At 42.7% G+C, this 277317-nt stretch overlaps 4 protein-coding genes, 2 long non-coding RNA genes, 1 other non-coding gene and 1 pseudogene across 18 annotated transcripts; 4 read left to right on the top strand and 4 right to left on the bottom strand.

Moving 5' to 3' along the window:
- Positions 1 to 15700: 15700 nt before the first annotated feature.
- Positions 15701 to 16066, bottom strand: LOC109458617 (large ribosomal subunit protein eL28 pseudogene; annotated as a pseudogene).
- Positions 16067 to 28966: 12900 nt separating this feature from the next.
- Positions 28967 to 31212, bottom strand: LOC148755722 (uncharacterized). The gene is made up of 3 exons (XR_016018665.1): positions 30724 to 31212; positions 30338 to 30507; positions 28967 to 29335 (listed from the first exon to the last, which is right to left on the bottom strand). It is a non-coding gene; the product is annotated as an uncharacterized LOC148755722 (long non-coding RNA).
- Positions 31213 to 65171: 33959 nt separating this feature from the next.
- On the top strand, positions 65172 to 176963 carry ABCA4 (ATP binding cassette subfamily A member 4). 10 transcript variants are annotated; one of them, XM_088791340.1, is made up of 44 exons: positions 65178 to 65426; positions 67742 to 67982; positions 69000 to 69139; positions 69811 to 69927; positions 70598 to 70792; positions 86233 to 86438; positions 87064 to 87240; positions 89137 to 89359; positions 92642 to 92863; positions 94692 to 94896; positions 98415 to 98480; positions 101244 to 101333; positions 103057 to 103231; positions 104797 to 104928; positions 105883 to 106022; positions 106519 to 106656; positions 107642 to 107835; positions 108933 to 109017; positions 111779 to 111984; positions 112347 to 112395; positions 115572 to 115813; positions 116447 to 116571; positions 117052 to 117150; positions 117973 to 118159; positions 122567 to 122661; positions 124159 to 124191; positions 125570 to 125675; positions 125793 to 125867; positions 126125 to 126294; positions 128048 to 128225; positions 130940 to 131055; positions 132079 to 132226; positions 133170 to 133293; positions 133672 to 133804; positions 134825 to 134945; positions 135382 to 135444; positions 136503 to 136609; positions 138585 to 138726; positions 142788 to 142922; positions 143837 to 143940; positions 144024 to 144116; positions 145874 to 146123; positions 147550 to 147636; positions 173369 to 176963. In XM_088791340.1, exons 1-43 carry the CDS (start codon positions 65286 to 65288, stop codon positions 147607 to 147609), a joined length of 6048 nt encoding a protein of 2015 aa, XP_088647466.1. In that variant the 5' UTR covers positions 65178 to 65285; the 3' UTR covers positions 147610 to 147636; positions 173369 to 176963. The 10 variants fall into 10 exon arrangements, 8 of the variants coding, with proteins under 8 accessions (XP_088647471.1, XP_088647470.1, XP_088647468.1 ...); XM_088791341.1 differs by lacking the exon at positions 173369 to 176963 and adding an exon at positions 148762 to 158700; XM_019752592.3 differs by lacking the exon at positions 173369 to 176963 and having other exon boundaries at positions 147550 to 147797.
- Positions 146963 to 248369, bottom strand: LOC109458541 (uncharacterized). Of its 2 annotated transcripts, none has more exons than XM_088791347.1 (2): positions 247787 to 248369; positions 146963 to 147459 (listed from the first exon to the last, which is right to left on the bottom strand). In XM_088791347.1, the coding sequence occupies exons 1-2, from the start codon at positions 248313 to 248315 to the stop codon at positions 147350 to 147352; spliced, it is 639 nt and encodes a 212-aa protein (XP_088647473.1). In that variant the 5' UTR covers positions 248316 to 248369; the 3' UTR covers positions 146963 to 147349. The 2 variants fall into 2 exon arrangements, with proteins under 2 accessions (XP_088647473.1, XP_074191255.2); XM_074335154.2 differs by lacking the exon at positions 146963 to 147459 and adding an exon at positions 219548 to 219749.
- GCLM (glutamate-cysteine ligase modifier subunit) lies at positions 195636 to 215403 on the top strand. The gene is made up of 7 exons (XM_019752626.3): positions 195636 to 196170; positions 200009 to 200074; positions 201411 to 201495; positions 204417 to 204476; positions 205496 to 205698; positions 206918 to 207032; positions 211494 to 215403. The coding sequence occupies exons 1-7, from the start codon at positions 196045 to 196047 to the stop codon at positions 211661 to 211663; spliced, it is 825 nt and encodes a 274-aa protein (XP_019608185.1). The 5' UTR covers positions 195636 to 196044; the 3' UTR covers positions 211664 to 215403.
- Positions 219428 to 233138, top strand: DNTTIP2 (deoxynucleotidyltransferase terminal interacting protein 2). Of its 2 annotated transcripts, none has more exons than XM_019752603.3 (7): positions 219428 to 219554; positions 220994 to 222639; positions 224046 to 224184; positions 226965 to 227060; positions 228150 to 228314; positions 229892 to 230001; positions 232723 to 233138. In XM_019752603.3, the coding sequence occupies exons 1-7, from the start codon at positions 219483 to 219485 to the stop codon at positions 232814 to 232816; spliced, it is 2322 nt and encodes a 773-aa protein (XP_019608162.3). In that variant the 5' UTR covers positions 219428 to 219482; the 3' UTR covers positions 232817 to 233138. The 2 variants fall into 2 exon arrangements, with proteins under 2 accessions (XP_019608162.3, XP_019608171.3); XM_019752612.3 differs by lacking the exon at positions 219428 to 219554 and adding an exon at positions 219629 to 219768.
- On the bottom strand, positions 247296 to 247380 carry TRNAR-UCU (transfer RNA arginine (anticodon UCU)). Its single transcript is given in 2 exon segments — positions 247296 to 247331; positions 247344 to 247380. It is a non-coding gene; the product is annotated as a tRNA-Arg (tRNA).
- Positions 248370 to 252383: 4014 nt separating the features above from the next.
- LOC141572392 (uncharacterized) lies at positions 252384 to 263541 on the top strand. The gene is made up of 3 exons (XR_012497754.2): positions 252384 to 254343; positions 258142 to 258213; positions 259196 to 263541. It is a non-coding gene; the product is annotated as an uncharacterized LOC141572392 (long non-coding RNA).
- The last annotated feature ends 13776 nt before the right edge of the window (positions 263542 to 277317 follow it).

The following is a 277317-nucleotide window of genomic DNA, read 5'->3' as shown; positions in this document are numbered from 1 at the left end:
ACTATGTTTTTCAGACGAGCAGATAGACTTCAAAAAGTTAAATAACTTACTATAAGTAACATAGCTAAGAAAGGGTGATAGGACTTGAACCCACATGTCTGTATTATAAATTTTATCTTTAAATTCTGTTTATAAATTCTAAATTATTTCATCTTCACTTTTTTAAGACAGAGACTGTCATAAATCAAGTATTTTCAGGCTACATTTTTTATTTCTAGTTGCTGGGATACTGAAGGTTAGGGTTATCATATCCCATTTTTAGTATGTGTGTATTTAAGCTCACTCATTTAGTTAAAACCGTTGCATCTAAAATCGCCCGGTTTTTCTGGGTTACAGAAAAACTTGTAGGTTAAACTTTGCTAATAATGGGAGAACAACAGCACGTGACAGCATAAACAAGTTTACCCCTCCACACGCTATCCCAGAACAGTCTGGAAAACAATGCTGTCATGGAGAGCTGTTGAGATTTGAAGCACAGAGAGAATAGGGTTTGTGTGAGCTCTCTTAGCTTCTGCTTGAAATCAGGAATAGTGTCAGCAACCCAGGTGAGAAATAAGCCCTGCATTAAGCCACCGTCTGTGGGGATGATGACCTAAATTCCAGTTTATTTTTAGGAACATAATTGACAGGGATTAGTGAATGTGGAGTTGGTGAAGGCTGAGGGTGGAGCTGGGCAGGATGCGTAACCTGGAAACTGGAGACACAATAGCTTTCTTCAAATATCCTAAGTGAAAACAAAGGATGAAGTTAAACATCTCGCTTACTCCTTTAGGTAGAATGAAGTCCTATGAGAGTTAAACGGAGGCAGGTTTTGCATCAGTGTTCTCTAAGGAAGCAGTTTATTATTAGAACTGTTTTCACATGGAATACATTATCTTGCAATTTGGTAGGTTCCCCAAACCTGGAAAAGTGTTCAAGGCAAAAACTAAATAACCATCTACAAGGATTACTATTAGGGAGGAAATTGGGCTGGATGATCTGTAAAGTCTTTTCAAGCTCTGATCCTGATTCTGTGACCTTCAATTTAAAGTGATTGAGATGTTTCTAGGTGCTAGAAATCCTAAAATCATTGCGTAAGCAATTACAGTGTTTTCATTTTGCCACTGTCTTTAATGTCAGCACAGAAGCATTTAAAACTCATTATCCAGAAAACATCTTTGAAGCGCTGGGGAAAAAATGTCAACCAAAAATTCTATAAAGAGTAAAAATATCCTTCAGAAACAAAATGAACTATAGATGTTACGACAAACCAAAAACAACAAGTCAGCAGAGGCCTGCACTAATCAAAATTCTGTAGAAAGGTTCTTAGGCAGAAGGAAATATAGAAATGCAGGAAAGAATGAATAACTCTAAAAAGGTGAATATAAATGAATATTGACTGGTGTAAAACAATACTAGTAATGTGGAGTTTAAAATTTAGGTAGAGTTAAAATACATGACAACGGTAATGGAAAAGGCAAAAAAAAGTATTATAAAGTTCTAGCATTATGAAGGAAGTGGTAACTATTAAATTTAAGATACATGTTGTAATATCAGAAAGAATGATAAGTTAAAAGGAGGGGAAAATGAAATATTTGAGTAATCTGAAAGATAAGACAAAAGTGAAAACACTTGTTCAAATAGAAAACAGTTGGATAGTATCATAGATAAAAAAAAATCACCTAAATCAGTAATTACATTAAGTGAAAATGGACTAAATACTCCAAGTGATCAACCAATGTTGTCAGACTAGGAAAGAAAACAAAATCTAGCTACATCCTCTGTATAAGAGACACATCTTAAATAAAGTCACACAAACTACAAGGGTGGAAAGATAAACCATGCAGCTACTAAAGAAAAAACTGATGTAGCTATATTAATATTAAATAAAACAGATTTTTAGTCAAGAAGCATTACTAGAGAAAAGAGGGATATTCTGTAATGATAAATCAATCTATAAGGAAGATTCCACAATTATAAATAACACTGCTTTAAATGTATAAGGCAAAATAGACAAAGGAAAAACAGGCAAATTCACAATCAGCATTATTTTAATATACCTCTGAAGAGATTAAAAAAGTAGTAAAAATATAGATCTGAAGAACACAGTTAACAAACGACCTAATTCACATACAGAAAACACTGTCAACAATGACAGAATTGTATTTCATTTAAGCCCATATTTAAAATTTACCCAAACTGACAACAATCAGGAGATAAAGAAAGCCTCAAAACATTTCAGAGGATTGAAATAATTCAAAATGTGCTCTCTGATCTTAGGGAAATTATTGTAGAAATCAGTAACAAAAGATAACTAGAAAATCCCCAAGTACCTGGAAACTAAACAGAACACACTTCTAAATAATCCATAGATCAAAGAAGAAATAACAGACATTAGAAAATATTTTAAACTGAATGATAATGAAGACAATTGTGGGCTGAAGCAATGCTTAGAAATTTATAAGCTTAACTACATTTACTATAAAAGTAAAAATGTTAAAATCAATTAAACTTCATCTCAAGAGACAAGAAAAATAGTAAATCAAACCCAAAGAATGTAGAAAGAAGAAAACAATAAACAATAAATATCAGTGAAATAGAAAACAATAAAGCTACAAGCCTGGTTCTTTGAAAAGATTAAGAAAGTTGATAAACCCCAAGTAAGAAATCAATTAAAAAAGAAAAAAATACCATCAGGAATGGAAAAGAAAAAAAGAAAAAAAGGATACGAATCATGAGAGACTCTGCAAACATTGAAAAGATGTAATGATATAATAAACAACCTAACATCAATTTGAAAATTTGAATATGGACAAATTCCCCCAATATTAAGCTGACAAAATAAATAGAAAATCTGGAGAGTCTCTGTCTATTAGTTCAAATTAAATTGGTTATTAAAAGCCACAAAACAAATGTAAGACCTTCTTAGTGAATTCTTTCAATCATTTAAGGAAGAAATTACCCAAACTTTGTACAAACTCTTCCAGTATGTAGAAAAAGGAAATACTTCTAAACTCTCTAAATTCATCCTAAGAGTGGTACCAAAACCTGTTAAGGACATCACAATCTATATAAAAGAAACTTGTAACATGTAAAAAGGATAATGTATCACTACCAAGTGAGGTTAGCCCTCCATATATGCAAATGTGGTTTAACATTTGAAACATCAACGAATTTACCCTATTAATTTTTTAAAGGGAGAAAAATATAGTTATCTCAATAGATGCAAATTAAAAAAGGGATTTTGCCAGAGGGTAAGGGGGGTGGGGGGTGGGGGGTGGGAGATGAGGGTAAGGGGGATCGAATATATGGTGATGGAAGGAGAACTGACTCTGGGTGATGAACACACAATGGGATTTATAGATGATGTAATACAGAATTGTACACCTGAAATCTATGTAATTTTACTAACAATTGTCACCCCAATAAATTTAATAAAATAAAATTTGGAAAAAAAAAGGGATTTGATGAAATTCAACAGTCATTTATAATAAAAACTCTTAGTAAACTGAATAGAACTTCCCTAAACAGACAGATGCAGTCTACAGCAGACACATGTAGTAGTAAAACATTGCAGTTTTGCCCCTAAGATCAGGAATCACTATTTCTATTCAACATTGCACTGGAGATTCTAGCCATACAATAAGGTAAAAAAAATTTTTTTAATTTATAAAAAGCATAAAGATTGAAAAGGAAAAAATAAAAATCATTTGTTTGCAGATGATACAACTAGGTACATAGAAAATACAAATGAATTCACTAAGTATGTGTATTAGAATTAGCTGGACAGGTTGAATGTTATAGTCTATTTACTACTTGATCAGATATGAAGGACACACACATAAGGCGTCTCACTGTGGATTGAGTGTAATTAAAAAGCAGATTAAGTGAGTTGGCAAAAGCCTTGGGATTCAAGGGCACACCGACATTTGGTTGGTGTGTAAATTGCTGTAACTTTTCTGAGGTTAATTTACCAATGTCTGCCTCTTGAAATCATAACCCTTTGACCCAGCAATTTCACTTCTATGAATATGTCTTATGGAAATACTGAAATTTTCATAAAAGGAATTTCACAGAAGCAAGTTGTATTACAAACTAAAAGTGTGTTTTGTAGTTGTTTATTACATTAGACATATATATAATTTTATTCCAAGTGAAAGTTTAATCCTTTAATATAACTTTAGGGATAGGTATTTCTATTGAGTAGGGAACAATTTTTGTCTGCTAAGCAGGATGAAATATTCACTAATTCCTACATATCTTTTAGACTGTGAATAACTTGTTTAATAAAATTATATAATTTTATTTTTCTGATCATGAATCTGTCAACTCAGGCTTTATAATCAAGTGCCACGCAAGTTCGATTTTGATATAGACAGTGACAACCCTTTCTTCACTTTTCTTTTCTCTTCTTTTTCTTCGATGACATTATATACCTGCTTGAAGACCAAAAGCTCAAAACATCTTTCCTCCCTCAAAATAAAAAATGTCTGAAAAATCCCTCATCGACTTCCTCTAAAACCTGAGTAGATCTGTAACTTTGCCCATAGACTTCTTCTTATAAAGCCTCCTAATGAGTGAAATGGCAGAAACAGGAAATGTAAATTAAGACAAGTTGGGAAGTGTTCTCCTGTAGTATCTGGAATATCACCATTTTCCCCTGGTGAAACCATACGAGGGAGGCTGTGAACCTAGGCCAGTCTGACTTCTAAGCCTGTGGTGGTTCCACTATCCCATGATGCGGTATATATTACAAGAAATGTTTATCATAATAAATGAGCCACAGGTATTGAGAATTAGGTCAAGCACTATTCTAAGCACTTTGCATCTATCTCTCACTCAAGAAACTTTAGTGAGCTCTCTATTGATTTATAAGGTTATACACCTATGAACTCAAACTCAGCTCTTACTGTGTTTCCCCGAAAATAAGACCTAGCCGGACCATCAGCTCTAATGCGTCTTTTGGAGCAAAAATTAATATAAGACCCAGTCTTATATAAGATCCGGTTTTATATTATAGTAAAATAAGACTGGGTCTTATATTAATTTTTGCTCCAAAAGACGCATTAGATCTGATGGTCTGGCTAGGTCTTATTTTCGGGGAAACACAGTAATTAAATGCCCTTCAAGTTTAGTTTGTAAAAAAATAATTGGCATTCATTCCTTTGTAAAGAAAACATCAGGTTTCTGGCCTTGGACCAAGATGTTCTAAAAAACAAATCAGTAAATATCTAGATCTTGCTCAGCTTCAAATTCTTGAACTGCTTTCAGAGTGCTGAGAATATTGCAGCCCAAACATGTAATGACAGTCTATAAATCTCCTGAATGACTTCTGAGCAATACACGCATCACACATTTGGTGGTTGGAAACTTAGAAATGCAGCAAGCTATTTAAAAAATTTTAAAGATCCACTGATTTTTTTGATCCTGTAAAATGGTGTCTTTTAATCCATCTTCAATACAGTACAGTTGTCAAACTGATAGATAAATTCAGTAAAAAGCAGTTCACTTTCTAGGGTGGAATTAAGTGCTTACTTTATAGAAATAATTTTCTGACTGCAGTGGTTTAAAAAAACTCTCCAGTATAAATTATGTAGTTGTACAAAGAGAATTTTTTAACAGTTGTACTCTGTTAAATGTAAGCTTTTATATTCCAAATGACAACTGACAGCTTTATTTTCTAATATTTTTCTGTAATAGCCTAAGTCTAGCAACTATGTTTATATATTTTTATACCAGGATTTTAGTTTTCACCAGTGACAACCATCTGGATCGCACAAAGAAGATGCACATAAGCTTGTTTCGGAATCACGTGGTTTAGTTAACTCTCATTGCTTGGATTTTAAAATATGATGATAATTTGTTTTCCATCACTTGGTCTTTGGCATATGTAAATTTTAAATTTCCAATCAAATTCGATGCTGATGAGTATTTTATGTAATGGTGAAAAAAGTTCAGAACTGGATTACAGATTAAAATATCAAAGTGTATTCATTTACATGTGGAATCTAAAAACCAAAACAAATGAACAAACAAAATGAAACAGAAACAAACTCATTGACACAGAACAAACTGATGGTTGCCAGAATGGAGGGGAGTGGGAGATTGGGCAGAAAAGGGATTACCAGGTACAAGCTTCCAGTTATAAAATAAGACACAGGGATATAATGTACAGCAGAGGGAATAGAGTCAATAACATTGTAATAACTACTTACGGTGACAGATGGCTACTAGACTTACTGTGGTGACCAATTTGTAAGGTATCTAAATGTTGAATCACGATGTTGTATACTCAAAAATAATATGATATTGTATGTCAATGATAATTAAAAATAAATTTTGAAAAATCAAAGTGTACACACAACAAAGCAGAAATATTGGGAGAGGGATGAACTATTAGTGTTTTAAAGCCATCAAGTCATAATCCAAAAATATGACTTCTTTGATCTCACAATCTAAAGAGCACCTTAACTGTAGTTTTTCATTGTTAAAGGACACATTATAAAACTGAACAACTAAAAAACAAACAAACAAATAAAACCAAAAAAAATAAAACTCAACAACTGAAGTATAGGTATAAAATAAATAAAATACAGTTTTAAGCTTTTTCACTATTATGTAAAGCATTTAAAAACTGTGTTACATATTTGTAACATATCGATTATATATATAAGTATATATAATATATAATTATATATCTTCATGTGTGAACAGTGCACAAAGTCTTAACTAGTACAGAGCTTAAACTAATTTAATCTTGTTTCTGAATAGTTGAGTAAATCATATTGTTTAGAGTATGATATATTTTTTAGAGCAAGGGCAGCCAGCCATGGCCTACGGACCATATCTGACTTACTACATGGTTTTGTAAATAAATTGTATTAGAACACAGTCAAGCCCAGTCATTTACACAGTGTCTATGCTTGCTTTCCTGTTACAATGTCAGAGTTGAGTCGTTGGGACAGAGACCCTACAGCCTGCGAAACCTAAAATATTTACTATCTGTCTCTTTACAGAAAAAGTTTGCTGACCCCTAGATCTGATGAATGAGTCAGACTGTGAGCTAAATATTTTTCTTGCTATTCCAATAAGTGTCTGTTTTACGTACAGGAATTCCCTCTTCTGGGTTTTGACTAATGCACCTAAAATAGAATATAAGACAGGCCAAAATAGCCTAAGTGTCCACATTAGTATCTGCACATTATATTTATCTGTGCTACATGTTTTGTATGACCTTGTTATAGCTGCTAAATATATATAGATGCATAAACTCAATTTTTGCAACCTATTTCAAGGATTCATGGCTCCTCTGAAATCATGGTCTCTTAGAATTTATTCAGGTCTGTGAGCCATACTATTGGATTTCAACATTTTGAATCATACTTCCCTTGGCTGTGAGAGGAAATACATTTCATGGGAAGTAGTATTATAGTTCTTAATGCACCAAGAACAAGAGGGAAATGAGTAGCCCACCCTATTTGCCTGGAGCCTTGTTTTCGGTCCTCACTATGTAAAGTATAAAATCATCGTGTTACTTACGGAAACCTAAAAAGAAAACCGTGGTAGCTAACATTTAGGAGCCTCCATTATGTGCTGGGCTTCTAGGTACTCTACACACGTTCTCTCATTTTATTCACATAAGCTTAAGAAAGAGGTTGGTGTATTATCCCTGTTTCACAAACAAGGAAACTAAGGCTTCATTAAGGCACTTGCCCAAGAGCACACAGCCAGTAACTGACAGAGCCAGGACTCACACATAGAATTGTCAGATTACAAAGTCAGGGCTCTTAATCTTACTATCAAATAATAGGTGCTAGTGCTTATGCAGTTTAAGATACCTTCACACGTCTTTTAACATGTCAAGACAGCCAAACCGGAGAATATAATGGAATTACCTGGTAAATTGACAACTCCGTTTCCCCTCACTGGCAAACCTCAGTGGGTGTGCCATTCCTTGCTGTCATTCCTTTCTTCTCACCTAGTTTTCCTTTCCCATTCCCCAACTCCCTCCCCCCACCCAACCTGCACACTGAGATGAAATGGGAAATCCAGCCTTCAGGGTCTCTGGCATCTCATTCTACTTATAATCCTCAGCCTGTAGACACATGCCAGCTTCTGAAACCCATTAAACAAGAAAAGACGCTGTGATTTCTATTGTGGAAATCACTAGTCTGGCAGGTGACTTATTCAAATGGGCAGAGAGATCTGACTGATGGGAAAGGCAATAGCATGGAGTTTATAAACCAGAGTTTATAAACTCTGGAGTTTCTGACTCCTAGAAGTGCCCGGGCTGGTGTTCTGTGCGGGTGTGTGAGGCACAGAGTCTAAGAACTTGGAGAACTCCTCCAGGTAATCTGCCTTTATGATCTGAAGACCCAGCTACAAAGATGGGAGGGCATTTGATATTTTTCTCATAGGCCACATTTGGGCAATGAGTATTTATGGATACAGAAGTGAAGAAAATATGTTTCCTGTGATGAATTTTCAATCTAGAGATCTCAAAAGCAAGCAGAATAAGATCCTCTCTATTTTGGTTCATTTACTTGAGAAATGGTACTATGGCTTCTTAGGCCCAGCTAGTATAGTGCTTCTTACGTTTGTAAACTATGGAATTCTTCCAGGTCTACATGTATGGTCCTGTAACATAAAATCTATTAATGTAATTTTACCTGGGGATGGAGTGGGGGTAACAACTTTAAATGTCTGCATCATACTTAATAGAGCAACAGGACTAGAAGCATTCTGATATAGAGAAACAACAAGAATGCCTATTGCTACTCCTAGTTAACTACCATTTAACATTGTACTAGAAATATTAGAAGTAAGCAAGAGAAAGAATGCAAAAGTAAAAAACTTGGAAAGGACAAGATAAAATGATCGCTTATTTATAGATGAAATGTGATTGTTAACATAAAACCGCAAAGAGAATCACTAACGAACTATAAACAATAAGAGAATTTGGTAAGATGATGGGAAATTTTAGGAAAAGGATCCTAACTGAATGAGTAACACTTAACAGCTATCTTGAAATAGTATCATTGACCCACCTAATAATAATTGCCTCTGGGAAGGGGTAGCTACACAATTGACTGTTCTGTTTAGAATTTCTGATTTAAAAACAATATGTTTATCCTCCCAACTCTGAAAATTCTCTTCAAGTCCGTGTCCTCAAATTACCCAAGAGAATCTTCCTGAACCAATATGGTTAGCTAATTAAGTATTTTTTCCTAAGCAGCCTATTAAAAAAGAAGCCAAAAAGCCTCAGTGGAATTTTTGACCTGTTTGCCATCTGAGGGCCACCTCAGTTTGCTCCCTCTCTTATAACATTGGTAGTCCTACCTGAGACTTTTCAATTTATGTGAATTGGGTCTTTTGAGCATTTACAAAGAAAAAGCAACTTTCCAGGCAAGGTTATTGCAGCGATTTCAATAATCACTGTGCATATGTCTCCTGTAATACTACTTAAAATCAGATGATGCTGACCCAGTTAGATAAGCTCAGGATTAAAGAAAGCTGCTTAGAATTTAATTGAGTCCACTAGAGTAACTGCCAAGAGAAATACCTTCCACAGAGTGCCCTTCAGAGAACCTCTCATTAGCCAGACTGCAAACCTTTGATTCCCTTACACTTGATACGTGACTGCCTGGAATTCATTTAAACATGCATGTAATGTATATTTGTACATGTTCACAGCATATTGGTTTAGTCTTTCATATTTCCTGGACAGCATATATAGTCTTATGTAGAACTTAGTTATTTGTAGGTCTACCCTAAAATAAAAATTAGAGGTCATATAATTTCAATACCAGTTGTATACACTCTAGATACTTTCTTTGTATAATTTTTATACAACTACATCAGAATTATGAAAAAGTTAAAGCATTACCTTTTAAACTAGAATCAGTTTTTCTGACTATAAGCCTTTAATTTGAAATTCAAAAACAAAAAACAAATGCAGAATCTATTACTCCTACCACCAACCACATGAAATAGAATCTGCCCAAAAAACAGCTCTGTGGGGACAGAGCCCCAGAGAGCACTTTCCAGGCTCTTGACCTCACGTGGAAAGGTGCTGGCTTGGGTAGTAGATGGCCATCAGCTGTAACCAGTCAGCCATTAGCCACTGATATAACTGCCATGGCTACACTAGGTGGTTGGTTGGTTGGCAGAGAAGTGGATGATGGATTGCAGCTAGCAGGTGTGGTTAGCAAGCGGATTACATTGCGGATCGTGTTGATCCTACTTCTGTGTCTCGCACGGCCTCCAGCGAGACTGGGGTGCAGGAAGGTTGCATTTGTGTCTCGACCGGCTGCCATCAAGAGTGTAGAGATGTGGCTCCGCTATTTGTGACTCCGTGGGTGTTCCTTTTTGGCCTCACCATAGCCTGCGTTCTTATGTGGGGAGCGGGAGCTGAGACCCTGCATGACATTGCCCCTAAAGCTTTCAGTTCAGTAGAGGTGGGATGGGCCCATACTTCAACATTTTTAAAAACCTTTACCAGTAATTCTGCTGCTCAGCTGAGTTGAGAGGCACTCTTTGTAAAATTATACCTAATTCTGTCCATAGCATCCAGCATCATTCCCTGGCACATAGACCCTCAAAAGCTGCTTGCATAATTGGCGAATTGGTTTGGGATTGAGCTTAAGGGGTTATTGGAAAAAATCATTACATCAAGTAAGTCCAATGATTTTAAGGAAATAAAATGCCAACAAAGCCACAGCAGCACTTGCTCAAGTTGTGTCATTTAAGTCCACCAAATTATTGGTTTAACCCAGACAGGCCCAATCTCTTCTGTAATTTTTTTTTTAAAACAGGTCCCTTTTTTTTTTTTTTTTGGTAAAGACATTCTGGTTGCTAACAATCTAAGACTGCAGAAAGGATAGACCTTTGTTGCCACAAAACATTCTTTATATTTATGAAGTCCTTTTTCTTGAATTAAGCATGAGTAAATAACCATGCACTCAAATAAGAAACTCACATAAAAAAATCCCAGAGCTGAGTTATATGGCTCCGTAACTTAAAATTCCCAAAGATTTGCAGGTGATGTAATGGAAATCAGTATTACATTTTCTTAGTATAAACCAATTCTACTCCTGGTGGTTCCTACAATAGCAATTAGTTTGAAGTAATCCTAAAACTGTGAGAATTAATTAGACTCAGATGCCAGAGACTGAAGGCAAACCCTGACACCCCAGTGGAAGCTTGGCCTGTCTCCCTAATCTCTGGGGTGCTTCTCAAATGCTAGCTGGATCAGAATCACCTGGAAAGCTTGTTAAACCTATAGATTCCTGGCCTCAACCCGAGATCCTGACTGAGTAGCTCGGCCAGCGAGTCGGGGCACTCTGCGTGTTTAACGGCCATTCCAGGTTGATTCTGAAGCAGTGGTTATGACACCTACAGATGCTCTGGGTTGTGCTTTGGTTTTTTCACATCCAGTAGCTAAAGGAAACTTATGCAAGGGCTTGACAACAGAGGCCGTTGTGGTAGTTTTCCCATGCTAGGTGTGTGTAATAGTGTTTTATTAAACCTGTTTTCTTAAACAAATGTATTTGTGCACCCAATAACCTTACATGTCCTTGGAGACATTTATTTCTGGTTGAAATTTAGTCTCAAGAGTCAATGTTTTCAAAACCAGTGAACTAAACTGTTTTATCAAAGCTGCTGGAAGTGTTTTACAAAGCCTACCCTTTAATCTGAATGAAAATAGAATGCGGACCCCACTAAAACAACTTCAAATATAATCCATGATCTTATCAAAAGAGGATACTACTAGGTAATCTGACACAATAACATTCCTCTACAGCTGGGAGCAGTTAGGAAACCACTTAATGTTGCAAAGGTGTTCAGCTAAAATGGTGATTCAGCTGGTGAAGCATTTGTAGGAGGAGAGGAGAGAGGAAAAGGAATACTAGTGACCCTTCCCGACTGCATCAGTACCACTGGATTTCCCCCACTTGGGGCTCAGGTGTCGTGAGAAGGACCTGAGGTTAGCGCCTTCCCTTCTCTCTGCTCTTAACTTTTCTAGTCGTTTTCCACCTCTCTCCCTTGCTCTCCATTTTGCTTTCCCTTACGTTTTCTCAGAAATGTGAAGTCAGACCTAGAGCCCTTTGAAGGGGGTTATTTGACCTTTTAAAAAGATAGCTGGATGATACACTCAGCTGCAGGCTCTCAGTCACAGATCTCATCTTCAGGATTAAAAGGGTATAACAGTGGGTAAAACCAACCCATCTTTCCCTTCCTTTGGATGCTCCCAGTGGTAATTAAAGTCTATTGTTATGATTTCTGAAATGGAGAGGAAATAGGAAGTTAGTCTCCAGAAGCTGTATTGGGACCCCAGACAAACTGCCAATATGTGGCTGAGTCACCAAAAGGTCTGCAAGCTATTTGCCATCTATCAGCACAGAAGGAGGTTAGAATGGAAATCAGCGAAAAACAAATGACTCAGTTTTCCCCTTTAGAAAATGCTCAATTCCAGCAGCCTGATTTCCCTATTGAAATAAAAGGGATAAAACCACGATTGACCAATGGCAGTCCAAGGTGGAGAGTTAAGGACTGCTTTCTGCACTGGTGTCAGTCGAAAAAAGGACGTTTCCCACTCATTGATGCCCTGGGTAACTTTTTGCAGAAGCTTATGACATTATGTACCAGGAAGAGGAGATGTAAGTCAAAGGAAGCGTCAATCATGTATTTATTTCCTGCTTTGTCAGAGACTCATGTGGTGGGAAAGAATGAGAAGGCCTGTGTTTCCGTCCCAACTTTTCTATTTACACACTTTTTTTGTTTATTTATGTGACCTTGGCACGTCATCCAACCTTTTGAGAGTGTTTCCTCATCTGTGAAATGAGAATGATATCAGCATCACAGGAGAGTTGTGAAAAACAGGTGAGTTAGTATGCTTGAATTAATGCACATTTTACGCCTTATGAAAATGAAAGTATCTTGGCTGCTGCGAAGGTATTTGGAGGGATGGTGATGGTTTCTGGGTCACAGAAATGAGGCAAGAGAGGAAAGTGTACTGTTATTGCATTGAGAGGGGAAATAGTAAATGTTTGAATGGACTTATCTAATATCACAGGTATATTTTTATACATGTGAAGATGGACCTCCACTTTAAAAGCTCAATCATGTCACCATTGATTTCAAAATATTACATAGCAAATGCATCAACAGTACATATTTCTTATCAAAAAATAATAGCCATCCCTTAATGCTCCCTTTAGATTGAGCGTGGTCTTCTTCTCGTATCATCTCAGTTAATCACGGCCCTGTGATGTAGGAGTTCTCAACAGCCACTATCGACAACAACCCTATGCAACAGATATTATTATTCCCACTTTACCGGTGATGAAACTGATCAAAATTAAAATTTTAGAAGCTTTCCTAGGTTCATACATAAGCAATGGAATAGAGTTTCAAACCCAAGTGTGTCTGACTCTCAAGCATGTGTACTTAATCACCAAAATCTTGAAGAGAATGGCAGCCACACTATTTTCCGTTGAATTGGAACAGAAGTCTTGTCTCTGTGACAAGTTGACCTTGACTTAAGTTCCTGCCTTTGATATTGGTACATGATGATGAAAGTAGCTTAAACTCATATACACACACCTGGGGCCCTGTCAACCATGAGTTTGCTAAGAAGGAGAAGTGTGATGTAACTTATGAAGTGTCAGAAAGCTCAAGTTCTTATTCCTGCCTTAATAAGGACGAGCTATGTGTCTTTGAGTAAGTAATTTAAACTCTGAGCCTTAATTGCCTCTATAAGTGCAGGTCATAATATTTATCCAAGCCCACCTTACAAGGAGTTGTGAGGATCACGTGAGATGGTGTACGTGAAAGTACTTTTAGATATTTAAGAGTTTCTTCAACCAGAAAGAGGCAGGGAGAAGGTTTAGTAAGTAGTATAGGAAAAAATTAAAATAACCATCAATCCCCTGCCTGTAATAGTCACTCCTTTCATGATATATTTGACCATCTAAAGAAGTGCCTTTCAAAATATGGTGTGCCTACTGGTGAGACATAAGATTATTTTGAGAGATACATGAACAATGTAGTTTAATAGTTCTGGGCTCAAAAGAACTCCAGAAAAATACGTATAACAACACCCCTGTGATTTCCCAGATTATTGTTGAGGCTTCAGCTAAGTATAAAAAGTGAGGCAATTTAAAATCAATTCAACTTAATAAAGTACAGGTGTTACATGGATCTGGCAAGCATGGTAAATTAAAAGACGAAGGCAAAAAATCTTAGGAAGCACTGACGAAAGCTTGCTTTGAAAACAGACTTATTTCAGAGGAGCTTGTCAGGGCTAGCTCTAGTTGATCTCTAATTGATCTCTACATGTCTCAAACAGCAGTAATAATAACAGTAAAGAGGTCTGTAGACATTCTATCCAAAGCTCACCCATGCCCCACCTCCCCTACTCTAGCTGAATTCACCCACCTCATAAGGAAGGCAACTTGAGTCAAAGAGTTGTTTTCTTCTTTCTCTAAGAAATATGCTTTTCACTCTGCATTATATAGAGCATGCAAACCATGGATGCACCTTCTATACAGGACGTGAGTCTGTAGTTTGAAAAGTGAGAATTTACTTTTGGTATCTTGAAAGTCCTGATCCAACAACTTTCAGAGGGAAAACCTAAATGCTCTGGAAAAGGATTGTAACAGCCCTGTTGGGATTCATGCCTTGGTTTAGGCCCTGAGTGTTTGCCATTCTTCAGTTGCAATTGAGTTGCTAAAGGTTGAAAGCTGGTGATAACTTTTTTTTTAAATTTTTCAATTACACTTGACATTCAATATTATTTATATTAAATTCAGGTATACAGCGTAGTGGTTAGACATTCATATAATTTATGAAGTGATCCCCTGATTATTCTAGTACCCACCTGACACCACAGTTATTAAATATTGCTGACTCTATTCCCTATATTGTACTTTACATCCCCATGACTAGTTTGTAACTCCCAATGTGTACTTCTTAATCCCTTCACCTTTTTCACCCATTCCCAACCCCTCTCCCATCTGGCAACTATCAAAGTGTTCTCTTTATCTAAGAGTTTCTTTCTGTTTCATTTGTTTATTTTGTTCTATAGATTCCACTTATAAGTGAAATCGTGTAACATTTGCCTTTCTCTGTCCGACTTAACTATACTCAACATCGTACCCTCTAGGTCCATCAATGTTATTGCAGATGGTATTATTTCATTCTTTTCTATGGCTGGGTAATATTCCATTGTATGTATGTACCACCTCTTTATCCATTCATCCATTCAGGGACACCGAGGTTGCCTTCATATCTTGGCTACTGGAAATAAAGCTGCAATAAACATATGGATGCACAGGTTCCCTTAAAGTAGCATTTTTGGTTTCTTCAGATGAATTCCCAGAAGTGGGATTCCTGGGTCCTTCTTTGTCTCTTGTTATAGCCTTTGTTTTAAAGTCTATTTTATCTGGCATTAAGTATTGCTACCCCAGTTTTATTTTTTCTTTTGTTTCCATTTTCATGAAATATCTTTTTCCAGCCCCTAACTTTCAGTCTGTGTGTGTCTTTCAATCTGAAATGAGTCTCTTATAGGCGGCATATGTAAGGGTCCTGTTTTCTTATCCATTCAGCTACCCTATGTCTTTTGATCTGAGCATTTAATCCATATACATGTAAAGTGATTGTTTTTTTGTTTTTTGGGAAAGTTGGTTGACACTTTATGCTTTATTGCTTTGGGGGGTGCTCAGGAGCTCTGGGAGGGGCGAGCCCGCTTCCTCTTCAGTGTCATGACTCCTGGCTGTGCAGGTCCACGCGGTACTTGTTCTTGTGGATCATGTTCAGGAAGCTGCTGATGGGTCCAGGGCATGTTGATGGTGGTCCACACATAGGAGGAAATCCGCTGGCCAGATCTCTGCATCATGATGACCACCACACCTTTGCGGTCAGCCTCTGGTGCCACGTCCACCGTCTTGCAGTGAATCAGCTGGTTGTAGCAGAAGGAGTTGTGGGCCTTCAGATTATTGGGTTCGGTGCTGTACCTCTGCTTGTTCCTTTTGATCAGAACTCTGGAGCAGTTGCACACAGCCATCCATTGCAGATGCACGGACATGGCAATAGCACCTCTCGCTATGGCGGCTGGAGACGGAAAGAGCTAAAGTGATTGTTGATAGATATGTAGTTATTGCCATTTTATTATTCATAATTTTGATCTTTTTAAATGTTTTATTCATCTTAAAGCAGTCCCTGTAAGATGCCTTGTAATAGTGGTTTGGTGGTGATGAACTCCTTCAGCTTTTTCTTGTCTGGGAAGCTCTTTATCTGTCCTTTGATTCTAAATGATAGCTTTGCTGGGTAGGGTAATCTTAGTTGCAGGTTCTTACTTTTCATCACGTTGAATATTTCGTGGCAATCCCTTTTGGCCTGCAATATGTCTATTGAGAAATCAACTGACCGTCTTATAGCAGCTCCCTTTAAGTAACTAACTGGTTTTCTATTACTCCTTTTAAGATTCTTTCATTGTCTTTAAACTTTGGCATTTTAATTATGATGTCTCTTGGTGTGGGCCTGTTTGGGTTCATCTTGTTTGGGACTCTCTGCAATTCCAAGGCTTGAATATCCATTTCCTTCACCAGGTTAGGAAGTTTTTTGTTATTATTTCTTCAAATAAGTTTTCAATTCCTTGCTCTCTCTCTTCTCCTTCTGGTGCCTCTATGATGCAAATATTGGTAAGCTTGATGTTGTCCCAAAGACCCTTTTGGTTTTTTTAGATTATTTTTTCTTTTTGCTGTTCTTATTGGGTGTTTTCCGCTACCTTATCTTCTAAATTGCTGATTTGATCCTCTGCTTCATCTTATCTGTTGATTTCCTCTAATGTATTCTTCATTTCAGTTATTGGATTCTTTATTTCTGGCTGGTTCCTTTTCATGTTTTCTATCTCCATTTTTGTTTCCTTTCTCTTTGCTGAAGTTCTGCCTGAGATCACCGAGCATCCTTATAACCAATGTTTTGAACCATGTCTGGTAGATTGCTTGTCTCCATTTTGTTTAGTTCCTTTTCTTGAGCTTTGTTCTGTTCTTTTATTTGTCTCCATATTTTGACTGCCTCCCTGTGTTTGTTTCTGTGTATTAGGTAGGGCTACTATGCCTTCTGGTCTTAGTAGAGTGGCCTTATGTAGTAGGTGTCCTGTGGAGTCCAGTGGTGCAGTCTCCCTGGTAACCAGAACTGGATACTCCAGATGTGTCCCTTGTGTGGGTTGTGCATGCTCTGCTATTGTAGTTGAGCCTTGGTTGTTGTTTGTACATCAATGGGAGGAATTAACCTTTAGGATGATTGGTTGTGAGGCCTGGCCATAACTAGGGGAGGAATTGTGGTGCATGGGCTTATCCTGCAGAGAAGGATTTGTGCTAGCAGGGCTCTGGTGCCTGCCCAGTGTACCCTTTGGGTATGTCACTCTTGGAGGTGGCCAGGTGATGATCTGGCTTGGTCCAAAGCTGGTAACTGGGTGTGCCAGCCCCAGGGCCTCCTGGGAGGGGTCCTGCTATAGGCCAAATTCAGCTGCACCCTGTGCCCTGCCCAGGGCCACCTGGAATGCGCCACAAAGCAATCAGCTACCTGCTCTTCGCTTGGAGGTGCCTTGAGAGGCCAAGCGGCAAACCAAGTCTGGCTCTCACTAGTGCAGGCTTAGGGCTGCTCAGCCATAGGTATGGGCCACACTGAAGCCAGATGCTGCTTGTTTGGGCTTTGTGAACCTTTATGAAATTTTAGAAAGTCTGCAGCTGAGCCAAAGCAGGCGGTTTGTACAAAAAAGCCACTGGAAGTGGCTGGGGTGTGCCCATAAGTTGGGTGGGGCAGGGTCTCAGAATCTTCATGGTAGGGCCAGGTTGATGGAGATTCAAATATGGTGGCTGCCTGCATCTGCACGCCAGGAAGGGGAAGGGCCCAACAAAGAAACAATAGCTTCTGCCAGCTCCTCTATCCGGGAGAAAACTGCCCCTCTAGCCCTCACCCTGCAGCCAGACAACTCAGTTCCTCCCCATGTGTCCCTGTCACTTTTCAAGCTGTTGCCCCAGTGCTGGAGCTCATAGTAAGTAAGTCCATCAGCAAGTAAGTACATGCTTGGGCCCTTTAAGAAGAGCACTTGGGACTGCAGCTGCTTTCTGTCCCTCTTAACCACAATATCTGCTGGTTTTCACAGTCAGAAGTTCTGGGGACTTCTCTCCCTGGCACTGGAACCCTGGGCTGGGGAGATTGGTTGGGACTGTAACCCTGGGTTGGGACCCCTCACTCCTCATGGGGGACTTCCACAGCCTAGATAACCCTCCTAATTCTCAGTGGTCACACATGAGTGTGGGATGAGCCCATTCCACATCTCTGCCCCTCCTACCAATCTCGAGGTGGCTTCTTCTGTACATCCTTAGTTGTAGGGCTTTGGTTCAGCTAGACTTCAGGTGATTCTCAATGACGGTTGTTCGGTAGTTTAGTTGTAATTGTGATGTGGTTTTGACAGGGGGTAAACATAGTATTTACCTATTCCTCCATCTTGACCAGAAAATCCAGTGATAATTATTTTACTGCAAGGTTTGTTTTGTCTTTGATGACAGGGCTTTCACTTAAGATGGCGTCTCCAGGCCTTGTTAGGAAACAAATATTGACCTCATATGACCTCTTTAAAAAGCAACACAGTCTTCTGTATTAGGGGACTTTGATGGACCATGTTCAATCTTTCTCCAAATACACGTATAATCTAACAAACGTAAATATGTGTTGAGAGAAAAGTAAAGAAACATCATTTATTTTTTTTAAAGAAACCTTCATATATTTTCTTCAGGAGCTCCTGGTTTAATGCAGACATTTTCTCTCATAATTTTAATAGCAACATCCTGCTTTAAAAAAAAAAAAAATCACACAGCTAAGGGGCAGATCTGAGATCTGAACCCAGTTCTGTCTTTTTTCAAAGACCATGCCTTTCCACAATACCACACTACTCAGACTCAAATATTTATTGATTGATATAGAGAAATAGCATTTTTCAAATAATTTAATTTCATTAAAGAATAAAGAGAATCAGAATTTGGTTAAGTTGTGGGGACGGAACTGCTTGCCCACCATTCATGGGGGCTTCCGGATGGCTACTAAGGGGGACTGCTTGTACCCCAGTGCTCCACGGCTATCTGTGTTCTGTTAAAATGGCCAAGCAACATTTCCACTGGGTTTGAGACAGAGATGAGTACAGGACAGGGACAAAGGCTGACACACCATGTGTCACTAAGCATATGGACCTCTTCCCCGTTCCAGCTTTCCTTGTCCCAAAGGGTGTAAAGAGGAGGAAGTAGCGAGCCAGGGTGCTATGAGTCATTAAGGAAGGGGGTGATATGGAGCTGTTTGAAGAGAGAGAGTTCCCTCATCCAAGAGAGGTTTTTATCCCTTTGACAAATTTAGCCGAGGGAATCTGACAACAAGCTACAAGCTTTCTTTGTCAGGCTGAGCAGGCAAGAACCTTGGGAAATATTGTACCACGCTGCTTCTGCCACCTCACAGAATGGTGCTTATGTTGTTTCCACTTTCCTCTGTTTTCCTCATGCTCAAGGTCAAACAGTAACTGAAGAATTGACATCGTTTTTGGTCATTGTGTGGTTTTTGCCCATTGGCGGGTGAATTGGAAGCGAGCGCCCCCCGATCCTTTGCCTGTTGCAAGGTGGCACCAGGAGGCAGGCTGTGCACCTGTTGTGGAAAGTTTTGCAGACACACATAGCCCCGGTCTGGGGGAGGTTTCACTTGCCAACCTCCTGATTGCAAATTCCTAAGGGCAGGTGCCAAGTCTTCTCTAGAATTGTGAGGAGGCCCATACCTCCCACACAGGTACTCAAAGCACTGTTATTATTTATCTTCTTTTAAAAATCACCACAAAGAAGTTGTTCCGAATGACTCCTGGTCCCTGATTCTCAAAAATTGTTTTTGGCACTAGAATGTCTCTTTCTCTGTGTTAAGTTTGTCATTGGTTGTGTTGCTTGACCCTGGCTGGCTGGAACCTTTTGAAATGTCTAACTCTTGAGGCCACGCTCACGATGCCCTGGGATAGTGGAGAGGCAGATCTGGCCAGGGAGTGGAGTTATTCAGGTGTTATCAGACTCAACGCACAGCCAGCAGCTCAAAACTCCTGCTCTAGCTTATGTGATAACAGCCCAGACTAATGGTCTGCTATGAAACACTCCTCGGCAACCCCTAAGACTCTGTTATCTGGCCAAGTATTTTACACTTAATACCCAGAAAACATAAAATCTCTGAGCTCTGGTGGGTTTTCTGAATGTCAAGTCAGCAAAACTCTAAACTGCTTTTGAAGTGAGGGTATAAAATGTGCTTGGAATAGCAATCTGCCTCCTCATGTTTGATAACAGCTTGATTTAGTTTTATTCTGCTAGAGCAGAGTTCTTCTTGCTCCAGTGTGTAGACTACCCCTTCCCCCACTTCCTAAAGTCCATGAAGAGCTTCCAAAGAAACATGGATACATTACAAATCTTTAATTTCCATACGAATAATTTCTTCCAAATTGATCTGCGTTCGATAGAGGTGGGGATGCCAGTAGATGCTCCATGCAGTCTGAAGAATGGGGAAAAAGTTGGACCAACTCCAGAGATAGGACTGGGGCTGGGTGCCCCGGAAAGAGAGGAGTACAGGGAAACCAACAGGGGCCTGGAGGGTGTGGCATAGGTTGAGGTGGACGTGAGACCCAGAAACTAGGACCTTGTTTTCCCAGGGTCAGCAAACCTTTGAAATGGTTCAGTTCTCCCAGTGCAGAAATAACTGTAACTGAGAAAAAAAAATTCCAGGAAACATTTTTATTGGTGCTGACTATTAGTTTAAACTATCAATCTGAATTGAATAACAAGACTACCTGTGATTTGCCAACTAATTAGATGAATATAATAGCGTGTGTGTGTATGTGTGTGTGTGTGTGTTGGGAGGGGGATTGTCTAGGAATAATTTGGCCCCTAAGATCTACACCCTGTATATGAATTACTCTCCCATTTTAGGTGGCTAACTAAACATGTGCTTTGCTTAACAAAGAGTCAAAGGAGGGCAAAGAAAAGATGAGACTATCAATTTGCATGTTGGTTACCGATTTATAATTTATAAGGTATTTTCACATTATCTCACTGAATCTCCTTATTTTCCTATGCCACATTTAAGATAGGAGCACCTAGGGTGAACACCCTCAACTCCGGGCCTTGGCCTCCCCAATGAATCTGCACCTATACCTTCCTGGCCTCCTTCCTCTCATCCCTCTCACAAGTGTCCCTGGAATGCAACATGCCCCTCCCCCTGCCCAAGGCTAATTCCACCTCCTCTCCTTCCTTGGGACCCCATCAATCATCCATCAGGAACTTTAGCATCTTTCTTTCAACTGGCTCTTTCCCACGTATTAACATGGTCAAATCTCTCCTATCTTCAGGGAAATGAAGAACTGCTGGCCCCAGGCTCCTTCTAGCTACTGTCTCTGTCACTCTTTCCCTGCACAGTCAAGTTACTTGAAAGACCAGCTGCAGTCTTCATCTCTCACTCTTCAGCTTTCTGCTCTCTGGTTTCTGCCTCCCATTAAAACTCTTCTCTCAGAGGTCACTTATCAAACCCAATGGACCGCGTTTCGTCTTGATCCTTGTGCCTTTTCTTTAGCCATTTGGTCGTGAGGACCAATTCCTCCTTCTTGAAATATCCCCTTTCTGTGACTTCCAAGGCACCCCTCTTTGCAGACTTTTCCCCGTTATCTCTAGCTCATCCTGCTCTGGCTTCTTCACTGGGTTCTTTTCCTTCACCTGCCTTTTAAAAAATGATCATTATTGGAGGATAACATACATACAGAAAAGCATACAAATCAGATGTTCACAGGGTGATAATTTTCACAAACTGAACACACCCAAGTAACTAGCACTCAAATCAAAAGAGAAACTATTTCCAGCACCCCCAGAAACTCCCTTCCAGCCACCATACCCCGCCAAAAAGTAGCCATCATCCTGACTTTGACGCTTGTGCTTGAACTTTAGGTAAATGGGGACTACAAATGCTTTGTGTGGGGCTACTTTTGCTCAGCACTCTGGCTGGGAGAATTTTTGTTCATGCTCATCGCTATATGAGCTTTGACCTAGAGAATCCACCACAATTCGTTTATCCATTCTGCGATGGACATGATGGTGAGTTTTAGGTTTTGCTATTAGAAGGTGTGGTGTGATACAACACTCATGTGCCTGCTTTTAAAGAACTCCCTAGATTTCCATCCTAGACCTCTCTCTCTGCATAGTCTCCCAGAGCAGCTTTGGGGTGCTTGAGGAGCAGATGGGCAAAGATTGCTTAGCCATGAAAGCAGTGTCCTCCTCTCACTAAGCAAGAATGAAGCTTGTGGAAATGTTTCAGGGGAATATTTTTTCAAATAGTACTATTTTCACAAACTAAAATTCAATGCCTGCCCATTAACCCAACAATAACAACCTGAAGTCCAAAAATCTTACAGGAAAGAAATTAGTGCTAGCTGATGGGCAAGACTCTCATAAGAGAGATTAAATTAGTAAAATATAACTTATTTCTCAGTATATGGGACCAGTGAGACCATAACACCACTGAACGCTGAAGTTCTATTAGTTTGGTTGCTAATTTCTACTCCACAATAATTAGTGAGGAGGCCTGGACCTCTTTTAACACAATGTAAATGTTGCTATCAATGTAAAGTAGAAAACGGTCATGCCTTCTTGCTGCAGTGACTGGTCAGGTCAAAGCAACAGACAATAATTCTAAACCACAAGACTCACGAATGGGACCAAGTCAAGTAAGAGTCAAGATTGGTTAAAAGATGAAATTGAGCTGTAGCTACATTAGGTAAAAGCCAAGTTCTAGGATTACACTCATATCAAGTTGGTAAAGGAATTTTTTTTTACGTCTTTTGATATTACTTTAGTTAATTCAGAAAGTATTCTTATTTTGGTATAATCATTCTCAGGAAAAAAATTGTAAATTTAAATCTAGTAACATAGTTTGTGATCCATATTAATAGATATTAATTTTATATTATCCTGAGGAGGTAGGAAAAAAATGCACTAACCAAATTCTTGTGATTTCTAATTCTTTCTCCCCCAAAGATGTTTTTAAATATGGGACTTTTAGAGATTATTTTTCTGGAGAAATTCCCACTTTGTGCCAAATGGTATTGACAAAATTCATCATTTTTCTCTGATGACCAACTATGTGGTATTGCTTCTACTTTTAAAAACAAAGGAGAAATGTGTTTACAGTTTCACTTTGAGGCTGTTTAGAAAGAATTCTTGTAACATTTAGTGAATGGTAAATAAATTTTAAACAAATGGTTCAAAACCGGAAACAAATATAAATACCCAACTTGATTCATTGGCCACCACTGTATTTGAAGGATTAGCTCATACAATTTTTAATGTTTTGATAAATTATGAAAGTGCTTCAGTTCCAGCTAATATGCACAATGAGTGATGTGTTTAGAACCTGCCACACATCATTCTACATGTTATGCCTTCATACTGCTTAGCATGTTTTAACAAATTGTCAACCTTTTCCTAATACATACAGGAATTGACAATATTGACTATTTTGAAGTTCTTTTACTTTCTTAAAAGATACGATGGTATAGCGCTTCTCCTTTAAACTTCACTGCAACTCTTTCTCCTTATATTAATATTGCAATCATGTACCTACCCAGGCACTTTATTCAGAGACATTCCAATAGGCTGCAAATAATTTGTTTTGCCTTATGTCAGTTAGTCCAGGTCATATCCTCTCCTCGATTAATATAACTCACATTAGTCAGGACTTTTGGTTGCAATTAATAGACCAAACTTGAGCTAAGTCAGGCAAAAGGAGATTTTATTGGAAGGATTGGGGTGTCTTACAGCTAAATTGCCTGAAAGAAAATCAGGGAGCAGCTGTGTCCCAAGGACAGCTGGAAACAGGGACACAGCTGCAGCTGGGACTTATGCTGTCTGCCTTGGCCTCTCTCTGTGCATTCTCTTCATTCTCTCTTACTGTAGATCAGATTTCTCCCCCTGGTGGGGTACATAGCCTCAGGGCCTTGACTATCCTGTATGGCATGTTTCTGCAAATTAGAAAAAGCGCTCCTCTGGGTAGAGGCAGTCTCCCAGTTGCATAGTTTGGTGAGCAGAAGGTACCTTTGTGAATTTTTCTTGGATGCAGCTCTGTTACACCAGGGCCCAAAATGTGGTCAGCAAAAGCCAGTGAGATTTCAGCCCAAATTCCACTTTTTACATGGGCACCTTTGCATGGAGTACAAAATGAATCAAGTGCCCCAGCATGGCTCCTAATTTCTCATAGCTTCTGAACTTCTGTAATGACGAACTCATGCCTCTCACAGGTCCATGGTCAAAAATTCTGTGAATAGGCACTGACTGGCCTAGCTAAGGTCACGTAACCACACATGACCAATCAGCTATGCCCAGAGTGCAGGGATTTACAGCATTGACACGTCTACTCTAGACCTTCCTTTGGCCTTGGGGTCACCCTCAGAGAAGAGCAAGTCTTTGTGAGCCAGGTAGAGAAACCGCTAGTAGCATCTACCCAGCCTTGAATTTTTTTTCTATATAATAGTTTGTAACTTTCATAAATGGATTTTTATTCATTTATTGCAGTATTCCCTCATCAAATATTATTGCATAAACTGAGGAAATATTTATGGTACTCATGATGAGCGAAGAAGTTTCAGGTTTTAATTGCCCAGTGATTTAGTTTTGAATTGGGTAGGAATAAACTCAAATTTAGAAATCAAAATATTTTTCCTTTATCTTACAGTTATGATGTCTCAAAGTTGTCTTTATGCTTATAACATAGATTCATCATGCTTCCTACCTCACCTCTAATCCCTGTCTTCAAACAAATATATATTTAAAGATGTGTTTGGGAGATGTTCTATTTTCCTCCGCTTGTTTCAAGTAAACTGATGGCTATTTATAGGTATTAATTCATTATCAAATTTATCTCCACTGCAAAATTACAGTTATTCTAACTCATTTAACTTGTACATTTTCCAGAACTTTCTTCCAAATGGAAAATTTTTTTAAGTTATAAATTATTTTTTTATTACTAAATTTTTGTTGGCATAATAACTGGTACAAGAAACAAAATGTCACTTTCTTATTAGCTGCATTTCAATCCTCAGAAATAGGAATGACAAAATACGAAAAACTTCACCATTGATCCTGACTTCTTTTACTTCTGATGATAAATATGGGTTGATATGATTCATCACTGAACTTCACAACTCTCAATCCATGTGTATGGTTCTAGCCTGAAACCACTGCATTCTCAACATTTACATCAATTCCAGATTTATCTCTATTAATTAGAGTTACTGGTGATAACAATGAAAGTGACATATGCAGTTATCAGCACCATTCTTGACTAACTAGGCATATTCTCAGAAATACTTGCGATAACTGAGAACAGAGGCTTTTATTTTGACATTGTTTTTAAATGCAAATCAAAATAACAATAACATGCCATTGAACACCCATTAGGATGACTATTATAAAACAAAACAAAACAAAAAACAAGAAAATAACAAGTACTGGTGAGGATGTGGAGAAATTGGAACCCTTGGGCACTACAGATGGGAATGTGAAGTAATACAGCTGTTTTGAAAAACATTATTGTAGTTCCTTAAAAAATTAAATATAGAATTAGCATTTGATCCAGCAACTCCATTTTGGGGTATATACCTCAAAAAATTGAAAGTAGAGACTTGAACAGATATCTGTGCACACGTGTTCATAGCAGCATTATTGACAATAGTGAAAAGATGGAAACAGCCCAAATGATTATAGATCAATGAATGATCAACAAAATTTGGTATATATACATACAATGAAATACTATTTGGCCTTGAGAAGAAAAAAATTCTGACACATGCTACCACATGAATGAATCTTGAAGATTATGCTAAGTGAACTAAGCCAGATACAAAAGGACAAATATCATATTTAATTTATGTGGGTAGCTAGAGTAGTTACATTCATAGAGACAGAAAATAGAATGGTATTTGCCAGGGTCAGATGAGGGGGGAATGAGGAGGTATTGTTTTAATGGGTATACAGTTTCAGTTTTGCAAGATGAAAAATTTCTGGAGATGGACAGTGGTGATGGCTGGACAACAATGTGAATGTACTTAACACGATTGAACTCTGCCGTGAAAAATGGTTAAAATGGTAAATTTTATGTTATGCATTTTTTTTATCACAATAAAAAGAGTAAGTGTCAACATCAACAGACACTTATTCAGGCAAGAACATCAGCTGGATGGGAATAATGATATTGGAGTCATATCAATACATTATAACAAAATGCTTATAGTTTAAGTTTTTCTTTTGTAACTCAACAAAAAATGGATTCTTTTAACACTATGACAGAACACAATTTATATATCTGATATCTGCTGACTACAACTTTTTTCCCTTTAGGAATTAGGAAGGAGGTATATTTCTTCACCAGCTGTCGCTCCCCCACAGTGACCCCCCACACACTCCAAGTTCATTGTCCTTTGGGAATCTGCTTAATCACGCCCAGGGTTTAATCTATATGGTGACCATTCCCATATCTGTGTCTCTATCCTGGAACTGCCGGCTGAATATCTCCATTCAGATGTTGTCATAGGGACCTCAAAGTCCATATATCAAATGCAAGCCTGTCTTCTCTCCCACGTCATCCTACTCCCGAGGGTACCCCTCTGGCACTCCCCTCAGTTAAGAGCACCACCATCTCACTATCCAGTGAACCAAGCCCTAAACCCCAATCATCTGGCTGCCTTCTTCCTCGTCTTCACCACTGGCTTCCAGTAAGCTGCTCTGTCTCCTTCCTCCTGTCACCCCAATTCCTCCCCTATTACTGCCTTTGCTGAGGCTCTCTGCTTCCCCCATCCACCCCACCCTGCTGCCAGAGTGAACTCACTACTCCAGGCAGCCGTTGGACCAAAATCTGCCATAGCCTCTTGCATGGTAAAACCCATACACTTCAGCATGCAACAAGATCTGAATGATTCTGCGCAGGGCTTGCTTCTCTTGGGGGGAGCCCTGCACCTGTGGGCCACTTAGAGATCTCTTTGGAGGTGCTCAGGAAATCTCAATCGAGTCAATAATTATCATCAGTTCTTGAGTCGGGTCCCTATGTCCCCTTCTAGCCTCTTTTTTCATCACTTCTCCATCCATACCCTCCACGCCAGCCATGATTCACTTCTTGTGGTTTCTCTGGGCAGGATCAGCTCTTCCTGCCTCCTTGTTTCTGCATAGGATGTAAATGACTGGAACCTAGCTTTGTCATGTGTGACCCTGAGCAAAGGACTTACTCCCATGAGGCTTCAGTCTCCTCATCTATTAAATAAAGTGAATATGTACCTCACAAAATTGTAGTGAGGATAAAATGAGATAACACGTGCAAAAATTGTTTATAAACCATCAATGTACCATAAAACATCATTTTGTAATCCATCAAAGCCTATCTTTAATACCACCACCTGCAAGAAGCCTTTTCCTCCTTCTCTTGGACAGCCCATAGGCCCTCATGGCTTCCATCACATCCCCCTTTAATTTGTCCAAGTTCGTGTTTTATGCCTACAGCCAGATCACAAACCCCGGGAAGTCAGCATCCATTCCTACTCTGTGGCTCTCCTTCCACGCTCTGTAGGTCTCAAGTGTCTAGAGTCCTTCAAAGAGAAGCAACTTCTGTTTTGAGGAGACAGAGACTAAAAGTTCCCAGTGGTGAAATAACAGGGAGTTTGGGATGCCCCTCAGGATCATGGATCCCTCTCCAGAGGAGACATACATCCATCAACTCCACACTGTGAGCTGCAATGACAGGAGCTGGCTCACCGGTTGCCTCTCCTCAAGCCCGGCCAGTTTCAGACATGGCTGGTCAGTCATGGGCGCTGTCCTGCTGGGCCTAGAGGGTTCCAGTGACTTTTACAGCACAGATCCAGGTAGCCATGACTTATAGATCAATTTTAGCACAAGAGATAAAAAATAAAATAAAAATTACCATCCACTAAGCTCAGAGATGCCACCAAATAGCTGATCTAAAGTGACTACAGAGCAAGCCAAAGGGCTGGAAAAAAAAAAAAAAAATGATGGGGGGTGGTGGGGAGGGAGAAATCACCTCAGATCTGGCAAGTGGGTTGATTGGGTTTACAGGCACAGTCAAACCCTGGATTACTCGGGGCAGGTTATTATGGAGGACAAAGCCCAGCCTATAATTATGCAAAGAGATTTTGTCCCAAATTCTAAGGTCACAGATTCCCAAAGGCTTCCCCTTCTAGAATCCCCTCTTTCACGGAGGCAGGAGCCTGAGGGTCTTGGTTTCCCATTAAATGCCCCCACCTAAGTTTGCTTAGTGCCCAGCCACTTGTGTCTGTAGGTTTCTCTTTCCCTCCCTAAAAAGGAGCCAGCCAAGTGTAGGCCTGCTTTCCTTGACAAAGGGTTTATGTATAATTAAAAGGGATTATGCTTTGAAGGGGGAAATTAGCCTTTAATCACCCAGCGAAAGACACAGCAGGCTGAGTGGGAGGTGCTCTGGGCAGCATTTACGTCCATTGCTGCCCATCAGCCTCGGCCATAGAGGGAGGGCTCCGACTGAGTTACCTGCCGGTCTTCTGTGGTCACCATCATGGGCTTTGCAAGACAGATCCAGCTTTTGCTCTGGAAGAACTGGACTCTGCGGAAAAGGCAAAAGGTAACAGGTGCAGTCTGTGGTCTCAAAGTGAGGTGTGGAGCGAATAAACAGGTGGAAAGAGTGGGAGAGGATGGGGACAGGGAGGGTGAGCAATCAATGGTCTGGTTGCCACTTAGCACTGAAGCAGCGGTTAACTGCCTGGCTGCTCCACGAGCCTCTCACAGGTAGACACGCTTCTCTGTCCTGAGATGGACGCTTTCCACCCGCAGCCCAGCATGGCCACATTCAAGTCTGCTTTTGCCCGCCCATCCCTCCCTGGTGTGTAAACCTGCCAGTCCAGTCCTCCCAACCTTGAGCCTCCATGCTGTATAGTGGAAAAAACCTAAGCCCTGAAGAACAGGCTCAACAGAAAACAATGCTCTCCGCGGGCTTCCCAGCCCAGTGATACCGTATTTCCCTGGTTCTATGAGGCACGCTGGGTTTTCACGTTGTCACATTTCTGAAATTGGGATGCTGCTCAGTCATGTGACAGTTTCACAGGACACATTTGTCTCTTCCGCAGAGTGTGAAAAGTAATGGTGGATCTTACAAACTTGATGGTGTCTTAGATCCAATGAGATACAACACCTTATCAACCATCACAGGCATTCACTGAGCCCTTTCACTGGGCAGACGCGGGGCTGGGCTGCATCAGGTCCTAAAAGAATAAGACACAGGTTCCACCCTGGACTCGCTTCTAGTCTGGCTGGCAAAACTTGAAGTATGTTTTTAGACCAAAAGCAATAAAAGTAGCAGAAACCAAATATCCCCTGAGAAGCACAGGCAAGAGCCCCAGGAGATCAGAGCACCCAGAGGTAACATGTAAATGGCAACGCTTCTAAATTGTTTCTGGAAAGGGGTAAAGAGTGAATAAATAACTGTAAGAAAATATGTGCTTTGCTACAGGCTTCCACCGTCATGCAAATGCCAAATAACTAAAAAAATGACTAAAGGAGCTAAAAGAGGAAAGGGAAAGGGGGTGAAGAGTGGGCAGGGCTGAGCTTAGAAAGACAGGAGCCAGACAGGAAGGGAGAGCTTGGAAGGAGGACAGGGAGAAGATCTTCTGTGGGGTAGAAGAGAACAGATTTATTCCAAGCCTCAATTCAGGATGGATTTATGTAGGCAGATCAGGTTTTTCCTCGGTTTTGGAAGGAAAGTGAGAGAAGAAAGGGGGCCAATTGGTGGGACACCTGAAGACCTATGATTGAGCATCTCAGTCAGAGAATTTAATATAAAATAATGTTCGCTATGTACAAAGCTGGTAACTGAGAGGATAAAAGAGTACTGCAAGGTGTCAGGGAGGTAACAACGGCAGGACACAGCTACCAGCCCTATATCCGAGAGAACCAAAGGAAGAAAGCGGAATTGTTAAGACTTGGAAACCCAGAGGAGAGGTCGGTGGGGCTGAGACTTGGACCCGTGAGGAAAGGGTAGAATGAGGCTGCTGCTGGGGTCTCTGAACCCAGTCTCAGGTCCAGATCCATGAAGAGGGAACCCTGGCTGGCTGGAGGGTTTGGACTGAGGGACAACTGCTTAACAACTAGCACAAAAGGGAGCAAGAAACACAATCCAACCAGGTGCACAGATGGTCCTTTCCTGTGTGTGGCTTGGATAGGATTTAGGGAGACAGGAGGGGGAAGCCAAGTTAGAACCTGCTCACCTGTGGGAAACACCACTGTTCTCAGGCTGCTTTCCTTTGTCAAAGCTGATGTGATTTTTCAAATTGGTGTTAAAGTTATTTGTTGTCCCCAGGAGCCAAGTGCTAACAGTAGTCAGAGACTCAATCCCTTGCTTCTAGGAGCTTCTCTTTTAGAATGAATACAGGCAAAACTGAAACAAAACTCGTTATTAAATTCATTCATTTGTTCCTGTAGTCAACAAATACTTAATAATCGCCAGACACTGTGCCAGGTGCTGGGTACGCAATGGCAAACAGACAATCAAGGTCCCTGACTGCATGGCAGTGTACAGAATGCCGAGGAAAAGCCAATATTGCAACATTTCCCCCCCTCCCCTTTTCCATAAGAAATTACGATTCTCACTTACTCTCAATGTGCTCTTTGTGGCCATCAGAAAATATACCTGAGGACTGTGGCTGCTGGCCTGAAATGATTCCATTCCTGTGGCAAGCATATTGCTGTTACAGAGAATAACCCTCTTTTTAAAGACAAGATTTGGCTCAGAGCCCCTCACAGTCTCTGCTGCCTTCCCCTGGCATTAGTGGGTGTCTCCTCTTCAGAGGTTCTGTCTTCTCTACCCCTCGAGCACATTACCAGTCCCTCTGTGGTGAGAGGGGGCCGTCCAGGCTGAGGACCGTGGCTGGGGGAATCTCCCAGGATGCACCAAGTCTGGGCTGACATTCCTTTGATGCCATCATGATGGCCTGGAAATTGAGATCTCTTGTCTGGGGTGTCTCCAGCCCACTTCCCCACTGCTACCACATTCCAGGAATTTCCAGGATGTCTGGGGAAAGATGAAGGCATCCTCCACAAGCCCTCAGTAGCTCTGAGAGGGGTCTGTGGCTCTTTCACTAAGGTTTTGGTGCTTCTGGGAGCTTCTGCCTGCACAAAATGGTGACTCTAAGGAAAACAGTACAACACACTCAGCCCAAAGCTCATCTCCTAGGTTTATAATTTCTCAAACTTCCATGATTTGGGGTGTTTACTATTATGAGTAAGAGCAAAAATAGATACCAAATTCCCCCATCCCTCCTCTTCCCATTCCCTAAAGGCACAAGATGAAAGTCTTTACATGTTCTGCCCTCCCTTTTCTTTCTTCCTCCGTTAACATTTATCAAGTATTACTAAGTACCTGGCACTGTTCTGTCAATCTTATTTAACCCTCACCTCAATTCCGTGAGAGAGATACCACTATTGTCCCAATGGGAACTGATGAGTCATTGAGGCTTCAGAGAAGGTTAGTGACTGGCAGATATGGCTGTCACCCCATGCTGCCCCCATGTATCGAGCCCAGTCTAATAGGCTGGCCATCTAATTTTTCATCCATACCAAGGCATTATGAAAGTGAAAGGGGGCACTATACAATCGCACCAGGACAACAAATGTAAACTAACTCGGGACAGAGCAAACTGGGCTATATAGTTACCCCATACGTCCCAGGTGAGTTAGACACAGCCCCTGCCTTCATGGATTTTGGAGCCAGGAACAATTACTGAACAGAATAACATGTGCAACACTGGAAAGGAAGGAAGCCCGGGGTGGGAGGCGAGGATGAGCTCTGGGAGTTCAGAGCAGACCCCGGGGGTTGGAGCAGCTGAGAGATGACTTCTCAAGGACCTCATCCCTAGAACATGCATTCCAATGACAAGAGCTCTCTGCCCTGCTTGGGACAAATACACATCCACCCGTATTTGTGATGGGCCAGCAGACACTGGTAAGGAGAGTTTATAAAGACCGTTAAGTGTGTCTCTTGCCCCTGACAGCTCACCATCTAGGGCCCCTTGGTGTCATCCTTTGGTCCCAGCTTCCATGTCAGGGCAGGATATTTGGGGGAGGCCCGAGGACTCATGAGAGTAGGGGGCTTTTTATTTCCAGGAGCCCAGACCTGGGCACTGGGTACAGCTGCAGGCTTTGGTTCCTGGCCCAGCATTAGGCGAGAGAACCTGGCAGGTGCAGGGAGGCTGGGCAGTTAGCTCAAGTGTAGTCAGGTCCTGAGTCATTCTCATCCAGGTTCAGAATCCTGTCTGAGCTCTGGGTGCAGAAGGGAGACTCACACAGCTCATTTCAAGCCTTGCTACCCACTTTTAAATTGAAAACAGAGTAGAAGAAAAAAAAAAATCTAACTGGCTAAGATTTAAAACAACAAGCACAACTCTGCCCTTCCCTGCGACCCCTCCTCCCCCATGTAGGTTGAGTGGTAGAGAGGGGGAGGGGAAGCAAAAAAGACAGAGAACAAGGAAATACCAGTTTGGGGGGAAAAAATTCCACCGACCCCTTCTGAGTTTGGCTGGGCTTAATTAAAGTTACAGACATGTTTAAAGGGGAAGGGTGGGGGTAGTCAGAGCTGCTCTGAAAACATGTTTTTAATTACGTTGTGGAATTTCTCCCTAGGGTATGCCCTGCACAGTGGAGCATCAAGGACAGAGATGTCACTCTGGGGTGTGGGCGCTGAGCACGATTCTGGGGGAGGGAGAAGAGGTGATTGCGAGGACCTGCCAGGCAGGAAAAGAATTGCCGGTGGTCTTTGTGCAGGGAGTGAGTGTGAAATGCAGCTCCTCCAAAACAAATGCTCACGGTGTTAGAACAATAACACTGACCTCTCAACAAATGTTTTTTGAAGATAACCAACCACTACCTATGCTGGTGGTTCTCAGCCCCAGCTGCACATTGGAATTACCATAGAAGTGCTAGAAAACAAAACAAAAAACAAAAAGTGATGTCCCACGACCAGAGGTGCAGGTGTAACTGATGGGGGGGGGGGGCATGGCCTAACCTCCCCACATGATTCCAGCACAAAGCCACTTGAGACCTAGGTAAGTGAAGGGGATCACGTCAGGGGCAAGGTTGCAGGCAGAAAACAGCAGCCCGAACTCAGAGATACAGTGAAGAGGAGCACCTTGCAAAGCTGCACTTGTTCTAGAGCCGGGCAAAGAGTAAAGGAGAAAAGGAGAATTCTGACTCCACGCCCCCACAGATGGGAGGACTTTAAATCACAATGCCTTGCAAAGACCAGATACTTCAAAAATACAAGGAGTGAGTGAGTGAGTGACTGAGTAAGTAAGTAAGTCAGTGAGTAGTGAGTCAGTGAGTCAGTGAGTGAGTGCTGAGTAGGTGAGAGAGTGTGTGATTACCATTGCAAAGAGGGGTGACACGCAAGAGCTAGGGTTTGAGAATTGTATCTGTGGGGCAAGGTAGGCCAGGCTGGCTGATGCTTGCCCACCTCCTCCAAGCCACTCTAAGATACAGAGCGTGTGTGGTTAATTTCTCAGGAAGACCCACGTTTCCAAACTGGCAAATGAGCTGTTCTGAATCCAGACAGGGAGAAAGGGAGGAAGCATGAATGTGAGGCCTAAGAGCTTGCAGATAATTTTAATTATAACTCCTGGCTCTTAGCCTTCACAACTTGCTGTCCCCTACAGTGTCCCAGTGGTTCTTGTGAGAAGTGAGGGTCAATAATAAATGGCTTGTGTTTATTGAATGTTACCTTGGGCCAGGTTCTGCTTTAGGTGTTTCACATGGTGAATTCACTTCTTCCTCATAACTGCACTGAGAAGTGTGTCCTGTTATCACACCCTATTTTACAGATGAGACCCTGAGGCACAGAGAGGTTGAATGGGTTACGAAGGTCATACAGCTAATAGGGAGCAGAGCCGGGTATGGACCTCAGTACTGACACACTCTTAACCCTCAGTGTACACTGTAAAACAAAATAGTCCCATTCCACAGATGTGAAAACTGAGGCTCAGAGATTAAGCAAGCCCGAAAGTGATTCTTAACCCAGATCTTCTCACTCCCAAACCAGCATCAACATCTAACATATCAAACTACTCCCAGATAGACTCTACATTCAAGGAGGTTGACTTACTTGGTAGAAAGACAAGATTGCAAGCAGTTGTCTTAAGGAAGAATCAAATGTGTAGAATCTGGACTGGTTGTCTCATTTCCTTGCTAAAGACACCAAGAACAACTTCCAGTTTCATCATTTGTATCTATTACTTACATTGCTATCTTGCCAGACTTGCTCCTCAACCTTACTCACTGATGGGAGGACCTGGGATGCAAGTTGTGCCAGACAGATTGTTAAATCTGAAAACTGTTGGTGACCTGAGCCTCTGTGTCACCTCCAGCTTTTCCAGAGGAGCCTCCTAGACCAGTCTTGACAAAGACTCACGCGTTCCATATTTATTGGGCACCTGTTATGAGCCCAGCCCTGCGTTGGGTGCTAGAATCACAGCAGTGACAAGGATAGATATGGTCCCTGCCCTCAGGAAGCTTACAGCCAGTGAGGGGTCCACTTACATGAAGGAATAATGACCCTGACACAGGTTGAGTGATAGGACAAGGGGAAGTGTGGGCTGCTGTGGGAATTCTTGTGCCGCTTTGATAAGGGCAGGGTGTTAACTATGAGATAGGGTAGCTGGGAAGAGGCTCAGCCCCTCCTCCCTTGATTTGCATGCCCGGGAGGAACTGCCACATTCCAATGGCTGTCAAGTATGCTTGGGGTCAGTCCCTTTAATACCGGATGGGAATTGTCCAATATTAGTGTTTTGCCTTCTTGTGGGAGAATGTGTAGGGGGAGCCCTGAGAAATAACTGCCTTAAGGAAAAATCTATTCTTTCTTCTTCCCATAATATTTGTGTGTGTGTTTCCTATGACACATCCTCCCTAGACATATTTTGGGTAAAACATTTTGTAATGTTACAACTGCATAATCACGACCTGTCCTAAACAGTTTTTGCTGTTTGTTTCAATGCATTATCTTTTTTTCATCATAGATTTATGTTACAATGCTCATAGATTTGTAATAATTCAGGAAAGGAACAAACATTTATTGAGCACCTGCTATGGTGTCCACAGTTTTGCTGAGAGTTTAAGTACATTTCCTTGGAAGGAATTTGCATGACTGAAGACCATGCAAATAGCTCCTATCTGATCTATATACTTGTATACTTAAGTCTCTACCCTTAGCCACCTGCTTAAGTTCCCCTTTAAATCTTATTAGTTTCCTTCCTAGGGTCTCTGGAGCAGGGCTTAGGCAAAAGAACTATCACATCCACCAATTCACATCCCCCTTTCCTCCCTGCCCACCCCACCCCCCCCATAATCCCACAGCTCCAGCCTCCACCCTCCTGTGCAAGGCCTCAGAGCGTGGGCGGCAACAACCAACTGCTTCTTCCTTTGGAGTCAAGAGTCCTTGAACTCTAAATTGAACCTAAATTTAAATACCAACTTTCAGCCATGTGTTGGTATCAGCAAACTCTTCCGGCATTGTAAAAACCCACTATAGTATGCCCTGCTTTGTCTACTCAAGCAACAAGAAATTGTTTAAGGAAAAACATTGGTAAACCCAGATTTCGATGGACTTTGCTATGGATCACAGTAGTTCATAGTCATTTGCGCGTTCATTCATTTATCAGTGACCATGCAAAGTCTAGTGTGTGCTGGAAGGCAGGGCAGTGGGGGAGGGGCAGAGCATTAACCCTGGAGACGTGAGGCTAGATTTTGGTTCCAATGCTGTCACTGCTGATGTGATGCTGCACAGGTCATCTGCCCTCCTTGGGCCTCTGTTTCCTCACCTGCAGGAGGAGAGGTAAGATATGAAATCTTTACTCCCCGCAGAATCAGCATTCCTGGGAGCTTAGACATGCAAGATCTGGTGGGGCCCTAAGAATCAGAATCTGAATTCATGTACACAGCAACATCTGAAAAGCCCCGAAGTACATATGTTGATGACCCTTGATGAAAATCCTGTGCTAATGCAGTTTTCTAAAATTGAGGCAGAGTGACACCAAGTCTTGCTAGTCTGACATATCAGAGTAGAGGTAGGATGGGAGAGGGGATTTAAGAGAGGAAGTCCTGTAGGAAATACCCCACAACCAAGGTCCTATTGTATAGACAGGTGCTGAGATGAATTGTGTCTGCTCTGGGTATGTTTCCTATAAGCTCTTAGCATCACTGGCCTTTCTTTTTGTTTTGCTTTTTCAGATTCGCTTGGTGGTGGAACTTGTGTGGCCTTTATCTTTATTTCTGGTCTTGATCTGGCTGAGGAATGTCAACCCACTCTATGGCAAACATGAATGTAAGCATAACGGAGTAGCCTTGGTAGACCTGGCGGTCCCATCTTTTTAGAAAGGTCTTGGGGGTTGGGGGTGCCGGGATTGAGGGTCTTCTTATCATCATTTCATGCCTGCAATGCAGAAAACAGAGATCTATTAGTGTTACACAAACTAATCTTTTATTCTTGCACATTCTATGCAAATACTTGTATGTACTTACTGAAGAATCGTGTGACTATTTTTTGTTTGCTTTTATTTTTGTTGGGTTTTCTGTCTTTTTTTTTTTCTGTACCTGAGCTCTTACTAGTTTTAAAGGGAGCAGAGTATAGATGAGTACTCTAAAATATTTTGGAGACCAATTTAGGGACAGGTTATGCATGGTGCTAGAGAAGGACGAGAAAGGCTGCTATACAATCACTCTTCATAAAATGTTGGTTTTTGGACCCCAGTTGTCCTGGGACCTAGAGTGAGCCTGTCAGTACCTCTTTTATACTATAGGCCTCTGGGAAAATCTTCATCTGGTTTCTGGGCAGGATAACATCGTCGTCTAGGCAGCTGATGTGGAGAACTCAAGTGATGCAAAGCTGCTCAGTCCCCTATTCTTGCTCCTCACCCTTTTCTTCATGAGTTCCAAGCCCCAAGTTCTGAGTCACCTTCCTGTCCTCCTGTCCATCAAATTCTTGCTGCTGCTTCCCTGCCCCTGACCCCCACCCCTCACCCCAAGAGCCTATAACCTTCTACTTTCTTGCCTGCTTGGGGGTAGGTGGTCATAAGAACAATTGTTGAAGGAGTAGGTGAACCTCTTCTCAAGTGTCAGCAAATCATGGAGGCTTCTTGAGCTAACATCCCTTCGTCCTTCCGACCATAAAATGATGCATTCCCATTCTGTTCTCCTTCTGTACTTCCACCCACGCCTCTACTCTGAATCTTTGCCTGCCCCCCCAGTACACTGGGAGCTGGAGAGAAGCGACCCTGTCTCTAGCACCCAGTGCGGGGCCTGACAGATGCTCCTGCTTCTTAAATGTTGACAAGTGAAGGAAAGCACCAGGATTAAAGGCTTCTTCCTGCAGAGGCCCCAGCACCTAGGGCCTGTGTCCAGCTTGGTCAAGACGACTAACCCCTTGTCTTCATTTCCTGTCTTAAAGGCCATTTTCCCAACAAGGCGATGCCCTCAGCGGGAATGTTGCCGTGGCTCCAGGGAATTTTCTGCAATGTGAACAATCCTTGTTTTCAAAGTCCCACCCCGGGAGAATCTCCTGGAATTGTGTCAAACTATAACAACTCCATGTAAGTGTTGAGATTTCCACCAAAAGGGGAAAGAAGTTGTACACCCCTTTAGTCTTGTCATATGCTAGAACTCACATGGCACAGACACAGCATGTAATGCTGGATGAATGTTTTTGTGGCATGCTGAACCCTTAAGCTCATAGGAGCAGGGCGTATTTCCTCTCTGTGGCTCATTCCATTAGCTGTCGAGGTGCTTGGGGAGAAAGCTTCAAACTAAGACCACATGACATGATTTCTCAGTCCTTATATTTCTAAGATGTGACCTGAAGTCTGATGGCTGCACTCCGCTGAGATGTGTCCAGGGGCCTCCAGGTCATCCATCCACTTGGGTGGAGTCACTGAATGAGAAAAACTCCGTTCCCCTTCTGCTGTCTTACGTCAGTCCATCCCAGTCAAGCCTGACAGATCTCTGTTCCTTTAAAAGCCTTCTCGGTCATCTAAAGGCTAAGAAAAATGTCAAGGAATATTTCAAAGGGGAATGAAATCAGATTTGCAAGGTGAAGTTTTCGTCCTGGGAGAAAAGGACAAATTCCAAGTTTTCTCTTGTAGATGCCATCAGTTCTCTCGGGCAACAAAATCTTCGGATGTGGCGGGAGGGCAGTGGTTCTTAACCTGCGGGGCTGAAGACCACTCCGAGAAGCTGATAAAACTGATGGCCCCTCCTCCAAGAAAAATGAACACACACACACACACACACACACACACACACCATTACACTGATGTCAGGGCACTTGTGGACTCCAGGTTAATGACCACTGGTCTGGGGTCGAATTTCAAGCCCAGTCTTACAGGAAAAGAGTCTACCTTTGGAATTTCCTTTCAGGGCAGGAGGTGGGAGGTCATAATGTGAGCATGTCCTATAGACAGCGGCTCAGGAATGAGGACAGTGTTGTCCTTCACCCACTGGGCTGAACTTGAGCTGCAGCTTGTGAAACTTACACCCAAGGGTCACCCACGAGGACTTGGTGGAGAGCAGACTTCACGTTACTTGTATAAACACCACATCAGATGAAAACCAAGGTATTTGGTTACTCCAGTTTTTCCTTAGAGGAGCTCTGGATATAATTCTAGGACAAAACTGAATTTTGGCTGAAAATAAAAGAAAATTTGGTAAGTCAGCCTAATGCCCAGAGGTAGCCTTCTCACCTGGAAACAAACTGTGGCTGCTTTTGCCCTACAATGGCATAGTTGAGTACTTGTGACTGAGACTCTATAGCCCACAAGCCTAGAATATGTAACTGTCTGCTGACCCCTGGATTATAGGAAGGTAAAAGAGGGAACACCAGTCTTCCTGGGAAAGTCAGGGAGGTGACGTTTCAGCTGGGCTCCCATGGCTGCAAACACTGCCTGAAGGCTTTAAGTTACAATCTACGCTTTCAGCTTGAATCTCTTTGAGGTGCCTAAGAAGAAACACCTACTCATCTAGAGAGATCCCATGGGTTACAAGGTGGAATCCGGGAAGCCTTGGAGACGTCTCCGGGGAGGTTAGATGGAGCTTTGGCGGTGTCTGTAGGCTGAGGGGTGAGAGCTGAGGAAGAGGGCCTTCAGACTCCAGTTGTATGCTGCATTTGAACCAAGAAATTGGGGTTTCATATTTCACACACACACATTACAGGTGAAATAATTGGCTTATTCAAGTGTCTTTTGCTTACAAGGCACAGAAACCCATTTAAATAAGCTTAAGGCCCAGAGTGAAATATATGATTTGGAAACCATACCTGCTCACGGCAGGTCTCAGGAGAGGTACAGCAAGAACTGCAGGGCTGTCAGTAGCTGTCAGGAGCGGCTGTCTGCCATCTGGCCTGAAGGTCCATCCTCTCTGCCTCTCTCTGGACATCCACTCCATTTGCCTCTCTCCATGGAACTGTGTCCCCTGCTTCTCACTGCCCAATCTGGTGCTGATTGCCCAGTTCCCAGCACCTTATCTTGGGCAATCCGAAGAGCATCCTTACATATCACTTAAATTCCTGGGAACGAATCTGGTTGGCTTGGCTTCATTCTCCTTGTCCAATCAGCCTTGGCAGAGGTGTGTGCACACACAAGGGCAGGGAGGGGCTTGTGGATCAAGTATGGCTGGCAGAACCTACCCCTGTGAATGGCTGGAAGGGCAGGTCTCAGTGAAGCTGGGGATGGTTGGGAAGAACCTCTAATCATATCTACGAATGCTAACCTGTTTAAGGCTTCTCTGAACAGGAGACACGTAGAGAATGGGGTTGAGAGGTGACCTGGCCTTGCCAAAGTTGGAATACTGAGCAAATTGTTTATCACTCCTGTTTGTTTTTTTCTATGTACAAGGAAGTAAAACTATCTTTCTCCTTTTGTTTTGGCAGTATTCTAAGGATACATTATGTAGTAGCTGGGAAAAGCAGGTGGTATCTTAAAAAAATTGCACAAGGCGGGATGATGATGATGATGGTGATGATGAAGAAAATGGCAGCTATGTCTTTATTGATGAGGCGTTGTCTTTCTTCCAGCTTGGCAAGAGTGTATCGAGATTTCCAAGAACTCCTCGTGGATGCACCAGAGAGCCAGCAGCTTGGCCATGTTTGGACAGAACTCCGCACCTTGTCTCTACTTATGGATACCCTCCGGACTCACCCTGAGAGAATTGCAGGTAAGGTGGGCTTCCATGTTCTCAGCCATCCCCTCTCACTTGCCTCGTACATCAGAGACACGGAAGATACAGTAAAGAGTGGGGAGATTTGGTGAGAAAATATACTAGAGGAGACAGGAAGGGATGGCATCTAGCGGTGGTGTGAGGCTAACCTTGGTGAGGAGTCCTCTCCCTACCAGCCCAGAAGGTAGGAAGTTAGGAAGGAGAGCAGGCAAGGTCTTACCCTTACCCCTGGTAAGTCCAGAGACAGAAAGGGGCATGCCGGGAGAGCTTGTGCCCTGGGAAGTAGGGGAGGAGGGATTTGTGGAATAAGGTAAATGTGTGGGACAGTTTTCATAGAGCCCTAGAGAGTGAACTAAGCAGGAACATGGACAAGCAATGCCTAGTAGCACTAAGGACTCAGGGCGCTCAGAGAGTGTATGTTCATCATGACATAAATATGTACAGTCGTTGGATTTCTTTCAGTAATATTCAGCACCCCCGGCCCTGAGGCAGATCAGGTGCACAGTGGGGGGATACAGGCGTGGGTGTGTGTGGGGAGGTACCACGAAAGGTCCAGGAGGCAAGGGGGTTGAGGGAGGTTTGGACTACACACGTCAAGTCCAGGATGCATAAGGGTGGACGAGAAGCCAGAAGTACTGAAATGGCCCAGGAGAAAATGGAGGGGAGTGGAGGTCTCAGGGGGTCCCATGACCCTGTTTAAAGACTGAGAAAATGAGCGTGATGGAAGGATTGACAGCTTTGGTCAGAAAGTGAAGTATGTGAATTCAGGATTTCAAAGGCAGGCAGAAAAAGTGAGAATGAGCCCTGAGGTGGGGACGTGGTGGTTGAAGTGGAGAGAGAGGAGGTAAGGGTTTAGTTGATGAGGAGGTGAAGGAAATGAGAGACCCGGCTGGATGGGTCACATGGACACTGAGGCCCTGTGGATAGGACAGCTGTTTGGGGTCAGGAACAGTGAGGAGGAATATCCTGTGTCTCTCCTCCCCAGGGGAAGAACAAGAAACAAACAAACTCAACCCCAGTAACTACTCTGACATCTCTTAACGCACAAGTGGATGTTGTGTGGTTGTCATATGCCCAGTAGGCTCCTCTGCAGACGGCCGGACGGACTGCACGTGGCAGCAGCCTGGGCACCAGCTAGAACCCATCCCTTGGGAGGAGCAAATGAGTGGCTGGGAGGGAGCAAAGCCTACCAGGAACCCTGAGATCATTGCAGTCCAGGGGTGGAGAAAAGGCCGCTGGTGTGGGGAAGATTGTTCACGGGAGGAGGCGGACTCAGAGTCTGTGAAGGAAGCAGTTTGGAGATGGGAGATGTCTGCTCCTAGGATGGGGGTGGGGCGCTGTGACTCTCGGGATGGACTTAGAAAATGACCAGGATAAGGAAGGCGTCTACCAAGGGGACTGGGAGGGCTGGCTAGAGCCGCTCCTACTTAGGACTCCAGACAAGGAAGATTGGAGAATGGTACCGATTGGCCCAGGGGGCCGCACATATACAGCTGTCAACATTCAGCAGGTATTTGGCAAGCGCCTACTGAGCCAGGCGCTGTGCTAGTCCCTGGGGTCCGAGAGACACGTCCCACTATGTGCCTGCCCTGCTGCCAGGGCAGGGTGGAAGGACTGAGTGAACAGTGACCACACCAGGTTGAGGCGAGAGCCGGTGGAGCTTCAAGAGCTCAGGGGAGTCCGCGGGGAAAGCTCTGTAAGGAGATCTGGTCCTCTTCACATCGGCCACCTTCTCTCTTCTCACCCCACTGGAGCAAAAAAGGACAGGAGTTCAGATGGGACATTAAGCTTACTCATCACATTCTAATTGTTTCAAAAACAGTAAAGCATGTACTTTATGTAGTAAAACCAAATTAAACACTACATTCTTGGCTGCTTTGGATAGAAGAGTTTACTTAGCTCAATTAGCATTTTAACAATAAGGGGGGGGAAAGGGGTGGGGGGTGGGGACACCAACCAGAAAGCATTTTTTTCCTAAGAAGCAGTAGAGGAGAACGTGGCTCTCCAAGCCCTGGAGTGATTGCCCACCCCGTTCATCCAGCAGACATTTTATTTTGGTGTTTGATCATCAGATGGAGTCCAGCTGGGAGGACGTGTAAAGGAAGTCATTTCAAACCACAATTTCTCTGTGGTCTTTACAGTGTGTATGTGAGAACCGCAATCACTACTTCCTAACCCCAAAGTAGGACACGGAGTGAATCGGCACACAGGTGGTTCCTTCTGCAGGCCTTCGGGGTCTGAGGGAAAATCCCTAAACGACATGTGAAGTCTGAGGAGACCAGTTCAGGGAACGCCAACTGAGGCTCCCAACAAAATTTGGGGGAATGGAATGGAGACTATGCAGAAACCCTGACCTCAGTGGCCATCAGGAGGGACAAGGGACCAACCCCAAGTAAAGTCTGGACACAGTCTCTGAAGGAATTCCAGGCTGGGGACTGAAGTCCACTGTCAGCACTCAGACGATTTCAAAGTCTGTCCCAGTGTCACCTGGGGACGTGGCTGGCTGCGAACACGGAATCCTCAACCCAAACTGCAGTGGATGGTTAAGTCATTGAAAGTGAGGTGGGTGTCTGTCACTGGTGTGTGCTTTTGCCTGTCAGTTCCCCAGTCACCTGGGAAAGTATGCTGATGGGAGACCAGGCAGCATTTTCCTTTCTAGCAAACCTGTAGTACAGCATTCTCCACAGGGGAGGATTAGTGGTAAATGACAGACTTGAAGCCCCCTCCCCTCTCACCCCAAGCAAGCTCTGCCGGTCTCTCAATCATCTTTAAACATCTTCTTCCCAGAAGTCTCACACATTCTCCTGGCTTCCCTCCCACCTCAGCTCCCCTCCGATCTGTCGGCCTCAGCAGTTCCCTCCCCCATTCTCTAATCTTCTTGGGGAAGAGAACAAGAAGAACCACATTTTAAACTAAATTTATTTTTCTTTCTTTGGGCCCCCAGTTCACATTTCTCCCTTGAGAGTCTAGTGAAGCCTCTGTCTGGTATCGGCCACCTCTTACATTTTGGGCCCCACACTCTCCCTACAGGGTGGCCCCCACCTCCCCTCAGGTGTGTGGAATCAGAACGCCCCTTCCCCCTAGGGTCACAGCAGCTCAATCACCTGGGAAGGATACCGTGCAATGCCAGGGCAAAATCGCTCCCTGTCTCCCTCATTTTGTCCCTCTCCCCAGCAAGGAATGTGTAAGTAAGGTCAGGTGAGTGAGTTAAAGAATAACAAAAAGATAAACAGTCAAATGGGGTCCTAACTCTCAGGTCAAGACAACAGGTATTTATTGGGTGCCTCCTGCCATTCCATTTATGGAGGCCCTGATTCCATGTCAGAGTCTAATGCTGGGTGTCAGAAACAAGTGACTTCAGGGCTTATATCTGTGTGCCCAGCATTGATTGCTAGGTATGAAAAGGGGAATTAATAAAAGTAGAATCCATAAGCAGACGTGTGTGTGTGTGGTTGCTGGAGGCAAGAGTATACAATATAATGCTGTATATAAAAAAGTGATTGGGAGAAGAACAACTGAGCTGGTGCCCCAGGAGATGGACGAGAGGAGGCAAGAGCTGAGTTTGGAAGATGGCAGTATTTACATTATTGAAAAGGAGGGAAGGCAAGAACCAAATAGAGCAGCCCCTCTCAGAACCTTCCTCCTCCCTTCAACTCCTGCCTGTGTCAGATTGCCCTGCAGCCTCTGGGCCTGTCCTCTGCAAAGGGAAGTGATACTGGGCTACCCGGCTGCACGACTCTAAAGGACCCATTCTGGTGAGGGAGGCGGCTGAGCAGTGGGACTCAGGAGAGGTTGCCCCTGCCCTAGCTACATGGCCAGGCCTGTGGTTGATCCATTTCCCCTTTTAAGAGGAAATTAGCGGCAATATCAATCTGAACAAGGCACTATACAGGGAGAGTCACAACCTGCAAATGGAAGGGACGGCTGTCAAGCACTCAAGGTGCTGGGCCTCTTGGCTGCCTGGTGAGAGAAGAATTTGGGGAGGGAGGAGATGAGCTCTGTGGTGTTAGGGCCTCGAAAGAGCAGGAGCATTTGATGATTAAATTTAGTTAAAGAAGAACTAAGCGATATACGATCAAACGGGTTCCAGGAGAAGCTGGGATGTAGAGATAGGCATTGTCACGCAACCCAAACGCTTTCCCTTAATCTTGAAATGGTTCCGTAAATATCTGGGCCTGACCTTCTTCTCTGGCCTCATGAACTGTAACAGTGCAGCCCTGGAAACAGGTAGAAGAGGTGGGTACCCTGGGTGTGACTGCCCGGGGAGGGGTAAGAATAAAATCAGTGCAGTCAGAACAGAACAAGCATGTATTGGGTCCTTACTCTTTGCAGGCTTGAGAGCTAAACACTTTGTATTCCTGGTTCCTCGTCAGCCCTACAACAACCTTGAGCGGTAGATGTGGAAAGTGCCTACACAGAGAGGTTCAATCACTTGCCCCAAGGTTACCTAAACTGTTAGCAGTCCTTTATGCCTCCCCATAAAGAAATTTCTGCTTCCAACAGGTACTGCGTGGAGCTAGAGAGAATGTTACTGGAATGATCAGGGCAAGAAATTGCAAGCCCGACAATAGGCCATTCTCTTCTTTCCCAGTTGAAGCTTTTTTTGCCCTAAACAGCCTCGTCTCTCTTAGTTCATGTCGATATCTTGAGCTTAGAGCCTTAACTGAGATGACAAAAGCACGAAGACGAATCCTGTACCCCATGACAAGGGCGCTGTGGACAGAGCACGAGTCTCCTCTAATCCTAGACTAACAATTCTCAACCTTGGAACTATTGGCATTTTGGACCAGATAGTTCTTTGGGTTTTTGTTTGCTTGTTTGTTTTTTGGTGGGGGGAGGTTGTTGTCATATGCATTGTGGGTCATTTAGCAGCATCTCTGGTCTTTATCAACTAGCACCTTCCAGTTGTGACAACCGAAATGTCTCCAGACATTTCCAAATATTCCCAGGGGGACAAAATTTCCCTGCTCTAGTTCCTCACCCCCATCTCCTTGAGAGCCGCTGTCCTAGACCAACCCCCTAAAGTATCTGACAACCCTTCCCCCACCCTGAGCTAATGTTGTCAACCTTCTGTGCCTTCTCATTAAATTTTGCCCAACTGCTTCAGCAGTAAATGCTGTGACTATGTGGGTGACAGCAGATCGGCGGGACCCCTGACCTCCAGGCACTCCCAGGGAACCCAAGAACAGAGCCTTCTTCTGAGAGGCCAGTTAAAAATGTTTCCAATCAGTTCTCCATGTTTTCACTTTTTTGACCTACCTCCCCTTCAACACCCTGATTTTTTTCTCATTCATGTACAGGAAAAGGAATACGAATCCTGGATGTCCTAAGAGATGAAGAAACACTGACACTATTTCTCGTGAAAAACATTGGCCTTTCTGACTCAGTTGTCCACCTTCTGGTAAACTCCCAAGTCCGACCAGAGCAGGTAGGACTTGACATGAATCCGGTCAGTTGTCCCTGAAGGGGAAGGGCAAGCGTGAGCCTGAAAAAGACAAGAAACACAGGCATTTTTTCCTTCTTGCTTTCATACTCAGAACCCATGATGCATGCGACATTCAGAAAAATACCTCGGGGTCACTTGAGATGATGAGTGTTCCCCTCCTAGGATTCTGAGTTGGTATAAATCCTGGTAACAGAACCTCTCCAATTTTTATGACAAGAAGGAACTTATAGATCATATGGCTCAACCTCCTCTTCTAGCTGTGGAAACTGAGGCTTATTCGTGTATTCATTAAATATTCATTAAATATCACAGTGGGAACAACATGGCCAAGGCCCTGACTCTAGGAGCTTATATCCAGTGGGGGTGACAGGAGATAACAAAGTCAGCAAAGGAAACCATGAGTTTCCAGGTTGAGGAAAATCTAGCAGGGTCAGGAGTTTGGGAGGCACTGAGGGGTGTGGGATGGGGAAGGTTTTAAATGAGGTTGTCAGGGAAGGCCTTCCTGAGGAGGTGGTGTTTGAGCAGCCCTGACTGAAAAGACGGTGGCCATGGAAACAACTGTGAGAGTTCCAGGCAGAGAAGCCAGCAGTACGAAGGGGCAGAATTTGCTGAGCTAACTCCCAGGTAACGGCAGCACGCAGAGTAGACCCCTGATTTCCTGCACCATTTCTTCTCCGTGCCAGGCAAACTCCTTCCTCTTATCCCCCTTGCACAGTATGGCCTACTCCCGCCACCACCCCCCAAATCTATTTCATCTATTTTCATACTCTCTTATATTTATTCAGAGCATTTTTACCATTGACACATGACTTTCACGTCTGTTAGCTGTGTGTTTTTCACATGAATCCTGACATGGGTCAAACAGATGGGGAAACTGAGGCATCTGGTGACTGAGTGATTTGCATGAGGCTTTAGAGCTAGAAATTGTCAGCATGGCAGTGGAATCCAGGTCTTCTCATTCCTAATCCAGTCGTCTGTGCTCCATCCAGTTCAGTGGTCCCGTAGCATCAGCAAGGACTGGGAACTTGTTTGTAATGCAAATTCTCAGGCCCCACCCCAGACCAAGCAGCAATCTGTGTTTTAACCAGCCCTCCAGGTGATTCTGACAGGCTCCAGGGTGAGAACCACGGCTATAGTTTGGGGCCTTACGGCTCCTGACCCAGCATTTTGGGTGTGTGTGGGTTCCTAGTGGGATGAACTCAGTGAGAGTGCAGGGTAAGCAGCAGTGAGAGTGCAGACACCCTTCCGCGCCTTCTGGCTAGGTCTGTACCTCCCACCCAGACTCCAGGGGAGACCAGACATAAACAAGAGAATTTTGGGGCCTGTGTCAGTCCTGAGATAAAGGTCTGCACAGGGTACTGTCTCAGCCCAGAGGAGGGAGGGGCACCCCACCTGCCTGGTTGGGGCTGGCTCTGCTGAAGGGGGTTTATACCTGCTTTTCTGGCTTCTCAGACCCTGAGGTTTTCACCGAAACTAGACAAGGGGAACTGAGGATAAGCCCTGGGGGCTGTGTGTCAGGGCCCTTGGAGCATGGCGCCCGCAGTACCCAGGCCTTGGCTGCTGTGGGCTCCTGGCGAGGCCCTTGGAGTCAGGCCTGGCTGCCCCACTCTACTTCCCCTCCCAACCCCACTGAGGGGGGGGGGGGTGGAAGCAGCATTGATTGTTCATTTTCCCTCCTGCTTTCTCTTCAGCTCATAAAACTCAAGTCCTGGAAATGCCTGTCATGACTTCCAGTTGGTAATAAAAGGGAGGTGCAGATAAGGGCAGGAATTTAGGGGAAATTTCTTTCCAATGTCTCAGAGACGTGACATTTGGATCGCTAGCTGCTGTGCTACTGGCGTTAGGGCTGAGGCCTTTCATGGGGGGAGAAGGAGCCAGGATCACTGGGTTATGACTTTATTTAGTAATGAGCTAATGCGTCCCTGACCAGTGAACCCAGAATTTAAGAGGAGCCCAGCGGTCCCACGCTTGGAGATGCCATCCATGCCCCCTCTTCACCCGTGCCACCCGCTTCCCAGCTGGTTGCCTCGTGCACCTGCCTCCTGATCTGTATGTTGGTCTTGGTCTCTGTTCAGCTTGGTGGATCTTTAACAGCATGTCCAGTAGAACCTTCCTCCAAGATGGCAGTGTTTTCTCTCTGTGCTGTCCGCTGTGGTAGCCAGTAGCCACATGTGACAGGCAGGCACTTGAAATAGGGCTAAAGCAGCTGAGGAACTGAATTTTAAATGTAATTTAATTTTAATTACTTTCAATTGAAACAGCCACATGTGGCTTACAGCTCTCTAACTGATCAAACATGGAGTTTTGTTCTTTACCATCAGACTGGATATTCCTCCTGGTCCTTTCTGCCTAGTGTCTGAGCATCTTTCTCCATCTAGGGAATTATTAGATGATGGAAGTGGTACAATTCTCTGGTTCATCCCTCATCCCACCCCTGCCCTAGCCCTGTAAACTCCTGGACTTTCTTCCTTAAATTGTTCATAAACCCTCCTTTCTTTGTCCTGACCTCTGCTTCTTCCCTACTCAACAAAGAGCTAACAGGTAATGATTAAGCACAAGCTGTAGGTTCAAATCTCAGCAAGGGCACATAGCTAACTGTGTGACCTCTGGCAAGTTAATTCACCACTCTGTGCTTCTGTTTCCGCATTTGTAAAGTACAGATAAAAAAAAAAAAAGTTCCTACCATATATGGTTGTTGTGGGGGGTAAAAGAATTAATATATGTAAAGCACTTAGAAGAGTGTCTGGCACACAGTAAACACTCAATAAATGCTAGCTATTTTTACTAGTGATTCTTAAACCCCCTCTTCTGTGCTCTGGTTTCACTATATCCAATCATGCACTTACCGCTGTTTATATGCCTGCATTTCCAGTTAGCCGGTGAGCTCCTTGGAAAGCAGAAAACTCACCTGATTCTTTCTGTATCCCCAGTAACTACCCTAGTCCGGGCAGAATGGGAACTCAGTGAGTGAGTGCTGAATGAATGAGTGAGACTGAGTGAAAGAATGAGTGGGGACTTTCGTGGTGTCCCAGCTTTCCCAGTAGTCTGCTGTGTAACCTTCTCAAGTCACCTAACCACTCCTCCATCACTTTTCTCCCCTGACATATTAGAGGTTTGGTCAAAATGAGCTCATTGGTTCCCTTTACCTCAAAATGTTCAGACTCTGGAATCAGGGCTGGGGGTAGGCTTTTGCCTGGAGATAAGAAGCAAAATATGGGCAAAACAGGAAGGCTCCGCTGGAATGTGTACCCAGTGACAGTCCCCTGAGATTGACGAAGTCCACACCAAGCCAGCATCAGCCATGACGAGTACCTCGTTTAAGTACCAGGCTTCCATCTGTGGTCTGGACAGTCTCCACACAGAGGGTAGAGGGTAGCAGAGCCTGGGCCTGCTCTGCTTTGCAGCCTGGGGGGCTGGGGAAGCCATGGGGAGATTGCAGAAGCCAGGGAAGCTCGTGAACCTGTTCGTGGTACTCAGGGTCCTGTCCTCTGCTGGGAGGCCAGGACTCCAAGGGTGTCACTGTGCTGGGTGGCCAAGGATCCCTGGCCAGGGTTGAGGCCTCCTTAGCCTCTGGCGGCCATTATGGAGATTGTCCTTCAAGAGTCACTGTCCATGAACTCCACAGGAGCTGTAGGTTATCCAGGGGTTAGGGTCATCAGACAAAATAAAGGATGCCTAGTTTCATTTGAATTTCAGATAAACAAATACTTTTTTAGCATGAGTATGCCCCCTTTAGACTTTATTTGGGACACACTTGTACTAAAAAATGTTCATTATTTATCTGAAATTCCAATTTAACAACGTGTCCAGTATTTTTATTTGCTAAATCTGATGAGAAAGGAGAAGGGGGTTGGTCATTCTCCATAAGTCCAAATGCATTCTAGCCACTCCCCCACCTCAGCTTCAGGGACTACGTCCTGATGGCCCCTTGGCATTGTGTGCTAAGAAGGGAATCTCTCAAATTTTAAATGGCTCTCTGATGAAATGTGGCTTGGGAGTAATTAGTTTCCCCTTGCTGCTGTAACAAATTACCATAAACTGAATGACTTAATGGTCTGAAAGTCAAGGTGTTGGCAGCACTGTGTTCCTTACTGGGGTGGGGGGCGGTGGTGTAGAGGGAAATCCATTTTCTGCTTTTCAGAGACTGTCCACATCCCTTGGCTTCCTTTCACCTACAAGGCCAGCAGCGGCCAGTCAGGTCTTTCTCACATCGCCTTACTCTGACATTGTTTCTTCTGCCTCCTTCTTCCACGTTTAAAGGACTTGTGATTACATTGGGCCCACCCAGATAATCTAAAATAATCCTGTATCTTAAAATCAATTGATTAGCAAATTTAATTTCATCTGCAATCTTAATCCCCCTGGCCAAGGAACGTAATGCGTTCACAGATTCTGTGGGTGAGGACGTAGACATCTTTTGGGGGCCAGTATCCTCCTATAACAGGCAAGCTTCCAGTGTTGCTTCTCCTCCCTGCAGTTTGCTCACGGAGTCCCAGACTTGCTTCTGAAGGATGTCGCCTGCAGTGAGGCCCTCCTGGAGCGCTTCATCATCTTCAGCCAGCGGCACGGGGCACGGACAGTACGTGACGCCATGTGCTCCCTCTCCCAGGGCACCCTACAGTGGATGGAAGACACTCTGTATGCCAACGTGGATTTCTTCAAGCTCTTCCATGTGGTAAGGGAGATTTTGAGCTGCTTGCCCCTTGGAAGCTCATTCCTGGGGCAGCGGGGCCTGATTGCAGGCCATTGGGGGCTTGTGAATTGACAGTCGGGCAGGGCATAAGCCTGGTGTTCAAGAGAGTCCTTGAGGAAGCTCCAGGCTCCAAAGCCCAAGGACTCCTGACTAGTGGCGTTTCTAAGCATTGGTCCAGTCGTCACCATTAGGTATGTGGCTGCGGCAGATCTGAGTTGACCCCAAAGATGGGATAAATCCTCTCCACCCTCTAGCAGCATGGAAAGGAGAAGGAGGCCTGGTTTAACTCCCTGCCCTGTCATTTCCCAGCTAGGTGATCATGGGCACCGTAGCTGACCTTTCCTGGTCCCATCACTCACCTATAAAACAATATAATATTTATAGACTGATAGGAAAAGATACATGAAAAAACATATGCAAAGCATTTAATAAATTCCAATACAGAAGAGCGTCACTCTCCCTCATCTGGGTCTGTTCTTGACCCCAAATACTGTTTCTGGGTAGAAAAAAAAATAACAGAAAATTTCATAGTTTCAAAAATTTGGAAAGCCCTGATCTAGCTCAACCCTGTGTCCTGGAACTGCATCCCTTCTTGGGACCTGATATCTCTTCTTTTGCTAGAAGGATAGGACGAGAGGTAATTATGTAAGGGAATTTTAGAGCAGCAGTTCTCATATTTCAGAATATATGAAAATCATCAAAGAAGCTGGTAAAAGATGCAAGTTCCCAATTCCTACCCCCAGAGACCAATTTAGGAGATCTGGGCTTGGCCCAGAGTCAGTCCTATAACTTTAGGTAATTCTGATGTAGTTCACTGTAGGTCATTGTTTAAGAAACACTCAAAATTAGAATCCTTCAGAGAGAGTAACATATATAATGATTCCAGCATTGAATTGTGGTTTTTCTTGTGCCTGCATTTTAATTTCTGGAAATGTGTTATGGGAAATGTCAGTCACTAAGAGCTTGGTTGAGAAATTTGTGTTTTGCCTTTTTATGGTTACTCTTTCAAGTCCCAGAAAACCCCCTCTCAGCTTGTTTTTAAAAAGCCAGCTGAAGTCTTTTTAAAATTAAACAAAATAAAACAAGACTGCACAGTTTCTAGCAGTGTTCACACTTCACCCCTTTCAAAGTGTGACTTTTCTTAGAAGGTTACTCTACAATGTGCCCAGCTCATCAAGGTAGTAGTACAGTTGGGACCTGTGGAGGCCACCACCACTGAGAACCCAGGAAGGACCCCAGGAAAGGTTTCTCGGCTCCCCACACTGCAAGGAGAATAAAGAACCATGGGGTTCAAACTTCTCTGTCCAAAGTTCCAAAGGAACCCAATTTTAGACACACTCCTTGTTTTATTTTCAGAGTCAGACAGAATAGTGAGTAAGGTGAGAACCATCCTTCTTATTCTGGGCGGTGAACACCAGCACAGCTAGGAAACCAGTACCTGTGTTTGCAGAGCTGTTGGCGGTTTCCTGGGTCCCCAGGATCGTGCAATCCTCCGGTCACTAGAAAAGCGGCAGGGTCTTACCTCTCTTTTTCAACAACCTTGGCTGCTGGGATAGGTAAATGTACCTTTGTGGCATGACCAGCAATTCTGGGGGGCAGTTCTGGAAGTAGCCGGATAAAGGGGGACCTGGGTAAGCTGTTTCATTAGGAACTGGAACCCAGCACTGGCTTCAGAATGTTTATTTGATAGACAAGAAAGACCAGAAAGTCTTTCTGACCTTATATGCTGCTCTGGCAAGTACTAGAGTTCAGAAGCCAGAGGAGAACTTGGGCCAATCACCTTCACTGACCTGAGACGGACCCTGCATGCTCGCTCACCACCTCTGTGCCCGTGTCCATGCACTTAAACCTGAACTGGGCCCCTGCGAGGTGCCAGGCATGAGCGGAGGCCAATGCTCCAAGCATGCCCCTCCCACCCTCGCTGAACTCTGTTAGCAAACAGGCCATGATGCCACAGAGGGCAGCTTAGAAACGCCAACATTTGGACCCTGGATCAATTGTTCCCAGCCAGGCTGCACATTGAATCCCCTGGGGAGCTTGCAAACACTGTGAATGCTCCGCTCCCACCCCTGGGTTCTGATTCTGTTGGCCCTTAGTATTTTTCAAAGCTTCCCAAGATCATTCCAATCTCCTGCCAGTTGAGATTTACTGGCCTAGAACATAGGAGTTTGATTCACAGTCTCAATCTCTATACAGCAAGCATCGTAATAATAATATTACCCCAAATGCCTCTAAGGCTTTGAAGCACTTTCATCTGATCACCCATAAGACCAGGGTGCTGTGGAGAATCATGCTTTCTGTGAAGCCAGCGAGCGGCCCCAGAGACGGCTTAGAGGAGAAACCTAGTGGGAGACAGGCCGAGAGGACTGCCCGCCCGCCATCTTCTTACTCCTGCTCATCTCAATGGGGACAGACCAGAACAATACAGGACCCATGGGCCCCAAGCAAACAGGACAAACACCCAGTCCGGTGCCCTTCAAATGTGCTTCTCCGTCTGACAAATGGACAAAGTGGCTAAACATTTTTTTTTAATTACTAATAAGGAAACCTAAAAGAAATTATAGGCATTAAGACAGGATTTTTGCTTTTATTGCTTCTATCACTGTTTCTAGAAAAACAACCCTGAGGCAGCACAGAAAGGCTCAGGGCAGACCCCCCACTCCCACCCTCTGAGAGGGGCATCGGGGAGGCAGGGGCTGCTCTGAGGCCAGGGGCCGGGGCCTCTCTGAGATGAGGCTGTTATTGCAGCTGGTTGGCCAGCAGCCACGCTGAGCTGCAGTGTGGGGAACTCTGGGCCTTCTGCTCTCCTGGGCTGTTTTCTCATACGCCAGTGTATAAATAAGGTTTTATGAAATGCCAAGTCAGTGCTCATTAACAAAGAAAGAGGGACAACCCCGGTAAACCACTGTGATGGCACCTGGCCTTGTTGTGTAAGGAGCTGGGGAGGTTTCTGGAGGGTGGGAGCGCAACGCACCAGCAACTGGGGAAGCTGTGAGAATCAGAGAGGAGGTTTGGGGGTTTAGCGCCAACTGGGGCCAGCTGTATTTTTCCTCAGCCCCTTGGAGTCAGTCAGTGTTGTCATCTTCAAATAATCCAAATAGAAGACCATGACCTTATTTCACCCCACCCATCTCCTTACAGATACTTACACACTCTCAAGCGTGCAAGCACATGCACGTGCGCACACACACGCGCGCGCGCTCACATTGGATGCCCAGTGACCTAGGTGAAAGAAACAAGCAGCCAGGTGGTTGGATTTTCTCCAGGGAGATTTAGCCCTTCTTGGTTTCACCTTGGTTGTGAATTGAAAGAGCTTGTCTTCACCTGTGGTCTTTCAGGCTTACCGCCCCAAGCTGGAAACCCAGCAGCTCAGACCTGGGCCCACAGTATCGTGACTGCCAACATTACCTGAAATGTTTCACACCTCATAAAAAATGGTGTGTCAGTTTCGGGAGAGGGGTTGGGACGTTTCCCATCTGATTTGGCCCGAGGTAAGCATGCCCCTCCTCCTCCTTCTCCTCCCTCTAGATCCTTCCTGTTTTTTCTCCACTCTGGTGCACAGCTTTGAAATCTTGCTGAGAAGCAAATCTGTCCCTTCTGCTCTGATGTTTATTTGTGGAAGTTCGGCAGGGGAACTGAGGCGGGTGCCAAGACCTGCCACACTGCTGGGAAATCTGAGTTTCCCTCCCTACCCCCCGTCAGTGGATGTTGATAGAGGAAATCTGGCCTCCCCGGCATTTGGGCCCATGGTTTTCCCCTTTGCAGTCTCTTCCAGTGTGGCATGATTCAGCTTTCTTTCCTTCCCCTCAACTATTACTCTGGCACGGTTTTTACCTTACTGACTTCATTTTACCTGAGTCTCTTTGAATATGGGGTGACTGAACATTGCCTTGCGGGAAAGAAAAGACCCAGTCTTGGGTGCCCTGACTCCATGCTCCTTTCATTGCCCTGCTTTGTTCTTGGCTCTGCTCCCTAAATTCCTGAATCAGGGTGAATCAATGTGGGTGGACTACACACTGCCTGGTATGAGCTGGCCATGGTTTCTGCCCTCTGTGATCATTCATTGAGGTTTGTTAAATTTCAACTATGTGTTTCAATTGGGGGATGATACTGCTGCGTCAAAATTCTCTGGAAAAGCCCCATGTCTCCAGGATTTTATAGTGAGGTCTCATTAATGACTTAACTTCATGATTTCCTCTCCCTTCCAATAACCTTAGTCTTTGGTGTATCAACTTTCTCCCATTTCTGTGTGACGGTTTTGGGAGGGCAGAAGAGACAGGAGTGAGGCCCAGTGCCAGGAGCCTGGAGAGGGGGTGGGAAGGCAGGAGGGCTCCCAGGTGAAAACAAAGTCAGAAAATAGGGTGTTTTTTGGTTTTTTGAAAATTATTAAGCCACAGCAAGCACATTTTATTTTCAGCTTTAGTATAATATTTGTTTCTGCGTACATCTACAAAACTGTGTCTATGACAATCAAACTCTCACCTGTGTAAACAGATTTCAATAAAGAAGACGTAAAATGGCAATAGGAGAGAGGAACATTAATGTGCATACATTAAATGTACATTGGGCCCATGGGCTTGACTGACCTGCCTTGATTTCTTTCAGGCTCCAGACATACAGTGGACCAGGGCTTATTTTCATGACAGATCCTATGCTGTTTTTGTGCATTTAAAGAGACAACAATACTGAGAGGTCAAAACTAAAGTCACTTAGGACACGAGCAGGCCCCAAGGCTGCTCTTAGAATAGCGGGTCCTGCGGTCCTGTTCTTTGTTCAGTACATACAGATTTAGTGCCAGGTATTAGATAGCCATCAGGTTCTCTCCAGGGTCAACTGGTTTTAGGAAGAATTTTGGCCTCTTATATTTCTTGTCTTTATATAACAGTAGTTCTTAACCTTCTTATGGATTAGGACTCCCTATGAGAATCTGACAACAGCCTTAAACCTTTTCCCTAGAGAAATACAAGTTCACACAGACACACGGGGGCTGGGGACTCATGGAACCTGTGCAGCCAGATGCCAGGCTAAGAGCTTTTGCATTAAAATTTCTTTCCTACCTCCCGTTAATATACGTCCTTTTCTAACGGATCTCAACATAGCCAAAGATTCTTCCTTAACACTCATTATGAAGTATTCGGCTTCTCCCCTGAGCGTGGGACCCACTGGTGAGAGGACCAGAGCGTGGGCAGCCCTCGGGAGCACATTTCTCCTGGTGGCCAGGCGACTGGGTCCTGGCTCTGGGTTGGCCCCTAACCTGCTGTCATTTAAAAGGATCTCAGTTGCCACATCTGTAAAATCGAGATAACATGACCCATGTTATGTATCCCATGAGGTTGCAGTGACACTCCCATTAGAGAAGAAATGGGAAAATATTTTTGTTCTTATCAAAGCAAGAATGCAGCTGCTTTGCCCCACTGTTCCCCCATTATTGTTCCACTCCCAGAAATGTCCTCCTCAAACACTTAGGTGGGACATTCTCCTTCCACAGACCCCTCAGATTAGCAAGAGGTCTGTCTCATAGAGTGACCTTTGGACTGCCGCTAGATTCCAAACTCAGTTTTGCTTTCATCAACCATAAATACTGGGACTGAAGTCACAATGGAGAGAAAGGGGCCTAGTTTCTGTTGAGCCAAAGAAAGTCCCATAACTTGTCTGTTCACATACCCTAGAGCCTACCCTCTCCTCAGACACTCTGTCCCCTCCAGTCCCGGGAGACAGCATGTTTCTGTGACCTCTCCTATTAGAGATAGTTTGGCATTTCCCTCCCACCTCTGAGTGATTTAGTCTAAATTCTCTCCTCATGACGCATTTCCTGGTACTCAGGGTGTCCCCTCTGGTTGCCCCCTCACCACTGAAGCCAGCTTCCTCTCTTTTCATCTGATGCTTAACAACTGTCAGGTTGCAACAAACATGCTTTAAATCCACATTCTCCCAGTTGCCTAGCAACAACTTCCCTACCGGATAAATCTGGATTTCCTGTAGCAGCAGCCTAGGACTGAACACAGCGGGTCACACTGTCTGTCCACCACTTCATCTGCTTTTCACCTCTGTCTGGGTGCTTTCAAGACAGCTGCCCATCCTTCGCCCCAGAATCTACTGGTTCCCAGACGCCATGTCATCCTTGTAGACATGGTAACCTAAGGCTACCTATGTACCCTTGTGTTAAGTAGATTCTCAACTTAGAAATCCACACTGTTTTCCAAATGGTGTTCTTTGAATCAGAGAAAGTGAACAAAAGTCAATTCATAAAACGTTCCTTTTGTGTGCTGGCTGCCTGGCATCTGTTTAATTAATCCATTGGATCCAAAGCATCAGCAAATACTGCTCAAACAAGACTTTTTTTGTAGCTGATATGTTTTATGCTGCCTTCAGAAAAAATATTTTGTCCCAAAAGATAGGCATGTTTCTTGTCCCATGAGAACCCAAAGAGAGATTTTTGACTAACCATAATCTTCTTGGCTACTGCATAGGGCCTTGTATCCACAGGATCGAGGCCCAGGGACCCCTCAGACCAACCATAGCTGATGGGAGATAATAGAGAAATACCCTTCCCATAATCCTATTTATATATCCAGTCTCCTTATGAGGTCTAACCAGACCTTGAACTTAGGTTGGTGGTGCTGGGCCAGTTGTGACGTGGAGGTGTTACTTGTTATTTGGGAAATTAAGAGAACTTGTTTGGCATAGGAAGCAGTGGGTGTGTGTGTATGTGTATGTGTGTGTGTTACTTGCCATTTGTTCTATGACCTTTTTTCCAGAAATGTTTTTACATTTCCATTCAAATAAACTTACATTCTCTTCTGATTCTTTTGGCAGGAATAATCCATGAGAATTTGAATAGATAACGGGGGAGGGAACTAAAGGAAGAGGAGAGTCCTGGGAAAGTTAGTTTAGAATTTATGGCAACATCATTCAGACAATTGGTGATCAGATTTTATGGAGGGCTGGCTAGGAGGGGTTGGCACTATTCTGAGATGTAAGTGGTATCTAAAACGAAGGTGTTAGTGCAAGATTCTTATCATCTTGATGGGAAAGCGCTCAGAAAGAAATTGCAGCTATAGTACCAGGCAACAGCTGAGCTCAGTGAATATGTGAATAATGAATATTATTAAATTATTCACAAGATTGAAAAAGAAAGTGTTAACCAGACACAAAACTGCACCTCAAGCTGCTGTCTCCCAAATTCCTGGTCTTGTTTTTATCTGGCCATCTCTATAGTCACTCTCCCTTGCTGACTTTCCTCACATTCTTCCCTCCACCTGGATTTCCTGGCCCTCCCCTTCCATCTACAAACTCTGCCCTCACCCTCACTGGTGTCAACTGGTCTTTCAAATATCAGCTAAAGTGTCACTTTCCCTGTCCCCAAGGTGGAATTGACCACACCCTTTCTGTAAGTCACCATCATACCATAGAGATACCCCATGGAGCCTAAAACCTCAATAGACTGTCTCTTTTCCACTAGATTATAGTTAATTTACTTATTAATTAATACAACACATCTGTGTAGTATGTTCTGAGGATATTTTTTTAAAAAGCCTATCCCTATGCTTAATGAGTTTATAGTGCAGTGGAGAGGCAGATACATTAAAAATCATAGCAAACCAATATAAGAGTGAAAAATGAATGCACTGAGAATTCTAGGAGCAGCTAGGAGGGTCCACCTAACCCAGGGGGAAGGGAGGCAGGTAGAGAATGGTCATAACGGAAAGAAGACCTTGTGGAGAAGGTGAGTGGCTTCAGACGAGTTGACTCTGGTTAGTAGGTCAGGATGGAGTGGAATGGGGCAGGTTGGCGGTTCATCTATTAGGCCCTAAAGCGGTAGTCATAGCATCTAAGAGCTGCAAGCTTTGCAGAGGCCTACAAAAGTGTGTGAGACTTGGAAAAAACGAATTATGGCTCTGAAATACCAGAATAAACTTTAGAATTGAACTTAATAAACATTAAATGTTTAAGGAAGATAATATTAAACTTTATTGTTAAATTTAGTATTCATAAAATTTGAAATCTGAAAACTAGTTTATTGTTCAGGTTTCCCCACTTTACAAACAGTCCCAAGTATTTGCAATGATTGCTGAGAAAACATACCAGATCATTTATTAAATGAATTACACAAGGTCCGATAATTTCAAAAACAAAATTAAGAGCCTAAAAAATGTATTTATAGATATCGATCTGTATTGGTAAATAGATATTGCCACATATAGATAGGACTAGAGAACAGGTGCTTTTCAATATGTTGAATTTGACGTGGGATGGGGTTTTAAGACCAGTGTGCCTAGAGCCTATGGAGGTAAAGGAGAGGGAATGGAGAGATGTCCTCTTAGGCAAAACACAGCCACAGATAATCTCCAGCCCACAGTAAAGTGAGGAAAACAGACAACAAACTTACAAAGAAGGGAAAGTAATTAAAAGTGATAGGAGCTGGTGACTGCTTGATGTTTAATCTCTTTGGACACATGAATGTGACAATTCCTTATTTTCTGTGCCTCTGGGCTCCTAGCTCCTTTTAGGTACCTTCCGATCATCTAGTACCTGATTGTTTTTTCTCTGCACAGCGTCTTTGGACTCTGGTCCTTGATTCCAGCTTCCTCCCAAAGCAATATTTTAGATGTTCCTTGGCTATCTCCTCTGTAAATCAGAGGGCTTATCCTGCCCCACACTCAGACCCGGCACGACTTCCTAGATCTCCAAGCTGGGGATTTTGACACTGGGATTAGAATTGGGAAAGCTCAGGATGACTCCCAGGCTTCTAACTTTGGTGACTGGTCAGAAGGTGATGCCATCACTGAAGAAGGGCATCCGGGAACAGAAGCTGGTTTGGGGGAAGGTGACGTGATCAGTTTAGGACAAGTTAGATCTGGGCAAATGACCAGCAGACAGTTGGATGTATAAATCGGGAGTTCTGGGGAGAGGTCTGGGTTGGAGATGGAGACTAAGAAATCATCAACAAAAAGGTAGCAGATTAAATGATAAAGGGAATGGAACTTCTCAAGGAGAGCGTGCAGAGTGAGAGGCAGAAGGTATGGAGGCCCTGGGGACCCTCAACACTGAAGGGGAAGGTGGAGGCAGGGGAGCTCATGGCAAGGCAGACAAGAAACAGAGCAAACTAGGGGAGAACAGATGTCAAGTGAGGAAAAGGACATGCCAAAAGTGTCAAGAAAGTCAGAGAGGTCTGAAAAGACAAGAAGCCAAAGTATCCCTTAGACTTAAAAACTAGGAGGAAATGGAGGGTTCTAGTTAAAGCTTCTTAGTAGCATGGTGAGGGTGGGAGACATGGTGAGGAAGTAAAGCCCCTGAATGTGGACTACTTTAAGTGCAGGAATACAGGTGGTGATGGGGGGGGGGGTTAGTTAGACTATAGCTACAGGGGAGGGGGTGAAAAGGGATCAGAAGTTCTGTCTTTCATATGTGAGAATATTGAGCACATATACATAATAATAATGATTGGAAGCCTAAAAATACATCAGTGACATTCTTGAAGATACACTTCATAAAGGCAGGACTTTGCCTTGCTCATTGCTGTACTCCCAGCAGCTGGCACAGAGCAGGCACTCAATGTATGTTTGTCAAATGTGTAACTGTGTCATTTAGAAATTGCCATTGGGTATAACAGGATGCTGGAAAAACAGTGGGTTTCATTTTGCTCCCAAAGCAGAGTCCTGTGGTGGGCCATGCAGGAATGCTCTGGAGGCTCCACAAATTTTCTCAAGAACCAGTCTCCTCCTCTTTTCCCTCAGGCATCTCTAGCACGATCTCCAGATGTCTGCTGTACCTCCCTCAGCACATCAGTGTTCCAGGCAGAGGGACAGTGAAGGGCAGAGGACCTTTTTTCAAAAGACCTTCCCCAGAAGCCCCACCCTATGACTCCTCCTAATAGCTTATTGGTCAAGATTATATCATATGAACACCCCAAGGGAGGCTGGGAAATGTATATACAAGGGAGGCTGGGAAATGTAGTTTCTTAGGCAGGCATTATCACCTTTAGCCAAGTTGGATAGACAAACAGCAGTCTCTGCTGTCATAGTGAGAATCAAGTCACAGCAGAAGCAGAAGGGAAAGGGTCAGGAGCCTATGTGCAGAGATTGTCCTCAAACAGAAGGGACTCTGTTGCTTCTGAGCATGGGTGTGATGTAGCTCATTTTGGGGGCAATGGACAGGAATGTGAGGATGACCACTGACGTCAGTTTTCTCAGTGAGAACAGAGGTCTGTCCATTTTTGTATCTCTCATGTCTAGCACATGAATTCAGTGCTAGTCAATGTTTATGGAATATATTTGAATTATCAGGACTCTTTTAGATAACAAGGTGATGAAAATGTGGGGTGGGGAGATGCTTTTCTCATATCCTTGGAGTGAACCCTTAGTCTTTAGGGAAAGCAAAAACCCGACTTGAGACAGGGTATTCTACAATCCCTGCCATACAAGCTAATGCGATTAAAATACAAACTGTGTTCAAAATGCAGAAGTCTGTGGAATTGTCAACCAGGGGAAAGATGGGGAAAAAAAGTAAAAGGTTGTTTTTTCTGGAAGGACACATGACAAATTGTTAGTAGTGATTACTCTTGGAGGGTAGCTACAGATTGCAGGGAAAGCTTTACCCTTCATGTAAGTAAGCAGGTATTACTTTTATCTTTAAAAAATCTAAGTGCTATATGATTCAGAACTACCTGGGCAATAAAACTGATTGAATTAGTAAAACTGGATAATTATGAAATTTCAGAAAATGGTTAACTTAGCACTCCTTCACTGCACTTACTTCTAACAGGATCTCAATGTGGGGGAGTTTGACTTCATAATGAAAACACCAAAAATTATTTGCTCTTTTTGAGAACACAACTTAAAAGTAGACTTATCTTGCAGAGACTTTTCTAACTGGACGTTGATGAGTGTATCATAGCCTCTAAGGCAACCTTCATTCCACTGCCCAGTATTATAATTCACAAATGTTTCCTGAGCTACTATAAAAAAGGCAATGGATAAAAAAGTTTGAGAGATACAAAGATAAAAAGATAGCATCCCTGCCTGTGATGGTTCATTTTATGTGTCAATCTGCCTGAATCATGGGATGCGCAGATATTTGGTCAACTGTTATCCTGGGTGTTGCTTTGAGGGTGTTTTTGACTAAGATTAATATTTAAATAAATACCCTAAGCAAACCAGTTTGCCCTCCTAGTGTGTGTGGACCTTGTCTAATCAGGCGGCGACCTAAACAGAACAAGAGGACAGATCCTCCCCCAAGTAAGAGAGAATTTTTCGTGCCTGACTGCCTTTGAACTGGGACAGTGGCTTTTCTTCTGCCTTCAGACTCAAACACCAGCTCTCCTGGGTCTCCAGCCTGTCTACTCACACTGCAGATTTTGAGACTTGCCAGCCTCCATATGCATTAGCCAGTCCCTTATAGTAAGTCTCTCTCTCTCTCTCTCTCTCTCTCTCTCTCTCTCTCTCTCTCTATATATATATATATATTTATTTATTTATTTATTTATTTATTTATTTATTTATTTATTTATATGTATATAGTTCAACACATATACACACACACAATGTATGCATATATATTATATACAGTAAGTCCTCACTTAACATTATCGACAGGTTCTGTGACTTTAAGCCAAAGAACATGTAACAAAATCAATTTTACCATAGATTCATTGATATAAACAAGAGTTAAACTCTTATGGCATCTCATCAGCATTATAATAAAACGACATTGAACAAAACGTTATTCAAGGACCTGCTGTGTGTATATATATATATATATATATATATATATATATATATATATCTCTTATTATATCTGTTTCTCTGGAAAACCCTAATATACTGCCCTAAATGAGCGTATCATTTCATGGAGTATCATGTATATAAACAGTTATAACTGATTTGCTTGTTGCTATAATAAGAATATTTATTCATTCATCAAATTATATATAAATATATATATATATATATATGTATATATATATATATATATATATATATATAGAGAGAGAGAGAGAGAGAGAGAGAGAGAGAGAGAGAGAGAGCCAAAAAGAGGTATACACATTTTAAGAAAGGAAAAAATTATTAAAATTGTAATACTCAATATACCAATAACAAAAGATGAATACAAGTCACATTTGACGTCTGCAATTACAAGAGGTGCTCAAAGTGGTTACCATCAGTGTCCAGACACTTCTGACTATGGAAAACTGCTTGAGCGACGTTGACCAAAGTGTCCACTTGTATACATTTTTTTGGCACTCCCTCGGTATAAATGTAAATAACAGACATGGTTCCTGTCTACATTGAGCTGTATAAGATGACAAGTAAATAACAGAATAATTACCAGTGGTGTAGCCTGTAAGGAAGGGAAGAACGTTCCCTAAAACACAGAACAGGGCAGGGTGAGCAAAGGAGCATAGAGAAGGGAATGTTATCTAAATCTACCATGGCGACAATTGGTTTTCAAATAGATAGTTGTGTTAGGAGTGAGACTTGAAGGATGAGAAGTTTGCAGGCAGAGAAGGGCAGGGGGAACGGTGTGCAGAGTGAGGAGGCATGAGAACGAGACTGCCATGCATGTTAGGGAATGTAGGAAATACAGGAAGAAGCCCAGCCTGTGGGAGGAGAAGCAAGAGAGAAGGCTAGAGAGGGAGCACGTACCAGCCCGTAAGAGACCGTATGTCCAGGGCTGGTATTGACCCTCTTTCCTGGAAGCAGTAGGGAGCCATGGAAGATCTTTGGGCAAGAGAAGTGACATGATTGGATTGGCCTGTTAGGTAATTCAGGCTACATTGTTGGAGGAGGTAATTCAGGCTACATTGCTGCACATTGGAATGGAGGAGATTAGAGGCAAGGGACCAGCCAGAAGGCTGTTCTAATACAATGTTCTGGGAGAGAAGCAAAGTGAGCCTGAGCAAAGGCAATCCTCGTCAAGAAGAAAAAAATATAGGAGAGAATATTTACTTAGTCTTCACTTATTCAGCAATTTATTTATTTTTGCAAGCAAAAAAACCCCTTTTATTTTAAAAACTTTATTATAGAAATAAATATAAAAAAGAGAAAGTATTATAATGCAAGCCCATGTAAACCCATCACCCAGCTTCAGCTATTATCATCATTTGGCTGTTCTTGTTTTATCTGTTCCTCACTTTTTTTCCCTGAAGTCTTTTAAAACAAATCACAGACTGGATCATTTCACCCTTACATACTTGTTTACGTATCTCTAACGGATAAAAACGTGCTTCTTTTAACAAAACTACAATGCTATAATCACACCAAACAAAATTAACAATAATTCCTTACTATTCTCTAATACTTGGTCATATTCACCTGTCCTCTGTGTCAGCTGGTTTGTTCAGATCAAAATCAAGAGAAGGTCTACACATGACATTTCATTAATGTATCTCTTAGATCCCCTTTCCTCTATAATAGTTTCACTGTCAATAGTTAGAAGAATTGGCAGGAGTTGGTGATAACTTGCCATTGGCATACATTTTTTACCTGCTTGCTTCCTCCTTTATACCGATTTTTCTCAGCCCCACCCTCCTATGGGAAAAATAAGAATTAACATGCTTTGCCCAGTATACACAGAAGCTATTGTCAAGGAGTGTGAAATAAATCATACCAAGACCAATGCCTAAGCTTAGTGTTAAGGTTAAAAGATACTTCTCAGTGGTATAGTTTCAATGGTGCCTTCGCTGTTCCTTCTTCTGGAAAATTTTCCTGTCTGCTTTGTAGCTCTCATGCATAACAAAGCCTTTCATCTTACATGAGAAAATAAGCCTGAAATGCTAATGTCCCAGGAGTGTGCCTACATTTATTTTTCAATTTCAGGTCAGAGAGAATGTGAAGACCCCTGCACCTACAGCAAGGAGAAAGGGGAGGCAAGGCTGGTCAAAGCCTAATTCCACCTGCTTCAGTGCTTTGCCGTAGCTCGATCCATCCACCTGTCATTTAGGAGAACCACACTGGCAAATAAAAAGCTGAGGTTGTGGCTTGTGGTCCACAAATACTTGAATCAGAATTACATGTCGAGCTTGTTAAAACGCAGGTTCCCTCCAGGCCTACTCAAAATGCATACTAGAGTTTGAAAAACACTGTTTTAAAACTTAGAATTCAGTCCTGAAAAGACATAGGATCAGTGATTCAATCAGTTTTGAAACTATGAAGAATGAAGTCATTCATTCAGGACTTGAACTTGGTTTCCGGAAAACAGGGTGTTCCCAAGAGGCTCTGGGACTCAGAGCCAGCAAGTGGACTTTCACATTCCCCACCACTGTGGAAAATGCACGAACAGTTGTGTGTTGTCACATGGGCCTGAGGTCACCAGAACACTGCTGCCAACTGGAGACTCTGCAGGAGAACTTCTCTCTCTTTAAAGCTACCAGCAGCCGCTTTGAAAGAAAGGTGATGTGACTGGTCAAATCTTACATAAAAAGTAGCGTCGCATAGAGGAAGCAACCCAACCTGCCTTAAAGGACACAAAGGGAGCAAAGTCGTGAACAATGACGAGGAAGTCTGCGAGTGTATATAAAGCTGGTGGTGAACAGATGGGGGCAAGCATAGGCGGCCTTCCTCCACACTCTGTTTTCCTTCCACCAGGAATCTTGTCTGGTGTCACTAAACCAGCAGTCAGAATCACTTTGGCGTGTTTAATGTCACCATGAAACTATTTCTGATTGACTAGCTCAGCAGGGTGACTTGGAATAGAGCCTTTGATTTTCCCAATTAGATAAAAGAAGTTTGTTTCTAAAAGCAATCTTGCAGAAAGAAAGGGTCCTGATCAAAAAGAAGGAGGATGTTTCAAGCACACAGGAGATCAGATATGTGTGTATGATGTAGGATGTATGTATATATATATAATTTTTTTTAATATATATTTTTCCTATCAATTACAGCTTCCTACACTCCTAGACAGTAGTTCCCAAGGTATCGATCTGAGATCCTGGGGAAGAATATTATCTGATATGTCACCAAGAATTCAAGAGGTAAGTGGCCAGATCATAGTTTGTAATTCCATTTTATCTTTCCACCATTTTACCATTTTATCAAACACAATTTAATTGTACCTCAAACCTGTTCATGGAGAAACACATTTGAAATTTCCATCTAGCGATTTCAGAGCACTTGTTCATGTCCTACATCATCTGTGCTCCTGAGTTGGAAGCAAAAGGAGCGGAACTATCGTGATTTCACACCTAGGAAGAAATGCCACCTTGTCTGCTGTGGCACAGATTGTCATTAGACTGACGATCAAATCTAAGTCTTTCCAGTGTGGAGGTGGCCTGTTACTATGTTTTGCTCTTAAAATCCACATAAATCTATACCACAATAGTAGCAGCACACATTTATAGAGGGCTTACAGCACTAAGTGGCTTACATATATCAACTCATCACAAGGAAAATAACTGATTCTTTTGTGCTGTTTTGTGAATGTTGTCCACATTTTAATTAACATCTGGTTGCACAGCCTTTGCCCTTATAGAAACTGATATTTCACGCAATAGATGAGAGCAGCTGGGAGCATGACGATGCTATGGCAGCTGCCCTTGTGCAACGTATGGTCCAATAGGGAAGAGAGATGTAAAATAAACAATTACCTTCAAGTGTGATGAGTATTATTAAGGGACGCAAAAGGTGAAAACCATTTTCCCCGAACTTTTCCCTCCTCCATTATTGTCAGCTGACTTGGGCTTAGCCAACCTGGAAAACTGCGTGGTTGGGATCTGTTTTCATAAAACTCAGCTCAACCTGGGCAGAGTGTGAGCAGGGGAAGTTAGGGCAGAGTGCTGTGCAGGGAGAGTTAGAGAAGGGCCCATTTTTCTAATGGCCACCTGCTATGGTGGGAGTCTCTGTTTAACATTTTTCACAAGCATTTTAAAAATTCACGTCAGTAGAATAGGGTTAAAGTTGATAAAGAATGTAATTAAAAAAGAAATCCCCAGTGCATATCAACACTCTTAATTCTGTGCGGGAGTTCCAGAAGATTCCTTGTCTGTATAGATAGCAAGTCTGAGCCTTTCTGAACTAGGTTGAAGCAGATGGCCTACTTTATATGAACCGATACTAGACCATTTGACCCTGGAACAGCCCCTTCATTTCTGAGTGCTTTGATAAACAAGCAGCATAATAATAACCCCCTTACAAGACTGTCATAAGACTTACTGTTGTTGAAGCAATTTGAGATTCCGACTTTATTATTGAAGCCTAGACTGTGATTATAGGCATGACTCACTGTGTGGATTCTACACGGTGCTCAGTGCTTTCAGAGGGCAAGTGTTGGCATGTGGACAAAGAGAGGGGATGACAGGTAAACATCACTTAGTGCAGTAGGGGAACTGTTTTCAGTTTCACCTGATTGAATCCTAATGGTTTTTGAAATTCCCAATTGCCTTTGAAAATGATTAATAAAGTGTGTTTGGGGAATAAAAGCAGCATTGTTTTTATTTGTATTTTCCCCTAAAGCAAAGCCAGGTAGCATTATGGGAGTCGAGACCCTGGCAACTCTGGGAGCACTCAACTTATTTCCCAGCATTACAGGTCTACCTTCAAAGGATGAGGCCAGCTAGTGCCGTGGAGAGGAGAGCACCAGACTCTTCTTAGTTGGGTGCAGAATTTAAAAAGAGTTTTTCCAAAACAATAAAGTGTTTTTCCAAGTGTGGGTACTTCATCTATTCTATATTTGCTTGGATCTTCACACGCAGACACACACACACACACACATACACACACACAGAAACCACAAACCACACATTTCAGGAACATGGAAGAATTCACATTTGGTAAAATTAAGCTAATTTTCCAAAGAACATAATTTTCCAAATATAAGAAACTAAATTCTAAATTATTTAGCAAAGAAATTTGCTCTGACTTTGCCTTTCTAGGACAGAGCCGTTCCTCCATCATTTTATTTCCCAGTTTTTCCCAGTATCTCCATCTTGATGGAATAACAGAACCCACGAACTGGCTCATAGAGAAATATTCTCTGCATTCCCCCACGGACACATTCCCAAGGAATTCAAGTAAAGGGGACTGGAAGGCAGAAATGATATTAAAATGCTTTGGGGATTCACTCTTTGATGTTCTTTAAGGCTCATCCTAGTTTCCTCTTAGTCCCTCAGTGGATAGCAGTGTGTGTAATTTTACAGCTGAATTAAAAATTGCTTAGACTATGGATGTTTTCTTTTAAACGTGGTAGTCAAATACATATGTGGAGGTCTCCCTGTACTTTAGAGCTTTGGCGTCATGGTAGATTGTGATTCTGACTGCTTTAAAATAATCCAAAGCCTTTGCCTTGCCCTAGTTCATCCATCGACCAAGTGTTCAAGACCTGTTGCGGGTGACCGGGCCCCTCATGCAGACTGGCGGTCCGGAGACCTTCACACAGCTGACAGGCATCCTGTCTGACCTCCTGTGTGGCTACCCAGAGGGAGGAGGCTCTCGGGTGTTCTCCTTCAATTGGTATGAAGACAATAACTATAAGGCCTTCCTGGGGATTGACTCCATGAGGAAAGATCCTGTCTATTCTTATGACAAAAGAACAAGTAAGTTCCCTGAGTCCTGTGTATAAATCGGGCTCTGATGTTGGTGAAGCTGATGGTTTGACACGTCCAGGTGAAACCAGGGTTGGAGGTGACTCTCCCTTGGTCTTGTTGAGGAGCCTTGAGCAAAGAGGCTTCTCCTCCCAGAAAGTCCAGTTCCCCTCATAGGAGGGAGGTGGCGTGCATAAAGAGTTCCGGGTGTGAGCCATGGAAAGAACTGAGACCCACTTGGCAAGGGAACAGAGAGGACATTTCCCACTGATCTGATTGAACTCGGGTTGCGTTCTAGAGGAAGAAAAGAAAGATAAATGAGGAGGCAGCCCAGAGTTGCAAGCCAATCTCAGGTCAGAAGGGCCCTGGCAAGTAAACATGGCTGTGGGATGTTTTTACAAACACAATGCACTGAAAATCTGTGTGTGTAGTACTGAATTACGTTCCACATGGCAAGTCCCTGGCAAGTCCTCTTTCCCACCTTTCACTATTTGTTTTGGCTCCTGTGGGGTAAAGGAGAGTGGAGTGGGGAAGAAATGCAACGGGGTAACCCTCTTGTTAAACATTAAAGAGGCAGCAAGACACGTACGGAAAGTCTTTGGGCCCTAAGATAGCCACACACAACCAAGAAGTTAAGCAGCTAATTGAAGAGAAACTGTTGAGACTAAAGCTGAGATTCCAGCGGGAGGCCTCGTGTGGCCTCTCGGTCCCTTTCATCTCCGAATGGCCTCTGTTCCTTACAATAATCACAAGCAGGCTTCTCAGCCTCCTCCTTCTGAAGCAGAATAAACCACAGGGCAAGCCCCATCCTTTGTTTCTCTGATGAGGCCCTTATTGAGACGAACTGTGGCATTTTGTTACTTACTAATGATGAGCTTGTTATTGGTGGGGTACAGCTTATTAATTTAGGTTATTTGTCAAATCCTCCCGCATAGAGTTGAATAAGACATGTGATGTGAACACACTAATGACCATGTTTAGCTCTGAGCAACGGGAGTTTCAATAAAAACTGTCCCTTCTCTCTGGCAGCGACCTTTTGTAATGCATTGATCCAGAGCCTGGAGTCCAACCCTCTGACCAAAATAGCCTGGAGAGCAGCAAAGCCTCTGCTGATGGGGAAAATCCTCTTTACTCCAGATTCCCCTGCTGCACGCAAGATACTGAAGAACGTAAGGTCCCAGCTGGTCTTGTCCCTTCTATATTGGACCATTCGGAAAAATGAGAGAGGGGGTGGGGTGAAGGGGGGAGAGAGAGAGAGAGAGAGAAAGAAAGAGAGAGAGAGAGTGAGAGAGAGAGAGAGTCTGTGCCCTCCTGCTGGGAGGCTTCTGTTTGTTTTTTTGCTAAGTATACTTGGAGTTCCTCTGCCATCCACAGTCATCATCAGGATGCTGTGTGCCCGCACCCCTGCTTGGGTCCTCCCCTCTCTATGCAGCCTACACTGAGGTTTTCTTTCTCAGCACCTGAATTATATCCATAATAGAAGGGTTCACATTGTCTGAATCCCGGCTACCTGAAATAGATAAAGATTGGGAGGAAGAACATTTGCTCATACAGAGTCCAAATCTAGCTTTAATGGGGTTGTGAGACAGTAGCATCATCAATATTACATGTACCTCTGAGATACTAAGAAATTAGATTCTGTCAGTCTGGGAGGCTGGGAAATAGCAGGTTGTTCTGGGGAAAATATCAGTAGACTGAGAAAACTAAGACATGTCCTTGAAAAGCCTTTCCTAAACATTGAGAGTTTGTGACATAAGCAGGAAAGATACAATGAAAGGTTATCTCTCACTTTTTTTTTTTCTTTCCATTCTTGTCTCTGTCTATCTCTGTCTGGTTTTAGGCCAACTCGACTTTTGAAGAGCTGGAGCGTGTCAGGAAGTTGGTCAAAGCCTGGGAAGAAGTGGGACCCCAGATCTGGCACTTCTTTGACAAGAGCACACAGATGACCATGATCAGAGTACGAATGGCAGGGAGAGGGGAGGAGAAGGGTCAAGAAAGTTCCACTTGTTTCCTTGTTCCAGTAAAGGGTTAATCACTGCTGGAGTTAGATCAAGATACAACACGCAGGGCCCAAGGGCACTGGTTCTAGAAGCTGTCACCAAGTAGAGTCACTAACTTTGGGTGGGAAATATGTTTCTTGAATTCTGGAGGAAATGTAAAAACTGCCCCAAGATGAGTGGCTTCGTGAGGTTTCTTGCTTTTATGAATTGAGGGTCTCAGATTCAAAGGGACATTTCCCCAAAGGCCCAGCTCTGTGACTGAAAAGATAGTTGAGTGTGTCTGTCCTCATTTCCAGCTTTGCAAATCCAGGAGATTAGTGTCCTATAGCAGAGATAATTAAAAGAGAACAAAAGATCTATAAGAAAAAGAAAGCTTTCTGTATACCATTTTTCCCGCCCCTCTCCCCCAAGCCCCAACATATGCACCTTCCCTCCATAGAGACCTGTGTATTTGGGGGGAAATGGGACATTGATAGGTACATCTTATGATGGAAGAAAAGCCATTAGCTTTTTAAGGGAGCTTTAGATTCTCTATCCTTCTTCATTAAAAATTGGAAATGGCCCTAGAACAAGACCAAAAATCCTGTGGAATTTCTAAATGCTGTGACTTGATTGCCTCTTCCCAAGGACACCCTGGCGAACCCAACAGTAAAAGCATTTTTGAATAAGCAGTTTGATGAAGATGTTACTGCCGATGCTGTGCTGAACTTCCTTTATAAGGGTCCTCGAGACAGCCGGGCTGACGACATGGCCACCTTCGGCTGGAGAGACATATTTAACGTCACTGATCACGCTCTACGCCGGGCTAATCAGTACCTGGAGGTAAGGGGCAGCAAGCCACCTGCGGGCCACACTGGGCTCCTTGAAGACAGTGTGGTGGGTGGGGCCAGAGATCTCTTAGCAAGTCAAGTGCTCTCGGGTGTCAGCTCTCATTTTCCCCACTGAAGAAGCAAGAATTCCCCCAGCCCCCAAACAGACATGGATCCTGTTCTCTAACAGCTTATCCACACTGAAAGCAGTTCCTCTGCACATCTCCTGCCTCCTGACAGCTCCCCGACTCCTCCTTCCTTGCAGCCCCTGAAGTGTCTGTGTCTGTTCTGTGTCTGTTCTCGACCCTCTCCTGTCCACCATTGCTTCAGTGGCCATCATTGGCCATCAAACCTCGAGTCTGAGGTCCCATGGCTTGTTGGCCACTCCCACCTCCAGGTTCTGCCGGCACATCAGACTTATGTCCAAAAACAGATTTGTGTTCTCCTTCCCCCCAAAACTTATCCTCTTCTGGCCTTTCTTATCCTGATTACTGCGCTCAGCATTTTTCCAAATTCTCAAGCTAGAGATTTTAGGGTCACCCTTAATTATCTTTCTTTTCCCTCTTCCACGAAACAGCTGTAATTTATTGAGTGTTACTTTGTGCCAAGCACTGGGCTAAGTGCTTTTACACGTGTAAATGAAAATAATTGTAGACTATAGTAAAGAATTTTTAAAAAATATTTATTGGGTAAAAAGAGCTGCTTCCCAGGAGACAGATCAAGTAGCAATCTAAATTGTATTCTGCTGAGACAAAGGGGAGGCTGCCTTTTATAGTGAAAGTTTCTGCCCAGGTTCCCAATTAGGTCCATTTTATGTAAACAATGTATCCAAATTTGTACACTTCTGATTGACCTGAATTTCACTGTCCTGACTGGTTGCCATTATGTGGTTATTATGGAGCAGTCCTGATTGGATAGGGCAGATCTTCATCCATTGGTTGAAAGATGAAACCAGTAACTCCCTTATAATAGTTGATTCAGCCCATTTAAAGGAGCAGGGCATAGTGTGGGAAGCTGAGAGTTCAGTCTGAGGGTCTTCCCAACATACAGAGTACGTGAGAAGCCCCTGTCAGCAAACAGTTGCCAAGCCCAGCAGATCAATTCCTTCTCAGGGTTCACATCAAATGAGTCTTTCTTCTCGGGTTTACACACACGTTAGCTCCTTTAATCCTCACAACAGCTCCATGAAGTGTGCACTATGCTCATCCCCATTTTACAGATGTAGAAGTTAAGGATTAAAGATGTTAAATAAGATCTCATCCCACACCTGCTAGACAGGATGCAGATCTGAGTGTGCCTGGATTCAGAGCTTGCCCTTCTGACCCCTCTCCTGTCTCTGTCGTGTCCACTCGCACGATTATTCTGCACCCAATTCAATGCATGGAGTTTTTTCCTACACCACCAAGCAATTCTCCAACACTAACTGGGTGTCAACTCAGTTCTGACACTGTCTACCTGGAGTGGCATCACATCTCACAGATTAAGGGCTCAGCCCCACAGCACTGCCTACCCCCCAACTTTAAACACCAATCACAAATCCAGGTTATCCAATGGGCTATAGATCAGAGGTTTCCATGACCCCCTTTATGCGTTAGATTAATTTGCTAAAGCAGCTCACAGAACTCAGATTAACAATTTACATACTAGGTTACCAGTTTGTTACAAAAGGGTATAACTCAGGGACAGTCAGATGGAAGAGACGCATAGAACAAGGTCATGGGGAAAGAGTGCGGAGTTTCCATGGCCCCTCTGAAGCCCCTCTCCCCAGATCTCCAAGTGTTCACCAACGCTGAAGCTCCCAGAACTGCATCCTATGGGGGTTTTATGGAAGCTTCATTACACAGGCATGACTGATTAAATCACTAGCCCTCTGCCTTCCCAGGAAGGGAGGTAGAAGGAAGGGGAGGGTGGAACTGAAACATCCAACCCAGTAATCACCTGATTGTCCTGGCAACCAGCCCCCATTTTTAGGTGTTTTCCAAAAGTTACCATTAACACAACAAAGACAGCTTTCTGGTGCTCAACACATAGAAAGTTCTAAGGATTTTAGGAGCTCTGTACCAGAAACAGGAACAAATGCCAAACATGTATTTCTTATTACAAGTCATAGTATCACAGTGAGCTTGGTCTATCTCCTAAATATCTGTCAGCTCCAGCTCTCTGTGGCACAGAAGCTTTGTCGTCTGTCCACCAGCCTATTCTAACTGTTTCCGCTGGGATTCCAAGGTCCAGTTTCTGTTGGCTCAGGCATTTCTCCACACTGACACCAGAGCTACATTCATTCCAAACACATGTCTGCCAGCATCACCTTCACACTTAAAATCTTAATGACTCTATCCCCAAGGAACACAGTCTTTCCAAACCTGCCCAGCCCTCCTTCACAGCCATTGCTCACTCACACCTCTACTCTGGCCCTTTTACCACCCTCAGGCATGCCCTGACCTCTCCTGATTCCACCCTTTGCAAATGTTGTTTGTTCATTTGTTGGAGCCTTTTTGCTTAAACAAAAAAGAGGTGTATCGGTTGACATATCTTGGAAGGTCAGGGCGTCTAGGAATTAAATGTTACCGTGAGACTCTCCGGCTCACCTTGCCACTTGCGTCCTCCCTCTTCCATCTCTGCCAGGCCCTCTTCATTTGATGATGTGTCAGTAACTCATGGCCTTCTGTGGTCATCCTCGCACCAAAAATTCTGCTGGAAGTGGGAGTGGCTTCCCTAGAGTGTAAGCATTACTCCTAGATGGTTCTCTGATTGGCCTGGCTCTTCTACCTGTCCCCGACTCCCTCAGGGGGTTGTGTACCACGATGGGGGTCTGGATCATATGCCCACCACAGGGAAAAGAGAGTTGTCTTCATCTGAATCTCATGGACTGAGCATGGACTGAAGTAGGGGAGACTGTTTCTTCAAAAGAAGAAACATAAGGCAGAAAAGCCTGAGATGACTTTTTCTTCCCCATCTGTTGAGCTTTCCTATTCATTCATTCTTTGAGACTCAGCTCTAAGTGTCATGTCTGCTTCTACTCACTCCTCTGTGCTTCCCTGGCCTTCTCTTCAGACTTCTCTTCAACCCTGTTCATGTTAGATTTGAGTTACCTGTTAATGTGTCCATCTCTGGCTCATCGGCAAGACTGGAGTTACTTGGGGTCAGGGAGAGCATCCCAATTATTTTCAAAATCGTGACCTCAAACTCCCAAAGAACCTCTCCATCTAAGGGCTTGTCACACCTGCCAAGATCAGGGGGGCCAGGTCAGAGCCAGGTCTAGGCCTTGTGTCATCTGGAACCATTAGAAGGTAGGAGATGTTGTGGGCAATAGGGTAAGGAATTAGGGTAAGGGCCCCCAAGAGCAAGCCCCCTCCCTCCGACTCCTGGTTCTGGAGGATAACTAAATAGTGAGAAAAAGCCTGCCTTCATCTGCCCCACAGTGCTTTTGAGGGCTGTCTGCTGCCCCTAGTGCCACCAGAGTTTCCCCCGAGTATGGGACCTTCCCTCTAGAACCGTGGAAGTGGCAGCACAGGCTCCCTAGGTGACCTTCCAGAAGGAGCCAGGTGTAACATCAGCAGCAGCTCCAGAATTCACGTCATTACAAAGTGATTCCCAACCTGTCTGAGGGCAAGAACGACCTTGGGTGCTTTTTACAAAACAGATTCCTAGACACCAACCCAGATCCGCTGACTCAGAATTTCCGCAGATGAGGCCTGGTCATCTGTATATTTGCACACCTATTAGATTGGTGGGGCTTTCAAATCCCCTTGTATAATTACTCAGTTGATGTCACCCTGCCTCTGTCACTAAGTCCCTCTCCTGGCCATGCTTACCACCATCCCCTGCATGGTTATACTATAGGCAGAACTCTTGACGGGGGCGTGGATGGAGGAGAAGGGGTCTATTCTTTTATTCTTGCAGAAGGGAGTTCAGTGGTTCTCACAATGGTTTTGACAGGTACTGTCAGTAATAAAGAATACTTCTTGTCAAGTGTTTGACTTGACATTTGCATGGTGGCATAAAGGTCTTGTTTCCTTGAAGGATTATTGTTTTTCTGTGTAGCTTATGCTTAATGTAGCACCAGGCACCCAACAGATACTTAATATATATCAACTGCTTAAATGGTTAAGAAGTCAGTCTCCGGAGCCAGGCCGCCTGGGTTCAAATCCCTGCTAGTTGTGCCTCTGTTTCCCCCATTTGTAAGACGGGGATATTAATCGTTCTTTCCTAATAAGCCTGTGATGAGAATTGAGTTAATTCATGCCAAGCACTTGGAATAGTTCCTGGCATACAGTAAGCACTTAATAAATATTAACTTTTAAACAAAATACAAACCAACAAAATTACTGCTTAAGAGGAGGAAAATGGCATTAGTGAAATCAGGCCCAGCCACTCCTGATCCTTCTCTGCTGATTACAAAGCTGCTGATTCCATCCAGCTTCAACCCCCAACACTTCCTGAGGACTCTGCAATCCCATCAGCAGAGCGAAGTGCTCCCAGGCAAAGGCCTGGTGGCCACAGGTCAGGTCAGTGGCCTCCCCCAGGGGTTCCTAAGAGGGGTTGTGATGGGGCCAAACTCTCAGCAGGTGATTATGATGAAGTTTCTGATCTTCCTGCCCTTGGGGGAGGGAGGAGGGAAGTGGGGGGAGGGGTGACATGAACCAAAAGGAGAAGGTAGGAGGGGGAAATGTGCAGTGAGGAAAAATAACAATCATTGCAGTGGGTCCTGGATTTCTCTGCTGTTCTTGTGTGTTGGAAATTCTGGAAGAGCCTTGGAGACCCTCAAGCTCCCATTCTCTGGACTGCCGAGGAGCAGACAGGGCATGAAAACCCCTCGTAGGCGGCTCTAAGGGTCTCTCCAGGACAGGGCAGCAAGTGTGTTCCTTCACAGACTGTTCACAGCTTGACTGAGGCTCTCCTTTTCAGTAATATGACTTGTCTGAAGATCTGTGAGAGCTTCCTGGACCAGCCTCTATGCTTAGTTCCCTACTTATGACAAAAAAGAAAAAAATCCTTTAAGGAAAAGTAAGCAAAAAAAAATTTTTTAATGAAAAGCATGTCAGTCTAGGTGCACTTAGATTGATATTGAGCAGTAATAGAAGTTCTGAGAACTAAGATCAACGACCTTTAAGCCTTTTGTCATTATAGGAAAAGGAGTGATTCATTAGGTTGTCTCTTCAACTAACAGAAGGGCTAAATCCCCTTTCTTTCTGCTTGGAGTGAGGCCTTGGTTACTGGACATTCCATTGAGTGGCCTGGAGGAGGGCCATTCCCCAGGAGCCACCTTGCTGGGTCACTTGTATGTGATGTTAGACTACTGCTGGTGGAAACTTCTCACCCATCCAGTGAGGACAAATGGGCCTGGATCTCTGCTTCTTATTAGCTGAGTTGCCCTAAGAAAGTCACTTTACCTTCTAAGGCTCAAGTCTCTTACCTGTAAAATCCAGGTGGTAACACAACGGACCTTACAGGGTTGTTGTTAACAAAATAAGAGAAGTGTGCCGGTGGTTAATAGTGTTTCACACTCATGCCATTGATTAGTTAGGCACGATTGTAAATCCTCTGCCTTCCAGTCCTCATCTGTTAGGAGGCGGTGGTGATATCCTCCTTTCCAGGTGGCTGTGAGGATGAAATGGGAAAAGGCTGGGCACACAGCAGACGTTCGGTGCATAGCAGCTCTTACTATTAACCTCCTGAATGTCTCCCCCTGAACCACAGACCAAGTAAAGAATGTGCCTTTTCTCAGATTCCAAACTTTGTGTACACATCAACCAGGGACTGTGAAGCTACTCTTTATATTAACCCTAGTGAATCGGCTTAGAATCAGGAATGTCAGACCATTCCTGAGGGCCCAGTAGATTGGGCAGCATTCTGGCGCTTCTGTAGATGAAGGTCCAGTCCTCTGGACCTTTTCTTGTCCTTGGAGCACCTCCTCAGTAAGAGGCTTCTACAACCTCATTCATCCCATAACCATGTTCTGTCTATTCCCTGAGGCCCAGCCTTCAGCAGCAGAGAAATTAATGAATGATACGCAGACCTTCTGGTCAGAAGGTAGACAGTGGACTAGGGAAAGGGGTGATGGTGACATCTGGGGAGCTTCATATCTCTAACATGTGGGAAGATTCGTTTCTACAGGCCTTCTGATCATCCTCTTCTCCACATCTAAGGAGACCGAGGGCAAATGAGTCTTCATATCGGTAAATCTCTTAAACTAGTATGTGTTTACTTGTATAGTCATCATTTACATGTGTCTTATTCATGTATTTTTTTCTTCCGGAGAAAAGCACATTTAGAAGAATGAATAATGTATCTCACTGATTACCCTTGCGTTAAAACAAACATACACACCCCTCCCCTTTGATTTCTTTGTTTAGGGAAATGTTAGGCCTGGCACAACTGCAATACTATTTAGAGGTCACAGTGTATTCTAAGTTCATAGCATATTTGAATTTCAGGTCTTGAATTTCACATCAGGAAGCTGAATTCAGCCAAACTTTAATATGATAATAGCTCTGGTCAAGGCATAAAATTGTGCATTAACCAGTCACAACTACCTTTCTCTAAGTCTTGGAAAAACATGTATTTATTAACTGTTTGTTGCTGTGCTGTCCAACACAATCAGTATATGTGCATAACTCTTTATTATCTACTTGGTGATTATCTTGTTGATGAATTGTCAGTAGTGGGATATTTTGTACTACTTTTCCTTTATACTTGGCATGCTCCTGGCCACGTGCCACCACCACCCAACCAGAATGCACTCGGGGAGTGTATTTTTCAGGCTAGCTTAAGAAAAAATAAAAATAGAATTGGGAAGATAAAGCTACTGATCCTATAATGTTCTTTAGCATCAAATGAATAGATGTTTGCGGAGTATCTTTCCTATTGCTTTCTTCTGTTGATTCGTTGACGCCACACGTGCACTGGCAGGCTAAGGAAAAGTTGGAGGAGAGGTAGGCAAGGTACATAAGTCTACACCATGAGTGCGGTATTATTTCAAGAGCCATGATTTGGATCATTAGCAACTCATGGACAATAGTCTCATTTAATGCCTCATCAGTCTCTCAGAAACATGGGACTGGGCTGAGTAAAGAGGACACAGGTGGGGGTGAGCTGGGGTCATGGGTGGAGGGAAGGGACTGGTACTTGAGCCTGCTATGAGCCAATCACTACATCAGGCATTTTTACATGTCACCTCACGCAGGGCTCCTAACTACCTGCTCAGGAGGCATGATTGTTGTCATTCATAGAATTAAAAACTGATGTGCCTGACATACCACAGCAGATGAGCAGGGGTTCCAGAATTCTAGGTCACACCTGTCTGACTCCGATGAGGATGTTCTTTCTCTCATAATATGCGGGGCCCGTTAGTAGGGGACTTAGGAAGAATTGTTCAGATAAATTGTATAATGAGTCTTATTCATATACATCAATTATTTGATAATCCTGGGAATGACTGACACTATTTTGATTGGGTCTTTACTGCTAGGTTTATGGTAGAAAACCAACATGATTTGAGCTCATTTAGTCGTTCGTTCATATATTTGCATGTATTGACTACCTACATCTGAATAAATACAATTAATCCCTGACCCCTAGAAGCTCACTTTCTATGGGGACAGATAAGCATGGCGTGAAATAGCACCATGGTAGTGGGATCTCAGAGGACAGCTAGAACAGTCATTCAATCTGATGGAATAGAAACAGGTTGCCGAAATCCAAGGTCACAATGTCACAGATCCTCCAAGGATTGTCAGTCCTTCCTCCAGATGATCTCTGAAATCCCTCCTTCCTCTCCCTCTCTATGTAAGGCCTGTACCATTTCTCCTCACTGGTCTCTGGGCCTCCAGATACTCGCTCCTTCCATTCAGTTCCCACGCTGCCTCCAGTGAGATCTTTCCAAAACCCCAGTGTCTCCATGGTGTTCCCACCTAAAGCTCCTCAGCGGCCCCTCATTACTGTAATGGTGAAATCCATCCCAGGCTAGCCACTTCATGACTCTTCCACGGTAGATGGGACGGCATGCAGCTCTGGGCCTCCCGCCTGACTGGCTCACCTGCTGCCTCTTCTGCTCCCCTACGGGACTCAGCTCCTGTCTTTCAGGCCTTCTATGCACCATATTCCCTCCATCGTAGCCCTTGAGAATTACTTGTTCATACGTCTCCCCACCTCCATAGGTCTGAACCCCTAAGGGTCCAAATTGTCTTAATTTATCTTTTGATTTCCCAATTAACTTAGTGGAGCTGCACTGGCATAAAATAGACACCCATAAATGCCAAATTAAAAATGAAAACACATTTATGCGGGGCCTTAAAGATTGAATTTGCTGGCCAAGCAAGGCGGAAAGGCCATTTCAGGCAGAAGGAAAAGCATTCGCAAAGCGCAGGGGTGTGACTCTGTAAGACAAGTTCCAGAGAAGCAGATAGTGTGGGCAGGGCTGTGGCTGCACATCAAGGAAGTGGGTGGGCATGGGAGGAGCAGCAGCGTCCAGAGACGGGGCTGGAAAGGGCAGCGGGCCTGGCTGTGAGCAGCTTCATCCTGCAGTGACCACGTTGTCTCGCGCACTTATTTATGGGTTCTGTGATGGTGGGCAACATCCTGAAAACTGGGGTGACACTGGAGCTGCAGTCTTGGTGGTGTTCCCCGGGCCGGGTGATCCAGGCGTTCAGGACCAGAATATGCTCTGATTGGCCAGTGCCCGGCTCTGCTGACGATTAAATATTTTTAATATAGTAGCACCTACTTCCCAGAGTTGTTGGAATGATTAAAGACGAAAGCCTTGCGAGCTGAAGTCCCCGGCAGTTGTCAGCCAGGTTGTTCTGTCTTCCCTTGGAGCCCGCTAGACAGCAAGACTTACCCGGGGGCCTTGTCCCAGGGTGAGGCTTTGTGCTCCAACTTGGCCTTTTTATTTGTTTCTTTATTGTGTTTGTTTATTTTAGAAACAGACATTTTTTAACAGCTGTGCATTTCCTGTCCCTTTGTTTCCCAGTCGGTACATTTCCTCACTCTTTGTGATGGAACGCTTTTAGATGTCTAGTCACGGGCCCAATGTGTTGGATAAAATTTATTGCACTGCCTTGGGCCTCTGTCTCACCATCACAACCAACTCTAACAGCCCAAAGCTATTTTATCCGTTCGTTGGCTTTTTCCATGTGGTGGGAAATGAATCTTGAGTATTACAGTCTAGATCTGCCAGGAAATTCATTCTGGGATGTTTGCCCACATCCACTGGCATTTTTCTAAAGGAATGGCAGGTGTCTACGTTAACACCAGCAGGACCACTTCAGGCCTCCATTGGCACCATCGGCCACTTTGTTCTCAGCCTGAGTTTGGAAGTTCAAGATGTAAGAGGCAGGATTATAGAACCAACATCTCTAAGGGTGGGTACAGGGCCTCCCTTCTCCCTGAAGACTCACCCGCCACATGTCCTGGGTATATTCGTCAAAATGTGTCAGCCTGGGTGCCAGGCCCCTTTGATTATCAACTTCAAACAAAAAGTGAGATTTTCTTTATTTCTTTGCTTCCACTGGGCAACGTTTCCCACTTAATAGATAATTTAATTTATCTATTACTTAATGTGTTTGAATTAGAGTCAGAGAGGTCACAGTTGAAGAAGGAAGCCTGCTGCTACTGTGGCTTCTTCTCCCAAGGTGGTGTTTGATTTAGCTGTGTAAACAAATGATTGCATTCTCCAGCGGTCTTGGTCTTGAACACAGCTGCCTGCCCTGGAGAGAGAGCTCCAACCTCTGCTGCCAGGGTGAACTCTGCTTACTGGTGACTATCAGCAAAACCACCAACAGAGAATTGTAGGACTTGTGTGGACTTCACATGGTGGCAGCCCTGCCACCTGGGTTTTGCTACAGCAGTTGGGAACTGAAGGGGACAAAGAAACTCCTTTTCTTGGTCAACTGTCTTTGGCTATCACAGAGCTATAGGGTTCTCTTTGAGTTGGTGATCTCTGGTTGTGCAATTTGCCCAGAATCTGCCTCGGAGGCGTGAGACACTGTCTTCTTATTCACTGACAATGCCCTTTGAATTCTTCTCCCCATAGTGGTGCTGTCTTTATATTGTATTCCTTACACTGGCCGGTTCTTATCGGCCTCTACTCTTCCCTAACATCCATGATCACACAGTTTCTCTCTGTGTAGAACTAAATAGCTTTTACAGATAGACTCCAGGGCCTCAGCCTCATTAGAATTTACTATGTTTTAACTTACAGCTAATCAGACCAGACCAAATACATATGTCAAAATCAATGACCTTGGCTAAGGGTTTAATCATTCATCTTTGCCTCCCAAATACACTCATGCACACACACGAATAGACACACTCATTCACCACAATTTTAACTTCAGGGACCAGAGCAAGTACCAGCAGGGAATGAGGCCACTTGGCTATGAAGTAAGTGGCCTCCGCGTAAGAATGCAAGGGTGCACGTGAGTTATACCTCAGAGGACAGCCCAGGGACTTCTGACTCAAGTCCAAGGCAGCTTCCACCATTGCTCAGCCTTGACCTCAAGCAGATTTGGTGAGTTTGACACTCTGGATTAGCTTCATGACACCTTCCTCTGGGTGGAGTTGTCTGATTTTCATCTAATGGCCTGTTAGCTGCTAGTGAACACCAATGGGTTAGGCCTCCCCTCCTCCCCTCCCGCCATTGCTCAGGTGGGGTGCGGGGCTTTGGCTTCTGTCCATAGCATTGTTCTAACCAGATGCAGTGCTGCAGATCAGCTCAGGATGAGTTGTGTTCCTAGACATATTATTTAAAGAAAATAACTGCCTTCCTCCCTGGATAAACAGCTGTCATGAATGAAAGGTAACCTGACAGGGGCTTAAAGCCATTAGACTCTGTTGACTTTCAAGATGTTTTGCAAAAGCAGTAATAAAAATGGCATTTATTGAGACAGTTTAACTATGTGGTTAAAACACAGGCTCTATCCGGAGGATGTTCACTATGGCTCATTGGGCCTCATAAGTGAGCTTGGAGTGATAATTGTAACTGACTTCCTCAGGTGGTTGTGAGAATTCAAAGGCTTAATCCAAGCAAAGCCCTTGGACAAGTTTGGGACACATGGTAAGCCTTCAATAAGCATCAGCTTTTGTTCTTACCAGGAGGCACTGGCTGGCTTCACAAATGCTGTCATGTGATTCTTAAAACAGACTTTTGACGTCGGGCATATCTCAGTTCTACAGAGAGGGAAACAGAGGCCACACAGGTAGGAAACAGCAGAGTGGGGATGGCCTCCGAGGCTGTTTGCCTCTTAAACGTTATGCTATCCCACTTTCCAAGATGGGGAAGATAACCAAACTTTGAAAATGGGTCAGATGTTTCAGGGTAGAAATGAGTGTTTGCAAACCTTTTAAGTTTTGTTTTTCCAGAGAGTATCAGGGTACCAATCTAGGGGGACACAGCAGGAAACATGACTGTGAATCAGGCAGCTGTGCCTGATAAAACAGCCAGGATGGAGCCCACGTCACCACAGGACTCAACAATGTCACTGAAAACATCAGCCGCTTATTCCCGTATGGATTTCCCTTTAAGACATGAAAGGGGAGTTCAAAGAGCGTGGGCTAGCCAGCTCAGAAAGTCACATTATGAAAATGTATTTGTTTTTATTAGCTGTTTTGCTTCACTGAGAGTTATTAGCATCTTAGCAAAAATTCGCTTTTTACTAATTTCTCCTGGTTTATCATCTGTGTCTGGGGTGCACAGGATTGCTTTCAAAACACGCAGCTGTAAAGCTGTATTTCTTGGAGTATTCGAGGCTTCTAAATTTAAATCAATTTGATTCAGTAAACACTAATCTAGTTGCTTTCATGAGAAAATAGTAAGTATTCCAGAGACCACAGTGAACAAGACGTGGCCTCTGGCCTCAAGGATCTTATTGCAGCTAGAGCGGTGCTGACCTATACAGTAACCAGCAGCCACAGGCAGCTTTTTAAATTTAAATTAATTAAAGTGAAAAATTCAGATGCACTAGCCACATTTCAAGTGCTCAGTGGCCAAATGTGGTTACTGGCCACCATATCGGTTAGGGCAGATAGAGAACAGTTCCACATTCTAGAAAGTTCTACAACATTCCACACAGTGCTACTCTAGGACAAGAGATCTTCCTGTTCAGGAATTCTGTTGACCCTACTTTGTGCTTAAGAATGTGACTTACTCTTAGAGCAATATGTGGGGAACAGCACCACCCTCAGGCTTGACACTTGAAGACATGGATTCGGGTTCTGCTTCTGACCTATACAGACCCTTTGCCCCTCACCTCTCTGATGCCAGTTTCCTCACAGGAAGCAAGGACGTCAGACCACAAGATTTCTGCAACTCCTTTTGTCCAAATGCCCTGTAATGCTGTGAGTGAATTGGTAGAGCAACGTGTATGTGTGAGTGTGTGTGTGAGACAACATGCTACAACTAAAAGAAACTGCAAAGAAAAATTGCATCTCCCAAAATAATTTTTGCTTTTTATTTTACAAATCTAATTTCAGATTCACTCTGATTGTCAATTCTAAAATTTTGTATATGTAGGACGAAACTAGCCAAACTGACTTTAAAAAATGAGATTATTTCATTATTCGTCTTTGTAGAATGCCGAGGTCTCCCTAGAAGAAACATAAGTGTGTGTGTGTGTGTGTGTGTGTGTGTGTGTGTGTGTGTGTGTGTGTTTTAAATATACCCTAGCAGTTCCATTTTGATGCCTCCTTGCCCAAGCAGCATACTGCCAACTCTGTCCCCATAGCAGTGTTGTTGAGCTAAGTCCTGACAAACATTGGCAGCTTGATCTTGGCGCCAGAATACATATTAGATTCCGCACCAAGAAAAGGGGGAGGGAAAGCATAAAGTAGCAAATCTTATATTATTTCTGTGTAGAAAACAATGAACATTTATTAAGGACCTTTGGTACTTAAGTCCTCCATCTCCTTTAAGCAGTGGCTAGTGTTAGTCTGGGCAACGCCTGTTTGCAAAAGCATAGCTGGCTAAAGAAAGTTTATCATTTCCCTTAACTCTGTGACTACACTGACTGGTATTTCTTTAAAAAGTATCAATTCCATTTCCTTTTCAAATAACTATCTTCTTAGTATGGTGTCCCTGAAGCCTTAGCCCTATAGATTTTCTCCTGTACCTGTATTCCTCGTTTTCATATCAGCTGGAAAACTAGTAACTTCCTTTGTTTTCTTTCTTTTCATCTAGAAGACTGAGAACATTACTGGGGACTGGCTCCCAGGGTTTGCAGCCTGAGGCAGGACATTTAGTTCTTAAGGCTCCAGGAAGGTGGGTTTGGAACAACGCTGTCAGTAAAGAGTTCTGGCTGACCGTCTGATGCCCTGGGGTGGGATTCAGCAGTGAGGGGTTTTCAGTGAATGAGTTGGGTTTGCCGGCTTCGGCTTCTTACGGACCAGTGCAGTGGGAGCGTGGGTCTCTGGTCAGGTCCTTATGAGTGCTCAGTCCACCTTTCTCACTTCTTCGTTTCTCCTGGTAACTGTTGTGGGAGCAACGGAACTGGGGAAGTGAGCCTCTTTGAGCCTAAGTCTCCGGGACTGCAAAGTGGGGATAAATACTAACTGTGCTCTCCGACTTTACAAGACAGTTGTGAGCATCTGGGGGGCCTGTGGACCCGGCTCTACCTGTGGCTCCTGGTGTGGGGGGAAGAACTCAGGGCCTGGAGTGGGGATGTGGGGAGAGAATCCAGAGTCTGCCCCTTTCATGCTGCCTGACCTCTGGCAGGTCTCCTTCTGTTCAGTTTCCTCTTCAGTAAAATGAGGATTCCAGGTAACTCAGCCTCTGTGATAATGAATTTGTTCCTTTAAGCCTGCATTACATCATCCACAGCCTCTGAGCCGCTCTTCCTGCTTCCCCTTGCCCCCCACCACCCAGTGATCGTTCAGAAACATGATCTGGTCCCATATATCATACCCCTGCTGAAAAGCCTACAGTGACTCCTTAGGGCTTCTGAGGGTTTGCTCACAACATGCTTGATTTTAGCACGGAAAGCCTCATGTCCCAGGAAACCCCTCTGTGAGTTGGTCACACTACGAAGTCCAGCACAGCAACTGGTCCAGTCCCCACCTACCGTCCCAGGGTTCATCTCTCATCACTCAGCTCTGTTCACCTATGCGCTTCTCTGCACGTTGGAACTACCTGATGAGCATTTGACAAAACCTGGTGCATTGGCCCTGCCTCCTGAGAACCTGACTTCATTGCTTGGAGTGGGGCCTGAGAGTGGGTGTCTTTTTAAAGCTCTCCAGTGGCTCAAAAGCACAACCAAGGATGGGAACCACTGCTCTGTTTTTCCAGATCTCCAGATAACCCATGTTCCCTGTGCCTGAGCAGACATTTCCCCTGCTTTCCTCCTGTAAGTGAATTCCTGCTCATCTTCCTTATTATACTCAGGAGTCTTTTCCTCCAGGCAGCCCTCCTGCACCCCTCCAGGTAGACTTAGGTGCATTCCTCCACTAGGTTCCCTGACTACCCTGGGCTTGCTTTCATCAGAGCTCAATCATTCTGCTTTACGATTGGTGGTTTATTCCAACCCTCTTCTTCATTAGATCTTGAATTTCCTTCAGGAAGAGATTTTATCTTTCCTCCTTGTAGCCCTGGAGCCGAGCAGGCTCTGGCACATTGCAGGCTCTCAGTAAGTACTTGGTGAACAAATTAATCAAGACAAGGCCATCTGACCTCTTGTGAGTTACATTCTAAGAAAGAAACAGTGACACAATAACCCTAGTGTATTATAGGAACAAGAGGTTAGGGAAAAAACAGATCCAAGTACACTATAATACTTTAACAAATCTATAAAAGTGGGCAACGCTAATATTCAAGTTAAAAGAAATTCTTAGTTTTGCTCTTTTGTGGGTAATGATTTCATTTTTTTCTCTTCCAGGGGGGGAAAAAAGACACATTAGGAAATTCCTCCTTTACCAGTATTACTGGTCATAAAATTGTGATTGGAAATGATTCTCTCACTAACTCGTTTTGACCTTCTGGTATTTTCTTTCTTCCTCCTTGATCTTCCCTCAGCTGGCCATCCTAGTGTGTTTGCAGAGTGGCAGAAATGTTCACTGTTTCTCTCTCGCTTTAAAAATCTTTTATCGGCAGGCTTTCTGATCTTCAAAGCAGCCTGCATTTAATGTGATCCACACTCCCTAGACTCCCCATGCTGGGGAGTGGAGAGCTGTGAGTATTTTTGTCATTTTGACGACTTGCGTATTTGGACAGCCTTGGACAGCCGGAGAGTACAGTTCTCACTAAATCTGCAGGATTTAAAGCAAGTCAGCATTTCCTAGCTCCCTTTCACCTATAAATCTAGACACATTGAAAAATTGACACCAGACTCTGGAGTTAAGTAAACAGTAAGTTTATAGGTCCCCTTGCATTTGACCCATCCCCTGGGGCAGCAGCCTGCCCTTTATTGCAGTTGAGTCTTTGCAATTGGTGTTCTTCAGTCTCTCAACCTTTGTGATTATCTGCAGTGCTTGATCCTGGACAAGTTCGAAAGCTATGATGACGAAATTCAGCTCACACAACGAGCCCTGTCTCTGCTGGAGGAAAACAGGTTCTGGGCTGGTGTGGTATTCCCTGACATGTATCCCTGGACCAGCTCCCTACCACGCCACGTGAAGTACAAGATCCGGATGGACATAAATGTGGTGGAGAAAACCAATAAGATCAAGGACAGGTGATGTTTTGGGCAATCTCAGAAGGCCCTGGGCACCCCCCGGGATGATGTATGAGGCAAGGAGAGGAAACACTCATTTCCTCCAATGGCAGGAGAGTCACTTGGAAACGTACAGAAACACTGTGGCACCAAAGAACTAAACTAACCAGTTGGTGGGACCAGGAGAGCTCAGCTACCCTGTCTTCACACCCTCAACTCTGCATTTGTCCCTTTCTGGCCTTTGTGCAACTTGGAGATAGAAACTTCTAGATACTGAGTTACCTTCACATAGAGATTCTGCCAGTGGGGTTTCTCCAAAGTCACTGGCAAATTACTTTTGGTACAGAGTAAGGGCTGAGACTGGACTCAGCCTCTAAATTCATGATATGAAATTAAATAAGAGGAAATAAGAAATTTTGTAAAGCTCAAATCAGAGTCTTTGAATGAAAGCAATTATGAACCACACTGTGGCTAATATTCATAACTGAGATTTAAAACATGAACTAGAAAATAGAATCAGATAGCTTGGAAAATGTTTAGGGCCAGGTTTCAAGAGAGTGAGTGCTGAGTCACCTCGTGTTTGTGAAGTGTGTGTGAGCTGTCCATTCCCACACACCCTTTGCCCCCCACTGCGGTTTCTTCTTAGGTACTGGGATTCTGGTCCCCGAGCTGATCCCATGGAAGATTTCCGATACATCTGGGGAGGCTTTGCCTACCTGCAGGACATGGTTGAACAGGGAATCACGAGGAGTCAGGCCCCAGCTGAGGTTCCAGTTGGAATTTACCTCCAGCAGATGCCTTACCCCTGTTTCGTGAATGACTCGTGAGTGGGAGGCGCCCAGTCCCGTTTCTGGACAAGCTAATTGGGTGGCTGGGTGGGGTGGGTGCTCCCCAGCCTTCAAACTCTTTGGAGAGAAACCGGGGACTGGGACCGGCTTGGGGAGAATGGAGCTCTGACCGAGGAACCTGCTTCTGCCAGGCTCCGGGCAGGGCCAGATAGACAAGTGAAGTGGCAGGGAGAAGGGAGTTGGCGTTTTGGATAGAAAAGGGAAGGTGAAAATTAAAGCAAGGGAAGTGAGGTTAGGGGAGGGGACAAAGGCTCTTTAAATTTCTACTGCGTAGTATGTTTGGTATGTGGAAGGATTCTGGCCAGAGTGTTTGCCCAATGATTGCCAAATTAGCAAATGAGGACTCTGCATCGCAAGTAGGTCCGGTTCCTAGGAGCCTCGGAATAATGCAGCTCCTTCCATAATTAACATTCCCATGATGTATACTTAATGAAAAGGTAGAGGAATGTGTTGGATGAGCTCATGTCGTCCCTCCCTGCCCACCCGTATCCCCAGGCCTGAACATTTGTTGGCCAGTAGCAAGCTAAGCAAGTAGCTTACTGTTTTCTGAATGTTCATTTGAAGGATGATAGAAAGAGGAACAGAGAGGCCGAGGGGCTTGGGAGGGCTCACTTACCATGGTGGGTGGGGGCAGAACCCTACAATGGGCTTAGGGACTCAACACCTAGAAGAAAACTGGGAAGTTCACCATAGTCTACATGTGTGACTGCAGGGTTCAGGGATGAGAGAAACACGCACCACCTAAAGAAAGGAAGAGTCAAATTGCCAGCTGGCAAAACAGTAAAATAAAGCCAAGGATGGGCACAGGAAACTCCCTCTCAACATCCTAGTCCGATCGGTTCTCCTTCCTCAGCTCCACAGAAGACTAAAGAGATAACAGTGGCTATTCTGCAGTCAGTTTGGGTTTGGACAATACACACAGATGTGAAGTGGTGCCAGGGAGCAAAGGCCCAATTCCACTTTTAGAATCAGAAGAGGAGTGGCTTGCAGGGAAGTGGGGGTAACAGCCAGGAGGCAGTAGGGATTCTGGCCATTCAGTGTGGGAGAGCCCTCTGGTGGCAGTTCTCAGAAGAGCAGGCTCTATGAATTTATGGTTCTCTCCCTAGGGCCATCTTGAGTGAAACCCTCCCGTGCTGTAATTGGGCCCTTCCTGTGATACCCAATAGTTTTCAATAGATAATAATTCCAGGGGCTTTACTAGCACATCAAGCACAGGGACATCATGTGTAAAGCTCAGAATAAAGTAATTCCATGTTATAAATCTACCTTGCTTTCTGAAATGGATATCCATGGATTTATGCCATAGGTGCATGGCTGGTGGAATCAGTGGCTGGTGGGATCACTGATTATTTATTGATAGCCTCCTGAAAGTGCCACACTCATTAGTTATTTTGTGCCTCATCCTGCATAACTGGGGTTTGATCCTCCCGGGTAGACCGTGCTACATGGCTGACCCCCTTGGGGAGCCCAATTATTGATCTCACCACCACCAGTTCCCTTTATAGTCCACCTTCTTGGCCTTCAGTGTCAGTTAACATATATCTGTCTACTCCAGTCACATGCCACAGCAAGTCTGCAGTCTTCTCCTAGGAGATCTTACAAGTAGGTATATACCGTGTAACAAACATAGTATGTTTTATTTAGACATTTTACTTATAGGGCATTCATCTAGGCTGACTAAAAAGCTACCACCTTGTTGTAAAGGAAAACTAATCCTTCAGGGCAAAGTGCTATGTATTAAGACTCAAGCCTATTTTTCTACCTTTCCTTTCACCTGGGCTTTGTTCTCAACGCATTCGCTCAAAACAATTTACTCCACCTCTACCAGGTACAGGGCATTCTGCTATTCTGCTTCTCTCCTCTTGCTTCAGTTTCCTGATCATCCTGAACCGCTGTTTCCCTATCTTCATGGTGCTGGCCTGGATCTACTCCGTCTCCATGACTGTGAAGAACATCGTCTTGGAAAAGGAGTTGAGACTAAAGGAGATGTTGAAAAATCAGGGTGTCTCCAACACCGTGATTTGGTGTGCCTGGTTCCTGGACAGCTTCTCTGTCATGTCAATGAGCATCTTCCTCCTGACAATATTTATCATGGTAAGCCAGACGGAGAAGGCCCAGGAATTTTCCAATAGCTTTGTCCCTCCAATCTTTCTTTCTGTTGATGAACTTGTGCCTGGATCTGGCCACCAAGGATAGCATGACATGTAGCTGCCCAGCCATTTCAGACAAGGTGGAAGATACTGGGAGAGACAAAGTCTTCCTCAAGGAGCCAATGTATCATAACACCTTCCCTGCTCCCACTCGCTGCCCAGGGAACCACAGTCTACATAGATTATCCAGCCCCTTTCCATGGACTATCTGGAGAAGCTGCTGTTAGCAGAGCCCAGCATAGGGTGATTATATGTGCAAAGGGTTCTCTCTTTCCAAACAGAAGAAATGAGTCTAAGGAGTGTTTTCTTGGGGTCACTGCCCCAACCACCAGGTGGGGTGGGAATGTGGAGAGCTTTTTCACCATATTAGAAGAGGAGATCTCGACTGTTGATTAATTATCTTTGTGGTCTCACCACTAACGTCTTGACCACTGAACATTCTGCTGAGATTCTGCAGAATCTCCAACATCTCTCTGTTTCAAAGGATGGAATTTGGAGTCTATCCTTTCTCAGTGATAGGAGTTTTCATAGCCTCAGATAGCATGCACAAGCCCATCCTTTGCAAAAGTGCAGTTCCTCACAAGCTAGGTTTGGAAATAAAACATTATTTCACAATTATTTCAGATTATTTCACACTGCTATCCTTCATTTTTAGTGCCTCCACAGTAGATGATTTTTTTGTACTTGTAGAATGATAAGGACATAAATCTAGGTAGTTTTTATATTTATTTGATGGGATTTGATATAAGTTTTAGACTTCAGGCTTTGCAATCTCCTGATACAGTGTCTCCAAGCTTGTTCTGCCTCTTTACCATCATCATATTACGTGACCCTTTGCACGAGGCGGGCTGACCCGCAGACTCTGGTTAAGTGTGTTCCAGCCATGCTAGACCATACATGGTGCCTATTTGATCCAGGAATGTTCCATCACATATCCTGTCCAACCAACACATACCCATTTAAACCTTGCCCCTTCTCTTTTCAGTAAAATGTGCTAAGTCTGAGGGGTTTTGATTTTACTGTTGCACTGAGATCTAGTGAGCTGTGGCCTTAGCCAAACCCTGTGCTAGAGCCTTATCAAAACCAATGCTGATGTGGAGGTCATTCTGCTCAACCTGACCCAACCCAGCTGTGACTTTAAATATGCAAAGGATCTCAGAGCTCCACAGAGATGAGGGGAGAAGCTGAGTACTTTGTCTTCCTTTAAGGGTCTCATTCCTTCTCATCCTTAAGTCTGCTACTTGCGCCACTACCAAGACATTTGTGCCCTCAGAACTATAGGAGTCAAAATGCAAAACATCATTATGCAAAACACTTATGCATAAACATGTGCAACATCTTGCAATGGCCATGAGACTTGTGTCTGATAAGTGACACTGAGATCTGCCTTCCTAAGAATGAGCATTAGGACTTCAAAGCTTCTAGGATGTGAGGTAAAGAATGTTCACCAAGAGTTTCGTGCACAAAAGTGTTTCTCCTTGTGGGAACCAGAACATTGTTCTAGTAATGACGGAAACAGAGCCTTCCACACCAAAATAGGATTTTCCTTTGAATGACACGCCCGTCTTTCCCTAGTCCTTCTTTCTCACCTCGACTATGCAGGAAAGAAGCTGGAAGCTGGTACAATGGAAAGGTTCCTTTGTTAATTCAAGCTACTGAGAACCAAAACAGAAAAGTGGTCCTTAGAGGAAGGCAAGGCCAGTGAAACTGTTGGGTCGGCCAAGTGAATCTCATGTTTGCCTTAAGTCAATGAGAAATTACGTAGCCCTAGAGGTTTGTAGGATTTTGCTTTGAGCTGAGATAAGAAATTAATTTTATTCTTCTGACAATAGCAACAACCACCTTAAAATTATTTTAGCCAAAAGCCACAGTTTCCGTTCTGGACTTGCTTTTATTGAGTTGTGTGATTAAAGAAAAGGGATGAGCTTTCCCGGGTGATGTGGAGACCTCTTTGACACAACATTAGGAGCTCTGATTGCTAATCTTGTCTTTAGATTTCCTCAGTTTAGTTCTAGTCAAGAATGGCTCTCTTCCACCTCTCTTTGTCATTTGTTTTATTCTATCTTTTAATCTGTTGAGCAGGAGAACATGAATGGAGGAGAAATGGTAGCAATAGCAGCTAATTAGCACATTTGTTCTACTCAACTCTCAAATGCGAGGACAGGCATTGCTAATTGGTCTCTTGTTTTAACTAAGAAGAACCCATGCTGCAGGGCACCACTACCAATTAATCAGAACCAACTCAAGGAATGAAACTTATTTGTACTTTTATGTTCCCAAGAATAGGGCGACCTATATGTTCCTCATAGGATGCCATCGTAAAGAAGAACCAAGAAGGTCGAACCAATTTGAGCATCTCAGTGTATTCTATAATGTCATTTGGCAGCAGTTCATTAAAAATATCTAGTTTGGTTTTATTTTCTACATAGCTATCGTGATTGAATCATTAGTTAATGTGAAAGATACTAAGTATTACTCATGGATTCTACGGTATTTGCATGATATTATGGATGGGGGATTAATCTACTGCCAAGTGATGTGGATTAATTACTGATATTTTCAGTAACTAATGTGAGTGGCAAATCTCAGAATGCAAGCACAAATGATTGAATCAGCTGCCACACCCCGGGAGAATGTTAAACTTTGTTGAGTGCTCTCCCATTTCCCTCTTTTCTTTTTTTTATTTAAGCTTTTATCTATTTCAGTGTGTTTTTCCAGCTCCCATCAGCTCCAAGTCAAGTAGTTATTTCAATCTAGTTGTGGAGGGCGCAGCTCACAGGCCCATATAGGGATCTAACCAGCAACCTTGTTGTTAAGAGCACCGCGCTCTAACCAACTAAGCTACCAGGCTGCCCCCCTTCTCCCTCTTTTTTTCCTCATCTACTCAGTATATCCAAGAGCTGTTGATGCTCCAAGACCCCCTATGCAGATCTTCTTCTCTGCTCAAATCCCACCAAAGATTTGCTTACTTAACACATAATAATTACTTGGTACTGATAATATGTTACCCTCCTAGGGAAAACGACACATAGGATTTGAGGAACCCAACACATTGGGTCTTAAATATGGAAACTTAGGCACCAACAACAGCTGGTGGGAGAGATCCTTCTGGGGCAGAAGGTTTCTGAGGGCCCCAGAACCACTGCACAGAGGTCACCCACTGAGAAGGATGGTGGCCCTGGATGTGGATGGGAATTATTGACTCAAATGGCCTCTTTGGTTTCAGCATGGAAGGATCCTACAGTACAGCAACCCGTTCATCCTCTTCCTGTTCCTGTTGGCTTTCTCCACCGCTACGATCATGCAGTGTTTCCTGCTCAGCACCTTCTTCTCCAGGGCCAGCCTGGCAGCAGCTTGTAGTGGTGTCATCTACTTCACCCTCTACCTGCCTCACATTCTCTGCTTCGCCTGGCAGGACCGAATGACAGCTGACACAAAGATGGCTGTGGTGAGGGACCGTGGGCTCACTCCTGGCACATGATACAATTGCTCCGAGAGGTCTGTAGCAATCCGAGAGGTTGGCCCGCTCTGTGAAGGGATCTACTTTGCCTTTTGGCTCAAAGGGGTGTAAGGTTCAAAGGCACGGGGCAGAAGTGGGGGTGACCTGAGGGTTCCTCACCACCAATCCTGCTTGATTAGTCTGCCCTGGGAAGTAATTGAAAACCAGTTCAGCTCATAGGTCCCTTTGTGTGTCCACAAGAGGAAAACATCCAGGCCCATTTCACTCAGTTTTCTTTTCCTAGCATTTGAGAATATTCAGAAGAAAGGGAGGTTGTCCCACTAACTATTTGGTCCATGACTTAAATCCATGACTGTACAGTTCCCTGAATTAAAAGGTTTTGTTTCTCTGCAAAAGCACTTACTTCAGTTGGGGCAGCCCTACCAGTGCACGCAGAAAGGGATGCAGAAATGAGCTAGTCTAGAGTCAGGCCCTCTTGCTGGGGGAGGTGTCAGAAATTGATTTTTGATTGCCCAAGAGAGCCTTAGTTCACAATTCCCAAGCACCACTGTCTTTTTCTCCAATTGTTTTCAAATAGGCCATTTCCACCCCTCCCGCCTCCCCTCCCCCCATTAACCTGTGGGATGCAGTTGGAGCTTGTCCACAATTCTCTGTGCAGTGGAGTCCAGAAAGGACTACCACCTGCTTCTGGTTAAGGAAAGATCTAAGGTCTAAGTTGTTCTCACATTCAAACTTATTTGGCTCCAGAGCTGCCAGGGCATCTGCCTTTTATTTCTCATGTTAAATAAGAAACTAATTGCTACTATTTATAGCACCCAGTTTTCTAAAATGATCACAATGGGCTAGTAGCAAGAAATTCTTCCTCTGCCTGGGGAGAGCGGGACAATCTGATACACTGTGTAGATGGCCAGTCCTGTGAGGCCACAGCTGGCTTCTTGTGTGTGTGGATCCACCAGGAAGCAACAGTTCTGGCAACTGTGGTCCAAGGCTGGGCTGAGATTTTAAAAATGATTTTTGTGAACATATAGGTAAAGAATCCCTTCTTTTTGCAGAGAGACACTCTGAACCCTCCTTGGGGTCCTCTAAACTGTGGGGAGACCTCTGAGCAGAGGAAATGGGAAGAGCCCATCTCTCTGCCTGTGCTTCCGTGCTTTCTGTCAGGTCAGGGGCCACCCATGAGATGTGGCTGGGGATCTTCCTCTTCAGACATCTTTCTGCATGCTACCTGTTCAGTTGACTTGTACTCTCCACAGAGAACATAAAACAGTGATTGTTCCCAGTCTGAAAATGGGAAAAACTGAGGCTCTTCTGGCCTTTCTGACAGACCTCAGGAGGTCATGAGACCGTCCCCTGCGTGACTCCCTAGCCTGCCCTAGAAAACTGATGACTTTGTGGACCCTTTGAATAGGATTCTCACAAAGCATCTCAACTTAGCTTCTTTGTTCTGCCAAGAACTGTGTGATCTTAAGAAAGAGGTAGAAAGAAGTGGGAAAGATAGGTCGGTGAACACGAGGACCCTCGGCCCTTTCATGTGTTGTGCTTATTATATTTGTCCTCCCTATTACACTACTGTGTTCCATTGAGCAGATGAGAGGTGGCCCCGTGGGTAGTGGGCAGGGGTCTCTGAGACCTCAGAGGCATTCCTAGAATTCTCTTCCTGTGGGAAGACTGCCTTAACCTCTCCCTGGGGTGGCTTTACACCTGGGCACAATGTGCACCCTGTTTTGTCCCTCCTTCCTACCTGTGAGCCTTTGGGTGTCGTTGGGTTGGGTTAGAAACCCTCTGCTCATTTTGGACACTCTTTGCCCCACTGCAGAGCCTGCTGTCTCCTGTGGCATTTGGGTTTGGCACTGAGTACCTGGCTCGCTTTGAGGAGCAAGGCCTGGGGCTGCAGTGGAGTAATATCGGGAACAGTCCCATGGAAGGGGATGGATTCAGTTTCCTGATGGCTGTGAAGATGATGCTCCTTGATGCTGCTCTGTATGGCTTGCTTGCCTGGTACCTTGACCAGGTGTTTCCAGGTAATTGTCCCTCTTCATAGCGTAAAGGTATTTGTGTTCTTCATATCTCCAGCCCTCCCCTTTCATCTAGTTTAAATCTCATCCTGTCTAAGCTGCTTCAGTTTGGGCTCTCAGAACCAGCATTTGAAACTGAAATCCAGGAGTCAAAAATCTTTCAGTGGATTCTGTTGGTTCCACATTAGAAATAGATCCAGAATCGGAACGCTTGTCACACCTCTACACAACCTTTCAGTCCAAGCCTCCTCCTTCCACTGTCACCTCCTGCCAGTCTGTTCTCTTCACTGTAGTCAGAGATCCTTTCATATTCTCAGTCAGACAGTGTCAACGTTCTGTTCAAGTCCCTCCAGTGGCTTCTCCTCTTGTTCAGAGTAATTCCAATGTCCCAAGGCTGGCCTGCAAGATGCTTCATTATCGGCCTCCAACTATCTTCCTCATGTCCTGTCCCCCCATGTTTCTCTGCTCCAGCCACACTAGCCTCCTTACTGATAGTTCTTCACTCAACTGAGTTTATTTCCTCCTCAGGACCTTTGCACATGCTGTTCTCACTGCCTGGAGCATGTTTACACACACACACACACACACACACACACACACACACACACACACACACCTCTGCAGGCTTGCTTCCTCATTTTGTTCAGGTCTCTGTTCAAATGTCATTTTATCACTGGGATCTTTCCAGACTGAAATGTCTAAATCCCTATACAAATAACATTCTTTTAATGCTCCTGTCCCCTTATTCCTTTTTTTTTTTAATCACCATCTGACGTGACATTTCTTCATGCGTTTGTTTATTGACTCTATGCCTAGTAGAACCTGGGCCCATGAGAGCAGGCCCACGGTCTGTTTTGTTCACTGTTATAATTTCAGTGCCCAAAGTAGTGCCTGACTTTTGGTGGGTAAATATCCGATTCATCTGCAACATGGAAAATCAGCTCTTAAATCAAAATGGGCTATTTGCATACTTTTGGATTTGCTGTGTAGAAATCAGATTTTCCTTCGAATTAGTCTTTCCTGGTAGCTAGAGACGTCCCACCTCCATCTGATGGTCTCCAAGCCAACCAACAGCCACCTTGTGCCCTGGCGTCCTTGGCTGGCTCTCGACACCGTGGCTGGGAGCTGGCAGGGGAGAGAGAGGCTGGGTCTGGTCCCTGGAAAGGGATGAACTCACAGCTCTAGATCATCTCAGGGCAGCCTGTGCTGGCAGAAATATGTCGGCAGCAAGCCTGAAATAGGGGAAAGATCACTAGGCTGAGTCAGGAGGCCAGGGTTTGGATCCTCGCTGTGTGACTGTATTAGTTTCCTGGGGTTGCCATAACAAAGAATCACAAACTGTGTGACTTAAAACAACAGAAATTTATTATCTCATAGTTCTGGAGGCTAGAAGTCCCAAGTCAAGGTGTTGCCAGGGCCACATTCCCTCTGAAACATACAGGGGAGAAAGGATCCTTCCTTGCCTCTTCCTAGCTTCTGGTGGATTCTCAGCAGTCTTTGGCATTCCTTGGGTTGTAGATGCGTCACTCCAGTACCCCATCTTCACGTGATGTTCTCTCTATGTGTCTGTCTTCACGTGGCCATCTTCTAATAAGGGCACCAGTCATACTGGATTAGGGGCCAGTCCTACTCCTGTATGACTTAATCTCCTCTAATCACATCTGCAACGACTCTATTTCCAATAAGGCCACAATTCTGAGGTTCTAGGAGTTAGGACTCTGGTGTCTTTTTTTTCTGATACCACTTCTGATACTAAATGTATCACTTTTCCCAACACCAGACAATTCTCCGATATCAACTGGTGTCCAACAATTCAGTTCAGTTCTGACAGTAACTGACCAGCATTAGTGCTGACCCCCCAGGTTCAGTCCCACAAGACTGCTCACATGTCAGATGCCAGCTGCACATTCAGTGCCCAGGCTACCCACACTTGTGTTCAGCTGACGACAAATTCAGAGGTTCTCACAAACCCCCATCAGGTTCACTAATTCACTAGAACAACTCACAGAACTCAGGAAAGTGCTTTACTTACAATGACAATGTTATAATGAAGAATACTACCCAGGAACAGCCAAAGGGCACAGATGTGTAGGGTGAGGTACGGGAGGGGTGATGTGTGCAGCTTCTCTACCCTCTCCAGGGGCATCTCTACCCTCTCCTGGCACCTTGACATGCTTACCATCGGGGAAGCTCCCTGAATCTCCCTGTCCAAGTTTTTATAACCCCATCTTCTATCCCCCTCCCCTCCCCAGGGGTGGGAGGGGGTGAGGCTCAAAGTTCCCATCCTCTTTTTACAAGCTCTGACTTCCTGGTGACCAGACTCCATCAAGAAGCTATCTAGGGTACCCATGGAGTCACATCATTAGCATAAATTCAGGTGTGGTTGAGAAAGGGGCTCATTATGAGTAACAGAAGGCAATCCTATCACTCAAGAAAGTCTCAGGGTTTTAGGAGCTCTATGCCAGAAACTGGGGACAAAGACTAAGTGTGTTTTGTATTCTACCACAGACCTCAACATAACCATGTTGAGGGTGGGGGGCAGACAATTCAACCCATAACAGTGACTTTGAGCAATACATTTGACTTTTCCCAGCCTCAGTGTTTTTTTCACTGGCCATTACAAGGAGATGTAATAGGTAAAAACCAGTTGGATTAAGAATGAAATTCATGCACAATTCAAGAGCTTATTTTAGCCAAGCTAAAGCTTTCGTTTGTTCGACAACCATGTACTGAGCAGCACTTGTGTGTTAGCTCAACACCAAGTTCTGGGAAAAGGTGGAAAAGACAGAACCAGGCCTGCCTTGGAGGAGCTTACAGTTCAACCGTGGCCATAAAACATGGGGTAACTATTAAATAAGCAAAGGCAGTGTTCTTGCAAAATCAACGTTTTATAGGGAGCAAAGCTTGCTAAGCAAACTGGGCTAGAAACCTGGCAGTCTTTTCCTTGAAACCCAGATCATTCCAGCAGAATGGGGTGCTTAAATCAGTGGTATCAGAACCAGATTACCTGCGTTATAATTCCTGCATTTCTATTTAAGTAGCTGTGACCTTGGGCAGATGATTCAAACTCAGTGTGGCTCGGTTTCCTAATCCACAAGAATACTGCTATTACCTATCTCCTAGGGTTGTTTTGAGGATAAATTATTTAATCCTCATGGAAAGCACTTATAGTAATACCTGATACAGAAAGGGCATCTAACAAACGTCATCATTATTATTATCTGGTAATTGTTGAAAAGGTCTTGATTAAATTCTTTAATAAAATGTTTTCTTAGAAAACTAATGTCAACAAGTCTTGCTATCGCTGGTCCCACCCAAAGCAACATGACCTTTTGAATTACAATATGTTGGAAGGAGTAAGTAGTCTTTGTGGTATCCCATGAATAGCCGTGCAATGGCTTATGCAGTGTAAATATCTATGGTGACAATTTGAGGTTCAGATAGATAAATTCTAGATTTTATAGAACTGTCATAATGCAGGATGACTTGGACTTTTTCTCTTTATTTGCCTGTCTATTTTTTAGGGGACTATGGAACCCCACTTCCTTGGTACTTCCTATTACAAGAGTCCTATTGGCTTGGTGGTGAAGGTGAGTATTTTTAATTTAATTTTTTTTTTAATTCCCCAAACTTTAATGTTTGAAACTAGCTTCTTTGCCTATGTGTGGGATATGCATGGATTACACAAGTGGCTCTTCTGTCAAGTGTTTGATTCCTGATTACTCTGCTGCCTCCTGGGAGCTCTGCCACCATCCAGCCTCCGGGAACCCAACTTTGGTGAGTTGCTGGGCATTGACAGATCCTGTGTCCTGTACAGCTTGTGCCCAGTGGATTAAGTTGCCCCAGTAAAATAAGGCCAAACCACTGCAGGGTGCAATTGACTTTTGCAGCTTCTCAATTTAAAGCAAAGAGATCCACAGATTCCTGAAAGAAAATTTGCACTTATCTTCTGCCTCCCCTTCTGTTGTTTTTTTAAAATTATTATTATTTTTATTTCTCTCTACCTTTTCAACATATAAATTAATTCATTCTCTTAAGGTAAGGACCCAGCCAGAGGCTGGGTCAAATTCCCAGAGGATCCCTTTGTATTGAGCTTTGTGGTGGCTAGGGAAGGTTAAAAGGCCATTTGCCCAGAATGCATCTTAGATAAAATTTACCTTTCTACTAAACAGGACAGGAGGCTGAGGGAGAGTTCTAGAAGTGGGGGAAAACCACAGATTCTATAATGAGGTATGAGAAGGCAGACAAATTCCTGACCTGAGAGCTGGGGACTCCCCTGAAGCTGAGAGGTTCTGGAAACAAACTTTCCAATCTGTTTGTTCCTCACCTACTTACTTTTTCCTTTGTATCATTGGGCTTGGGCCAGGATTTATCCTTTAAGCACTTAGAAGTTAGATGTTTGTTTTCTCTAGGGGATTAACCTAGGGCCTTTAAAAAGGCTTGGTGGGTTTTTTCTTTTCTTTTTTTTTTTTCAATGATTCAAGCAAACAACACTTCAACAGCTCAGTATTTTTCCATTACATTGGTTTGTCTGTCTTGTCTATCTATAAACTTTTAAATTTCTGCTATAATAAAGTTATAATCCGTCATAAATGGGGATTTTCAGCACAAGAGTGTGTCCCTGGAATTTTTCTAATTTCAATACTGTGTTTCCCCGAAAATAAGGCCAGATCTTATATTAAGTTTTGCTCCAAAAGACACATTAGAGCATATTTTCAGGGGATGCCTTATTTTTTCATGTACAACAATCTACATTTATTCAAATATAGTCATGCCATCTTCTTCTGGAACATCATCATAACATGCTGAATGCGTCCATCTGGCTGACAATCTTAACTGGGGCTTATTTTCGGGGTAGGTCTTATTTTCAGGGAAACATGGTTTATTCATTGACTATTATGCCCAGATATTGTGGGTGTTTTATTATTTTTCTTCTCTACAATCTCAGCAGATACACTGCCTCTCAAAAAAAAAAAAGTAAATTTAAAAAAATCTTAAGACAAATGTGCTCCTTCAAAAATGAATCACATATTGTTGCCAACAGGAGCCAAATATTTTTCACCTGTCTCACAGGCTAGACTCAAATAGATTCCTCAAGTCTCTCTAAAATCAAAAAAGAGCTGAGTTTCTCCACCTAACCCCCTCCTTTCACAGATTAAGAAATGGAACCCAAGAGTCATCCAGTGTTCTGCCCAAGCTCCCATCGGTCACTTGGGACAAAATCTGGAACTGGGACCCACTTTCTGGACAAGGAACTCACTCCAATGACTAAACTATCAGAATATTTCCCCCTGCTATTTTATTGCATGTTAGTACAATGTAATAGCTAATAAAGTGATCAAAGATCTGTGGGCAATAGATTTAAAAATCATTTAGGAAGCACAAGTGGAAATACTGGAGGGGGCGGGTCCCTGGTCACCGGGCTCATTACTTGCCATTCCAGCACACATCCTGCAAATCTACTGAGAGCAGCGTGGACAGAGAGGTCCTGACAGCTGCTGCATTCAAACCTCATCCTGCCCAAGTGGGTGCCCTCGAGGCCGGAGGGTTAATGCTTGGAGACAGCGTTTTCCTTCTGCCCTTGCGATCCTCTCTGGCTGACTTGCTCTCCTGCTTCTCTTCCCCTTCCAGGATGTCCTGATGTCCTTTTAAACCAAATGGCAAGGTTACAAAAAAATGCCTCTGTGTGTGTGTGTGTGTGTGTGTGTGTGTGTGTGTGTGTGTGTGGCATGTGTGTGTTTACACCATACTTCATAATTTGTGCGAACCTGTACCTCAACCATGCTTAGCTGTGATGTTAATCCCAAAATATTTGACTGTCCATAAAAGTGGATTTCTCAGGTAAATCATTTCTCAGTCTGTAAATTAAGCTGGCTGCCCATCATATCACCTTGCACGCACTTTTACTCAAGGTTTACTATGACTTTGACATGTTTGCGATGGCAGTGAAAAGTATTGTTGTTGAGCTAAGGAAAAGTAAACCATTTCAAATTCAATTTTGGTTTTGTTAGTTTTTAAAAATCACAATTTCTGACATTGTGACCCCCTCCTGGCATGTTAAAAGGATGAGGTGAAACTCCTGTTATAAAACTCCCTCTGGGCCGGGCAAAGGTCACACAATCCAGCCTGCTAGGGGCATCGCCGGCCACTTTCAGAACCTCACAGACCCACAGGCCAGAGGTTGATGGGACCAGCTTGTGCCTGGTCCCTGGGAGTGCTGACTTGGCCTTTTGAGGGAACTATGTTTTCCAGTTATGGTAGGAAACTGCTATCGCCTGTCCTCCCCTCCTTTCCTGCCATTACTGACTCACAGCTCTCACCAGGGGAGTAACAGTGGCTTCTGGTTGGTGCAGGGTGTTCAACCAGAGAAGAAAGGACCCTGGAAAAGACAGAACCCATAACAGAGGAAATGGAGGACCCAGAGCACCCAGAAGGAATACATGGTAAAAACCTCAGTCAAGAACGCAGAGGCAAGGAAAAGGCTCGGGATGCTGCAAAGGGCCTGAGCAAAACTGGGGCGAAATGGAACCCAGGAAACTGACTCTCTCTGTTGACAAGGGTTAAACCTGGTAGCTTCTTTAGGGTCCAGCTGCACGTGCGTGGAATGAATGGGCCAGCCAGACATTAACGCATATTTCCTGGAGAAAGCAAATACCAAGTATGTGGTGTGTTTGTGCCCTTGTTAGGCAAATCCCAAGTGAGTTGCACAAATGTGCTGACTTCCGAGGATTTAGCAAGAACAATAACTTGGGTCACTGGGACTTAAGGCGGATATGAGCTATAAGGAAAGACAAAAATAAATGCTTCTGTGCACAGGGGGAAAGAGACTGTAGTACTGCTGACTTCACTCGTGGTTTACAAATCTAAGAAGCCCATTCATTCAAGCCATCAAAAGCCCTTCCTGACCATAGAGGTTACCTAATGATTCCTGAACTGATGAAGTAGGTTTGCAAGTGTTTCCCTGGCCTTTGCTCCCCTTGGCTTCCCTCGTGAATCAGTGCTGTACTGTTTCCCCCCACGTTCTCCATGCATTTCCCTGTGGATGCTAAAATGCTGTCCTCACCCTGGCTTTAGAGAAGGAGCCTAGCCTCCGGACTTTGCCCAGCGTCGTATGAGAGGGTCCGGCCTCCGTGCCCATCCCAGGTGCCATTTCACAGAGCTGAGGTTAGGGGCCTGCAGATCCTCAGAGAAGTGGTTTGCGGCCTGCAGTGCCTCTGGGAAGACCCTTCTCCCAGAATGGCATTCCAAGGCTGAAAATCAGAGCATTGGCGCTGGTCCCATCTCTCTGTTCTAGGCAAGGCCAGGAGGCACAGAGAGAAGAACCACTGGGATGTTTTTCTCAGGGGAATACTTGCTCGCATTATAATACTAAGATGACAAGTAGTGCTGTGCAGAGTGAACTGAAGCAGGGAGAGATTAGAGGCCAGGAAGAGGGTGATATCACGGTCATGAGGGTCTGCAGTGCAGGGCAATGTGGGGGTAGAAAAGTGGAGGGGTTGAGTTTGAGGGACAGTGATGAGGATGAGTGGGCTGTCCTACCCACTTAATTGGAGAAACTCTGGAGTCTGAGGAGCAAGAAGTCAGCTTTAGTCAAAGTTGCCTCGAAGGTTTGAGCGAAGGTGACCAAGAGAAAAGCAGATCCAAGAAGGGATCTGAAGGAAACTGTTGTTTTGGGAAGAAGATGAGGAGCTTGAACTGCTGCCAGAAATCCATGAGGAAATACCCCACAGACTGCTGGAAGTGAGGGCCTGGGGCTGAAGCCTGAGTTTAGGGCCGACTCTCCATATAGACAGTGAGTACGTTCTGAGTTTGAATCCCAGCTCTGACACTGATGAACCTTGTGACTTTGATTGGACACTTGATGCCTCTGTGTCTTAGGTTTCTTAACCTATAAAAATGGGCATAATATCTACCCCATAGGGCTGTTCAAAGGGTGAAATGAGGTCATCTATATAAAGCACTCAAAACAGTGCCTAGCACATCGTAACTGCTCAACAAATGTTAGGTACTATTGTTACTAATATTATTCTGTAGTTGTTCTGATAAAGGTCATAGCTAAAGCCATGGGGACAGGTGAAATTATAGGCAGAAGACAAAGGTCTGAAGAAAGAATTTGGGGGTATTAAGACGTCATATTTACCTCATGTTCATTTGTTTCCCTCCAAGACTCCTTCTTTGAACGTGAGCTTCCAGGCTTGGTTCCTGCGGTATGTGTGAAGAATCTGGTCAAGATTTTTGAGCCCTGTGGCAGGCCAGCCGTGGACCATCTTAACATCACCTTCTATGAGAACCAGATCACTGCATTCCTTGGTCACAATGGATCAGGAAAAACCACCACCTTGTAAGTCTTCAGGCAAAGAGGCTGGCTGGCCATTCCATCCTGTCATTTTCTGATTCCATTCTTTTCCTATTAGCTGTATTCTACTCTTTCCCAGTGAATTTTAGTGACAAAAATGTGCTCTATATTTGTGTCCCACTTCAGTATTCAATGCTCCCTCACATATATTGTTTTATTTGATCCTTACAAGAAGTTGGAGAGGGAGGTGAAGTACGTTTATTGCCCCCTTTGTGTGCCAGGGAAGTGGACATTAGAAAGGTGAAGTGACTTTCCCCGAGGCCACCAAATCATAATGGTTCAGTGGGGGCAAGAGCCAGGTCCTTCCACAATTATCTCTGGTCTCTGACACTGCAAGCGTATTCCCCCACCCCCCACCTCTCCAATGTTACTATCATGGATGGAAGTGATAAAATCATCATCTTCACCATCATATACACTCAGCCTGTAAATTCTACTTATTTTCAAAGAGCGTATGTTTCCTACCTATGAGGGTTGGTGGTAGTTCTGGAGAAAGTAAAAAAGTTGCAGTCTCTAGAGGGCTAATAACCTGGTGATTGAAGGCCAAGTTCAGGGACGATGAAGACTAGACATAGGCCCCTCTGCTCAGGAAGCTTCCTTCCCTTTGCTAAGGGACCTGAGCGCCATCTGCTGAGAAGGAGAACGTAGACAGCTAAGGTTTCCCAAGGAGCAGCAGAGGCGGCCCTCTCAAGGGATAGGGAACCCATGTGATACGCAGTCTTCAAGTCCTTTGGCTTCTTTCAGAGCCCCAGGAAGGAACAGCAGTGTACACCCTGCGCTGGAATGTTCTCCGAGGGCGGTTCAGCGTGAATGGAATGTGGGGCTGGTGCCATTATACTTGGTTCTGTTTCCCTCTAGTGGTTGATCAACAGAGATTTCAGCTTTTAAATACAAATTCAGATAGCCTGAGATAGTATCTGAACTCAGGGACAGAGCTAGGTGGGGCAGCACTAAGTCCGTCTCATTTCTCTCCTTGTTGACAAATATGGTCAGGTTGCCTAAAGCTCCATCGAGGACCCCAAGGCTTCTCACAGGCGAAGACATTACTTCATCGACTGCTGAAATGCAACTTCCCCTGGGGGTTGAAACACAATGTTGAATAAAAAGAATATTTTTGAGTTTTGCTTTATTGCTGGCACTGTTCTCGGTGCTTTTTGGGTATAAACTCATTTAATTCTCACAACAACCCCATGATGTGGCATCATTATCTCTCATTTTACAACAACAACAAAAAAGACAAACATTACTATTGGGTTCTTTATGCTTTGGATCCAAAGATGATATTGCTGGTTGTAATTCTCATGCCTGGCTTCAATCAATTAATCAGCAAATACATATTGAATGGCTGGGCTTCTCATTAAGACCCTCCCTCTATGTTTTATAATGGTGACATCAGGCAAAGCATCGCCCCATGCACTGAATACCTTTCATGGAGTCCCTAGAGCACCAGGAGCTGTTGGTTCCCCACAGCTAATGATGGTTTGGGTTCGATTGTGACTGGGGTGCTCCTAAGGGCCATCCTCTCTGACACTGACTTCTGCGTTCGGCAGGTCCATCCTGACGGGTCTTTTGCCACCGACATCAGGGACTGTGCTCATTGGGGGAAAGGACATTGAAGCCAACCTGGATACAGTCCGGCAGAGCCTTGGCATGTGTCCCCAGCACAACGTCTTGTTCCACCAGTAAGCAGGACAGGAATTGAGACCCTCCCCAAGCCTTGTCCCCGCCCTGCCCTGCAGCACACATGTTCTCTAGAGGCCCACCTCAGGGATGCCAGCTCTGGGAACAGGAGGCAATACGCTTACTGGGTTTTCCCCATGTTCAAGGTCCTTTGTACTGCTTGCCAAGAGAGGTGTCCCTCAGAGCATGGGACTGTGCCTGTGGGGCTCAGAGAAGCTGAGGTGCCCCCCTCAGAAGAGTGATACCCCTTTTCTCTGACAGGGTGGCCAGCCCTTGGGCCCCTTGCTCAGCCCTGAAGTACTCCCTCTCAGGGACCAAGAGAGGAGATCATTGTTCCTTTTCCCTCTTAAGCTAGACACTAAAAACTGACTTTTTCAGGAAGATTTTCAGTTGCTTCCCCTCCCCCCCAAATGTTTATTTCTTATCTAAAAAGTTATATATAATCACTGAAGAAAGGAAGAAAGGACATATAGATTAAATGAAGAAATCAAAAGTCGCCTGTAATTTCACCACCCAGAGATAACCACTATTAATACCTTGGTATATAATTTTTCTGAACTTTCTCTTGTGCATGGATAGATATACATATATATTTTAAAATTATACAAGACAGTAAAACGCTACAAATAATTTTGTAGCCTCCCATTTTTAAAAAAAGCGTGATTGCATTTTTAAACTAAGATGTCATGAACATCTTTTCGTGTCATTATACATTCTTCTATAAAATACTTTTTTTAATGTTTATAGACTATGCTGTTGTATAAAGGTACTACTTAAGCTGTCCCCTCTTATTAGCTATTTCAGCTGGGTCTGTTTTTGTTTTGTGTTTGTATGGTAAATCACGCCATGACGAACATCTTGATTGCTAAATCTTTGCGCTTAGCTATTTCTGCAGGGTAAATTGTAGAAGTGGAATTGCTGAGCCTGTTGCCTTTCTTCTTGCTCCATCCCCATAGTCTCACGGTGGCTGAACACATCCTGTTCTATGCCCAGCTGAAAGGGAAGCCCTGGGATGCAGCCCAGCGGGAGATGGAAGCCATGTTGGAGGACACAGGCCTCCACCACAAGAGGAATGAAGAAGCTCAGGACCTCTCAGGTGCTTGGAGTCAGAAAAAGACAAGACTGCTGATGGCACGTCCATTGTTTCCCAATGCACAGAACTCGCGTGCGCGCACGTGTGTGTGTGTGTGTGTGTGTGTGTGTGTGTGTGTGTGTGTAGGCTTATAACCGGAAATTTCCTAAGAGTTGGAATATCTCTCTAAACTTATTCTGAGCATCTATGAGCACCGCCCTCCCCATCATTTCCCACGTGGAACATAGCAGCCTGGGCTACATTTGTTCTGATGTTTATGTGTTTGAATTAAAAATGTGAGAACAGCCTTCAAAAGTTCTCATCCTAAGAGGAAGGGGTTGCCCTTTCTGCATTTAAAGAGACCTGTACACCACTAGGGTTTGAATGCTGTATAAACATATAAGGGGGCAGCGTCAAACCACTGCCCGACTACAGCACCCCCCATTTACGCTGCCTGTCCAGGGCCTTTTTCATCCTGCCCTCCACGGCCCCTGTGACACCCCCTACCTTGTGCCTCTAGGTGGCATGCAGAGGAAGCTGTCCGTTGTCATTGCTTTCGTAGGAGAGGCCAAGGTGGTCGTTTTGGATGAGCCCACCTCCGGGGTGGACCCCTATTCGAGACGCTCGATCTGGGACCTGCTCCTGAAGTATCGCTCAGGTAATGGCCACTGCTCAGTGCCCTGTGCTCTCACTGAGACTTTATCTATGGTCCCCACTTTCTCACACCTGGCATTTTGAAAGTCAGGATAGTAACAGCCATAACTATACGTAGATGGAGCTCTATCAGTGACTTGGGTGGATCTAAGTTCCCGTGGAAGCCTCCTGCGATTTTTACACAAATGTAAGTAGAGTCAAGGATGGAACAGCCTATTTACCCATGTTTTAGAAAGGTCTCTCAGCTTGCAGCCCTTCTGCCTGGAACAGTGGGTACAGCTCTGTGTGAAATTCCCCTTTGACTAACGGGACCCAAGTCACCTGCAAACATCCCAAGAAGCTCCACAGCTGTCAGATGACCATCCAGGGCTAGGTGTGTGGGCGATATGCCCATATTCAGTGCTCCAGAAGACTACTGCAGATAGAAAGGTCTCAAAATGGGACATTTCGATCTGTATCATGGCACCTTCCAAGCAGAGGGTGCAGATCCAGAAGAGATAGCAAGCGGAGCTGACGGTGGGTTCACTCCTGTGGTCAATTTGCCATCCTGGAATCCCCATTACCATTTTCTTTTAATGACATTTCCAGCTAGTATAAAAGTGTGTGTGTGTGTGTGTGTGTGTGCACGCGCACGCGTTTTGCAAAGATTATAAATGCTGTGCTTAATGATACAGAGACTATATATAGAGAACTCAGTAGACACTGACAGACAATAATAAATATGTCCCATATATGGTGATTTATTTGAATAAGGTCCTGTGCCTGATGTAAACGTACTGTATGTGACAGCGCTTTACCCCTTGGAGGAGGCTGCACAGTGTTAGCTGTTGTCATTATTATTCTGGTACTCTGGACTTTGCTGCAGAATACTTGCTTTTATTTATTAACTCGCAGTTTATGAACCCATGTAATGGGGAGGTTGCTGTATGTCCTCCCCCATCCAGCCTGGCCCAGACCTGCCGGTGAGTCCCCGACCCCTGCCCTTGCAGGCAGGACCATTATCATGGCCACTCACCACATGGATGAGGCTGATCTCCTCGGGGACCGCATTGCCATCATTTCCCAGGGAAGGCTCTACTGCTCGGGCACCCCTCTCTTCCTGAAGAACTGCTTTGGCACGGGCTTCTACTTAACCTTGGTGCGCAAGATGAAAAGCATCCAGAGCCAGAGAACAGGCTGTGAGGTATGTGTCTGCCAGGGAAAGAGTCCATGCTGGTTGAGCAGGAATGCACAGTGCGGTACTGCCCTTCTGGACATTTCTACCCAAATCAGGCTCCAGCTGGCAGAATCGATCTCTTTGTTTCTGGGGCCATCTGTAGATTTTGATAAACTGACACTCTGAACACTCCTACAGATGCTTTACCCCAAATGAAACCACTAGTTTTAAGTGACCTGAGATTATTGTACTCCAGAATCCTAAATAAACCACGCACGTTGTATGCTGTGACATAGAAGTGAATGTCTTATTCTGCAAGGTTATACTTTTTTAAGGAGAGTGATTGTTTGAGCTTCCGTTTTCCATTCCAACACTTATGTTCCTTAATTAAACCCGAATGCCACTGGCAAATGAAAACCAAGAAAAGGCTTCTTTGAGAACTAAAACCTAAAAACAATAAGCCAAAAAAATACCAACCAGCAGAGACCTCCTCGGCATGTCAGGAGACCCAGGTTCAGATCTGGGCCGCAAAATAGACAAAGTGTGTCATCCAAGGCAAATGACTTAACTCGTGTCATTGTTGGTGTTTTTGCACACAGAAAATAAAACAGATAGTCTCTGCTTCCACTTCTTAGGATTTGGTGAAGACAAATAAGATAAAGTATTATGAATGTGCTCTGGGCTCCTTGAGAATAGTCATCGCTCACATTCAAGTTGTCACAATTACTATATTGTAGCAGCTTTTATGAGTCTGGCCCCTGTCATTTAAGGGTCTGGCTGCTTCTGGGTTTTCCTGCCCTGGGTAGATTTCCACAGCCCAGCCTACATCCATGGGGAGGGCGGGGTAGAATGTCTCGCACAGTCAGACCTACGTCTGTCACATAAGTAATGACAAGCCAAAGGGATCCTTTGAGGTTCTGCTTCTCTCTGTGCCTGACTCACACACTCTGCAGGATAAAATCAAATAGTCGCACCTTTAAAATGCTCCAATGAAGTAATAGATTAAAACCGTGAAGGAAAATGTGTGGACCACACTTGGTGAGAAACAAATAAGGCACGGTGGTGACAGCAGTCGACATCAGGGAGATGCTATCATTGAAGTGACTGGTGTCCATCTGTTGTAGGGGTCCTGCAGCTGTGCCTCTAAGCGTTTCTCCATCAGGTGTCCAGCCCATGTAGATGAGATAACTCCGGAACAAGTCTTGGATGGTAAGGACGGCAGCAGGCAGTCATCTCTTGGTATTGTTGGGTGTGCCTCCTGTTGTCACGCATTTTAATGGGAGCAGAGAGAACACTGTGTGTACTTCTCAAGTCCACGTCATGCATTTGCTTATCTTTTTCTTTGAGCTCCTTTCTCCTCCTCCATTCCCAAAAGGATTTAAAAGTCATGGACCCAAGGCTCTCTCCCTTTAATGAGGCTTCTAGTCTTTGTCACTCTGTGCACTTGACCGTAATTAAGCCTCCATTCCTGGGGTCCTCCTGGCCTGCCCCAGGCCACATTCCAGAGTGCCCGAGAGATGGGCTTCTAAAGATGCCAGGTGGAGCCACGATGCTGCACGGCTCTCACAGTAAACTTTTCCAGAGAGTCAGATTGCACTGAGTGGGTGCCAAGTCTGCGGAATATCGCACATCCCTGTTACCCTCCTAACTTTCCTCTCAATTTACCAGTTTTCCAGCAATTCTTCCTTGGGTTAGGGTGCATTATACCTCCAAAGGGGTGCCCCCACCTCCAGGGCAATGCAGAAGAGAGGCTGTCACTGTAGAAGCATTCTGACCTCAAGGACCCAGAGTGCTTGTCAGAAACTCTTTCCATTCTCCATTAATGCCCACCTCCCAACTCTCCTCTGGACTGTCTTTGCAAATGGAATACCACACACCCCATATACCTAAATATTCATAGGAGCACAATTAAACCTGTAGACTGACCCAGGTTAATGAAGCACGAAAGTATCTGCTTATCAAAGAAAAACAAAGTTTCCTATTTAGCACATTTTTTCCCCTAAATCTGAGGAATATATAAACTAAAATCATGCAAAACAAGAAAATGAGACAATGTTTATGTACTATGCTTTAAATTTGAGGGAAAATGCCCAAAGTCGTATCATATTTACTCTCTTGACCTTTTTTTGCACTGGCGGAACCTGTGGTGAGCATGACACATCCTTTTAGGACAACATTTCTATGTTGTTTTCGTAGCCTGCTTTGCTGTGGGTTCCTCCCTGTTTTCTGAGGTTCCTTCCCAGGACAAATCTTGGTCAGGAAAGTGATAATTTTTCAAAATGAATACTAATTACTGTGGTGTACCAAAGTCAAGTTGGAAACAGAGCCTGCTATCTGGGGTGATTTTTAAAAAAATATTCCTTTATTTCTAAATAAAGTTTTATTTTCTTGGAATAGAATAGGGATGCTATGAATAGTGAGAGGCACAGTAAGTAGTTCTGCCCCAAATCAGAGATCATTCTAATCCCCAGTTCACTCCTGGGAAGACTTTCCCCTCACGTGCATTACCATAACTCACTCACAGCCCTTCCTGGCATACGCTGGCAGCCCTGCTGCCCTAAAGGACCACTTCTGTAGAGGCTGACACACACATCTAAGACACAATTCCTGGGAATCCAGCAGCTTCAGGTTGGATTTCCTTCCTAAGAGAACAATGAACGTGACCCCTAGAGAGCTGTTAGGGCAGAGCTGCTTCCTCACGCAAGGAGCCCTTCGGCCTCTGCATGAAGTCATCTCTGAACGAAAGACAATTGTGTCCAGCTTGCAGGTTTGACATAAAACAAGCCTTCCAGTCCAGGTAGGCAGAAGGATTGGGGTTGAAAGCCACGAAATCCCTCCACATGGGTCATGTCTTAAAGAAAGAAAAGGAACCCACTGGATAATCCTGACCCGTGAAGACTACTTGTGGTAATACACACGAGAGCTGGATTCAGAGCCTCCTAAATCCCTTTACCTTTGACCTGCCTCTCAAGATAATGGGCTAGGGAACTGCCTCTTCAAATGCATGCTTTAAACTTTTTTAAATTAGATTTTTAATTTTAAAGTAACACATGCTTGTGCATAAAACTCAATTCTGACTGTATGCAGGTATGGGGTCAATACTTGATACCGGACACTGCCCCACGCCCCACGCTTTGCAGTCCATGCTCCATCCCCGTGGTCCGTTTCCACAGCTTCCCAACCCCCTTCTTCATTTCCTTTGAGCTGGGCATTACTTTTTTGGTTTGTTTTTTGTGGGGTTTTCTTTGTGTTTTGTTTTTTTTTTGAGGAGGCTGGTGCAGTCACAAGGAAATTGGCACAGTCCTCCAAAAAGTGAGACCAGCCTGGGTGTGTGATTTAGGAAGGGGAATTCTCGCTCAGTTTAGTTACCAGTTCCAGGTATGTGCCTTGGGCAAGTCCCTTATAGCTTGAGCCAGACCAGGAAAATGAAAGCAATTTGACTCAACTCTCAGGCTGTGGTGAATAAAAACAAGCAGCAATAATGACGAGGGCTTTGTTACCTGAGATAATGTTCATCCTAACAATAGCAGCTAATACTCACCTGTGCACCAAGCACAGCATTTTCAATGTCTTATGTATATTAACTCATCTAGGCCTCGTAGATAACAATTAAGTCAATGCCATTATTTTCCCCTTTTCACAGATGAAGAGATTAGGCTATGACCTACCCAATGTTGCATAACTTGTAAGGGACAGAACATTCGATTGAACAAACTGGCACGGAGGTGTTACATGACCTCCCAAGGTTGCACAGCTGGTTAGCGGGGGCACTTTTGTTCCATCTCCCTCTCTCTCCAGTGCCCATCAGAGGGCCAACTAAGCTAAAAACAGACATTGTAGAGTGTCAGCCCTCCAAAAGAGTCACTCCTGAGGAACAAAATGCCCCTTCCTCAAATGGGAGGAGAAAGAAAGTCACAGTGTTCCAGGTTCTAGAAAACAGCGTTGACCTCCGTGCTTCTTCTTGTCCCAGGGAATGTGAATGAGCTGATGGATGTGGTTCGCCACCATGTTCCAGAGGCAAAGCTGGTGGAATGCATTGGTCAAGAACTGATTTTCCTTCTTCCAAATAAGAATTTCAAGCAGAGGGCATATGCCAGCCTCTTCAGAGAGCTGGAGGACACACTGGCTGACCTGGGGCTCAGCAGTTTTGGAATTTCTGACACTCCTCTGGAAGAGGTAAGACAGAGATCACAGCTGGTTTCTGTCAGGTACCAGAAGAGGTCGTTCTTTGTAAAAGTCTCACACTAGAGGGAAGTTTTGTAAAGGCAAAAAGCCATAAGCCCCACCCAAGCATGACAACTATCTTCATGTTTGGCTTACTTTCTCCTGCCCTTTGTCCATATGTACACGTTTTCTTTAGTTGTGGTCACCATGTGCATACACTTTTGTATTTATAGAAGACTGTGGTCTTAGACAAAGTGTCATGATGTGTTTTCTTCTCATTATGAGGCAATACCCCCCCCAAATTGAGCTTGGCTTAGGGTTTTCTGAGAGAGGGAATGTCTAAACCAAATTCTTTCTCTTTTCCTTCTTGACAGATATTTCTGAAGGTCACAGAGGATTCTGATTCAGGACCTCTGTTCACTGGTATGGTGCTGGAGTTTGTAGCTTATTCCCTCACCACATCCCTCCCCTACGTTCTATCTTGAAAATCTAAGGAAAAATTCATGAAACAGCAAAGCAGACAAACAGTCCTCCATAATATTTATTTAACCCCCAAATAACAGGCATTTGGCATTCTTGGTTCTTTTGAAGGACAAATGGGGGTAGGTCTGGGAGGGAAGACTGGATGAATCAGACGGGTAGCTCCCCCATCCCTGCGCTTCTTATCCCACTTCCATGTCTCTTGGTCCTGCCACGTCACCATCCTCATCTCCTCCCTCTTATCTCCACCAGGCCTCAGGTTGGCTCCTGTCTGCGTGAGTGATAGCCTGCAGAGTCCTTAGAGATAATGGTGACAGTAAATACAACCCAGATGCCAGCTAGGATCCCCTGACCGCTTTGAGATCAAGATAAAATTATTCTGAACCCTCCCATAGTGCCCTGTGGAAATTTGAAACTGCAAGGAGCATAATTCCGGTGGATTCCGGGGGACTCTCGTCTATATATGGGAACCTCAGTACCATCTAGCCGCGTCTGTGATTTCTACCCAAACCCCCAAGGCACACAGCATTCATGAGTGCAGTAGACTTTACTGTGGAGGGTGGGGGTGGGCAGATGAACATGTAGGAGAAGTTACCTGCCACAGCACTTCAGATGGAACAACAGGCATCCACCCACCCTGATAAAACCATCTCCCTGGCTCCTTTATCCCCATTCGTGTTCCTCTCTCCTGCAAAGCTATGTGGCAATTCTCCTTTGCTGCCTCGGGCTCCTGCCACTGGTTACCTCCCTCTACCCAATGTGGCATATCGCATTGTTTTCCTATGCAACAACTGTTTTCTCCCTGTGGCATCTCTGGTGCCAGCCCTTGAGATAATATGGTTTTCACTTGCTTCGTAAGTGATTCCAGAAGTTTATTTGTCAGCTATGCCTAGAGCTTCCAATGGTCAAATATTCCAGCCCGGATGTGCTCCATGACCCAGGTAGGTTGTGTGGTAGCCAGAAGAGGTGGCCACCTTGGCAGAGTGGGGAGCGAAGGGCAGTCCTTGGGAGGAAATGGGAGCAGCACACCACAGGGCAGCAGGTTTTCTTCCCAGCTTTGCAGACACAGAAACTGAATTCTCTCGACTCAGCCAAAGTCAAAGACTTACATTAACCAAGATCAGAATGAAAATATGCTAATTTATTTCAGAAGCTCTGCTGGATTCCAGAGTTGGGGCTTTCATCTGCAGAGAATACTTCTTTTTAGTAATTAGGCCCTCTCAGGAGAATGAATTACACATCAGAAGACTGCTCAGCCTGGGCTAGAATGGAATGTTCCAAAGAGATAGTCAAGCATAGTGGTTAAGAATAACCACAAGCATTAAGTCCAAGCTTCATAATTTGCTGACTGAGTAGCTTTGGGTAAATACTTATCATCTTTGCACTTCAGTTTCCTCATCTGCACAATGAGGGGAATAATATTATTGACCTTTTAGGGTTGTTGAGAGAATTAAATGAGTTAATACATGCCAAGTCTTAACCCAGTATACAATTTCTGATTAAGATTTAACAACACCCTAATTTCAACATTTACAAATCATCTCTTACCTCAAACTTGTATAGCCCTCTATACTTTAGGAAGCACTTAACATGCATTGTTTTATTTGGTTGTCACTATAATCTCATGAGGTGGATAAGGCAGGGATTAGCCCTGCCTGGGGGAAACTGAGTTCACACAGCTTGGGTGACTTGTTTAAAGTCACAGGCTTCTGAGTCTTGTTCCCTGGTTTCAGCTTTCAAATCTAAGACCCAGGAGACCAACTTCTCACTGTCTTCCAGTTTTCAGATGGCTAAATGCATCTGTTTTGAATTGGCTCAGTTTTAGAGGATGACATTTTCTGATCTAGTCTGCAGAGTCTAAAGGAACCTGTCCACTGGGGTCACATGTTGTGTGGTACCAAGAAGGTCAGTGCCACTTCTCAAGGGGATGGCTCACAGCCAGTGACCACTAGAGGGCAGCAGAGTCAGGACAAACTGGGATTCTAATTGTGAACTTGGCTCTGGCTAGGAGAGTGGACTCCAGGCTGGATGGGGGCATCAGGGATAGACATGATAAGAGGCAGCAGGGGTCCAGAGGGAGGGCCGGCCACAGCAGACATCAAATCTGAGCCCACATCAGGAGAAAATAGACTAGAGAACTAGGACTCTGGCATCCCATAGTCAGTGAGCCTGGAGTTCTCTGCCCTCTGAGCAGCCCGTCCTGCTGCATCGCAGGTGCCTGAGAACACTAGCTGAAAGGATGACAGAGCTGATGCAACCCCCTTTGCAGCTGCCCTTGTCCTGGGATACTTTAGAAGGGTTAAGAAAGCAGCTGGGGACCAACGAAAGATTCCCCAGGCTTTCCCTTTATGTCCAACAACACATTCTGCAAATGAATATTAAACAGTAATGACAAACTATAGCTTCAGCATAACTGACGACTTGCAATGGTTGATAAAGCACATTCACGTGTGTTAACTTATTTGATCTTTATAACAACCCTGTGAAATGTTCTCATTTTCATTTAACAGATGAGTAAACTCAGATTCAGGTAGATAAATCACTTAGCCAAATTTATCTAGTAAGAGTCAGGATTTAAACCCAGGTCTCCTAACACCTAGTTCATTAGTCTTTCCACTACTTCAAATCATACAAAGAAGACTAAAATCACCCTTCTCACTTCATCCCCCATCCGTTACCCAGCTCTACCTGCAGTGTTAACCTCTGTCAACAGGTGGGCAATCTTTCAGAGCTTGGCAGTTATATGTGTGCGTATAAAATATCATGTTTCTTTGTATATGATATATGTACTCGCTAACATAAATGTGATCTTATTACACATATCGTTCTGCAACTTCATTTTTTAAATTTAGTTATACGTTTTAGACCTCTGTCAATGCATTTAGGTCTATCCTGTTCTCGTTAACTTTCATAGAGAATTTTTAAGTGATTTCAGGCAATTCTGTCTATAAATGATTTACACTGAAAAAAAAAAAAAGAATTTTAAGAGTTTGTTAACCTCCCTGGCCTGAGATTTTGTCACTGACTTCAATGGACGGAAGACCAAAGCAGTAAGAAAAAAATAGCATATGAGATTCAGACCTTGTGCGTGTTTTTCTAAATTATTAATTCACTCTCAGGCAGCACCCAGCAGAAAAAAGAAACCATTGGCCTGCGACACCCCTGTTTGGATCCTAGCAAGGAGGCCACACAGACTGCCCAGGGCTCCAGCACCTGCTCTGCGGAGGCAGCTCCTCCTGCCGAGGGCCAGCCTTCCTCGGGGCTCCACACGGGAGCTCGGCTCGTCATCCAACACGTGCAGGCACTGCTGGTCAAGAGATTCCACCACTGTGCCCGTAGCCACAAGGACTTCCTGGCCCAGGTATTGCTGAAGGGTTTGGCTGGGCTTGGCGGCTCGCGGCCAGTGCCTGCCTGCCCTCTCCTGGCCTCTCCATCCTCTCCCAGGCTTTTCTGTGCATGTGGGCTCAAACGCAGCAGGGAGCACCCTCTTTAAGTTTTCTCTCGGCTCTGTTTCCTCCTTCTCAACCTTCATTTTGATTCTTGGTTAGCACAACACTTTTCTGTAAGTATTTGACCTCACTTAGCAGAGAAAATAGAATAATAGTGAACATGTTAATATTATTTTTACAATGAAGGGTAAAGTCATGTTTTCATTCATTTTTGCAATGACCCTACATATCCAACTCGTTGTCCTCTTTTTTTCTTTTTATGCTTTTTTCTCTAGAAAAAGAAACTCTTGTTCACCTCTGGCTAAACACTGGCCTACTCAGTGTGCAGTGTTGGCCTGCTTCAACCATTCTTCAGTGGTTACCAGATCATTCCATTTTCTCCTACACATCTGACCTTTGCACGTGCCGCCCATAATGTTCCCCAGAAGCCTGAGCTTCCACCAGGGCCCAGTTATGAGGCTTCAGGATAAGTGTGTGTGTGTGTGTGTGTGTGTGTGTGTGTGTGTGTGTGTGTATTCCGTGTCGCCATGTTTATTTTCCCACAGATTGTGCTTCCGGCCACTTTTGTGTTTTTGGCTCTGATGCTTTCCATCATCATCCCTTCTTTTGGTGACTATCCTGCTTTGACCCTTCACCCCTGGATGTATGGGCAGCAGTACACCTTCTTCAGGTGTGTAGACTCGTCCCCAGAGGTCATCATTTGCCTCCACGGGTTCCGAGGCTCCTAGGTCACATGCTGCTTGGTGGGGCTCTGACCTTCCCACTCCCTGGGACAGTCACCAATGTGGTTGGAGTCCTCAGGCACCCTCAGAAAGGAAATTAAGGGAACTGCCACTTGGGAAAGGTGATCCCAGTGGACAAGCAGAATTGCCAGGAATAAGGAAAGAGAAAGTAAAGGTTGGGTGAGTGCTTGAAGCTCCGTCTTTGTCAGATCCAGACATAATATGCCATCAAATCACTAGGCATGTTCAGGGAGCCTACCCCCTTTCCAGGAGACCTATAACCACCCCAACATAGCATTCTGTACCCTGTGTACATGCCTGGCACATAGTAGCCACTCAATAAGATGCTTGTCGAGTTGCATGTTGACTGCTTTGTCCCTCTGTCCTAGTCACATGTCCATTGAGTAAGCCCCTCTCACTTTGTCCAGCATGGACCAGCCGGGCAATGAGCGGCTCGCAGCACTTGCAGAGGTCCTCCTGAACAAACCAGGCTTTGGCAACCGCTGCCTAAAGGAAGAGTGGCTTCCGTAAGTCCCTGTGCACCCCTGCCCTGTGCAACAGCTGCCCTGGGAGACCAGATGGTGGGGTCCCGGGGTGGCAAGGCTGGGAGAGGCCCCAACTCAATCCTGCTCCATATTACACAGACACTTCCGTCTCCCTGACCAGCACTCACCCAGCTTCTCCTTCAGCACCTGCATGCAAAGGTGTTTACTACCTCTCAAAAAGCCCCTCCATCACTGGACAACTCTCTAGTTCTATAATTTCCAATATTAAAAGTTCCATACTAAGTTGACATATGCTTCCCACAACCTATTTAAAGGAATCTGAACAGGGTTAGGAGGGAGACGGGAGATGTGCTGTTGGGTATTTGAACCTAGATGGCATTAATTACAAATATGGCCAACTTTCCATTATTGCTGTAAGTATAGAGAAGGGCGTTGCAGAGGGCAGTTGAAATCCACCAAGAATTTTAAAAGGTCAATACAATTTTAATGCTTTTTCGTCCAGTATTTTTCAGAGCTATTGATAAGGACCAAAATAGATTAATTTCACATTCCTCTTTTATTTCTTCTCTTAACCACTAGAGCCACCAGAGGAGAAAAAAGAGATAAAACCATCCACAAACTAGATGACTATTCCCTAGCCCCACACCTAGTGATTCAAAATACTTTCCTCGTCTTCATGTTTCTTGAGCACAAACTAACCCGTAAGAGAGTAAGAAGAAAACGCGTGGGTCTGAGGACAAGGAGAAAAGGCTGTGACGCAGACAATCGGGCACGATGTCTCATTTCTAGGGAGCTCTCTCAACTTTCGAGCTGACTGTGAAATATTTTCTTGTCTTCCATGAGGGAGTACCCCTGTGGCAACTCAACCCCCTGGACGACCCCTTCTGTGTCCGTGAACGTCACCCAGCTGTTCCAGAAGCAGAAATGGACGCCAGACTACCCCTCACCTTCATGCGAGTGCAGCACCAGAGAGAAGCTCACCATGCTCCCCGAATGCCCCCAGGGTGCAGGCGGGCTCCCGCCCCCTCAGGTACCATGACCTCCATGGAAACCAGGGGCCCTGAAGCTGCCTGTGAAGCATGGCTTGGGGGAGATACATTGTGCCTCCTGAGTGTCTAGCCAGCTAACATTTCAAACTGACAGCTGAATGAAGGGCTAAAGGAGGCTCTGGGTTCTCTCAATGGGGCTTCCCAGAGGGCCCTGTGCAGCCACTGGAAGGAAGTCATTGACCAAGAGCTTCCTTTTCCACCAACTACTTCCTGTTCAATCTAGTAAGAAAATATCTTTAAACATTGAAAAAATTATGCGTCAAGTATGCTCATTATAGAAAAATTATATAGGAAATATAGATAAGTCAGAAGAAAAAATCATCCTATCACTCGGAGACAACCACCAATAACATTTGGTTTTTATCCATTCAAACTGGATTATATTCAAAATGCTGTCTCGAAACCTGCTATTTTCACTTGCTAGCACATTATGGACATATGTCCCTGTCAAATACACATCTACATCATCCTTTTTAAAGCCTGCATACTATCTCACTGTTTGGGTTTACTTTAATTTATTTAACTAATCTCCCATTCTTGGACCTGTGGGTTTTCAGTTTTCTCCATTATAAACAATATTGTAGTGTCCATTCAAATGCATATATGTTTGCACACTTATTAACAATCTTAATTAAGAAGCTTGCCATGTGCTGTGTAACTGACATGCATACACATGCACACACACAACACACACGCATACACACAACACACACACACAGCCAACAACCTGTGTTTTGCAGGGACAGCAACAATCTTGGCTCTGAGTAGCATTCTCTCTTGGGGTTCTGAACTCCAGAATATATCAGTGAGCTCCTCCCGGGGCTTTCAGAGACAGAAGGGGCCTTTGTCTTGGGTTGACAATGACCCCCCAGCTGACGTGCACAGAGTGGGCCCTTACGTGGTCATCTCTAATGATTTGCCAACAAATGAATGATTCCCAGACAGGCAGTGTGACATAATGGCACGAGCACAGGCTTTGGCATCAGAAGACCATGGGTTGGTTACTTGGTCTCTCTGAGCCTTAATTTCTCACTTATAAATTGAGGATAACTGTAATTTATTTCATAGCATTATTATGAGAATTCAATGAAATAATGTGGGTAAAGAAACTGTATTATTTAGAATTAGATTCAACTCAATGATGACAACCCAAAACTAACAGTGGATAAAATAAGACACACTTTGTTTCCCTCTCAGGTAACAGTTATGGGGGTGGTCCAAGACGCTCTGTTTTCTGCTCCTCCATAGTAAACAGGCCTCAACCTCTTCGGCCAAGATGGCACAATCTGCTTTCCAGGCAGCAGAATGAAAGAAGGGATGAAGAAAGAAAGAGGGCAAAGTGTGCAAATACTCTATCTTTTAAGAACGATTTCCAGAAGCTGCCACACAGCACTTTCACTTATACAGCTTTGGCCAGAACTGAAAGTCTAGGGAGACTGGGAACTGTAGTCTTTATTTGGGTGGCCTTGTACCCAACAAAACAGTCTATTACAATGGCAGACGGCAGAAGGGCAGAGCAGGTAATGGGGACAACTCAATTCTACCATATCATCAATCACAGTGCCTGGCTTATAAATGATTCTGTGTTTATGAGCATCTTATCTTTCTCTTTTCTCTTTTTTTATGTGCTAAAAGCATATACCTTTATATTTCTCAAGCACGATTATTTTCCCCTTGAATCATAACTCGGCCACTGCAGCATCACTCGGGGAGCTTGTCCCAATTCTCTGTACCCCAAGATGAAATTGTACTTCTATTGGGTTTGTTGAGAGCCCCTGTGGCTGTTTCTACTCTAATACATCCAGCCTCAGGACACAGAGGCTGTGACAATGCACCCTGAGTTCTTGGCTAGGGCAGCGAGGGAAGGCAAGAGTAGCTATGTAGAGATTCCATTTCCTCGGTGAATCCTAACTGCACAGCTGCCTGTCTAGCTTACAGAAACTTATTTTCAATGCTTAGTCCTCGGTCTCTGGGGGGAAAAAATTTAACAGGCCACTACAGCCAAAGTCCTGGAGAAAGGCAAAGCATTTCTATGATTTTGTTTCGCTTGTGCATTGCCTTATCATTTATGCCTCTCTTGGGAGCAAAATTGAACGTCACCCATCTGTACAGAAGCTGCTTCTTCCTCTCTCTCTCTCTCTCTCTCTCTCTCTCTCTCTCTCTCTCTCTCTCTCTCTCACACACACACACACACACACACACACACACACTCTCATAGTTACACCCACTCACTCAAACACACTTTCTCATTCAGCCTGGAATTAAGCCAGAGAGTATGTACGGGCTTGGTTCAGAGGTAGTAGACTGTCCTCATCTGGAAAACAGGGTGGGGGATGCAATCTTCTCTGAGGTCCCTTCTTTGAGGTCCTAGCATTGTTTGATTGGTGGTGGGTCCTGAGGCGGAAGTGCTCCATCCCTGACTTCTAGAATACATAGGGTTCTAGTTACAGGAGTATTTTATTTAACAGAATTTTTAGAAAACAGTTTATCATAAACGTCCCAGACACCAGCCGTTGTTCCAGCCTAGATTCCACCAGAGGAGCTTGACAGTTCCCACTGGGTGACAGTCTCAGCTTGAGAAACTTGGTGATGGAGCAAAAAGAGTGAAGGCTATGGAGTCAGACAGATGTAGGTTCAAATCCTAGGTCAACCAGCCGCAAATGCTGCAACATGGTCCAAGTTTGCTAACCTTGCTGAACCTCACTTTCTCTGTCTGTTTATTACTACTGTAAATTAAAGTAATAGTTCCTCTTTCATAAGGGTATGAGGATTAAGGGATATATTATAACGTATGTGGAACACTTAACACAGTGCCTGTCACACAATAAGCATTCAGTAGATCCTAGTTTCCTCCTAGCATTAGAGAGAAGAACGAGGTATAGAAAGTGAATTGAAGAAGCAAATGGGAACATGGGAGGGCGAGTCATAAAGTGAAGAAAAATGAGAATGTTATGTGATGATGGTGGTTTTAACACCACCCAAAATTCCCTCAGCTACCCAAGATTTTCTGACCAGAAACTAAACACTATGTATTCCCAAATTTAAAGTAATAGTGCCACCTGGTGGCCACATTCATGCTTCTTAACTCTCCAATGTCTTTTTGTTGTTGTTGTTGTTCCAGGTGTACAAAACAATGTAATAGTTAGACATTTCACCCCTCGCAAAGTGATAACCCCCTCCCCCAATCTATTGCCCCTCTGACATTATATATATCTATTACAATTCCATTGACTCTATTCCCTATGCTGTACTCAATATTGTATGTCAACTATAATTATATATATATATATGTATATGTATATGTATATGTATATGTATATGTATATGTATGTATATGTATACATGTATATAAAATCATGGGATATGGAGTCCAATGTCTTTTGAGTACTAGCTTCCGATCCTAGATGTATTTTGAAGTTATTTGTAAATTGTAAGGTACTGTTTGAATTCTTTCATCTATGTCACAAATTTATTGTTTCTACTGTATGCCAAGTACTATTCTGGGTGCTGAGGACACCACAGCTAACAAGTCAGAGAAAGTCCTGACTCAGAGAATTTATATCAAACAGGTATACCAGACAAAAACAAGTAAACAGATCAATTAGAAAATTTCAGATGAGGACGTGGCGATAACACAACAGTGTACTATAATAGAGAGTGACTAGAAACACCAAGTACCTCTCTGAGGGATACAATTTGGGCTGAGGCTTGAATGATGATGAGCTAACTATGTGAGGTTGTCCAGGTAGCATTTCAGACAAAGGGAACCACCAGTGCAAAGCTGCCTCCGGAATGAGGCGCACATTTGAGAAACAGGAAGAATAGGCGGGGAGGGTGAGAAGGAAGAGGAGAGTGACAGCAGGTGAGTCCAGAGAGCAAGGCAGGGCCAGATCACGAAGGCTGTATCAGCCTTGGTAGTGAATTTGGATCTGATCCTAGGGTGTATTAGAGTGTGCTACGCAAGGTGGCTGGGGTATCTGATTTACATTTTTAAAGCTCAATCTGGCTTCTGGGTGAGGGATATCTTATGGAGGGCCAACAGTAGAATCGGGAAGACCAGTTTGGAAGTTTCTGTAGAGGTCTAGGCGAGGTGTAGGTAGAGGCTTGGGTTACGGTGATAGGGGTGAAAATGGAGAGATGCAGATGTACTAGAGATTGATTTGGGAGCTAGAGCTATCCTGTCTTGTCAATGAATTGGAGAAAAGAGAGGGATCAAGAATGAGTCCCACATCATCGATGCGGGGACACGGGAGATGCCAGGGCTTTCTTTGGTAGCTTCATTTTCCACCAGCTAGTCCATAAATAACTTTTGGGGAAGAACAAGCAGTTTCACAAACTGTAAGGCCTCAAATCCCAAAGCAATTAATGCAAATGTCTTATTGCCCCAGAGAATACAGCGCAGCACTGAAATTCTCCAAGACCTTACAGACAGGAACATCTCGGACTTCTTAGTAAAAACATATCCCACGCTTATACGAAGCAGGTATGAAGAGACCCTTTTATGCTTTGTATCCTGGTTCCCTACAGAGAATAACTAAGGACAGGAGATAATTTATTCACATGATTTCTCAATAATTAGGGCAGTGGAATTTGTTTCTTTTTCCTCATGTGAGGCCCTCATCCAACAGAAAAAGCAATTGAGATATATACAAGTACAATGCAACGGAGGATTAATTTTGTTTTTATTTTTTGTTTTGTGTAGGCCAAGTAGCCTTAACGTTTAACCCATGTGCTATTAAAAGTAAAATACGAAAGTCTACAATTTATTCAATAATGCAACCTCATATTTTAACTAGTTAAGACAGAAAAGGTTTGGAGGGATGCGGAAGAGTAAAGGGGAAAAGGTAGAGGAAAACAAAAAAAGAAGGAAAAATAAGAAGCAAAAGGGAGAAAGGAAAAAAAATAGACCAAGATAGGATAGAGGCAATGGGATACTGTCTGAGTGAGCCCACAGGTTGGCCAGGTTAGCTGCACCTGTGACACTCTTCTATCGCCTGTATCACTGCCCTTTAATATGCCAGTGACCTCTTGTATAAGTGTCTACTTCTCTCAGGTCTGCAGCTGTTCTTAGCAAGACGCAGCTGGGGACGAACTGGTTTCAGCAGCCCCTGTCAGCTATGGAGAGAGTATCCCAGGGGACCCTGATCCAGGCCTCCTGTGCTCTGGGGTTTTAAAATTTAAAAAAATACTGTCTAATTTTAGTAGTACTTTCAGTTGCTTCCCCTGTCAGAGCCATGCCCAAGGAATAAATGAACTCAATTAACTAGAACACACTGCAGATGGCGAAAGCAGCTGCCAAGGAGGCAGTGTCAAGCCAGCAGGTAGCAAAAGAAAGAGCGCCACCAAGCACAAAAATAAAAGCAGAGTGCATAGAATTTATTCAATAATGTGATAAACAACAACCATTCCAACCTTTGTTCTCAGCGGCAAATTTGCAATATGGAATTTTGGATTTTGTGCTTGGTGATAAAGATAGTTCATGGACTTAAACTATGAGATCTAAAATTGGCATCTTCTCATCTTATATCTTGTAATTTTACCCCCGGTTAGCTGGAAGTCTGTCTCTGAACTTTGGGCTTGGAGTAAGTCAGAACTTCCCCCAAGTGTGCAGGTGATTATTAGAGCCTCATTGGTGCAGGTGGAAGAGGAGAGGGCTGCAGCTTTCACTCCACACTGCTATGGTCATTGTCATATTGTCTGGTTCCAGATGGTCTGACAAATGACCTGACAGCAGGGCCACCCAGAAGGCCCAGCATGTGGGATGTGACTTGGAGAGTCAGCAGTAGAAAACATTGAGGGTTTTTTCTGCATGTGTATTCAGGCTTGGCTCCTGGGCTGGGGAGGTTTCCATATTGCTGGGATATCAAGAAATGCAGAAATGCCCCTTAAGACTGAGAAGCCCCAGTGGGTGTTTGGGAAGGAACGTTAACACCACTGCCAGCCCTGTGATATTCATTGCATGATTTGTTTTCACTCTCAGCTTAAAGAGCAAATTCTGGGTCAACGAACAGAGGTAAGAAACTATTTTTATCAGAAGTGAAAATCTCAAATTGATCTATTTAAAAGACGTGCCCATAGAAAAGCCACACCTCAAAGCCATGCAGACGGAATGTTCTGTATGTGCTCAGGAATCACAAGACACATCCTGGAAGGTATGTGACCAGGGACACCCTGGACCCAGAAGATGCTCCATGCTAGACCTCCTTGGAGTCCATAGCTGGGAAGTGGTACTCCCTGAAGACGTGCTCCAGAGCGTTCTCACTCAAGGGAGAGTCCAAAAGCTCAGAGCGTGTAATAGTTTACTCTGCCAATGAAAGGACACATGACCTGCCACTCCTTGGCCCATTCCTTTTAAGCCCCAGACTCGCCCCGTTCCTGAGGCATCCTGGAGGCGCGAGTGATTCCAGAGGTTTGGAGAATCCTCCAGGGATGTTCTAGAAGTGAGCTGGCCTCCCAGGCTCCCTCAGCAGCAGGGCCTCTAGAATGAATGTAGAGCTGATGTTGATTTGATTCTAGACTATAAAAGTGAAATCCAACTTTTTTAGGGCCTTAGTGGGAGCAGAACCTTGGATGGGAGTGGGCAATTTGAGTCCCTGAAAAGTAAAGGTTAGCAAATTAATTTTGTTTTGTAGAGGAGTTTGGCTTTCATCCTGCCGTTGAAGAGTTTTAAGCCAGAGAGTGACACACCCAGATATGTGTTTGAGCACGCTCACTTGAGACTTCCAGAGGAGTGTGGAGCATGGGTTTGAGCGGGACAGACGCAAGGCTAGGATCCCAGTTAAGGGGCTAGAGCTTGAATCAAGGCAGGAGGTGGTGAGGGGCTGCCCGAGGAAGGGCGGAACTGAGAGGCACTGAAAGGTGGCACCGCAGGGCTGGGCCTGATCAGATTAAGGTGAGTCCAGTGCTGCCAGAAATCCCTGTAAAGTACAGAATAGCACAGGACAGGAATCATTGTTGGGATGTGGGGAGGTCAGGGAAGACTTCAAAGAGAAGGTGATATATGACAGATGAGTCGGAGTTGGCCTGATGCTCAAGAAAGGGAAAGGCACCCCTAGCAAGCTAGCACCCCTGCAGAGGTAACCGAACCCATTGAGAGCTCACTCTAGAAGTGATTGGACATAGCCGAATATGCCATTCAAGGAAGGGCATGAGGAGGGGTTGAAGAGAGAAGCAGAGACCAAGCTCAGAAGGGATCAGGATTTCATCTGGAGGCAATGAGGAAGCATTAAAAGCTGGTTTGTAAAGTGGAGACATGTCACTCGCTAGTCCAGACACTTTGCCCAAAAGCACACATTTCCCTACAGAAACCGAGAGAGCTACGGGCCAGCATGAAGTAGCACAGACATTATGGTTCATGACACTTGTCTGAGGACTTCTTGTTCCCTTGTCAGGTATGGAGGAATTTCCATCGGAGGAAAGCTGCCAGTTCTCCCCATCACTGGGGAAGCACTTGTTGGATTTTTAAGCGACCTTGGCCAGATAATGAACGTGAGCGGGGTAGGTAAACAGGCTGGAGATTTGGGCAGGACTTTCACTGTGCCATGAAACAGAAATTATCATGACTGCTAAGAAGAAGAAAAAAAACCCTCTCGCTTGTTCCTTATGGTTTTCTAGGGCCCTATTACCAGAGAGGCCTCTAAAGAAATGTCTGCTTTCCTTAAACATCTAGAAACTGAAGAAAACATTAAGGTACTGGCCCCAGGTAACCTGCCCTAGAGCTAAAAGTTCACATGAGCTGGTTCCTTTATTTTTATTTTCCCAGCTTAATTAAATTCCATCCCTTCTCCTGTTGAAATCTAGCACGGAATGTCTTCCAGCTGCCAAACCCTTCCTCCCCCTCACATTCTTTTTCCTGCAGTTTGTTTTTCTTTAAACAGCTGTTGTTAGTGCAGCGCCCCTGGTGTCCTGTCCAGTGCAGCCTAACAAAGCCCATCTCCGCCCTCTAGGTGTGGTTTAACAACAAAGGCTGGCATGCCATGGTCAGCTTTCTCAACGTGGCCCACAATGCCATCTTACGGGCCACCCTGCCCCAGGACCGGAACCCAGAGGAGTATGGCGTCACGGCCATCAGCCAGCCCCTGAACCTGACCAAGGAGCAGCTCTCAGAGATTACAGTGTAAGCCGTCATGGCCCACGGCCTCTCGGCTCTCTTGTGACCCCCTCTTCTCTTTGGATACCCTGAGGGGATTTTCACTACTGTGAATGGCTGGGCTGGATGGCAAGGTGTTGTTAGTCAGGAAAATGTGATCATAAGACTTGTGACACTTCGTGCACCAAACTGCTTGACCATTCTTTCTCCTCATACTTAACCGTATTAAGAAAGGAAGTACATATTTGGTTCCGTTCCCTTTTGGCTCTTGATAAGAAGTTGCTCCCGGAGCTTACACAAATACTCTCCTTTCTAGCATGCAAAATGACTGCCGGGAACTGGGAAAGTTCAATAAATCTCTCATCTCCCCAGCAATAATTATCTCAGATTCCAGTAATTTCCCTCAGAGGGTCAGGCTTCAGAGATGTCGACGGAGCTTTGCCTTCCTCAAGCTTAGACTCTTACTGCACACCTTCAGGCAGTAAAAACATCCATCTTGTTCAATTTGTAGTGTGTTTGGTGAGATGTCTTTGTTAGCATAAATTTCTGGTTGGCGGTAAGGTCCTCAATTTCCTGTCCCCGTATACTCTGAGTGCCCTCAACACTGGGCCCTGAACATACCAAGTGTCATCGGCTGAAAGTTGGGCCCTGGCCCCTTGGGGACTTCCTCTGGACACCCTCCAAGGCCCTTGACTGAAGAAGGGACATAGTCTGTCCTGTGTTTTCTCACTCAGCCCAAGTTTCTGTACCTTCTGCCAGGTCTTTTGAATCTAAAATATGAAAGAGGAGTCTGTGATTATAAAATAGTGTATGTTCATTAAATAAAGTTTGGAGAACAGAGTTTAAAGACCTTAGTATCTATAACCCTACACAGTTTAAGCTATTTGTTCTAAACCTTTTTGTGCGTGTCCGTTTCTGTCATTTGTTTTACTCTTACTACGTGTGTGGGTCATGCTGTCTGTACTTTTATCAGGACAGTGACTGGCGCCTGCAGGACCTTTGTGGGAATTAGTAAAAGGTGCTTCTTTCTCTAGATGGGCACTGTCCCACATGAGGGCCATGACTTACATGTGAAGTTCAGGTTGGATTTCAGCCCACACTTGCCCCCCTCAGCTAGATGCCTTCTGCTTCCTCCAGGAAAGGGGGAATAGAGCCGAGTCCTGTATAACCGGCCTGTTCTCTTTTCACTTAAACTGACGTTATGAACATTTCCCCACATTATGATGTATTTCTTGGAAACATGTTTTAACAAGATAACTTACTTCTTTTAACAAAAGAAATAAATTTCATAGACCATGTGACTGTCTGCATAGAAAAGTCAAGAGAATCTATAGACAAATTATTAGAACTGATAAGAGCATTGCAGTATGAGATTAATATAAAAATCCACTTCTACATACCATCAACAGATAATTAAAAATGTAATAAAGTTTATCTAGACTTTCATGCTAACATGGAAAATATTCAGCATTAACATTAATATTAATATTTAATATTAGCATGGAACAGGAAACCCAAAAATATCCACTTAACCTTGACACAGTTTAAAACAATTGAATGAAATGACAGACATCAGGCTAGGGATGCAGATTCTGGAAGCTGTTACCTGGGGTGGGTGAGGCTCCCCAGAGCGCCTGACTTTGTTCTCCTGCTTCTGTTCCTCCTTCTCTCTCTCTCTCTCTCTCTCTCTCTCTCTCTCTCTCTCTCTCTCGTTCTCTCTTTCTCTCCCCCCCCCCCCCCCCCCCCCGTCTGTCTCCCTCTCTCTCCTATCCTGCTGCAGGCTGACCACTTCGGTGGATGCTGTGGTTGCCATCTGTGTGATTTTCGCCATGTCCTTTGTCCCAGCCAGCTTTGTCCTTTATTTGATCCAGGAGAGAGTGAACAAAGCCAAACACCTCCAGTTTGTCAGCGGAGTGAGCCCCACCACCTACTGGCTAACCAACTTCCTCTGGGACATGGTAAGTGTCAGGTCATGGCACCTCCCTCACCTCCATGGGTCCAAAGTAGGTGGGTGCTGTGCCTGCTCTGACTGAGGGGACACAGCAGGGTGGGGCTCTTGCACTGCCAGGGCTGCTGGAAGGTGCTGTGTCGAGGGCCTTGTGTATCTGTTGTCTCTTGACATCTTCTTAGAAAGGCACAGAACTAGGACCCTCAAGCTGGGGAAGGATGTGGGGCTCAGCTTAACAGCTGCTGTGTGGGGGGCTCTGTGTGCCCTGCCACAAAGGGCCTTCTGGCCCACCAAATAATCCTTGCACTGCAGGCATGAGGCGGGTCTTCCTGGGAATAATCTGGAGCTGAAGAAATAATACAAGCTGTCCTGCAGCATACGTGCTCTTCGTAAATCCTGCCCCACCCCTACAGGGGTAGGGATGGAACTTCTCCTGCGGTAGAGCCACTGGATACATATAGGACACCCAGTTAAGTTTGACTTTCATGTAAACAATGAGTAATTTGTAGTGTATGTTCCACTCAAGTTTCATCAACTGCCCAAAATGTCTTCTATAGAAAAGGATCTAACTCGGGATCATGCATTGAGTTTAGTTTTCCTGTCTCTTCAATCTCCTTCAGCCTGAAATGTTTCCTCAGTCTTTCCTTGACACCCATGACCTTGACATTTTTGAAAAATCACAGGCCAGTTATTTTGCCGAATGTCCTTCAGTTCGGATTTGCCCATGTTTCCTCACGATTAGATTCAGGTTACAGCAGCAGAATCACGAAGGAGTGCTCTGTTCTTCTCATTCCTATCACGTAGCTTTTGCTCGCAATTTGTCCTCTTACTGACGGTCACTGGATTAAGATGGTGTCTGCCTGGTTTCTCCACTGTAAAGTTCCTCTCTTCCTTATTATAATTGATAAGAATTTGGGGAAGAGCTACTTTGAAGCTATGCAAATGTCCTGTTGTCACTCTTCTCATTTATATCTATATGGGATCATGTTTCCTGTGTTAGTCAATGGATTACAAGCTGATATTATTATTGTTTATCCAGATGCTCTAATTATCCCCAGTTTGGCCAATGAGAGCAACTTCAAGCTGGTTTCTGCCTCCTCTTGACTTGTGTCCCCATCCTCCTTGAGCACCTCCAAACTCTCTGGCACAGCAAAATATTCCAGATTCATCCTCCACCTCCCCCAAGCCCTATGTGAAATCTACCATTCCCTCCAAGGAGCTGTGGTTCCTTTCAGCGGAAAATGACCCTCAAAACCAAGATCTGGGTACTACATATGTTCATTCCCACTGTGGTCTCACTGGTCCCAGGCCTTCTCAGTGGAGACAACTAGGGGAGATATGTATATATATACATAGATAAACACACACTTATATCTATATTTCTATATCTATCTATACACCAAACACTGTGAGCTCACAAAACCTCTAGTTCCAATCCAACACCACAGGTTCATTCTGACTTTCTGTCTTTCCATATTTGTAACTCCTTTCTTCAAGAATGAGAAACTGATTGCATTCCCCAAATTGACTTTCGGGAATGTAATCAGTTTCCCATTCTTGAAGAAGGGAGTTACAATAATGTTGTAAAGATTTTGTAGGGTATCAGATGGGTACTTGTCTTGTTAAGGAGACCATCTCAAGGATGATGTAGATGCCTGATCACTGCACTGTACACCGGAAGCTGAAGCTGAACAATAATGGATGCCAACTATAATTATATATATATATATATATATATATATATATATATATATATATATATATATATATTTATATATATAGTTACAAGAAGTGGAGTACAGCATTAGGAATAGAGACAGTGGAAATGTAATGGCTGTGTGAGACGTCAGAGTGGTAGTAGATGGGGGAGGGGGGTTGTCATTGTGTGAGGGATATAAATGATAAATGTCTAACTAGTACATTGTTTTGTACACCTGAAACTAATTAAAAAGATGTTGGAAACCAAGAAAAAAAATGAGAAACTGGCTCCTATTATCCCTGGCTTCTATGATTTACCTACCTAACAACACACCTGTATGTAATAAGTCCCCCATCTCTGCCACCATCTCCTCCCCCATGTGGACACCCTTCTCTCCCTGCTCCAGCTGCACCCCACATGGAGGTGCTCCTCCTTCTGCTCTGGCTCTGATACCCACCAGATCAACACCGTCCTCACCCACTGGGGCTCCATCACCCCACCAGCCTGCCCTCTGCAGACGCCCTCCTCACCCTTCTCAGGTTCTCATCCTGTTCGGGACCACTGTGACTCTTCCCCTATCCCCATCTTTACCTGTCTGTCCTAACGGCTTTAGAACAGAATTCTGTAGGAAGGGAAGAGAAGACAGAAAGTGATAAAAGGGTATCGTCTATTTGAGCTTCATGAGACCAAGAACTATATCTTAAGTTTTTCTGAATTCTGAAGACGTACTTAGAAAGTAGAATCCATAGGACTTTGTGACCAATTAGAAAGAGAATGAGAGATGTGGTGGAATTTTACAATTCATTATTTTGAAAGATACAGACTGAAGGTCACCTGTGCAGGGAGGTGGGGTAAGATGATCAGGGACAACTTAACATATGTTTACTAAGCAAGAACTGTTTAGACAAATAGAATCAGAATCCCAGACTATGTGTGCTGGGGGACCCGGGCACAGGCTGTTTGACAGAACAGGGAGGAACGGTCTGGAGAGGTAAAGTGCCTTGTTGTCCTCTTCTGTCTTCAAGATGAATTATGCTGTGAGTGCTACACTGGTGGTGGGCATCTTCGTCGGGTTTCAGAAGAAAGCCTACACCTCTCCAAACAATCTTCCTGCCCTTGTTGCACTGTTCATGCTGTATGGGTGAGTGGTTGGAGCCATTAGGTAATGCCACCGAAAGGGAAGCCAGGGGAGGGGTGTGTTCTTCTGATAGAAAGCCAGGGTCCCTGGTGGCAAGGTTAGCTTCCAGACCCTGGCAGGTTGTGTGGCTGCTGACCAGGAGTCTGCCTGGCTTCTGTTTCTGACTCCACCCATGGAGGTATTCCTGAGGCCCAGTCCACTCAGGGACAGTGGAGCGCCCCCTTCATGTTCTGTATCTTCTTCCACTAAGACTATGGCCTGACTGAAGTCTGGGAACCTGCACTCCCCAGTTGCTCACCCAGCTGTGATTCTGAAATGACTAATCTGTCCAATTCACTGTCTCCGCCTGTACTGGCCAAGAGTTATTTACACACAGTAGAAGACTCCAGCTGAAAAGCCGTTTCTGAGTCAGGGCCCGAGGGTGTCACAGAGATTAATTCAGTAGAATTATAGAGCAAAGCATGCAACTTTGTGTCCAGGCCTAGCACTTACTATCTGTGTAACTGCGGACAAGTAATTCACATCATATGGGCCTCAGTTTCCGCATCTGTAAAATGGAGATAATGATACCTGGCCCTTCCTACGTGGGCCAGTAGAGTCTTACCAGAGCAGTGGTCTCCATTGATCTCTCTTGAAAACAGAGATTTCAGGAACCAGCGTGACTGTGACAGTGGACTGTGAGGATGAGCCTGGTGGGATCTCAGCTCAGCTTGCTGATCCAGACTAGAGTGAAAAGCACTGCAGGGCCACGAATGCTCCTATGTGCTGTACAAGGCTTTATAATTTACAATGTACATTCGCAGCTCCTCACAAAACCCCCATGAGGAGGTCAGGGAAGGCATTACTATCTCCATTCAAAGATGAGGAACGAAGAGCAAAGGCTGGAGTATCTCTTTGGTCTCCCTGGGACTCTCGCCATTTCAAACATATCACCTCATGCGTGAAGGGAATGTGTTATATCTAGGGGTACAGCAGATGGAATTGAAATCGGCACTCCGTCCCACTGAGCGGTGTCATTTCACACAGATGGGCGGTCATTCCCATGATGTACCCAGCATCCTTCCTGTTTGATGTCCCCAGCACAGCCTATGTGGCCCTGTCTTGTGCTAATCTGTTCATCGGCATCAACAGCAGTGCCATCACCTTCATCTTGGAATTATTTGAGAATAACCAGGTGAGCATGACTTCCTTGGCTTTCTTGTTTGATTATTAGGGTAGCAGAGAGTATGTGATGGTCAAGCAGAGCCATGGGCAAGCAGTGTCAGGGCAAGCTTAGTGCATAAATGGATGTTGCCCCTTCCTTCCTTCCTTCCTTCCTTCCTTCCTTCCTTCCTTCCTTCCTTCCTTCCTTCCTTCCTTCCTTCCTTCCTTCCAGCTCCTTGTTCATGTGTGTGCTCTGAGTATCATGGTTTTCTGAGTTCATTCTGCAAGCTGTAAATGACATTTTATGATCCTAAGCTTTTGTGTTTTCTAACTCCTTCAAGAAGGTTTCCTTGGGGACTTTGGGTGTTAGGTTTTCTACATATACACATAGGTAATGCATTTGTGTGATTTCAAAATTTCAAAGGAACAAAAAGGAGTACAATGAAAAGTCTCCTTTCTGTCCCCTCAGTAGCCTCGTTTCTTTCTCCAGAGGCAAGCTCTCATTTGAGTTTCTTATGTGTTCTGAAGACGTTTAAGCAAATATATACATACATTCTTTCACCCACTTATACAAACTGTAAGAGAATAACGTATACTATTCTGCATGGAAATTAATCCTGAGGACAGGATTAGGAATTTATGGTGCTGAAGGACTTGTTTTTATGAGCTAGACTGTCCAGCTGTCCCATTCCCAGTCTTTTCTTTGTCCGGAAAGAGCTGTGTAAATGTCAAACTGAGTCTACAGTGAGGTTCCCCAAGGGGCTGCCTGGCTAGAGGCATCTCCTGTGAATATTCCAAAACTTCCCTATCTGCTTGACAAATCCCTGCTACGGCCAGCCTGGCTGCTAGGCCCCCTCTGTGTGCAGGCCTTCCCTTAATCCCGCCCAAGGAGGGCATCCAGACACCACCCTGCAGAGGAGGGGGCAGGCGGGCTTGACTCCCATTCCTGACTATCCTGCTTTTCTGTGTTTCAGACGCTGCTCAGGTTCAATGCCATGCTGAGGAAGCTGCTCATTATCTTCCCCCATTTCTGCCTGGGCCGGGGCCTCATTGACCTGGCGCTGAGCCAGGCTGTGACAGACATCTATGCCCGGTTTGGTGGGTGGCAGTCACAGCCCATGGAGAGTGGCCCTGGGTCCTCTGGGGCTGGGAAGGCTGCCGTGGGAGTTCCTGTGCCAGACGGGCAGCCTGGGCTGGGGCAGGATGGGGGGGGGGCTCCTGATTGGTCCAGGCTGTCCTGCCACCTAAAAGGGACCAGTGTACCTCTGTTTCTTTGGTTGGGAAGCCACAGGAGGGGTCAAGGGCAGGCTTTCCTCTTCTCTGCTCTGACCTGAGGAGCCAAGATGAGACTTGGATTTGATTCTTGCTTAATCCCTGGTCTAGCTGGGCCGAGTGTTGTCGCTATGTCTTTATGGGGCAGCTGGGGCAGCCAAGTGGATCTAATTTCTGTCACTTTCTGGTGGCCTCCATCTCCAGGTGAGGAGCATACTTCAAATCCATTCCAGTGGGACCTGACTGGGAAGAACCTGGTTGCCATGGCGGCAGAAGGGGTGGTGTACTTCCTCCTGACCCTCCTCATCCAGCACCACCACTTCTTCCTCGCCCAGTGGTACGTCCACGTCACTGTCCTGAGGGTACCAAGGTCCAGGGTCTTGGCTTCACACCCATGTGTTGTCTTTTTCCTTATGAGCCCCCCACCATGATGGTTTTTATGTTCTCAAAGCCTGGCTTACTCTGAGTAATGCAAGAAGAGACACATTAATTGACACAAAAGAATGTGTGAAGAACGTAAATCTTCAAGTACTTAAAATGCAGTGTTATTAGTTCCAATCACTAGTATTTAATCCCTCTCATTTAATCAATGGATACTCATTTTAAATTGAATGATAGCATTGCAAATGATCATGGTTAAAGAGTGTCCACAGTGCTAGGAAATAGCTGTATGTATTCACAAGCAGATAGGCAGAGCAGGCCCCTTTACTAATTAGAGATTTGACAGTTGGGACAGGTCCGGGAAAGAGAGGAATATGGGGGTGATATGAGATAAGTGCCTCCAGGAGCAGTGTGGAGGGGCAGAGCAGTGGTGGTGCCCCTGGAGGCATGGGAGGAGGCTGCTGAGCATAATCCAGCCCAGCAGCACCATTCTTCCCCAGACCCCACCTCATGTGGGCGCTCAGGGTTCCACAAGGCAGCGCCTCTGCAACCCAGGCCGACCTTCACTGGCCAGCGGACTGCATTGAGCACCACGGGACCCTCAGAACAAGCTTTCCTGGACAGTGTTTTGCTTCTTACCTTTTCACCCTCTCAGGCTGAGTCTGGTTACTTGTAAATAAAGATTCAGAGGACTGTTTCTGGGTGTTGATCCCTAGGGAATTCAGTTATTGGAAACACATCTTCCTCCCTACACCCTGGGTTGTGAGGCCTGGATGAGATCACGGCGACTAGAAGTGAGGGCTGACTCTGGACTCGAGCACTTGCCCTCTCTGCCCAATGCCTCTCCTGTTGGGAGTCCTTTTGAGAATTCAAGTCTTAGAGAAGGGAGAGCCAGCCTGGGGAAAAAGTGAGGGGATGGGAGGAAGAGGCAGAGGACAGTGCCGAGGGCACTTCCTGTCCCCGTTCCTTCCTCCAGGATTGCCGAGCCTGCTAAGGAGCCTGTCGTGGATGAAGACGATGATGTGGCTGAAGAAAGACAAAGAATTATTCGTGGGGGAAATAAAACTGATATCTTAATTCTAAACAAACTAACCAAGGTAAGAGAATAGGTGTAGGAGAGTTAGTTTGGAGATGCCAATCGGACCCAGATATGGCACGACGCTGTAATTTGCCTTCTACACAACAAGCAGTGTGCCTATGCAAGCAATTTGTTTTTCTGATTTTATGTGGGGTTATCATCTTTGTGTTTAACTTGTCTTCTAAGAACATTGAATTCCAATGCATTTTCCTAGTATTCGTCTTTGGGCCTCAGCCAGCACCACTGCAACCAACCTCACCAATCTCTCTGCAGTCCGTCTATACACAGTGGGTCAGCTTCAAGATTCCTCAGTGCTCACAGCACCTCTTTAAATGCCCATGTCAGTCTGTAACCTCTTCGTGTTGGCAGTTTTCGCCTAAACCATCCTTTGCTCTCTCTTGCCCTTCCCGGCTCTAACCCTTTCTGTCTTCAGTCCAGTTTCTCTGATCTTGCAGATTTATTCAGGCACCTCCAGCCGGGCTGTGGACAGGCTGTGTGTGGGAGTTCGTCCTGGCGAGGTGGGTACTCTGCAGATCACGTTTTAAGGGGCTTCAGAAAATCTGCCCCCATGCATGTCTCTTCTCCCCTCTAAAGCCAAGCTATTAAATAGAAATAAAACGCAAGCCATCACGGGTCATTGCAAAGTTTCTAGTAGCCACAGTAAAAAGGTTAAAACAGGTGAAATTAATCTTGATCACTTATTTTATCCAACATATCTGAAATACTGTCACTTCAACATGTAATTCATATAAAACATTATTAGTGAGATATTTTATGTTCTTTTGTTGTGTTTTTTTCTAAGTCTTCAAACTCCAGTGTGTGTTTTACACTTACAGCATATGTCAATTTAGACTAGATGTGGTTTTAGTGCTCAGTAGCCACTGTAGAGGAGGAAATATTCTCTTACCTACTACCCTCCTATTTCTCAGGCTCCATAAATTGTCCTAACAAAAGACACGTTAACAAGAGAAAAACAAAGATAAGTTTGTTAGTGTGTGCCTCGCACATCTAGGAGGAAACATGACTCAAAGGGTTGGTTAGAATTGGGGCTTGTATAGCATCTTAGCAAAGGAACAATATATTTTTAGAGAACTGACAAGACAAAGGAAAGGGACCTTGATTTCTAGGTCGGCCAATTGTTAGAAGGCAAGTATATGGGAAATGAATGGTAAGTAAAAGCTAGTTAGTAAAATTTGTTATGTAGGTTCCTCTGGTGCCATCTCCTAGCTCATAAGGATCTAAAGTTGTCTCCAGTGATTAACTTCCGTCTTGGTAGAGAAGGGAGGGGGGACAGCTTGTAAATTTATGTCCTGCTTTTAGGCAAATAGGGGGAGGGCAGAGAGCTTTTCTTGTATTTGCTTCTTCTCAATTGCCTTCAGCTCAAAATCATACTCACGCCAAAGCGGCACATTTGATGTGGCATATTCTGCCCCCTACACCACACGTGGCTAGTGGTTTCAGTCATGGCCATACAGGTCTGAAGTGCCTCCCCCCACCTACACACTTGCCCTAGGGCCTGGCATTCCAGACCCCCTTGGGTTCGAAGGTGAGGCCCGTTCTGTGTTTTTCCCCTCAGTGCTTTGGCCTCCTGGGAGTGAACGGAGCTGGCAAAACCACCACTTTCAAGATGCTCACTGGGGACACCGCTGTAACCTCTGGTGATGCCACTGTAGCAGGCAAAAGGTGAGTGTCCTGCTCGTCCTGTCTCAGGGTACCTCTCGCAGGTCCTGTGCCAGGCCCCCATCCCAGCCTAGGGAGGGTGAGCAAGACCTGGTATCTGAGGGTGACACTGACTGAGAGCCTGAAAGCTCTGAGCAGAGGGGTGGCCCTCCCAGTGGGCAGAGTCCGAACAGTCTGAGACATAGAGCCTCTGGAAAATTCAACTGAATTGCGATTGTTAAGACATTCCTCTGTTCACATGGCTTCTCAGAAGTCGGGGAAGCACCGAGTCAGTGCTTCTTACTCTTTTTTGGGTCGTGGACTCCTTTGAGCATCTGATGAACACTTGCACCTTCTTCCTATAAAAATACCCCATTGTCCCCCATTACCCCTCTCCACAAATTTTTGCAGAATTTCCGGGAATTTACTGAGCCCTGAAGCTTATGATCCTGCAAGACCCCTGGGCCCCAGAACCTCTATGATGAAGCATCCTTTCTCTGGGTGGTGTTTCTAGGTGGGGGCAGGTGCAAAGGTTGTCGGGGCCTTAATCTCCATTGGCTATTTCTGTGCTGATGCTTGGATTACCCAGGTCAAGGAGCCTTTATAAAGGGAAAATTGCATGTGCCCTTGGATTCCAGTGGGTACCTGCTGCTCTCGGTAATAAGATGTGAGTAAACAGACCGGTCCTCTATGGGCACAGGATGGAGAACATGAACTCATTTGCCTCTTTCCAGGCTGCTCCTTGGACAGCAGAGCTCACACACATTAGAATTGCCCAGGGGAGGCTTCTGCCTTGGTTTATAAATGGAGTTAGGCACTGCTCATCTGCCTGACTGAGACCTCCTCTCACCTAAGAGCCATCCTCAACATTACCCAATGTCCACTGAGCAGGGGGAAGACTGAGCATGCTTCACTAGCCCAGGCAGGATGGTCCCCCTGCCTTCCCCAGCCATCCCTGTTGGGTCTAGAGCAAATGGATTGGCAGGGGTGGAGCCAGCTCAGGGCTGGATTTATCTCATCTGCAGATCCAGCTTAGCTTGCAACCAAGCCAATGACTTTACATGGTAACAAAAGAAGTCTTGGGGGACAGAGGGTGGAGGGCAGGGGGGATGCAATAGAATTTGCCGTGAGATATCAAATTATAGTCTAAGTGAGACATAATCTGATGCCCAAAAGTTAAAAGCAAGATGGAAGCTAGAAAGAAACTATAGCTTTAAAACACAGAATTGGGGTTTTCCGGTTTGGTAGCTCCTGTGAATTTGGCAAAGGGCCCTCCTTACTTCCCTGGGTGGTTTTAATTGTCCCGGCCATACCTGAAGTCATTTTTGTCATAGTGAGGGACTGCATGGCCTCTTTCTGTTTCATCCTTTATTCATAGACCCTAAATTATAAAGGAAGGGGGAAGAGATTGACTAGTCTATGGGCAGTTTGTTTTTTCATCAAGGAATTGTATTTTCTAGTGGGGGAGAATATATTAGTCAAAGGGAGTTGATAGAACTCAGTTCACTTTATCTCTTCTCACTGCCAGCCTCTTGCTCTGGGTGTGATCTCTTTTGTTCCTCGTTCATTGACTGTATCTCTGCCAATAAATACAGATGGAGAATTGACTTTGATTGGGAGGCCTGTGTCTTCTCTAGCTACTTCCCAAATGTCTGAAGGGGATCAAAAACCACTGTTCATATTTTAAACCTGCTTTCTTTTGTTTTTAACCTGACATGTCAAATGATCTAATCCAAAACCAAAGTTAACTTGTGTAGCAGGCATTCAGTTTATCCTAGACAGGGAAATTTGGGAGGATATGACTGGATTCAAAGCTCAGAACTCCTGAAGTTTATCAGTTTCTAACCAAAGGGCCCCTACTTTGTTTCCTCAATGTTGTGCACATTTGTAAAGCAAAGTAGGAGAAGCTTCCTTACTCTGTTGGCAAAAGTCCTCCAGCCCAGCTCTCTGATCACCTCCTATATAAAAGAAACTTGCTAACTGCTTTTTCTTGTTGTAGTATTTTAACCAACATTTCCGAAGTCCATCAAAGTATGGGCTACTGTCCTCAGTTTGATGCAATTGATGACCTGCTCACAGGGCGAGAACATCTTTACCTTTATGCCCGGCTTCGAGGTGTACCCGCAGAGGAAATCGAGAGGGTAAAAATTGGTTTGTAGTGGCCACTTAGGAATTTGGTAAACCATAAGGCTATTGCATGAAACTGCAATTATTTAGAGATGGGAAAGCTGTAGAATGCTATCGATTCATTCATTCAACAAATGCTTACTGAGTGTCTACTATGTGCCAAGTATTGTTCTAGAAGATGGGGATAACGCAATGAGCAAAACAGACAAAAATATCCTTGTCCTCATATGTAACAAAACAATGTATGTCTGTCCTTCCACCCAGCAATCCCACTTCTGGGAATTTACCCTGAAGGTGTGCCTCCCGCAATACAAAATGCATATGGCAAAGTTATTTATTGCATTTGTAGTTGCAAAATATTGGAAATTACCCAAATGTTCAGGTATAAGATGTTCGTTGAATAACTTATGATACATACATACAAGTCTTAGGCAGCTGTTAAAAAAAAAAGAAAAGGAAAAGCTCTGTGAACTAATATGGAGTTACTGTACTTCCAAGAGATATTTTTAAGTTAAAAAAGGAAAGTGCAAAAAAGCACATGTATAATGCTCTTTATGTGAAACTAGAAAAAAATAAGAAAGCATACATATGTCTGCTTATCTTTACAAATAGAAAGGCTAAACCAGAAAACCATGAATTTCATCATCAACAAGAAGGAACCGGGTGAAAGGGAAATGGGAGGGAATGGCACTTCCCTGAGGATATCTTTTTGTATAGTTTTGACTTTTGGAAACATGTTAATGTTCTACATATTCAAAAAATAAAACTAAGTAAGAATTGGAAGGCGCAAAAATGAAAACAAAAAGAAAATCATAACACTGAAGCAAACTGAAACAAATAATCCAATTTTATTTCAAATAAATATTATCATCATACAAAAGGGGAGGAAAAGAACTAATACAAATAACTGATGACACAGTACTTGACTTTGTATCCTTAGTCTTAAGCAAGTGGAGCAGAGGGGAAAAACTACAAATTCTGAGCTCCTTTTAGTCCATTATTTGTTGTTGTTTTTTTATAATTGCACGGGCAAAGCAATTCTGAAACAAATTTTACATGTGGTGTAGGATTAAGTAAATTTAAAAGTAAATTGTGTTAATGTTGTTGAGGGCCAGAGTTCTCACTACAGAAGAAGTGACATACAAATATGGAAAGGGAGAAAGCAAGAGAGACCCTATGGGGATGGATTGGAATTGGAGATACCACTGTAAACTCATGAAATATTTATATGCATGAGTTGGTGCATATGTGCTCCTATATATTGCTCTTAGGCATGTATATGCATACGTGTGTGTGTTTGTGTATGTGTATGTCTGTCCTCTGAAAGGGCTAAGAAGAAAAGTAGCCCAGTAACAGTGAGCACACTTAGTGCCCATATTTTGTTATCTAATACCGTTCCTCACTAAAAGGAACTGTGACTCGTCAAACAATTACAAATTCTAGGGCTGAGACAGCATAGGTATTAAATTAGCCTGGAACATCTTATTATACCAGAAAGTAAAGAAGTGCTTAAAAAGAAAAACAATAGATACATGTCGCAAGTACACAGGAGCCATCTTGAAGGGATCCCAATAGCCATATATGGGACAATTTGAACATCAAAATAATTAAATACCATGATAAATTATAAAACACTGGGGTGGTGTATAGTAATTTATAAGTCAATACTATTAAATATATAAATAAATAAACAGGACAGAAGGAAGGATTCTTGCTTACAGTGAGAAAACAGAGACAATTGGTTATGTGGAGGAAGTTATGGAGTTGAAAAATCATTTTGCAATGTCATAGATTGGATTGTACAAGAATCACCAATGGTTGATAAATCTAGGGGAAATTTTTTTATGAGAAGCAAAATATTTGTGTGGTTTAAAAATATCTCCCACAGATTGCTTATTGGTTGTGAGGTGGAAGCACAATCACTTTACGATGGAGAAATTAAACAACACCTTAATTGGATAATCAAAATTAACATTACCTTAGAGGTGGATGGATATCTCAGGCCACTATATGCAATACCCTGAGAAGGAACACAACTTCACTTATGTAATATTCTGATTGGGAATGTAGAAATCTGAATCTTCTGAGGAAACATCAGATAAACATCTGTCCTGCCCTAAGTTACTTGGACATAAAAAAGAATGAAATCTTACTATTTGCAGCACCATGGATGGACCTAGAGAGTATTATGCTGAGTGAAATAAGTCAAACAGGGAAAGACAAATACCATATGATTTCACTTACATGTGGAATCAAAAGAACAAAACAAATGAACAAACAACATAGAAATAGACTCATAGATACAGAGAACAAGCTCATAGTTGTCGGATGAGAAGGAGGTTTGGGGGTGCTGGGTGAAAAATGTGAAGGCATTAAGAAGTACAAATTGGCAGTTATAAAATAGTCATGGGAATGTAAAGTACAGCATAGGGAATATAGTCAATAATATTGTCATAATGACGAGTACGTATGGTGCCAAGTGGGGGATCACTTCGTAAATTATATAAATGTCTAATCACTATGATGTACACCTGAAACTAATGTAAACTAATATGGAATGTCTACTGGAATTGAAAAAGAAAAAACTCTAAAGGAACATTCTATTTAAAAAACACAGGGGCTGTATTCTTCAAAAGAATCAAAGTCAGGAAAGGCAAAGAAAGATTATGGAAATGTTCCTGATCACAGGAGGCTAAGTAGACACGATGACTGAATAATGGACACCAGGCTGCATCCTGTACTGGAGAGAAAACAAGGCCATTATTGGTCCAACTGACAAAACGGAACTGCGAACAATAGATTCAAGCATTATGACAATGTTAAATTTACTGACAGTGATAAGTGTACTGTGTTTATGTAAGAGAATATCCTTATTCTTAGGAAACCGACACTAAAGTATTTAGGAGTGAAGGGCCATGATGTATCTTATCCTCAAATGGGTCTGAAAAAATTGTGTGTGTGTTTGTGTGTGTGTGTGTGTGTCTAAGAGAGGGAGAGAGAAAAAGAGAGTAAAGGGTTTATGAATATTCTTTGTACTATTCTTCTTTTTACATGTTTCTGTAAGTTGGAAACTATTCCAGATAAAAAGTTAAAAATGGAGCTTACATTCTAGTGGGAGGGACAGACAATAAATAGACAAATAAACTATACAGGACATTTGTGAGGGAAAAGTTCTCAGGGTGAAAATAAAGCAGGGAAGAATTGTTGGGGTAGGGTTTGCCCTGTTCGATAGGGTGGCCCAGGGAAAACCTTGCAGAAGTGACTTCTGAATGAAGACCTGAAGGAGCTCAGAGAATGGGCCGTGTGGATGTCCAGGGGAAGAACATTCCAGGCAGAGTTACAAGTACAAAAGGCAGACACAGGGTGGGTTTGTCTCCAGCGACTTCCCTCGTTCTATTTCTATGCCCATATGTGAGCGAGCATGAACGCTCACTCACACACAGACACACAGACACACACACACACACACACGTATTCTCTATCGTAGTTCCCTGTTGAGTTCCCTCAAAGCACTGTTATAATCTGTCATTATTCTCTTTATTTCGATTAGCACACAGGCCCCATCTCTGAGTACAAGGTCAATAGCAACATTCACCATTATTCTCCAGTGCCTAGTACAGAGCCTGGCTCATAGTGGGTGCTCAATAAGTATACATCTGATGAACAAGACCTCAAGTGTGACCTGATTGAGGGGTGGAGTCAATGGGACCCACCATCTTCTCAAACTGACCCTAGGATTCTTCCTCTCCCCCTCCTAGCCATAGTCTGGGACATTGGGTAAGAAGCTCTGTTCTGCTCTTTGTAAGGCTGAAACCCATTTCTCAGAGGGCTGCACCCATCAGGTGCTGAGCTGACGAGGACACACTGGGATCTAAGGCACAGAGTGGAAAGGTGAAGCCTGGCCCCTGAAGCTTGTGGCCAGAGAACACGAGCCAGCAGGTGGCACTGTTTTAGCTTAGTTTTTGTCTGTCATCCTAGACCTGTGAGATCTGGGAGATCAAGACTTTGAATCGGTGGAGGTTTGGGGTGTTTGGTTCTTTGTCTCTCCTAAATGGGATTTCTTCCTCTTCCCTAGGTGGCAAACTGGAGTATTCAGAACCTGGGCTTGTCTCTGTATGCGGACTGCCTGGCCGGCACCTACAGTGGGGGCAATAAGCGGAAACTCTCCACAGCCATGGCCCTGATTGGCTGCCCACCGCTGGTGCTGCTGGTGAGGGGCACTGTGACCAGGGGCTGGGACATAGTGGTGGCTCTCTGGGTTTGGGTCAGCAGATTAGAAAATGCAGCAGTCTGTTTCTGTCTGGACTGGTCCCTATTCTGCCCATTTTGAGCAAGTCAGCCCAGTGTCTGGTTCACAGCTCTTAGGGGAAACTTGAGCCACACACATTCTCACTCCGAGTCCTGGGGCATCTCTTGTGGGGCCACAGGCTCACAACAGGGAAGTTCAGCCCCTCTGTGGAATGTCAGTGTCTGCTCAGAAATGACTGCTGCCTGAGGAGGCCTGTTTGGGACTGAAGTGGACAGGAGCATTGGCCTGGGTCAGAGTCTCATGTGACTCGGACTTGGAGCCTGAATCCCCCATGCCCATAAGGTGGGGCACCATGGGTCGCAGGACTTGGAGGGAGCCAGAAAAGGCACCTGAGCTATCTCACTGCCTCATTGCAAACATATGTGTAGAATCAATGGCTCATGTGACTGTCACCGGAGCCAGACCAAGCCCAGGCCTGAGGCCCCCACGCCCGTGCAGTCTGAGGTTTATGAGGGAAGGACTTGAAGGGAGCAAGAAAAGGCAAGTACATGGGCTATCTCACTGCCTCTTTGTAAATATGTATAAGGTTTGGGGGGGTGGGGTAGGGTTGTCTGTTTTTAAAGTAATTCTACCATTGCCTTACTCAACCTTAACCCATTCCTGGGATGACATGGTGGTATGATTTCATTTCACTCTCTTGATTCATCCCCTGCCTTCTATGCTCTGCACCTGGGTCCCAGGTCTCACCACGCTGGGGAGTGACGTGGTGCACCGTCTGACAGAGACAACGCTCAGAGGAAGTCAGCCAAGGAGGATGCAGTAACCAGTGGAGGCTGGCTCCAAGCGTGGCCCCTGCCCTCTCTGCTTCCCCACAGGACGAGCCCACCACAGGCATGGACCCCCGCGCACGCCGCATGCTGTGGACCTCCATCGTGAGCATCATCAGAGAAGGGAGGGCTGTCGTCCTCACATCCCACAGGCAAGGGATTCCCAGGGGCCGGAGTGGAGCAGGGGACAGGCGGGAGTCCCCGCACCCCTCACCTCCTCTCTCCTGCCCCACAGCATGGAAGAATGTGAGGCCCTGTGTACCCGGCTGGCCATCATGGTGAAGGGCACCTTTCAGTGTCTGGGCACCATTCAGCATCTCAAGTCCAAGTAAGGAGATGGTGGGGCAGGAGGCACCTTTGTTGCCTTCCTGGGGAGCTCCACCAAGCCCTGTACTCTCTACAGTCTCTTGGGAGTGTCCTGTGCCCCCTCACTGCATGGGCAGAGGCAGGGAGTGGCCAGGCCTCATTCTGCAGCAGCAGATGGAGAAAGCCATTGTGATGAAAGAAACTGTCTATATTGGGCTAATTGTCTGTGGTCGAAGGCTCCCCCAGTCTCCAGGTGGAGGGTTCTGATTGGGACGCATGCAGAGCCTGGCTGGGATGAGGGAACCTAGTACCACTACCTCATTATCCCAACAAATCCAGCACCGATGACCTAATTAATAAGAGGCCACAACCACCATAGGAATGATTAGGAGACCAAACAGCCTGAGAATCAGTTTTCCTTTCTGGAATATCGTATGCTTTTGAGTTTGAGAAATGACCGTGTATTATGCAACAAACCAGCAATGCCAGTAACCTTCAGTAGGGTTACCCTGTCCCCATAAATTGTAAACTGCTGTAAATCATGCGTTATTAATAATGGTTTGTGCGCCAAACCTGACAATCCATTAAAAAAAGATTAGGATAATAATGCCAGGTTCCCTTGCATTCTGGTATGCATTATAAACGAGGACGGGTGCATTTATCACTTGTTTGTTTAACGAATGCTTTTTGAGAGCCCAGAATATAAAAATCACCGTGCTAGTTGGTAAAAGGAACACACATAACCCAGTTTATCTATGCCGAGAAGCACCCAAGGGAGTGTGTTGCACAGAATACATCATACTTATATGCATTGGGGCAGATTAGTGACTGAGAAACTTCTGGTTGATTAGCTGTGTTTGAATATTTGACACATGATTCTTGAGCCACGACAGCTTGGACACTGCACAGATATTAGGGGCACTTCTGTATGTGAGGTCATCAAACATGTGTCAGCACCTCCCTGTGTCTGCTGCTGGACACATGACGTTCCCCTCTCCTTTCCCTCTCACTTCTCAGTATCCCCATGGGAGAGGCGGTGAGAGGGGACTGTCCCCATGTGGAGGGACAGTCGGTTTTCCGCAGCTAAAAGGTAGAGACATTTTATTGTAGAAGGCCATAACCCTTGATCCTGTTACAACATTGAAAGAAGTTATACCTGACACAGTTATAGCAGGACGTAAGGGTGTAGGGAAGCCAGCTGGCCGTGTACACACGCTCTGGCAGACCATTCTTTAGGCATGTGCCAATGACCGGCTCACCTGGTGAGGGGAGGAGGGAAGCACCAATCAATGGCGGTGGCCCTGTCTGCTCCATGTGTTCTGGACACTTCTACAGAAAATGCTGCCTTTCCAAGCCTTTGCTCCCACCAGGTCTCTTAAAGGGCCAGGCAGCCTTTCCAGCCCTGAGTGAGCACTGGGCCCATGTGTTTCATGGGCAGGCCTGTGACCGCTGCAGCGGACTAAAACCACCTTTGACTTCAGCAAGTATGTGAGAGGGATAGGAACAGGGAACATCCATGCTTCCAGGCGTTGGACAGAGGACACAGGTCTGGTGACCCTCTTCACCACACACACACACATTTAGATCTCTGAATTTGTATCAAACTATCTCTCCAGGAATTATTATAGGTTGTTTACTCTTAGTTTTAAACACGCACACCGGTCTAATAGTATGGACTTTTAATCTCCAATAGTTTTGATGAGTCTATTCCTTATTTTGGGACTGCCTTACACCCAACTACTAACAGGCCTGTACCACGCCACCATGGCCATCCCCTAGGTTTGGAGATGGCTACATCGTCACAATGAAAATCAAATCCCCGAAGGATGGCTTGCTTCCCGACCTGAACCCGGTGGAGCAATTCTTCCAGGGGAACTTCCCAGGCAGTGTGCAAAGGGAGAGACGCTACAACATGCTCCAGTACCAGGTCGCCGCCTCCTCCCTGGCCAGGATCTTCCGGCTGCTCATCTCCCACAAGGACAGTCTGCTCATTGAGGAGTACTCGGTCACACAGACCACGCTGGACCAGGCAAGTCGCCCGAGGGGTGCCATGTGCGGAGCAGGGCTGTGCAAAGACTGGGCTGGACCGCCTAACCTGGGCTGGAATCCACACAGGAGGGAGGCATGACGTGCCTGAGTTTTAACACTCTAGTCCCTCTGTCCATTAGGGTGAAATGCCGTATATCAGACATTATTTTCTAACACTATTTCAGTTATCAGCAAACTTCGTTAGCTTTATACCATCCTTCCCCACTATACTCTGACTTCATTTTATCCTTTCTGGTTTGTGGTGGTAGCTTTACTTATTTTCTTTTTTGAATCAACTTTACTGATGCTTAATTTACTTACAATAAAATGCACTCATTTTTCGATGTACAATTTGGTGAGTTTTGATAAATGTGTGTGCCATGTGTCAGGTTTTTTGTTTTTTTAATGTGATCACTTTTTTATTGTGGTAAAATATACATAACATAATTACCTATTTTAAGTGTGCGATTCAGTGGCATTAAGTACATTCACTTTGTTGTGCAAGCACCATCACCACCATCCATCTCCAGAAATTGTTCATCTTCCCAAATTGAAACTCTGTATCCATTAAGCAATAGCCGCCTCCAAGCCACTGGTAACCACTGTTCCACTTTCCGTTGACTACTCCACCTACCTCATATAGGTGGACTTATACAGCATTTTGTCCTTTTTTGTCTAGCTTATTTCATTTGACATAATGTCCTTAGTGTTTATCCATGTTGTAGCAAGTGTCAGAACATCCTTCTTTAGAAGGCTGAGTAATAGTCCGTTATATATATAAATATAAATATAAATATAAATATAAATATATATATATATATATATATATATATATATATATATATATGTTATGTTTTATTTATCCATTCATCTCTTTGGACATGAGTTGTTTCTGGGGGTTTTTGTTGTCGCTGTATGTTTATTTTAAATAAACATCCTTAAAGACTGTTAGGAGAGCAGTGGAAATAGACAAGCTCCCTTTGAGGAGCTGCCGCACCAGCACCTTCTCAGCCGTAAGCAGATGAAGGCAGGAGCAAGAGTCACGGCCACACGGCACATTGAATGAAGAACAGAAAAGACATGAGATCAGGATCCTGTTTAGTTTTTTTCTTTCTTCTTTAGAGGTTCAGGAGGATGCTGCTTGCTGAGAGCTGCCTTGTCTTGAATACCCCAAGCTCGGGTGTCCCAAGTCCTTGGGAAGTTCCATGGCAACGCCTTTATCTTAGCTCAGAATTTGAAGAAACAAGCCCCTGTCCAGGGCACTGGCGGCTGGGCTTCCTCGGGTCGGCCAGCCTCTCCTACAGTACACAAGCTGCTCTGGCAGGACTGTATATGAACTGTGAAAGAGAGAAACAAAGTGGGTGGTGGGTGAAGGGTACCATTTTTCTGGAAACATCTATCTACTCTTGCTTTTTTCTTGCTTCTAGGTATTTGTGAACTTTGCTAAACAGCAGACTGAAATTCATGACGGCCCTTTGCACCATTGAGCTGCTGGAGCCAGCAGACAAGCCAAGGTACCCTGCTCCTCTTTCACAGTCCATTACTTGAGGCAGATCCTCAGCTTAGGGGCCTGTCCCCTGGGCCTGAGGGGTCAACCCATACCACATCCTCTCCACATCCCTACCACTTCCCTGCCACTCCTGACTCCAGTTCTGTGATAAAAGACTTTTCAATCCGCGTTTGTATGGGTTCATTTTGTAATCAGGAAACCACTTGGATGGTATCGGAGGGCTTTTTTGAAAAGAACTTCCCCATATGTTTTTGCTTAGAGTGAAAAAGAAAAAAGAACTTGGATTTTGGAAATAAGAAGCAGGGAAGATAGAGAATCTTAAAATGTCTTAGTTGTTGGGATACTTGATATCCATGTCTGGTTATGTGTTCGGAAGGGAATTAACTGGCACTTCATTTCAATGGTGGACACATTTGGTTGGAGCAAGGATTGCTGTTTTAGGAAGAGGGCTATTTGTTCTTTATAAAAATACCAAGATGATAAAGGAAGAAGCAATTCAAGTTATGTATCCTGGACTTGATTACTCTTGGGATACGTGCTTCCAGGTTCCTGCCCTGGAATGGCACCCCAGCCCCATGTAAGGAGCACTCCCACCCCATCTCAGTTCCCCAGACACAGAGAGAGACAGAGAGAGAGAGAGAGAGAGAGAGAGAGAGAGAGAGAGAGAGAGAGAGAGAATACTGAAGGAGACACCAGGAACCTTGGCTTAAGACTGGGATTTTATTTATTTATTTTTCTTATTTATACTTTTTATCTTTTCATTTTGTCTGTTTTTCAGTTACAGTTGACATACAATATTATATTATGTCACGTCCCGCGCGACGAGTGTTGTGGGGAGCGAGGAGGGTGGCGTAGGGTTAAGAGAAGACAGTAGCCATGAACAGAGTGAAGCGGGGCCTCGGGGCCTCGAATCTCAATGAATGACTGGGCGCCAAATTGGGCCTACGCATTAGCTTGTGAGGATAAGCTTGTCAATCTCAAGATCCGTGAATCATATACATCATAATAGGAAACTGATTCAAGCCAATCACGCTTGCTAAATCTCAGGATGTCTGTACTTCCCCAAGGGACAAAACCTTTATGCATATGAATAGATGGAAAGCACCTCATTGAATCACTTCCCTTGCAGGTTGTGGGAAGGAATGCAGCCACAGAGACAGAGGCTCTCCTTAGCCTGGGGAAGGAGAGGGGGTTGTGCCCACTTCTATGAACACCGTGGGTTTTCTTGTTGGTCCCCACTCAACTGTGCCTGGCTTGAGTTGTCCCCACCATGGGGAATCTTACTCATCATGGCTGATCAGCCATCTTTCTGGGGCCAAACATGGAGACATAAGGTGCAAGCACAAAGGTGAAGCAAAGTCCCTGAAAGGATCACAGACTCTCCTTGCTTTAGGGGCAGGTACGAGGACACAGACGGGTAGGCTGCTGCATGGCAACAATATTAGTTTCAGGTGTACAGCATAGTGGTTAGACATTTATATAATTTATGAAGTGATCCCCCTGATAAGCCTAGTACCCACCTGACACCACACATAGTTATTACAATATTATTGACTATATGCCCTATGCTGTACTTTATTTACATCCCCATGATTATTTTGTAACTGACAATTTGTACTGCTTAATCCCTTCACCTTTTTCACCCAGCCCCTCCCCCCCAAGCCTCCTCCCATCTGGCAACCATCAGTTTGTTCTGTCTCTATGAGTATATTTCTGTTTTGTTTGTTGTTGTTTTTTTAGATTCCACATATAAGTGAAATCATGTGGTGTTTGTCTTTCTCTGTCTGATTTATTTTACTTAGCATAATAAAACCCTCTCAGTTCATCCTGATTGTCACAAATGGTAAGATTTCATTATTTCTTATATGGCCGAGTAATAGTCCATAGTATATATGCACCACCTCTTCTTTATCCAATTGTCTAGTAATGAGTACCTAGGTTGCGTTCATATCTTGGAGGGGCTATTGTAAATAATGCTGCACTGAGCATAGGGATGCATGTATCTTTTCAATTTAGTTTTTTGGGTCTCTTTGGATAAATGCCCAGAAGTGGAATTGCTGGGTCATATGGTAGTTCTATTTTTCATTTTTTTGAAGTTCCTTCATACTGTTTTCCATAGTGGCAGCACAAATTTGCAATCCCACCAACAGTGCACATGTGTTCCCTTTTCTCCACATCCTTGCCAACACTTGTTGTTTGTTCATTTGTTGATGATAACCATTCTGACAGGTGTATGGTGATATTTCATGTGGTTTTAATTTGCATTTCTCTGATGATTAGTGATACTGAGCATCTTTTCATGTGCCTATGGGCCATCTGTATGTTCTTTTTGTAGAAATGTCTATTAAGGTCCTCTGACCATTTTTTTATCAGATTGTTTATCTTTTTGGTATTAAGTTGTATGAGTTCCTTATATATTTGGATATTAACCCCTTATTGGATGTATCATTGGTGAATATATTCTTCCATTCAGTAGGTTGTATTTTTATGTTGATGATTTTCTTTGCTGTGCAAAAACTGTTTAGTTCGATGTAGTCCCATTTGTGTGTGTTTTTGTTTTGTTTTGTTTTTATTTTGTTTCCCTTGCCCAAAGAGACATAGCCAAAAAAACTGTATTACTAAGAGCAATGTCAGAGAGTTTACTGACTATGTTTTCTTCCAGGAGTTTTATGATTCTGGGTCTTACATATAAGTCTTTAATCCATTTTGAATTTATTCTTACATATGGTGTAGGAAAGTAGTCGAATTTTACTTTTTTTGCATATGTTTGTCCGGTTTTCCCAACACATTTACTGAATAGACTGTCTTTACTCCATTGTATATTCTCACCTCCTTTGCCATAGAGTAATTGACTGTCCAGGCGTGGGTTTATTTCTGAGCTCTCTCTTCTGTTCCATTGCTCTATGTGTCTGTTTTTATATCAATGCCTCTTTTGATTACTATCACCTTATGGTATAGTTTCATATCAGGTAGCATTATACCTCCAATTTTGTTCTTCTTTCTCAATTGCTTTAGCTATTTGGGATCTTTTATGGTTCCTTAATGCCATGAAATCAGAGCATTTTTCCAATAAGCAAAGATGTGAAAATCCTTATTTCCCATACAATTTTCATTTTTCACATTGTTTTTCTTTTTTTGAGAAAAAACAAATACCACTAATGATTTAAACACTCCTTTCCAAGGTTGTGCTTATAATGGATATTTCCCCTTCCTCTTGACCAGTAGAGAGCTAATGGTTACTTGACTTTTCCCACCATCTTTCCAGGGGGCCCAGAAATGCCTAAGTAAAAGCACCTGTCCAGGAAAAGTTAGTTTTGCTAAGATTTTCCAGCCACTTTTTTTCATTTATAGATCCTGTACTTGCTGTTTATACCTGTAGAAAATTATTCTTTGAAAGCCACTTGCAGTTATAAATCCCTTTCATAACTCAATAAACACTGGTAGTTGTAGTATTACCTGCAACTACCAGTGGTCTCCCCACCCCCACCTGGCATAGTCTCTCTTAAAGGGCTAATGCCAGGTCATCTCTTGGCTTGGGGAAGGGGCTCATGGTCTGTGAACTACAACAGTTAATTCCAAACTCCCCCCCCCATTGGATGTGACAATTTTTTATGTTGTTTGTCATATTTTAGCATACAAATATTAGAAAACCTACTGCAACACGTTTATTAAATTGCTATATTTCCAAACTCTGACTTTATGACATAGTACCTTTACAAAGGTTTGTAAAAATCCTTCTGTATGGCATTGTAATAAATAAATGCCATGAAACAAATAGTAATTACATTCCTGTTTACATTATACCACTTTAAAAGAATTTTCTTTAAAGTATCCTACAAATAAGAAAAAGGTCATTTCTCTCAGTTCTAGAAAGTTCTATTAGATGTTCACAATTTGCCTCTGAACAAATGTGAGAGCCCCACTTCAGAAAGTTCAGCAGGTGAGAGCCTTCACCCAGTCTGTGAGTGAGGACCACACCAACATTTCATTGTCTAGAGATCAGTGTGTCTCCTTATCAAGAATGTATAAATTCTTAAAGGGCTCAGTCCTGGAAAATATATTCCGAGAGGAGATTTTGTGGAATCTATTTTATAAAAACACGTGAGGGTCAAGGTTTTGGTAGATGACTAGATGGTAGGTAGATGATCGGTCAACTTTAGAATCATCCTGAGTGACCATCACATGTGTTTTCCAAAATCAGAAACAACTCAGATAAATTTCTGATTCTTATTCTTACACATTGTTACAGAGTTTCTACATATAACTTACATCTTTATCAATTAGTTTCAGGAGTACCTGCAGCCTTGATTGGGATCCTTGTTCAAAGCATGTTCTTAGCTCTAGAGACCATGTCTCTCAGTTAGAAAAGTCACTTTGGTGTCACCAAGGACAGGAGTTGGACTTAGTGCTCAAGCTTTGATCTGGAGCCTGCTATCCCCAAAGCCAGCTTCAGTATCTCCCTACTCTCCCATCCCCCAGTCTTTTTTCACGCTTTTCTGGAACCACCTCTGTAGGAAGTAGACAAAGGGAATTATGCACTTCAATGACGACCTAAATTATGACTTCTTGGCTTTTAAGACAGGAAAAGCTTGGTAACTTTCTTGGGCTAAACAACAACCCAAAGACACCATGACAGCCTTTGGAAACCACACAAAGGGTGTAGCTTCCGTCTAAGATGTAAGGAAGCATGGACGTACGCAGAGGATGTGAACCTACATGACATCTGCAACGTAGAGCCAGAGAGTTCTGAGGAATCATCTGTTCCAAAGTTTTTACAGACAAGGAGACAAGCTTAGCCCATAACTTTGGTGAGCTGACAGAATTACAGAGTCCTTGGCTGAGCTTCCTTCAGTGATTGATTGACGGCTTTTTAATTTTTAACATCCCAAAGCCATTGCACCATCTCTTCAGAAAACCGAAATGACGAAATCCATCGGATCTCCTTCTGCAGATCTGATCTCCTTCCACACTGTTCATTTGCCATAGCTGGAAGGGAGGTCTGGACAGCTGGAAGTGCAGGAGCTTTTGCCGTGTGGTCATCCGATCTGACCAGCCAGCATAAGTAAGGCATCGGCAGCGGAAACAAGCACATGTGGGACTGACAGAGAACTCCAAAGGGGGCTTTTTCAGAAGGAAGTCAAAACTGACTGGCTCACCTGGGACACCTGATGCTGAAACTGACCCAGCCAAATGAATACAAAACCCTTTTCATCCAAACCATAGAAGTAGGAATCCTGGTCCATCTGACTAGTAGCTTTGACCTTGCTATCACTCTCACCTCAAGTGGATCTGCCTCTGTGTGTGTGTGTGTGTGTGTGTGTGTGTGTGTGTGTGTGTGTGTGTGTGCTATTTTTAGGGAGAAAATAAAATACAAACATACTTATCACAAACTATCCCAATTCACTACCTCCCTGACGTTCACCATCTGGTTTTACACATTCTTTGTGCCAGTGCAGTTTCCTGTCATGGGAGCTTCTGTGCAAGTTATTGCCACAGGAGTGCAGTCAGGGCAAGATTCTGCAACACTGGGCTGGAAGTGATGGACTAGCCTTGATGTTTCATGTCAAGTCTGCTTCATAGGATTTGAAGAAAACACCCAGCTGGCAATGGGTGAACATTTTCCATTGCTGGGTGGGTGTTATTTGAATCTAGATTTCACGTCTGTTTGCCCAGCTTATTTGAGTGCCTACCTCATAGGTATAATTAAACAGGAGAAGAAGAGGCATGGATAAGGGAGAGTGGATCTTTGGTTGGCTATGAAATCCCACGTGTCTTTGTAACTGTTTAAATAGGTAGAGGTCTCATTCGTAGTGTCGTGCCATTTCCACAGTGCTGACATGTGTATCTTCTGTAGTGACGCTTGGAGGCAGTAGCTCACAGGACATCTAATTGTTTACATGTAAGCTCACCAACTGTCAGAAAATAGCAGTTTTGAACCAAACCATTTCAAAAGACGTGTGGACAAAAAGAGCAAACTGACTTCCTTGCCAAGGCAGCCTCCTCCATGACCCATGACCCACAGATGGGCTTCCTAATTTAAACACTTTCTAGAGCAGTGTCTCTCAAAGTACATTACACTATGGCTATACCCCAGAATCTGGAGTGTGGCGGTTGGGGGGAGGGGAAGGAAGAGGAAGAGAAAGATGCTGAGACTCAATAACTGTTACTGAGAAGGGGACGTGAAAGAAAATAAACATAAGATAGTGACACTTTTCCCTGGGCAAGGAAAGTCCTGTGCTTCTCCAGAAGCAGACAGATGGCAGAGGGCTATACAACTTTAAATCCTACACAGGTACTGCTGGCCACTTTGCAAATAACTGTAGGGATTACAAAACTGGTAGCCTCAGAGCTTAATCTGGTTTTGACTTTTAAAAAAATATCTACCAATGACCAAAGCCATGAAACCATTTCATCGAAGGTTAGAATAGAGGTTGGGAAAGCTCAAGAGTGTGCTTTCCCAACTCATCATGCTGGTGCATCCCAGCTTGGTTTATAATTTAAATTAGCAACTATAACATCATGGGGGAGAAGACTAAGCAGGAAACAGGGTCAAGCTGTCGTTCATGGTGGATTGTGAGTGTTTTACAAAAGGCATCACAGACTGGAAAGAGTCAGGTATACATAATACCCACTCTTCCTTGGGGAAGAAAGTTCACTTTGGCTGTCTGTCTCCACTATACCTCAGCTCTCCAATGGCAAGGTCTGTGTCTTTTCCTGTCAGTTTTCTCAGCTCCTGACATATAGAAAACACTCAGCAAATACTTGCCAACTGAACAGTATAAAAACCCAGCAAAAAAAATGTACAAAAATGAAGTAGGTCTAAGAAAATGATTCCTCCAATAAACTAAAGACAACAGCAAAGGAGCAACGGGGGTGCCATGCTTTTAAAAATATCAGTCACAAAATGTAAGCAGGAAAAAAAATCGAGGAGGAGGAAATATGCCTACAGTTTGCTTGGGTTTGAGGAATAGTTAAGTCAGAAGCTTGGCCCGAGTCTCCTGAGAACATGCTAGTCTATTGAAAGATCTCCCGATCTGGCTTAATAAGGGAGATTTACAAAGAAGGGGAGAAGAAAATGGAGAGAGTCAATTCAGAAAATAAGACCACTCAGGGGATGTTCCAGGAATACAACTTGCTGCCAAGTTTTCTAAACTTCCAGTTTTCCTCTGGGGAAGTTCAAGTGTTTGGAATAGCTGGTATCAAAAGAGAATCTCTTACCATGAGTAGAAAGCTCATTGAGAACTTCATTTGTATCTCCTGCTACGGCTTAGGAAAGAGAGAGGAAGGGGAAAGTAGTGCAGACAACAGGTCAGCAAAACTCTGGGCTTGGAAGAAGAGTCTCCGTGACACCTTGGGTACCTGTACCGGGGCCAGCAATGAGGAGAAAGTTCTACACCAACCGGCCAGTCGGCCTTGTGGAGAAAGGAAGACGTTTTCCCCTAGAAATACTGCAGCAGCATCCTTATGGGATGGCTGCTTCAGGCCCTGGAGGACTCAGCCCACTGGGCCCAGCTTATTCGGGCTTGGTTTCCTCCGTGTGGTAATTTAATGCCTCAGCAGGTCCCCTGAGATGAACAGTTTGTGACTCCTGATGTTCACAGGGCATAATTGCTACCACATTTTACCAAGGTGGTTGTCAAGTTGGGGAAAGCTTAGGTAATAGAAGTTTCAGATTCATAGAACCACAGGCTTATAGAACTAGAAAATACCTCAATTTTTAAAAAATCTAACCCTTTACATAAATGTTTTATTTTGCATTGTTTTAATGGGAAAGGAAAATGTGTCCCAGAAAGATGAAGTTACTTGGCTGGCCCTCAAGCCTTCCCGACAGGCCCCGGGCTGGTCCTCCTCCAATTACTTCACTCCCATATTCGAAGAGACATGCCTACCTGACCCAGATGGTCTAAAGCCTACTTTTGGGGCCTAAATGGGGACTCTTCCTTGGGTCAAAGGTGGTCTTTGATCCTGAAGGCTCATGTCTACACATGGCATGTGAGGCTCTTGGAAAACCAGGAGAGGGATGAAAAGAGGGGTAAGCTATGGGACAACTGGTTCTGCACCACCATAGTCCAATGTGGAACGCCAAGAAAACCAAGAAGTCGAAATTTGAACTTAGGTCGTAATGAAGGCCATTATTTAGCAGTTTTGAGCTTGATTTATTACTTTAAGAATTGAGACATAGATGGTGTGAGGACTCCCAAAATGTTCTCTGTTCAGAGCCTTTCTCAAAGCTCTGTCACACACTCGGCTTTCTGAGCAGATGCCTGTGTTGAGGCTCAGATGTGTATGTCTTGTGAGTCAAGCTTTGCCCAAACTAGCCATTCAAGATCTTGGCCTTGTATACTTTGGTAACTTTCATGAAGGACCATAGTTTATTGGAGCCAAATCCCATCTAGGATGATGCTGAGTTTCAGGAGGCATAAAAGCCCTGCACAGACCACACCTGGTCAGACAGCATTCCCAGCACACAGCTGAGCAGTGCTACTGGTCTCATTTTCTACCAGAGCCCAGCAACCTCCGTGGTCTTGAATGATACTGATCACTGAGTTGTTCTTATGGCTACTAGAGAAGAAAAGTGGTAAGACAGAAGGGAGAGAGGAAACTGGGGGAAGCAGAGGAACAGAAAATATTCAATGCTCTATGTTCTGGGAATAAAGAAGCAAACAAGACACGGCCTCTGTCTTCATGATCTTAACATTCTTAGGCTGGAGTCCACAAACTCTCTGTAAAGGGCCAGAGAGTAAACATCTTCCACTTTGTAAATGATAAAGTCTCTGGTAGAAACTATTCAACTTGGCTGTTGTACCACAGAAGCAGTGGACAATCCATAATTGAATGCTCGAGGCTGGATTTGGCCCCCGGGCCATACAGAGCCCACCCCTGTTCTAATGAGTAAGAAGAGGTTAGTGTTAGAGGGGTAGCAAAAGCAGCTCTGGTTTGAGGGACCCCATACCACTTGTTTCCTTTCCTCTGTTTTATAGGAACTCCAGCAGATGTTCAAAGATAAGTCTAAGCATGGAGAATGGGGATGATTTTCAAGCTCAAGAAATATCATTCTAGCTCTCCACTCTTGACTAATGCCCAAGTGTACAAGACGATCGTTAGTGATAACAACTGACAACAGCCAGCCCACAGGAAGGTGGAACCGAGTCTGGGTTTTCACCTGCCTGCTAGTCATGCAACAAGACACCTTATGGGCATAGTATCAATTCCTACCTATACCAGCAGGTATCTGAGACCCTGACTCCAAACATCCATGCCCTTATAAAAGAGACCCCCAAAGAGTTCCCTTGCCTCTTCTGCCACATAAGTTTACAGAGAAAAGACAGCCATCTACAAACCAGGAAGTTGGTCCTCACTAACATCAAACCTGCTAGCATCTTGATCTTGGACTTCAGCCTCCAGAACTGTAAGAAGTATATTTTTGTTGTTTATAAGCCACCCAGTCTATAGTATTCTATTATAGCAACCCGAATGGACTAAAATAAAGGGGAGAGAGAAAGAGGAGAGGGAGAGAGAGACAACATGAATGAATGAATGAATGAATGAATGAATGAATGAATGATAGGAGCCCACTCAACCCTGGGAAGCAGGAAGTAGGAGGGAGAAGCACAGCCTTCTCAAAAGGATTCACTTAATCAAGTTTTCAATACTCTCATGCCCCTCAAAATTACATATAAAATCCCCACTTGGCATTAAAGACCTTTAGTGATTTGTCCTCAGTCTATCCTTTCAGCTTTATTCCTTGTCAGTCTCTATGTATGTGTTATACTCAAGCCAAACCAAACTCCTTAAAGGCCTTCATTTTTTTGTCTCCCTGTCTTTAATCATTCTCGTTTGTCTTCCTAGAATATCTTTCTTTCTAAATTTCACTTTAAAATTCTGTATTCAGCATTAACAACGAATTATCTACATGAAAACATCAAAAAACAAAGTCCATTCTTTCTGTCTCACCATACACAAAAATAAATTCAAAATGGATCAATTCACTCTTTTTAAAAAATAAAAAGCCATTTTTATTTAATGATTTTTAAATGGCGAAACAATCACAAAGTTACAGAAAAGTTACAAGTGTAGTAGAAATAATTTTTTCTTGAGTCATATAATAGAAAGCTGCTGACCTGATGCCTTATTATCCCTGAATAGTTTGTATATTTCTTACAAAAAGTACATTTTCCTACATTGTCACAATATAGCCAGCCATTAATGTCAGTAAATTAACATGTTTATGTCCGCACCATCTAATCCTCAGACTCCAAGTTTCAGCAACTATCCCCATAATGTCCTTTATGGCGAAAGCGACTGATTCAGAACCATGTGTTAGATTTAGTTGGCATATCTTTTTGCTTCTTCAGTGTGGAACAGCTCCCCAGTCTTTTGGAAGATTACAGGCCAGTAAGTAGTAATTTTCCTCAATGTGGTCTTGTCTGATATTTCCTTCTTATAAGATTCAGGTTATGTATCTTTGGCAGGTATATCTCAGGAGTAATGCTGTTTTCATTGCATCTTGTTAGATGGCACCGGATTTTTATTTGACCAATTATTAATATTAACTTTGATTACTTGATTCCTTTGATTCCTTGATTACTTGATAGAGGTGTCTGTTAGGCTTCTCCACTGTAAAATTACTCTTTTCCCTTTTGTAATGAATAAGTATTTTGCGGAGATGTATTTTTGAGATTATGTAAATTATGCCATTCCTCTTCAAATGCTTAATATAATCGTTTATTTATTTACATCTGTATGGATTCATGGTTTCATATTTTAGTCAATGGGTTTAATTTATTACTATATTATTTACTTGAATTGTCCATTTTCCCCTGATTTTGCCAGTGGAAGTCTATCAAGCTGGCTTCTGCATTCTTTCAACACAATTTACATCATTCTTTAAGCACTTCCTTGCTTTCTGGCAGAACAAGACATTCCAGGTTCATCTTGCCATTTCCCCACCTAGAATCAACCATTTCCTTTTAGGTAACATGCTATTTAGAAGCCAACATCTAGATTTTCTCAGTGGACCGTTAGTGTTTATATATGTGTGTATGTATAGATAGATAGATGATAGATAGATAGATAGATAGATAGATAGATAGATAGATAGATAGATAGATAGATAGATAGGTAGATAGATAGATAGATAGATAGATAGAATGGGTGTGTGTGCATGTGTACATGTATTTGTCTTATATGTCTTTTGAGAGACTATATAGAGTAGTGACTAAAAACATGGCTCTAGAACTAGACTACATGGGTTTAAATCCCAGTTCCACCACTTGCTGTTCAATTTAGGGGAAAGATTCATTCATTTGAATATATTAAACAAAACATAAAACATTTAAAATAAAAAGTTGTGTTCCATAAAACAAAATATACTCTAAAAAATAAAGACAGGCCACAGGCAGGGAGAAGTTATTTTTAATGCACATAATACACAAAGAATTAGTGTCAGATATAAAGAACTTCTATGATTCAATATGATAAGACGACCTAAAGAAAAATGAGCAAAGAATATGAACAGGCACTTCACAGACGAGGAAACTCAAATGATCACTAGATATATGAACAGTGGGTCAACTTCATTAGGTTTCCTCAATCAAGGAAATGAAAGTCCAAATAACAATGGGATAGTCTTTCACATCTATCAGGTTAGCGAAAATTAGAAAGTCAAACAATACTATCTTAGTCCATTTGGGCTGCTATAACAAAGTACCACAGGTTGGGTTGCTTATAAACAACAAAAATGTGTTTTTCACGGTTCCGGAGGCTAGAAGTTGGAGATCAGGGGGCCAGTACAGTCAGGTTCTGGGGAGAGCCTTCTTCTGCGTGGCGTACTGCTGACTTTTCCTTTTATCCTCACATGGTGGAAAGAAAGCAAACTAGCTCTTTGGCCTCTTCTTTCTTATAAGGGCACTGATCCCATTTATGAGGGCTCCAACCTCATGACCTAGTCACCTACCAAAGGCCCCACCCTGATTCCATCACACTGGGGGAATTTCAAGAGACACAAGCATTCAGTCCATAAGAAATACCAAATCTGGCAAGGTCATGGGGCAATGAGAACTCTCACAACTGGTGAGAATGTGTGAAAGGGGTCCCCAAGACCCCTTCCATGTTCAGAGACTGGCTAGAAGGACTTACAGGACTCAGCATATAGTTGTACTCATGGCTAAGATTTATTAAGCAACATATGACGAATGCACAGACAGATCATAAAGGAAATAGACCTGGATGGAATCTGGTGGGGTCCATGCATGAGCTCCCTTATGCTTTCTCTGGCTCATGAGGGATCACACAGAGTCCATTCATTCCCTAGCAGTGAAAATGCAGCAATAGGTATGTGATGTTTCTGCCCCAGGAAGCCCATTAGAGACTCAGCACCCATGGATCTTCTTGTGTCTAACGAGCATGTTCCAAAATTCCAGACTCCCAGAAAGAAAGCAGGTGTGAAGCATAAACCAGTGTTTGCACAAACAGTCTCGTCACAGGACACTCCCCCTTATCAGTGAAAGAGCACTCCAGAAATCTGTTCCCAGACACCAGCCAAGGGCCAACCTTGCCAGCAGGCCCTTCTGAAGACACCAGCTGCAGGCCTGCCACGTTAGCCCTTTTCTGCAGACAGTGTGCATGCATCTGACCAGTTTGGACAGCAATTTGGAAACATAATGGAGTTGAAGACGTGCATATCCACCTGCCCAACAAGTCTCCTGCTAAGTGTAGTCTATCTTAGAGAAACTTGCACATGTGCACATGGGGACATGGCTCAAGTACGCTCCTCACAGCCTTGTTTCTAATAGCAAAATATTTTTTAAAAAACTGAATATTGAGCAACAGAATGAAAACTGAATTGTGACCTCTTCATTGCAATGGATGTTATATGTAGCAATGGAAATGAATGAACTAGAAATATGTTTCAAAACAATGTTTAGCAAAAATATCTAATGGTGGAAGGATAGGGATAGCAAGGCCTTTCCTGGCCACTCAATCTAAGATTTCAACTGCCCCAAACCCATCCCAACATCATACGCCCTTACCTGCTTTTTCTTATGTCCTTAGCAGTTATCTTTACCTAACGTACTATATGATTTTATTTACTTTTTTTGCTTATTGTCTCTCTGCCTCTCTACAACTCCAAGAAGGCAGGAATTTTTGTTTGATTTCTTTATTTTTTGTTATTGTTAATCAATCCACTTTTTCATTTTTAAATTCTTGACATTACAGAACTAAACTGAAATTTATTAACATTCCACTCTAACATTTCCATTTCCATTTCCATTTCATTTCCATTTTAACAAATGGAAATAAAATTCATGAGTCCAAAAATAACAAAACAAAATTAAATTATAAAGCTAAACATGGATCCCAGCAACAGCTGAACAGAGAATGTGATTTTTAAATTTTTAGCAGATGATAAAGTTGTGTAGAAACTGAACACTCACAAATTATTTAACACTTAGAATGACTGACCAGAAATTATACAGTGGATCATGGGAAAACGGCAGAAAGGGGTTATCATTGAACCTATGCTGTTCCAGCTGCATTCCATGCCCTTCTCAGAGGAAAGCCTCGCACTGATGAGCTACTGGGCCAGACTGATACTGTCAGCAGAACCAGTGATGGTTACCTGCCTACCAGAAGAGCCTTCCACTGCATTGGCAATTTCCATACATCTGGCCCTGGACATCTGGCAGACCTCGTTAATTAGTGTTAGTGCCTTGGCACCTGATTATGCAGCCAATTAAGCTATTTGCAATTGCAAGTTGATGCATCCAAACTTGCCCAGTAGCCTTTCACCCATGGAGAACAAGAGTCACTCCCAGCAAATCCAGTCCCATCATGCATCACGGCACAGTGATAATGTTGTCTTGCCACCTAGTTCAGCTTGGCCAGATTGAGCAGAGAAATGGTATACTGTCCTTGAATTGGGTAGGTACCTACAGGTGGTTTCTCTGGGACATGGGTGGCATGGGGTTAGGCCACAGCATGGCTGCACTGATCTTGGCTGCCCTCACAGATGACTGGCTGGCATGCACTGCTATGGGATGGCATGACTCTCCCTTGAGAGATGGGGAGAGCGTCTCCAGCATTGGCACACTTGGTGGCAGACTGTGGCACACCAGCTCGGGGGAGTTGCACAGAATCGTCCCCTCCCCCAGTGCCTAAAACAGTGCCTGGCCATAGTAGCTACTCAATAAGTTTTTGTTAAATTAATGAATGAAGTATGCTGACATTTTAATAATATTTAAAACATGTAAAAGTACTGAAGATTATTTATAGATGCATGTATAGACAGTAAAAAATATTGTGACATGCCTGGGGATTATACACATTGATTTCAGGAAGTGATTGCTTCGAGGTGGGGAGAAAGGGGAACGAGATCAGGGAGACACAGAGGAGGCTCAACTGTATGTGTAATATTTAAATATTTAAAAAGCATCTGAAGGAAACAGGGCAACATGTTCAGAAGTGACAAAACTAGGTGGTGGGGGCATAGAGATTTGTAAGATTACTCTCTACATTTTCTGTATGCTTGAAATAGTTCATTTTTTTAAAAATCGCCTGCCTTATACCACCAAGCACCAGCCCCTGCCATCACCACCACTCATCAGAGGCCGCCTTTCATTCCCATGAATGTTCACAGCAGTGTGTGAGCAACCCTTATGGATGACACTTTACTGCACGTCTGTCATCCCCCTACTACATCGTAGCACCCCTGATATTGAATCTTATCATTGCACCCCTCCATGATCTTTATGGTGTCTTACTACGAAATGGATTTTCAGTAACTACTGAATTGGGTGGAATGAAAATGCTAATTTGGGAAATGGCAGGCAGAACTGGCTATGTAATGTTGGGGGCCTGATGCAAAATGAAAATAGAGGTACCTTGTTTAAAAATTATTGAGAATTTGAAGATGGCAAAAGCAGAGCATTGAATCAAGCGCAGGCCCTCTGAGTGTGGAATCCTGTGCAGTTACACAGCCTTCACTCCCATGGAGCCGGACCTGAGGGCAGTCTCGGAATGCAGACCTCGTGAAGTATCTGAATGACTGAGAAGGCTAGGATGTGGGGAGGCTGCTGTCTATGCACCAAAATCCATTCTCTCCGTCTTCCATAACCACAGAGTAATGAATTGGTGCGTAGTTGCCCAGGTAGGGAATGCATTCCCCAAGCCTTGTAGGGAGGGGTGGCCGTGTCACTAAGTCCACTCCAGCAGAACAGAGTGGACATGTTGTGTACAGCGTCGGAGCAGCAGTGCCCTCCATGTGGTCTTCTCCACTCTGATGAATGGACCTTGACCTAGCTTGAACCATGGAAACAACCTCAAGGAGCCAGGAGAGCCACAAGATAGAAGGACTCTGGGTCCGAGCGAGCGAGCGAGCGAGCGAGCGAGCGAGCGAGCGAGAGAGAGTCAGAGCTGCCTAGCAATGTTGCATAGGCACCGTTAGATCATTAAATGGCCCAGATTAGTGTGTGTCTCTGGTTACAGCACCTAACTTGGTTGACTTAAGTGATGTGGTAGAAATATCATTGTCAATTCCCCCAACAGCCAAAAAATAAGCCCTTCTAGACTGAAGCCAATGCTGTGACAGGCCCCCAGGCCCTGTGCACTGGCAGTAATAATGGGCCCTGGGACACCCTCAGGAAGGAGTTTGCACAGGAGAGGTCAACTGTGCTCTCCATCCCAGGTGGAAGCACATATGCTCCTCCAAATAAACTCAAGCAGCTGCTTAGGATGTTCAAGGTCCTCAACAGAACAAGTCTGGAAACCCCTGCATAGAAGTACGGATGTCCTCAGGGGGACCTAGAACCCTTCCTGCAAACCTGGGATGAGCTGTCCTGCGCTCAGCAGCCCGCTCCTCACTAACCGTTCAGAACTCTTTCTCTCGGACTCAGAGTAAGCAAGAGCACTAGACCTGAAAACCAGGTGGGCTGTTTCAGACGGACCAGGGGAAGAGGTTGTTTATCAGCATGATTGAAACTCCGTAAAGGCATCTAATTCCCAGCAAGGCTACAAACAGCTCCCAAGACATGTGAAGCACTAAATCCAGCCAGCTACTCATGAACTAACAGCCAGGGATCAAGCATCAGGTGTTACATCACACAAAGCCCACAGCAGGAGCACGCGTGTGCGCGCGCGCACACACACACACACACACACACACACACAAATCGTTCTTTGGCAAAAAGCCTTGGCTTTCATAACCACATTCTACTTGAATATGCACAGGAATTTGGTTTTTTTTTTTAATACCTATAATGAATGAATATCCATGCCTGATATTTCTATTTCAATGAAAAATGGGCCAGCTATCTGACCGTGCTCAGGCAGAGGGAAACTAGGGTATCTGACCCTGGACCTTGCAGAAAGGAACATGGAATTTGCCAAAGCAAGCAGCTGTGTAGCCGAGAAGATACCTGTGAAAGTATTTTCTGTAATTGAGTTTTTCAGCAATATTTTGCATGTCTTTAGGAAACAACCTGGACTCCTTATTAGAGCCGGTAAAAAGGGGAAGGTTTAAGGACCTTGCCCGAGGCCAGAGGGAGACTCCATGTCAGAGCCAGGATTAGACTCAAGTCTCAATGGCCCCAGTCCTGTCTTCGGTCCATATTCACACCTTTTCCCTTTTAATTAAAAAGAAGAGCAGACAAACAGGCTGGTATCCAGCAAAGGCCAAAACGGCACGTATATGCTTGTCAGACCCTCTTCTCAAAAGCACAGGATTTCTACAATTATCGCCAAAGAGCTAGAAGGAAGGAATGGGATATATTGCCGTGCTCAAAATACTAATGAGAAATGCACCTTGAGATGGAACAGCAGTGTAGCGTGGAGAAGGGGTTTGCAAAGAAGCTGAGACCGTGTGCAGAGAGATGAATGAGGGAGCGACTGTACAACACGTGGAGGTGGGCACACACCTGAGGTCGTGCACAGGGCCCAGGACACAGGCTGGGGGACACAAGGACAATTTGCCTTCACGATGCTCCCCATCCGCATGTTCTATGGGAAATCCAGTGAACAAACATTGTTTCATTTGACCTTTTGTTGAAGTGAAAAGAATGGCAGATACTGGCCCAATGGGAAATAAAAAGACAAAAAGGATTTAAGAAAGCTAAAGAAACATGAGTGGTGAGACATTTGGAATAAATATTCTGGTCCTGACACCCCCTGGGGATCCAGGCACAGACTCAGTCAATGCAGGGAGGCCAGACCCAAGCTTCGGGTCAGAACAAAGATGAGAAAGGCGTGCAGAGAGAGGTAAAGTAGGCAGTGGTGGTTAGGAAGCTGCATCTTCTATCAGAGACAAGTGCAAAAGGAAAACGTTTCACAACTTTGGGAGTGTTACTCGAGTTTCAAACATGCCAACTCCTAGGCTCACTATTTCATGATTTGACTTCATTGTGGGGTGCAATTGATGAAAAAGCGATGATTTATGGTTAGCCAGAGCAGGAAGAGAGATGGTAGCCTTTTTAAAACCATAAAAGCCACAGTCAGGAGCAGAGTCAGAGAGAGAGGCGGAAACAAGAGAGCTTGCTTCCTCTCTTCACACTTGGCTGTGTGAGGACCCAACGAGAAGTCAGCAGTCTTGCAGCCCAGAAGAAGGCCTCCCTAGAACTCAACCCTGCTGACACCCCGATCTCCGACTTCTAGCCTCCAAAACTGTGAGAAATAAATTTCTGTGGTTTATTTTTAAAAGGGAGATAGAGAAGAGAGGGTGGTAAGAAATTTATCAAGGGGTTCCTGCCCACCAGGCCTAGATGCCCACCCTCCTATAGGTGTCATGTTCCCATAAACATACACCCAGGGCCTACCACTAACCTTCAATGGATTGCCCCAAACAAGGCTTTCATTATAAAACCTCATCATGGATGCCTAGCACACCATCCCCAGAGCTCCTGGAGAGTGGCGCTTGCCCTGCCTTTCCCAGTCCTCATGGTTTTTTGCCTAGTTTTTGTCCGGCTCCTGAATCTTGATAATGGTGTGTTCATGGCCCTGGCCCCAATGGCTGTCTTCAGGACCTGATCTTTGGAGTGCCAACCCTTGGTACACCAATGCTGACCCAGACCTCTGTTTTCTCCATGGAGGTCCTGGGGTAGGACCTCTATCTTAGTTTCAGCCCCTGGGTTTGCCAACTCCCAGTTGTAGACCACCCATCCAACACCCCCTCCATCTAACTCCAGCCCCGTGAGTGTGGTTTTGCAGTTAAGACAGGTCCCCACTATGGTTGTACCTCCATTTGTAATTTGCTGCAAATTACAATTTGCCTAATAATTTCTAACAGTGTGTACATGGTGAATCTCAGAGCCTGGGTTTATTTCTTTTTTAATCTCTGTTGTCCTTGAGAGACCAGAATTTAAAAACAACTACCACAGCTACTACTTGGATTTTGTTAAGAAGATGTACTCAACCTACATAGATCAAGGCTCTGATCCCTCTAACTTGAGAACTTGATTCATTCCCAACTGTTTCTGAGCCTCTACAAAGGACCAGGAGCATAGTTCACACTGAGCCACCAAGGACAAAACACGCCCCCGTTCCCATGGAGCTCGCAGTCCAGCGGGGAAAAGGACAAGCCCCAAATGGTTATGACTCAGTGTGAGCACTACTGAGAGGTCAGTAGAGGAGGCAGGACTCAGCCAAAGGAGGTGATAACTGAGCTAATAGTTAAGAAAAATCAAAGAATAAAATGGGGAAGGGAAGAAAGTGGGAATGGGAGGGAGGGTGTTCTAAGCAGTGGGAGCAGCTTCATTCTATGAGGTGCGTCAGTTTGGCTAGAAGTAGGGGGGTGCCAGATGGGCCGGTGCGTCCAGGGGAAAGAGAAGATGGACACGAGCAGATCCACACCCTGGCGGGTGGTGTACTCCAGGCTAAGCAGTCTGGGCTTTATTCTGTAATGTACTTTGGTTCTCAAACTTTAGCATGCACGAGAATCAGTGGGGAAGCTTGTTTGAACAGTAGATTCCTAAACCCTCCGTGCAGAAATTCAGATTCAACAGGTCAGGGAGTGGATCCAGAAATCTGCATTTTAATAATCACTCCTTTCGCTGGGTGAGTTTAATGCGAAGGTGATTGAGTGACACTTTTCCAAATACAGCTGCAAGAGACATGGAGCCATAGAGGAGCGGCGTGATCAGATGTGTTTCAGAAAAATCACTCTGGCAGAAAGTACCTTGTACATGCTTACTCAGCAAAGCCCCTAATCCTTTGATAATTTCCCAGTGATCTTTTGTTGCCCAGGGACAGCAAAGCTCAGAGTTGGCTCTGAAAGAGACAGTCTCCTGAGAAGAGAGGCTGCTGGGAAGCTCATGCCTGAGTGCTCCTGGACTGCTCTGCTTTGGACCTTTTGGAGCCCAAATCTCAGGGCAACAGGGTGTGCTGATTATGAAAGCATGAAAACCCTGGGGCCCCAGGTCCACTGGTGGACTTCCAGATTCTGGAGGGCACAGACTCTGCTGGGGGCTGGAGCAGATCCAGGTCTCGTCTAGTCAGGCTGACAGCACAGAACCTGTGCTCATTTGGCTAACAAATGCCCAGGGGGAACTTGGGTGCAGGCCATGTCAGCTCTTCACCCCTGAAGTGCCAATTACATCGTTTCCCAGAACTGAACCCGTCCTGATTAACGTTGCCTAGTTTCTTGCAGTCAATGGTGATACACACATTGATAAATAGTTTGTGGTGGCTACAACAATAACATTCTAACCAAAAGCCTGTCCACTCATTTCTTGGAAATGCCTAATCGATTGAGCTGGATTTCTGCTACTCAGAGCCCCTCACCACCCAGCCACCCCAGGATCCAGGCCCCAGGAGCCTTCAGAGCCCAGAACCTGTCCCATCCTCTCATGCCTCTTCCACAGCAAAAGTCCCGTCTCTCCCAAAGTTGGACAATGCTACAGTGAGTAACATTTTGTTTCATATTCTACCATCTCGTAGGGCAAGAACCATGCCTTGGGCTTCTGTTTTCTGGCTCCCTGCTCCAAGCAGCTACTCAGATAAGCAGGTCTGAAATGAGCAAGAGGCCTCTGTATGCGTGAGCTGGGCCTCACTTTCAACTCCCCAGCCAAAGTGCTAATAGCTCAGCTCTGCAGCCACCCACTCACCAGCCTCTAAACTGGGACATTAGTTTCCCAAACACTCCCCAGAACTTTTTTTGGTTTACGCTTAGCAGGGTTGCCCCTTCGCCAGCTGAAATCTGACTGGGATTTTCTGGGATTGAGCCTCATTGACTTTCCAGTGGGACACCATTGAGGATCTAGAGAAGAAAGTGCAAAAAGGCAAAAACAGTCATAGTCATGTTGAGGTGCTTTAAACAGCCATTAGGAGATGATTCCATCTAAATCAGCTACCAGGGACCTAGCTCAAACACTTTGGCTTTTCTCTGTCAACTTTTCCATCTGTTTCCAGGCCATAAATGTTTAAATATCACTTGTGTGTGTGTGTGACCTAACGACATTTGTGAGTCTGTAGTAATACCTTAAAAAAAAAATCTAAGAAATATCAACCTGATATTATTAATTGAAGGGTAAGTTTCAACACAGGTATCAAAAATATTTATAGTAATGAGTTTCTAGAGAGTTGGTCATTTGCAATCAACTTCCAATACCGTGGTTAAAGCTTGAAGAGATGGCCATCAAGATGCTATTCTACTCTAAAGAACTAAAGTCATAAAGTCACTACAATTCATTGACATTATGAGTTGAGTGGTTGGCTGTCTTGGTGCAGAGGCCAATAGGTCGACAATTCAAGGATGACTGTTTCTCTGCTACCCACAATGCCTGGGGTGTGGAACTGGCCCAGCTGGTGGACACTGTCACCATTCATTCTGATCTGGGATAAAGATACCTGAACTCTCAAGAGAACTTTAAGATCTATGAATTGATATGTTTTAATAAAAATAGACTTTTAAGTAGTCTTCAAAATAACATGTTTTTGTCATTTTATAGTTATTTTGTCAAAGGTAAGGACATATGTATCGGGCACTTCCACATAAAATTCATTTCATGTCATTTAATTCTAAATATTATTATTCCAACTTTAGTTAAGAGGATTAACCTAGGGCTCAGAGAGATTCAGAATCGTCTAACTGGTTAGTAGTAGCGTGGGAATTCACCCAGCTCTGTCTGCCCGAGGCCCCATAGTCTTTCCACCATACTTTCTTTCCATCACACCGTATCTCTGCTACCTGGGTGTCCTGCCTTGTCCTGAAGACACAGCTGTTTCTCATACTTATGGAAAAGAATTCTGACCTAGTGTAAACAAAAATTACAACAGAAACTCTACTTATTGGTCATGTGTGGCCTACTGGCCTAGGATGTCTCCTAGCATATTTATACCAATGCCATTAAGGCCAGAACCAAAGATCAGGGAGCCCCACTGCCACACTTCTGCCTTCCCAAGTGCCCTCGGCTTGCAGACACTACTCAGAAACACACAACTATTTTTCAGACATCAAACGACAAAACCAAGTTTCCAGAGATCAATGTTTACACACACACACACACACACACACACACACACAGCTGAGCTGCCCTTCATCTTAGCCATACAAAAGGCTTATTGTGCACCTGGCTGGTTCCTCTCAGAGATTTTCTTTCAGGTGGGTTGGGCTGAATCCTTCCCATTATCAAACTGTCATCTCTGTCTATAAACTCTGACTTCCCCAAGCTGTAATAATCACGTGGCAAAGGCTGTGATGCTGTAACCCACCCACGGCAAACAGAGAAGGCTGAAAAGACGTAATAGGACTGGGAGGAACATTATTGTGTGTCAAGTTCCTATTGTCAGCTAGAAGCTTTCAAAATAACTCTGTTAAGTAGTTATTTTTATCCCTCCTTTTAAAATGAGGCCACCCAAGCTCTGGGAGGTTGAGTGATTTGCCAAGCTCATACAGCTAATGAAAGGCAGAGTAGGATTTGAACCCAAGACTCTTGCTTAACACCCCTATGTTATCTCCTTTTATTTAATTTCATCTCATTTTCATTTTATTCTATTCCATTTCAAATTAATGTAATTTACTCTTCCTCACATTGAGATGAAGGTATTATCATTCCTACGTCATAAATGAAGGAACAAGTTGCTTCCGAAAGAGGTTTGCCCTCTGGAACACTCAACTCAAGCACTTTTCACACTTTCTTATATAACCGTTGTTAATACGTAAGTCAAGACTTTTAGCAGAACATAGTAGAACATAAGCTCCTTGAGGACAAGTGCCTCACAGTGAGTGTTTGATCCCTTCGTACTTCCAGGTAGACTGTCTTCAAATAGCCCTCATGTTTTAATGGCATAACCATTGCCTACATGGTAATGATGCAATAACCTACATCAAAAGAAGCATGACTTATAAATCAACATCTTAACTAAAACTCAGATTTAGAAGCACCTGATGTGCTTTGTCTTCCTCAGCCTCTAAGCTTCTTGGCTAAGACTTCCCTGATTGCGAATAACAGAAACCAATCTGAGTCAGTGTCAGTAAAACAAGGGTTTTATTGGGTAGATGAAATCCAAAAACTAGCACAAGACAGCTTATAGGACCTCAGTAAAGGAATTTGAAGACGTGCCCTCTACTGCTTAGACAGCTTACATGACTCAATTCCCAACTCCAGGACTCTATCCAAAATCCCAGAATGAGAACTGAATGGGTCCAACTGATCAGTTACAGTGGGAGTAGGGTTACCTGGTAGAAACAGGGCTTCCGGGACTTACCCCTATAAGGTTGCAGAGTTGTTAGCAAAGAGAAAACTCACTCCTAAATATTCATTCACAAAAAAATATCTATAGTAACTCCAATTCTAGGCAAAAGATATAAATACAGGTAGCACAATATAGTGGGGGGAAACACTATGTAAGAAATCAGGAGATCTGGTTCCCATGAATTCTCTGCACTGGCTTTGGGCAATTCCTTCCTCTATAAAATGAGGAGTTAAAGTAGATGACCAAATGACTTCCAAAGCCACCTTCAATTCTAAGTCTCTTTACATGGTTTGTGTAACCGTCACTTCAAGGAGATTTTGACACAGCTATCTGAGGAATGTACGTGTTTTGACGAGCCCAAGGTTTGCTTGAAACTTCTTCCTGTGAAACAACCAAGTGCAACGTCTCAAGAATGTCAGCATCCAGCTCTGTGAAAGGTCAATGTGACGATTCCAGGTGTTCAGTCTGGCCTCACAGACCCCACTGAGTCTTCTAATGGGACTTCTCCACACCTGTCTATTGTTCCATTTGTCCTCAGCTCACCTATCAGACCACATGACTGCAATGTCACGTTACTGTGCTGGAGCTTCAGCCAGTGCTTTATTTTAATCCAGCCTCAAATTAACTCCGAACCTGATTCAGTTAGTGCTGGCATTACCCAGGCGTCTGATGCTAACCAACTAATAGAACTCAACTCATTATTAGAAGAGGAATAATGAATCAAGGCAATTTGTTTCAACCCTATGCTTTGTTTTTTATCGTGCCCTCCAGGTCCTTTCTTTTAATGATTCTATTCTGCACCAACCACAGTATTTGAGTTCTTCTGAAACTAAATTCGCTCTCACCTGAAACACATTTAAAATTGTAAAACATTTGCCCCGTTACTCACCTATACTCCTAACCCCCCTTACTCTACTCTGCTTTTTATTTTCCCATAGCATTTATCACCTTCCAACATATATAACATTATGTCTATTTTTATTGTGGTTTTCTCCCACCAGACTGTAAGCTCCATAAAGGCTTATTATGGGTATCTTATCTTATAGTGGTATAATAAAAATATATATATATTTGGTCTTTGTCGCTGTTTCCTGGCACAGAGCTCCTAAAACCCTTGGAATTTCCTGAGTGATTGGAGTGTCTTTTGTTATTCATCATGAACCTCTTTTTGACCACAGCTGAGTTTATGCTAATGAGGTGACTAGTGATAGGACCCCAGATAGCTTCAGGATGGGGAGTGGTCACCAGAGAAGCAAACCATGTGATTAGAGGGTTGGAATTTTCAGCCCATTCTCAACTTCCAGGGAGGAGAGAAAGGCTGAAAATTGAGTCCAATCACCAATGGCCAATGATTTCACCAATCCTGCCTATGTGATGAAACCTCACATAAAAATGCCAAACAGTGGGGTTCAGGAGCTTCCAGTTTGTTGAAGTCATCCACATGCTGGGAGCCTGGTGCACCTAGACGCCACCAGGACAGAAGCTCCTGTACTTGAGAATTTTCTGGACCTTGTCCTATGTACCTCTTCATCTGGCTGTTCATTTATATTCTTTATAATAAACTGTGATCATAAATGTAAGTTGCTGAGTTCTGGGTGTCATTCTAGCACATTATCAAACCTGTGGGAATATCTTGGGAACCCCCAATCTTGTAGTCAGCCAGGAAGAAATGTGGGACTGCATTCGCGGTTGACATGTGAAGTGGGGCAGTTTTAAGGGACTGATCTCTTAATCTGTGGGGTCTGTGCTAATTTGTGACAGTGTCCAAATGGAGTTGAATTGTTGGACACCCAGTTGGTGTTGGAGAATTGGTTGCTATTAGAAAATGACACACTTCTACTCCTAGAAAAGTGCCTGGCACATGGTAGTCACTTAACTAATATTTGCTGAATAAATGAATGGATGGATGTCATCTCCTCTACACAAAACTGCCATTAAATTTCTCCTATTTTGACCATCTTCTTCGGCGTCCCCACTTCCTTCCTAGTGTCTTTCTAACAATTCAACAAATAAATATGTTTGAGTCCTCAACAAGTGCCAAGCATCATTGCAGTTCAGCCAGTAGGCATTGAGGACATTAGGGTCTTAGAGCAGCTCAGAACTCAGATTTTTTTGCCCACCCCTAGGGTAGGGCCCGGCCTTGTGGACAGGAGAGTCCTGGCCCTCTCTGAAACTCAATGCTCCTGACCCACAGTGATTCTTCAGGTTGTCCCCACATGCAGTAAAACACAGCCCTGAAAACATCCCTCTGAACCTCCGAAGTCTGGACTAAAATCACATGGGAAAGGCTGGTGCTAAAGACACAAGGTATGAGATTCATTCTCAGTAGGAAGCACATGGGACTCCACGCTGGCCAACAGCACAATCCTCTGTGTTTTCAGCAAACAAGCTTCTCCGAAGTAGGGCATCCAAGAGGCAGCTGAGTCGCTCTGTCCATCTTTTCTCTTAGCTGTTAGCTTCTACACTCAACTCTACGGGGAATTTTAAAGAAGTTCCACTTACTACACGACATTTACAAGAACGAATTTCAGATAGATAAAAGCATTTCACAAATATACAACTCCTACATTACTAGAACAGAAATATTATTGTAATCTTGGGGTGGAAGAGTCCTTTATAAGCAAAAAGCACAGAGGTAATAATGGAAAAACCAGGCAGATTTGACTAAGTTTCAAAACATTTTAAGAACAAAAGACTAACAATGTTAAAGATAAACTGATACACGTATTTTCTTTTTATTGAATGTTTTTATAAAGTTTTTAATAAAATACAGCTAACATACAGTATCCTGTTAGATTCAGGTATACACCATAGTTATTCAACATTTATATACCTAAGGTAGTGATCGCCATGATAAGTCCAGCAACCATGTGACACCGTACCACACTATCACAATATTATTGACTATATTTCTTATGCTGTACATTGTATTCCCATGACTTACTTGTTTTATACCTGGAAATTCGAACCTCTTATTTCCCTTCACCTTTTTACCCCCTTTTAAAATTTTTGAATTACAGTTGACATTCAATATTATTTTATATTAATTTCAGGTGTACAGCATAGTGGTGAGATGTTTATATAACTTAAGAAGTGATGGGCTGGCCCGGTGGCTCAGGCGGTTGGAGCTCCATGCTCCTAACTCCAAAGGCTGCCGGTTCGATTCCCACATGGCCCAGTGGGCTCTTAACCACAAGGTTTGTTGGTTCAACTCCTCGAGTCCCACAAGGGATGGTGGGCAGCTCCCCCTGCAACTAGCAACGGCAACAGCAACAGCAACAGCAACTGGACCTGGAGCTGAGCTGTGCCCGCCACAACTAAGATTGAAAGGACAACAACTTGAAGCTGAACGGCACCCTCCACAACTAAGATTGAAAGGACAACAACTTGACTTGGAAGAAAATCCTGGAAGTACACACTGTTCCCCAATAAAGTTCTTTTCCCCTTCCCCAATAAAATCTTAAAAAAAAAAAAAAAAAAAAGAAGAAGTGATCCCCTTGACTAGTCTAGTACCCACCTGGCACTATACATAGTTATTACCATATTATTGACTATATTCCCTATGCTTTACTTACATCCCCGTGACTATTTTGTAACTACCAATTTGTACTTTTTAATGCTGTCAGCTTTTTCGCTTTGACTCCCAACCCCTCTCCCATCTATCGCCTCAATAATCCAGCACCCATCTGACGTCATAAATAGTTACTACGGTATTATTGACTATATTCCTTATGCTATAACCTACATCCCCAGGACTACTTTGTAACAATCAATTTGTATTTCTTAATCCTTTCCCCCTTTTTTCACCCATTCCCAACACCCCTCCAGTCAAAATGTTCTCTGTATCTATGAGTTTCTGTTTTGTTTGTTTATTTATTTTGTTCTCTAGATTCCACATATAAGTGAAATCACATTGCATCTGTTTTTCTCTGTCTGACATACTCCACTCAGCACAATATGCGCCAGGTCCATCCATGCTGCCGCAGATGGCGAGAACCCATTCCTTTCCATGGCTGAACAACACTCCATTGTATATATGTACCACCTGTTTATCCATTTATCCATCGATGAGTACCCAAGCTGCCTCCACATCTTGGCTATTGTAAACAACACTACAACGAATATATAGATGCACACGTCCCTTTGAAGTAGTGTTTTGGGTTTCTTCAGATAAATACCCAGAAGGGGATTACTGGATCCTTCTTTGTCTCTTGTTATAGCCTTTGTTTTAAAGTCTATTTTGTCTGGTGTAAGTTTTGCTACCACAGCTTTTTTTTTTTTTTTTTTTTCCATTTTCATGAAATATCTTCTTTCTATGCCTTACTTTCAGTCTGTGTATGTCTTTTGATCTGAAGTGAGTCTCTTATAGGCAGCATATGTAAGGGTCTTGTTTTGTTATCCATTCAGCCACCCTGTCTTTTGATTTAAGCTATTTACATTTCAAGTAATTGTTGATACATATGTATTACAGTAATTGTCATTTTATTCTTTTTTTTTTTTTTTTTTTTTTTTGTCTTGAAGTTCCTCTAACTTTCCTTGTAATAGTACTTTAAAGGTGAGGAACTCCTTTAGCTTTTTCTGGTCTGGGAAGCTCTTTATCTGTTCTTTGATTCTAAAGGATAGCTTTGCTGGGCACAGGAATCTTAGTTGTAGGTCCTTGCTTTCCATCACTTTGAATATTTCCTGCCAATCCCTTCTGGCCTGCAAAGTTTCTTTTGAGAAGTCAGCTGACAGTCTTATGGGGGCTCCCTTGTAGGTAACTAACTACTTTTCTCTTGTTGCTTTTAAGATTCTCTCTTTGTCTTTAAACTTTGGCATTTTAATTGTGATGTGTCTTGGTGTGGGCCTCTTTGGGTTCATCTTGTTTGGGACACTCTGCACTTCCTGGGCTTTTATATTTATTTCTTTCCACAGGTTAGGGAAGTTTTCAATCATTATTTCATCAAATAGGTTTTCAAATCCTTTCTCGCTCTTCTTGTTCTGGTACCGCTATGATGGGAATGTTGATATACTTGATGTTATCCCAGATGCCCCTTAAACTCTCCTCATTTTGGGGGGATCTTTTTCTTTTTGCTGTTCTGATTGGGTATTTTCTGCTACTTTATCTAAATTGCTGATTTGATCCTCTGCTTCATCTCATCTAGTGTTGATTTCCTCCAATGTGTTCTTCATTTCAGTAACTGTGTTCTTTATTTCTGACTGATTCTTTTCTGTTTCTACCTCCAGTTTTACATTTCCTATCTCTTTGTTGAAGTTCTCCCTGAGATCATTGAGCATTCTCAAAACCAGTGTTTTGAACTCTGCATCTGGTAAATTGCTTGTCTCCATTTTGTTTAGTTCTTTTTCTGGAGCTTTGTTTTGTTCTGTTATTTGGGACATGTTTCTTTGTCTCCCCATTTTGGCTGCCTCTCTGTGTTTGCTTCTATGTAATAGGTAGGGCTGCCATGCCTCCTAGTCTTAGTAGAGTGACCTTATGTAGTAGGTGTCCTGTGGGACCCGGTGGCACCGTCTGCCTGGTCACCAGAGCTGGGTGCTCCAGGTGTGTCCCTTGTGTGGGTTGTGTGTGCCTTCCTGCTGTAGTTGAGCCTTCGTTGCTGTTTGCATGTTAGTGAGAATGATTGACCCTTGGGCTGATTGGTTGTGAGGACTGACTGTGACTACAGTGGAGGAGCTGGGTGCAAGGGCTGACCCTACAGAGCAGGATTTGTCTTAGCAGGGCTCTGGTGTCTGCCCACTCCTTCCCTTGGGTGTGTCATCCTTGGAGGCAGCCAGGTGATACTCTGGCCCAGTCCAAAGCTGGCCACTAGGCCTGCCAGCCCCAGGGCCTCCTAGGAGGGGACCAGCTGGAGGTCAAGTTCAGCCACAGTCTGTGCCCTACCCGGAGCCACCTAGCATGAGTCACAAAGCAATCCGCAGATGGCCACTGTCCTTGCTGTGCTTGGAGGTACCTCAAGAAGCCAAGTCAAAACCCAAGGCAAGCTGTGACTAGTTCCAGGCTTAGGGCTGCTCAGCCAGAGGTATGGACATTCCAAAGCCAGATGCTGCTTGTTTGGGTTTTGTGAAACTTTGAGAGAGTTTAGGAAAGTCTTCAGCATGAGCCAAGGCAGGCCATTTATAGGGAGAAGCCAATGGAAGTGGCTTGGATGTGCCTGAAAGTTAGGTGGGCGGGGCCTGAGGGAATCACTAGGGCGGGGCAGAGGAAAGGTGATAGCCAATTTGACGCAGACTCAAATATGGCATCTGCTGGTGTCTGCACATAGGGAGGGGGAGGGCTCAACAAAGAAACAGTAGCTTCAGCCAGCTTCTCTGTCCAAGAGAAAGCTGCCCCTCCAACCCTCAGTCTGAAGCTAAACAATTCAGTTCCTCCCTTAAGTCCTTGTTACCTTTCAAGCTGCTGCCCCAGCAGTGGAGCTCAGAGCAAGTGAGTCCTGCAGCAAGTAAGTCCATGTATGGGTCCCTTAAGAGGAGCACCTGGGGGTGCAGCCACCCTCCATCTCAGCCACTATCTCTGCTGGTTTCACAGCCAGAAGTTATGGGGACTTCTCTCCCCAGCACTGGAACCCTGGACTGGCAAGACTGGTTGGGACCCCTTGCTTCTTGTCGGGGACTCCCACAGCTGAGATATCCCTCCCAATTTTCAGTGGTCACATGCGGGTGTGGGACCAGCCTGTTTCACATCTCTGCCCCTCCTTCCAGTGTCAGTCTTGAGTGGCTTCTTCTGTATGTCCTTAGTTGTAGGGCTTCAGCTCAGCTGGACTTCAGGTGATTCTCAGTAATGGTTGTTCTGTGGTTTAGCTGTCATTGATGTGGTCCTGAGAGGTGGTGGGCACTGTGTTTACCTACTCTACCATCTTGACTGGAAATCCCAAATATTTTCAATATAGATAAATTAAAAGGTTAATAGTGATAATATATAAAAAGCTTCTACAAATTAATATAAATCCTTTGAAGACAAAAGACAGGAAAGATGAGATTTTCTTTGTGAGGGTGGGTAGTGGCAGAGAAAAGGCAAGAGAACAATGAGAGAGAGAAGAGAGCATCTCTCCTTCCACTTGACCCCAGACTGAATTTGAGGTCCCTACAAGAGGCATTAGCAGCAAACACTGATGGTAGGATTCAGTAGACATGTCTTAAGTCTCGGAATCAAAGCAGAGCAGTCTTGGGGCCCCTGTTGACACAGGATGTTTGGCACACGGTGAGCAGATGTCCCTTTCCCCAACTCTGCCTGAAACTCAATATCCCAACTCTGCCAACCAAGGATTGGAAACTTTGGAGACAGCACCCATGACATGGACTGTGGTGTTTGGCTTCTGTGAAATTCTTCAAGCTTCTGTGAGCGGTGGATACAAAAGAAGCATTGGAGGAGGGGAACAGAGAAGTTGTCACACACAGCCACAACCAACTAATACATGCGAGATACCCTTTTGGGAACTTCCAGAAAGAATTGGAGGACATTTTGAGGGGCCCAGGGGTCGGTTTTTACTTGGGATACTGAAACAGAAAATGTCTGGATATACATATCTATCCATTTGCTTTAAAGTCTGGAAGGATAATGGCTTTTTTGGGAAGAAATGGGATTAGAGGAGGCAGGAAATACCACTTTCTATTGTATATGCTTCTGGAATTTTAATTTATAAATAAGAAATATATATTACTTTCATAGTAGTAACATACAAGAAGATAGTTCCATTTAGAAAAAAAATACACAAGATATGGTATTTGGCTTTTAAGGGTTGAGCCCTTTTCTGCAGGGTGCTGTCCCAGCATGAGCCCACAATAATGTCATCTAATATATGTTATAAACAGTGGCAGGAAATAAAGCACAGAGCAGAGCAATGCATGGGAGCTTCCCTGGCCCCAGTGGCAGGAACCAAACCACATCCAAAGGCAAAATCTGGTCTGGTGGCTAACATGGAGCATGAGGGTTAGTTATTACCCCTAGCCTAGATTCCTTGCCTTATTCTGCCTCCAGATTTCTTAGAAAGACACCTTCTTTTGTGGGCAGTCACCACAGGGTTCAAAGGCTTTCTCTCTTAAACATGCTTAAACTGAGAGCTCCTTCCCTGCTGCTCTCATGAAAATAGCCAATGTTTCCATTAAGATTCACAAGGCCTGGCCCTGCCTTCCTCTCCAGCCTCATTCCTCCCAGCTTCCTGCTCTTGCTCCAGGCACTAAACTAGGTGTGGTTCCCCAAACTGTCACCTCTCTCTAACCTGGAACCTCTTACCTGCCCCTTGGCTCATGATTCCATTACCCTCCTGCAGAGAGTTCTCCCGAGGTGAGATACCATCAATTCTGCTCCCAGAACGCCCTGCGTCATCCTCTGAAACATTACCGCTCTGTAGAATGGCCGCCTGAGTATATGTTTGGCCCCCACCAGGGTGGTAGCTCTTTTGTTGGCAAGGGTGTAGTATTACCACAGTAGCCTCCAGCTCTGGACATAAAGCTCCATAAATATTTGCTGAATGAATAACCTACTGTTCTGGGCTAACCCTTCAGGCCTCCTCAAGTCAGGCCTCGCTGGCTCTCTTGTAAGCTCCTCACAGTTCCTGGGTGAAAGAAAGATGGTGGCAAAACTCCAACAAAGGGCTGTACTTACTAAAGTGTCTCTTCCCAGAAGAGAAACTTGAACACAAAAAGAGAGTTAAATGCCAACAGAGGTAACTGGGATTGCAGACCTCCCACATAAAGTTCTCAATATGTCAATTAACCAGGAACAAAGAGGAGATACAAGGCCTGGCAGGACCAGGGAAAGCAGGGGACTGGAGTGCTAGTTCTGAGTCTACCCCAAACCGCTGTGACTTTGGTCAAATCCCATCACCTCTCAGGCCTGTCTGTCCCAGGGTCTGTGAAGTAAAGAACTGGGTCAGGTGCTGGCTAAGATCCTAGGAGGGGAGATGGGAGAGAAGCTGACCAACCTGAAAAGCACATCGGTTGGGCTGTACCACCCAACCTTGACCTCAGCCCTGGATACAGCCCAACCCAAATCCTCCTGCCTAAAACAAACTCTCTTTGCAGGGAACATGCACAGTCTGGGTCACAGGGCAAAAAATCTCACCAACGCCCTTGCAGTTGGTACTGTTTACAGAGAAGGAAGTCTAGACTGGAATGGTGGTAACTTTCCTTTGAGAGAAAGGACACTTGACTCCTCACACCCCATTTCCCACAATGCAAGTTTTACTCAGAACTGATTTCTACCAAGCCATGCAATAACTGCCCCCCGGGCAGGGCTGTTCGCTAGCCTGAGCCTCCCTCCGAGAGGCAACTCTGGAAGCAAATCCATGCCCCTTTTCCTGTGCTGGAGTTGGGAGGCTGCAAACTATGTTACAAGGAAGAGGGGGGGGGGGCACATCTACTATTCCCACTGATTTCACTAAGCTGGGGAGAAAGAGAGTTTTTTGATATTTTTCCTCTATTCTACTAAGTATACAGGCTCAGGTATCAATGAGACCTGGGTTCAAGTCTCAATTCTGCCACTTTCTAATTATTTGACTTTATGCCAGTTTCCAACCTCTCTGTATGTCAGTTTCAAATCTGCAGAGTGGGACTATAACGTCTACCTTGAAGGGTTGGTATGAGAATTAACTCAGACAACATCTGTCAAACACACAATACAGGGCCTGCCTAACAGAGTACGGTAAGTGCTTAGCAACTGTTAACAGCCTGGAAATATCTGGCACAGAGCAATAAGGCTGATGTTTTTAAAAGAATTTCCCCATGAATCATGGTCAGGAGCAAATCCTGATCCCACAGCCCAGAATTCAGGTCTTTTCATGCCACCCACTCACCACCCAATCGTTCCAGCTACTTTGTGTTAAAGAGCTGAGAACTCAGAATTATGAAAATGAAAACCCCCGTGAAAAAAAATGAAAGACTGGCCTGTACCTGACCACAGTGGCAGACCCCAAACCCAGGAAACCACAGGGCTCAGATCTGAAGTTTCTTTCTGCCCTGGTGGCACAGCCCTGAGATCAGGCTGCCCAAATTCAAGTTACCGACTTTGATCCTGACATGCCACCGCCCCAGTGAGCTTTTGCTTACTCATTGTGGAAGCTTCAGAATAGTTACTTTTCAATCTCATGAAAAATCTCTGCAGCCTGCTTTGTGGGGCAGTTAGTACCAGGAAGTTGTAGCACGGACAGGATACATGATAATGGATGGCACCTGGAACAGAGAGGCGGGTCCTCAGGTGCCTCTGCCAGCTCTGGGCCAATAAACCTTTTTGTTCTGTTTGGGTTAATTTCAGTTTCTTATATTTAAATAAAACCAAAGGATCAAGTTAAGACTACTACTCCTGATGTAAGTTAGGTTCCTCAGACAAACTCTCCCTGACTTGGTTAATAAACAAGCCAGTGATTAAGCTGCTCTAGCACATTCTATTCTGTAGCCAAAAAGGGATCTTCCCTGTTACGAAGGATATAGACGCTAGACTAGTAGCTTCTTTATTACTACAGTCTGTAGTATTAGTCTCTGTCCAACTTCCCCAAGTCTGTGTCTGCTGTATGTGGGGCATAAAAAGACCCCCTCCAATTCCAAAGTCACTTATCAGACACCACCAGGACCCGAGCAGACCCAGAAATGAAAGGAGGCTTCTGGGGCCCTGCTGCAGGGGTTTGGACCATGAAGGCATGGTGCACGCCAGGCACTGTGCCAACTACTGCACATATATCGCCTCAATTAATCTTCATAATAATCCCATACACAGGTTGTGGGGACAGAGTCCCAGAGAGCAGTTTCCAGGCTCTCAGCCTCACCTGGAAAGGTTCTGGCTCAGTTATTAGATGGTCATCAGCTGTAATCAGATGGCCATCCACTGTGGCTGGGTGGCCATCAGCTGTTACCAGTTAGGCGTTGGCCACTGTTATAACTGCCGTGGCTAAACTCACAAGGGCGGATTGCAGTTAGCAAGGGGTTGCTTGGTTGGCAGAGAAGCAGACGGCAGATTGCGGATCTTGTGGCTCCTGTTTCTTGTGTCCCCAACCCAGCCTCCAGCAGGAATATAGTGGTATGACTTCCCTGTCTATGGCTCTGTTGGTGTTCCTTTTTGGCCTCACCATATCCTGCGTTCTTGTGTGGGGAGCGGGACCAGAGACCCTGCATGACACCGGGATTATTATGTGTGAAGTCTCAGAGAGGTTAACTGGCACGCCGAAGAAATTGCCAGAAGCAAGTCTTAAACCCCACGGCCCGATGTAGGAGGATAGCGCATAATACTGCCTTTACCGTTTTACTACAAATTACAAATGTTATACATTTCCAAAAATTGGGAGATGAGTGAGCACTGGAGTTACTTGGAAAAGGGCGAAGGATTTGGAAGGGCCCAGGCAAGGGGGAAGAGGCAAGGAACCCACGTGCTGGGAAGGAGTCTAACGTGTTCAGGAAGCCGGGGCAAGACCAAGTGCAGACTTTGTCACTGCAAAATTTTCTCTCGTCCCTACTGCAATATATCTCATCTGTAAATTAAAGCCTACCTGAACATGTGTGGATGAGTGCTGTTAACACACCTATTAATTTTAGCAGCTCTTGGAAATGCCTCCTCCCGCAGCTCAGAATGAAAGAGCTGCAGGACAGGCAGAGATGTGTCCTCCCGCACGATTCTCCTCAGCCAACCTCTGCTGACTTCTGTCCCCTCTGAGTACCTGGGGCACTGCGAACTGGGGTGGCTCATGACAGCTTCTTCTACAAGCTCTTTAGACTCAGAATCCTTCTAAAAAGAGAGTGGCTTATACTTTGTGGTTTGGAAATTGCACTATACAGATGGTTCTGTGCAAGTTTAATTTCTTCACTCTTTGGCATTGACAGAACATTGTTGCTTTGTTTTTAACAGACTTATACAAATCAAATACATAATATTGCTCTTAAAGTGGAGGTCGTTTGTGTAACTAGTTCAAGATTCATAACAAGACACATTCCAAGTTGTCCTGACACAACCAGAGAGACCGGTCACTGTCTGGCTGAGACCCCAGCTCCCTGTGGGAGAATGTGGAGCCCGTATAGTTAGCCCCCCGGCTCCCAGATAGCATGAGTCTCTCCCTCCTCAGGCCCGCAGCCCTGGGTCTGTGCCTCTCCTGAAATCTCTGCCTCAGACCTCATATTATAGCTCTCTGTGACCAGGCCACCACGGAGGAAGTTCCTGGGGGTGGGGGTCATGCTTCATCCACTCTTCCAACAACTGTGCCTTCATGTCTTCTGAGGACCAAACAAATTGCCAAGCCTTGGATACACTTGTGAGCAAGACTGTCCTGGTATCGGAAAGGCATCATGCTTAAGAATATAGACTCTGGAGTTAGAATTCCAGCTGTGCCACTTGCTAGCTATGTGACCCTGGGCAAGTCACTTCACCCTGTGTATCTGTTTCCCTAAGTATACAATGGTGATAATAACTCCCTACCCACAGCAATGAGAGGATTAAGTGAATTCATATATGTTTATGGTTAATACCCAGTAAGATCTACATATAATTTAATATTACAGATTGTAGTGATACTGAAACAGACTGATACAATAAAATGTAAGGGTTCTCTATGGCAAGTACAAGATATGTTAGGAGGACACAAGAGGGGTGCATAAATCAGACTTAGGAGGGCTTCCTAAAAGGCGTGGCACTCTAAACAGAGACTTAAAGAATCGGTTAACTATAACTAACTTATTACTATAATAAGTTAATGACTTATTACTATAATAACTTATAACTATAATAATCGGTTAACTATAATAACTTATTACTATAATAACTAACTTATTACTATAATAGTAATCAGATGTGAGACAGGGAGAAGAATGATCCAGATTGAGGGAACAGTACATGGTAAGGCTTCGAGGCAAAAGTCCATGCTTTCTTTGGCAAATTTGCTTTCTTTAAAAAAATAAAATGAAGACTAAGTCAGTCACTAAGTAACAGTTGTTACAGAATTTATAATGTGCCTTCTATCCTTTGAACCATTAATGTGCAAACTGCAAAGAATTCCAAGTCAGATCACAAAGAACAAGTCAGAACTAAGTTCATCTTTGAAGTTTATACCAACAAGGTCAAAATGGCTCACAATGTCTCTTTTATTTTCAGTAGAAAACAAACATTTATGGACCTCCAATTTTCAGGTTAATTGAATCATTTCTTGGAAGAGTTCTGATCTGTAGACTCCCTAAGACAAGACATAGAGCCTTCTTGGTTTTTATTCCCCACCACCGTTCCCAGCACCTTGCACGTGGTAGTTACCCAACAAATACCTCTTTTTTTCCTTTTATACTCGAATGCACTGAATTTTTGTTTGCGCCCTAATTTTTGTTGTTGTTGTTGTTAACAAATGCTTTTTCACTGGTGCGTGTTCAAATGAATCCTGCCAATGCTCCTGGGTTCTCTTCCCATTCAAGGTGCAGAAAACAAGTTTGGGCCTGCCTCTGATCTCTTAGAGCCCCAAGCTAATCTCCAAGATGACCTCACTGCAGAGCTGTGTTTTATAATCAGCTAGCAAATCTCAGCATGAACTGAGAGGGAAGGTTGGAAAGACAATAAAAATACAAACAAGCCAGGATTGTACTAGTCATGTCAGTTCAGAGAATCAGTTGAATCCATGACTGGTTTCAATTTTAAGAAAACTAAAGGGAGAAATTGTCCCAGCAGGTAATAATCCTTTTCAGAAGACAAGCAAAGCCTATTCTTATTAACAAATGAGGAACGGTGGTTTCTAAGATAATAGAAGTAGGGAAGGGACTTTAAAATCCATCTAAGTCAGGGATTTTCAAACAGGTTTTTACTGAGGAACACTTTGCTCAAACTAAATACCACCAAGATGTGTAAACAAGAAAAACACACTGAGACAAAGCTTCTCTGGTTGAAGGCGGGATCCTGGCCTCATTTCCAGCTATTGCTCCCCTACTGCTGAGCTCTTCTAAAACCACTCATTTTCAGTCTAACCCACTACCTGCGCCATTGCACAGAAAGAAAACCTGATGCTGAGAAAAAAATACTTGTCCAAGGTCACACAGCTAGTTGCTAGCAGAGCCAGATGAGTCCCTAGGTCGACTTACTCCAAATTCAGCGACCCTTCCACTATACCACATGGGTGGTAGGGGAAACAAGCTCACTGACATGGAGGACGTGGCTGATGGGAAGTACATGGAGCATAAGAGGAGAAGCATCGCCCCATCAAATGTACAGAGGGACAGGCAAATGAAAGTCACACAGTGGCCACTACGTAGCTGCTTGGGGGCTCCGAGATGCCTGCTTAAATGAGAAGCATGTCCCATCTTCCTGCTGAATCACCAGGCTGCGGTGATTTGTTTGCATAGTCAAGTCAATAGACATGAAGTGAGCATCTGCTGTTAGGTGCTGGACAGCGTGCTGGATCCGGCAATGCAGGAGTGAGGGTGCCGCAGTGTTCATGCGGGGTTTCCAAGGAGGAGTTTGTCACCAGGTAGATAGGAGAGGAGGGGCAGCTCGTTCAGAAACAACAGAGACAGATTTTAAACAACGGCAAAAGGTGCTCATTTGCAGTTTAGAAAAATCTGAGGTGGCACTGTGGAAATCCACAGCAGGAGGAGGCTTCTGCAATGGTTGAACAGAGGGGACTAAGGGCACGGATGGAAAACAACGGTGGTTTTCAAGAGGAAAACCAGTATGGGGAGTGGGAGTAATAAAGCTCGGAGGACTCCACTGGCTACCGTGGTTCTTGGGAAACTGCTGGAAGGTGGTGCTGCCAAGTTAGATAAAGAATTGTGTCAGAGGGGAACTAAGGAGCCAGCTTTAGCTGTGCTGGTGGGCCCTCTGAGTGGAGATGTCCCGTAGGAGATGAGTGGAGGGGTCTGATGGCACATACAGCACAGGGCTGGGCGCATGCCTCAACTTCTAAAGGAAACGGCACTGCCTATTTCCCCTGTGGGTACAGAGCTTGTTTGAGCCCTCTGTTCTGAGGCTCTTTAATCAGTAGGATTTACTGAAATGGTGTGTTGGATGTTTTCTTTTCCCCTAAGCTATCTAGTAGAATCCAAACCCTATCGACTTTTACCACAAAGTAGCTGGGGAATGCAGGCACACCCCAGAGAAATTGGCTTCCTCTGGTACATCTGAATTAGGAAGCAGATTTATTTTAAGCAATGGTGAAAATACATGGCATTGAAAAGTATAGAGCACATGTCCAATTTAGCTTTATCCCATTCTCTTATGGAATAAAAGTATCACCATTTTGCAAGTGAAAAATATATAATATGAAGAAGATAAAAGTATACTTGCCAAAGTCAGGGAACCCTGTACCTAGAAGTGAATTAGGTACACAAGTGGTCATGCAATCAATGTGTCTTCACCAAGAAATCTATGGCACTAAGACATAACACTCAAAACTGTGGGAGATATTAAAATAGAAGAAGTCTAAGAAATAGCACATCAGCTCCAGTAACTGATAATTAATTGGCTAGATAAGTAAATATAAAAATGAGAATCTAAGGACGTTTGTGACAAATGTCAATAGAAATTAAATGTCACAGAAATTCAGAGGTCGGAAATAGAAGTTTAGCCAGAGTAAGGAGGAAAAGTCTCATGGGGAAGATGTGCCATCTAAACGTAGTGTAGAAGGACAAGCTGGGTTTCAACAAGCAAATAAAGGAGGGGGCAGCGAGGATGGAGGGGGAGAATGGACTGAGGCATGGAATGGCCACCACTGAATGTGGCAGGACACAGAGAAGAGGAGATTCTGGTTGAAGCAGAATCACTTGGGAGTGACCTGACACAGAACTGGAGAGAGTCTGAGGGTCCTAACCCTTGCTGGACGTTATCATGGAGGTCACGGGCATTCCCGGAAGGGAATCTGAGCAAAAAAGGACATAGGGCATCAAAGAGGTGGGAGTTTGGGGATAACCAGTCAAGACTGCTCATTATTCGTACTTCAAGGGCAAAGAGAATGGGGGCATGAGAGGAGTGGAGCAGAGAAGAGGCGAAGGTAGCTTTGTGAACAAGACAGCATGTGAGATTGGGCTGTTTTGGATGTTGAGGTGCAAGAGCAAACTCAGGCTGGAGAAGTGCTACAGAGGAGAAAAGGCACAAAGTCCAATTGCCCTAAATGTTGGGTGCGTGTAGGAAGTCAAAGGCATGAGGCAAAAGGCAGACCAGAGCCAGGAGCCCTGGCCTACAGAGAATTTGGACTTTACCCAACAGGCAGTGGGACTCCCTGAAAGTGGTAGCTAAGAGGGCTTACTAGACCAGAAGCTGTGTGGGAGAAACATTTGCTAATGATAGCCCCACTGTTGATACTTGGCAATATTTACAGCATTTCAATGCATAGTAAGGATGGTTGCGACAGATTGGAAGAAGCTACTGAGGCTGGCAGGAGAGGTGGAAAGAGCCAGGCACCAGGCAGTGCCTACCTAAATTGGAACGCGTGCACTGGGAGGAGAGGGGACATGAAGGACTTTTGGAGTCTGACCTGAAAGTCTGAATGTGTAATTGAAGAGGAGGTTTGGAGGTTTCGAACGCACACCTTCACAGACCTTCCATTTCCATCAACTGTGAACCATGCCAGCATAATGTGTATACTGATGGCACCCAACCTTTCCCAATACATATAAGGACCCACCCCTCTGGCTATTCTTAAAACCCTCTTTATACACATGCTTGAAAGGTACTCTGAGTGCAGTAAGAACTTCTGGAAACATTCTTACATTGTGAGACGTACCGTCTTTACAGAAAAAGTAAGGAAAACATACTGGTGCCACTTACAGGATTATCAGGAAATAAAATGTTGGTAGCACCCCAGAAGCCAGCTATCCCAATCACTATCCCACCCTTACTCTCAGAACTGACCACTCTCCTGAATTTTGTAACTGCCATTTCCTTCCTTTACTTTAATACCTGCATATGCATTCCCAAACGGTAGAGAATCATTTTATCAATACAAGCAAAATCATACTGTGAGAATAAAATAAATGATATAAAATAGCATGATGGTGTGCCACTGGATAGAAGACAGATCAATAGAGGAGAATTGAAAGACTAGAAACAGAACCAAGTATTTATATGAATTAGATGATAGCTATTTCATATCCTTTATCAAAATAAATTCCAAATGGAGTAAAGATTTAGTGTAAATACTGGAATAATAAAAGTGGAAATAGAGGGAGATGTTTATGTTATCTTGAGGTAGAAAGGCCTTTCTAAACATAACACCAAAGGCTGGAACCATAAAGGAAGAGTGTCAGATTTGTCCATAAAGAAATAAAAATAATGATAAACACAGTAACCAAAATAAAAAGAAAATGCCAAACAGGGGATGACATAAGACTAACAAGTCAATTATGTCCTTAGTTCTTACAAATCAGCAAGAAAAAGCCACTGTGGTCAAAACGTGGCTAGGACATTTTATCAACTAGCTATTGGCACAAAATGATTAATAAATAGCCTCAAAATTTCATGGCATAAAGCAACATTTATTCTCACTTATAATATGCAGGTCAACTAAGGTCGATTGGGCATTGGGTTCAGCTGTGCTTGTCACAGCTGCAGGTTGGGTCCACGTCTGTCCCATATGTTTCTCATCCTTTGGGCCTGCAGAATGGCCAGCACGTGTTTATATCACAGTGATGGCAGAAGACCAACTAAGCACTCCCCCATCAACTCAATATCTTCTAAGAAGTAAAAAATTTTATATCTCTAAATATTATAATACTGTTTCTTCTTTTATCTCTGAATTTCAATACTTATGATAATAAACCTTTGCTTTCTCAGTTGCCAATTATTCAGAAAAATCCTTCTTTTTGGCAAGTGGGCCAGCCATTGGGAAATAGCATCGTCCAATTCAGTTTTTTCACGTCACAAATGAGATTCTGACACCAGAGAAATTTCCCAGCTTGTTGAGGTCCCTCCACTGGTTACTGCCTGAGGCCTGTCCCTGCTCTTGCGCCGGGCTCCTGGTTCCCCAGCAACCCAGGGTTTTCTCCAACCTCTCCTATTTTTAAATGGTAATTCTTCATTTAATGGTAAACATACTATTCTGACTTTAGTCTGAGTTCGTCTTGGGATGGGGTCATCATCAGGGACAATTAAGACAGAATCCAGGTTACATTCCACGGTGCACTGACAGCTTAGACTTGGTCCTAATGTCACGGGTACCCAAACCAACATCTGGCAATGAAATGAAAGGCCCAAAGTTGGCTCAACACTAGTCAGATTTTAAATATAACCTGTACAGAATTAGCAAGTATTAGCAAGTTCTGAATACATTTGAAGGTCATTTCTTTCATCATTTAGTATTTCCTCGGGGATTTTGGATGACTCGCTGGGGAAAGCAGCCAACATACCATAGGTTACATGAAATAATATGTAGAAGTAACTAAAACTTGAAACCAGTAATTATAGTTTCCTTGCCACAAAATTTTAATAGTCCTACTTGTCTTGTGTTTTCTTAGTGAATCATGCAAAAAAATGTATGTATCTGTTCTTATGGCAGCTAACTCTTAGCTGTTTATGCCACACATGCTAAGAATTTGCATGTTATCTCATTTATATAACAACTGTATGAGTTAAGTGCTAGGGTTACCCCCATTCTATAGATGAGGAAACCAAGGCTTAGAGAGAATAAAAAACTTACCCCGACACATGCTGCTGGCAAGTGTTGGAACCAGGGTTTGAAGTAAGGTTCTCTGACGCAATGCTCTTGCTCTCTGAACCGTTCTACTCTAATGCTTCTGTGGCCAGCTATCATCTATCATTCATCTATCTATGACTATAATCCTCAAAAATGTACATCAGAATTATGAATTTTTTCCTATTTTTAATCTCCCTAGAACTTTTAAATATTTTTACATAAAAATAAATTTTAAATATGTGTATCATACTTATGGGTGCTCTTTCGTGTATATAATTGCAAACTAAAGTTAGCGCTTTGCCCAAATGTGTAAACACTTGTATCAACGTCCATTTAAAAATTATAGAGTGATGTTTATCAGAGAGGAGAAAAAGATTTATCTTACATATTTAATGTAGTAGTACATTTCAAATGTGAGTATAAGAACAGAAATGGTATCAGTCAGGGTTCAACAGCAGGAAACAGAAACCACTCGATTTTAACCAGAAGGTGTTTAATACAGAGAGTTAAGTGCTTACAAAATTGAAGGTTGGACAAACGGGCTCTGGACTGGGCCTCTAGAAATAGCTCCCAGAATGATGCTGCTCAACTGTCCTTCCAGGAGAGCTCCTCTTGTGCCTTAATAAGAAGGGTGAGCAATTAGGAGGCTGCCATTGAATCTGCTGAGTTTAAGAGCTTATTGCCATCACCATGATCCAGGGATCAGAAAGTGGCCCTAAGTGCCCCATGCTGGGGATAGGACATCGGACCATGTCTGCAGCACAACTCAATAGCTGAAGACACAGGAAGATGCCCTTCTTCATTGTACCTTTGAAATCTAAAACTAGTACATGGAATTAATGTAATCTAGGTTGTACCCAGAATGAGAATTGCAAGGGATCCTAAGAATTAGGATCTGTTTAACTTCCAGGCTCTGTTGTTCAGAAGAAATTCGGAAATTGAGTGCCAATTTAAGATTTCCACCACATTATAAAATAACATGGAATTCCTATGGCTGTGAGACACTGTGGTCTGTGTCCCATTGAAAATCACCACCTCACTAATGGGACAGCAGTCTCCAGCGCTTCATGTGATGTTCTCTAACTTGCTCCACTGGAATTGCTACACAAACAGGAACCAAGGGAGAAGAAACTTTGCTTGTGGATTTTTAAAAATAACTACCTCTTGCTAAAAGCTTGTTAATCTCCAGGGGTTACATACTGTCAATAGATATGTGATAGCAGCCTTGATTAAACATGTTTTAAGGCCAAAAGAATATGACAAGAATTAGCAATGTTCTTATCTGTGTATTAACAGACTGAAAATAATTTAGTGTCATAACATGGGAAAATGCTTACATATAAAATTAATTTTAAAAGGATACAAAATTATATAGAGTATGATTATAATATATCATAAAATAACAAAATCTTACTAGTAATCAAGAAATAATGAGATACCACCTATTACCCATCAGATTGGCGAAGACGGAAACGACAGATAATATCTAGTGTTGATGATTGTGGGATGAAATGAGTAGTCTTGTGCAATTTAGATTTGAGTGTAAATTGGTTCAGTGGTAGCTACTAAAGTAGAAAACATGCACATCATTCAAGACAGTGATACTACATTTGGTTACCTCTCCAAGAAAAAATGTTCCCCTATGTACAAATAGGCAAGTACTAAGAATGTTTATGGCCACATTGTTTATTCTAGCAGAAACCTCAAAACATCCTACCTGACCATCAACACAGAGAATTAATCATAGTATGTTCATGCAATATACTATTAGGTTGTTTGTAATATGGATGAGATAGACATCTATGTACTGTATTTCCTGTTATGGAAAAATAATATTGTTAAATTTAAAATGAATTGCATATAATAATAATATATTCACATTTATGTTAAACACACACAAATGCATATATAACTAACACTCGTGGGACATTTACTACATGCCAGGACTGTTCTAAAAGCTTTATTTTTAACTCATTTAATTCTCAGCAGTCTGGATCCAGAGTCCATACCTCTCAGGGAAGAGAAAGAACTGGAAATCAGACGAAGTTTTGAATAACTCCAAAGTCACAAATTTATTTAATCCTCATTTTCAGGTGACATCGTTGTTGGATTTTCCAGAAAAGGGTACCATGCCCTACTCGGGGTGAAATATTGGAATTTCAGGATCCTGATGCCCAGAATTTTTGTCATCTGGTTTCATGAGAATGATACCAGGGCTTGATCTGCTTTACGAAGGTGAGCCAGAGGGATTCTCAGAAACGTGTTGCCTTCTGAAAAAGAACTCTACACAGCCTCATTAAAAATCTGCTCACTCTCCTTGGTAGAAGTAACTCAACGCTAGATCTTCTCTTTCCAGTAATGGAAAACGTAACAGTTGAGGCTATCAATGGTGCAACTCAAGTACAAAATGCCTGGGTGTAGCAAGGAACAGATTATAGGCATTGTTATCAAGATTGCCAATCTCTCATACACTTTATCACAATATTTTTTTATTTTCTTCATAGTCTTAAATATTCATTGAAATCATTTTTAAGTTTTATTTATTATATGTCTTCTGCACTAAACGTAAGGAATATCTGTCTTGAAGAGCTAGTCCAAACTCCTTAGAATGGTCCTTAGATAACATTAGATATTCAATAAGATTTTCTGAATGATTAAATAAATGTTATTCATACCATTTATTTTCCAGAGATCGTGTTGTGCTGTGTGTGATAAGGCCTGTGAATAGCTGATTTCACTTCCCTTTCTCTGGCAGGCACAACCCATTTAGGATTGCCCAGACTGACTGCTTTCTTAGAAAGGGTGTTCTCTCTTCCCATCCTTTGATTCAACTCCACAGTGTAAAGGGCCAGGGGGAGGTGAGGCCACCATTGGAAGAAGGGGAAGTGGGGGTTGCTTGGGGCCCTTTTCTCCCCCTGGGTTCCAGCAATAATTTAGCAGTGGCTGAGTGAAGATAATTAATCTGGATGATTTTGACCTCAGAAAGTAAACAATGGACCCTCATCCCAGCTCATCTGTTTTGCTCTTACCAATATGGAAAAATAACATTAAAAGGTTAGTTGCTACATTTTGTCTCCCTGACTTTTCTCTGTGCCCTATTTTTTATTTTGCTTGCTCTAAGTAAATCTTATCAGTTTTTCTAACCCAACCATGGTAACCTGATTTCTCTCCTTTCTACTAACTAGGGCAAAATGAAGGCACACGTATTCTGTTTTGATGCATCTTCACAGCCTTCATTCACCATGGGCCGGTTCTCACTAACCTATGTCTAGGTGACTACCAGAGTCTTCTCACTGGTCTCTTGGCAATTTTACATACTACTTGCAGACTTATTATATTTGTACCCCATTTTCATGGGGTCAACTACAATAAAATTTTACATTTACTTGTAATTATATGATTAAAATTGGCCTCCTCCACTGGATTATGAATTACATGCAAACAGGGATAAAGTCACTTTGCTCACTGTGAATCTGTAGTGCCGAGTCCACTACTTAATGAGTATAAGACATTTGAGAAATCTATTAAATAAATATTATTATTAAATATAGATTTTTTTCTTATCTACAGCTTCAAGTCAATACTCTGCTTTACTCAAGATCAAGAGTCTTCTTAAAGCAAACCTGAAAGCCTCTGCTTGATGTTTATGGTCCTCCATTAATCACACCCTCGTTCTCTTCCCCTTTCAAGGGGTACCTCTGCTCAAGGTAGGTGTCTCCCTTCTATTCTTGTCAGAAAATGTTGTGGTTATTTCCACTCCTCTGCCCTGGCCCATGTTACATTCCAAACCAAGTTCTGTTCCTTCAACTCATATGACAAATACAGTGACAATTATATTATTTCGAAAGAATTTGGGTTTTAGAATATTCCTAGAGAAATTCTTTTTAAAACCCTCATTTCTAGAGTAGCTATGACCCCAATTAGTGGCTCCTGAATATGGTAACATGAACATAGCAATTACCAATTTCAGGAATTAAGCCAAAATTTGAGACATTAAATCTATTTTTCCTTAATAATAAAATGTACCAGGTGACCCCTTAATAAAGTAAACTGAATTTTAATCCTCAAATTTCATTAGTCCTTGTATAAAAAATAGACTCTAAATGAAAATATGATCACCTCCTCTAACAATTAATATATCCATAAGACTATTTTTTATGTTTGCTTTAATCTATACACTGACAGCTTATTAGCTCCTGTTGGGCTTCCAACAGTACATTATAATGTTGTAAGTGTTCTGCGAACAAATATTTTGAGGAAATTATGGTATAGTGTATTACAAGCCAAGCGAGGAGAGTGGTTTTTAAAGGAGAACATGGACAGTAGTATCAGATCCTAGAAAGGTCAGGAGAATAAAATAAAATAAAACATCAGTCAAAGTTAGTGACTCTTCATATTCATAAACATTTACAGAAGAAGTTTAAAGCATCTGAAACCAAAAGTTTCTAACCCCAAAGATGGAAATGTGAACAATATTACTTCTCTTCCATAGACCAGAGAAAAAAAGACTCACTCAAAATAACTGTATATAATAAAGTTCTTCTGATTTTGCTTTCCCTGTTTTTGTCACCAAATAAATTCAGAAAATTAAGTTTCCCTGTCTCAAAATTACGGTGCCATGGCAAGGGTATCATTAAGTATAATATATAGTAAAATTAAGCTGTACTGGCATAAAAAGCATATAAATCATGCACACAAACATTCAAGAATTAAAATCACTGTAATAAATACACTTTTTGTGTCATAGAGTAATTGTAGTATGAAAGAGTAAGGAGTTTGAAAATAAAGGACCTAGGTTTTTTTATTGGGGCCCCAAAACTTATTAATAGTGAGATTTTCAACAAAATCTGAAAATTTATCTGAGTTGCTATGAAGAGTAAATGAGTTTACATATATAAAATTTAAAAACATCATACAGGGCCAGCCTGGTGGCTCAGGCGGTTGGAGCTCCGTGCTCCTAACTCCGAAGGCTGCCGGTTCAATTCCCGCATGGCCCAGTGGGCTCTCAACCACAAGGTTGCCAGTTCGATTCCTCAACTCCCACAAGGGATGGTGGGCAGCGCCCCCTGCAACTAAAATTGATCTGCCTCCCGGATGGCTCAGTTGGTTGGAGCGCATCCTCTCACCCACAAGGTTGCCAGTTCGACTCCCGCAAAGGATGGTGGGCTGTGCCCCTGCAACTAGAAAACGGCAACTGGACCTGGAGCTGAGCTGCACCCTCTACAACTAAGATTGAAAGGACAACAACTTGACTTGGAAAAAAAAAAGGCCTGGAAGTACACACTGTTCCCCAATAAAGTCCTGTTCCCCTTCCCCGATAAAATCTTAAAAAAAAAAAAACATCATACAGTGCTGCTGTGAATTCATGTCATGAATTTGCCAATGTTGTAAGAACTGGATTGTAAGGGGGAAAGAGCAGAGGCATTTATAATAGGAGCTCTCCCTTACTGAGCATTTACTATAAGGCCTTTTCATGAGTTCCCTCATTAATTCCTCACACCTACCCAATGTGGTAGATACTATATTAGGTGAAACCATTGGAACTAGCCATTTCTGTAGATCAAAAATAATCAGTTATCAGCAAATTCATTTGGTTTGAACTATCATCTGCCCAGATTGGAGATAGTGAAAGACAGAAAGACTAAGTTAAAATAGCTGGTACCTGGCTGGTAAAGTCAGGTTTGAAAGCCATACAGGTTTAGGTCAGTGACTAATATGCTATGTAAATACCCAGCAGAGAGGTATTTGCATGAATTCATGCATGGTATTAGAGAATATACAAAAAGTCAAGAAATGATTCCTCAGCACATTCAGCAAAGAATCAAATTTTTACACTAATTAAAATAACCCATGTTTATTCCTGCTTCTGGGATTACCCTTCTCCTCAATGAATTCTTACTCGCCTTCATTCAGCCAACAAATATTTACTCAAAATCAGGTTCAATTTCTAACTTCCTAGTAGAAGGAGCTTCTTTTCCATCCCTCCTCTAATTCTTACCAACTGCAATTCATCTCTCTTCTTAATAGCAGTTTGCCTTTTAATACATCTGATTACTATCAACAAAAGTAAGAGTTTCTTGAAGAAGCTCAATAAATCTTCAGTTTGAGGTGCATACTAAGTTTACCATATATGAAATTTAATAGGAGTAAAGAATCACAAAATCCTCTAAGGGAATGGAAAATAAAATCTTCCCTGATCTCACTGGTTTAAGTATTCTCTTTAATCTGAATTTATCTGGAAACTGCCCTGAGATAGTTTTATATTATTACGTAGTGTTTCCTATGCTTAGGCCTTGTCTGTGAAACTACCGTTTAAGCTTCTCAAGGGCAAAGATGAGTTCTTATTCTTTGCTTCCACACACTGCCCAGCAAATCGTGTAAATCAATAGGCCTTTAATTAATGGACATAAAGAAAAATTAGCAGTTTGGGTGAAAGCCTTGGAGAAAGAAAATGAAGAGATAGGAAAGAAGAAGAGACGCTTATGCATTAACACCTGCTTCTGAGAACTAAAACCAGCTAGTATTTCAAAGTCTTGGTAGATATTTTCACTGTCATTTTAAAGAGGTGTTTAAGGAAATCACCAGCATGACCGCCTATTGGCTGGGAGGCAAGACCGCGAGCGCAGTTGGTGACACTAGGTGGAGGTGGGCGGGCCTGCGCGCCGCCCTCTGACCGGCAGGGGGAGCACTGCCGAGCGCCGGCCCCGCCCCGCCCCGCGCGCCCCGCGCCCCGCCCGCCTCCCGGCGCCACGCCCGCCGCAGTCCAAGGGCCAGTCACCCGCGGGCCGGCGACCCGCAGCGCACTCGGCGCCCCGCCCAGCCCGGCTCCGCCGCGGGACGGGTAACGGTTACGAAGCACTTTCCCCGCCGCGATTTCTGCTTAGTCATTGTCTTCCAGGAAACGGCGCCCTCAGTTGGGAGTCAACTCTCGTGCGGCGGCCGCAGTAGCAGGAGCCGCAGCCTCCAGTGCGTCTTTGCCGGACCTCCGCTCCGCCGCCGCCCGGCCTCCCGCGGGCTCCAGCGCAGGCCAAAGTCCCGCCACGCGGGGCGGGCAGCCTCGCGCTCGGCTTTCCAGCCTCGGGCACCGTGTCTGCGGGGCGGCCTCCTTCCCCGCCTGCGGCGCCATCGCCGCCTGGCCCCCTCTGTCGGCCGCTGCCATGGACACCGACAGCCGCGCGGCCGGGGCGCTCCTGGCGCGGGCCCGCACCCTGCACCTGCAGACAGGGAACCTGCTGAACTGGGGCCGCCTGCGGAAGAAGTGCCCGTCCACGCACAGCGAGGAGGTGAGGGCGGGCGAGCGTTGCCCGCGGAGACACGGGGCTTCCGGGCCTGACCGCAGGCCGCGCCCGGCGGCTCCGAGAGGCGAAGAAGCGCCAGGAGGCATGGGCGGGGGGCGGGCTCTGTGCGCACCTGGCGGCGCGACGTCGCACCCAAAGCTCCTGTTGGGGGCAACGGGTCTTAAAAAACTTGGCGGTGCAACTTCACACCGAGTGACGCCTGCATCCGTGCTTATGGCTGATATCCAAACGCTCAAACCTGTCGCATCCCTCTCCCTGGCTAGGGGGTCAGACAGGACCAGTATTTCGCTTGGTTCCGCTCCCTTCCCCACACCGTATCCAAGTGAAAAATAGTTTAGAGATTAGTTTTTCGAGGGTTCAGATGAAGTAGTAGTAATAACCCACTTAGCTTTTAGGATGTTGGTTTCTCTGTTGCTGTGAGGCAAATGATTAAACACTCAAATTCAACTTTGGAATACAAAGTATATATTTATTTTCGAAAGATTAATCTGCCTTTATTTGCTTAAAGATTAATCACTAGTTTGAAGTGGCAGAGATTAGTCTGGAATTATACATTTGTTTCATATTTGTTACATAGCTGGTCATTCCTGAGCAGACAATCATTGACTGCACAATTAATTGCCAAGGCATATTGGTGGTATGGGACAATTTTAGTGTTTAACAATAATAAATAAAGCACACCTTTAATTTAGGAGCTCTGTGACTTGGGGCAAGTCACTCTTTCTGAGTTGGTAACTTTAAACTGGGATAATAATACCTTCATCAGATAGTTGGAAAATAATATATGAAAATGCTCATCATGCAGGAATTTAATTCCCTGTTTTCTGGTTCAATCAGAAAGATAAATCTTGATTAAGAGAAAAAATGTCCCAAACTGTGTCATCATATGACGTTATCAATTGTGTTTCTAGGCACTGTCTGCTCTTTTATGTAAGATGTTGGTGATATGCTTTGCAGCAGCACATGACATCCCTGAGTGTGCAATGGACCTCTGCCCAGGTCTGATGTTGGGAGTGGGCACCCATCAGGAGATGAGAACTCTTGGTTGTAACTTTAATAGGAATCAGTATCTGTACCATATTCTGTGTCCAGGTTCCAGCTCAGTTGGTATGTCTTGTTTTGTTCAAACCACCCCATTTGTACTGTTTCTCTCAAAGATAAATATTTCTGTAGTTAGTTCTAGACCTTTAATTTCCCCCAGAGCTCCTGGTTCAGGACACCATTTTGCACATATATTGATAACATTGGGTGAATTTTTTTTCTCTTATCTCACTATAACACACTCTAAAGTGGTGGCTTTCCAAGTTTTATTTACTGCAAACCCAGTGAGAAATGCATTTACCTTGCAGTCCAGTTCATAGTTTTATATATATCAAAGGTTTCATGAAAGGCTATTAATCCTTACTGTATACTACATATTCTGATTTTTTCCCCCATCCTATTTAAAAATTATTTTTACACTTGATTTCTTAATGTAGGAATGAGTCACACACCCCAGTTTGAAAAATTTGTTCAAAAGGTTAATTGTGTGTTTTATTTTGGGTGCAGCATAAGAAGGACAAAACTAAAGAAGTTGGAAAACTTGAAGATATGACAACATATTGTAGGGAAAATATGACAGCTTACTTAGAATAGGAAAGGCATGCTTTGTTTCCATGTAAAAAAGAACTTTGTAACAACCAGGGCTTCAAATTGGGATAGGCTACTTGGAACAGATTAACCTCATTGAATAAAGAAACTAATAAATCACTCATTAGTGAGAAAATTGACACATTGAGTAGAGAGTTCAATTAAATTTTCTAAAAGGTCTCCTAGTTCTTAGGTTTGTTGTTTGTTTTTATTCTGTGATCGCTGCCCAGATCTTTTGTTTCACTAGAATTTTATGAAATCAAATCTGTGTGTTTTTTTTAAATGTGCTATTATAGGATTGTTTTACCCAGTTACTTGTGAGGGTATTTGACCAGTTGAATCATGTGGTATTTTTAAAACTCTCATACAACCCCAGATTTAACAGTACACTACATTATGATGATACTTATCTTCAGTTTGATACCACGTGATAAGAATGAAGAGAGCAGAGAACAAAAAAGTACAAGGTTAATGTTCAGTCAATACAGATAACGTATAAAAGATTAAAAAATCACTAGGTTTGTGATATAGTCAATGAATTTTTCATTATTGTGACATTGGACTGTTCCTTGATATTTCCTGACATTTTGCAGAATCCAAGGTTAATTAAAGAAATGGTTTCAAGAAGGGGAGAATACTCTGAAAATATATGTATCTTCCTGAATTGGGGAATTCACCAAGAAAGCCTTTAAGTATGCAAATGAGCCATCCTTCCAGAAGAAAATTTCTTCGAATTCTCCCAGGATTTGAGCAAAAGCACTCCTAATAGAATTGTTAACTTCCAGTCATTTCTGCTGCCTCAACTTTTACTAATTTTTAAAAGAATATTGACTGTAATTCTGTCTGGAATGATTATCAACTGATTTTTATCTACTGACCTGGATTTGATTATATTTTCCATAAAGATACAGACCTTGTAAATTGAATTCATGTGGGTTATTGTAGGTAACTTAGCACAGGTAAAGCTGGACTTAGGTGACTCTGAGCTCTTAAACCGATAAACCAGTTGTCCCTTGCTTATATCAGTTTTTATCATAAGCAGTCATAGATCACATAGTGAGTTCAGAAGTTTAGTCTCTGTTGTTGATATTAGGAAAGTGCTTTTGCAATTTAGAGGCTTGCTCCTAGTTACTCATTTATTTTTTCATTGGTTGTCCATAGAATGCAAAGCACTGTGCCTGCCCTTGGATATTTATAAGGTAGTGATTTCGAACTGCTAGTGTTGCCCATTAGTAGTCATAAGTCAGTTTAGGAAGTCATGGAGCAATATATTTTTTCTAATTAATAGAATAGAAGCCATCAGAGTGCCTGGCATGTGGTGAACGTAAATATCATTTTATAAATTTTTTGTTTTATATGTAGGTAGGTTCTCACTCACTATGTGAATGTGTGCCTTACTTTGGACCACTATCAAATAAGTTTGAAATATACTGATACAATAAATAAAAGATGTATAAACATTTTAATGAGTATACAATATACTTAATGTTAGTTACAATATATGTAATGTTAATGTAAATTTTGTTTATATAAGAAAGCGTTGAAGACAGGTTGGAGGTGTACCTGAGTGTTAGGACATGACATAGGGACTGACATTATGCAAGTTAACTTCTGTAAGATATGACTGTGGTGGTTCTCAGACTTTAGATTCCATATTGATTACGTGGGCTGCTTGTTAAAATAAAAGTTCTGCCCTTGTAGAGTGATTAAGCAAGTCTAAGATGGAGCTCAGGAATTTGAATTTTAACAAACACCACAGGTGAATCTGATGTAGGAGTTCCTCTGGCCTCATTGAGAGAATTATTTGTTTGTCTTTGAGGAATAGAGCATAGGGGTTAATCTAGTCAGGCTGCCTGGGCTTGAACCCATGTTCCGGCATTTATAAACGTTATTCTTGAATTTTTTTGTTTATGAATGCTCTTATGTCTCAAAAGTTTGCTTAAGTTTTTATTGGTACAAAAACACTTTGAAAGTAATTAGATTACTGCTTTAAGTCAACATTTGAGAATTAACAGTAGGATAAAAACATCTAAATTTATTTTTGTTGAAGAAAACAAAAACCTTGTGGAGTTATTTACTTTGTTTGATATTTCCTACTGACATTTTTCCAACTTATCAAACTAAAACATTATTACCATAGAAGTGCAGAAAAAAATAGTTTGGTTAACAGTTTCAAAATACATTCCTTTTGCAGCTTCGAGATTGTATCCAAAAGACCTTGAATGAGTGGAGTTCCCAAATCAGCCCTGATTTGGTCAGGGTGAGTAAAATGTGTATGAAGTAGTCACGCAGTTCAAAGGGGAAGTGAAGTAAGTGCAGGATATTAATTTCCTCAGTTTTGATAGGGAAGTCAAATAGACAGCATAAAACTTCTTGTGGCTGATATGCTGAGCTGGCAGCCTGACTCAGTAGGCTTCAGCATCAAACAAAATCTGGACTGCGTAGTCAACTCTTCAGCTGGACAAGACACTAGGATTCTCTGCTTAGTTCCCACCACAGTTTCCTCACAGTGTATTTTTGTTCCAGTTTATATTTGGTCTAGTAAAGGAATGACTACCAAACATTTTTGGTTGGTAGATGGCTTTGGTAGAGTATCACCCCAACAATATTGTCACCTGAAATAATTTTTAAAATGTCTGTTTCTGGTAAAACAGTAAGGAACTGTGTTTCATTACATGTCAGTATATGGCTGTTATCATAAATGTTAATATACGGAACACTCATAAACCACTCTTTTGGGATTCACCTTAGCCAAAGGCACATAACAAATTACATATACTTCTTAAAGCATAGAAGAACTCATGTGCTGGACATACTTATTCCCCTGGGCATACTGCAAGGTTATAACTTGATACCTTGGTAGGTAGACATTGATTAATGTCTACTATCAGTCTCTTTTTCTCTGATATGCCCATTTACTCTATTTATGCATAACCAGTAAACACTTAACTGTACTGATCCAGACATTTGTAATATGCTCAAGAATTGTGAGAAAAACCTCACTGTTTATTTTGTTTTAATCTTGTAAATGTGAGTTAATATGTTCCTGATTTATATGTGCTAAGATTTTAGCATTTTCCTCATAAATTATTCATTATACATTGAATGGACTTTACTTTTTTTATTGCACTCAGAAAAAAATGTTTTGGTTTAAAATGTTTGTGATTAATGTAGAAAGTTTTTAATGTGTCATTGTCAGATGGATAATATTATTTTTCATTAGTTTTTTTTCTAAGTAAAATTATATACTATACTTGTGGTTCTAACTCCTCACATGCCTCACTCCCCTAATTTGTTTGGTTTTGTTGATCATGCATCCCTCTGATTACCTGATCAAAATAAGACACTTCTCCCCAGAGAATGGATACATATACACACACACACACACACACACACACACACACACACACACACAGTGTTTTACCTTTATTTCAGGGCTTTAAAAACCTTATGAAGCCCATTCAGACCTCAGGTAAAGATCCCTGTTATCTTATGGGTCCTCTGCTTCCTAAAGGGCATTATGGACAGTAGAAAATATACAGCTAATTAGAAACATTAATTTTGTATTTATTGTAAACATCGTGTGTTTATTATAGGAGTTTCCAGATGTCTTGGAATGTACTGTATCTCATGCAGTAGAAAAGATAAATCCTGATGAAAGAGAAGAAATGAAAGTTTCTGGTAAAGTCCAGCCTTTACAATTCATTATGCTATACAGTGGAAATGGTAGTGAGGTTTTGTCAGGTGTGGGAATAAGCCTTGATTTGCTTCTGGTAATGAGTGACTCAGTCACTACGTGTGGGGAAGATTCTTTTTAAATATAATTTTAATGTCAACTCTTAGAGGGAATTAATAGGGGGTCAGTATTGGCTACTTCAGTGGAATCAGAATAGAACTTCACCTTGCTGTTCTTCACAATGCTTTTATTAGTTCATATGTCAGACTTCAGAGCTGTAGAATGATTAAGATGGAGGAAATGTAAATAGAGGGAAATCTTAAGAAGAGTGTCTACCCAAAGCCCTCTCTTCCTGATGAGACACTGCCAAACAATGCTGTGATTACCTGGGAGTATAAAAAGAAGTCTGGGCAACAAGTTGCATGAAGAGAAATAAAATACATGTTACACCCATTCAACAGATATATCAGATGATGACTTTTCAGAGACTCTGCTAAGCTGAAGGAATGAAAGATGCACTGTTCTTGCCCTCAACTTATCGTCAGCATAGCACAGTCATTAAAAGCTTGAACTTGACTAGATTGAAATTCCTGTGTGTGCAGACTGGTATAATCTTGGGCTAACAAGTTATATAACCTCTCTGAGACTCAGTTTCCTCATCTGTAAAAATGGGGATGCATCTGTTTCACAGGCTTCTTTGTAAGTTATTAATAGATGAAATAACCAAAGAAGTACTTATCCCAGTGCTTGGCACAAAGTGCTAGGTAACTATTATTTATTACCATTTGTGGATGTGCTGTGGTTGTTATTATTTTTATTGGAATGAACATGAAAAATAAGATAGGACATTGTTTTTTGACTAATAATAACTACCATTTATTGAGTCTTGCTTTGTACCAGGCACTGTACTTGGCACTTTTTGGTTATATTTCTTATAATTCTTAAAATAATTACAAGGTAGAGCTATTATCCCCATTGCACAGGTGACATTAAATAACTTAAAAGTTGTCATACAGCCAGTAAGTGGTTGAACCAGGAATCCATTCAGGTATATCTGACTCCAAAACCCATTTCTTTCTATTAATTTCATAGTGCTGTTTGAGTTGAAAAGGAAGTAAAAGCAACATTTTCTCTGTGGTTGATTGCAGTTCATCATGGTTTAGATCCATCTTGGAGCTCTTACAAGTTGTTTTCAGTCCCTGGAGGGCTTCAATTTTTTGATAGGTATCAAAATTCTCCCCATATGAAGAGCATTCCTCTCTCCACTTATCTAAAATGGTCTGTTCTTTCAGAGCGACCATTTCAAATGGCACGAATTTATGGCCAGAGCGATTGTGGTGGGGGGGTTTTCATAGAGTATAATTATAGGAGCTAATGTTGGACCAAAGTGAAGATTGACTCACCTGGTAGAGGAGCTGTGATGTCTTTTAAATAGATAAGTTGCATGAGGAAAGCTGTATTTTAGGAAGATTATCTAGCAGTAGAAAGGAAAGGACAAATAAAAGAAATGTATAAAGGAAAATTGGTTGTATATGTTGAGTGCCGGACACTACATACAGTATTTCATTAGCCTGGTTTTTTCTTCATTCCCCTTTTGGGTTTTCTCTCTTCCTGCTCTCCTACTACTCCCTCTATTTATCTGTTAAATATGTTTAGATTTTTTGAACACTGGATTTATATAAAGTAAATATAAATGTGTAAAGTTGAGTTGAAATTAAGCCAAAGCCTCAGTCTTATAAATATAGAAAACTACTCAACGGAGTTGAAGAAAGAAATGCCAATTAATGTGGTCCTGGGTAGGTGTATATTGTACCTACTAAATGAGCAAATATATATGTATATATTTTTAACAACATTATATATATTATATGTTATGTATATTTTAAATACATTGTATATTGTTAGGAGAGCAACTCTTTAACTTTTAGTGGTACCAGTCTTTTATATAAAAGTAGGAAGTAAATAAAATAGAACAAGACTCACAAAGCAGCTCATATCTGTTGACTCATCACATTTCTGACAATTTGTTCTTGGGAAATGCTTCACCATGATGTTGAACAAAAAAGTTACCAAGATGTTTATTTTATTATTATATGTGATAACAAAAAACTGGAACTAATCTAATTGTTTAAAAAACAGAAAATGTAGTAAATTATACCCTATCGAAATTACAGAATAATGTTCAGCCATTAAAGATGAGTATGTAAAATTTTTCATTGTAAGTATGTACAGAGTACATAAAAATCTAAACAATAATTGCTTTCAGTGATGAGACTATTGGCAATTTTTTTTGTCTTTCTACTCATTTGTAGGTTTTCCTTATTTCTATAGGGAATATATTATTATGATTTTAAAAAGTTAAGATAACCAAATACTGCATAGAGATTTAAAAAAATATTTATTACATAAAGGTAAACCAAATAGAAATAGAAAAAAATGTTATACCCTGCTTCGTATGACCAAGAACAAGAAGGAAAGGTCTAAAAAAATTTTTTTAAATGATTGTATTAAGAAGGGACTTCCCCCCCCCCAATTTTCTTATTACGAGCAATTTTTATTTAGTCTATATATATTTTTTTAGTTTATTGGGCAAAGTATTAATAATAATATGCTTCATTAATGTTTAATTTATAAAAATGTACATTTTGAGTAAGTTTCTATATGTATCTGACCTGCTTTCTAATAAATGCGAAATTAATATTTTGTTTTGTTTTGACAAACAGATATTTACTGGCAGTTAACATATAATTTAATTACAATGGAAATATTCTTTTATGTTGAAAATGAGAACTATAAAATTATGTGACTAGGAAAGAAGAAATAATTTTTTCAGGGTTGTCCATCATCTTAGTATTACCAGAGTTACTACTGTATAGTAGAATGTTGCTCAAATGTAGTAATCAGTTTTATTTTCTTTATTACCCAGCAAAACTGTTCATTGTAGGATCAAACTCTTCATCATCAACTAGAAATGCAATCGACATGGGTAAGCAAACATTTAACTTTTTATCTTTATAATGGACTTTAAATTAGTATAGGTGTATTAATTATACCTTGTGTTTAGGTCCACATAAAAAAGAAAATGAGCTCATACCGATTTTACCTTTAAAGTTCTAGCCTAATTTTTTACAGCTTCTGTAGAATCATATCAACTTATGTGGGGTCATATTTTGATATATAAGAGGAATATAAAAGATGTAACATAATTAAATGTTAACTATATATTTGGAGATAGAAATTCTCCTTAATGATATTCTTAGCCCTTTTAATACTATAGATGAAATACCAAAAGCAACAACAAATAATCATTTTTATCTATTTTCAGTACTTGATTTAGGTTATTGTGGTATTACAATTATTCAGTATTTTTTCTTTTAAAACATTCTTCCAGTATTTATATATGTTAACAGTTAAATAATTAATTAGCTCTTTAATATAAATGTAGACTGAACAATAATCATTAAAAATAAACTCCTAAATTATTTTTGTAGAAATTATCTACCTCTATAAATATAGATTATAGACATATAGAAATATAGACCATCATATAGAAATGTAGACCATAAATTCAGTTTTTCGGAGTCTCAAGCTTATTCTTTACTATGACTTCCAATTACAGAATATGAGGTCAGAATTCTTGTGATCATCCACATGAGATACTAGAACTAGAGAAGAAAATGTTACAAAGATGAGGAAGCTACTAAAAAATCTTGGGGCCTAGGAAAAGAAGAGTCCTGTTTCCCCAGAAAAGAGCCGATAGTAGCTGTCAGTTCCCCAGAGGCAGGTCACAGAAACCCACACAGACTAAGTAGATGAATGAGCACTTATACTTTCTTAAAAGATGGAAATGACAGGTAAATTACGAAGCTGAATGAAATAATCTGTTATATAGAAAACTAGTGAATATTATGGACAGAGTTCAGTGGGATGCTTGAAGGACGTTAGAAATACTTGTTTTTATCATGTAACGAACATTCATCCTGTTTGTGTTTTCCTTCACATCAGCCTGTTCAGTCCTTGGAGTTGCACAGCTGGATTCTGTGATCATTGCTTCACCTCCTATTGAAGATGGAGTTAATCTTTCCTTGGAGCATTTGCAGCCTTACTGGGAGGAATTAGAAAACTTAGTTCAGAGTAAAAAGATTGTTGCTATAGGTACCTCTGATCTAGACAAAACACAGTTGGAACAGCTGTATCAGTGGGCCCAGGTAAAGGATGGCTAGATCACGGGATGGCTAGATCTGGGAGGGGGGCACTCTGGGAGGGGCCTGTCTTTTACAGTCTTTGTTGTGTACTGTTGAGCATCACACACATAATGGACACTCACTGTGGGGTGACTATTCCAAATATCAGAGTTTTGAGGCAGGCTTTATATACAGTCTTGGATTTTTTTCTCAAGTATATGTCTAATTGAACTTAATCTAATTTAAAATGAATGACAAAAACACTAGAAATGTATATTGAAGGATTCATAGCCAAATGAATTAAGGCTATTTCCTTTCGTTTTACTTATGTGATAAAAATATTACTTTTTTCTTCAGGTATTATTAGGCCATGGTTGCAATTTTCTAAGTAAGGGAATATTCATATATAACAAACATTTTGCCGACTCTTACCTAAAGATATGGAAGACTTAGTTCGTACAACTTGATATGGAGTGAGTGTCATAAATTCCTCACTGCCACTGTCTGGCCTAATAACCTACAAATTATTAGGGAAGCTGCTTAGTAGTATTTTGCCCTTACATTCTGTATTTTTCTTTATTCCTTTTCATCCCCAGCCTTGTCCTTTTCAGAGCTTTCAATTTCTTATGGAGAGGAAAACCCTAGACAGAGAAAATGTTGTCTTCTTTCTTTCTTTGACTTTGTGGTAGATGGAATGTGGCTAAGAGCCTGCTGAAGAGACTTGGATGATAGAGATGTACATATAATTAAGCAGAGGAGCTATCAAAATGATCTAATTCTTCTCTTTTTCAAAATGTGTCTGATGTTATACTTTAACATTAAATGTGCTTATCATTTGTATTTGATCCTCTACCTGTAAGACATATTCCCTATGTCCCTATGTAGCTGGAACCATCACATTCCCTATGTCTGGAACCATCACACTTACAATCAAGTTTGTTTCTAAGGCAGATGTATTAGGTTGCAGGTTCCAGCAGGAGACTTTTTAATAGTTTAGTACTATATTGGCTTTTCCCTAGAGCTATTTTTCCTTTCCCTGTTACCAGTCACGAGTTAGAAAAACATACAGTAATAAATATATTCATGTAAAAGTATTTTATAAACTTTAAGCATTGTAGAAAGTGATATTTCAAATTTTCTAAAATTGAGTCCTTTTATAGCTTTCTACTTTTTGTAGTACTTAATTTAGTGGCAATACCATGATTCTGTGTTTTGTTTGTTTGTTTGTTTGTTTTACTTATAGGTAAAACCAAATAGTAACCAAGTTAATCTTGCCTCCTGCTGTGTGATGCCACCGGATTTGACTGCATTTGCTAAACAATTTGACATACAGCTATTGACTCATAATGATCCAAAAGGTAAGACAGATTTTCATTTATAGAATTTCATCATGAGCTTTAATTTTACAAGTGCTACGTGTTAAAATTTAATTTCTAATTATGTACAGTGATGTACAATGATGTTACCTAGAACTATTCTTAATGATTAATTCAAAACATATGCCTTTATTTTAGTTTCAGAAAGTTTAGTTTTGTCTTTGTACCAATGGGGAAAAAAGTAAAGTGATCATTTCCTGAACATTAGTCTGTTGAGGTTTATTTATTAAGCTACACAGGAAGCATCTTTTAAGATATTCTAAATAGTATCATATATAATCACGTCTAGTACAGCAAAGATTGCACGAAAGAGCCACTTAATTAAAGAGGATAAATACTATCTGGAAAAAGAGGCGGATAAAATTTAATGTGAAACTTAAGCATTGTAGGATAGGTAAATGATTAGGTATATTATTAATCGTTACTATCAAGACATAAATGTTTGGTGCTAATCAAAAACATTATTTGATTAATGAGAATGGCTTGTCTGCCTCCTGGAGAATAATTTTTTTTGTCAACATTTTACAAGAAAACTAGGAAAGCTGAGAAGAGAATGTCTTACACTTTATACTATTTTTTAGCAGTCTGCTCCATTCTCATTTTTTCACTGTTTCATATGGAGGGGAGGAGGCTTTTTACTTAGTAAATATATGGGCTCTATAAAACAGTATTTTGGTATAGTTAAAAGTGAGAAATACAATATCTTGTGAAAATTTTAAATCTCCATGACATTTTTATAGAAGTTCTAGTTTGATAAATATTGGGGGAAATTATATTTTATAGATGATTTCTGGAGAAAAAAACATTCATCTTTTATTTCCATGTCTAAAAAGATGGCATTATATTTGTGGTTTGATTCAGTTTATTTTTAGGATGCTTATGGATAACCTCTTAAGACTTTATACTGTTTATATTAGCTGTCTGCCCCATTCTCATTTTTCACTGTTTTTTAGGAAGAGGAGGAGAAGGAGTTTTAATAATTATTGTTCATCAGATGCCAGGCGTCATGCTAAATGCCTCAGAGAGATTATCTATAATCCTTACAACAACTGAAGTGAGGCATTTTATTGATGAGGAGATAGAGCCTCAGAGTTTAAGAAACTAGTCTAGGTCACCCAGCTGGTAAGGGGCAAAGTTTGAACTTGGACCTAGGTCCTGGCTGAATTTGCAGCCTTCTCCCACTATGCTGTACTATCTCTATGATGTGAAACATTAGTATTATAGTACGTATTTCAGTCTGAAAACCTTACTTTCTTATCAGTTTCCATTAAATAATACCAAAATAGGAGGTAGTAACCTTTGCCTCCTCCTTCCAATAAAGCTTTCACAAGTAATTAGATTCATTTTTTTAAGAGTCATTTTAATGAAAATCTAATAAAGAATTGGTATTGGTGATTCATTCTATAAATTTTAAATTTCTGTGTTGGCAGATATATCAATTTATCTGTTTACTTTGGGTAGGGGGGGCTCTTCCAACAGTAATTATTACCAACAGCAGTTGTTACCAACAGCTAATGGATGAGTCTGTAGCCCATTCTAGTTCCACTTGAAAAATATCCTATTTCCAGTAAGAAAAGAAATAGGAAAAGACTAAGGTGTCTAGTACTTTATTTCCATGTTATCTAAATATTGGCGTGTGGATTATGTGCCGATGCATCATTGTTATGGCAAAATGTATGGTATGTAACTCTCAAGAGAGATTTAATCCTTATTTGTATGTTTTTTTTACTGACATAATTTGACACTTGGAGTTTTAAAATTTTAATTCTAAACCCTTTAATTAAAATTTATAGGCTGATCCTGCATATACCATTAATGAATTTTCATACACTTGGATCTGTAAATTAAGCGATTCTTCTCTTAAAAGCTTTGTTGTGTTTACTGATTTGAAGGAGTTAACATAGTTGAATTAAAAGTATGTAGTTAAGTTATAGTAAGTTAATGAATAACATAGTTCTCTGATTTTGTGCGGTTGATGTAAGATACATCCAAAGCTATAGCGAATTTTTGTAAGAGTTTATTTGAGCCAATGCCAGGAAGCACAATCTCAAATGCTCTGGAGAAAGACAGTTTTGTGATTTCTTTTTCACGTTCAGCATTAAGGAGGGAACATAAGAAAGTGAAGGTGGGATAAAACAAGGCAGGGGTTGGACTCCAGGATAGTTGACAAGATTATGTGCTCTCTTGAGGGTGGTTAGGTTTCCAAGAGGTCTGAAAAAAAGGTGTTTAAAAGATATGTTAACCTAGATGCACAGAAACAATGGACAGGGGGCTTGCTTAAGGAAGAGATAAACCTTTCACTAAGAAGTTATGTGCCTGGGACATGATTTCCCAGTTAGGAATGACCTGCTCAGTTAGGAATTTATGATCAGATCACCCTGTGAGGTTACTTTCAGTTAGATTTATTTCAGTGCCCTTTTTTCATCCACAGTGCCTTTTTTATTTTAGTTTTTTTAGACAACCAAGTTGTAAAATATTTAACTCTCCTTTTCATCTAAAATAGAATTTTGTTTATAAGTCCCCTAAAGACCTACCTGTGTTCTAAAACTACCTTTACTCCTCAGAAAGTGTTTATTTTCCATTCCTCTTTGTCCTAGAAGTTGCGGCAACAGTTTGACTACAGTCAGGATAAAATTGTGAAGTAGGTGATCCTGATTTAGAACTGTCCCCTTTTTATTTGCTTTACCCCTCCCCCAACTCCCATTAAATCTAATCTGTATTATGCCTCATTCCCTCAAGGTTCTCTTCTGTTAAACAAATCCACGTTAATGTTAACTTTTCCAAAGAGACCTTTGCATTCTGTTTATGAAAACTACCATTTACTAGCTGTGGCAAGTTATCTAACCTCTCTGCCTCAGTTTCTCCTCTGTAAAGGGGGATAGTATTACCTATCTCACAGAGTTAACGTGGATTCAATGAATTAATACATGTAAAGTACTCAGAAAAGTGCCTGGCACATGATAATAACTAACGTTTACTGAGTTTACTCTTGATGCTGTTTCAATATCACAGCAGTTCATTTGGGGCAAATGGGGTTCTTTAGTGCTCCCAAATCGCATTGTGTAGATGGTCACTTTATTTGTATGGTTGGTTCTGACTCCAGTGGAATCTTTCCATATTGATTGATCTATGCAACAAGCACCTACTATGTACCAGGCATTGTTTCTACATACCAAATCAGACAAATCCCAACCCTTATGGAATTTATATTCTAATGGGAGGACACAAACAATAATATAAATGTTAAATGTGATAAATGGTGGTATATGCTATGGAGAAAAGTTGGCTGAGGGGGAAATGTGCCCAAGTTAGGAATTGTTGTTTTATATAGTGTGCTATAGGAGGCCTCTCTGCTAAGGTGTCATTGATCAGAGACCTGCGAGAAGGGAGAGACCCAGGTGGGTATCTAGAAGAAGTGTTCAGGGAAGAGAGAGAAGCTGATGCAAAGCCCCCAAGGTGTGAATGTGCTTGAGGATTTCAGGATACAGCTATGAGGCTAGTGTGGCTGCAGAAGAAGTAAGGAGGGGAGTGGCACATCAGAGCAGTAGTAGAGGGCTTGGACAGGATGTGGAATGGGAAAATAATGATTTCATCAAATAGATGCAAATTAAAAGGTAACCGTTGGCAAAGGTGCTTCAAACGATTGCTGGTGCTCCTGAGGACATGGGTAAGATTGGCACTCTAACATTATCAGCTGCTGGTGGAAGCCTTTCTGGAAAGCAACTGGCAATATACTGTGTATCAAGTCTTCAAAATGTACTTTCACTTTGACCTTGTCATTCCATAACCAGGCATGCATTTTAAGGATGTTCATCATAGCATTATTGTTGTTAGCAAAATATTAGGAAAAACCTAAATTTTTCAGCCAACAATAAAGAAATGTATAAATTACGGTATCTATATGATGTAATATTAATAGGGAGAATTATTAAAAATGCTTTCACAGAATATTTAATTACATGGGAAGTATTCATAATATAAGTGGGGGAAAAATCAGTAAATTAGGCTGTAACTACAGTATGATTTCTAGTTTTTAAGATATTGAGAGAGAGATAGATATAGCAAACAAGTTGGAAGGAAACACATGGTAATAGAAGTGGTCCATCTCTGATTGATAGACTGATGAGTAACTTTTTTTCTTCATTGTACTTTCCTGTAGTTTCCCTCGCAGTACATTAGAATCACCTGAAGATCTTCAAAAAATACAAATACCCAGAGGTTATGAATTAAATAGGCTGGGGTACAGGTATAGATACTTTCTGAAAAACTACTGGGTCTTTCTGATATTCTGGTTCAGTTTCACAGCACACATGAAGAATAAGCATATTTTATATTCAGTTTTGAGATGTTTCTTTTGTTATATTTAAATGCTTTCCTAACTAAATAGTAAAGTGCTTTTGTTTTCAAATTTAACACATTTAACTTGTTGTCGTTTGTTTTAAGAACTGCTTTCTGAAGCAACTTTCCAAGAAGCTCTTCAGGAAAGCATCCCTGACATTCAGGCACACGAGTGGGTGCCACTGTGGCTACTGAGATATTCAGTCATCGTTAAAAGTAGAGGAATTATCAAATCAAAAGGCTACATTTTACAAGCTAAAAGAAGGGGTTCTTAACTATGACTTAGGATCATACCCTACTGACTTGTATTTTCCTTGAATATAAGATAAAATTGAGATGTGTAAAATCTAATTACTGCATTGTCATTGAGGCAGATATTTAGTTATGTTTCACAATATGTTATCTGACAAACTTTGAATACTTCTCTTGCTTCCATATCAGTTCACTTACATGAACCACTGTATTGTTTTCATTAAACTATTGTTTTCTAATTGAAATTGTCTATAAAGAAAATACTTGCAATATATTTTTCCTTTATTTTTATGACTGATAGAAATCAAGAAAATTTGTTGTCAGATATATTTTGGCCTAGGCATCAGGGTAATGTATATACATATTTTTTATTTCCAAAAAATTCATTAATTGCTTCTTACTCTATAGTATAACTGAGCAATTTAATTGCTATTGTTAAAACTGAAATACTGGAAGATATTTTTCCTGTAGTTGATGATCGTGTCTCAGATGAACTGGAGTAGCTGGGATCTACGCAGTAGTGTAAATAAAATTCATTTCTTCAATACATGAATAGAAACAAATTTTTGTTTAAGTTTGCTTACTAACTTAATAACCTTGCTTGCAGTTTACCTATAATAATTTAACCTTGTATTCTTGTGCCATATTTTCTCTTGGTATTCTTTACAAAGACAAACCAAAGTAAATCTAAAAAGGAGACTAGCAGCTTTGAAATTATTATTTGGGGGTTTTATAAAAGCAACTATTATCACCTCCAGATTCTTTTTAATTCTTGATCCATCCTTAATAGTTTGCTAGTCATTCAGGAATATCCAACAAGTATTGAGCACCATGTGCTGGGCATTGTGGGCTCTGGACACAGGATGGACACAGGCATTAAGAATCAGTTGTTAAATATGTGATATTTGTTTCCCACTAATAACTGACTACGGGGGACTAACAGCCAGAAGAGGGGTGCAAAGAGTCTTTAATTTAGGGCCGATGTTGTCTATTTAGATAACTTTATTTGAGATATGGACTTAATTACTTAAAAGCAAACTATATAATAAAAACTTTAGGGCTAGAAGAGACTATAGACCATTTGATATAATTCCTCATTAGTTTAAGAACCAGAAAATAGCAAATAAATAAGCTGTGACCTTTGATATATACTATCGATCTCCTTAATTCTATAAATTTGAAAAGTTCTTCAAAAATCTCTTGTATCTCAATCAATACTTTTAAACCATGTATTTTCATATATGGTTTATAAAATTAAGCTATCTATATATATAAATGAATATGTAATCTGCCCAACTTTTTTCAACTTGGGAAAAGAACTGTGGTTCCATATTCAAAGTAAATACACTTTTCCTATCAGTAAGGTTTTGTGGTTTAGCTGTTGGATAATTTGATCATTAGAATTATCATGTGAAATCAGCTGATTTACCTGTTAAAACTTGTTTAGACTTTGAGCTTTATATAATCTTTAATTAATTGTATGTAATGTTATTGAATGTATATAGTTAACATTTTTATTTGGAAATGTACAACATTTTTCATGTAACATAAGTCTTAAACAAATGCTCATTTTAATTTAGGCCTATACAGTGAGTTGGTCAAGATATTTTAAGAGGAAATTTTAATATCACATTTATTGTTTTTAAAACCCTAGACTTACAAAAATGGATTGTTTGAAGGGTTATTTTGAAAATTAAAAAAAAAAAACACTTACATTGCTAATAGATTTCAGAGGAGATTTTTTGTGTCCCCACTCCTGACAACGAAGCAAGATTATAGATTCATTTTGTGAAGGGGATCATGTATGGAATTTTTAAATGAGTTTTTTGTTTGTTCCACCTCTCTATACCTTTAATTTCTGTTCCTTTAAAAAACACTGATTTTTTAAGGCTTTATAATTTTCCAAATTCATGTTCACATTTTTTTTGTGACCTATCAGAAAATAGCAGATACTTTTCAAATATTTAAGGACTTAATGTTTAAAAAGCCATAAAATAAAGGACAGTGATATTACCAAATAATCGCTTAAAGCTAAGTTATCAATAGTATCTATAACAGGTATGTTTTCAGGGGAGATGTATATCCAGTGACCCAAAGTAGAATGAATTGATACAATTGGTTATTTTCAGTAAACATGGAAAGAAATTGCAGTTTATTATTACATTTCCAAAATAAACCGGAGCCTTACTTTAACAAAATGTACTGTACTTTGGAGTTTGTTCTGTAATAAGTCTATCTTGAATTCCCATTCAAGAAACTAGTCACCAGAAGGAGCAAGGTGACTTATAAAGTATGTTCACATGGTGTAAATTTTGAAGACCACTTCAAAATTGTGCCAGTGTGCTAGTAAAGGATTCATTTAGGGATGACCCGTGCTAGAACTTGAATCCCAAATAATAGCTAATAATTTTCCCATTCTCAGAGATCATTTAGACACCTATATGTGAAATGGAAAATAAAGTTGTTCTATTTTGAATGGATGGTTCAGACTTTTCCCTACCAAAGCCAAGTAGTAACTGAAATAGAATCTTGATTTTCAGTGATAAAAGATCCAAGCCTCATTTAATTACATCTCTTTTCAGAAAAGATTTCCTTTCTAATTTTTCCACCTAGCATTTTCAGTATTTGGGAATGTGAGTTATAAATTTATTATAGACTGACAGTTTATCTTTCTGCCAGTTGTACATTTAGAGTAATTTGAAGTTGTTTTCATGACATTTAAACCATTTCTGTTTTTATACTGAAATATACCAACTTATGATTCAGAACCTATTTTTTAAAAGCTAACTTCCTAATGTACCAGAACTAGTACCTGTCATTTTCCTATAAAATTGGTGATGGGATATGTTAGTTTTATTGTCAGTTTTATTTTTGAAAAATATGTAACATAACTTTTCCCTACCAGATAATTCTAGTTTTATGTATCTGTAATGGTGTACTATAAAATACAGGCAAAATATAAAGCGTTATTAATATTTTAGTTTTTAATTTTATGTATGAATTTAATTAAAATGTTTAATTAACTGAGTTGTTTAAATAGTTGGAAGCATCCTGAAACATTATATTGATTTTGAACTCTTTGAACTCAAACTGAGTAGGATTTGAAAATAAATTATGAATAATTTTTAAATATCCCAGCCATAAAGCTCTGCGTGCATTCATTCAACAGATTTATCGTGTGCTTACTGTGTAACAGGCACTGTGCAAGGTATTGGCAGATAGATACAGAAATGAAAAAACAACCCCTATCTTCTAGGAGCTTAGTATATTTGGGAGGAGAGCTCTGTACATGAACCAGAGCCATAAAAGGCTATATCTGATAATGATCGCAGTGGTGTAGGGATTGGGGGAATGTGGTAGGAAGTGGGGCTGGGAATTATCTATTTTTAGAAGGCTCCCCTGTAGAAATTAGCCTTAGGGTTGGATCAGAGGAGGAGGTGTGGGTGGGCATTCTGTCCAGAGGCCATTGTTTGCCTGGTTTGTAAATATGCTTTTGTTGAATGAGGAACAGTTTATATGTAAACTTAAGACATTCAGTGAAAACAGTTTCTTCAAGAGCTTATTCTTACAAGATAGAAAGGAATGTCTTCTGTTAAGACAAGAGTAGCTACTGTTGGAAAAGTCATGTTTTATAAGACTAAAACTTGCCCAGATCCCCTAACTATATCAGGATATAGCTTTATATAGTTTCCTACCAAAAAATATCAAAAACCTTAATATGTATCCCTTAGCAATGAATAAATGTATAAAATGTCATACAACATTTGTGTGTGTGTGTTGGTCCGTTATTTTAAGAAGGTTCATATTTTACAGTACACATTACTTATTTTGGGTCAGCTCTGTTTTCTCTGTGTCTTTGCTCACTGTTGATTCTTGCATCCTACTCCATTTATGTTCACTTTTTTCTTAAGTATGTTCTTAGTAATTACCAAAGGACTTTGGGCAGTAAACTTTAGGTCCTGTTTGTCTGAAAATGTCTTTAGTTTGTGAGTTTCCAAATACTTTCCCTCAGCAACTTGAATATTCCATTGACTTATAGCATACATATATACTCTTGCTAATGAAAATCTTGATTTCCTTCCCTAGAAATAATGTCTTTTTCTTGCATGCTTTTTTATTTTTAGTTGAAAATTTCAACTTATTTTGATGTGTATAGAATTAGAACAAAGCAGGACACTTAAAACTGACTGCAAAGTTTTTTGATAATAAATAAGAAAACATTGATAACTGGATTTAACTAAAATTTAAATCTTCTGTTCTTCACAAGACACTTAAGAAAATAAAAATGCAAGCCATTGACTCGGAGGAAATATTTTCTAATACATATTTCTAATGAAAAATAAGTTGGACATAATCAAATTTTTTATAAATTGCACTTCAAAGGACACTATCAGAAAGTGAAAAGACAACCCACAGAATGGGAAAAATATTTATAAATCATACATCTAATAAGGAACTTGTATCCAGAATGTGTAAAAGACTTACAACTTAGTTACAAGACAACCCAATAAAAAATAGCAAAATGTTAGAACAGATTTTTCTCCAAAGATAACATATGAAAAGCCAATAAGAACATTGAAAGATACTCAACATCATTACTCATCAGGAAAATGTAATTTAAAACTACAATGAAACACCCATAAAATAGCTAACATTTTAAAAGACCAACAATATCAAATGTTGGTGAGGGTGTGGGACAAGCAGAACTCCCGTATAGCTGGTGGGAATGTAAAATGGTATGACCGTTATGGAAAAAAACTATTTCCTACAAAATTAAATGTACACAACCAAATGACCAGCAATTCAAAAAAAAAAAAAAAAAATGTCCAAAAAGGACACATATGTTTATAGCACTTTACTCATAATAGCTGAAAATTGGAAACCACCCAAATGCTACTAACAGTTCAATGGATAAATGAGTTGTATTATAATCATACAATGAATGGAATACTACTCAGCAATTAAATAACAGCTGAATCTCAGAAACATGCTGAGTGAAAGAAACAAGACATGAAAGTACATATTGTATTATTTCCTTTACATAAAATTTTAGAACAAAATTATTCAATAGTTACTTATCTTTGCTGTTGTTTGGATACTGCAAATCTCTCCAAAGTTTGCAAGCAAAGTATCAGCTGAGATTAGTCTCACCTCTATGCGTGATTGAGGTTGGTCTGCTTCTAAACTCACTCATGTGCTTATTGGCTGAACTCATTTCTCACTAGCTGAAGGCCAGAGGCCTCCCTCACTTCATTGTCACATGGTAACTTGCAGCTAGCTTCCCGCAGAATGAACAAGTGAGAGAGAGCAAGGTGGAAGCCAGCCTTTTTTATAACCCAATCTTAAAGTGATATCCATCACTTTTGTGATTCTTCTTATTGTCACTAGGTTCAGCCCACACTCAAGGGTTTGAAACCAGGAGATGGGATTATTGGGGACCTTCTTACAGGTCAAACTTAATTTAAAAGTAACATTTTATATGTAATAATGCAGAGTGACCATGAATAGTATCTATTATTTGAAGGCTCATGCACTAAAACGCATCTTTTAGTTAATGCCTAAAATTCCAGAGAGAGACTCAACCCTTCAGTTTAAGGGTTTAATTAGTAAAATCTAGACTATCAAGGTAAGAGTCTCCCTTTGGACCTGAGTAATATGTACTGTATTTTTATACCGTACTTACTAAAAGTGGGTATACTGTATTTGCCCCACATCCACTTTGGGTAAAGAGGGTAGACAAAGAAAGTGTTAAGTTGGTGCAAAAGTAATTGCGGTTTTTGTAATTATTAACCTTTTAAACGCAGTTACTTTTCCATCAACCTAACAAATAGCTAAACAGGGCAGACATGGGAAACACATTTTGCAGTTTGGTCTGTGATCAGCAGACCTGTTGATAATAGACCAGCTTAGTCTTCTCAGATTATGAATATGAATTGACATTTTAATTTTGGTATTTTGTTTCTTGACCTTTTTAGATTGTGATTTTTGTTTGTTTTACTTTAAAGGGGCCATTCTCGCAAGTGAGTATTACACATTGATTTTCATATACTCTCCCAATTTTTCTATACCCACTCCTGCTACCTTAATTTCTATTTTCATGTATTTGCTCACATTAAAGTTTTTGCAGAGATTAAATGAGTTAACACACATAAAGCACTTAATGCCTAGCATATAGTAAGTGCTCAATACTATGATGCTGCTATTCTCTGCTGCTTTGACCACCAATAGGTACACTTTCCTTCCTCTATACCGGTCTGCTATCTCTTCAAATCTAACCTTTTTCTGTTCTTACTCTTAGTATCACAGCTACTTGGCCCTACCAAAATTCCTTCTTTTTTGCTCCTCACCACATTCCCAAGAATCAATGTAAACCTTTTCCATTCTTCTGAGCAGATGAATCTTCTAAAGAAAGAGGTTATCCAAAAATACCCTCCTCTTCTCTCCACTTTAACTTCCTGTAGTCACATTCTCCTCTCTGCTTCAAATATCACCTCTTCCCTCCAGCCTCCAAGGAGGGAGCATTCTTCTGTGGCTAAACCCTCCATCTCTGTTTTTTATTCCATTCTTTAGTTGGGATCAGGTTTGGCTGCAAATAACAGAAAATCCCCAAATAACAGTGGCTTAAAAAGACATGTTTCTCTCAGGTGAAGCAGATGTAGAAGTAGGCTATTTAGGACTGATAAGCAGCTCTACCGGTTGTCTGGGACCCGTGTTTTTTTCTCACTCCTCTGCCATCCCTGAAGTGTGTCCCTCATCCTCATGGCACAAAATTGCTGCTTGAAAACTAGAGAGCACAACTTTCCAGGGAGTAAAATGAAAGTAAAGAAGGCAGGCAGGATCTCCTCTCTTTAAGATGTCCCTAAAAAAACTACACAACATTCCATTTATATGTAATCGGCCAAAATTTAGCCACATCTGGCTGCAAGAGAGCTGTTTAGTAGGGAGGCGGCATGTGCCTACCGAAAAATCTGCTTTGTGACATTAAGGGGAAAAAATCGGTTTTCTGTTATAAAGAAGTAGAATATACATGTAGTGAGGCGCTCATCCTTTCTCACCTCCAATATCCGTCTACTTCAATCCCTTTACATTCCCCTCACTCATTCTAGCTCTCCACCCTTCACCCTAAAAGAAAACCAAAAGCCTCTCTTGATTCTGGTCATTCTCTTCCTTTCACTGCAAAAAAACAAAAAGTTATCGCTCTCCTTTACAATTTCTTTAACATTTCTTTTCTGCTTATTTCCAATCCCTAGCCACCACATTACCTTTAGATTATATGGCTTCTTAACTAGTCTCCGAGTTCCTGGAGTTTTTAACATAAACATCTTTACCCCAAACAAGTCTTTAAATTTTATTTATATTTAACTTCACAAATAATGTAAGAGTATATAACTAAAAAAACAAATAAGAAAAATTAAAGAAAACCAAAAGTATTACAAATAATGCAAACGTCTCCTTCTGCCACATCCCTGGCTACATTAAAAGCTTCATTCAGAATTGCCGAAAAATTTGAGGATGGATGGAGTGGGGCAGAGATGTGAATTTCCAAATCGTCCGTTCGAAACGGGACGAGGGACCTCTGTCACTGCGAGTTTCGTCGCCCCCGCTAAGGTCTCTTCCTGCAAAAAGATGCTCTGTCTTCTACCGCACTGGAGTGAACGTTAAAACCTGTACCCTTGGCGATCCCCAGGTCCCGGAGGGGCGAAGTAGGCGGGGCGGAAGCTGGTAAGAGATTCTCGCGAGTTCCGCAATCCTCGCGGAAAACGCGAGCGAGGCAGTTGTCTGACGCACTTCCGGGGCGCCGGGACAGTCGCGGCGCCGCGCTCGTGGCCGCGAGCCGGTAAGATGGTGGTTACCAGGTCAGCGCGACCTCAGGCCCGTATCCAAGCTACGACGGCTGAAAGTTCCGGGCAGAAGGTAGGAAACAGCAAACCTCCCTCATTGCTGCTTCGCAGAACGGCGCTCAGGCCGGTGGGGCGGCGCAAGTGTCCCGCGGAGCGTCGGGAGGAGCGGCGGAAAGGGCTGGAGCTTGCCGCGCGCTGCTGCGCACCAGGTCCCGCGCTAAGTCTCTCCCTTCGTCTTCACGCCTCACTACAGTCTTTTAAGGAACTCCTTCGTATGAAACGGAGAGGTTAGATAACTTGCTTTGAGTAGTTTAGCTCCGTAATGCAAATGCACAGCTCAAGCCTTTTAATTTTACTGCTAACACTGTACTAAGGATTAATTTCGGCCACCAAGCAAGAGCCTGATTTATGGGGGCTGGCGAGGGCACTGTTTTCACGTGGGGATGCTAGCTAAGGCACCTCCTTTCGGCGTGGGGATATCTGCGGTGACGCCGCTTGGTAGGTCTCAGGGCGCTAGTAAGGCGCTGCCTCTGATTCTGCGATGAAGGGAATGGAGCGTTACCTCCCTTATGTATGTAAATAAGGGCAGAGACCGATTCTATCGGTGTGTGTACCTAAACACATCTTTGCTCAGAGTTAATGTTCTTCCCTTTCCCGTGTGTCGGAATGTAGGTCCACCTAGCATATTTGACTTTTTTGAGTAGAGAAAATTTTCTATTAATTTTTTTTTTTCTCGCCAAAGTCATAACCAAGACTTGGATGAGGCGAGTGAAGCAGGGCCCTGTAAATGCAGGGGCAGATCTAGTATTTAAGCTTTTGATTTTTTTAAATGTTGGGTGGTGGTTTTCTATTCATCTGGTTTACTGTGTTTTTTTAGTGCCCTCTTAAGATTTGTTCCTGAGGGGAGTGCCTCACTCACTTTGCCTGCGTCCCAGCCCTACGTAAATTATCGTATTTAGCCGTGTAAAATGCGCCCCTGTGCATAAAGCACACCCATGTTTTTGGCCCAGACTTTCAGGGAACAAACCTTTCATTTTAATTTTTTAATTCAAATTTTTATTTGTTTACATTTGGTACTTGTTTTTGTATTATAAAGGAATTTATTGTTTTTTAATATATAACGGTACAATGAATTTTATGTAACAAATAATTACAAAGTACAGGAACAGATACAAGGTACAAGAAATTTTATGTGCTGGTAACAAATTGATGATATTTACCCATTATAGAAGGCCAAGAATTCTTTGTCATTGCAAGTTCGTCCTTAAGTTCAACAAAACCGATTATCATATACCAGGGTATTATTTTGCAGACAGGATTGTTATTGATTTCTAGAGTTACACTTTTAACTCATAAGCATAAATAAAAGAACTGAAAACATTTATATAGATACGGAATTAGTACTACCCATGTATAATGCACATCCTGATTTTTCCCTCACAAATTTGGGCCAAAAAAGTGCACATTATACATGGCAAAATACGGTAATAGTGTGTTTTCTCTGGCTTACAGAATTCTGCTGCTAAAAGAATTCAAGCACGTCTGAAAGGCAGGACGGAATCTCCTTCTGATGACTCAAGTACTACTGAATCGCAGAGCACTAGGAAACCAAGTCCAATCCCTAGAACTTCTAAAACTGGAAAGAGGAAGAGCAGAACTATAGGCTCATTACCCGAAATGAACAAACCACCTACTGATGGAGAGACCTCTGAAGCGGAGTCAAACTGTTCTTCTGTGTCTGCGCTCCAGGATACCATTTTAAGAGTAACTAGGAGAAGGCAAATTGTAGTTGCATGCACCCCAGTGTCCAGTGTTAGGAAAAGGCTGAAAGTAACTCCAAAAAATGAGTCTCATTCTGAAGAATTGTCTGAAGCAGAATCGCATGTTTCAGGTATTTCTAGAATTGTCTCTCCTACAGTAGTAACTACAAGAACCAGAAAACGTAAAGCTAAATCCCAAACGGATCCACGCCAAGAATCACATGCAGAAGCTATTTCTGATGCTGAGTCATCATGCTCAGATATTTCTGCATTTTCCGGAATTGCAGCTCGGAGAACAAGGAGTATGCAGAGGAAATTACAACCACAGCTGGAGGAGAAAGATACTAAGATTATACCAGAAAATGAAAAGCAAATGGGAAACACACCTACAAATTCAGAGGATTTAGATACCAGACAAACTTCATCTCATTTACAAGCAAGAGCTCTTTCTCAGATAAATAAGCCAAATCTGTCTAATAGTGAAATGTGCAATGACTTTGATAATGATTCCTTCCCTGGAAATTCAGGAAAAAACCTAACAGTGCAAAAAGGCCAATGTTTTAATATACAAGAAGAAAAACAGGCCAGTGTTGCACCTCTCGAAGAAATAAAGCAGAACTGTAAGAGCTTAGATGAAGAAGCTGAAGGGATGATAGATGAGGGGAAAGAAATTAATGAGAAAAATTCTGAGTTGAATCTTTCTGAACTTCAGGACACTGGCCTTCAGCAGTTACTTTCTCAAAGGCATTCAACACCCCAAAATGACAAAACTACATCAAAGCTCTCAAATCTGAACTGTGAGACTGTAATGAAATCATTAGCTCAAACATTTGCAGTTGTAGAAATAGACAGGTGGCCTGAAGAGAGCAAGAGCACCATGAAAACAAGTTACCTGACATTGAGTGATGGGGGTGGAAGTGATGAAGAAGAGTGCACAGTTCTAGCTGTCAGTGAAGACGTGAACAAAGAAAGGGATGTAGATTTTGAGTGTGATACCAAACTATACAAGTCTGAGCTTAACAAATCTCAGGATAAAGGTGATTCTGTTTTATTACTTCTCAGCAGTGATGAAAGCCAGCAGTCTGAAAACAGTGAGAATGAAGAGGACACTGTGTGTTTTGCTGAAAATAGTGGTCAAAAGGAGACATTAAATGGAGACTCAGAAAATAAGTTCTGTGACAGTCCATTGTTTGTAATTGACACAACTCCTGGATTGAGTGCTGATAAAAATTTTTTCTTGGATGAGGAAGACAAATCAAGTGAAGTTGCCACTGAGGAAGAAAAAGAAGATGAGGAAGAGGAGGAAGCAAGTGAAGAAGAACCATCAGACCATGACCAAAATAAAGATGATGAGTTTAGTGATGAAGACGACTTACTAAATGGCACAAAGTCTAAACTGTAAGTTTTACCTTTATTTTAAAAAGTATCCAACAGTTAATTTACCATAAAAATATAAAATAATAGAAAACGGGGATTGAGAAAATTACTGCCTCGGGTTCTTTCTGGAAGAACTCTTTTATCCAGCATTTCCTTCACTTCTGTGGATGCCTTTTCTAGTCATAGTTTTCCCACCAATGATAGCTGAAAGTGTCCTTTTTGATGATATATTAGAAATCATCTGTTAGGATTTTCCTGCATGACTGTTAAGAGCAAGGAAAGTAAAGTAACTTGTTTTTTTACTGTATGTTAATTGTAGAAAAAAATTGAAAAATAAAGAATGCCTGAGAAAAATAGTCACCTATAATCCCATCACCCATTGAAAAGCATTAATGTTTGGGGCTATTTAGTTTCTTTTTCTCTGTTATAAATTTCTTTTTCCCAGGCACAGGCCCTTGGTTGCAGTGTATCCACCAGAAATACAGGGATCCTTGTAAGGAACTATGCATTAACAGATGTCCAGTCTTCACTCTTAAACCAGTGAAGTCAGTCTCTGAGGCGAGGCTCAGGCATGCTTAGTTTTTTAAAAGCCACACTCCTACCTGGATAATGTAGATTTAGAGTTGAGAATCACTGCCAAGGCACTGCAATAAAATAACTTCACTTTCCAGTAGAGGTTGGTTATCAGAACTGTCAACTGCTTAGTATATATGAATAATTAGGGAAGAAAGTGACTGTAAGTCCAAGTGTACTTATAAAAAGGACCCCACAGTGATATAAAGTAGAAATTCTTATTACATAAATATAGCAGGAGCCGAGGGCAACTGCAAAAGATTTTAATTTGGTAGATCTTGGGTGTGACATTTATATTTTTAAAAAGCTCCAGTGGGAAATATGGTCATTGTTGTATAAAACTCCCTTGATTTAGAGGCACTACCAAATGCCTTTGGTCCAGATAAATATTCTAAGTTTGGATAACTTGGAAGTTCAGAGTAGAAGAACCCGTCTTTCTCATTGGTTTTAGAGATGGAGTTGTGTACATTTATTAACTCACTACCTATATATGAAGTTGAGCTGAATTGCCAGGTGTATCTCCTCCTCTTTTCTGTAATTCTTTAGAAAAACCTTTTTATGAAATTTATTGACATTACATGGCCTTAATCCTCTTAAAGAAAATCTGGAGAATTTGGATGTGCTCCCAAAAAGATACTTTGTTTAAATCATTATTCCAGAATTTTTTTTCTTAATGACTTTACTAGATTTAGTATTTGTTCAGTTTTTCAAAACTCCATTATAAAAATAAGATTTTTTTTTTTGTCATTGACGGTAAAAGGGGAGAGAGGAAAAAAGTGATTTTAAAAATACAGTCTCAGTTGTTTCCATTTTGATTTCATTGCTTGATCTTTAAGTGACCATTTCTCTTACAGTCTAAAGTTGACAAGCAGCAGCATAGACCCTGGTCTGAGTATCAAGCAATTGGGTGGTTTGTATATTAATTTTAATGCAGACAAACTACAGTCGAACAAGAAAACCATAACACAGATCAAGGAGAAAAAGAAAAATGAGGTAAGTTACATGAAGCGTCCTGTAAGTTTTCAGAGAACTAGCCAGTTACTTATAGAAATGGTTACTCCTTGGTAAGAGACTAATTTTCCTACAGTGAAATTACATGAGCATACTGTGCTCCTTTTTTCCCCTCTTTCCAGAACAGTCATTTTTTCTTTTTATAAAGTTCTAGCGTTAAACGATGACTCTCGAAAAATAAAGTAATACAGGATCAATGTTCCTCTTCTTGCATCCACTGCTTATGATCCCAGGGGTTGTGTTTTCTTTTCTTGCTATACTTTTGGTTCTTAACTGTTCTGGACCCTATTGAGAATCTGAAAGCTTTGAGTGCCCCCCTCTCCCACCAGGAAAAAGTGCACATTGCACATAGACATAAAGTTGTACATTTAATTTCAGGAGGAAATTATAGGGTAGTGACCTCATCCAAACCCTCAGCTTTAGCTACCACCTTGCATGGCTTTTTCCCACATCTGTTTTTTTAGCCTTGGTGCCTCTTCAGGTTGTTAAATTCAGGTACCTGTTACCTCTTCATATGTGCTCAGGCACTTGACCTCACTAATTGTCCTACTTGTGTTCCCTGCCTGGACCCCCTCCTCCTCTTGTATTCTCTGTCCTGGTTAATGATCCGGACAAATGATCAAAATCTCTCTCCCTTTTGCAGTCCGTCACTAAGCCTAGGCCAGATGCTCCTTACATTGTTTCTGCTCTGTTCCCTCCTTTTCACCCCACTGTTACTGGCTCATTCAGAACTTTAGTTTTCATCTTAACTACCCAGTAGCACCCTTACTCTTTGTCATTCAAGCTATTCTCCATACTTTTGCTAGATTTCTCATTCTAAAAACACAAATCTAACCTTGATATTCTCCTGTTTAAGTCCTTCAGTGGTTCCTCGGAGCCTTCAAGGTGTTTCTGTTCCTCCAGCTCTGACTGTCCACCTGCTGTGTTCTGGCCACTGAAGACTATTATTCCCTGAACATACCCTGCTCTTTCCCAGGCCCCAGGCCAGTGCAGCGATCATAGATCACTGCCTTTGGGAAACATTCTTGGATGCTAGTCCTTCCGCCAACCTCCTCTGTGTTTCTGTAACACTCAGTATCAATCAGATTCATTATTAATCATGTGGTATAATTGTTATTTCAATGTCTTTTATCTTTGTGTTCCTAAAACAGATTTCTCAACCTTAGCAATACCAATGTTTTGGGCTGGGTAATTCTTGTGGGAGAATGCATTGTAGCATGTTTAGCAGCAGCCCTGGTCTCTACCCACTAGATGTGAGTAGCATCCACACCCCCACACACGTACCAAAAATGTCTTCAGACATTGCCCATTTCTCCCAGTTGAGAGCCACTGTCCTAAAGCCAAGTATGGTACTTGATGCACAAGAAACTAGTAATCTGTTAAATAAATGTCATATATACTCTCTTGTTTGAATAATAGGAAAGTCTAAACTACTGTGCTACCCAGAAACTTATAGGCTTTAACCTGAATTGGGGATATCTTAATTGGTAATTGATTTTTGAATCGATAATGTCATATTTTATTGACTAAATTAATATTTGCTGTATTCCTGTGAGCTATTTTGAGAGTTGAGTAGTCTTCTTTAGTTCTTGCACTAGCGAAATGACTACCCTGAGACTCCTTTTAGTCACACAAACAGTATGACAATATTTAGTTATCCTAGGTAAGTAACAAACTGCAGAAGTCATTTAGGAAAAGATTAACAGACCTGACAACACAAAATTTTAAAACTTACGCAGTTATAAACAAAAAAGACCATAGGTTAATACCACTAAAATACAAAATACATTACAAATTAGTAAGAACACAACCCTATTTAAAAATGAACCTGAAAGAGGACAGGCATTCCCACAGAAGAGGACTTACACATATATAGCTACTAGCTACACAAAAAGACGATCAACAGCAAAGGAAAATAGCCAAGAGGCACCACTCACAGTATGCAAAAAGATAATGGTGGCAGTGTAAAGAAAAAGGCTGGTAGGAGTTCATACTATTTGTGAGATAGTTTACCAGTACCTATCAAAATTTAAATGACACATTTTGGAACCTGTCTGATAGATATAATCACAAATGTGCACAGGTGGTTACAGTGTTTAAAAGTTTAATGGATACTTTAAATGTCAGAAGAAAAATTATAGCAGCAATTTATAAGAAAGTTACTGATCTATGTATGAATTGACATTGAAAGATCATCCAAGATATGTTGAGTTGCAAAAAGCAGACTTATCTACATAGGTCTTGTTGGTATAATATAAAAAGTATATGTTGTTTAATAGAAATCTATTATTGCTATACTTATTAATAGTCTAGCCAGTATCCTCAGATCACAAGAAGCTGTTTTACCAATATCAAAAGTACTTAAAAACTAGTCAGGTTTTTTTCAGGGCTTTCAAGAGCCATCACTGCATTGTTCTATTGTCTTTATTTTCCAGTTTGGTGCAGGTACCTGGTTGCAAATCAGTAAGTACAAATGGACATGTCAGTGTAAATCTGATGTGTACAGATTCTAATTAGTAAAAGAACTTTGAATTTAGTAATCGATTTTATAGATTACCTAAAATAATCCTTCAGTTTGCCTCCTAAAACATTTTTACTGTGATATAAGGACAGGAACAACTTGGCAATAGCATGTCTGTGCATAAAGGTTAATATATTTGGAGTAGTCTTCAGTCTGAAAGATGTTTCCCTTATAAGGCAAAAAAGGTTGAAATTATATGACATTCTGACATTATTTTAAAACCAATTTAATAATTTTATAGCTTCTGAAGAAAGCCGTCATTACTCCTGATTTTGAAAAAAACTATTGTGTCCCACCGTACAGAGAATCAAAATACCAACTTCAAAAAAAACGCAGAGTAAGTACAGTGACTCTCATTATTTAGAATGTTTAGATGTGTTCGACTGTATGTGTTCAGCTAATACAATATGGTTGTAAAATTAAAAATATATTTCCAAAGAAAATTGTCATGGATACCTAAGGGCCCATAAAATATGGTTCCATAAACACGTTTTATGTGGATTTCACAAAGTGAAAGTGCACCAGGTGGTACACCGATACAGCTTTATTTTTTCCTTCCTTAAAAACAGTGACAGCCACCAGGCAAGGTCAGTGTCCACGCCTCTTGATTTATAGGTACTGTTCACTAAAGGCTAGGAATTCTGTTGCAGGCTGTTGTAGAAAACTTAATGTAGCCAGCCAAAAACCCTACTTTTTAGTCTGCCAAATGAGAGAACAGAATCTATTTTCTCTAGTATAATATAGGGATTGCTTCCATCTGATCTGACATTTCAACTAGTAAGCATAAAGATATTGAGAGAGCTTGGAGGAAATTTGAGGAAGGTGCTCCAGTAATATAGTCATTAATAGGAAGCCCCTTGGCACATGGTAAATACTTCATAATTGTTGCATGAGTGGAACAAAACAAAAAAAAATTAAGCAAATCACTTGCTAGGAGTTTCAAAAGAACAGACTTTTTTTTTTCCCAAAGAAATAATACAGATTTCTGGACTGTTGGAGTGAGTGACTTTGAGATATCTGAGTGACAGAATACAAGTATTAGTGTTTATATGTAAGCTCCAGAAGTGAAAATGTTTTTATACGTTATCTCTTGTGTGGGCTATTTTAGACAATAAAAATTAAAGCTGTGGGTTATTCGCCCACCAACTCATCAGTTCTTACTAAAATACAAAATTAAATTTTAGGAGCCCTCTTTTATGAAACTAATAATGCTTTTGCCAAATTTACCAGAGAAATCATTTTTGTGATTTAATTCCTTTTATGGAAGATAGTTTGGATACTAATACATTCTGTTACATAACCTTACTTGTTTTTAATTAATGAAATTTTCTGTGTGTACAATTATGGGGGAAATGAGAAATAGTTTATACACTGTTTATTAAAGTTAGAATTTTCCGTTTAATTGTTTTTTAAATCTGAATTTCAGAAAGAGCGACAAAAAACAGCAGGTGATGGCTGGTTTGGTATGAAAGCTCCAGAATTGACAGAAGAACTGAAAAATGATCTCAAAGTACTGAAGATGAGAGCTGGCATGGACCCAAAAAGATTTTACAAGAAAAATGATAGGGATGGCTTCCCTAAGTACTTCCAGGTATGAAGCAAACAGAATGTAGTGGTGAGGTTATGTGGATTTTAGTTTGGAAAGCACTATAGTGTGATCTTTCTGTTTACTCTAAAATAGATGAATATCTACGATGCACATCTGCTCAGATCATATAATAATGGTCAGAACTCAGCTCAGACAGCTACTAGCTTGTAATGGCTTTTCATATAGAGAGACAGTGTTGCAGATAGTAACTAGGTTCCTAGGTCATCGCTCTAAAAGTTACGGAATGTATAAGATCGGCGTGTTCCATGTATGAATAGTACTAGCCTAAGAGCAAGAATTCTTACGGGATGGATGGGGAAAGGGAATCATTTGTACCAAACTCTTCTTTTCAAGGTAGAGGGGTATCCTCAGGCAAATTCTCAAAATAACTTAAAAGTTGGTTTTCAAGGTGTTTTCATTCAGATGAAAGCCCAATGGAGTTAATCGGTGGCTCTCAAGTTCATTTTGCTCTTATTGATTACCTTTCATGTAACTCATCTAGATTGTTATTATACAGTAGTACTTTGCCGCTAGGTCTGTTCTCTCTCTAGTCCATCTTTCACATTGTAGTCAGTCATCTATTCTTTAAAACACAACAACAAAAAAAGGCAATCTGTTTGTGAGATGCCTCCAATCAGTGATATCACAGATGTCATTCAGTGACACCTTCAGTGATTCTTTGTGACCTGGAGGGTAGTCTGTACCCCTTAATGTGGCCCTTCACAGTCTGCATCCAAACCAGTTCAGCCCTCCCTTTTTCACAGAGCCCTCTGAAGTGCAAACACACTCAACTACTCAGTCTTCTCAATATGCAGACTGCTCTTGGCATTTGACTTTGCATGTGCTTGGCTCTGCCGTTTGTTTGGTGAAATTTTACTCATATAAATCCAAGCTAAAATATCATCCTTTATGAAACCTTCTTTATGTCCCTTAGCTAAATAGAATTGGTCAGTTAGTTTTCAGAGCCTCTAATGTTTGTTCAACATATACTATGTTACCTTTTCTAGTTACCTGTTTGTGGATCTTCCTTAAGACTGTGGTTTCCTCATTGCTAGGGACCAGATATTCTTTATCTTTGTTTCCCTAACATCTAAAACAGTGCCTGACACATAGTAGACACTTGGTAAATTTCACTCAGTTGAATGTATAACTAATGCAGACCTGTCAAGAAGAAGGTTCTAAGCTGGCAGCATTTATGATAACCTAGGAGATCAAATAGGTATGTAGAATTTGTCAATTTCATTAAATTGGAAAGCTAAAAAGAGTTTATCTGTCCTACTTTTCCCCTCTAGTTACACTGTTCATCAAGAATGTATGTACTGTCTAGCGCTAAATTATATAAAAGGAATTTTGGATATATTATAAACTCTAATGAGAAAATATCATTAGTGTGACCTAATGCAGATTGAATAGGTGATTGATTTTTGCTTTTTAAAAATGGCACAATTAACGTTTTGGTGTAATGTAAGCTTGTGTTTTTCATTCCTTTCTATAAATATACTTTGCTAGAGCCACCCTGAAATGTGAAAACAATGTGGCATTCAAGTATTACATAACTTATTTCAATCAATTGTTCATAGTTTGGAACCATTGTTGACAATCCAGCTGACTTCTACCATTCACGAATTCCAAAGAAACAAAGGAAGAAAACTATTGTGGAAGAACTGCTGGCTGATGCTGAGTTCAGAAGGTAAAGGAATTTATGTTTCACTTTATGTTGGCTTTCCTTTAAATTTGCATAAACTTTTTAAATTTTAGATAATTTTTAAATGTTTTGTTGCACAGTTTCTCAATAGCAGCACTATTTACATTTTAGATGGGATAATTCTTTTTTGGTGGGACTATCCTGTGCCCTGTAGGATGTTTAACAGCATCCTTGGCCTCTGCCCACTATATGCCAGTAGCACCCACACACACATACACACTCACATTCATGACAATCAAAAATGTCTCCAGGCATTTACAGATGTCCCCTTCAGGGCATAAGCATTCCCAGTTTAGAACCACTGCTTTAGAGGGAAGCTTAAAAATATTTGACTGGCTAGAAGAGATGAGCCTGCAAAGGAAACTGGGAAAGAAGAGCTAGCCAGGAGGGCACAGCGCCATAGAAGTCAAGGAAAGAGACTGTTTTAAGCAGGTGTAAGCTAGAGGAGTGGTTAATAGGAATAAATGCTGATGAGACATCAAATGAAATAAAAACTTCCTTTGCATTTAGTTACATGGAGGTCACAGTAACTGCATAAGGAGTTTTAGGGGAGTGATAGGGAGAAAGACTGCAGAAGATTGGAGAGTGAGTTGAAAATGAAGAAATGGACATAACTCTCTGAAGAAGTTAGGTTGTGAAGAGGAAGGGAAAAGCAGGGCTAGTAAATAAGGAATTGGAGGATTATGTAAAATGGAGCAATCTGAGTATGTTTAAATGTCCTTGAAGCAGCTATCTATCTATCTATCTATATATGAGATTTAAAAGCATGCCTCATACAGAAACCTCTACTGACGTTCCATGTTGGTTAAATAGCAAAAATGAAAATATTTATCAAAGATTTTAAAAATAATGTAGATTGTAGGCATGGAAAACAAACTTAAAATGTTATTGTAAGCTATTTAACTAGTCTGGGTAATGGTGAAAATTTTAGAAATAAGCACTATCAACATTGCTGTGATTTCTGAGATTGCCATCATCAAGATTAATCCACAGCACATGTTAACAGGTAAGTGTTGAAACACTACAAAGTAATCTTAGGATAAGGAAGTTGGGGCAGTAACCTAGAAATTTAGAATGAAACTTAAAATTGCAGGTTAGAGGTTCTTAGCAGTTCATTATTTCCCACATTCAGTCATTGAATACCTTTTTCACGGTGTTTCCATTATCTGTATACTGCCTACTTTATTTTAAAAGGAAACTTTACATTGCTACTGTAAATGGGTTAATTACATTTTTCCATATATATTAAGATAAATACATTACTTAAAATGAACATTGTCACCTAAATTTACATGTCACAGTATATGAAACGCTACTAGCCCATTTCTCCACGGGAAGTTTTAATCTTCCACGACCATCTCGAGGTTTTCTGTCTTCCCACCACTTTGGGATAGGGAACTTCACCATATGTATTTAATGCATCACATGTTCGTTAATAGGAAAGTCCTTGGGACAGAAGAAAATGTGCTTTTCTGTGTTGTATGTGGTTTTTGGTTTTGTTTCATTTTCAGTCTAACCTTAGGTTTGTTAGGAAGTCTGTGTAAGTTGTGCTTTTGGGATTGGGTGAGCTGTAAAGTTATGGTAAATAGCTTCTATTTTAAAGAGATTTTTAGCTTATCCTCAGCTTTAGTGATGTGATAACAAATTTATGTAACACAATGTGCTTTAGAACACAGGAATTTAATATGTTTAGAGAATTTTTAAACTTTTCATAATTGTGTAATGACAGGCTTTCTTTTGTTGAAGCTTCTACCTACTACATCATTATCTTTCTGCAATAAATTGTGCTTCTTTGGAAATTGTATTTCCAAAGCCCAATGAGAAAATAGTCTATAGCACCGATTCGCTGGTCTGAGGATACCTTTGAACTCTTAAAAATTATTGAAGACCCAAAGAACTTTTGTGTGTTACATTTGTCAATATTTACCATAATGGAAAATAAAATTAAGAAACTGAAAATATTAATTCATTTTAAAATAACAAATCCATTATACATTAACATAGTTTCACAAACAAAACAAAAATAATTTAGTGCATATCTCTTCACTGTCTGGCTTAAAGACAGTTGGAGCCTCATATTTGCTTCTGCATCAGTCTGCTATGATACCACACATTGTGTAGCCTCTGGGAAACTTCACTGTATACTCGTGAGAGAGTGAGCATGAAAAAGACAACAGTGTCTTGGTATTCTTGTGAAATAGTTTTTAACTAATGGAGTCTGAAAGGGTCTCATTCCCAGACTACATTTTGAAAACCATTGTTCTGTGGTATATTTCTTAAGATTCTAAGAAATATATTGTGTTTTCAGGTAACTGTAAACCTTTTTTCTTAGTCCTTATTTTTATATTTCTATCCCACAAAAATATTTAAAGCATTTGATATTCTCTGGTAGCTGGATGTAGTGCACGCATGGGTCTCTAGTGACAGTTTTCAAAGCTTCCCTCTACAGTTGCCATATTTTCTCACTAGACTAAGCTCTGTGAAGGCAGGGACTTTGGCTATCTGGTTCACAACTTTGTCCCCAACTCCTAGTATGGCACCTTACACATGGTAGAACTTAGTACAAATGTGACGAATAAATGGTAAAAATGCAAAAAGAAAAATTGAGATTTAGAAGTGGCCTCCCCTCCCCAAAAGATTACATTAACTTCTAATGTGTGGTGTCATACTTTATTTAGAACTTAAAGGTTTGGTTTTTCTTCTTAGATATAACCGAAAGAAGTACTCAGAGATCATGGCTGAAAAAACAGCAAATGCAGCAGGAAAGAAGTTTCGAAAGAAGAAGAAATTTCGCAATTAAAATTCACCAAGCAAGCCACAGTATTTTATATCCCCCCTTTATTTATTTACTAACTATGTTTTTGAAAACTAACACCATCACATAAATTAACATACACTGGTCCCATTTATATAATAGGGATTTCTGTTTGGAAAAAGTTGATTTGAGAGAGAATCGATCATGTGCCCCTTAGAATAAAAATAGGTGTGTCTACAACAGACCCACCCATGCTTCGACCCTTTAAGGAAAGAAAAGGAAAAGAACCTTAACCAATTTAAGATAAATGATGTTTTTGTAAAGTTTTCAATGCTTGGTTATTTACATAAAATTGAATTAAAAGACATTTAGAAAGTGTAAGATTTGCTAACATTCAAAAAGCTTTAAAATAATATGATCAAAGATAAATATAACAATATCATAACAATATTTTAATTAAGGGGGGTGTGTATGTGTAGGTAGGTAGGTAGGTAGACAGGTAGACGGAAATGCCCTTTCATCAACTGTAAATTCAGGTCCAGAAAATACAGAACTCTGTACAGGGATACGGGGTCTGCTTGTGGCCAGTATAAAAGTCATAGTTGAAACCAAAGGAATGGTACAAGTGTTCTTAGAGCAAATGTATGTTAGTATATATGATCAGAGAGCTAAGTGAAGCTGTAAAAGGAACTTAAAAGATAATGACGACAACCTAGAAAGTTTGGGTTAAAACTGATGAAAAGGGGCCTTCAAAATACCTTACAATCTTGAACAATTTCTAAAATTGCCCATCTTGTTCCAAAATGTTTTTAAGACAGCTTATAAAAAATGTGTACAACACAGCTAGTTTTTTGTTTTAAGTGAGGAAATTATGGGGAGGAAAGTGAGGACGGAAAAAATTAAATGAAGTCAAGATGAAGTTAATAAAACAATTCTGAAACTTAATAACTGCAACTGTTGATAAGAAGGGGCTTTGAGCTTTCTAGCATCTAACACAAAAAATCAGTTCTGTGTTCAGTGTTCTGTCATTAGATAAAAACATCTACTTTAGATAAACACCATTATTCCTGTTAGTAAGACCTAAGAAAATGTCTCATGGGTCCCCATAATTAAGGATGTCAGATGAAAGGTCATACTTGGCTGTCCAGAGGATAAATGGCAGGGTTTTAAAGAAAAGGAAAAGGGGTGAGGGGCAGAGAAGACTGTATAGAAAAGTTCAATAAAACCTTGAGTAATTTAAATTCATGGGATCCCACTTAGAAATAGCAAGTTAGAAGGAAACATGATTATATGAAAAATATTTTAACACTATTTCTGTAATATGTGCAGATACTCATCCAGTTCAGTCTCTCAAGCAATAAGTATTGTTCAAAATTACTACTTAAATTTTATTGAAAAGTTTTCAGTAAGGATTTAAACAAAAAATGCTTTCTAGTTAACCAATTCCCCAAGCATCTGACTAATTAAAATGTAAAATTCATCTTACTGTTACACAATTTTAAAGGGAAATGTTTCCACTTTTAAAAGTGAAGAAGTAATGCTTCCAATTACTAATAGCTTCCAAGAGGCAGGGTCAATAGCATGACCTGTAATTAAGTGGCATAAGAAGATGAGTGCTTTATAAAAGAAATGAAATACCTCAAAATGAAATGTGAACTTAGGTAGCAGTAGGGGGAGGTTCTGCAATGAAAAGGGTTATCAGTAAATACTGAACACTAACTATGAGAAAGGCAAACTATCATGTTTCCCTGAAAATAAGACCTAGCTGGACAGTCAGCTCTAATGCGTCTTTTGGAGCAAAAATTAATATAAGACCCAGTCTTATTTTACTATAATATAAAATCGGATCTTATATAAGACTGGGTCTTATATTAATTTTTGCTCCAAAAGATGCATTAGAGCTGATTGTCCAACTCTGAGCCAGTACTTTAGGCTCAGGTGATGGGTGGTGCATAGTGTATGTTCGTTCTAGTTACTACTGCATAACAAATTACCCCAAAAATTATAACTCATGATTCTGTGGTTCAAGGCTTAGCTGGGTGAACTGTGCTCTATATGATATTGAATGATGTCACTGGTGGTAGTCAGCATGCAGCTAAACAGATCTGGAAGGTCTAAGACGTTTTTCTAACAAGCCTGGCACCATACAATATTCTCTTTTAAAAGTATATCAATTGAAGTTTTTCTTCAATTGAACAGTATAGCATAAAAATAGCTATAAAACCAGAACATGATCCACACTTTGTGTGGCACTGAAGGCTCTAAGCAATGTTAAATGGGCTCAATATATATAGGAAGTGCTACTCCCCACGAGCCTCCTTCCTTGTCACCCCTCATAAGGTAAGAGGACTCATCAGATTGAAGTGAGCTCAAGATATTCATGGGGCTGTGTTTTCACAAATGAACAAGGTTGCTGTGTTAATAGGTCAGAAACCATGCTCTTGCCCTATTAGGGGTCAGGCCTGTCATCCTCTCTTCCAAACAAAGTGGGAAATTGGACTTGGGGGCTTTCCTGAGCCAGGCTTTTTCTATAAAACGTAAGGGAAGATGGGTTGTTTCATCACGGCTTACCTGAGAAGTCCTGCAATCGGAGTGTTTTTCTAGTTATGAGTGGTACTTTCCGATTGGCTACTCTTCCTTATGGTTACAACCTCCTTGGCAGGTTGCAAAGCAGGGACTGGTAGGATTCAGGCACCAAATTTCTGACCTCGAACCCCATGCAACGTACTGAAATTTTGAAGTCTTATTCATTAAGGGAAGAAAAAATGAAATACGGATGTGAAAACTATGGTTAGATAGAGTCCCAATTACCATGTGAATTTTAGCTGTCATGCAGTGAAGAATACTACAAATGACTTCAAAAATGTTCTTCGACCTTTTTAAATGATAGGAAAGAAATATGTACATATAGTCATCTATATGAAAAGAAATTTAATGACATTTTTTTCAGTCTGTTCCTCCTATATCTATTCCCCCACCCCTCAACTCAGGGAAGTTCAGAGGAGTAATGTACCAACAAACGAGAATACAAAACATACATTGTGGTTAACGAGAATTTTCCTATATCTTAATGTATCAGCAGTAAGACTTATTTTTTCCCTGAAATGTATGTATGTGTATACACATTTATATATACCATGTTTCCCTGAAAATACCTAGCCGGACCATCAGCTCTAATGCGCCTTTGGAGCAAAAAGTAATATAAGACCTGGTCTTATTTTAATATAAAACCAGGTATAATATAACAAAATATAAGATACATAATATAATAATACTGGGTCTTATATTAATTTTTGCTCCAAAAAAACACGTTAGAGCTGATGGTCCAGCTAGGTCTTATTTTCAGACCTTATTATACAACACGGTACATATACACACACCAAAATGGCTGAGACGATGAGTTAGTAGAACAAGTCATGGCTCAATTCTGGAATGTGAAGCTTCATCAAAACCTTAGCTACAGTCTCTTCTAAGTAGTGCTGGAAAAACTGGACAAATACATGTAAAAAAGAAAAAATTGGGCCACTTTCTTACACCATATACGAAAATAAAATGAGTTAAAGACAATGTAAGACCTGAAACCATAAAACTTCTAGAAGAAAATATAGGCAGTAAACTCTTTGACATAGGTATTAGCAATGTCATTTTGGATATGTATCCTTGGGCAAGAGCAACAAAAGAAAAACTAAATAGGACGACATCAAGTTAAAAACTTTGTGCACAGCAAAAGAAACCAAAATGAAAAGACAACACACTGAAGGGGAGAAGACATTCACAAATGATACATTTGATAAGGGGTTAATATCCAAACTATGAAAGGAACTTACACAGTTTAACACCAAAAAATCCAGTTAAAAAATGGCAGAGGACCAGATACGTCTCCAAAGAGGACATACAGATGGCTAACAAACATGAAAAGATGAGCTCTTCACATCACTAATCAGTGAAATGTAAATCAAAATCCACAATGAGATATCACCTTACTCCTGTCAGAATGGCTATCAATAAATCAACAGATAACAGGTGTTGGCGAGGAAGTGGAGAAAAGGGAAACCCTCATACACTTGGTAGGACTGTAAATTGGTGTAGCAACTATGGAAAATAGTATGGAGATTTGATATTGTTTAAAAATAAAGCCGCCATATGATCCAGCAATTCCATTTCTGGGTATGTAGCCAAAGAAAAAACTTAACCTCGAGAAGATAGGCAGCCCTATGTTCACTGCAGCATGGCTACTTCTAATAGCCATGATGTGGGAGCAACCTAGGGCCCATCCACCAATGATAAATGGATAAAGAAGACATGTATTATACACGTATGCATCTAAAACGGAATATTACTCGGCAATAAAAACGAATAAAATCTTGCCATTTGCAACACCCTTTAGGTTGGACCTAAAGGGTATTATGCTAAATGAAATGAAATTAATAGAGAAATACAAATGCCATATGGTTTCACTTATATGTGGAATCTAGGAAAAAATGCACACAAATGAACAAAGTGAAACAAACAGACCCATAGATAAAGCTGACGGTTGCCAAAGGGAGTGGGTGGGGGAATGGGAAGGAGGAAAAAAAACTGGAATTTATCTGTAACATCTTCCCTTCCAGCCAAATCTGCCACTTTCCCCAGGTTCAGCTATTGACAAGGTCATCACAGAAGCAGCCTTGATCTGAACGGTAGGTGTGTCGATCAATAGTGAAATGAAAGGATATTAACTGGCCCACTGCCTTTCCCTGTGCCTTGGTGATCACAACTTCAGCCCTTTTTATATTTTACCAACTATAGTCCTTTAGGGTCGACTCTTGGTTTTTCCTTTAGTGAAATCATCCTGATTTAGCCAAAGGGTATGAATCAAGATGATTCTACAGTCCCTCAAGCACAATTTCATCAATTCCAGTAACCCTCATTTTCACTCCACCTCAGCCAATCACTATCATGCCCTTAGACTCATTACTTAAAACTTTCAATGGTTAGGATTCTGAACTCTCACTATCCCAATCTCTGTTAGACTTCCCTCAGTCCCCTCTAACCCAACCTTGGCTGCAGTTTGGAATTACCTGCGGTGGCTTCAAAAATACAGATGCCTGGGCCCCACTCCCAACAATTGTGGACTCAAGCATTTCAGCCACTTATTGTTCCAATCCTCCGTCCCCATCAGGATACATTTTCCCCTAACCAATCTGGACCAAACTGGTCAGACATTTCGAAAATTCTTTGTATACCCTACTAGTCTCATTCTCTCTGTTACTCTCACCTGCCAATACCAGCCAGGGAAATACCCACTATTCCTTATCCATCCAGATTACTGAGATTTGGGGAAATACCATGAGGCTACTGACTTTCAACTGGGCTTCCACTGCTGCTCCACCATTCTTTTATTCAATTCTGATGACTTCTCACCAAATTCATTCATTCATTCTGCAAATCAGTCAGCCAATCACCACAAAATTGAATCCTATGCATTACTTAAGCACCACACTACACCAGTAAAGAGCCTCTACACCCGAGGAGCTCATAGGAGATAAAAAGCATGCTCACATTCTCCCCAGGGTCCCCCAGCACCCACTCCTACCCTCAGCAGATCACTGTCTCCTTCACTCAACCAGCCAAGGCCATCTGACTAAGGCTGCCATAACTCCTGGTGGCTCCATCTGTCTAGAGAAACTATTTGTACATGCATCCCAACTGCTATAGTCAATGCCTTTTCTCCCTCGGTCTTCATCTTTTCTGACCAGGAAATGTTAGACACTACTGACCTTTCCTTCTTGACACACCAGTTTCTCTTGGCTTCTGCAGGACGATAAACTTTTCTGTTTATATCTCTCTTCCTTCGCTGATTTTCTTACTCTGCCCACCACTTGGTTTCCCGTAATGCCTGCCCTCTTACCTTCTTTCTCTATAGTGACTTGAATATCTTCTCCCTCTCCTCCAGCTTCTGCTCTCACCTCTCTGCAAAAAAACTCCAAAGTCTCCATCCTTTTATCTCTACACGCCTGCTCCAGACACACATTTCCAATTAATGGTGTGATACGCCCATCCAGGTAGCACGAAGTCATCTCAAACTTAACATATCCAGAACCAGATACATCATGTTTCTGAGATAAGTGCTTAGCACCATGTCTGGAACATAATAGGAACTCAAAGGAAAGCTACAATTTCCCTGTTCTCCATCCTTCCCCCTGCCCCCATTGGGGGAATCTCTCTAAAACAGTTTTAATGATGCCTTTCTACATTTTTATCTTCTATGGCCCACCTCTGCTTAACAAAACATGTAGAAACCCCTAAATTCAAGATCTGATATTCAAGACCCTCTATAAAATGCCACCACAGATTTATGTTCACCATTCCCCTGCTCATGGCCCCAACTTCATTTGTGCTGGTCATATGCCGCTTCTCTGCTCTGCTCTGGATTGCAGGAAACCACTTCCCAGATTCCCTTACCAACTGCCTACCCAGTGAGACGATTACCTAAGACTGAATTTTCTCCACTGATGTACTCCACTGATACTCTTGAAATTCCCATTTGACTATGCTTATTTTTATTTTGTATTTAACAAACACCTATATAGCCCTTAGTGCCAAAGGCACTATTCTAAGGACTTACAAATACAACTTATGTACACACACATGTAAAATATATGTATACAACAATTTAGGTAAACTTAGGTAAACCTATCAGATAGGTGCTACTCATCATTTTATAAGTGAAGAAACTGAGGCACAGAGAGGTTAAATAACCTGCCTAAGGTCACAGAGCTAGTAAGTATAACTGTCATACTTTTAGCCACTCATTATAGCTATTTGCATACCTGTTTCAGCATCACCAGCAGAAACTGATGCACTTTCCCCCTTTCTTTTACAGTTATAGAACACATGAGTTTTAGCTGAGAATGTGGCCACCTGGGGAAATAAAGCATAGGATACAAGTGAAAGTGATATGTGCAACTTCTGGGAAGTGTCCTTCAAAGAAGCATGAGCTTGGGGTGGGGCTAGGTCCCTTTATCTTCTCCCCACTCACTAGTATGTTGACCTGATGGCAGGGGCATAAGCAATCATGGAACCTGGTGGGAGCTGCATTTTGAGGAAGAAAGAATAGGGAGCCTGGATCTCTCATGATCAAGTAGCTGCCATTTCCTGGACTTTCACGTGAGAGAACAGAAACCTCTGTCTTGCCAAATCCACTGGTATTTTGAGTTTCCTGTCACTAATAGCCAAAGATGATCCTAATTAATGACATCACCAATCCGTGGCTCTCTGTCCCTCACTAGGATGAACTCTTTAAGAAAATGCGATTGATCTCACTCATCTTTGTATTTCCTTCCAACATGGTTCCTTGCACAAAGTCAGTACTCAAAAAAGAGAGCGAATTGAAGGTGAATGAGGTTATAAAATATTTGTTAAGTGCTGATATAGAAAGTCTCAGATCAGAAGGAAGCTGTAGTGAAACTACTCCTGGCCACTGGTCTTTAGAGTCTGTATTGACCATAGCAGCAATAAGACAGGAGCATCTCCACCCTTTGGGGCAGCTCCCAATTTGTCAGTACCTTTCTGGAATCCTGGATGTAGGAGGCAGAGCTGTAAAAGAGATCACAAAGAAAATAGGTCTTCAAACATCAGCACCTTCACTTTTCCCTTCTCCACCTTCATGCTTTTTTCTCTGCCCTCTTCCTACTTGCCCCCAAAGAGCAGGCATTTTTTCCCCGTTATTCCTAGGCTGATCCTTTCACCTGAACTCCCATAACATCTTTGCATCATAATTTTTTCATCTATTAAATAGGGTAATTCATATTTGTTAGGATTTGGGAGGTAATTAAATGGCAAGTGTTAAAGTTGCTGACAAAAAGCAGGTGTTTAGAAAAATGTGAGATATATCCCTTTTCCTGACACCCTTCTCCTCTAGAGGAAACCTGCTCCATTGGTTCTTGGAGGTAACACTTTCTCCTGGTTTTCTTCTTCTCTGGCTGCCCTCTTGGTCTCTTTGAAGACATTCTTTGCCTGTCCTTCAAATGTCTGTTCTCTAGGTTTCTGTCCTCAACTGTCATCTCATACTCTCCCTGCAGGATCTCCTCTTTGTCCAGAGTTTTAAGTCCCATCTGTAGGATAATGAATTTCAAGTCTCAGCCTAGATTGGTCTCCTGAGCTCCAGATCTCCTCTTCTTTTCCTTCACTCTCTTTCTGCATACCTACCTTCTTTTAGTTCTTTCACTCAATAAATATTTATTAAGAGCTTGCTGTGTGCTTGGCATTGCATAGCCAACTGCCAACTACATCTCCAGGATATTCCATAGAGACCTCAAACTCAACACGTGCAGATCTTTTCCCCCCAAAATCCAATTCCCTCTCCTTCGTTGTCTCGGTGACTATTTTAGCATTCAACCAACTGCCCTAATTAGAAATGGGAGTAGGGTTTCCAGGTGGGAATTCCCATCCATTCTCAGGGATTTTTTTCGCTTTCCCATTCCCGAATCCCGAGATATAAACTGTTCTGTTCTCCACGAAGAATCGTTTCCACAAAGCGACAGCTGATACTACCAACCACCTGGGTTCAAGAAGCAGATTTTCCCGATTTCCCAACCAAGTTTTCTTAGGATTCGGGAATGGAAAAGAAGAAAAAATTCCCAAGAACGAGGGAATTCCCACCTGGAAACCCTAGTGATTAATAGGAAAAATGTCTAAGAGATACATTGTGAGTAGTACATTTATTTCCCATTGTGGGTATTACTGGGTTCAAGGAGCCTATTTTCCCGATTTCCTAACCAACTTCTCTCAGGATTTGGGAACGGGGAATCGAAAAAAATTCCTGAGAACGGGCGGGAATTCCCGCCGGGAAACCCTAAATGGGAGGCTTTTCTGACTTCCCTCACTCTCCGCTCTATATCCCTTAATTCATCAAGTCCCATCGATTCATCCTCCCTTGATATCTCTCCAATCTGTACACTTACCCATCCCCCCAAACCACCTCCCTAGTTCCAGCCCTTCTCATTTTTTTACCTATATGACTCCAACCGCCCTGCATTGGTATTCTGGCCTCTGGCCTTGTGCTTTTCCAGCTGGGATCCTGCAGCCAGAGGAGTGATACAAGTTACAGCTAATCACAACTGCTTCCGCCCTAAAAGCTACTCAGTGAGTTTCCATTAGGGTAAAGTCCACACTCAACATGGTGTACAAGACTTCCGGACTCAGTGCCTGCTGGAATCACTCTGTAAAGAAACACCTTGTTCACACGCTTCACTCTCACTAGAAGGAGCTACTGACGGGTGTATTTATGGCAGCGATCCAGCATGTAGCAGAGTGTAAGGGGATCAATACATGTTTGTTAAATGAAGTTAGGAAAATCTTTAATGGAAAGCAGTATCAGGGCTGCCTATGTGCAAGTGATCCAAGAAAAGGCATAAAATACTTTCCCCCCTTCCTCATTAGCATTACGGTTTTGTCTTTAGCTTTTTTACAACTAACGTTTTTATTAAAGGATAAGGTAGGCTTGTTATGAAAAAGACTGCAACATTACAAAGAGGCATACAGTAGCACAGGAGGCCCCCGCCCTCATACCACTGCCCCTGCTGCCCGGGCACTGTTAACTGTATATCTTTCCAGAAATGTTCGATGCACGCAAAATTATAGTAATACATGTTATTACTATTGATATTAGCAGTATTTCACACAGATGGAGTCACATTAAACATATTCACTTGCATATCAGCTTTTTTTCATTACTCTTGGACATTTTCCCGTAATATTATTATAGATCTTCCTCATTTTTTAAAGGTCCACATTGTCCTCAATTACATGACTCTACCACTCTCTCTTCAAACAGATCATTCATTGGTAGGCATCTAAGTTATTTCCTGTTTGGGGCCATTCTAAACAATGCTGCATTTATGGTAGATAATTAAATGTCAATCTTTTGGTATATGCAAAAATTGCAAATTGGAATATTAAAATAAATATACACCACAACTAAGTGGGATTCAGTTCAGGAATATAAGAAGGGTTGGATATTAGAAAATATGTTAATATATTACACAATATTAATAGATCAAAGGAGAAAATCTCCATTGATGACTGATAAATAGGGATATTCTCTTAATTTGATAAATGTGTGTATGTGGGCACATGTGTGCGTGCCCACACCAAAAGTTACCATGATGCTTAGTGAAGAAACATTCCCGTAAGGTCAGGAACAGGAAAAGTTAGCTCACTGTCACTGTTTTTGTGAAAAACTAACATCTAGAGGTACTAACTGATGCTATTACAAGAGAAACAATATGAGGCATAAAAATTACAGAGGAGAAGGTAAAATTATCATTCATCCTCCCTTGAAAATATATTTCCAGAAAACAACTTAATCAACTGAAAAATGATCTTCTCTTTTAAAAAACTGAGATATAATTCACATACCATCTGTGGGGACAGAGTCCCAGAGAGCAGTTTCCAGGCTCTCGACCTCACGTGGAAAGGTGCTGGCTCGGGTAGTAGTTGGCCATCAGCTATAACCAGTTAGCCATTAGCCGCTGATATAACTGCCGTGGCTGAGCTAGCAAGGGTGGATTGCAGTTAGCAAGTGGGTTGGTTGGCAGAGAAGCGGACGGCAGGTTGTGGATCGTGTGGCTCCTGCTTCCTGTGTCTCCAACCCAGCCGCCAGCGAGACTATAGTGGTATGACTCCCTTATCTATGGCTCCATTGGTGGTCCTTTTTGGCCTCACCATATCCTGTGTTCTTGTATGGGCAGCGGGAGCTGAGACCCTGCATGACCCCATACAATCACCCCTTTAAAAAGTGCACAATTCAGTGGGGTTATATGTAGTCAGAGTTGTGCAATTATCACCACTATTCCAGAACATTTTCATCACCCCCCCCAGAAAAACCCCATACCCATTAGTAGTCCCTTCACATTCCCCTTACTCCCAGTACCTGGTAACCACTAATTTACTTTCTGTGCCTATGGATTTGCCTGTTTTGTATATTTAATATACAGTTGACCTTTGAACAACAAAGGTTTAAACTGCGTGGGTCCACTTAAACGCAGATTTTTTTCAATAAATACCTGTAACGTTGGGAGGCTATTGATGTGGCAGGAGGACTTGTATGCGTTGGTCTACACCATTTTATATAGGGGACCTGAGCAGTTTGATCCTGCAAGTTTTGGGGGCTCAAAAGTTAGGGCTCAACGCCCTAACCCGTGCATTGTTCAAGGGTCAACTGTAAATGGAATCATATAATATGTGGCCTTCTGTGACTGGCTCCTTTCACAAGGAGAACACTCGCATAATGTTTTCAAGGTTTTTCCAAGTGGCAACATGAATCAGTAGTTCATTCTTTTTTACTGATGAATAATATAATAACATAATATAATATGAATATCCCACATTTTGTCTATTCATCCGTTGATGGATATTTGGGTTGTTTCCACTTTTTGGCTATTAAGAATAATACTGTAGGGTGGCCAGTTAGCTCAATTGGTTAGAGCATGGTGCTAATAACACCAAGGTTGCTGGTTTGATCCCCGCATGGGCCACTGTGAGCTGTGCCCTCCTTAAAAAAAAAATAATACCACTATGAACAATGATATACAAGTGTAAACATACATTTTCAGTTCTCTTGGGTATATACCTAGGAGTGGAATTGCTGGGTCATATGGTAACCCTAATTTTAACTTTTTGAGGAATTGCCAAACTTTTCCAAAGCGACTGTACCATTTTACATACCAATTTTTCCACATCATTGCCAATACTGTTATTGTCTGTCATTTTTTTATTATAGTCATCCTAATAGGTATATAGTGGTATCTCATTGTGATTTTGAACTGAAAAAATATTTAAATGGTTGGATAGTTCAATAAGATAGGTGGATACAAATTATTTAATGTATCAAAAGCCTTCATATACACAAACCATAACCAGTTAGAAAATATAATGAAACAAATGATCCAAACCAAAAAAATAAAGTAATAAAGTTTTTTTAAAGTCAAGATACATATAAAGAAAACTTTAACACACTCCTGATGAGCACAGAAGAAGAGCTGAGCAAATGGTAAGGAATAGGTGTTCGTAAAAAAGAAAAAAGATTTCCCCTGCTACTCTTAAATGGGAAGACTCAGCATCATTAGTTTAATTCTCCCTATATTAATCTATAAATAACATGACTACAACACAAATACCTCCTAATATTAGAGCCAGACTAGCTGTAACTATGGCTCATATAAAAGATGATACAAAATTACGGTTTTATCCACAGATCCAGCCTTCCTGAGTTCCCATCCTGGTATGCTGCGTATTATTAGCTTGGACAAGTTACTTAAATCTCTGTATCTCAGATGCCTCTTCCATGAAAGGGGATAATAATATCTACCTGGTAGGGTTGTCAGAGGATTAAACACATTAAAATGCATAATACACTTTGAATAATACCTGGTACATAACAAATGCTACATAAGTGCTAATAATATTATGTGGGAAAAATAATTCAAAAATAGGATAAAAAAAGTCTTTAAAAAGTTAGGAAGGAGGACTGGCCCTACTAGAATATTAAAATAGCACAATTCTGGTGAATCAAAATTAAGACAGCACAATGGAATAGAAGAGAGGATCCAGAAACCCAAATGCATATGAGAATTTAGAAAATGATAAAGGGAGCATTTCAAATTAGTGCAGAAAAGGAAGAGTGTTCATTATCAGAGATTCTTGGACAAAATTCCCACTTCACTATTTATACAAAAATACATTCCAGATGAAGTGAAGATTTAGGTATAAAAATAAAACCATAAAAGCACTAACATAAAACATGATGAAATGATTTAATAACCTGAGTGCAGTATAACCCCAAACCTAGAAGCCATAAAAGACTGATTGATAAATCCAAATATATGAATTTCTGTAAGACAAAAAATAAAATACCATAAACCAAAATCAAAAGACAAACAACCCAGGAAAGAATAATGGTAACACATATCACAAAGGGTTGGTTTCCTTAATACATAGAGAACTCGTACAAACCAATAAGAAAATGACCAATGACGCAATAGAAAAATAAGCAAAACTCAAGAACAGATAAATCACAAAAAGGAAATACAAATTATTTCACATATGAAAAGATGCTCATCTTCACTCATAATGACATGAATTCAAACTACAACTAGAAATCTTTTTTCACCTGTTTGGTAACGTGGGTGTGGGGAAATAGGTACTCTCACACATTGCTGGTGAGAGTAAAATGGGTACAATCTCTATGAGAGCAATTTGGCAAGATCTGTCAAAGAATGCACAAACAAACCTTTGACCCAGCAGTTCAACTTCCTAGGAATCTATCCTACGTATATATTTGCACTTGTGTACAATAATGTAAGCGCAAGGATGTTCACTAAAGCATTGTTTGTAATAGGAAAATACTGTATACTTAAATGTCCAGCTATTGGGGGCTGTTAAATCATCACGATACATATGTACAATGGAACAGGCAGCTCTATCTGCCTTAAGTGAAAGGGCAAGTATAGCATATTACCAATTGTGTATCACCTATGTCACTAACATCAATAAACATACAGCAAGATAATATAAAAATGCTGAGACATGCATAAAATCTGACAGTATTTCCAAGAAACATTTTTCACTAATGGCTTACAGAGGGAATTGCAAGGCTGGGGTATGGGAACAAGGCTGTTTACTTTTCCCTGTACCTTTTTTGACAATTTTGGATTTTGTATTTTTTGCGTGAAATTAAGCTTGTTTGTTGCAATGAATTTTTAAAACTCCATTAATTTATTTGCATTTAGTGAGGTGGAACTCTAATCTTGCCCAAAGCTATGACTTGTCGGAAGACGTATAAGACGTTCATACTTCCCTGGAGGAGCTGGCAGGCAGAGTGGACGGCCGACCTCTGCACTGGCCTCAAGGGGCAAGGGTGCGGACATTCATATCGGAAATAGAGATTGCTGGGCCTCACCCTGGTAGACTGAATTAGAGTCCCGGAGTGACGCCCAGGAGTCCGCATTCCTGCGAGGACCCCACTGGGATTCAGGTGGGTGACAATTTTGAAGCCTTCTCGGCGGGAGGGGCAATCAGCTGGCACAGCGAAGCAGCACAGGGTGTGGGTGCGTTTTGCCGTCCTTCCCTCGCTCGTCCCTAGGAGCCACCGTCGTGCTCCCGGCGAAGGGGTGTTACCCCTGGGGCGTGGGGGCAGCTCTCCCGGAACATCTGAGACCCCGTCCTCCCCCGCGCTCTCCTTTGAGCCACAACAGTGAGGCCTCGCTCGGTCGCCTCCCGGTGCCGCTCTTCCCAGTACCTGGATCAGGGTCCTAATCGGCGGGGCCCCGCCCCTAAACCGCCGAGCCGGGGTAGCTGAGGGGTAGGGGCCGGAGGCAGGGAACAGGACCCACGCGGTTGACTATAGGTGAAAAGGCCGCCGAAGCCCAAAGCAGAGCGGGAAGAGAAAGGGAATGGGAAGCGAGTTACACCGTCTATGAAAAGGAGAGTAAGCGGATAAATGATAGGGATAGAAAATAAGCTACAGGAGGTAAAACTACTACGACTCCGCCGGGACTCGAACCCGGAACCTTTGAATGCCTTCAGCCTCTAGAAGTCCAATGCGCTATCCATTGCGCCACGGAGCCACCTGTTGGAGTTTTTGCGCATCTGCTATATTAAACCAGAGGCAACGGCCGGGCGCCCTTCCAACCGCCCTTTCAGATGTAGCTGCCACCAAACGTGAGCTGTAAGCACCCGTCTTCCCGCAGCGACTGCCTTTCAACCAGATCAGCGAGCCCCGCGAGCGAAGGGAGGCCGCGAGTCTGCCGCGTCCCGGCGGGTCCATCTGAGGGCAGTCTCAGCCTGGCCTCCGACCCGCCCAAGCCGACCTACCCAGTGGCGCACAACAAATCACTCCCGAGCTCTCCCTCCCCTGCTCCCTTCCTGACGGAGCGCCCCGCCTACCGGGTCTCTCCGGCCCCGCGAAGCAGGCCGTAGGTCGGCCGTTGCGCCGTTAAGCCAGGCCGGTAACACCGTGCACTTACGTCGCACCTTTTAGCGGCGATCGCGAACGGCGGCCCCTCGTGGATCCCGGGCTCTTCCCTGGTCGCCCGTGGCCGAGACCCGCTGCCGCGAGCGTGGGCCGCGGCGACGTCTGTGTTAGTGCTTGTGCGTGCTTATTTGCGCGGGGCTCGGTAAAACGGAGTTTGGGTTGCATTTTGCTCCCCACAGACGCAGAGCCGAATTTCTGAGGCATCCGGGCCCTGGAGGACTGAGGGGGGCGACGCGTCCCGCACCGCAGCATCCTCGGAGAACTCGTCCAAGCGCCGGGAGCTGCCTCCGCTGGCGCCGCGCAGCCGCTCCAAGCCCGCGCTTCCGGAGCATGCGGCTGCGTGGGCGACAGCCGTGAGGGTGACTGCGCGCGTGGGGGCGCCGAGAGCATGCGTGGGCGGGCGGGCGTGGGGTTTCCCGGGGCTGGCGCACTACGGAGCCAAAGGCTGCTCGGAATATCGAGGTCGCTACGAATCAAGGGAGTGATTTCGGAGAGGCGGGGGTTCTTGAATGCCTCAGTAATCCTCATCAGTACAACCCCAAAGCCCCCTGAAATAGACAATCTAAATAAAAACTGCGTGGTTGCTATGCAACCACCAATGTAAGACAAAACCCCTCGCCTCTGGCTCCAATCAGCCTGCCTCTTTCCGTGCCCCCGCCTGGGTAGAAATTGCGGAGCTGCGACTCTGCGTATTCTTCAGGTCAGTCCGCAGCCCTCGTCTGCATCTAACCAGGACAAACCACAGCCTACCCTGTGGTCCACGCTATTTCTCCCTGCCCAGCATCTTCGGACATCAAAGCAAAGTCCTCTCCATCAGAGTTCTAAAGAGGGCCAGGTAGCTCCCAGGAAGTTTCTAGTGTGGTACTGTGTTTCCCTGAAAGTGACGGGGGCTTATGTTAAATTTTGCTCCAAAAGACGCATTAGGTCTTATGTTCAAGGGATGTCCTCCTGAAAAATCATGCTAGGGCTTACTCTTCTGTTAGGTCTTATTTTCGGGGAAGCACAGTAGGTATGTTTATATTCGTATTTATCCCACAACAATGCTATGAGCAGCTACTATTGTCCCCTTTATAAAGAAGGGAAACTGCGGTTAAAAGAGGTTAAATGCATTGTGTAGGACTAGCTACGGTGTTTCCCCCAAAGTAAGACGGGGTCTTATTCTGTATTTCCCCGAAAAAAAGTCCGGGTCTTATATTAATTTTTGCTCCAAAAGATGCATTGGGACATATTTTCAGGGGATGTCTTAGTTTTTCATGTACAAAAACCTGCATTTATTCAAATACTGTCATGTTATCATCTTCTGGAACATAATGTACTAAATGTGTCTGTCTGGCTGACGATATTAACTGGGGCTTATTTTTGGGGAAACACAGTAGTAAGTGTCAAGCACTGTGAAGAATCTGAGATTTTTACCCTCTTTGCAGGCTAACATGTCAAGGTCGCCAGTTTCATGGATGCTGACAGAACACACAAGACTACTGAATCAGAGATGAAAGACTATTACAGCAAAAGCAGTAGCCAGAGTGTCAACATGTTTGTGTTGGTTCCCTGAACCCCAGTTCTCACAGAAACGAAGCAGATGGGCCCAGATATGTGTTTGCACATAAGGTTGCATTACAGGAGAGAAATGCTAAGCTTGGGGATCCCACCATTTTATAGCAAGCAGTAAGCAAGCCTGCTCTTTGTCCCATAGGGAGACATTTCCTCATCTCTCAAGGTTGCTCACTGCAAGAATGTGCAAGAACGGGAAAGGCCGATGGCATTGTCTCTCCATACAGTAAGTGGCAGAGTCCGGATTGATGCCGGGCCTGTCTGTTTCATTTCACCATTATATAAATAAAGTTCCTTGACATCATGCGTTTTGTGTTTAACATTGTTTTGTCCCTTTTAAGATGAAGAAAATAAAACTCATGTCTTCATATGCATGAAGCAATTCTCACATGTACAAAATTAGCCCTTAAAATAGGATATGACTTTAAATCATATTTATTTAAACAAATTTCTGTTGAACTCTGCAATGTGCCAGGATTGATGGCATCTCAGAGTCTTCACTGGTCCTTGGAATTCCACATGGTAGAAAAGGGAAAAAGGGATGCTCAATGCCCCTGTAGACATACCATACGGAGGAATGCTGCCTGGGGACGTTGGAGCCAACTCTCCAATATGAGTCATTGATATGAATAAGTAACAATTCAGAATCATATAAAAGTTTTGGAAAGGGGAATTGGGGCAAAAACCTCGTGCTAAGGAAAGATATGTGTGTCCTTAATTCCGCTTCATGAATCAAAGAATTTTAGATATTTGATTCCTGTCACTAGTTGAGACCAAACAAACCCCTTGTCTGTGTCATGGAAAACATTACTATGATATGTGCTCAGCAGACAGTGTGGGAAAATCAGACTTGTGTGACAAACTGTGAACAATCAAGGTTGTACTTTTTACACCCTACAATTAGAAGATTGGGAAATCCACAGCAAAACAAGGGGTGTACGTGTTCTCTGACAATAAGCAGTTTGTAGTGAGGCTGGCTTCAGAGGCAGCAATACTAGCATGTAAAAGGAATGAAAATGTGTATTTAGTTGCCGTCGGAGGAGAAAGGTCCAGTAGGTTTTGTCTTTCCCTTTGCTAAACCTGAGATCTCGCTCTATTTTCTCAGGCAATTCATACAATAAACAGTAGCCATTACACAACCTGAACCAAGAATTCCTGCAAGTAAAACAATTATCTCTTCCTGCCAACAGAGGGAGCCAAAGCATGGTCTGTAACCAACTCGGAGCAAACTGATCTCTGCCCAGATGCAGTTTGAGTTCCCTGGACAGCAAAACCGTAAATTAAACACTACTTCATTTTGGTGTTTTAAAGTTCAAATCCATTATACACCTCTGGGAGTCTGCAATAACACTTTTCATGTTTGTACAGCAGAATTATTTTTAAGTTACTATGTTTTACTATTTGCAGTGCTTAGAAGCAGCTTAAACTTTCCCCAAGAGGTCTAGAAATCTCCTATATTGTTATGTATTTTCACTAGCCTTGCTTTGTTCCAGAGGGAAAAGGTAGTTGGAATACCAGTTTAATTCAATTCAGTGAGTATTTAGGGAGAATACAGTTGGGCCTCCTGTAGGAGACAGAGTGGAGGTTTAGGACACAAGGAAACTTCAAATTCCTTAGGAGAAATATAACCTGTGAATATGAAACAATGAGCGAATAATGCAAGGTAGCATATGAAAAAGTGACAAAATGTGATTGGACAACCCTACCAGTCAAATGTTTTTGAGTTTGCACTCCAAAATAATAAGCACTTACTACTATACTCATTAAAAACATACCCCCAAAAGAAATTATAAAAAGATAACATTTTTAAAAAACAAAGACTTTGGTAGTGGAGGTCGGGAGCACAGGCTGTGGAGTCAACTCCTGGTGGTCATGTCATGGCTCTGCCTCTTATTTGGTAGATATGATCCTTAACTTCTCAGAGCCTTCATTTCCTCATCTGAAAAATCCTAAAGTTGTGAGGATTGCAGGAATTAATCCTTGCAAAGTTTTATCTCAGTCCGGGCACATGGTAAGTGTGTGACAACTTTTTGCTGTCATTATTAGCAAGCCAGTTCTCACACATCCTGCAGGAACAAACCACAATTCAGATAACAGCATTTGCTAAATTTGTTGCAACCCAAGAAACATTCTCCACCTCCCTACTCCATCCTACCTGACAATAGGCATCATGTCCGCTATCAAACAGAACATTCAGCTTTTCAGACTGAAAACATCCACCCTCAGCTTCATGATTTCTTCGCAGTTCTCTCCCCAAGAACCTTGGATGGATTCTTATTTTCATCCACCTCTAACCACATAGTTTCCAAAAAACAAAGGTGTAGTCCACCCCTAAAGGACTTAGGAAGACATGTCTCTTGCCAGAAAAAATCTACCCACAGTATTTAAATCATGGCCTTTTTCAACCAAAAAAACATCTTAGCACTGAGTTTCTCCCAAGCCAATAACCAAACTACTAGGTGGTAAGGGAATAGGGGAAGGAAAAGAAAAATTTTCCGGATGAGGAAATTTAGATATTAAGATAGAAAAGAGGAACAAATGGGTCCTTATGGAAGTACAGCTGGAGATGAGGGAGATAAAAGTTGGGCAGGAAGGATTGAGGCCAGATGTGGTAAAGGAGGTGCAGGCAGGCTGGATTCAGGATGAGGAAAGTGGATTTAATGCAGTAGGTAATGGGGAGCTACTAGTTTCTTCTGGCATGAGAATGGACATGCTTTCGAATGATGAATTTAGGGGGTGGAGTTTAGGTGTACAGGCCAAGGACCAGGGAGACAGTATTACACCCCATTTAATTTGTATTTACTGTTTTCCTATGACTTCATCTCTTCAGCAAGCAGTGATTGAGGGTCGAGTTGACATACAAAGAGAACAGACACATGCCTGGCTTACAGCCTAATGGAAACAATGACAGGTACACAACTGTGATGCAAGGTAAAAAGGTCTCCAAGCGAGGTAGGTACAGTGGTATGGGATTTCTGGGTGGGGAGGGGGGGTGATCACATCCTGAGACGGGTAATTAAGGAGGAAGGCTGCATTTGGAAAGGGCTATTGAACCCAGGGCCAACCTGCACACAAGAAATGCTGGGCAGGGGGTTAGCACACAGAGTGGGTGATTTGAAGAAGATAGGACAGGCTGGGTAAATGGGACAGGCTGAGCAGTCCAGTGCACTGCTTCTAAAAGGGTCCAGCTAGTTTGGCCATGGTTGCAGTGGTGCTGGTGGAGAAGGTCACTGGGGTTCAGGGCACTGGTGACAAAGTCAGGCTTGGATCAGTTCCACGGTTCTGTGTTACCAGCTCATTCACAAGAGGACGAAAATCAGTTGAGTATAAGTGGAGCATGATCTATCCCCCAAAAGGAAAGGCTAGGGAAGAGCTGGTTGAAAGTCTGAGACTAGTAGGCTCGTGTTCAGAGAAGGGGCTAGTTACAAAGGGAAACTGAGGCAGAAACAGGTATATCATTTTCTGAGGCAGGTAGCACCAATAATCCCACACCTTGTGCTCCTTGACTGGGGCTGCTGACCAGGCTTCTAAGTCTAATAGAGCCCAGGAGGGATGTAGAGTCATCCTGTAGGTGGCAGTCACCACCTTCTATTGAGATGGCTGGACAAAGGCCAAGCCTGACCTGAGTCTTCAAAAGGAAACAGATTTTGAGCCTGCAGAAAACGCACTTACTCATTTAAGCACTGAGCACAGCTAAATGTCGGGCTCTCCCCTAGTTCTCTGTGGTGAAGACACTTTCCTTGCTCCCATGTACCTTGCAATCTTGAGCAAAGTCAGACAGGAGAACATGGATGGATATAGGAAATCAATTTGACTTGTCAGGAGATACAGCTGAGAGAGTCAGAGGAGCAAAGATCTGGAAGAACTTTGAATGCAAGGCTATGGGGCCTGGAATTGATTGGCCCATGTCCTCCAAGAGCTTTCCCAGACATTCTTCTCCAGCCTAGTCTGGTGGTGGAGAGGGGCTCCTTTTTTGGGTTTTCCAAGGCACCTTGGAAGCTCTATAATTTTCTATTTGGTTTTCTGTTTCCTCTCCCAGACTATAAGCATCTTAGGGGGAAGGAACCATGCCTTCTTGTGTCTAGCTCACAGAAAGCTCCTTTAGATCGTAGTTGAGTCCTGTAGGCAATAAGGAAATTACTTGACCACGTCCATAGCTTCTCTTCTGCATTAGGACCAGATACTCTTGAGAGCTAAGCATCCTTGCTTCCTAGTTCTAGGCAATTCTCCCCAAGGCTTAGCATAATGCCCTGAATACAGTGGGCACCTTATAAATGTTGCCTGAAAGGCTTTGTGGAAGCAGAAGTTGATCTTCAGCATCCTAATTCTGCTTTCAGTGACTCAGTTTGAGGGAGTGGGTCTTCAATTCCATCCCACCCCACCCCACCCACACCAGATACATGTCTCTTCCTTCCAAGTTCTCACCAAACAAAGGCATACCCCCACTTCTGGGCCCCACAATGGATAACCATCTATTAAAGCTTAAGTAATCTTAATTCTTTAGCAGATGTGAATAAAATAAGGAAGTAATAATACATTGTGCCAGGCACTATTCTGAGCTCTTTGCGTAGCATATGTGAACTTGCTTCAATCTCATAATAACCCTCCAAAGGAGGCAGAGTCATTGCCCCTGTCCCAGAAGGGAAAGCAGACCACAGGGGGAGCAGCAGAATTGGGCCAGACGCCTGTCCCCAAGTTCACAGTTACCCTGCACTGCAGCTGTTTCTCCCAGGAAAGAGACCATGAGAGAACCAGTGAGCAACTGGTAAGAGGTTTATTAGACCAGTGGTCCTCAAATTCTGCCGTACACTAGAATCCTGATGTCCAGGACGCACCAGAGACCTTAAATCAGAATTTCTGGGGGTGAAGTCCTGTCATCAGTGTTGTTTTTTTTTAACTGCCCTCGTGATTCTCAGATGCAGCCACGTTTGAGAACCAGCGCTTCCTGCCCTTCCCGTGAGAACACCAACGCTGGCCCAGGAGCACCAGCATCACCTGGAAGCAGGTTAGAAACGCAGGATCTCAGGCTCCACCGCAGACCTGCTGAATCAGAATGTGCACTTTAATAAGATTCCAGGTGATTAGTTTGCATCAAAATGTGAGAAGCACTGGTTTAGGGCTTAGATATTCAAACTCTCATTAGTCCACGTGGGCTTCTGTTATTAGCACTAATTTAAGTCTTTATTAAGTAGATCTCAAAACTCCATCAAATAGCTCAGAATCAATCTGATTTATTGGTCCAAAAAAATGACCTGAGGAAACCATGCCCTTTTACTTCCTACTGTGTGAGGAACTGAGGAAGAAAAGTTATATTGCAAAGGATGTCCAACAGGACCTAGGTTGAGTCCATTCCAGAACAGGCAGAAGAATCACTCCGGGCTGCCTTCCACCTTCTGAGTCAGACCAAAATGACGCGCAATCTCTGTTAGGTGCTGACCACACCTGGGCTCCCAAGCTGATTGATAAAAAATGTCTTCCAGCCAGAAGTGCCCAAGCTTTCAGGACCTCAGCTGTTTCCTCATGGTGTGGCTGTTATAGACCCACAAACAACAACTACAATCCATTGATTGTCTCAATGGAGGTCTTGTTACTTGTCATCAGCTTTCTGACTCTAGCGAGAAACATTGACCATTTTTAAGTTCTTTCATTTATTTGCCATTGCTTTAGAATGCCATTTGTTTGACCTCGTCTTCATCAAGTTCTCAACGCTGCTTCACAGCGCATGTATGAATAAGTTTTAAAGGCAGTGGTAATTTTCCAACCCTCATCCACTCTCTACCCTGTGACCATATAATCTCGTCATTAAACCTGAGACCACTGTCAGTAGGACAGACTGGCTCATCTCTGTAGTCAGTGGGAGGAGGAAGGAAGAGGTCTCAGAGAGGCATGACCGAGTGGGGCAGTGTGGTTTAGTGGGCTTTGGAGATAGTTGTAAGACCCTGGGAAATTACTTAACCCTCTGAACCTATTTTTACACTTCTAAGAGGGAGAAAATAATTTCTGTCTCTCAGGATTGTCATGAGGGTTAACTGAGCTGCTGACATACACCGACATGACAGGAAGGGATATAATAGTTATCTATTGCTGTATTAACAAATGACCCCAGATCTTAGCAGCTTAAAATAATAAAAATTGATTATCTCAAAGTTTCTGTGGGTCAGAAGCAGCCTAGCTGAGTCATTTACACTCAGGGTCTTTCCTGAGGTTGTTTGGGGCTGTAATTACTGAAGGTTTGACTGGGGCTGGAGGCTCTGCTTCCAAGATGACCCACTCACATGGCCTTTGGCAGGAGGCCTCAGTTCCTTGCCTCGGATCTCTCCACAGGGCTGCGTCCCCCAGAGTGAATGATCTAGGAGAGGCTCTAAGAGAGAGAGCAAGGCAGAAGCCACATGTCTTTTATGACCTAACCTCAGAAGTCCCATACCATCACTACTACCGTATTCTATGGATCACAAAAATCAACTCTAATACAAGGTGGGAGGAGACTACACAAGGGTGTGATTACCAGGAGGTGAGAATGTTGAGGTCCATTTGGAGGTCGGCTTCCACAGAATCTATAACATTAGTTCCTGTCACCTCTTCACATGGCAGCCATACTCTTCCCTACTCCATGCCAATCAGCAAATACCCTGAAAACAGTTGAAATGATTCAACTTTGTTCTTCTCACACTGCATTACTTTGGCGGCATTGGAAGCGTCCATCCACACATTAGGCTTGCAGTCACGACTCAGGAATTGGGACTAGACTCAGCATGTATCTCAGTGCATCTGAGAGACATGGAGGCTGGCTGGGCTGCTTCTTGTTTTACTATTCTTTTGTTCTTGCCCACTTTCCCCTTGAAATGATCCGTCCCATGCATTTCATTATGTCTTCAGAATGTCAGATAGACAGTCTCAAGCAGTAGCAAATATGCTGGCTAAAATTCCCTTCCTTATTCTGGAATATCTGCCCTTGCATATAAATGATTTACTTTTGGACCCCTGACAGTCTGATTGTATAACTGTGAAGTCATTTTGTATAGTGGTTGGGTCACTATGACTTTTTTTCTTAGCTCTCCAGTAACAGACTAAAATCCCAGAAAGGAAAGGTCTAGTTAATATCAAGTTCTCTAACATTAGCAACGAGGAGGCATAGAAAGATAAAGAGAGGATCCAGTCCTTCCCCTCTGTTTCTCTGGGAAATCCTACTTGGTAGCCAAGGGTTTGTCATGTTTAAGCCTGTGGGAATCAATAATGATAAATGGAAAGACTTCTGGGTATTGTCATAGCAGCTTCCATGCTAGAGCCTTGAACATGACTCATGCATGTGTTGAATGTATGCATGGAGACATGGATGGATGGATGAATACTTCAGCTGCAGTATGACCAGGGCTGATACCCAGCTGGTAGAGCCTATATGGAATAAGGGCCAGGATCCATTCCCATCGGTCAAGTCTCTACTCTGCTGGGCTAGCACCCACACTGTTCCTATACCGGTCATTAGAGATGGCAGCTAGTCTGGGAGACGTGGCCCACATTGCAAACTGGGGTACAAAGAAATGTTTCGAACCCAACTGATATGGCTTATTCTTCGGACTGGTTAGCGTCTGATTGGAGGGGAATCTGGGAAAAGCAGGACCTGGTAGTCTCAGAGATGCCACAAGATGGATCTTGGAGCAGATATCAGAACTCAAAGTAGGTAAAACTGAGAATGGATGCATACAGTTCCTGAGTATATCTGGAGGTGAAGCCTGAGACCGACAAAGGGGTGCGCAGGGAGGAGACCAGGAGCGAGAGGTGCGTGGCCAGAGGCTCTCTGAAGTTGAAGGGAATGGAGAAGGAGCAAGAGGGAGGAAGGTGGATCAGTTAGGTTCGGCTAGAACTGATAGCTGAACAGTTCAGACTCCAGTGAGTTGCATAGGGGAAGGAGCGAGATAAGCATGACCCCTCCCTTTAAGTCAGGGTTTCTCAGTCTCGGTACTATTGGCGTTTGGGGTCAGATAATTCATTGTTGTAGGGCTGTCCAGTGCATTGTAGGATGTTTGGCAGTTTCCTTGGCCTCTGCCCACTAAGTGCCAATGTAATTTCCTCCTTCCCAGGTATGATAAACAAAAATGTCCCCAGATGTTCCCAGATGTCCCCTCTCCGCAGAGAACCGCTGCTTTTGGTTGACTTCCTGAGGCTGCACCTGATCCCTTTTCTTACATGCCATTGATCAGAATTCAGTCACAGAGGCAGCTCTTAGCCACAAGGAGCTGGGAAATGTAATCTTTATTCCCAGCAGCCATGTGCCAGCTAAAAATCAGGAGTTCTCTTACTAGAAAGAAGGTGAGAAGAAATACTGGGCGATAATGCAAGAGCAAGGACTCAGATGGACTTGGCTATTTTGTCCCAGATCCCAGCTCCTCGCTACTGGGTAATAATGGAACAGCCTTAAGTAGGAAAATGTGTGATCTCAAGTGCAGCCCATGGCCTCCTGGATCTAAGAGGTGGAAATTCTCCTCCCAGAGGCTGAGCCCTCAGCTGTGAAAGATGAACGTTGGGTTTTCACTCACTGCCTTTCCCCATGTTGCCTTAACTCAGGTTGGAGGTATCTTACAAGGCACAGTGTATCCTTATGGCCCTTGGCTATGGAGTTCTGCTCTTTGTTTTAGTTCCCACCAGATGGCGGAAATGTATTAAGTTGGTGCAAAAGTAATTGCAGTTTTTGCAATTATTTTTAACCTTTTAAACCGCAATTACTTTTGCACCAACCTAATAGTATCTTCCCTTCCCCCTCCTTTCTCGCTTTCTCTCCTCTCCCTTCCTGCTTTCTTCCTCTTAGATGTGCTTATAAGAGGACTGGATGTCGAATCAGGAGACCTGAGCGCTAGCCTGGTTCTGCCACTTACTTAAGGTAAGTCACTCAACCTCTGGCTTCAGTGTCTTCATTTGTTAGGGGCTGACCAGATGATCCCCAGGGTCCTCCTAACTCCAAAATGCTTTGATTCTCCAAAGTCCACAGGACTGTGGGAGTAGCAGAGAGAGCCCCTCTCTGATGAGTGGCATCAAGACAGCCCCTGGCTGGGTCTGTCTGCCAGACTCTCTGGCGCTGTCAAGTCCCAGCCGGGCAGATGTCACTTAGAGTCCCCCCTACTGGCTTCAGATAGGCCTACTTTGGATAAATGGCACACTTGTCTTGCTAAAATCTGACCAACTGAAATCATGCCATATGTGCTCATTACAAACCTGTACTTGTGCCAGCCAGATGGATTGGTGATTCCTGGGCTCCCAGATGAAGTTGAAATGCCCCTCGTGGTGGCACAGCTGGCCTTGAGAGGCAGTTTTGTTTCATTTTTCAGATTCCCATGTCCTGTTTAAATTCTGTTTCTCTAGTTAATGTGTTTTCATTTCTTTATTTGTTCAATAAACCCTTCTTAAGCACCTGTTACTCTGTGGGACCCCAGACATACAAAAACAAATAAGCACAGAACCTCCCTTTCTGGAGCTGGCACTGAACATGCTTCCTGGTGTTCCACTATCTTACCTACTGGACTGTCCAGCCCATTTCCTTCCACTGGCTACTTGGCTCTGCTTGGGTTCCTCCACTGGCACGATGTCCCTTTCTCTGTGGATGTTTTACACATGCACATGCTCAGCCTGAACTGGGACTCTGCCCTGCCCAACACACTCATACACACACACACACATCCTTACCTCTCTCTCTGGCTATGGCGTTTTCATTCTTCAGGTTTCTGCTTAAATGTTCCATCTTTAGGGAAACCTTCCCTGACTGTCTCACCCCCAACCCCAGACTATATATTCCCAAAGCACCCTGACTTTCCTTTCCCAAACATTCACCATCTTGTAACTGCTCCTGCCGTCTTCTTCTCCTTCAGGACTGTGATCTCCCTGGCAGCACTGAGGAGCCCGGTCTCCCTCAGTCACTGCCAGATCACTTCCTGGCACACAGTAGGCCCTCAACAAATGAAGCATGAATGAATAATACATGGGTGAGTGAAGCTGTCAAAGGGAGAGATACATAGACACACTGTGGGGACAGAGCCAGGAGAGCAGTTTCCAGGCTCTCGGCCTCACGGGGAAAGGTGCTGGCTCGGTTATTAGATGGCCATCAGCTGTAATCAGATGACCGTCCGCTGTGGTTGGGTGGCCCTCAGCTGTAACCAGTTAGCCATTAGCCACTAATATAAGCGCCATGGCTACACTAGGGGGGTTGGCAGATGGAAGATTGCGGATTCTGTGGCTCCTGCTTCCTGTGTCTCCAACCCAGCCGCCAGCGAGAATATAGTGGTATGGGCCCCCCATCCATGGCTCCTTGGGTGTTCCTTTCTGGCCTCGCCATGTCCTGCGTTGTTGTGTGGGGAGTGGGAGCTGAGACCCTGCATGACACACACATAGCCTGTCAAGGGCTATACTAGGAATGTGAGCAAAGGCTGGTGGGGTAGAAAGAGCCCCTGGCGCCTGGGATAGGGAAGGGGTAGGTGGGAAGGCCCAGCAGGAAATTTGTACCTGGTCTTAAAGGAGTAGGAATGAGAAAAGTGCAGAGGAGAAGGAATGGCAGCCCCAGTAGAAGAAACAGCACAAGTGAAGACAAGAGGCGAGGGCCTCTGGCACCCCACGGCCTGGGAAGCTCAGTGGGGCAGACGTGAGCGTCCAGGGCTGGCAGGGGACGCTGGGAGCGCCCAGCCCTCAGTCGCCTTCTCACTGGACGGCCAGCCCACTCCTCTCTTCTGCTCTGCCTCACCTCACCCACCCTCCTGCCACCCCAGACACTGCTTAATAGCTTTCAGAAGCTCTGGGTCTGGAGTCCTGAGCTGGCAGTCCGTTCCAGAGAGCAGGATTCTGCCTCCCTCTCTCCCCTCCTTCCTTTCACTCACCACCAGATTCAATTCATATTTACTGAGCTCCTTCTCTGTGTCAAGAGTTGGAGAGTTTTCTTCTCTTTTTGAAACTTTGAAAGAGAAATCTAGCCTAAAACCAAAAATGGTTCCTCTGGGCTGAAACTATGGTCGGGGCAGCAGAGGAGGGGTGGCATGTGGGCAGATAAGGGCAGGCGTGGGCTCTGGCTGGATCCTGTAGTGGTCACAGATTTAGAGGGGCCAGGTTAGCTGAATTGCCTGGAACAGAAATGAGGCAAAGAAGGAGCAGAGCAAGCCTCTCTCATGTTGCATGCCCTTCAAATGACGCTCTGGCCTCTGCTCTCTGTGGCCTGGGGGCTGTTGGAAATGCTCATCCCGTGGGTGCCAAAGCTTTGGCCCTCGGGAGAGGGAGGCTGAGCTCAGGGTAAAGGGGCATCTTGAATCCCTACAAGAAGGGACAAGCAGAAAATGCAGAAAGGGGCTGCTATTTAGCCCCTAAAAACAAAGCAGAGTGGGCAGGATAAAGGCCAGGCTGCCCGTGGTAAACGCACTGCAGGCTGACGTGTGTGCTGGGAGCCACCAGCCAAGGGGCAGACTCAGGGGTGACAGCCCTGGAAATGAGACTGTATCCTTGAGGTTGACTTTGGGACATAGGTTTATCACTCAAATACTTTATCTTGTGTTATTGAATGGGTTTTGTGTGTACTGGTTCCCTAACTTGACCATGGGTATTGAGAGAATGTTACGCACTTATGTGTCACTCAGGGAATCCATTTCAGAGCTGACTGAACTCACAGACGAGTCTCAGTCAGCACATGTGAGTTTTGATGGATTGGTAGAGAACGGAGGAAGGTATGGCTTGGAACAAAACCCAGGTGTGCGGCTTGCAGCCACGCCTAACAAAACTGCCTCTCTCACAGAATCTTCTTCTGATGGCTGAGTCCTCCCATGAGGAGGGATTGCTCCTCGGGCCACCTGAGTACACAGAATGAAGTGCCCAGAAGGAAAACTTAAATCCTGATTAAGTGCATTTTTTGACGACACAGAAGAAATGAGGAGGAGGAAAGGCCCTGGCAGGCAGCTTTGGGCTTACGGAGGGCACCAAAAAATGTCATTTGAGGAGTGGGGAGAGGAGACAAGAAGGTTAGTGTGACAGGAAGCCTGGGAGGAATAAAGCCAGGAAGCAGAGTAGGAGGGAAAGCGAGCCACAAAGAAAGGAGGGGGACCTTGCGGGAGGAGGGTGAAGAGCCAAGGGGAGAGAGATGGTGCATCTAAGCACACGGGCGGCCAGCATGGGAAAGAAGAGCAGCCAGATTCCTGGTCAGTGTCTCTTCTGACACTAAGAGGGTGTCATCAGAGGTCCAGAGAGCATAGCCCCTGTCAGCCTCCATGGGGAGGGGTCCAGCGTGGCCCAGCTCTCTCCGACGGGTTGCCCTGCACACAGCTGGAGCCAGCCTCCACCTGCCAGCGGGCCACGGAGGAGCACTTACTCCTGGCTCCTCACCTGTGCATCCGACTGCCAAGTATCACTTTACAGAGGGGCAGCGGCATTGGGAATTCTGAGAGAAAACATGGAGAGTTGTTTCTATTCATAGTTTTATTCTTTGGGATCCCTAAGTATACTGGCAGGGACAGTTCACGAGACTAGTGCAAGGGCACTTTAGGCAGGGTGTATGGAGCAGGCAGGACATGGAGTGGGCCAGGCCCCGTGGGCAGGGCCTGGGGTGACAGCCTAGGGTTCGTTGGGTCATTCAACAAACATTTGTTGCATGTCTGCTAGAATAGAGCAAATGAAGACAAAGTCTCTATCTCTTGGATTCTGCTTTACATTTGCGATGACATTCTAGTCAGAGGTGATGGACAAGTGAACAGTAAGACACTTTTGTAGGTATATTACGAAAGTGTCTTAGTTGTTTGATTGGTCATGTTTACTGCTCACCCAGACTGAGGCTGCTTGGGGGTAGATCTCCTCAACTCTGTGGCAACATACAGAGCAGAAACACAATCAGTATGTACTTTTGGGTGTCAATACTAACTTGGTTTTGCACATTTTATGCATTTTTTTCCCTTTCATCATTTCCAAAATAGTCAATAATCCTTCAGAGTGAGATGGAAAGGAAGGCTTCTGAGGGTAGACTCCTCCAGAAGGACAGACAACTGTCTCCTAACTGTATTCCTTCCACCAGTGTCTTCCCTGAATTCACCTTCCTACACTCCTAGAGGAATCTTTATAACATGCTAATCTCATCATGTGACTTCCTACTTTAAAAATTGTGATGATAAATTGGTTAGGATGCTTGTGACTCTTAAGAAATAGAAGGCCCTGGCTTAGCTGGTGTAGCCAAAAAGACAGTTATCATCTCACTCAACAAGAAACCTGGGAAGGTGGTGCCCAGTAGGTGAACTCAGTGGTTCCAGGACCACAGCCCAAGTTCTTCCCTTCCTACTGCACTGCCATTCCCAGGCTGAATCCCTTCAGGGATGCACAGTGACCACTCGGGAGGCATCCAGCCACCAGACACCCAGTGGAAGAAGAGACACATTATCTCCTGAGTATCAATATCAGGGAGGAATGCTTTCCCCAGGCCCCAGCAGACTTGCCCTTAGGACTTGTGGGTCAGGATTGGTGGGTGCTTCCTCTTGAATTGCTGGCAAGGGACTGGCATATCCATGGTTTTCTTTGAGAAGCACAGGGCCGCGTGAGGGTAGATTTCCTGATCAAGAAAGGGGTTCTGCCTCACACACTGCTGGTGGGAATATAAATTTGTACAGCCACTATGGAAAAAAGTATGGAGGTTCCTCAAAAAATTAAGAATAGAGCTGCCATCCGACCCAGCAATCCCTCTTCTAGGTACTATCTACTTGAACAATTTGAAAACACTTATTTGTAAAGATGTATGTACCCATGTGTTCATTGCGGCATTATTCACAAAAGCCAAGATATGGAAAAACCTAAGTGTCCTTAGATGGATAATTGGATAAAGAAGATGTGGTACATATATATGATGGCATACTACACAGTCATAATAAAGATGAAATATTGCCATTTGTGACAACATGGATGGATATTGAAGGAATCATGCTAAGTGAAATAAGTCATATGGAAAAGGAAAAGAACTGTGTGATTTCACTCATATGTGGCATATAAAACAAAAAGCAACAAATGAATAAACAAACAAGCTCATAGATACAGACAGCAGAATGGTGGTTACCAGAGCGAAAGGGGTGGATGGAGGACGAAGAAGATAAAGAGGGTCAAATATACGGTGACAGAAAGAGACTTGACTTTGGGTGGTGAGGACACCATGGAGTGTTCAGATGTTGTGGTATAAAGTTAATACACCTGAATTAACCAATATCACCCCCAATAAATTTAATTTAAAAAAAAGAAAGGGGTTCTATTAGTCAAGGAGGCAGGGGTGAGTGGTGACTTGTTGACAGGTAGGTAATCACAGGTATCTGTTACAGATGACTTCCTCTCACTTTCAGGAAAAAACTCAAACTCTGTAGCAGGACATCAGAAGCCCTTCATGAGCGGGTCGCTGCCTGCTCCTCTGGCCTCATTTTTGTCAGCAACACCCATCTGCCTTTCTCCAGCCGTACCAAGTAATGCAATGATCTGAATCCTCTTTGTTCTCTAAGGTCTCAGTGCTTTTGCCCATAATGTTCCAGCCCTTCTGCCTTGTTCTTCCAGCCAACTCTTCTTCCATTACCACCCTGCTCAAGCACATGCTTTTCCAAAGCCTCCCTTTGCCCCACCTCCAGATTGAGTTAGAAGCTGCTCCTCTGAAGACGAGCACAGTGGTCAACCACACAGACTCTGAAAGCAGACTGCCTTGTTCAAATCCCATCTCTGACACTTACTAGTTAATTGACCTCAGGGAAGATATTTAACCCTCTGAGGAATCTGACTGATTCTTCTTCTGTAAATAAGCCTAACAATGGTAAAAAAAAAAATGGGTCTAATAATAGAATATTATTGGACAATGTTATTAGTTAGACAAGTAAGTTCGCAAACTTGTTGCTATGATGTTGCTGAATTTTTTTGATATCAGAGGGATTATTCATTATGAATTTGTACCAACTGGACAGTTAACCAAGTTTACTATTTGGAAGTGCTGAAAAGGTGGAGTGAAAAAGTTAGACGACCTGAACTTTTCGCCAACAATTCATGAGTCTTGCATCATGACTCACAATGCACCAGCTCACACGGCACTGTCTGTGAGAGAGTTTTTAGCCAGTAAACAAATAACTGTACTGGAACACCCTCCCTATTCACTGCATCTGGCCCCCAATGATTTCTTTCTTTACCTGAAGATAAAGGAAATATTGAAAGAACATTTTGATGACATTCAGGACATTCAAGGGTAATGGGATTCAAGGGTAATATGACAACAGCTCTGATGGCCATTCCAGAAAGAGTTTCAAAATAGGTTTGAAGGGTGGACTAGGCACCGGCGTCAGGGCATAGCTTCCCAAGGGGAGTACTTCGAAGGTGACCATAGTGATATTCAGTAATGAGGTATGTAGCACTTTTTCTAGGATGAGATCATGAACTTAATTGTCAGACCTCATACCTCGCTGGGTTGTTGTGGGAATTATAAGGTCTGTAAAGTGCTTAGCACAATACCTAGCACATCAAAAGTGCTCAGTAAATGCTAATTTTTGTTATTTGGTGGTGGTTCTTATTAGATGCCTCATGGAGGGGCGTCTGTCTGCCTGATGTGCCAGAATGTGATTCTGAGATATTTGATCACCTTTTAAAAAGCCCTACCATTTCACCACCCAGTGTATCTGCATGTTGAAAGATGGCCCTATAGTCTTTGGGGCGGTGGCCTTCCGTGCAGGCAGACAGTGTGGTATGTACTGCAGACGGGTTTGCAGCTGCCCTTACCACCATTCTCTGACTCTCTCTCTATTCGGAGGGCTGTCTCTCAAGAGAAATTCAAAGCACTCACCCATGATTTCGCAGAGCTCTCCCCTGGGCCTGCTCTTGTCGGTCATCTCCTGGATGGATCCAAGGACACTTGGCTCCTGGCTTCTGTAGGAGATCCTCACCTCTGATCTCTGAACTTCAAAGGATTCCACCTGAGGAAGATCACTGGGGGGAGTCTCAGGAAAGGATGGCAGAATCACCCAGTGACTAGACCCCTCAGAGTTGGACGAAAACCTCCCAGAAGCAAATGATGAATTGAAGGTTCTGTCAGGCCCAGCAGTACTCTTACCGATTTCTGCAAAAAGTGGGTACTCGAGTATCATCTGCAGCTGTCTTTGTGTGAGTGTGTTCTGGGTTTGGGGTTGACTCTTTAAAGACTTGGTGAAGTCACAGTGTTTGTGGTGGGTGAAGTAGAGACAGGAAGTACTTTCAAAGGACTAACCTCTCAGCATCTGCCTGAATTTATAAGTTGCAAAGGTCCGTTATTTAATGCAGGTTGTATTTTAGGATGAGGGTTTTCACCCACCCTTGAGTAGTCAGCTTATTCCTACAAAAAAAGACCCAGAAAACAGCTAAGAGTAGGAAGCAAACTACTGTACGCCCAAGTATTTTAACAGCTAAATGTAGGGTGGACCTTAGTAACAGACAGAATGGGAGGAATAACCTAGGAATGTGCCCCCTGCCCTAAACTATCTCCCCCAATGACTTTGACCCCTGCCCATTTGAGAGTCAGCCTTAGGGCTAATACGTTGGTTTTGATTCAAAATCTGCTGCTGGCTCGCAAAATGTGAATTGGTTAGCAAAGTCATCCAAAATCGACAACTCACAGAGGATATAATTATAACAATAATTTGGTACTTTTATATTTCAAAATTATCCTAACAGACATTTAGTCAGTACTTTTCTGTTTACAAAAGAAATCTCACCTACATTGATAATACCAAACAATTATTCAGCACATACTAAGTACCAAACACTGTTTTAAGTGCTCACATTCATTGCTCATTTGATCATCAAAGAATCTTATGGGTCTGTGGTCCAATGTCACCTTACTGTGTTACTCAAAACCACAGTTCCTCATTCACCCATTTTATTCCCCTCCACAGCACCTATCACTCAGACATCCTATATGTTTACTTCACTACCTGTCTATGTCACTCCACCAGAATGCAAGCTTCCTGATGGTGAGGATTTGTTTTATGCCCAGCACCTAGGACAATGCCTGGCATATAATAGGCCCTCAATAAATAGTTGATGAATGACCAATAGTGCTATTATACCCATTTTACCGATGAGGAAACTGGGGCCCCAAATGGTTAAGTAGCTTGCTCGATCACAGCCAGGTAGCAGCAGAACTGGGATACAAACCCAGGCAATTTGGCTCTGGAGACACATAACTGAAACAGTAGCTCAGGTACACGGCACGACTAGTCAAAAGCAGGTCTGAGTCAGGGGTCTTAAGTGGTAGGGATAGATCAAGGTATTCAGCTCGTAGGAAGGAGAAGAGGTGGTGGGCACTGAACACTAACATCAGTTCTTTGACACGTGTGCATTAGTTTGACCTGGCTAAGAGTGCTGGTATCAACCTGGCATGAATATAATCACACAGAAACCAACAGATATTTACTGAATCCCTTCTGTGTACAAAACACCGAACTAGGGGTTAAGAGTCACTTGGCAATTAAGTAGCTCATAATCTAATTTTTGTGGAGACAAAGCAGTAGCACATGAAAAATTAAATAGCAAAGTCAGTAGTATTAAGGGTGACATAAAGCGGCACATGGTTAATGGTCAAACCAGGAAGCCAGAGAACCAGTGCTTCACCCTACAGGAGGGAGGAGTCTCTGAGGCCTTGAGGTGGACTGGGCAGCTTCATGGAGAGAGCAAGGCTGCACCAGTCCTGGCAGAGCAGGAGGGCTGGGGAGCTTCAGGGGAAGGTGAACGGGTAGGGTGAGGAAGTGGGAGGAGGGGGGACAGGCGAACTCCTTGAGGGGAAAGTGCTGTGAAGCCAAGTGCTGCAGAGATGCTGGGCTGGGGCATCGGGGGGAAACAGAGCTAGTTAGCTGCCGAAGAGCACCTGGCCTTGGGAGTGCTGGAGGATGGACCTGAAGAGTGGAGAAGGGTCAAGTTGTGGAGGGTATTAAAAACCAGAATGAAGAATGTAATATGGAACTTATGGACATATGTCCACCTTGAACGGGGAAGCAACCCAGAGACAGGGAAGGAAAATAGAAGGGGAATAAAAACGGGAATGCTACCAGAAAGGATGTGGGGGACCAAGGGAAGCCTGAAGAACCTAATGGCTAAGGGCATAGGCTTTAGAGTCAGCCTGAGTTCAAATGCCACCTCTGCCACTTCTGAGTCAGGTAAAAACCCAAGCCACTCAAGCTTTCTTTTTCTTTTTCTTTTTTTTTTTTTTTATTGGGGAAGGGGAACAGGACTTTATTGGGGAACAGTGTGTACTTCCAGGACTTTTTTCCAAGTCAAGTTGTTGTCCTTTCAATTTTAGTTGTGGAGGGCGCAGCTCAGCTCCAGGTCCAGTTTCTCTTGCTAGTTGCAGGGGCTGCAGCCCACCATCCCTTGCGGGAGTTGAACTGGCAACCTTGTGGTTGAGAGGATGCGCTCCAACAAACTGAGCCATCTGGGAGCTCAGTGGCAGCTCAACTCAAGGTACTGTGTTCAATCTTAGTTGCAGGGGGCAGAGCCCACCATCCCTTGTGGGACTCGAGGAATTGAACTGGCAACCTTGTGGTTGAGAGCCCACTGGCCCATATGGGAATCGAACCTGCGGCCTTCGGAGTTAGGATCACGGAGTTCCAACTGCCTGAGCCACCAGGCCGGCCCCCACTCAACCTTTCTTGAGATTTATTTTCTCATCTGTATAATGATAAATACAAACAGAACCATTTCACTAGGTAGCTGTGCGGTCAATCTAATGAGATACTATGACAACATATGTAGAGCACCTAGCACAGTGCTCAATAAATGAGTTTTAAAAAATGGAATAATATTGATTATATTTCCTATGCTGTACTTTATATCCCCAGGACTATTTTATTTTTAAAACTGGCAACTTGTGTATCTTAATCCCATCACCTTTTTCACTTATCCCCCCAACCTCCCTCCCATCTGGCAAGCAACAGTTTGTTTTCTGTGTGAGTTATTTCTGTTTTATTTGTTATTTGTTTTGTTTTTAAGATTCCATATGTAAGTGAAATTATATGGTATTTGTCTTTCTCTGTCTGACTTATTTCACTTAGCATAATACCCTCTAGGTCCATCCATGTTGTCATAAATGGCAACATTTCATTCTTTTTTACGTCTGAGTAATTAATATTCCATTGTATATATGTACTTTCTCTATCCATTCATCTGTTGATGGGCACTTAGGTTGCTTCCATATCTTGGTTATTGTAAATAATGCTTGCAATGAACATAGGGGTGCAAATATTTCTTTGAAGTAGTGTTTTAAATTTCTTCAGATAAATACCCAGGAGTGGATTTGCTGGGTCATATGCTAGTTTTATTTTTAATTTTTTGAGGAACCTCCATATTGTTTTCCATAGTGGCTGCACCAATTTGCAATCCTACCAACAGTGCATGAGGGTTCCCTTTTCTCCACATCCTCGCCAGCACTTGTTTGTTGATTTATTGATAATAGCCATTCTGATAGGTGTGACATGGTATGTCATTGTGGTTTAAATTTGCATTTCCCTGGTGTTTAGTGATGTTGAGCATCTTTTCATATGTCTGTTGGCCATCTGTATGGTCTTTTTAGAAAAATATCTACTTAGTTCCTCTGCCCATTTTTTAATTAGATTGTTTGGTTTTTTGGTGTTAAGGTATATATCCTTATATATTTTGGATATTGACTCCCTACTGGGTTGATCACTTTGTAAGTTATACAAATGTCTAATCACTGTGTTGTACACCTAAAACTAATACAATGTATGTCACCTGTAATTGACCAATAAATAAATAAATAAATAAATAAATAAATAAATAAATAAATAAAATAACATGGAATAGACACTCTAGGAATGCTTCACTCTCTGTCCCAAGAAACAGAAGGTAAGTCCAGATCATGCTGGCCTCCCCTGGGGGTGACATTTTTCGGCCTCTGATTTGATGCCCTGGAACTCATTCATTCCCTCATATACGCAAGTGTACACTCACATGTAAGGCTAAATAAAACTCCTGCAGAAACAGGACAGGAAGCTGAAGCGATACCATAAAGTCACAGCAGGGATTCCTGTTACCAGGACAGTGTTGGTTTAGCAGGATGTAGAGGGACTAGGGAAACAGATGGCTGAATAGTAAATGTTGTGGAACAATCCAGGAAGGTATTGCCCTCCCAGGCTCAGGACAGACAAACTACTTCTATTATTATAGCTGCCTTTTTTTTTTTTTTTTTTTTTTTGGTTTCTTAATGTACTGTTTGCTATTTGCCCCTGAAGGCAGTTTCAGGACTTCAGCAAAATACAAGTTAGTACCTGTTTTTATAATTATAGCTAAGATAGTTTAGGGGATTTTGTTTTGTTCTGTCTTCATTTTTGTTGCATTCTTGAATCTTTTGGCCTTAGCTATGATGGTTATTTTGACATTATCAATCAAGAACTCAATGGGCAACAGCTTAAAGGCCTTCAATATTACCATCAATTGCTTGTTTAAACAGAGTTTTAATTTCTAAAGGATTTTATGAATTACTCACCAGTTAAAGCATAGCTAGAAATTGCAGCATAATTTCACAGTATTGCTTGGGGGAAAACATAAACTCTATTCTTCTGTCAATTCCCAAGCAGAAGTTATGCTATAGTAATAGAATAACTTAGGCCATGGTGGTCTTCCACTGTAGCTAATTATTTTATGTTCTTACTGTGTGCCAGGTGTGGCACTAGGTTTGGGGTGTAAAGTGGTGAACAAGACAGCAAAGTCCTTACCCTCATGGAATTTTCTATCCTACTTTCCCAAATGGAATTCAGCCCTTTGCATAACAGGATGACCTAATTATTCACCCACTTGTTCTTTGAGGAGTCATGATGAATTTGTCAATGCTCCCTTCACATTCTTCCCCAATATGCTTTATGGGTAAAGTGAATGAGGAAGCAGGGCAGGTGTGAATTGAACCAACATAAACCCAACACAGGCCTTGACCATGGCTGCTTAATGGGCACTCTGTTCTGACCTGCTCCCAACCAGTTGGAGACAAGCATGGTTGCTCCCTAATACACCACTGTAAAATTATGTTATAAAGTGACTCCTTATTCATGTTTCCTATACATCTGTTGGTAAATAGGGCATCTCTACACACATGGCCCTTTCTATGTTTTATTTCGTTTTCCACTCAGAAGCAGCCTGCAAAGCAGATGAATCAAGCAATGGTATCTCTCACATAGGTGAGAAGTCACTGCCGTTCAGTCTTGTAGATGAGGGGAGGCTGGGCAGGCGAGCCATTCGCTGTGGGCCAGGGCTCCTCCCGCAGCCTGCCAGTGCCTTCTGCTCTTACTTCCAACAGCCTAATCGGAGCACTAGCTTTACAAAGTGAGAGCATTTGTAAGCACCTGTCGGTGTGATGCTCCTTCCTCGGAGCAGGCTCAGAACTCCATTCATTGAGTCGTTGGTTTCAAGACTCCCAAGATCCCCCAAACATGAAGATCCACAGATGCTCCAGAGAATGGCTCAAGTTCACTTCTACAGACGCCTCTGCTTGGAAAAGTAAATGTGAGTAAGAAAAGAAATAACTAATTAATTTCACGCTGAGAAAGTTTCTTTCCTATCTCTCTTTCTTGGTCTCTTATGTCTCACAATTCTCCTTCTTTGAGCTTCTCCTTGGGGCCTACAAAAATGTATCTGAGGTGTCCTGGGAGAGCACTCAATAAGTATAAAATCAAAATGAGGAGGCTCTGGGCCAGGTGGGGGGTACTAAGCGTGGCTGAGTCAGGAAGGACATGAAAAGCCTGCCTCGGGAGGCACAGGAATCTTATTTGTAATGTAATTGCTGCTCTGCTTGTTTCCATCCACCAGCACACTGTAAACCCTCCCGGTGCAAGTGTGCGTCCTGCTCCTCCAGCGCAGAGCCTGGAGTTTTGTTTGGTGCTCAAGAAATATTTATTGCAAGTCAGAAAGAAGGCAGGCAGGCTTCTGGAAAGGAGGCAAAGGAAATGTGGAGAGAGACTAGGTCTGGATAAGAACAGAGTTTGCACGATTCCCTGGGGGTTAGCGCAGGGGAAAGCCGGGGTCCTAAGTGTGTGGGAAGCACAGGTTGTAGGGGTTGATGGGCGTCTGAGACAACGGGGCATGCTCGGCCTCCGCGGAAAGGGAATGCTCAGTCCCCCCAGCCTGGGAACAGCCGCGTGGTAGCCACTCCAGGGGATGAGGGTGCAACGGTTGGTGCACAGACCAATGGTGACCCCCAGATGGACCCACAGGGCAGAAACACTGAAATCCGGGCCTCCTCCTCCCCGAGCTCCTTCACAATATGATTCTGTGATCCTGTTGTTCACTGAAGTCTCAGGTAAGGAGGCAGCTCTGCCATAGCGGCTCAGATGGGACCCACTGGAGGCTTTGCAGGTAGTGGATCTCCGGGGCTGGGCCTGCGGAAGAGTCGTAGCAACCAGTACAGATATTATGCTTAAAGTGACGCTGCCTGACCCCTTTTGTAGGATCTTTTCACACTCAGCCACCTCTGTGAGGGAAGCAGGACGGGGACTGCCATGCTCATTTTACAGATGAGGAAATAGAGGTTCAATGAGGCTAAACAACTTTCCCAAAGTTTCACAACCAATAAAGTGTCAGGGTCTGTACCTCTGGGCTTCCGGCCTTTTGTCAACCATCTCTGCAGAGGCAGAGCAACTGCAATGTTGGAAATAGCCGTTAGAGGGCAGCCTTGACAAAGAGGCTGTCTACAGAGGTCAGAGCTTAGATGACTACAATCGGGACAGACCCACATCATGGACCACGGGTAAGAAACACTGAGAAGAATATGACATCATCTCCTATGATTTTCTTGCCCCAAAAATGCTTACCTAAATGTAATTCTGCAACATCAGGTAAACTTAAATTCAGGGACACTCTACCAAATAACTGACTAGTGCTCTTCAAAAATGCCAAGGTCAAAAAAGTCAGAGAAAGGTTGAGGAACTGTTCCAAATTAAAGGAAACTAAAGAGACCTGACAACTAACTGCAATACATGATTGATCTTTGATTGCATTCCAGGCTGGGGAAAAAAATAGATATAAAGGACATTATTGAGACAGTTGATGAAATTTGAATTTGGACTGTAGTTTAGATAATAGTACTCTATCAATGTTAAATTTGTACTAAGGTTGATAATTGTACTGTGTTTATATAAGAGAATGCCCTTGTTCTTAGAAATAGCTTAGGAGTAAAGGGGCACAGCGTCTCTAATTTGTTTTCAAATGATTAAGAAAAAAACAGAGAGAATGATAATGCAGTGAAAGAAATAGAGCAAAATGTATAATAACTGAACCTGGGTGAAAGGTACATGGGGTTTCTTTATACTATACTTGCAATTGTTCTGCAACTTTGGGATCATATCCAAATAAAAAGGCACCCCCCCGCCCCAAATTAAAGAAAAGCTGTCCTGGGGTGGCCGGTTAGCTCAGTTGGTTAGAGTGTGGTGCTAATAATACCAGGATTGACGGTTCGATCCCCACATGGGCCACTGTGAGCTGCGCCCTCCTTAAAAAAAAAGAAAGAGAGAGAGAGAGAGAGACTGTCCTGGTCAGAGCTCCCTCGTGGGGTGGGGGGCAGGGGAGGCTTCTTCTCTGTGAAAGTGACTTCAGCCACCATAGAGCCCTGACCTCTGCCCTGGGCTGGCCAGAGTGGCTGCACACAAAGGTCACCCAATCGGAGGGAGAACTGGCCTGTGCTGCAAATGTTTTGAGAAGAATGAATGTAATTCACACCTATACAGTGATGAGGAACAGTGGACCTAGCTAAATGCAGAATAGAGCTATGAAGTCTATATCTTGGTAGGGGCTGGGAAAACAAGCGTTCTGGGGCCTGTGAAATACAGAAAAATAGCATAATTTGGGGCAGATGGAACCACCATCTACAGCCTTGCTGGGGCAATCCTTCAAGACGGTAAGACGGCTAGAATCTGAATGAGCAGGGAAAAATTTTAACAGTAAAAAGATACTATGAGGATCAGCCAGAAAAAAAGGACATGAAGTAGAAAAAGCCCATGGGAATGGTGGAGAGCAGACCAGCGTACGGGAGAATCACCCAGAGGGTTCCCTCTCCCACCTGCCCCAGAATTCTTATTCACTGAGGCCTGGGATGGGAATTGAGAGTTTACATTTCTGACAGAGCGCCAGCGCCGCCAGTCTGGACCACACTCTGAGTTGCAATGGTCTAACAGATGATGGTGTCCAGCCCACCTTAGAGGAGCCATGGCTGTGAGGGACACAGGAGAGCCACAACCACAGTATTCTAAGAGGTGAATACCAAGAGTGATTGGGGTCACCTGGCTGGGCAATAACGGTTAGAGACGGACAGTGTTATGTAGGAAATGCCACATAAACTGGGTTTCAGAGGAGATGGGGTGGAGGAAGGCCTTCTAGGGAGTGGGAACTTCACATAAGCAAAGACCAGTCCAGTCCAAGTTCGTCATTTGGGTTCCCCTGGGGGAATAAGGGGCCAAAGTCAGGGCGGGTTCCCGAGAGTCAGTCAGGCCAGGAATTTGAACTGTGTTGGGAGGCAGTACTGAGCTTCTGATGGGGGATGTGACCACAGGCAGGGTTTTCAAAAGATTGATGGGGCAGATACGTAGGGTGGACTGAGGGACGTCTAGAGGCAGGGAAACCAGACAGGAGGCCCCATCTATAGGCTCCACGGGAGATAAGGGCCTGAGGTAAGGGCATGGCAGTGAGTGTGAAAAACAAGGGGGTTTAAGCATTGTAGTTAAGTGGGGGGTGGGGAGGGTTGAATTACACAAAGAATCCATTTGTTCTCTTAGGCTTTTGGCCTAGAGTTACCACCAAAATTGATATGAAGCATTCAAGTTTGCAAAGATATTTTTTTTTAAAGAAACAACCCACTAAATATGTTTAAAGGATGTGTAGAACTGAAAATTAAGTGTGAGCTTTCATATGAACATCTTCAATAGTCTTCCAAGCAGGAAGTGGGCAGATGGAGACAGTGATGTGTTGGTAAATATTTAACAACAGGCTGGGAGTGGAGGAGAGACCCGATTGGTAGCATTTGTCGATTTCCATGCTTTAAAAATCCTCCCACAATGGCTGATTTCAAGCTCCCAACATGATGTCAACCAGCTGGCACAATTGCAAAAAATATACTTTTGGCTCTTGGGAGGCAGTGTGCGCTGGCTCTAACATGCTCCTGAATGGAGACCAAATGCCAGGAACTGGATGGAAACACTAAGGCAAGAAGTGGGTAAATCACATCTCGGCATTGGTCCAAGGACCCAGAGAGAAGCCCACGGGCCTGGTGGCTTTGAGCAGCAAGCACTGCACATCAGGAAACTGCAGCTTTTCCCAAAGAATGGCAAATGGGAAAGGTAGGGTGAGTTCAAGGACCACCAACACCACGGCGATGATTTCACGTAACAGAGGAGAGGCATAAAGGAAAGAATCTTACACTAAGAGGAAGGAGACCCAGTTATGAGCCTCTGCTGCTTAGCAGCCATGTGCTTAACTGCCCTGAGCCTTAGACCCGTGCCTTTCAAATGAGGACACTACTAATCACATCCCCAGCAGGATGCATAGCTCAGAAGCATTCAACACTTATCAGAACTTCACCCATCCCTCCCCTTCCCTGCTAAAGCTTTCTGAGTGTCACCCCTGCCAACCTTGGGTTTCTGCTCGCCCAGGCCCTGTATCTGTCCAGGAGGACCCATCCCCCCATCTCCGAGGACTGTCCCACACACTCAGGGGTGGACCCTGGGAGCCACGTTCTCCAGTCAGCCACAGAGAGTGAGGCAGAGAGAGGCGAGCTGCCTGTGCCCCTGTCAGCTTTCTTCACCCAGCTTGGGTTCCACAAGAGCTGCACTCCCTGCCCTTAGAATCCAGTAATTTTCTGATAATTTTTTCCTTTGGCTTAAAATTGAGATTGTAACCCGTTACCCAAAGAACCTGAGACAGCCTTATGATCTTTGTTTTAAAATTCTGGTATAGACAAGAGACTGGGAATCTGGGTTTTGACCGTGGGCAAGTGGCTTAGCATCTCTAGGTCTTGATTTCTCATCTATAAAATGAACAGATGAATGAAACGGACGTAAGTGAATTCCAGCTCTGTATCTTTATGCTAATATGGAGTACGTTAGAGTGAAATGCCCATTCTATTTCCTTAGTTATAAATGGGTTGGTTTTGAAGTCCAGAGACCTTCATATTTGGGCAGAGCTGAGTAACTCCCTAGCCAATACTATTTGGGTCCAAGAGGTGGGTGTGCACCCAGCTGGCTCAGATCACGTGGTTGCAGAGGGTCCTGGGACGTGTGGGGATTGTGAAGGGCTGCAGACTGCTGGCAATGGCGTGGAGAAGGCTGATGCTATAGGTAGGTGAGGTTTTTATAAATATTTTTGAAGCCGTGCACAAATCCTAGGGTTCCTGATCCTGACATCAGATGAGGCTGCCCTGGTCCCGTTGTCCGTCTGCGTCTTTGAGAGGTGGATGGGAAGGGGATGAGGTGGGCACCTCGAATCAGGCATCACCACCTAGAGTATCCCCCCCTTGAAGACAGTTTCCTGTGCCCAGGAGAAACTTAAGGGGTTACTCTTGAAAAGTTTTTTAATTAAAGGAGTAAAAAACGAATTGCTATGGAAGACATAAATTAGAAAGAAGAAATGAAACAATCTGTTATCCAAAGATCCAGAGACGACTTCTAACACCAGTTTGATTTATAGCCCTCTAACTTTTTGCATGCCATTATGTTCCGCAGTCTTATCTCAGAAATTCCTCATTAAAAGATTTTAATTAATAATGTATGCAAATGGTTTAATATCAAATAATCCCAAAGATCTTATAATGAAAAACAAGTTATCCGCCCCACCCCCTCTACCCATAGTCCTGCTCCCCTGAGACACATTTTAAGCATTTCTATTTAGAATTCATTTGGTGGTTACACGCATATTTCTAAATAAGATGGTATTTATTAATTTAACACCTTTAGTGCTTTCTATTGACTGCCTACTGTGATAGTCGGTTCATTTCTATTTTACTCCTATCTCCTCTCCCAACTCTCCTAAATATACTATTTAAATCTCTGCTCAGAGCTTTCTCTGGTATGCTCTTCAACTTCAAAGAACACAATTAAGCCCCCATTTCCTGTTCCACCAACTATAGATGGTATCTTTTTATCCTCCCTTTGTAAGGTAAGGACAAGGCCCTCCCACCTTTCCCTTTACCTTTCCTCCCTTCCACCTCCCAACCTCTGTCAGCCTGTTCTATGCTTTGATATTTTGTTCTGGAATCGTCGTCGTTGTTTATATTTGCCTAAAGTTGATTCTAAGAGTTGAAGGCCAGAAAATAATTGTTTGTTTTATTTTGTCTATGTAAGTATAGGTCACAGCAGATCAGTCCTGAACTAGGATTGCATTGATTTCTTTGTGGGACCTTACTCAATAGAAAATGTTTCTGGAACAAATTTAACTTATTTTCTTTTTTTACATTTCACCAGTTTCCTTTATCTTATCCTCATATCACGTTTTCCAAGCTTTCAATCATGCTACTTTTCTATCGATTCTATTTTGTTCCTTTTCTCCTCCTCTCCAAAGACCAGACCAAACAAGAAACCTCTCCCTGCAACTCTCTGTGCTTCTTTATCTTCCTGCCCTTGTTTTCTCTAGGTCCACAGCATGGTTGCCATACTGCAGTTTCTCTTTGCTGTTTTCAATGATTAGAGTCACTTAAGACCCCAACAGTTTCCTTTTTCTTAGTTTACACTCTCATTTTGCTGGAGCATACCCTTGGGTAACTCCCTAGGGTGAACCATATAAGAGTTTAAAGTACTTTCATATTGCAAATTCCTTTATTCTGCTTTTCACTTGATCAATACATTAGCTATGTATAAAATTCTAGGTCAAACATCAAATCCCAAAGCAGAATCTGTTTTATTTTTCCCTCTCTCTGGAATCTTTTAGTGTCCACTCTTTATTCTTGGCGTTCTGAACAGTTTCTGTGATTGTGTTAAATGTGGATATTTTTTTCATTCATTGTACATGA

This window comes from Rhinolophus sinicus, chromosome 14, assembly GCF_057876585.1.
Source record: "Rhinolophus sinicus isolate RSI-liver-muscle chromosome 14, RSI-T2T, whole genome shotgun sequence".
Taxonomy (NCBI): domain Eukaryota; kingdom Metazoa; phylum Chordata; class Mammalia; order Chiroptera; family Rhinolophidae; genus Rhinolophus; species Rhinolophus sinicus.
This window is presented reverse-complemented; position numbering and strand designations above follow the sequence as displayed.

Excerpts from the sequence above, each read along its gene's own strand:
- ABCA4 (XM_088791339.1), top strand. The coding sequence starts at position 65,286 with ATGTATATATATATAATTTTTTTTAATATATATTTTTCCTATCAATTA. Across the intron at positions 115,814-116,446 it reads ACAAGGACTTCCTGGCCCAG|ATTGTGCTTCCGGCCACTTT; the intron begins GTATTGCTGAAG and ends ATTTTCCCACAG. Across the intron at positions 126,295-128,047 it reads CAGCTCTCAGAGATTACAGT|GCTGACCACTTCGGTGGATG; the intron begins GTAAGCCGTCAT and ends ATCCTGCTGCAG.
- GCLM (XM_019752626.3), top strand. The coding sequence starts at position 196,045 with ATGGACACCGACAGCCGCGCGGCCGGGGCGCTCCTGGCGCGGGCCCGC. Across the intron at positions 200,075-201,410 it reads TCAGCCCTGATTTGGTCAGG|GAGTTTCCAGATGTCTTGGA; the intron begins GTGAGTAAAATG and ends TGTTTATTATAG. Across the intron at positions 201,496-204,416 it reads AGAAGAAATGAAAGTTTCTG|CAAAACTGTTCATTGTAGGA; the intron begins GTAAAGTCCAGC and ends TTTATTACCCAG.
- DNTTIP2 (XM_019752603.3), top strand. The coding sequence starts at position 219,483 with ATGGTGGTTACCAGGTCAGCGCGACCTCAGGCCCGTATCCAAGCTACG. Across the intron at positions 222,640-224,045 it reads AATGGCACAAAGTCTAAACT|TCTAAAGTTGACAAGCAGCA; the intron begins GTAAGTTTTACC and ends TTTCTCTTACAG. Across the intron at positions 230,002-232,722 it reads GCTGATGCTGAGTTCAGAAG|ATATAACCGAAAGAAGTACT; the intron begins GTAAAGGAATTT and ends TTTTCTTCTTAG.
- LOC109458541 (XM_088791347.1), bottom strand. The coding sequence starts at position 248,315 with ATGAGGATTACTGAGGCATTCAAGAACCCCCGCCTCTCCGAAATCACT. Across the intron at positions 147,460-247,786 it reads TTCGCGATCGCCGCTAAAAG|TTCATATACAGTCCTGCCAG; the intron begins GTGCGACGTAAG and ends TCTCTTTCACAG.